We start from the raw sequence: 266,336 nt of genomic DNA, 5'->3' as shown, positions 1-266,336 counted from the left end.
TAAATATATGAAAAGGAAGCCTGTTACTGAATGAGAGAACTTCTCATGGTATTTAAAATCAGGATAATGTCTGCCACTGAACAGTGTCTCATGCCACTGTTAAAATGGAGAGATTGGTGGTTTCTTGTCCTTTTAAGTTTTTTAAAAAAAGAAAAACAAAATTCAAAGCATTTATGAGGATTATATGTAAATCTTTCTAACTTTCTGGAAGGCATGACTATGGAAACCATACAAATTGCCAATCATGTAAATTATGTACAGTATTAGAATGTGTAAATGAAGCCTGCTTGTAAGGGGAGGGAACTTGAAATAAAACCTTATGTACTAAGACAACTGTCTGACATACCTCTACTTAAACAACCCAGTATTACATTCTGCAAAGTTCTCTTTATCATATTTGCATATAGAAACGCAAGTTATCCATGACCATCTTTCTGCTGTTGAGATACAGATCAGCCTAAATGACTGTTCAGACCTGTGTGTGAAAAAGAATGGCAGATCTCCTAAAGTGTGAATGTCCATCTTGATTTATGAGGTCAGGACTTTTAAAGGACTTTTCTTGTAACTGAGACTGCAGAGCTGGAGAAAATAAATGTAAAGTAGCAATATAACTGGGTTTTTTTTAGTTCTTTACGTTTAATTATTTAAAAATATTGGATTACGTTTCTGTATATATGCCAGTGATACAAGAACAGAACAGATTATTTTGTATTTTATGTTTTGTTCCAGGTTTAAAATTCATAACAGCCAAGAAGCCTTAATAGTATTGGAGGTCAGATTGGTTAGTGGGAGGGGAAGCTACATTAATGAATTCTAGAGTGCTTGTAATGCCATAAAAGATTCAGTTAATCTGCAGCATAGATGTTGATCAGTGAAACTGAACCCAGCTCCCTGGACCTTGTCAGATTTATTCTGTGCATGTCAGTGTTCCACACCAATTACAGATTTTAGAAGAACCTGTCATGCAAAACTCTTTGCCCTAATATATAAACCAACTCAGATGTAACTAAAATTAAAATCTAACTGTGGCAAATCTCTGTGATCCTGATATATGAAAATCCAAATAAATTATTTGTTCACAGAAATGAAAAATAACTTCAGCAGGAAATTTCAAAATTACTTATGCAGGATTAATCCAGCTCAATGAATGCATCTTGTGCTGATTAATAAAGCATCCATGAATTGCAAAATAAAAATACAGAAGATGTTCAGACATATTATCTTTGTGTCCCTTACTGAAACTAAAGAAGAATGAATGTCCCTACAAGAGACGTGGCCACTCAGTGTATTATTTTAATTGTAAGTGACTGAATATAAGAACAGTCACAATTTTATCATTATCCCATTGGTTTTCATCTGACAAATTCTGAGTGCTTGTTTTTATCCTTTTACTTCTCTGAAAAACAAAGTTATCATTTTACAAGTCAATATCCACAGTTCAGCCAAGTTTATTTTTCTCTTTCTCCTTCAGATGTAATGCACTCATCCCCCGTGTTCATTCCATTGATACTATTTCACTGTATAAGTTGGGGATAACACCTCTGTGCATCCTGTGATTTCATACTGTTTTGTTTCTTGGTTTACTGCACAGATAGCTGCTGTAATTTTAATGAAATAATCATTTAGATTGTTAGCAGTATTGAAAATGATTTTGCCCTTCCACTGTATGCAGTGTCTGGGGGGGGGGGATTTGTTCCTTGTCTTCCCTTTAGGTAGGTTCACTGGGGAACAACGGTTGTGTGCATGCCCAAGTCCACTGACAATTCATGTTTGGGGAGATACTGAAGTGAAGCTACAGTCTCTAGCATATAATTGCTTTGACAAGATCCCCATAATGCAGTTTACTAAAAGCATGCCAGTGAGCAAAAGCTCCTGCTGGCTCCATTAAAGGTCACAACCTTAGATTTGCATATTAAGCACCAGCAGCACTCTGGTAAGTTCTCAAAATATCCAAGTCTAGTGATAGTCAAGAAAGACAGGGCAATTCAGAGGCCCTGTCATTGGCTGTGGTTGAACGCAGCATTGGAAGTGAATAAAGTCTGCCATTAGGCTGTGACAAAACTGGGATTAGGCCCATGCTAGAGTTCAGACTGGGTGTGGCTGTACAGTGCTTAGTCTTTGTTCTGAGGCAAATCCAATCTCCTCTTCCTCCTCCCCATGCCATTCTGTTCAAAAGGTTGGAGTGGTAGAACTTCTGTATATCTGGTTTTGCCTGTGGGAGCTCATCTGGTTTATCCTCTCTATTTCACCATCTAAGAAAAAACATTATTCTTTACTAAGCAAAAAGTGAATTTAAAATCTAGAATTTTATGGATATGTTTTCTAATGATGTGATTTCAGCAGATTCAAACAAACGCTTTCTTTCAAACAACAAAAGCACCAATCCATGTAAGTAGGATTAGAAACCTACTGGGACCAATCCAACTGTGTGCCAGGATTCATTTCTGACTATTCCACATTCACAAAATAACTTCAAGTAGGGAAACAAGCAAAATGCTGAGTGGGAACAGAGCAAGAAAGAAAATAATTTTACAAGTTGTATGAGAAACATTAAGTAGCACAGCTGTAATGCTTTATTTTGACCCCAGTAACCCCTCGGAAGCCCCTTTGGACCCAACGCCATTTTGATGCAATAAGGTCATGTCATACATATGCAAACAGAGCATTAAGCTGACACACATCAGTGAAACTTTTAAAAAGAAAGATGAAGACCTGGAAATTGTACAATGCTCTAAACATTTCTATTTGTATCTTTATGGGAGCAATTTTAGTCTGATCAGTGACCACAGGCTTTTAGAAATGATCTTAAAATGATCCACATTTAATACCAGTAAGGACTGAGAAAAACAGACTCCAGCTCAAATGCTGCATGTTTAACATTTATTTATTTATTCATTTATTTAAAAAGCATCTATAAACATGCCTTTCTTCCAGGCAACTGGCAGACAAACTAGACCTTACAGTGGCCATGGATCCAATCCATGGTTGCCAGTGCCATTCTAGAGGAGAATTTAGCAATTTAAAAATTGTTGTGAGGGCGCACTGGCACCAAGCAATCTTGTTAGGTTGTGGGAGGCTGTTTTGGCACATGAACAGGGGGAGACAAGATCACATGGTGCTGCTGGTGAGGTGAGGTTGTCCTTCAGGTATGTAAGCCCTAGGCTGTGAAAGGCTTTAAAGGTAAGCATCAGCTCCTTGAATTGGTCATGAATGGCAAACCAGCTGATAATCTTTCCCTCCAAATGACACAGAAAAGCCAGCAGAACCTATTTTGTAAAGGTTTCTCATACAGAAGCATTTCTCTGCTTTCTTGCTATTCGTAGTAAAATAAGGAACCACAGGATATATCATTTTATAGAAATTAGGCAACCTCAGACAATCCAGACAACCCCAGACCCGATTAGTAAACGACTTCTTAATGCATCAACAAATTGGTTGTTGGGGGTTTTCCGGGCTGTATTGCCGTGGTCTTGGCATTGTAGTTCCTGACGTTTCGCCAGCAGCTGTGGCTGGCATCTTCAGAGGTGTAGCACCAAAAGACAGAGATCTCTCAGTGTCACAGTGTGGAAAAGATGTAGGTCATTTGTATCTACTCAGGAGGGGTGGGGTTGAGCTGAGTCATTCTGTAAGAGTTTCCCAGGGTGTGGAATGCTAATGGCGGGAGGCTTCACTGTAACCTGAGGAGGTTCTTTTGCATATGGTCTTTTGGTGCTACACCTCTGAAGATGCCAGCCACAGCTGCTGGCGAAACGTCAGGAACTACAATGCCAAGACCACGGCAATACAGCCCGGAAAACCCCCAACAACCATCGTTCTCCGGCCGTGAAAGCCTTCGACAATACATCGCATCAACAAATTATTTGGCAAAGGTGATCTACATATTTGTTAATCCTTTAAGGCAACTGGTTGACCAATGTGTAAAACAGGATGCTGGTCTAGATGGACCACTGGTTTGATTCAGCAGGGTTCTTATGTGGCTATGTGAGAAGAAACAGGCCTGCTTTGGCCTGCAGTTGTATTCAGCGTTTAGTCCTGCTTGACATGAGTCAAAATGTATTCTGGTTTTGCCTGTTAATTCTGAGTGAGCTCATTTCCAGAGAGATACCCAGGCTTGTTATCTGCCTCAGGTACAAGTCTGAAACTGTTATGGTAGGAGGATGGGGGCAGCCAAGGACACAGGATTCCATCAAATTAAGTTAAAGTTATTTAAACTCAATTTCAGTTCTCAGAGAAAGCTGGTGCAATGGTCTTTGGGTGTGATACAGCTGCAGAGTATCATCATCTTACATCATTGCCAAGCTCCAGTTGGTCAACCAGGTCATCCCATGTTGCTGGGCAATATGGGCTAAAAATAGTTCAGTTATGTTTTTGTCCTGAGTTCAAGGTCCAGCCTGGATCCCTACCCTTGCCCTTCTGAATTTGCAATTATGTCTTGAACCCTGAAAATTTTAATGCTGAAAGCTAAGGTAGTCTGGCATGAGATAATCTAGCGCTTTGTTATTTTACCTTTTCTTTCTGCACACTCTCTAAAAGTAGTGTTTTATTTTCCTTCTTAATAAATACATTTTACTTCCGTGTGGTGTTTCATTGTTTTGTGACTTTAATCTGAAAACAGTGCCTAGACTTCTTTGGACAACTGCTACCTTTGTAACTTTTTTTGGATGGATTTAGTACAGTTGGTGCCCAGGGACAGTCCAGTAAGGCTTGAAGCCTCATTCCCCAGCTTCTTGCTAGGACTTTGTAGGGAAATTGGTGATAGCTACTGAATTTGAGGATAGGTTGTCCTTTGTGAAGGCCCCCCGACCCTGTGAACCCCTTGAGTTCTTAAGCACTATGTTCTTACGTTTGCAACAGCAGAAATTACAAATGTGCTAGGATAACTGGATTAGGGCTGTTGTACCTTTCTGATCTAAAACAAGATTCAGTAACAATACTTCATTAGAGAAGAACTAATATATTTGCTCTTTTACATGCAAAATGATGAAAGCTTGTCTCCAGTTGTGTTTAACGTAATTTACCCTCCTACATATCGCATAGGTTTTCCAACATACTACCAATTTAGTATCATATTATCAATTAATGCAGTTATTTCTGAACTACAGGCCAATTTTTGCTACAGTGTGTGGCTTTTAGAGCTCATCAAGTAAGCATCATTTAATGGTGGGATGAGATTGAAAAGTTCCATCTGCCCAATTCCCCTGTGCTTGTTTTTCCACCTTTGTTTAAACCTATTTTGTGAAGATACAGGTTTAGATTCGACTTAAGTTTTCCACTGGCACAAGAGGGAAGGAGGCAATCTTGCAAGACGTCTCTCCTAATTGCAGTCCCATCCCACATCATTTTTTGACCATGTGGGTCCCATAATACCTGGCATAGCCTTTTAGGTGGTGAAAAAAGGGTTCCTCTTTCTTTTACTCATGGAAAAAGTGGTAGGATCCAACCCATTTCAGGTTGCTCCAACGTATCTAATATGCTGGACAGATGAGATTTTCGAAGTCTGGGAAGGCAGAGGTTTCTTCAGGTCTTTGCGGGACATCATGCAGTCCTTATAGCTCTCTATAGTAGATGACTCAGCCTTCACTTTTACCCCAAGTGTAATAGCAATAAGCTCCTGGAAGAGAATGGCAGAAGTAAGTATGGATTCACCATACAGACAGTATATGAGGCCTCTGCCCTAGTTATCCTGTAACAACTGTAGTCTTTATGGATGAATGAATTATCCAACTCTTGTTGGAATCTAACTCCCTTAAGGATGGCTTTTATAAACATTCCTTCCTGCCAGCTCATACACTGAATGTCTATTACAACCCTCTTTATTTTTCAGTTAGATTTTGCCTTTAACCCTTCTCTTACACCCTCTGGGCAGATCGCTGCTACCAGAAATTATATTCCAAAATAATTTAAATTTCCCCTTTAATAACATACCCAAGTGCCAGGCTCCTTCATAGGACTATATGGCCCTGAGGAAAGGAATGGGATATACAGATACTCTGGGGTAAAAAAAACAAAACCAAAATAAACTTTTATTTTTACAAGAAGCATTATTGGTTTCATACTGTTAATTAAGCTTGATGATTTAAAAGAGAGTTGTCAGTTCTTAAAAGTTTCTTTTCATAGACTCAGTCACACAGATCTTCATAAACTTTCGCAGGCACAAACACAGTTTGTCTGCTTCAAATAGATCACTCACTCAGATATACATAAACTTTCTCTCAGGCGCACACACAGTTTGCCTGTCAAAACCGGAATGCAGGATGAATGTTCTCTCACAGACGCACACAGTTCAGGCTTCCACACAGGTTGCCTGCTCTGCTGAGACTGAATCTTTTCTATCCACTCAGTAACAACAAACTGCAGTTCACTCCGCCCCTACTCTCAGTCATCAACCAATCATCTCACCCATCCCTCTCTTTCACCCCTACTCTTCATCTGTACCACACCAAGCATTTAAAGACACACACGTACTTAAAATCATCAGAGTCTTTCTAGATTTTTAATATTTCAATGTCACATTCCTTGGCAACATAGAAAGACATTAATTTTGGCTGTGCTATTATACTGTGGATTTGGATATAAATCTTTCCTTTTGTAGGTTATCCAACTCAAAAGTAAGAGCAAGAAGAAAGCTATTCCCACAGTATAAGGAGCAAAATAGCAGGAATGGAGAGGCAGAAATCTCATCCTGTCCTGTTTATTCCTCTGTTCATACCAAGAGTTCTAGTTGTGTCCTAGACTTGTTGAAATTGTTTGTTTATATCATTCCTTTATTTTTCAGAAGAAAATATCAAGGAGACTAAATAAATATTACATTCAAATTTGGGGGGAAATGGCATGAAGGAACCACACTGTATCCCTTCCATCATGCAGACTGGCCAGCTGCTGTTGAAAGGATGAACATCTGGGCCAGGCAGGCTAGTGGAAAGGACCTTGATCTTTCTTCCTGCAAGATAGCTACTGCTTAGGGGTTGGAAATATTTCCGAATTATGTCTCCCCCTTCCTTCTTAACTTACTTCCATGCAAACTAAACCTTATAAGTGGTTCATAATGTATCTAAAAGTTGGACATAAGACCAAGATATTCAACTCCTCTTTCTTGTACAAGCATGCAACATGAAAAGAAACACAAGCGGACAAATGTTTACACATGGATATAAAGCATGTATTATCTCTATTTAACCTTTCCCCGTTTGTAGTTGTATGACTGATTATGAGAAAATGCTGTATTTCCTGACTTAGGAAGCAGCAGCATCCTGGATTAGAGATAAGGATGGCAGCAGAATTCTCTTCCTGGAAAACTCAGAATCAAATCCAAATTCTTGCTTTCTGCCATTTAGAAGTTCTCCTCTTAAAAACATCTAGAAAAAGGGAACAGAACTATTCTGGATTGGACCAAAAATATCGGAATCTTTGAAGCTAAAACCCATCTTAATGTCCATCAACGAGTACTTCTGAGGTGTATCCTATACACACCTATCACAGGTGTCTTCACAGATACCTCTGCTGTGTCTCATATGCTGAAAATGTTACTTGGTGTCCGGGGACGAATATGCAGAGTGCCCCAGACTTGCCACAGATCCCCTGCCTGAGGACCAACAGCACCCTGGCTGCAGGCACAGAGAGCCCAGGGGAGGCGACTCAGCCCCAGTTGGCAGGGAGTGAAGGGGAAATAGAGTGATCTATTTGGGCGACTGGCCAGGCACATGCTGCCAAATCAAGCCCCGCAGGGCAAGAAGTGCACATGCATACCTGGGATTCTGATACCTAGTCAGACAGGCTAGAAGCCCCTGCACCCACCCCAGGGGAGCTCGTGGGCCTGACGTCCACCCCAGGGGACTGGTCAGAACCCAGGAGGCCAGTCTGGCTCCTCACAAACAGAGGTGGAGGCGGCCAAGCTGCATCATCTGGAAAGGCCCTGCTAGCCCCACCCTGCAAGAAAGGATAGGAGAGCAGGGAGGGACTGGAATGAGAGGAGGAACACCTGAGAGCTCTCCAGCTGTGGGAATCACGAGCAATTTGCCCAGCCTGGGAGGGAAGGAGAGAGAAGTTAGAAGAAGCCCTATAAAGGCAAGCTCAGTAGAGAGGTTGTGGTGGGTTGTATAGGAGTGGTTGGAGGGAGGGAGGGAGGGAGGGAGGGAGAGAGAGAGAGAGAGAGAGAGAGAGAGAGAGAGAGAGAGAGAGAGAGAGAGGGGGGGAGTTCACTTGGCAAGGGACAGTGCAGGAGGGAAGAGCAGAGTGTCCGGGGTCTGAGCCCCAGCCCCCAGACTTGACAAGAGGGAACAGCAGGGGACAAAAGGGTGGCAGCAACTCCACCCCCCAAGCCGGCAACCAGGGCCAGAACCTACCTACTCCATGGGGAAGGGGCAAAAGGCCAGTACCTCAGAGGGGTGGAGAGGGCAAAGAGAAACCAGCCAGCCCCACCCTCCAGGGGGAAGAGAGGGGGCTAAGCAGGCCGGAGGGAAAGGGACACAGCAGGGAGAAGGTGGGTCCAGCAGCAGCAGCAACCCAAGCAGAGCCCTTACCTGGCAGGGAGAGGACGCCGCCGCTGCAGCCCAGAGCCACACCATGGCTAGAAGACAGCAGCCTGGCTCAGGAGTTGCTAGAAGCCAAGCCTCTCCAGGGGCGGGGCTGCTACAGGCATTCTGGGGGAGGAGATGGGTAACCCCGCCCAGCATTGCTGAGCAGGCAGCGCAGAAGCTGGCTAAGGCAGCTCCTCGTGAGCAGGGCCAGGCAAGCTCAGTAGCTCAGAGGCTGGCTGGGGCAGCTCCTCAGGAGCAAGGCCAGGCAAGCCCAATAGCACAGAGGCTGGCTGGGGCAGCTCCTCGTGAACAAGGCCAGGCAAGCTCAATAGCACAGGGGCTGGCTGGGGCAGCTCCTCGTGAGCAAGGCCAAGGAGCCCTCAGCTGGGGATGGCTCGCACTCAACCCCACCCTGCCAGCATGGCAAAAGGGCCCAGGAGGGATTAGTGGCTGGAGGGAAACACCTGGAGGAATGCACAGCTGGGCCCAGTCAGGAGAGGGAACAAGCCTGGAAGGAGGGCGGGGTGGAGAAAGGAAACCCTATAAAGGGTGGCTGGGAAGAGCTCTGCGGTGGTGGGTGTGAGTGAGGAGTGATGATGTGGAGTGAGAGCAGTAGGATGCAAGGGTGGAGGCTTGGAGGAGAGTTTTGGAAGGAGGAGATGGAGGACACAGAGGGTAAGCAGGCCAGGTTGAGCAGGCCAGCGAGTGGACTGAGAGGGAGTCTGGGTGAGGTATACCGCCCCTCCTTCCACAGAGCAGGGTCCTGCAGAGTCCCTGGCCCCCCTGTGACGTCAGGAGCAGACCGCCCAGTGCCACGCCCAGCGGCCGCCGCGGCAAGCCCTGACACAGAGGCTACAGAAGGATAGGTCCGTAGGTGGCCGAGAGGGTGCAAGGGTGATGTAAACCCCCCACCTTCCACTATCCAGGGGACAATCGCAAGCCTGCTCATGCCCAAGGGCCCTCCCATAGATACTCACACCCAGGGCTCCACTGCTGCTATGGTGAAACCTGATGCTTGGGCATTCTTTTCCCCCTCTCATGAGGTGTTCAACAGGATCTTGTGCCTCCTTTATTTTCTTGCAAATATGAAACAAATAATTCTCTCCCAAATACCGGTAATACATTAGCCTACAAACCACCTAACATTCTGAATACTGTATGAACTGCACCCTTACAATTGTTCTCCAGTCCAGAGCTTTACTGATGGCAGTCTGTATTGTTACTGCTTTGTTCGGTGGAGGATTTCATCTTTACTGTGATAATTTTCTGCCAGTGTACAAACCAAATAGATGGGGGGGGGACTGAGAAAGGAAAGTGTGTGCAGGCTTCAAGGAGACAGGGAGTGACTTGGTGCAAAAAGGGTAAATTTCCTCTGCATATTCTTAACAGTGAGGATGTTCTGCACATCTCCAGAGTGCACTAAGTGATGCAGTAAACCAATAAATTAGAAGAATGTAAATTCTTTAGTAGGAATTGCACACAGGGGAAAATGTTTCCTCATCCTCATATTTGTTTTCATGGAAATAATGCACATTCTTCCTAAAAATTATATTGGTACAAAGCTAAGTAAGACATCAAAACTTACAGATACCAAGCCAAAATGCACAATTGTGATGGAACCTTTATTGGTGCTATGTACAGAAACCCTTGTGATAAACCTAAAAGGGATCACTCAGCAGAAGTAGCCTTGAGTAGATCGTTCCCTCTCCTTCATTTTCACTGCCCCTTGTCCATCTTGTTTATTTCTCATTAAGCGAAATGATAAAGTAAATGGCCAAGTGACCTCTGCTACTATTCATTAATTTATACTTTTACGTGAGAGCCAGTTTGGTGTAGTGGTTAAGAGCGTGGGACTCTAATCTGGACAGCCGGGTTTGATTCCCCACTCGTAGCAAGCTGGATGACCTTGGGCTAGTCACGGCTCTCTGGAGCTCTCTCAGCCCCACTCACCTCACAGGGTGTTTTGTTGTGGGGATAATAATGACATGCCTTGTAAACCACTCTGAGGGGGCATTAAGTTGTCCTGAAGGGCAGTATATTAATTGATTGTTGTTGTTGTTGTTGTTATGTCTCATAGCAGTTTTGCAGAATTATATGTAAATACAGGGTCCATTTCACTCATCCTTTGACAGTGCAATCTTATCCTTCAGTATGCATCAGATAAACAATTGCAACCAAATGCCTTTACGCTAGATTAGAGAACTTGAGTGAGGCATGTGGACAAGAAAAACACCCTGGTAATGGTGCCCTTTCTAAGTGTCCGAGTGTGATGAGACTCCCATCACAAGTGTTGTCTGTTGCAGCTGCTTCTTCATAGAGCATCACTATCCCCCATGGTTCTCTTGTCTCCCCACAAGCAACTTGACAGCCATCCAGCACGAGCAGAACCACAAGTGACAAAATCAAAAAGAGTCCAGTAGCACCTTTAAGACTAACCAATTTTATTTTAGCATAAGCTTTCGAGAATCAAGTTCTCTTCGTCAGATGCCTGATACAGGGACTGGTCTCTGTATCAGGCATCTGACGAAGAGAACTTGATTCTCGAAAGCTTATGCTAAAATAAAATTGGTTAGTCTTAAAGGTGCTACTGGACTCTTTTTGATTTTGCTACCACAGACTAACACGGCTAACTTCTCTGCACAAGTGACAAAAGGCACAGATTGGACACTTGTCAGCTTCCCTCAAGTTTTGATGGGAAATGTAGGCATCCTGGTCTCGCAGCTTGGCTCTCTGACTGCTGTCCAATGGACTTTTCAACTGTCACTTGTCCAACATTTCGCCAAGCTGCCTACATTTCCCATCAAAACTTGAGGGAAGCAGACAAGTGTCCAATCTGTGCCTTTTGTCACTTGTGGTTCTGCTAGACACAAGGGCATATCCCACTTGGTGCTGCAGCAGTGACTAGTGGAAAACACATATTTTCCATGAAGGTTGTCACTTTTGTTCTTCCAGAGCTCTTGTGCCTTTGCAAAGAGTAAAGCAGATTAAAATGTAACTGCTGCTGCTTACTCAGCATGGAGATGGAGGGATGACAATTCTGAACCTATTGCTCTTTCATCTGTTAAACAACTTCTAATGGAACCCAGCAAAAATGTTTTTTAAAAAAATTAGTAAAGTTATTCCTGTGTGATGCCATCATAACTCATGCCACAACTCAACTGTGACTATTCCAGCTGTAACTCTGTTTTTTTATGACAGTGATAAAATTCTACCACCACCACCCTTCACTTGTATCTCACCTTTGATGACTTCACATTGGGACACACACTGTATCGGATGTAATGAGTTCTCCATCATAACAACCCACCAAGGCTATTTTGCCCACAGCTTTATCTGGAGGCCACATGCACACAGGTATATAAGCCCTGGCAGGGGAGGAACTGAGGAAGATCTTGATAGCAGCAGCTGAATACCTTGGAGAGTTTATAGCTGTGCACAGGTATATAAGGCCTGGGCATGTGCAGATGTGTAAGCCAAAGGGCTTTGACTCTTAGCCTGAGTGTCGAGCCTAGTCAGAGAAGATTTGCTTGATCATCAGAAGCCCCCCTCCTGTTATGAGTCATGACACAGAGATATCATGCTCACCTTTGATTCACCATCTGACTCAAGCCCTGAGAAAACTGATCTCTTCTTAGGAAGAAGGTGGCGATAAAAATACCTGTGCATCACCACTCGCTCAAACTGCCATGCTGTCATGGGGGGGGCGTGTTTTTCTAACCTTTTGGTGACATCATAATAGCCAGAGCTACAGGAGCAACTTGACTTGGTTTGGGGGTGCTATGGTGCCTGGAGGGAGGCTTGTCCTAACCCAGAAGCAGGGCAGAACCTACCTCTCAGGCAAAGAGTTTAAAACATCTGCAGTCCTGTGTGTCTTGTGTTGTTAATCTGGGACTGGAGTAGGGGGGTAGGAAAGCGGCTTGTCTCTACCTCCTGGCCTCCAAAGATGTGCACCCATCCTGAAGAACTGATATAGGATAATGAGGTAACCCTATGGCTCTCAACTAATGTAGTTAGACCTTAGAGGTGAAGTTTTTTACCTTTTCATACTTAGCTGCGTAACATTCCCTGTCATGATATAATCTTCCCTGCATATTCTGTACTCTGCATAAAGCTATAGTACAGTCAAGATCTTTCTTTGATTAAGAGCCACGTGTCAATCCATTCCTCACCCACAAGTCTAGCCACTCTTTCATTGCTAGCACTCTGTAAATGTTCAGGGATTCATCAGATTTTGAACCGCTGGTGAAGACAACCCTTTTTAAGTTCGGTAGTGGCAGACCACAGTAAGGGGAGAGGGAAATGTGAGAGCTCTCCAGATGCAGCAAATGCCCCACGTTCTCCCCCTGGACACAAAACCTCCATATCTTATTTGGTTAGGAGTTTCCCCCTCTGTGTATTAGAAGCTGCTTTAGGCTCCTATCAGGGAGAAAAGCAGAATATAAATATGCTAAATAAATGAATAACATTCACAGTCCCTTGCAAAATGCTTTTTCTCACCATACAGACAATTGTAAAGAGGTACTCTTCTTGACAACTTGCTTGTATACCTGGGAGGTCATGTGATGAGTTGTGATATCATCTGAATATTCCTGATGTCATTACATGTTGATTAATGCTTTCCACTCATTACAGGTAAACTTCATTGCGACTGGACAGTAGCATGTACAATCTAACAAATAAATATGCCAAGGATTTTGTGGGAATGACCGTTACGGCTATGTTGGTAGGGTGGAGGGATTAATGCTATTATTGTGCACTGCTGGGAAACACAGAATCCAACTGTATTCTTCAGTGCAAGCCCTGGCACTGCTGTGATCATTGTAGCTGGATCATAGGATTGCAGTGCTATAAGAAAGTTGTCAACTCAAAGCCAGGATTTTTGGTAAAAAAACCTCTGAACTCTGGTTCAGAGTTGTAAGCATTGTTGGAATTCTGGCCTATCTCAAATACATTGTGGCTGGGCTGATTAGTAACACCTGCAGAGCAGTCTCTTGACCTTAGGAAGCTGTCCTCAGAGAAGCTCTATCTGCACTCCCTAGATTTTCACACAGTTGAAACACTAATTAACAGCTCGGTTCTAATTGGCTCTTGAGGTGCCGGGTGATACTCTGAGTTCTAGAAAAGATGGTTTCTCAGCTCACCCAGCTCCCTTCTTTATTCCTTTCTCCTCAGTCCCTATGCTAAGTGTGGGAGGGGGCATGCATTCTAATGGATGGGTACGACAAGCAACGAATGGATGCCAAGCAGAGATGCTTAGGTAGCAAGCTCTCTAGTTTTAGTTAGGCAGAATTTTATGTAGCAATTTTGTTTTATGCCTGTTGCCTGTATAAGAGTGCTTTATGCTTCCGCAAACACTCCTTAAAGCTAATAAATATAATTTTAATTAAACTGAGTCTGGAATTCATGACTTGGGTGTGGGTACACCCTGAACAAACCTAGAGATTGGAAAGCCAAGACCTTTGAGGAGGTAGAGCTCTCAGTCTTACAAACAAAAAGGAAGCGTCCCACCTGTGTGATTGCTGGAGTGGCTGTGTTCAATGCTCAGAATTAGGAGGACAGGGGTGCCTATCCCTTCAAGTGCCCATTCTGATTCCCCCCTGCCCAGGAGATCAACATAGAACATTAGAAATAAAATTCTGCTATGCTAGCTCATTACAGCCATTTAAATTTGACAGAACTATACCTGTATCTGTTGAACTTTTCTCCTATAAAATGATTGCAGGGTATGAAAAATGAACCCCTTTCACCCCCCAAAATTAATTTCACTGACTACATTAACAAGCAGGTCTGCACACTTTCTGTCTTTCAAGGCTTCTATGCCCGACTGCATTTATGTTCTCATTTAGCATCTCAAAATGGGCACTTTCTTTCAAGAAGGATTACTGCATGAATCACCTGCTTAGTTAATCTGACTTATTAGCATACTGTCACCCATTAACTGCATTATAACAACTTTAGTTTTCACTACTCTCCCCACCCCACCCCATCCCCTCACTTCAAAACAAACCTCTTCAGAACTGCAAGGACGTGCTGCTTTCTGCCTTCAGCAATCTTTAATATTTACCAACCCAGCACAGTATCAGTGGGTACCCTTGATAACAATGATATTAATAATTACATCTTGCAAACACCTCTCCCTTCCCTCTCAGTTCATGATCTTTTCTGATGATTTAGTAGAAAGCATTCAAAACCTCTTTAGAATCCAAGCAACTCACAGACATCTTTTCAGACTCCAAATAAAGACACGGGGAAGAAGCATTACAAATTTCTTTTTCTTACGTATGGTAATTCATAAAAGGCGGATTGAAGCTAACATCCCTAGCAAGAAAATTAACCATTCAGAACATGATCTTATTGCTCACAAATATTTTAGGTGTATATTGCTATTCACAAGGGCACACACTTTAGAATTCATTTAAGATTTGTGGGTTCTCAGAAGCATGATTCCATTAGGTAAGCATGCATTGCAAACTAGGAATATTCTTTTTCATAGAGGTGATTTTGGAAACGGTGGGTGCATAAAAGATTAGGAGAGATGGGCCAAGCCAATGCCTTCAGATCTATCTGAAACTATCATGGAGAGGACCAGCTTTCCAATATTTTCCACTTTGATGACCTAAAATCAGTATCTAAATCCATATAGTGGCCCTTGGATAAGTCATTTGATTTTCTGAGATGCTGAGAGCCATTTCCAATGTGGCATTTGTACTCTAAGAACACAGAAAGTAGCACAGAAAACAGCCTTGAGTAGTTCCCACTGGTCATGCACACTCTTCATACCCCATTATTCATGCACAGAGTACAACATGGAACCCCCTGGAAAGCTTTGGGTTGGATCCAGACTAAATTTTCCACTAATGGTAGTACCTATTGGTAGTACCTACCTGTTCTTTCCCCATCTCCCGCTGCAGTCCTCTGATCTCCCTGAAATGTGGCATGAGGGGCAAATCAGGGGTCTGAAGCAAGAACAGAAAATTGGTGGACATTACATCTCCCTATCCATCAATGGAAAATTTAGTTTGGATCCAACCCAATGTAAGGAGATGTTGACTCCTTCACCTTAGCTAACACTTCTCCCTATCATAGGAGATGAGGAGTGAGGCCAGTGCCTTCCTATTCAGTTCCTTTTCACTTGTTGCAGAGGAAAAGAGCACCTTGAAGATTATGAGTTTTAGGTAGCCTTGTAAAGTTTGTTAAGGCTTCCCTGAAAAAGTGAGACACTGGTGGCTTATCCCAGTGAGAAATCCTCCAGAATTATGGCATCTAAAGGGCAAATTATCTGACTGAACCTATGAAGATTTCACCTACCAAGGATTCTATAACTATACTTCCACTAGAGTTTATTCTGGAACAACAAGCAAAACCAGGGTCAGTCTATTTCAGAAAAAGTTCAAAATCTAAGTTTGAACACTATCCTTGCACGCACCAGGAGACTTGGAGTATTCTCTGACTTTCAGTATATTCTGGCACTGAATATATTTGAAGGCCCTGTACTTCAGAGTTGATGGATCAGATAGAGAGGAGCAGTTAAGAGATGCCCATTCATAGTATTGCTTCTCAGAATTAATTGGCCATTCACACTTTCAGCTCTTCCTGCTCCCTCCTATGGGGCACAGTAATGAAAGTTTCAGTATCACCCTTCAAATTAGAACCACCAATAAAACTATGGAAACATTTATATTACATTTTGCAGTGAAATTATTTGGAAAACTTACTTGCTAGAAATATACAAAAACAGTATTATAGAATAGAAAAATGTTTAATTTGTCGATGCCAAGAAGATAGCACCTCAATACTTTTTCTCATCACTGTGGCACTTATTTTTAGTCAGGCCACAGGCAACCATAACACTTATCCAAGCAAGCAAAGTGAGCAGATAGCAGGAGAGTACAAAAGAAAGGTAAGCTATGGAGTGGAAATACACATTGTGAATTACCTGGGAATGCTCAAGTGCAGGATTTTATGTGTGGTCCTCAATTCATGTCCAGGCTGTTCTTGCTCAGCACACATGAATGTCTCTTTCATGGGAGCTCCCTTTGTATAATTAAATCTACAAGTGTGTCCTTCACTGAGAGAACAAGTACTGTAGGCTCCTTTGACTTGCCAATTTGCATTTCTTTAAGGTGTGAGAAAGTGTTAAGATTAGAGATGGGCACGAACAGCAATACGAACTAAAAAAAGCCACGAACAGTCCAAACAGCTGTTTGCAAACAAGCTGTTCCTGAGGCCCCATTCTAAATGAACAGGTGGTCGTTGCAAGCCTCGTTCATTGCTGTTCATTGCTGTTCATCAAGCCAGACAATCTGGTACCTGCAATCAATTCCCTAGGCAACCTGAGGCAGGGACTGCCTGAACTCTGTCTGAACTCCTGCTGTTGCCCTGGAAACCCCAGTCTAAGCCCAATTTAGCTTGATAGGCAGGTCTTCCTTTCAGGTGTGGAGCTCCAAATTTGTTACAAGGAAGCAAAGAGCAGGGGGGAAGGGGGCTCCCCCCTTTTGCAGACAATGAGAGAGAGAAAGTTGCTGTTGGCGTTTTGAGAGAGAGACAGGGACAGTGCATTGGAGCTTGAATTTTCTTTGTGTGTGGTGGGATAGGGATCTACCTCTTCATGTTCCAGACTCTGGGCCAAGCTTCAGGTTCCGGGGCTGCTGCCAGGCTCTGGGTCCAAGCTATTATTTATTATTGGTACATTTCCTGCTGTCTGCTCAGGTAGGGTTTCTGGGAGTGGTGCGGTAGGGATCTTGATGACTGGAGGAGAACCTGCTGGCCCCCACAAACAATGAACATGTTTGTGAACAGGTCATGTTCGTCAATGTTCGTCGTTCGTGGATGGCAACAAACAACGAACACCATGTTCGGGTTTTTTTTCTGTTCGTGCCCGTGTCTAATTAAGATCTGCATTTCAATGAATGGATGTGGAGGTGGGGGAAACTGAGATACTTTTAGCAGATGAGGAAGAACTGATATTGAACAAATGAATGTATTCACATGGAGAAAATTAAAATGTGACTGTGTGAGTGAGTGCATGGAAAGTTGGAGGGGGGACACATGAAATGAGGTTCACCTAGGTACTTAGTAATATGTATTTCCACCCATGGATGGAGGATGCTCAGGAAAGTTGCATGCAATGGCAAACCACCTGTTCGTTTCTTGCCTTGAAACCCTGAACAGGGGTCACCATAAATCAGATATGATGTGATGGTACTTTCCATCACCAAGAAAGGAGAAAGGAGAGAACAAAGCAAGAAAAACAACTTGAACAAGGAAAGGAAGATAAAAGAAACATACACAGTTCATAAGTTTGCATAGTGTGTGTTTCCCAACACCATAGATGTCCATGTCTGTGTTCAGTGTTGGGAAACTTGGATTACAAAATTGGCAGCCCAAAGATCGAAAGATGAAATCTCAGTTCCAACAGGATAATTTGTTAGCAAAACCAAATGATCTTTTTGGAAATCAAGGAGAGAAATTAAATTAAATTATTTTTTTTTCAACAAATGAAATTAAAATTAAAACCTTAGTCAATTAGTTCCCCAACATAGTTCACCAAATTTTCACAGATTAAATATATCAGCTCTGAGGGTTTTTTAAAATTTACCATTGAAATTGAACCCAGAGAAATAGATTACTGTAAATATCATTATGATAACGTACCTATTGTTTGCAAGTACTAACCATCAAGCATTTTATGGCAAGAGCAAAGTATTTTTTAAAAATTAATGAGTTGCATCCAATGATTCCTTTCTGCAAAATCTGCTTCTGATGAAGAACAACTTCTTCTGATGGAGAAAGACTGTTAAGGGGGAATATTTCTTGATCAGAGGAAGACTTAGTGGAAGGAAATAAATGGTTCTAACTTAGTAGAAAAGAATAATTGATCCAATTCAATGTTTCTTTGGGAGTATCTGTACTTCAACCAATTTCCAGAATTTCATCAATTTTTACATTAATAGGAGCAGAAGTTCCAGCATGGAACAATAACTTGAAGGAGGTTAGTGGCTCATGTGCTAGTCACTCTTACTCTTCACTTCACACATTCCTTCGCAGCCCTTTCTCTTGGGAGCTTGCACCCAAGGCACAATCTCTTGAATGCTAAGTTTGTGCCATTCCACCAAGTTATGGCTTTGCATAGGTTCCCTTCAGTATTTAACTAGAAGGCTAGAAATGCTGCATGTGATGCATTGGCTGGGGAGGATAATGTTATGGTCCTGACCATGAGACTAGAAGGCCACAGAACAACCCTAGTGCTGTCCATTTCTATGGTGGTACATGGGCTAAATTAATGTGGTGTCTTTATTGTGCCACTATGCATTGGCGCCAGAATATCTTCTACTTATTCCAGCATATTTGGGGAGTTATGTGGATGAAGGTACAGAAACATAGGTACCCCAGGGGTCACCTAGTCCAACCTCCTGTACAATGCAGGGAATTCACAGCTGCTTCCCCACCCACCCCCACACACACACTCCCCCAGTGACCCCTTCTCTATATCCAGAGGAAGACAAAAAACCTCCAGGACATTTGGGCCAATCTGTCATGAAGGAAAATTCCTTACTGATCCCAACATGGCAACTGGCATTATCCTGGGCATATAAGAGCTGAGCACTAGCTGATCCCTGCCCTCACTCTCACTTTTCATAGTGAGTCTCAAAATCAGCATTGCTGTCAGATAGCCATGTAGCCTCTCCTTAAAAACCTCCCCAAAAGGATAATCCACTACCTCCTGAGGAAGCCTTTTCTACTGAGGAACTGCTCTGTCAAAAAGTTCTTCCTAGCTGAAAACTCTTTTAATTTTAACCCATTCGTTCTGGACTGACCTTCTGGGGCAACAGAAAACAGCTCCATCCTCTTTGTGACAGCCCTCCCAATACTTGAAGAGGGCTATTATATCACCTCTCAGTCATCTCCTCTCCAGGCTAAACATACCAAGCTCCTTCAACCTTTCCTCATAAGTCTTGGGCCATTTCCACACAGCTCCCTGCTGCTCGTAACAACCCGGAATATCGCGAAAAAACGTGGAAGATCGTGTTTTCTCACGCGAGATTTGCGCAACGTCACGTGACGTCGCGCAAATCTTGTGCGAGAAAACGTGATCAACCACGTTTTTTCCGCGATATTCTGGGTTGTTACGAGCAGCAGGGAGCCGTGTGGAAACGGCCTTGGTCTCTAGACCCTTCACTATCTTTATTGCCCTCCTCTGGACATGCTCCAGCTTGTAAACATCCTTCTTAAACTGTGGTGCCCAGAACTGAATACAGTATTCCAAGTGAAGTTTAACCAAAGTGTAAAGTGATACCATCATTTCACATGATCTGGACACTAACGTGCCTCCTAAGTGCTGTGGAGGCTGGCTTTAGGATTTCACTTTTAAGGCTACAATGAGTGTTTTGAATTGGGCCTGGAAATGACCTCAGACTCAAAGCCAACAAAAATGTTACATGATAGGTATTAGGTGATCAGAAAAATAGCTCCAAGTTTATGCTCTAGCTGCCTTATTCTACAACATCTATAATTTCTTAACAGTTTCACAGGCAGCCCCCACCCCAAACAGAGTCCTGTCTCAGTAATGTAATCTGGATGTGACTAAAGCATGTGTGACAGTGGATTGAAAATATAAGACTAGTCCAACCAGTTTCTAGACATTTTGACAGCATATCCAAAGGGCATTTCTCGTGTAATAAAGCAAGTGCAACTAATGGACATTCTTTATCCTTTCCCCAAGAATTTAGAATGGATATTATAAATGAATCTGACATATTTTGATGTTACGATAAAAGTCTTTACAAGTAATCTCCTAAATACATATGTAAGATTCTGCATATAATCAGATTTTCAACTGTTCACATTTAATATGTTGAAAATCATGTCACTTATTTAGATTAATGGATATTCATTTAGGAGGACAGTTACCCATTTCTGATGTAGCCAAATACAATTAACTCATTGTGTTCCTTTTAAAAAGAGTGGAACTTAGATTTATACACTTTCCTATTCATGAAACTCAGTGTAATAATATTTATAATAATTAAGATATAGCTAGATATATGCAGCTAGACGGGATGAATAAAATACTTAAAAAATTAACTGGGGTTTTATTTAAATCAGATGTTTAAAAATAAGATAGTTAGAATTTCTTTTTTTTAAATAATGTGATTGCAAATGGAAATCTGAGTTTAATATAATCAACATGTTAAAGTCTCCATGGTGACTGTCTTTTGCAATTTTGACAAAGTGTGGCAATGACAATCAGAGAAAGGGACAGGCTAAAAGTTTTAATCCCCCTCCCCCAAAGTGATTCTGATCTTCAAATCAATCACATAGGGCTGATGATTAGCTTTTAAAATACCAAAAGGGTTCTTAATCATTTAGCCTTTTAGAAGCATTTAATGCAATGTGAAAGAAAAAATGTGTTTCTTAAAAGACTTGTCTTCTGTCCTTTAAAATGCTAATAACAGTTCAGGGAATGAAGTTTCAGTTAGAGAAAATGAAAAGGTGTCATGCATGGGGTGAGCAATCTGAATTGCAGGAATTTACTTTTTACAGAGTGATGGAGATCCATGAACTAACAGCACAATCCTGAGCTCTGCAGTGCCGCTGGCGCCCATGCATCTGCATACCTGCAGCACTGCTCAGCCACTTTGTAACGATCTTTGCACCCCAGTTACACCCACACCCAGCTGCTGTCATAGGGGGGTTATGACAGAGTATGTCTGGGATACACCATTGTAACTCCTAGTCGGCTTCCAGGGCACTTTCAGCTTTCCCCTCAGGATTATGCTGCCTGTGATATATGGTTTTGCCCTAAATTAAATGAGACTTACTTCCAAATATGTACATATAACTGGAGTGTTAGCCTTTATATAATTCATTTTGATTAGTATTCTTGCATATGTGCTGAGAGAAATTTAGGTCTTGTCTAGGGTTGCCAACTCTAGATTGGGTAATGCCTGGAGATTTGAGTGTGGAATTAGGGGAGGGCAGAGTTTGGGGAGGGAAAGGGCCTTACAAGAGTATAGTGCCATAGAGTCCACCCTCCAAAGCAGCCATTTCCTCCAAGAGAACATCACTGTAGTATGGAAATCAGTTGGAATTCTGGGAGATCTCCAGACTCTACCTGAAAGTTGGCTATCCTAGTCTTGACTCCAAGTAGACATAATACTTTAGTGCAAAAATCATGTGCAGTGCAGGACTGAAAGATCTGGACTATATTTCTAAATTGTTTCTTACAAACTAATATGTGATAAATATTGCGGCGAGCTCTTCATATAGAGACCAGTTCAGGGAATATATGAATTGCAAAATATAAAATTTGCTTTAGATCAGTCTCTTTTTTTGTCTTGGTGATTTAAATCACAATCCATTCTCCTAAATATGATCCTTGCATTCCCCTGATCACAAGAAGCTTTCCACCCTGGACTTTGCAGAAGCCATCACCACTCACTCCTCCCATGTTGTGGCTTGCTGTGGTGCCATACATGACAGACAGAGCCAAATCCATCCCCTTCTCCAATTAACCTACCCAGGGCAGGAAATTACCAGCTGAATTACCTGTCCCAAAAGAATTGAGGAACAGGAGGACAAAAAAATCACTTCTACATAGTGATGCTCTAGGGATTTCCCATGGTCTGTATGGTAGACCACAGAGATTAGAGGAAGCAGCCTAGAGTATCAGCTGCAAGTGACATCACACCCTTCGCAGGCATTGCCCCCCGCCAAGATAGTGATGGGAACCCAATTTAGAACTCATAAGGCTCGTATGCTCTTCCTCCTCACTCCCGTGCAGCTTGGAAAATTAAAACTTCTTAATTCTCAAGAAACCAAAGTTGTTTTCTTTTTTTCCTTTTTTCCTAGAGTTTATTTATGCCACCTATTCAAAGAGGGTCCCCAATGCAATAAAATATTTTAAAAAGTAGATCAAAATTTTAAAGAATTTAAATTAAAAACATTTAACATAGTATAAAACTGATTCAATAAAAACATGCTCACAAACAACATAAAGATCAGGGAGAATGGCCAAAAACAGTTGTTGGGGGCATGCCAAATGAAACAAAAAAATCTTTACCTGCTGGCAGAAAACAGCAATAGAAGGAGATGAATCTCCCTGGGAAGGGAGTTCCAAAGTTTTGTCAGAACTGAGAAGGGCCTGTCTTGGGTGGCCACCCATCTAGCCTCAGATGGTGGAAGCACCTGAAGCAAGACCTCCAAAGATGACTTGAACTAATGGATAGGTTCTAGCATTCAGCCTAAATTAAAAATCCACACAGATTTCACAAGAAAGATCCAGAAATCGAGGGATATATTGTAACCTCTTCAGCATATAGGTCTTTTGTAATCCTGTGAAGATGTTATTCTTCCATGCTATGAAAAAATGCAACTTGCTGTTTATTTTTCTAGTCATAAAAGAAAACATTTTTTAAAAAACTTGGCAGAGTTCAAGATATTTTAATGCCATTTTCATAGAAGTAGAATGTGGAGTCATCCAACAAAACTGATTGAGAGAAGAAAGTACTGTTTTACATAATGTGTAATTTATAGCCCACGGGTTTGGGATGGAAAGTGCCATGAAGTCATAGCTGACTTATGGAGACCCTGTAAGGTTTTCAAGGCAAGAGACTAACAGAGGTGGTTTGCCAGTGTCTGCTTCTGCCGCCCACTAGTTTAGAGGGCTAAAAAAGAGGATTAGACATATTCAGGGCTCCGTTCGGGGGGGGAACACTCCAGAACACCGTTCCGGTAGTTCTGAAAAGAAATCACATGGGTGGTGGCCCTGCCCACATGATTCCTTTTACTCCTTGCAGCAGCAGCAGCATTAGCAGCAGAGGGAGCACTCACCTGGATTACCTCCTGGTGAGTTGGGGGGGCAGCAGGGTGAGGCAGAGGGGAACGGAGGCAGCAACCTCTGGAGCAGGACCCACGGCCAGCTGGGCCACCGCAGCCTCCGCTGCCCATCCGCCCGGCCTGCAGGCCGGTTGAGGCGGCGCACAGCCAGCGGCGCCCTCCATAGAAGGCCTCGTGGCCAGCCAGTGCTGCCGTGGCCTGTGCTGCCCATCCTCCCGGCCTGCAGGCTGGTCAAGGCGGTGCATGGCCAGCAGCGGCCTCCAGAGCAGGCCTCACGGTGCATGGCCAGCACCATGGCTTGCGCTGCCTGTCCTCCTGGCCTGCAGGCCAGTCGAGGTGGTGCGGGCCCAGCAGCGGCCTCCAGAGCCAGCCCCGCAGCCAGCTGGTACTACAAGCGGTAAGTAAGAATATCTCCGGGGGGAGGCAGGGTATTCTGCTGGCTTTCACTCACTGTTCTGATTACTGTATGTTACTGTGTGGACTGGATTTTTTTATTTTCTGTCTTTATTTGCTGTCTTTCTGATGCTTTGCCTGGAAAAGCATAGAAACAAACTTGAATGTTACTGTATGTTACTGTATGTCCCCCCCCCCCCCAATGTGGACTGGAATTTTTTTTTAAAAAATCTGTGCTTTGCTGGCTTTCTGATGCTCTGCCTGGAAAAGCATAGAAACAAGATCGAGACTCTTGTTGAAATGTGTGGGAAGAGAGGCACTACTCCAGGTCCTTACTATACAGAAGCACTTGAGGCAACAGAAAAGCTGCAATTTAAGGATGTCCAGTTGCATAGAAGAAATAGAATTGATGGCCCACCGATCTCCCCAGTTGCATTCTATGAGCAACTTAAAAAATCTCTTCAAAAAAGACTGCTTTCGAAAGAAGACAGAATTGTCAAGGTGTGGAAGAGTTCTGGATTCTAAGAATTGGCCACTAAACTCCAGTGACGGTATTCTCTATGGGAAAGCAGAAATAAGCACATTGGCAAGAAGGTTTAAGCTCAGTGAGAGAGAAGCTATTTGGGCCTTCAGAGAGCATGTGAAATATAGAAAAGAAATGCCCAAGGAACTGTCTTGGATCTGCCGAATTCTCAGCACAGTTGCTATTTCCTCCAGTGAGTGTGAAAGGGGATTTTCCCAGATGAACTTTATTGGCGCTCCAGAAAGGTCCTCCTTGAAAGTCAAAACAATAACATCTTTATTGTTTATAAGAATTGTTGGACCTCCTCTAACAGTCTTTACAATTGTAAATCACAAGTACATTGTAAATTGTTAGCAACGAGCTGGTGGGGGCACAGGAATTTTGCAGGGGGGAGAGTACTAACAATTAGAAAAGTCTACCATAGTACAAAACTGGTGATGACAACCTTATCCAGGATAGAAAGTGGATGAGCCAATAAAATTTGCACAGGCAAAATAAACGTTACATTTGTCAAAAGTAAATCTCCAAATTTAACAGAGAAAATCAGTGGTTATCTTAATTAAGCCCCTAAAAGCTTGTACTTCCTAAAGTGGTGGTGGTTGGAATTAGGGCTAGGGGAAGAACCAGGGGCAGACTGGGAAGCAAAAATGGTCCTGCCCCCAGCCTGCCCCTTGTCTACCCCAACAGTGGAGGTAAAGGAGCCAAAGCCAGCTTGCTTACACATAACTGTGTAATAATTATGCTTGACCACTGAAGAAGGCCACATGGCCAAAACATGTTTGGTCAGAGTCACATAAAGTTCTGGTTTGAATTTTTTATAAGATTTTAATCTGTATTGAGGCTATATTTGGGGCTATAATAGTTTTTATATAATCTTGTATATTGTATATATTAGATATTACTAGAGCCAGTCTGGTGTAGTGTTTAAGAGCAGCGGGACTCTAATCTGGAGAACCGGGTTTGATTCCCCACTCCTCCACTTGAAGCCAGCTTGGGCCAGTCACAGCACTCTGGAGTTCTCTCAGCCCCACCCACCTCATAGAGTGATTGTTGTGGGGATAATAATAGCTACTTTGTAAACTGCTCTGAGTGGGCCTTAAGTTGCCCTGAAGGGCAGTATATAAATCAAATGTTGTTGTTAATATTATTGTATATTGATTATTATATATTGATATTTATGTTCTGCATTTAGTAATTTTAATATTTGGCCCTGTGATTGGGATTGGTTCTTAATTCATGATCTTGGGCATAACATACCTAACAGGTTGCTGTTGTAAGGATATCGGTGAGCCTTCCTGCCAGTCTCCTGTGGGGGGGGGGGTGTAACCCCCACCCAAGTTTTCCATCAGTAGGTCCACTATTGTTCCTCGCCTCCCATTCTACAGAAATGTTCTATTGGGTCTGGGTAAATTGGGGCCACCATCCAGAGTTATTTATATGACTGAATTGTATATCTATTATGATTTTAATGTTAATTTTAATGTTGATGTTATCTACTCTGAGCCCCTGTGCTAGGAGAGCAGACTACAAGTTAAATCAATCAAATCCATCAATAAAATGGAGAAAGGGCGAACAATGTTTGAAGGCGCTTTGGGTCCCTTTTAGGGAAAAAGTGGGGTATAAAAATTAGGGAAACAAGCAGGCTCATTTCCACAGCCCTGTTTTTCTTCATTTTTTCTACCTGATCGTCAGTTCCCTACAACATTCCTTGCATTGCTCCTGTGGTTTGTCAGGGCTGATTTTGGCCTTGCACAAAGCATGGGAACTTTCCCGCCCAGCACAATGATGTTACTTCTGAAAGTGACATAATCGCGCCAGCTCTGGAAGACCCTCATGCCGGTGAGTACTGGGTACCCCTCCCATTGGGAGGGCATGGGGACCTGGCAACCTTATTTGGAGGTAGAATTTTGAAAAAAAAAGATCTATAGTGAAAATATATTATCTATGAAAGTGAAAGGGGAACTTGCTTCAAAAGTCTCTCAAAGCATCTTTTTTCCCTAGGCCATGGCATACCCCCTTCAGTCATAATTAATATCACAAAGTTTACTTCCTATTTTTTCTTTCCTACAGCAGGGAGAATTGCTTAAAATATTCTTGCAACCAATTCATTGTCTTTATTAAGCAATTGTTTTATCTAACATATTCTATTTTATGAACTTGGCCTGCCTGTCCACTCCTTTCTGATCAAATAGCATTGGGATAGAGCCTCTTTTTGTGATCTGTGTATTTCTCTCTGTATAATTTGTGAGAAAGATATGTATTTGTGCACAAACTTTTGTCATAAACAGATTTTTCTGTGTTTTAAAACTTTCTGGTAAAGAGAAGAGTTACAATATTTGCAATCTCATTAATGCTCCAAAAACTTTGAAATTGTTGATTAACTGCAAGCTTAAGCAGGTTTACTTGGAATTTTATTGGTCTACTCAATGGGGCTGACTTCCAGGAAAACATTTTTAGGATTGCACTGTATGGCTGCCATCTTAACTTCTAGGCCATATATGAGCAATGTAGACACTCTACAGAACGTCATTTTGTGATTCCTTCCTCATGTTTTTTAAAGACTTGGTTCTGAACTGTACTACATGCATTCTTTCCAGTGCGTATCTAGTATTATTAATCTCAACAGGTAGCCAAATGTTTATTAAATATTTAAATACTATTGAGCTTAGTGTTCAATACTGAGCCCAAAATGCCGAGGAAGAGAATGGGAGTTAAAAGAAACCATGCTAGTTATGTGAAATCCTGTTAATTCTTAAAAGATCTTTTTTTGCCTTTCCTCCTAAATAGATAGCACACTCAGGGCTGTATTATTCATAAGGCTGACTAGCGGAAGCCTAGGGGCCCCACAGGGACTAGGGGCCTGTCAATTCTTTTGCTGAGGCACACCCCCACATAAATTACAACTGATTCTCTTATATAACCTCTATTAATAAGATAATTAACTGCTTCCTTATTGAAGTGAAACAACTTGTCTTTTATATTAAAACAATTATCCATAAATTATATATTTTAATAAGTTATAAAAATTTTATTCACTTCAAAATATTACAGTATTGAACAATTATACCCCCAAAATGTGCTTTCCTGAAGAGTTCTGCTGGCACAGTAATTTTTTTTAAAATTGTGAACGGAATGCTTCAGGAGACCCTCAAAGTTATTATGTACTGTGGCCTAGTACCTGTACCAGTGTCAGGCTGTAGTGGAGTGAAAGATTGACACACCAGAGGGGGCCAGAAGTACCTGAAAGCCTAGGGGGCCCGGCCATGGGTTAATAGGGCCCTGGGCACACTGGGTAAGAAGTAATTCCAGCTAAGGGATCTAGTGCTGGCCTTGAGTGGCCCCTCCTGCGTCTGTAATAGCTTCAGCAAGAGACTTCACCAGTCGAAATTCTGTCTTGACGTGTTGCTGTCAAAATCACAACAAAGCAAAGAAGCGGCAGTTCAGCTAAAAAGAAAAAGAAAAAAGAAACTGCGTCTGCTCCCCTCGCAGCGAAAAAGCCTGCAGGAACTAGAACAGTCCGGCCCAGGCTGCGGGTGGGGCGCTGAAGGTTGCCAGGCCGATGAGAGGCTTGTGAAAGCTCAGGGCTGCAGCAGGAAGACAACCGGCAGAGGAAGGGCGGGCTCTCTTTTGCCCGCCTCTCAAGTGACTCCAGGCGGGCAAGTTTCAGTTCAGTCGTTCCATCTTGACCGGCGGCGGCGCCTCGTGCTATGGCCCAGCCTGGAGTCTCGGAGCCACAGAAAGCGCTGCTGGCCAAGATAGTGATGGCCGGGGAGCCCGACGTGGGGAAAACCGCTATCCTGCGGCGGTACACACAGACCTCCCCGACTTCGCAGTCGCCGCCTGCTTCCTTTATCACCACCGTCGGTAAGAAAGAGGCGCCGCGCGCGCAACCGCTCCCATCTCCCCTCCTGTCTCCTCCTCACTGCCAGGTTATGCCTCCCTAACCCACTCCATGCACACTCTGGTCTTGTCGCTGCTGCCCACCTGCTTTGATTTAACGTTAGTTATGCCTGTGCCAGCAGTCTTGCAAATGATATGACACTACTTACTGAGATCTCTCAGTTTCATATTTTATATATTTATAGTCCACCTTTCTCACAGATCCAAGATGGATTACACTGAAATACAATATAATCAACCGCTAAGGTATTCACTGAACAAAGAACAAAAATGAGGACATTCAGTGAACAGATACAATAAGGATTCCTCTAAGTTATACAGATTTCAGGAGAGAACTGATAGTTTTGCCTGAAGATCTCTGTGAAGCTTGAAAGCTTGACACATTAGCAGCAGCTGCTAGCAATTAAAGTTAATGTGTAAAAGAGAGCCACTGGGGTGTGATCAGTCTCCAACTGGAAAATAGCAAATGTAGACCCAATTTTAAAAAAGGGTCCATAGGGATCCAGGAAATTACAGGCCACTTAGCCCAACATCTTATCTGGGTAAATGAGTGTAAAGTTATTAGAGAACTATGCATCACACTGAGGAACAAAATCTGCTGAGAGAAAATCAGCATGGCTTCTGTAAAGGGAAGTCCTCCCTCAACAACCTCTTTGAGTTCTTTGACCAGATTAACAAACATGTAGATAATGGCAACCTGGTAGATATACTTGGACTGCCAAAGGGCTTTTGACAAGGTATATCACTAAAAGACTCCTAGGTAAGCCTAGCAGTCATGGGATAAGAGGATGGATCTGTTTATGGATTAAAAATTGGTTAAATGACTGGAAGAAAAGAGCAGGAATAAGTGGACAGTTCTCACAATGGAGGGAAGTAAGCAATGGGGTCCTATAATGACTGATATTGGGGGTGGTGATATTCAATTTGTTCATTAATGATCTGATACTGAGTGTGAGCAGTGTAATGGCCAAGTTTGCAGATGACACAAAATTATTAAGGCTAGTGAAAACCAGACCCAGCTGTGAAGAGTTCCAAGAGTATCTCCACAAACTGGGTAAGTGGGCAACAATGAGGTAACTGTGTCCTGATTTAAAATATATGCCAATGGGGTCTGAACTGGCTGTGAGATTGAAATAAATCTTGGAGTTGTAGTGGAAAGCTCATGAAAGTGTCAATGTCCAGTATCACCTTTAAGACTAACCAACTTTATTGTAGCATAAGCTTTCAAGAGCCACAGCTCTCTTTGTCAGATGCATGTGATGTAGAGAGCTGTGGCTCTCAATAGCTTATACTACAATAAAGTTGGTTAGTCTTAAAGGTGCTACTGGGCTCATTGTTATTTTGCTACTGTACACTAAGATGGCTAACTCCTCTGGATCAATGTCCAGTATGCAGCAGCAGAGAAAAAGGTAAACTCTATTCTAGGAATGATTAGGAAAGGGATTGAAAATAAACCAGCCAGTACTGTAATGCCCTGGCATAAAGCTATAGTGTGGCCTAATTTGGAATATTGTGTGCAGTTCTGGTCACTGTACCTCAAAATGATGTGCAAAGGAAGGCAACCAAGACATATAGGCAGTTGGAGCACCTTTCTTTTGCGGAAAGGCTAGCGAGTCTGGGACTTGTTAGTCTAGAAAAAAGGATGGCTAAGGGGATACAGGAAAGATGTTTATAAAAATATGCATGAGGTAGAGAAAGTGGAAAGTGGGTCCTTTTTCTCCCTCTTCTATAATACTAGAACTCAGGAGCACCCAATGAAATTGTTGGGAAATAGGTTCAGGACAGACAAAAGGAAATACTGCTTTGCTCAATCAGTAATTAAACTGTGGAATGCACTGCAAGTGGACGTAGTGGCCATGAGCATAGATTGGAGCATGGATTGATAATACATTGTGTATACATTTCACATATGAAACAGCTATACATATTTAGTTCCCTGTGTATGTGATTGCAAATGTCTATAACATGTACAATGATACATATTATGAAATACGTGTATGTGGCTGCTTTCAGTACCCTTCATAAGTAATATGTGAAACAGCTCTGTGCTAAGGTATGTTTGCATGAGAATTTTCTTTTGATCTGTATGTAAGCACACAAACACAGAAGTGTGGAAAGCTGTCTTTGCAAAATAAAAGTACATTGTGGTACAGAAATATTTGAGATCACTCCTTTGTGTACTCTGTTATCCCATATATGGCCTGAGGTACTCTATGAACGGATGAAGGACCGTCATGGTACTCTTTAATCTATGGCGATCAAGTGTACTGGATGAATACTGTATACCCGCACACACAAATGGTATACGTAAGCCTTTTGAAATCCTAGTTAGTTCTTTCAACACTTACGTTCTGAATATGTTCATCTAATTTCCCAGAAAGATCAAGATCACATGGAGACATCTGAATGAATGCATAAAGTATTTTCAATTAATTTGAAGAGTGGTGATGGTGATTAGTATGTACAAAAAAATTGTGTGTACATTCAGATTTTCATTTTTTTAAAGTACCAATTGTATTACTGTATGACCACTGGGAAATTTGCAGGATACAGTCTGCCTCTCCCTTCCTTCCCCCTCCTGCTTTTCAGTTTGGCAACAAAACCTCTGACATTAGGGAAGAAATTTCTTATATCAGGGCTTTTTTTCAGCAGGAACGCAGTGGAATGGAGTTCCGGAACCTCTTGAAAATGGTCACATGGCTGGTGGCCCCACCCCCTGATCTCCAGACAGAGGGGAGTTGAGATTGAGTGGTGCAGAGGGCAATCTAAACTCCCCTCTGTCTGGAGATCAGGGTGCGGGGCCACCAGCCATGTGACCATTTTCTCCAAGGGCAACCCACTGAGTTCTTCCACCTCTTTTCCCAGAAAAAAAGCCCTGTCTTATATACTAATAGCCAAGTGGCCATGATCTGAGGATACTTAGATATGGAGACTGGAGCTGTGGACAAGATAGATTTTCCTACACACCTGAAAAATGCCCCATGTTTGCAAAAAAGAAAAAAAATCTGAAATCTAAACAAAAATATGTTTTAAAAAACTCAAAATGATAAAAGGCGTTTGTTATGAGCCTCGGCCTAGTGAGGCCTAGTGGCTCTGGGGAAGCCTGCACTCAAGTTACTGCAAGGCCTACATTTCCCAGGTTCCCTTTGGCCCCTGTGATTGGGTAAGAGGGGATTCTGAGGGGAAAATTGCACCAATAGGAAAGGAGGGAGATGGTGCCTGAGAGAAGAGATAAAAGGCCTCATCACAGGGGGAGGGTGTTCACTTCTAGGGAGCACAGCTGAGGAGAGGCTGCGGAGTGTTCCCTCATCCAGAAGGGGTGAGACAGTTGGAAGCCAGTAACCAGAGAACAGTTAAGAGCAGTTTAGTTAGACACGTTAGGGTATTTTATTTTTGTTTGTTCACCAACCTTTACTATTTTCTTTAATCTACCAAGTTTAAGAACCGTTATTAATAAACCTTTTAAATAAAGTTCTTTATTATTCTGCCTGGGTCCTCATGCCTCATTTGGTCATGTACTAAATCAAACCTACTGGGAAAGAATCAACAAAAGGTGTTAGTGGAGTGCTCTGGGCCCTTCTTTAGAAACCTGTACCAGAGTGGTGGTGGCCTACAGACAGCTACCCTGGGCACCAGCAGCTGTGACAGCGTTCCTGTAGCTTTACCCAGATGCCCTCATTTGCTGTTGCTAGGCAGCCACAACAGTTTAGCCAATATTCCAGGCTTGGTTCTGTCAGTAAAAGGCAAGGGAAGGGTCCTTTCCAGGGTTGTTTCTCCTTTGAGAGAGAATTCATTGGGGCCAAGCCAGAAACAACTATCAGATAATTTGATACAACAATACTTGGCATTGCCAAGACCACGGCAATACAGCCCGGAAAACCCACAACAACCATCGTTCTCCGGCCGTGAAAGCCTTTGACAATACATCAATACTTACATGACTCACCCAGGCCTGGCTGCATACAGCAGCCCTCCCCACAATCAAGTGTAGTGTAGTGGTGAAGGTAGAGAAAAGGTGAAGAGAAAGAGACGAGTAGAATGGATGAGTATGAGCAAAGTTAGACTGGCTATAGTTAGGTATGAAGTATTTACTTTTCCATGTACAATGTACATTTTAATTATAATAATGATGATTGTAAGTCACAATTTATCATAGACTGAGCATACTGAGAACCACTTTGGCTCCTTTAAAAAAAAGGTGGCATACAAATGCATAAATAAAATAAATAATTGAAACCAACACCAAAATTATACAGAAAAATCTACTTGTGTGCAGAATATAGTACCGCTTTGGGTATCCTTCAGTCCCATTGATTTCCATTTGATTCATCAAACTGAATAAAAGTGTCAGAATCTTTATGAGAGGTAGATGAGTTAAGGCTAGATAATGTCAATCTCATGTAAATATGCTAATGAAGCTCAGTTCTTTATAGTCAACCCCATCTGGAGGTTTACAGTTTAAAGCAGTTGCCATCAGACCATTGATTACGAGAAGCAAAGTGTCCGCTTCCTCTGGGAGCAAAGAAGGAGGGAGTAGACCCATCCTCTGTGAAAAAGGTAATATAAAAAAAAATTGGCAATTGGTTCTATGATCAGAAAAAGAACAGGGAAGTATGAAAACCACACTGGGCTTTTGTGAAGATACTAAATGTGTATGCACAAAGAAAAACAAAAGAAAAATATGTTATAAGTAACTGGTAAGATACGGAAGCAGATATGCTGGATCAGACCAGTGGTCCATCTGATCCAGCATCCTGTTTCATATAGTGGCCAACCTATTAGCATAGACTCCCTCTGTTACTACCTCTGAATGTGAAAATTATGTTTGGTCATTGTGGCTGATTGCCAATAATATTCTTGGTGAGTTTCTCTCTGAGAGCCACTTTGACCAAGTCTCTGGATAAGTGGTATATAAAATTTCTAAATAAATAATCCACTTTTAGCCAGTTAAATTAGTGGTCATCATTACCTCATCATGTGATACTAAATTACACACGTTAATTATTCTTTTAGAGAGAGAATACTTTCTTTAATCTTTCCTGAACCAGTGGGCCCATCAATTTCATTTGGTGGTGGTTGTGGGTTTTCCGGGCTGTATTGCCGTGGTCTTGGCCAAGACCATGGCAATACATCCCGGAAAACCCACAACAACCATCGTTCTCCGGCCGTGAAAGCCTTCGACAATACAATTTCATTTAGTGTCTGGGAATTCCTGTAGTATGGGAGGAGAAAAAGTTCTCACTGTCCTCTTTTATCTCTTCTTGGGCATCTTTTCTCTAATCCTTACCCTTTTCTCACAGGGAAGGTACTCCATTCCCTCAGTCATTTTGGTTGCTGTTTTGTGTACATATTCCAGCGCAACGTCAGTTTGGAGATACAGTGACCAGAACTCTACATGGTATTTCAAATATGGCTGTGCCATAAATCCATACAAGGGCATTATAACCTTGGCTTTTTGTTTTTAATTTCTTTCCCAATATTCCCTAGCACAGAATTTCTTTCCCACTGCTGCTGCATATTGAGCTTTTTAAAAACGAGTTATCCATCCCAAACTGAAGTTAATGTTCCTGGTTAGTCATACCACCATCAGTTCAACATATATTTAAAGTCAGAAATATTTTTTGCCCCAGTGTGTATCACTCTTCACATTGAACCTCATTTACCCACTTAGCTATTTGGAGGGATCTCAATAGTTTGCTTATTATCCTGAAGAAAATGGATAAGTGACACTTTAAAGATTAGGAAGATTTTATTCCACAATAAGCCTTTGTGAACTAGAGCCTCTTTGCTGGATGCTTGTAACAGGGCCTGCTACATGCGTGACATGAAGTGGTCTCTGGTGTAATAAAATCTTGTTAGTCTTTAACGTTATACGCTGTTTATTTTTGGTGAAACAGACTAACTGTTGCTATCTGTTTCACCATTTTGGTGAAACAGACTAACATTGCTATCTCCTGAATAAAACAAGTTTCTGCCCTATGGACTGAGAATGATTTAATTCTGCACACACATGTGCCAGGCTAAAAATGGATGCAGTTGGTCAATAGACTGCTAGATCTTTGGAGTATGGAAGCGCAGTAAGCTGTCCCTATGGCAGTTAATTGGAGTGAGTGGGAGATACGGGCTTTAGGCGGAGCCTGTAAACAGTAATGCAGACAGTGCTAGGAATGCTGGCCCTCTTAGCTGGAGATACTCTAAATGACCAGCTGGTGGCAGTGTAGATACCGAGAGAGAACTGAAGAACTCTGGGAATTGGGTGGGCTTGGGAGAGTGGTTCACTGCTAGGCAGAACACTGGGACAGCTGCTGAGTGTCTCCATTTCTTGGAGAACCCAAAGCAGAACAGCACTTGCAGGTCAGATTTAGAAAAGACTGTTATTTCCAGAACTGTAAAGTAAAGCTCTTTGTTATAAGCCATGTGTGGATATCCAAAATATGGCAAATTTGGGAAGTTTCCATGCTTCAGGGTGATTTAATAAAAGTTCCAGCTATAAGGAAAAAGTTAAATTAATTCTGTCAGTGGCATGTTTTTGAAAGAGGGCACATTGGCTAGCATTACTGTGGTAAATCTTGACCTGTGTGCATCATGACATGCTTAGAGCCAAGCTACAAGTGACGCCTTACCCAGGTTGGACACTTGTCAGCTTCCCTCAAGTTTTGATGGGAAATGTAGGCGTCCTGGTTTTACAGCTTGGCTCTCCATTACAGCTGCAAGACCAGGATGCCTACATTTCCCATCAAAACATGAGGGAAGCTGACAAGTGTCCAACCTGTGTCAGGCGTCACTTGTAGCTTGGCTCTTAGACAAACAGTTCACCAGCTGCACTTTCAGTCTCAGCTGGACAAGTTCCTGTGATCTGAATGAAAGACTTCCCTGAGAATACTGTAAATTTCTTATTAGCTGTTCAAATAAAATTTGATCATCTTTTCTAAGAATATGAGGTTTGTTATGTACTAAAGTCATTCTTGCTAGCAATGGGTAAATTTTATTCAGGGTATCCAAAACCAGGAAGCCTTTCCATTGCACTCCATATGTGTGTGATGAGGAGGAATATGTAAGCTTGACATTAAAGGCCAAGTTTGTGCCTGTTTCAAATAAAGACGGGCTTGTTTGTAACAAGTGAAAACAGCTGAAATGGACTGGAATAAAACATTTTCCCCATGGGCTACTATTTACTTGCAGGGATTTTTAAAATGGAATCTTAAAAATGACATCTTCCACCTGCAGTCTGAAAGAGTATATTTAGTCCATTCTGCTGTCCCAGCATTCTGCTATATATCATACCAGGCCTTAGAGCAAATTTACACATTACTTTGTATCTGCTTATATGAGCAATGTAGCATGTAAGCAGGTCACAAATCTTAACCACAGCAACTTCCATGATCTCATGAGAAAAATTTGCAGCTCCAGAAAGCATGACAGTTCCTGTGGCTGAAATCCATGAATTCCTGGCTCACTTCATACTCTGTTTGCACAAGTAGACCAAAGGGGTGGGGAGCAGCAAAAAAATAATAATACTCTGCATGCTGTATCACTGACTGCAATGTAAAAAGTGATACTTGCTGCCAGTCACAGGATGAGACTCATGATAGCAGAATGCATTTTTAAAACCCACAACCAAGGACCAATCAGAAGATACCTGTTAAGAAATTTTTGCAAACTGAAATATTTGATGTCATCACCCATGCCACTGTGTGCCTGTACAATGCTGCAGCACCCCAAGTGTCCTACTTGGCACCTCCTGACACTTTTTAATAAAGGCACCCCATCTCCCATCCTCTTCAGTAGTGTTCAGAGATGGTAGTGGAGCAGGGAAATAGATCTCTCTACCCACACAGAGTCCAACAAAGGCTTGAAGACCACAGTCACCTGGAGTATACTAAGTGAGGAGTGATTCCTTCTTCTTTTGGAGCCTGCATTGCTATTGGGAGCAGAAGTAGGTGAAGAATGGGCCTGGAATTGAGTAGGTGTGGTGGCCTAAAGAGCTGGGTGCTGTCCTGCTTTTCTGCCGTTCATTGCTCCATTTTAGGGGGTGTGCATAAAAATTGGTTCAGTCTGATTCATAAAAAATTGGTATCCCTGAAATCTGGGTCAGATTGTCTAATCCATTTTGATAAGATTAGAGAATCTCAAATTTATCTGGCTGTTATTCCCTATTGGGAAAACTATCCATGGGGTTGGGGAGTGGGGATATTTTTCAAGCAAACTTCACCAAACTTTCAGGGAACCTACTCCTTCCTGTCCACTAAAGACCCGTCCTCAAAATTTCAGGAAGATTGGACTCAGTGGTCCAACTCTGTGGTCAAGTTTCCCCCAGCCACCCTTCGTTGCTTCCTATGGGGGAAACATTTCCAAGGCATTCAAGGCAAAGAGAAACCTTAAAGCAAAGGCAACCCCTGGCCAAAAGCCAGTCCCAATACAAATCTCACTCCCAATGGAAGCTGATCCAACAAAGCCAAACTACAGCAAGGGAACCAGTGTCAGACCAGAGAATCCCCAATGTCCAACCAGAGAATCTCAATTTGAAGCAAGGAGGCTGGGCCTCGCCAGAGAAGCCATGGAGCTTAAAAGGTGGCCGGTAGCAGCTTGAAGGCTTCTTTTGAAGCTTGTGGTTGGAGGCAGGATGGGAATCCATGGCCCTCACAGAGAAAAGCAGGCAGCAGAGGTGGAGCAGCAGCAAGAGAGAGGGCAATGGTGTGAAGTGGCTCAGAGTGCCAAGGCAAGCTCCATGGCAGGGAGCGGTGCAAGGCTGGCAGCAGGCAGAGAGGTTAGGAGATGAGCCCACTGGGAGCATGGGGAGCCATGAGGAAACGAGCCAGGGGAGATGGTCATGCCTCTTCCTCATGCCTGGAAAATGCTTGGAGAAGCCAGCCTGCAGCATTTGCTCGATTAAACTGAATAAAATTGTTTTAATGCAACCCATCAGTATCCAGCTTCCAGATCTGATCTGGGATTCTCTCATTTGAACTGGCATAGCTGGATTATGCTGGATCAGCATTAATCTGGGTATATAACCAGTATATGAATGCTGGACTGTACACCCCTACTATATCTCTCCTGTTTGCATAACCTCCCCTCTCTCTTAGCTTATAAAGGAACGTGACCAAGAGTTTCTAGGATTTGTGTGTGTGGATTTGAAATGAAGGGCAAAAACAAGCAACATTTTCAGCGAACAAATGGTTTTACCTGAGCAAGCATTTTACTGTTAAAGCAGATACTAATCAGAATGTTTCATACTCTAAAGTAACCATATTGACAATATCATCCAAAGCTAATTCTTTAAGGTTTTAGATACAGCAGCTTTGTGCATGCTTTGGACTAAGCATAGCCCTTCTTTTTCAGCTAGTCTTGATGTTTAAAAGCTCTATTATGTGTCTGGTTTTAAAATCCTCTTTAGCAAATTGTTTTCTAGCTAAAGCATAGCTAAGGCTGGGTTAACACAGGTGAAAAATCCACAGATTGGTTGTGCTTTGCTGTGTAGCCAGCAAAAAAGCAATCTGCATCATGTGCATTGGTTGTATGTCAGCTACACTGCAATGTACAACCAAGCTGCAGAACTTACATTACAGACCGGCACAACTGTTGATGTGATTTCCATGCTAGCATTGGCATGGTGTCAGGATCAGTATTGGTGCTGAGCTATCCTCTGCCATACTGTTTGTGATTCAAGAGGTATGCAGCAGCACAGTCCTAAGCAGGGTTGCACTCTTCTCTAAGTCCACTGAGTGCAACAGATTTAGAAGGATGTAACTTTACTTCGAATTGCTCTGATAATGTGCCTGCTGACTTGTCATCCTGTTTTCTGTCACAGTGAGATTGGCAACAGCTCTAGTTCTGTTTTCTTTACTGGGAAACCATAACAAAGCTACATGGATGTTGCATTTGCATTCTCCTAGCAGGTGAAAGTTTGTCATAGCTTGTAGTAATAGTCTGCTACTGAAATTTCCCTCACCATGGAAACATTGTGTAGTACGATGGTGGCTGCCAGCTTTGGACAGAAATGGGCAGGCAACAGGAGGGATGGGCAGGCAATTGCATTTGATTTTCCCAGAAAGCAAGTGCTACTTGTCCCATGAGAGCAGCTGAGTGTCGAATTGCATGACTGGGGTTATTTCAGTTTTTGCTTAATCTGTAGATAGAAACTGTTAAAGACTGCACAGGAATTCTTTGTAAACTCAGGAGTTCCTGATTTGTAAACTTTATTTTCCTGTAGGCATTATCCTTGCCGTACAGCTGACAAAAGCCTTTTACACAATTATGAATGTAGCCAAAATGTATAGCGAGTGCTGACCTTCCAAGAACTGTAGATTTGGGATCAGTGTAGAGTTACACCCTTCGAAGCCCGTGGGCTTTAGTTGATTTAAAAGGGTGTAACTCTGTTAAAGCTGCCCTATAAATCTCCATAGAGTGCACAAGTCTTGTTCCTGCCACAATGATCTTTTACCTAGAGAGAGGGGTTATGGGAGTTTTGTCTCTTTTACCAAGGATGCAAGGGATTATACATCAACAAGGTTAATATACTAAAATTTCATTTCTCAGTACTCAGGAATCTTTGCCTCCTGTAGTTGGGAAAACATCAAATGCTGCTCACAACCACAAATTTTAGTTGTGCACTGCTAGTTTGCTAGTGGTATCTGAGAGTGTTGCAGCTGTGGATAGCAGTATTTAGTTGTTCAAGATTTGCTTTTCTTAAAAAATAAAAAATGCATTCACAGTAAATTTTCATTGAAAGCACTTTATTCAGCACTTAAACTCTCAGGGATGGTTGCCCTTCTTCCTCTTCAATTATGCAGTTTTTGTGAATTATAAGCAGCTATAGTTTTCTAATTAAACTTATACGGATCATAAGGCAGACTCATCACATTGAAAATAGCAGACTATAAAGAATAACTGTTTTTGTTTAAACAATGGCACCTCATTGAAAGCCCGGGGGGTGGGGGGAAAGTATATGAGGAAAAACGATTTGCATGTCCAAGAGAACATGGAAATTCCTTGCCAAAGAAGTTCTGAAATACTTCCATGACATACTTCCTCATGGTGAAATTCACAGTAGTGCTGTATACAAAATATGTACCAAGATCTCAAAATGCTTTTTGAGGTGAAACTTAAATTTGGGTAAATAGAAATGGGCCCCAAAGAATACTACTTACATTTTAAATTTTTGTTGTAGGTGCTGTGGTGAAAATAAAACCAACCATAAGCAGAGAAGATGTTGAAAACGTCTCCATCTTTCTGTGTTATGCACTGAATAACTTTGGGAATCTTTTTGTTCATTCTCTTCAATCACAAATATCATACATTTATGCAAGCACATGAGAATTTATCAATACACGTTGAGACCTGTACAAAAACATTCTCTCACTTGCACAGACATCACAAAACTGTACTTCAAAGCAGGTACCAGACCTTCTTTTGCACACATTGATGGAAAAGAAATCTCTGGGAGGCAAACCACCAGCTATTTCTACCTGTCACTGTATTCTACCTTAACCATCATGGTTTCTTCATGTATAAAGAACAAGGTGGAGCAGTAAGTTTTGGTATTGCCTAATGTGAGATTCCCACCAGTCCTCCTTTGCAAAGAAGAGCTAACTTTATTGTGACATTCTTTTCTGCCCCAAGAAGCTGAAGCTAAAAATGAAGCCGTTGTTCCATAGTGTAGCCATTGGAGAGATGAATGGGCCCTAGCATCACGGGAGGAATAGTGGGCAACCCATGGCACAGTATCAAGGGTATCAAGCTCCTGCCCAAGCTGGGTACTCACTGCTTTCTTTACAAAAGAAATGTTAAAAGTATTCTACGAGTCTGAAAATGTTTCTTTCAATTTATTTAGATTGCTGTGTACTTTATTTATAATTATAGAATACACCAAGATGAAAATACAAGCAAATACAATACAAGCAAATAACATTCATCTGGTTAGTAATCAATGATAGTTTACTTATGATGACCATATATTGTGTTATAATACTGTGGCTTAATATTTATCTGCTGTGTAGTTGGGATTTGATGCTACATTTCTCATTTTTTTTCTTCCACCCTTGACCATTTGTGAAATTTGTTTGAAATTTTATATAAAGCTATGAACAAATCATGCATGCCATACTTATTGACTTCTCTTTTTCACTAACATTCATTGACCTTTTAGGTCAATAAATGTAAAGTTGATTTAAGAAGTCAATATGCCTTATTTTAATTTAGATTAAATTTTCACCTGATTCAGCACTCTTTAGTTCTCTTTTTATACATAAAAATGCTCATGTCAGTTCATTATTAAAATTTATGTCAAATGGAAAATGTTTTCCTGTAGGATTGGAAATCCCCAATTGAGTTATTATTTTAAGTATTTCCAGCTTAGTGTTTGAAAGTGACCTTCTTGTACCTGCTACATATCATGCCCCTCTTGGATACTGTTCTGGCTACTCTACAAACCATGTCACATTGTGTAGATTATTCTATATAACAAGAAGGAAAGTTTTCCTAACAGACAGTTATAGAACTTGCTCTTTTGCTCTTTTCTCCCTCCTTTACCCACCTGTTCATTCCCCTCCCCAATGCTTTGTTGGAGGTCTCCCATCCAATTACTAACCAAGGCAGGTCCTGCATAGCTTCTGAGAGCTGAGATTGGGCTCACCTGGACTATCCAAGTCAGGGTGTAATAGATGTATTAGAATTCCTGTTCTAAGAAACTTGCCATTGTCCTGCATACATTGCTTGACAAGATCCAAAGAAAAATACAGATGATAAGAATTTTTGTATACCCTTTTGACAATTATAATATCGTTGATTTGTTTCCATTTTTTAATTTCAATAAAATATTTTTTCTTGTTTCTTTTAGGCATTGATTTCAAAGTAAAAACAATTTCATTAAATGACACAACACTGAGACTTCAAATATGGTGAGCTTTGTAAACAGTTTATAATTATTTAGAACAGTGGTTCTCAACAGTGGGTCCTTGGCACCCAAAAGTGGTCTCAACTCTCTCAGGTGGGTTGTGAGGCCATGAAGGAGGAAGAGGAACAGCTCACTGGCAAACTTGGGCTTTCCTCTACATAATCTACAAATTGGACATGAAATAAGCTTGTTGCTTAGGGTCTTACCACATGAAATAAAATACACTCGAATTACACGGGTAATTCGAGTGTATTGTGTAATTTGAGTGTAATTCAAGTGTATTTTGTCTCGTGTAGTTTGACCCTGAGTAATACTATTTTTTAAACATGAAAAAATGTGAATTTGTTCAGTATGACATAGCGATATACTCCTGTATTTTAGGTTGGGGAGCAGGGAGATAGCGTGGAGTTACATTGGAAGTTTGGCCTGAAAAGTACAATAAGTACAATATGTTTAGAGGTGAGTCCTGAAAGGGATTGTAAAAAGCACCACTGGTTTAGAACAACTAATATGTCAGGAGCAGTTTTTTTTAAAAAACTTGCTTTTACTGTTGTACAATAAACATATTCCATATTTGTTGAACTATAGGCAATTTTCTTGCTTTGCTTAAAGGCACTAGAACAAAATTGGGAAATATTATAATTTCTTGTTTTCAAGAAACTGGATTCACATGGCTAAAGTACTCCATGTATTCCACCTAGAATCCAAGAGAATGACAGATGAGACAGGAGTTTTCAGCTAGAGAAGACACAACTATCTGATATGAGACTGGACAACATTTCAATCCATAACGTTTGTAAACTGTGAGGGTTTCCTGAAGCTCCGCTTGTGTGTGCCTGTGTAACTACTAGCCACAGAGGCTGCCTTGAGCCTATGGAACTGCAGGCAAAGTAAGTGGAATAGCTCTCTCCTACAGTGCTGACTGGTGAAATCCTATGAAAGCTTGTTACTATCATACTCCAGGCATGTTTGTACCAGCATAGCCAGGCACAAACTTTGTCGAGGCCAGACAGACAGACATTAATATATCCTGTCCCCACTAAACCTTCTCTAGAATTGCTCCATAACGGTTCACAACTCCACAAGCTGTTTGAGGTTACCCTAAACCAGGGGTAGATAATCCTTTTGTTGGTGAGAGCTACTTCCCAAGGAGATTACTTTGGGCGGGGGGGGGCAGGTAGTAGTGATGAGTCCCTTTTTGCCACACATTCCTAATAATTACCTCTGAAGAATTAGAAAAGATTTGTAGTTAGGGACTATAACAACTTCTGCAGCTTTGTTGTTTCAAATAAATCTTACCTGGGACCAGGGCTTTTTTTCAGGGGGAACACGGGGGAACGGAGTTCCGGAACCTCTTGAAAATGGTCACATGGCTGGTGGCCCTTCTCCCTGATCTCCAGACAGAGAGGAGTTAGATTGACACGGAGGGCAATCTCAACTCCCCTCTGTCTGGAGATCAGGGGGCGGGGCCACCAGCCATGTGACCATTTTCTCCGAGGGCAACCCACTGAGTTCCACCACTGCTTTTCCCAGAAAAAAAGCCCTGCCTGGGACAAATGCTTTTAAATAATTTTTGCTGGTTTAGAGTGTTTGCTTTCAAAGCTTTGTAGATGTTTTTCTTGTTAAATATGCGATGTTAAGGAGGAAGCTGAGAAATCAGATGCCTACCATGGAGCAATGATGTAAGCTTGTTTCCCACTGCAGCTTTCTTTGCACCTAATCATATTATTTGTTGGTACAGTGGCTTATTAGGTTGGTCTATTAATCATTTACTCAGTCTATCTCATTCTTTCACAAGGCCCACCTGGAAATTAAGAATGGGGACTATTTGCATCTATAGTAACTAATTTTGAATAGGCTTTTCTGAATTAACTTCTTAGCACAGAAGTGCATTTCAAATTAAGTGTTATTAGGCCACTTGGTATGCATAATTAGGTCAACCAGTATGCATAATTTTTACTTTTCTCCTCCTGAAATGTGTCAAGGTTGTTTGTTCACGTTCTTGCAGATAAAGTAGTGCTGAGTAATTCCTTCTAATATTATTTAGGGACACTGCTGGCCAAGAGAGATTCCGTACAATGACTACTAGTTATTTTCGTGGAGCACATGGATTTGTTCTTGTCTATGATATCACAAATACAGAAAGTTTTCAAGGAATCACTAATTGGATGAAAGCTATATATGAGGTAAGCATATCAGATTATTTCTAATGGAAAAGTACTTCAAAATAAGATCTTTTATAGGTATCTCATAAGGCTCACCTGGATAGCCCAGGTGAGCCTGATCTCCTCAGATCTCAGAAACAAAGCAGGGTCAGCCTAGGTTTGTAATTGGATGGGCGATCTCCAGTGAAGACCAGGGCTGCAGACGCAGGCAATGGCAAACCACTTCTGTTAGTCTCTTGCCATGAAACCCCGCCGGCGGTCACCAGAAGTCATCTTTGACTTGAGGGCACTCTCCACCACCACCATGTCACGATAGAAGGAAAAATGGTTATCCTTCGAAAAAAGTGTAGGTATTTTAACTAACTAATGAGAGTGTTTTAGGATTTATTTGCACATGATGTGCCTCCTGAAGTTTACTATCAATAAAATGAAAATCATCTTGTGGCATTCTTACAAAAGCATTTTACATTTTTAGTACCTAGCATAATTGAACTGGGGTATTTGACCTGCGATCTTAGCAGAAAGAGCAGAGTTATGCGAGGTTTTGGTATCAGGTGTTTTTGCTTGCAGTGGGAGGCTTTTTCACCGAACCCCTGTAACATCGTCGTCAATTGCTTCAGCATTCTGAGTATTCATGTTATTGAAGTACTCCTCCTTGTGGCTGAAGACAGCAAAGAATCTTGATTAAGAGCAGGCTGTTAATCTTAAGAGCAGTGAAAATAAGTCTGTATTTCTCTCGTAATGGAAGAAGTTCTGTTCCCTGGTATGAGAGATGAATGCAGGCAAATAATTGCTTCAGGTTACATGATGCAGTGTGAGAATCTGAGTACTGTTTTAACATTTCAGTTGAAGTAATAGGCGTGTGTTTTAAAAAATGCATTGAAAGTTTTCATTAATCAGTATCTTCTATTTATATTTGAAAAAACAGTTCTTAAGCTAATAACATACATAGGGAAATGTTTCTTTAAAAAACTTTTCTGTTCATTTCGAATTATGCATATAAGTAATTAAAAAAAAATCTCTTCTCCAAGTAAAGTGATATGTTATTTACAAACATATAAATAGATAAAATCTATTTTAACAAAATGACAGAGTGCTTGTCTATTTACTGTATTTTAGGGATTTGTTATAATTTTATGAAGAACTATTAACCTTCATGAATAAACCTCCAAGGCCTTCCAACACCCAGCATTTTGGGTTTATTAGTCCAGGTTAGATTGATTCATTGTTCTCGGCCTGTGCTTTGTACTCTTCCAATGAGCTTACGTCATTTTAAAGACTACGTTATGCTAAACATCAGGTGCACTTTTGAAATGGAATTAATTAAGAGATTTAAAAGATAAATTGGTGATATAAATTTATCTAGTGCTGAACTGCTAAAATGAAGCAACTTACTTGTGACTAGGCATACAGGCCAATAATAATATGACTCTCCTGTCTTTTCATGAATAAAGATGTTTTCAGAGGATGCATGTATCTGTCTGATGACCAGGAGCTTCATTCTGTGGTATGAATCAAAAGTGTGAAAGTGCATTCCTAAATAAAGTTACCCCTTCTCAGCCCATTGACTTCAGTGGACTTAGAATTTATTTATTTAGTTGTTTTATTTAAATCTGTACCTATATCTATGTATCTGTATACCCCCCCTTTCTCCTAAGCATTGCAAGACCCAAGGTGGGTAACAATAATATAAGCAATTTGATAAAATAATAAACATTAAAACAACAGATATAAAACATTGAAAACTCAAATAAAAACATACTATGCCTGTACTAACGTATTCCCCCTTTTGCCCAGGCTCAGGTGCCCCAAAAGCTCACAGCGTTGCCACAAATGCAGAGTGTAACTCTGCTTAGGACAACAGAGAATAGGACAATGGAGAATTGCTGTAGCTAAACAAGAACCACTTAAAGAGTCAATAGTCAAGCCAAGTGCCTGATAATAATAGTATAAGAAGGGTTGTCAGGATTTAGAAGGGGGGTGGGAGTATTACTGTCATCCATTCCTGATTTCACTTAAAGACATAAAACATCACAAACTTTACAACATACAATGTTTTACAAAGGGCAGGTTCTATTTTGGAACATAAGACATATGTATAAATGTCATCAATTACCCTAAAATTAGGGGTGTATCTAGCACATTCCCATATTTTATGTTACAGACTGAGGGAGGCATCTTGTTCTCACATTTTGTGGAAATTCTCACTATACTGTATGCTGTGACTATGGTCACATTCAGACACTGCACTTAGGCAAGATTACCAGTGCGGTCCTAAGCAGTTTACACCCTTCTAAGCCATTAACATCAATGGGCTTAGAAGAGTACTTAGGATGGTACTGTAAGCCCGAATGTGCGCAAACGTAGCTTGGTGCCATGCTTGCAAGCACACCTTAATCTTCCCTTCTCACACTGCATGTGAAGGAATCCTGGTTTGAAACTAATTGTGTTTACCTGTGAAATATGATTTGTTTCTCCTTCCAAGAAACTGGGATTCTACTCCTGGTTTAGAAGCCCTGTTTGGAGGAGAGGGGGTGGGTGGTTAGGTGAAATCCAGTTAAGCAGCGTTCCTGCATTCGTATGTCACAGGCAATGAAAGTGAGTTTTAAACCCAGATACCTTCATTGCATGCCACACAAGAAAGAGGGGGAAGGAGTGAGTGCTACGTGTGAATATGGCAAAAAACTGGCTATATGCATCTCCAAGTGTCAGCTTGATATGACAGCCGTAGTTTTGTATTTCAGTTTAGTGATACTTATTGTTTGTTTGTTTTACAGAAAGCAGATGAAAATGTAGAAGTAATACTGTTGGGTAACAAGTGTGATAATGAGGCAGAACGTGTAATTCCAAAACAAAGAGGGGAAAAGGTAGGCATCAACCACAAATACTTTCTCTCACCTCTTAGGAGCATTTGAGTGTAAGTATATAAATAAAGACTGTGATATTATTAAGAATTGTAATTGCTTGAACATTGATTGTTTAAGAAGAATAGTATATTTAAAAAATTATTTAAAAAATGGTACACTAGAATTTCTCCCTCCAGGGCACAAGATGTTAGTATCTATAAAATTTTGTTTTTACACTAGGGCATTTTCAAAATATGCTTATGAAACTACTAAGTTTAATACTTAATTTTTGCCTGTTGCTTTTTCTGAAGTGTGCTATAAAAACTGTGTTGTTTTGAAAAAAGACCAATAGAAAAAAAGAGCAAAAACATAATACAACACTTAATTTGGAATTCTGCGAAGGCCCATTGGACTAGTATCCTTTGGTAAGAACAACTGACAAGCCTTTTGTTAGAGCAGAGTGGCCACCTGGCCTGGAGAAAAAAAAATGTCCTCTCCATAAGCAGGTGATGCAATTCACCTCCATGCACTGAAAAGCTTCAGCTGCCCATTTCCACACTTTAGTTTGCATAAATATTACCTTTCTTCAAACCCATTTGTTTGATTTACTGAAGAGATGAAGTTTTCATGTGTTCAAGGGGAGAATCATGAGCTTAGTTGTTCTTATGCTTATTAAATATGAGCTATAAAGCATTTGCTCACACAGATTCCTGTGCTAGAAATGCACAGTCAGATATTCAATCAAAACCTGAATGAAAAATGCCCCATTTGTTTATATAGTTATCACAAGAAAGGGACCTGCAAGGACTCATGGGGAAGAAGAAATCCCATTTTCCACTGCTGACTCCCCTCTTGCTGCACTTCCCCTCTCACCTCTGTCTACCCTTCCCTTTCCCCTTCCCTTTGTTCTCCCCCTCTACCTGTTTGACTTTTCTTCATTACCTGTTTGTTCAGCCCTCCCTTCCCCCTACAGTTTGCCTACCACTGATCTTCCTTTCCCACCCCTACCTGTCAGCTCACCTGCAAACATGGAGAGAAGCAAGTGTGTGAAGCAAGCAGGCTGGCTCTAGTGTCCCCTCTGTCCTGCTGCTGGTGGCCATGGCCGGCATGTTTTTGCAAGTCTTCTAGGGCTGGCAGCATTTTTGTTTTTTTGGCAATTGCTTGTACAGCGAGAGGGGGAATTAAAAATGGTTTGTTTCGACAAATATTGGGTTTTCCTTAGGTTTGCAGACAGCTGCACCTAGCTGTGGGTGGTTTATTGTGGAGATATTTTGATCAACATGGTGGCGCTCCATAGGGATATTAAATATATAAACCAATTTAAATTGAAGGAGTTATGACAATAATATTTGGAATTTTTCAGCTCTGACTGTTATTCTGGCATCTGCTTATCTGCTTTAGGATTCAGAAAGCTGGGGGAGGGAGCGACTTAGCATATACATAAGTTATAGGTTCATTTACTAGTTAATAGATTTACACACAGATTTTGCCTCCAAAATGGATTGCACTGGTTGATTTGTCTTCCCAGAATGCTGTTAACATCAGTCACACCTTGCTGGCTTGGGTGAGGGCTCTGTTTTAATTCTGTAGAACAGTGGGTTGGATCCCTTGATCTGTGAGCGCACAAAGCATCTCCCTCTCTGGGAGTCTCTTCTCCCAGGAAAGCTGATTCCCAGGGTCATGGGATCTGTACAGCCTGATAACTGTATGTGTCAGGGAGTTGCAGGGGAAGGAGATCAAAACCACTCTACACTCTCCCCCCGCCTGTCTGTCACAACTTCATTCAGATTGTATTTTTTGTATTTAAGAGACATTTCTTTGGAGCCATTTACACACAACACTCTTAATGAATGGCCAAATATGAAAGTATGCTCACATAATTTTTGTCTCTGTGAAAACTCACTAACCAGAAACATGGTGTGAGGTTCCTGAGGCCTCAGAGGTGGAGTATCAGTATCGCCCTTATTTCAGGTGGCTGCCTCCTTATCTCATTGTTGGCAACCCATGCTAGTGTGCCACATGACCTTACTTCCCAGTGCCACCTTTGCCTATGGGCCTGTCGTCGTTCAGCAGCTGCTGAGTCTGTTCTTCCAGATAGGCATAGGAAGCTGGGGCCTTGGGATGATAGACCCTTCCTTGCTTGGCTGCTTGCTGCCCACTCCTGGCCAGCTGTGCTTCCTGCCTTGCTTGATGCTCTCAGTCCTCCTGAGTATTCGCACCTCTCCCAGCCTGCATGCCAGGTCTGTGGCCTTCCCAGGGCCTTTCGCCAGGCACACCTCCACCAACTGCTTCTCCCAGGCGCTCCTCATGCTGTTTACGCTGCAGCTGCCATCTCAGCTGTTTGTCGCTCTTGCCTCTCACTCCTCTCTTCAATGTTTCCACCGATGCCTACCCCCGCCACTGGCTGGGCATCCACTTTTACAGCCCATGCTTCTCAGCCTCAACCCTGCCTCTCCAGCGGCATCCCCACACCTTCCCAGGCCCAGCCATGTTCTCTTCTGGCCAGGCTCATCAACGCCACTTGGGCATTACAGTCTTTAACAATTATTTCATTTAGTAGCAGAACTTCATTTAATCTCCATCTAAAAATACCCACTTTCCTTTGATAAGACAAAGTCATAGGGTTATGATCTGAAAAAGTCTTAGCTAAAATCTCTACTTTGGAAATGTTGGTAGCTAAGTCTCTTGATGGGAAATTCATGTCTGTTCTTGAAAAGGATCTATGCCTTCCTGAGAAGTATGTATAATCTCTAGGATTACCATTTTTCTGTCTCCACAGATCAATCAGTCCCAAATTATCCATCAAATCAAAACAATTATTTGGTAATTTACTCTGGATTAGTTTGATAAGTTTCTCAGAGCGTCTATCAATTTTGGGGGCAATCACTCCATTCTAATTCTCCATCAAACACCAACTTTCATAAGATAAATCTTGTCAGGGAGTCCATACTTAAAATCCACCAAAATTCATTTTGTGCATAGGTTCCCACCACAAATGTTTTTGTACCATTAAAATCAAACCTCTATACCAACATATCTTCCGTAATCATCACTCAGTACCAACTTAGGTTTTAAATTAAATACATAACTACTCCTTTGTAATGTCTGCCAAAATAAATTCTTCACTCAATGCTTTATAAACTAAATATTTTGTACCCTTTTTTCTAATGTGAGTTTCTTGTAGACAAATAGTGAAATACTTTTTTCCTCTTTTGGGGGAAGGTTGCCCCATTAATGTTCCATATTAAATATTTGTAATCCATATTGGAGTCCATTAAAAATGGGGGGAGGGAATAAAAATGCAAAAAAAAGAGGGGGGAAGTTAATATTTAATACTTGTGGCACCCAATTCAGGTTCCTCTTTGCTCAGATCCTATTGCTGCTCTAGTGGCTTTCCTGTTGAACTTTCTGATGGCATCTTGTCTCAATCACTGTGTCTTTCTAAGAAATCTCTAGCCTTTTGGACCGAATTCAGTCTAAATCTTTGTTTTCTGAATATAACCACCACCCCTTCCAGAACATCCTATCAAAACCCAATCTTTTCCTGTCTTTCTTACAAAGTGAACCAAAATGTTTCTTGGGACATATCTTGTTTTTCATCCACGGTCTTCCTGTGCAGTCCCACATGGGACTGCGCACGCGCAGGCCTGCCGATACCGGAGATTTTTATAGCTCAAAGCCACCAGGGGGCGCTCTCGCCTTCCACCGCGCATGCGCGGCCATTTTCCCGCCTAAATGGACTATAGAAGGCGGAGCGCCCCACACATACCCTCAGTTTCCTTTTCGCCGCCGATAGATGAGGTTTTTAGCTCTTCTACTCGTTCGCGATGTCGGATACTGCTTTGTTCAAACGATGCGTCTCCTGTAATCGAAAGATGACCAGGTCAGACGGCCATTCTAATTGCCTTTATTGCCTCGGGGAAACCCATAATACCCAGGCCTGTAAACATTGCCGTGCCTTTACTTCGAAGGCCAGGGCGGAGAGGGCGGACCGTTTGCACGCCTCGCTGTGGCAACGTGCCATGTCTGTTGTGGACCCTCCGGCGAAGGCACCTCCATCTGCTGCGCCCGGATCCACTCCTCGGCCGGCCGAAACCGTGAGCTCGAGGACCCCTCGCGCCTTACCTTCCCCGAGTCATTCGGAGTCGAGACCGAGAGATCGCTCGTCCTCCTCGGTTCGGAGCGCGTCGGAACCCGCACCGTCGGTTCCGAAGCTCCCTCGGAGCCGACCGCCCTCGACTTCATCTGCTGCACCAGCCTTGGATCGAGCTGCGTCTCGGAGCCGGACGCCTTCGGTGTCACGACCGACGCCTCCACCGTCTCAGGGTGCAGTCGCTTCGGAGACAGCGGGAGAACCATCCGCTCCGTCCGACTCTGACAAGCAGAAGAAGAAGAAGAGAAAACATTCTTCCAAAAGGGACAAGGCGGTTCTGGAGCAGTTACTTTCCTCTCCGCTACCGGCCCCTTCGGGTGCGCTCGGTTCCGACCCACCGGAAAAGAGGCGCAAAGATCCCGACCCGGTTCCTGTCTTGACCTCTTCCCAGGAGGACCCGGTTCCGGTAGAGAAACCCCCGACCCCTACGGGACGCCCGCGATCGACCTCCCATGAATCTGGGTCCATCAGATCGGGTCGGAGTTATCGAAGTGGATCGGGCCGTAGATACAGCCCGTACCCGACTCGGAGCCGATCGAGGGAGCGATACAGCAGTGAGGGCCTGGCGGCCTCATACTACAGGGGGGATAGTCCGCTCCGATCGGACCGCTCTTTTCGAGGGGACTCGATGTCTCCTTCCTTTCGGATCCGATCCTATGGCGACTCGCATGGAACACCGCGCCTTTCTGAGGTTGATTACCATCGGAACCGACCAAGGGGTTATGAGTCCCCTCCTTCGGATTCGCCTGATGCTGAACTTGGCCCAGCGGAAGAACCTTCGCCGACGGACGACTTCAGAGCCTATAATGAATTGCTTCAGCGAATGGCTAAAGCACTGGATTTGGAAACGACCTCTACGGAGTCGAAATTTACTGATAAGATCTACCAGCATATCTACTCGGGTTCCACTCCTTCCGTAGCCTTTCCGCTGATCGATGGTTTTGTTGAGTTGTGGAAGAAGCTCAATGCTAAGCCTGCTTCTATCCCCGCCACTAACCGAAAAGTGGAAGGCCTTTATCGTACAAAGGACGAAAACCATCCGTTCTTGGCTGTCCATCCACCTCCTTCCTCCTTAGTCACTGAGGAGATGCAGGCAAGGGGCAAACAAGGTTCCATGTCGGCTCCTACTGACAAGGACAGTAGAAAGATTGATACTCTAGGGAGGAAATTGTACACCTCTGCTGCTTTTGCCATCAAAGTGGCTAACTATGCGGCTATGATGTCGGCTTACCAGCTCTTCCTGTGGAAGAAAGTGGCTGCTTTCCTTCCCAAACTCCCTGAAGACCAGCGGACCCTCCTGCGTGTCATCCAGGAGGAGGCCACCCGCCTCTCGAGGCACCAGATTAATACGAGCAGGAGTTTGTCCGATACGTCTGCACGTTCCTTGCTCTCTGCAGTGGTTTTGCGGCGATTTGCGTGGCTCCGCACGACTGCTCTCCCGCCTGAGACGAGGAACAAAGTAGAGGACTTACCTTTTGAAGGGACACTCCTTTTTTCTGAGAAGACAGATGAATACCTGTCGAAAAAGAGAACGGATCGTCTCACAGCACGGTCCTATGGTGTTCTGCACCAGGCTCCTCAGCATCCCGCCAGACCTTACTTCAGATCTTCTCAGCGGGGCAGATCATATCGGTACCAGCCTTATCAGGGGTATTCGTATCGGTCTCAGAGGAGTTACCAGAGCCCTCAACAATCCTTTTCCAGGCGCAGACAAGGTCACCGTCCCAAGCCTGGTTCTCAGCATCAACAGGCTAAGGACGCCCCCCACGCCCAGAAGCAATTCTGACAATTACAGGGACCTGAGCCTATGTTTGGGTTCAGGCTACATGCTTACTGGAGGGAGTGGCTGTCCATCGGTTCCGATGTTTGGGTTTCTGATATTGTTCAGTATGGTTATAAAGTTGAGTTTGTGAGTTTACCTTACCTGAGTCTCCCTGTCTTTTCTTCCGGACCTCCTCATACGGAGATCTTAACTGAATTGGCCACCCTGATTCAGAAGGGTGCAATTGAAGAGGTGCCCTGTGATCCTGCCCCCTTCGGTTTTTACTCTAACCTGTTTCTGGTGGAAAAGAAAGATGGCGGTCTTCGACCCATTTTAGACCTACGGGCCCTTAATAAACTGATAAAAATTCGAAAGTTTAAAATGGTCACTTTGCAAATGGTTTTGACCCTTTTACCTAGACACTCCTGGTTTGCTGTCCTTGATTTGAAGGACGCTTATTTCCATATCTCCATTTTTCCTGAACACAAGAAGTATTTACGTTTTACTTATGATGGTAAAATTTACCAGTACCGGGTTTTACCCTTTGGTTTAGCTACTGCTCCTAGGGTCTTTACGAAGTGTATAGCTGTGGTGGTGGCCCATCTGAGGTTACAGGGCTGTCGAATCTTCCCGTACCTGGATGATTGGCTCCTGGTTGGAAGTTCTGCTGATGACGTGTTTACCCAAGTGTCCCTGACCTTGGATTTATGTCTTAGGTTAGGTCTTTTCGTTAATCAGAAAAAGTCAAAATTGACCCCAGTACGGTCTGTACAATTTATAGGAGTAGTCTTGGATGGGATCAAGAATGCTGGCTTCCTGCCCTCAGACAGGGCGGCCAGGATTAAGGGCATGGTCCTTCGGCTGCAGCGCTGCCGTTTTCAATCAGCTCATTTTATCCAGACTCTCTTGGGTTGTTTGGCCTCTACTACGGCTGTGGTTCCGTTTGCCAGGCTGTTCATGCGGCCATTACAAATGTGGTTTAATGCCAGTTTTTCTCCCAACTCTGATTCCCAGAACAAGCGTTTGTCAGTCCCTCGACGGGTGGTAGCCTCGTTAGAATGGTGGTTGGCAGATGCGAATCTATTTAAGGGTGTGGAGTTTGGCTATCGTCAAACTCACTTGTCCATAACCACTGACGCTTCCCTGTTGGGTTGGGGAGCTCACTGTGAGGGTGCTTTTGCTCACGGCACATGGTCTCAGGCCGAACGCTCGGAACATATTAATCTCCTTGAGCTTAGGGCTATTTCAAATGCACTGATCTCCTTTTCAGATACCGTGCGCAACAAATCAGTGCAAGTGTTGACGGACAACACGACTGCAATGTTTTATGTCAACAAACAGGGTGGCACGGCATCGGCGACCCTTTGTACCGAGGCGATGAAGCTGTGGACTTGGGCCATACAGAACTCGGTTTGGCTGAGAGCGGTACACATCCCGGGGGTGGAGAATCTCCAAGCAGATCAGCTGAGCAGACTACACCGGGATGTTCACGAATGGTCTCTTCGGGACAAGTACCTCGTTCCGATCTTCTCGATGTGGGGTTTCCCGGAACTGGACCTCTTTGCCACACTGGACAATCGCAAGGCCCATCGCTATTGCTCCAGGGGGGGTCTAGGCCCCGGGTCCGATGGGGATGCATTTCAAGTCGAGTGGTCGGGTCCTCTGTGTTATGCATTTCCCCCATTCCCCCTGTTGGCCAGGGTTCTGAGCAAAATCCAAGGGGAGGGGGCGACGGTCATACTGATAGCCCCTTTTTGGCCGAGACAACCTTGGTTTCACACTCTCCTTCGATTGCAGTCGCAGTCGATCAGATTGCCACTCGTTCCAGACCTTCTGTCCTGGCACGGGGTTTTGCATCACGACATTCAACGACTCAAACTGACGGCGTGGCTGATAATTCACAATCGGGGTTTTCTGAAGCTGTAGCTCATGTTTTGTTGAATGCTAGACGCCTTTCCACGAGACAGTCCTATGCGTTCAAATGGGAACGCTTTTCTGGGTGGTGCCGCAACCGGAATTTGGACCCTTTCTCTTCCTCTTTGCCTGAGGTTTTGGAATTCCTTTGGGAGATTAAATTAGGGGGTTTAGCCAATAGTTCTGTTAAAGTATATTTGGCAGCAATTTCGGCATTCCATCCTCCTATAGATAGGAAATCAGTCTTCTCACACTACACTTCGAAATTGTTTCTCAGAGGACTGAATAATTTGTACCCCCCTGTTCGGGCTATTGTCCCTCAGTGGTCTTTACCGCTAGTTTTGACTAGATTGATGTCTAAACCTTTTGAACCTCTAGCTACCTGTCCTTTACGCTACCTTACTTTGAAGGTGGCTTTCTTGGTGGCGATCACTTCAGCCAGAAGGGTGGGGGAATTGGCTGCGCTTTCGTCAGAACCCCCCTATTTGAAGTTTCATGCGGACAAGGTGGTCTTACGGACTAAAGTTGACTTTTTACCTAAAGTGGTGTCTCAGTTTCATTTGTCTCAGGACATTGCCTTACCTGTTTTTTTCCCGATGCAGTCTTCTGATGCGGAGAGGGCCCTCCATTCGTTGGACGTGCGCAGGGCTCTTCTCTTTTACTTGGATCGTACCAAGCCTTTTCGTTTGGATTCTAATTTGTTTGTCTGTTTTGCAGGACAAAAGAGGGGAAAGAAAGCGACATCTCAGTCTATTGCGAGATGGGTTGTTCAAACAGTTTTAACATGTTATGATTCTGCTCATTTACCTTGTCCTTTGGAGGTGCATGCCCATTCCACTAGGTCCTTGGCGTCATCTGCGGCTCTGCTGAGAGGTGTTCCTCTGCATGACATCTGTAGAGCGGCGACGTGGGCTTCAGCGGATACCTTTATCAAGCATTATGCGCTGGACGTTCTGGACCGGAAGGAGACTGCAGTGGGCACCGCAGTGTTGCATTCTATTTTTGAGTGACTTTACTGTGGCACCTCCACCCAGGTATTAAGCTTTATAATCTCCCATGTGGGACTGCACAGGAAGACCGTGGATGAAAAACAGGTTTCGCTTACCGTAACTGTTGTTCATCTAGGTCTTCCGTGCAGGCACACATGCCCTCCCTCCTTCCCCGCTGTATAGTATAATTGAGAGTAGTACGGCGGCGAAAGGGGAACTGAGGGTATGTGTGGGGCGCTCCGCCTTCTATAGTCCATTTAGGCGGGAAAATGGCCGCGCATGCGCGGTGGAAGGCGAGAGCGCCCCCTGGTGGCTTTGAGCTATAAAAATCTCCGGTATCGGCAGGCCTGCGCGTGCGCAGTCCCATGTGTGCCTGCACGGAAGACCTAGATGAACAACAGTTACGGTAAGCGAAACCTGTTTTTGTAAACCTGGAATTGATTCTATATACTTTATCAATTTCCGATTGTGTATCTTCCTTCTCACATTCTAAGAGGTTAGCCAAAGTTATGACCATCTTCTCCCTGATATCCTCACCGGCCTCTTTTGGAATTGCTCTAAACCTCAAGCAATACTCCTTCTCATCAGTTACACCCTTCTAAGGCCACTGACTTCAGTGGACAGAAGGTGGTAACCATGTTTAAGACTGCACTTAGAAATTTGTCTTTAGTTCAGTCTGGAACTATTTTTTTTCAGTGTCTACACTATGAATACTTAGTTTTTCAAATATATATGTGCAATAAACTAGCAGTCACTTTCTCAGTGTTCTAATCTTTACCTCAGCTCAGACTTCTCTGCCAACATTTTAGTTGGCACACAAGTCCTTCATCTTTCCAATACTATGAATTTCACTAAACCTTCCAAAATGTAGGCATGTGCATTCCTGATTTTCTCATGTTTTCTGTTTCTCGCCTCTAAAAAATCAGCAGACTCTTTAGAAATATTAAAAGTCAGGGATGTGTCCCCTGACTTTGTGTCCCCAAAATGGTTGCCAGAAGGATTTTTGATCAGTGTACACCTGGAGTCCTGTGCTTGGAACTTAATTCCAATCACATGTGGGACTAATTCAGATCAGGAGTGAGGCACAGGGAGAAGAGCATTAAGCCTTCATCACACCATTTCTCTATTGCATCAGTATGGCAAATAGCTGCTTTCCCAGATATTGCTTCAGTTCAGGAAAATGGTATCAGTGGAATGCTTGCTTTGTTCACATTTTACTCAGCTGCTGTCTGTTCCTCCCCCAACAAAGTATCCAAGCTGAGAAGAATGCTTGCTTTGCTCAGTGTAACCCACCAGCTGGGTACCCGGTTCTGGTCTCTGTATATCGCACTCAGCAGTTATTGCTCATTCCAGTCTTGCAGCATTCTCCAGCAGTATGCACCCGTACCAATTTCCTCCACTGGCCTATTTTGCAACCTAGCACATCCACAAGTGCAGCATCCACATCACTAACAAAGAAAAGGATAAACAGATTTTCAATACAATCCTAAGAAGAGTTACTGCAGTCTAAGTCCATTTTTCAATGAGCTTAACCTGGAGTAACTCTTCTTAGGATTGCACTGTTACTTTTTGCTCCATTAGCTGCACAATCCTAAGAAGGTCTATTCAGAATCCTACTGAAGTCTGCTCAGGGGCTTAGTCCCCACAGTGCGTTCTTAGGATTACATTTTAAATTGCTTTATAGTAAAATAAAATAGTTGGTTTATCAGCTTGCCCCACACTTGCTTACTGAAGGTGAGCGACAAGAATTCATACGGAGTTTCTAGGATAAATTTTGTTTGGATGAGAATCTTGAATCTTCCTAATGGAATTGATTAAAAGGTTTGCTCTTCTTTGCCTGTTGGCACAGATACCTCAATCCTTTTCCTTTGTTCCTCTTGTAAAACGTAACTAGTAATTAGAGCTGCTCAAAATAGAAGTAGATTCTGTGCCTTTCTCTGTGCTAACCTGCAGGAAAGACATCTATGAGGGAGTTACATTGAAATTAGGTAAAATAATGAAATAGGATGTTCAAAAAGTCATGCTGGTTCTTTCCTTCTTCGGTTTATTTGACCTTTCTTTCCTGTTTCTTTCCTGCTCTCCCACCAGGAGAACCTTGTGTTTTGAAAAGTATCCATGACAAATGTCACTGCAAACACAAAAATAGTATGTATTCAAAGCTTTATATAAATACATGGACTTTTATGTATTATATAAATAGTCTCAAATTTTTTTGAACACCAGTTGTATTTTAAAATTGGATGGAGACAACAGGATTTTTTTTCACTTTCAAATGCCAGCCATTTTAAAACAAGGACTCCAGATGGTATACTATGAGGATACTGAGATTGCGGGTAAATATCTCAAAGATTGCCATGAGTAAAAAAACAATTTTTTTAAAAAAGTTGAAACAAAATTAATTTTAATAAGAATGTTTCAATGTAGGGCTGGCAATGAGTATCAGGCAGAGCAATCCTAAGTCCTGCTGGGGTGGGGATGTACAGATGCCTGTGTAACTTCAGCAGCGTCAGTCAAATCTCAGAGAACTTTCAGCAGGGAGATACATCGATAGGCGAGGCCAGGAAGGCATGGCCAGCTGAGCACACTCTCTTGTTTCCACAAAAACTACAGCAACATCCACCAGTCCCATAACAGCTGCCATCAACAGCTCCGGGAATGGCAGGAAAAAGTGGAGCCCTAGCAGCAATTGCAGCTACCACCTGCTAATGCCACTCCCCTCCCCCACAGAGAGCAGGCAGACAGGGAGCAAAGACCCCATGACAACGGCACCCCAAGAAAGGCACCTGGCTCAAGAGGCCTCCTCCCCAGCTCAGATGGACACACACCCATGCGGCATACAGGGTGCCCATTCCATTTCTAGTAAGAGCCAGGCTGGCAGTCAAAGCACAACGCAGTTGCAAATGCCCCTCCACTCTGAGCCACATACACCCCTCCCCCAGAAAAGTAAAAACAGAAAGGCAGCAAGTCCAAGAAGTCCTAGACCAGGCTCAAATCCACACCTCCAACGCTCAGGACTAGCCCCCAAACCTTGCAGCCAGGAGAGGAGGTTCCCAAGAGACATGCCAAGAGGGAACCCTCTTCAACTCTGATGTTGCATGGGGCTAGACCAGTTGCATGGGGCCAGACAGAGAATATCACACAAATCAGCATGACTCAGTAGAAAGGAGCTGGAAGAGCATCCCTGCGGCTCCTGGGGCAACCCCACTTGGCCGGAGGGGGAGTGGCGGGGTAAAGCTCTGTGTCTGACTCCTCCTCCCTTGCAAACAGCAAAGGGGGAGCAGGCTGGCCTAACCAATGGGATATTCCAGAGATCCATCATTTTGGCTGGCACATTGCTCCACAACTCCTCCTCTGCCACATCCTTGGATGACCCCCCCCATGTGTTAACCATCTGCATGGTTTACCAAATGCCAGCAGTGCTGTGAGAGAATGTGGGATCCCCTTAGAGTCCCCCTACCCAGGACAGCCACACGTGAACAGAACTTCAAATCCCACCCCACTTCCTGCAGTATGCCTGAGAGGGAATAAGAGGCCTCAGCCTCCAAGGTATGTGGCTGGGCCAGCTCAAGCAGAGTAGTCCAAGTCCAGTCTGAAGTCTGAATATGTCCAAAGCCAGGAGTGAGTCTAAAGTCCAAAAACCAAGTCAGAAGGTCTGTAGGCCGATCACCGGTCAGTTTGAGGGCTACACAGAGTCAAGGTGCAGTCTGGAGGTCACAGAGCAAGGCAAGGGCCAGGCAACGTTCAGCGGAGTGGTTGCAGCAGGAACAGGATTCCGACTTGTTGGTTCCATGCTTCCTGGACTTCCGTGCCTGAATTTTATAGGCAGGTTGGGCTTGCAGCCAGCTGCTTGGGAGCTATCCTGTGGTCACGCCTCATCGCTCTTAACAAGCAGCTGGCGTCTGGCCAGGAGCACTTTGCCGCCTCTCCTGCAGCTCTGCACGTTGCCTTTGTCTGTGGTGCTCTCTTGGTGAGGCTGAAGGTTTGGATGTCCTTGGCTGCACTTCACCAATGGTGCTGGAGCTGGAGGGTGTCGGTGCCTCTGTCTCGGCTGGCTGAGGACTGTGGCTGAGCTTCACTGGTGGTGTTGGAGCTAGAAGGTGTCGGTGCCTCTGGCTCAACTGCTGGCTGTGGACTCTGCTCCACCAGCAACTGTTCATCCTGGTCACCAGCTTCTGCTGAGTCAGGGCTGGCTAGGCTGGCTACACGAGGATTCTCTCCTCCTGAGGAGTCCTTGCTATCACTGAGCCCCATGACAGTACCACTGGACCACAGGTGTCTTGTGCAGCAGAACAAAACAGAGGTCCAGTGGTTCCTGGAACACTTTCTGGAGCCACTTCATCATTACCAACTCCAAACCAGAGGCCAGAAGTGGCAGATGGGGGGGGGGAGTTGGGGCAGGGAGGGACATGGAGCTACGGTCATCCACACACAAGCAAACAGACAAGGAGAGAGTTGTGGTACAATCCTGACTTTTATTGACCTGCCAAGCATGAAGGGGATGTCTGGACACAGGTTGCCAGCTCCCTTCATCCAGGGTGGCAACTGTGCCTGTGCACGCTGTTCCCAGGAGCCTTTCAGAGGCAGGCAGAGCTAGCCCTTGTGCTATTTCTGAGTGAGTAAGGCAGACTTGCAAGTCGAATGTGCCTGAGGGAGAATGCTCCTGCAGCCAGGCTGGAAATGCAGTCTGAGAAGATTGCCGGGGACTGCGACCACCATGCTCCCATGTCTCCCTGTTGAATTGTCACCTGTCTGAAGGAAAACAGAGACCTGTGCAGTGATGGTATGGCCAGGTCTGCCATACCTCAAGAGGGTCCATGGCCCCATGAAGGGGTAGGAGACTCCCATATGCAAAGGCTGCTGGCATCCAAGTGCAATGAGGATGTCTCTTTTGAGTGCATCAGCTTGCTTTCCTCCCGCTGCTGCTGCATGAAGCTCTGAATGCGCCCAGGGGTTGCTTGGCCATCTTAACGGGAGGACAGCCAGCCAGCTCCAAGGCACCCCAACTCACAGTTGTGCCCTGGCCTCTACTGGGTGGGAGGGAGTCTAATCAAGGTAGTCTGCACATAGCCCTGTTACGGGCTATGAGCAAACTCCACCTTGAGGCAGTTCTAATGAGTACACTTCCCAGGGAGCTTCCACTTCTTTTAGACATGGAGATGGTGGCAAGAGGGCCAGGGTCTGGCCATTCCTCCCCAACATGCTACACTGGCCTTCGTTGTGAAGACCAGTAGTTTGTGGATGGCTTCTGCCCTTATTCAAGGGGAACGGGAGGTTGATGTGGATGAACAAGCCAGGGCAGCCAGCTCCTTCTTACTTGCCAGTGTGTCTTTGCCCCTTCAAGCCGAGACTCTGGAATGGGGGACTTGTTAGGGTTCTGGAACAGATGTTAGTCAGACATTGTAGACTCCTGGGCTAGGAGTGCAAAGTGCTTGCCTAATTTTTCAAAGTGCCCAGTCTGTGTTCTCCCTGCTACAGAGGTGCCTCACACCCTTAAGGCCCCACATTAGAGGGCTCTCAGACAGAGCCCCATGCCATGCCCCCTACTTACTGAGTTCATAGGCATACTGGATGAAGTTTATGTAGGATGGGAGGGGCATGATTGGGTGCCACGGAGGAGGCTTAGCTGTTGCTGGGGCACAAGCAGATTAGTTGCAGCTTTAGTTGACATTTTGTGTTTCTCCAGGCCATCTGGGCAGGCCTGTGCATGAGGGGCAGTCAACTTTTCCCATTACATGGATGCCTGTGAGCTACACCACCTTTTTCGTGGCATAACTTTTCTCCTCAGTTTGGGGCATTCCCCAGCCTGGTGCAGCTTAGGGATCTGACTGTCTCTCACCCTGCCCCGGCTCACCCCCTCCCACACCAGAGCTGGGATTTATGCTTCAGGTCTGCCAGTGGTGGTCTGTGGAGGCCCCCTGCCAAGTGCAGCAGCAGAGCGGCGTGTAAGAGGATTTTATATGAAGTACTCTGCGTTTTATTCATATTCCGCTTACATCCAATGACTTTATACAATTAAAGACACCAAAGGCAAAGGAATATGAGTTTATTTCTTTATACTGATAAGCCCATGACACATTGGTAAAGACTAGTTCTATTGAAGGGCTTTTTATACCCTTCAGCTCTAATAATTGCTATTTGTTTACAGAATATAAGATCCAATGGTTAATACAAATAATTCTTCAGAAGTACAGCCCTCCAAGAAACATGGCACCAATGGTCCTAAAGTGACAGGACAAATCAGATCTCATAGTATAAACACATTTAAATTTCTGAAGCCATACTTTTGTTATAGGTAAAAAACCCTAAGAGACTGCTTATCTAAGGCAAAAAAGAAAATGAAAACAAAAGAAATATTGACATTCTCTCCTTACCGTAGGTTCATCACGACCCACAGCTTTATCAGAGAGAAGGAATTTACCCATCGAGGCAGAAATTGCCTCCTGTGTAAGAGGGCAGCTTCAATAAGAGCTCATATAGGTAAAAGGTCAGAAAAATCCCTTTACACGGTGCTGAGAAGCTTTGCCAGCATAAATCAGTTTTATGATGGCGTAAGTACAAGATACATCAGCGGTGGGGCTAGTCGGCTTCTTAAGCATTTTCGGCACCGCTACTTAGGATTGTGCTGTCAGTTGTCAATTGACATGTTTTCAGATACTGTTGCTCAAATTTTGTTGACAGACGTTTCATAAAATGCCATATTTCACAACTGATATTTCCACTGAAAATAACTTACTGCTTGGTTTTTAAAAGATACTAGGTATGTTTTAAACAATACCCAAAGGATTTTTTCAGAACTATTACATTAATGTTGTTATACCTCAACAAAGATAAGACAAACAGGATGGAAAATTTTATTTATTTTATTAAATTTTAAATTTAGTAAAATAAATTTTACTAAATATTAAATTGTAATAAGTACTGGTCAGCTTATAAGTATGCATAATAAATTGTAAACAAGTATTTTTGTATATATGTACTTGTTTTCGGTTTATCTAAGTGCAGGAAATTCACAACTACCTCCACCCCACACACATCCCCAGTGACTCCTGCTCCATGACCAGAAGATGTCAAAATGCCGTGAGGATCCCTAGCTGAAATGGCCTGGGGGAAAATTGCTACCTGACCCCAAGATGGTGATTAGCATTACCCTGGGCATGGAAGAAGGGGCCATGAGAACTAAGCAGTGATGTAACTCTTCCTGCCCTTCCTCTCATGGTCTGCCTAGGTTCACAGAATCAGCATTGCAGTCAGATGGCCATTTACCCTCTGCTTAAAAACCTCCAGAAAAGGAGAGCCCACCACCTCCCAAGGAAGGCTGTTCCACTGAGAGACCGTTCTAACTGTCAGGACGTTCTTCCTAATGTTTAGCCAAAAACTCTTTTGATTTAATTTCAACCCGTTGGTTCTGGTCCAACCTTCTGTGCCAATGAAAAGCAACTCTGCACCATCCTCTATATGACAGTCTTTCAAGTACTGGAAGATGGTTATCATATCACTTCTCAGTCGTCTCTTCTACAAGCTAAACAAACCAATCTCCTTCAATCTTTCTTTATAGGACTTGGTCTCCAGACCCCTCACCATCTTTGTTGCTCTCCTCTAGACACGTTCCAGCTTTTCTATATCCTGAAATTGTGGTGCCCAAAACTGAACACAATACTCTAGGTGAGATCTAACCAGAGGAGAATGATACCATTACGTCGCGTGATCTGGACACTATGCCTCTGTTGATACAGCCCAAAATCACATTTGCCTTTTTAGCTACCACATCACACTACTAACTCATGTTCAGTGTATGATCTACTAAGACCCCTAGTTCCTTTTCACACATACGACTGCCAAGGCAAGTCTTCCCCATCCTATTATTATGCATTTGATTTTTCCTACCTAAATACGGAACTTTGCATTTATCTCTGTTGAAGTTCATTTTATTTGTTTTAGCCCAGTTTTCCAGCCTGTCAAGATCATCTTGTATCCTGACTCTGTCTTCTACCATGCTTGCTACCTCTCCCAATTTAGTTTCACCTGCAAATGTATTAACAATAATAAAAACAATCAACAATAACAACATTTGATTTATATACTGCTCTTCAGGACAACTTAACGCCCACTCAGAGCGGTTTACATAGTATGTTGTTGTTATCCCCACAACAATCACCCTGTGAGGTGGGTGGGGCTGAGAGAGCTCCCAAGCGCTGTGACTGACCCAAGGTCACCCAGCTTGCTATGAGTGGGGAATCAAACCTGGTTCTCTAGATTAGAGTCCCGCCGCTCTTAACTACTACACAAAACTGGCTCTCCTGCTATTCCTTCATCCACATAATTTATTAAAATGTTGAACAGAACAGATCCCAGGACCAATCCCTGAGGCACTCCACTTGTCATTCTTCTCCAAGAGAATGAGGAACTATTAACAAGCACCCTTTGGGTGCGATCTGTCAACTGGTTACAAATCCACCTAAGAGTAATAGGATCCAAGCCACATTTTATCAAGTTGTCAACAAGGATATTATGTGGAACCTTATCAAAAGCCTTACTGAAATCAATGTCTACAACATTCCCCTATCTAGCAAGGGAGAAATTTCTCAAAAAAAGAAATAAGGTTAGTCTGACATGACTTAAACTTGAGAAACCCATGCTGGTTCTTAGTAATCACAGCCATCCTTCCTAAATGCTCAAGGACTGATTATTTCTTATAAAACTTTTTCAGGTATAGATGTCAAACTGATGGGTCTGGTTACCCAGATCCTCCTTTTTCCCCTTCTTGAAGATGGTGACAACATTTGCCCACCTCCACTTTTCTGGCACCTCACCTGTTCTCCAAAAATTCTTTAAAATAATGGACAGAGGCTCAGAAATTACATCCGTGAAGTTTTTTTTAGTATCCTTGGATGCAATTCATCTGGCCCTGAGGACTTAGTTTCATTAAAACAAACTAGGTGATTATGTACTACCCCTGTGTTGATCCTTGGCTGTAACTCCCTTCCTCCATCATGTGTTCTGTTATTGCCATGTTGAGAACCATTTCCCTCATGGGAAGACTGAGGAAAAGTAAGAATTGAACAGTTCTTCCCTCTCTTCATCACCTGTTATAATTTCACTTTCCTGTCCCTGTAATGGTCTTACCATGTCCTTGCTCTTTTTCTTACTTTGAACATAAGCAAAGAACCCTTTTTTGTAGTTATTAGCATCTCTTGCTAGCCTAAGCTCATACTGAGCTTGATCTTTTCTAACACTCTCCCTACAAAGACTGGTTATTTATTTATATTCATCCTTGGTTATAAGACCCTCCTTCCATTCTGTAAATGAGTCTTTTTTAAAATTTCTCAACTCCTTCAAAAGCTGTTTATGGAGCCACCTTGGCTTCTTTAGGCTTCTCCAATTTTTCCTTTCCTTAGGAATTATTTGTGATTGTGCCTTCAATATTTTGCTTTTAAAAAACTCCACCCCTCTTGAGCTCCCTTCTCAAGTATTTCTGACCATGGGATTCTACCCAGCATAACTTTCAGCTTGTTAAAGTTTGCTTTCCTGAAATGCAACCTATATGTCTGACTATGTACAGTTTTTCCCTTCCTCAAGGCTGTAAATTCCAAAATTACATGGCCACTACTACCCGGGGTGCCTACTACTTTCACTTTGTCAGCCAGTTCTTCCCTGTTGGTGAGAATCAAGTCCAAGATCCCCTTGTTTCCCTCTCCACTTTCTGAAAAATGAAGTTGTTGGCAGACAAGTCAGGAATGTATTTGACTTTTCATTTTTAGCAGAGTTAGACTTCCAACAGTTATCCAGTAGTTGAAATCTCTCATGATTACTGTGTCCCAGCTCCTTGTGAACTTTGTAATTTGTTCTAGGAGCTTCTTATCCGAGTCCTCTACCTGGCTTGGTGGTCTATAGCAGATCCCCACCACAATATCACTATTACTTCTTAATCCTTTTGGTTTTACCCAGAGACTTTTTAAAAGCTCTTTTCGGTACAAATAAAGGAATTAATAGGTCTTTTACTTTGAATCTATTTCTTGCTGGAATGGGTAAAGATTTTAAAATTATGTTTAAACTGCAAGTTGTATTTATATGCCATGGTATAATTTAATTTAATTTTTTAAAGTTAAAATGTAGTACATCTCTTAATTGTATTACATAATCATGCAGTTATGAAAGTGAGAACCAGTGAGTGGTACTATTTTGAGGATTTTTGCTGTGGGTTAGTGAAATTGCAAGGACTCCCAGAAAATTGAAGACGGTTCTTTCCTAATTATTACAATTATTAGATAACACAGTGACTCAGAATATGTTTTCATCATAATCCTAAATATTTTACTTTCATATTTCAAAGTATACATGTGATTTCAATGTATACATATATTCATAATCAGGACTGTAAGATCCTGTTTTGGTGTTTTTCTTTGGAGGGGGTGCTATGAATTAGTTCTTCTGTTACTGAACATCAAAACACATAGTATTTCATTCCCTTTTGTTTTCCAGCTGGCATGGGAGTATGGAATACCCTTCTTTGAGACCAGTGCTAAGAACAATATAAATATTGAACATGCCTTTTCAGTACTAGCCCAAGAAATACTGGACAAGGTAGGCTTGTTGGAAGATAGATGAGAATTGAGATGGAAGCAAACGCCACACCCCCTCCCCTCATAACTAGATCACATCCTGTGAATGAAGAGATGTAGCTGAAGTACTAATATGAGCTACTTCTGAGTGTTGCAGTCTTTACAAGAGTAGTTTGGAAGAACGAAAATATATGAGCCAGGAAAGTGAATTTTTAAACACGTGGATCTACTGGGCCAAAAACCACACTTCCCTACCTTCCACTTTTCACGTGCTTTAATCGCGCTGGATTCTAACCCGCAATGTCCCAGTCTGTGTTCACATCCCTTCTCTTACTGCCGCTGCCTCGCGTTATACTTCGTCCACATCCCTGGTAGAATCATGCAATACGGGGCGGGTTTAGATCGGACGTAGCCGATGACATCACGTTCCTTTTTTTTTCTTTCATTTTTTCATCAGATTTCTGCTATAGTGTTTTTTTGCTAAATTGCTATGGCGAGGCCACACCCCTATGATACCTGTGATTGGTTAATGTTATTCTATGCCTTCTTCTTTGAAATCCATTGGACCATTATTCTGGCGGGCTAATTTGAACTTATATTTAAAGTGGGGGTGATCCAAACTCTCCAGACGGGCAAACTAATTATTTGATGCTTGAATGTAATGTTAGAATGACGGATTTCCACCATAATGGTAATTTCAACAGTTTAAAAAAAATTAATTTTAACAGCCACTGATATTTCCAACTGTTCAGCATCCTAAAAGTGACATGGAAATGGAAATGACGCCACCCCTTGATGTCTCCGTGGGGATTTTGGAGCACCCTGATTAAGATTTATGGCCAGGATTGTGCAACAATGCTGGGAAAGTCCCCTTTTTTAAAAAAAGGGAAAGGGCGGTGCAGGAAGGCATGCTGCAGAGAGAGTGGAAAAAATTGATAATTGCATGGCAAAGAGGGACGGTGTTCCGGAAAGGCTGCAAACACGGAAGTGGGGTGGTTTGAAGGGGGCAGTCTCCTTGTGAAAGGCTTCTATTTGTCCACATCCACGGTGAGAACCGTGCAAGAGAAGCGTTTGAACGCATGACAAATTCATCTGAGGCGCAACGCGAAAGATGCGAGAGAATGGTGGGATTGAGGTAAGAGTATGTGAACAGCCCTCTGAGAAGCGAATAATAGGCGGGAAAAAAGCAGAAAACTTGAGACATGTGGATTCGGCCCTGGCTACACATCTACAAACTCATCTGCAAAAGTGCTTCTGATTATGATGTAATTCAACTGTCATTGTATGGCCCAGGAAAATAAATAAGTTCCCTGCCTATTCTGAAGGTTTTCCCAATGATCGTCCTGACCAAAAACTGCAGGCTGTTAGGACGATTTGACCCTTTACATGGGGACACCAGTGGACTAGGGATGTAAGTGGATATTTAATCTGAATTCAAAATTTAGTCTTGAATGGATGTGAACTAGGTCAGATTAAAAACTTTAATTTCCCCATGAAAATAAATTCACCTTTTATATTGCAGTGATTTGAACACTCCTGAATTAATTACTGGCAGAACAGACAAAATCAAGAGACACTTTAAAGGCATAGTATATAATGAGGCCTGAGGATTGGATCCTACCACTCCATTCCACTGGTGTCAGCATGTTGTTCCAGCACAATAAGTAACCCACTGCTGATGTAAGAAGCTGCCAGTGGAATAGCTTGGTAGGATCCAGTTGACATGATAATTTTTGGTACTTAAGTATGTAGCAAGACACTTTGAATTTGTTTTACATAAACTAATATTCCCCTTGCATTTTATTATTATTGTCAATAACCATAAATAATAGTTATATAAAACTTGTACTTGCAATCAGAAATGCATCTTATTCATAACTGAGATAAATGAACACAGTAGGGACAGAATCAGATGTTGCTATTAGTTGATACTGTTAGCTGTAAGATGTGGTCAGATGGCTTCTAATTGAATGCTTTCACATTAATAAAAGCTTTGTTTTGGGTTACTTCTTCAGAGGAGTAATGCTTATATTTTGGTGGGCTGATAACCACTATCCCAGGAAATGGTCTGAGGACACACAATGCATGCAGTTTGCTAAAAAAGATAAGTACATCTCTGCCTAGATGGGAGATTGCCCGAGCCTCATGTCAGCTGTTTTGGAAGAAAGGAAGAGAAGCATGATACAACCTACTTCCAAATATAATTATTTTGGGACTATGAAATGTACAGAATGTTTCATATTGGTTTTCTGCAACTGAGGCATTGCATACATTTAGCACAGGTGCCACCTGCGGGTATACCAATGAAGCACAGAGCCGCAGTTATTAATGCCTCAGAGCTTCATCAATATTTTTCCCATGTCTCTTTGTCCCTTCTGAGTCAGAATCAACCACTTCAAACAGGGCTCTGGAGAGGCAGCATAACAATTTCCTAAATAAATAAAATATTTTGTAGCTGTTGGCATTTCTCCTGTGTTTCCCATCTGAGGAAAGACGAAGGCTGTTCTCTGTCAGTTGAACAAGGAGATATACGGCTTCCATGGGAAATGGAGAGGGGACCTGAGTAGATTAGCTGTCTGTAATGACCTGATCATAATTCACCATGTTTGTCTCAAAACACATGACAATTGAAATGGCAGAAACAAACAATAATTACTTCTTTTAAAGTAATACGATTTATTTATTTAGAATATTTATATACTGTCTCTTCAGAGCCATGCTCGGCTTTGATTCAGTGTTGCTGTGATACTTGAGCTAACCAATTTTTAAGTCATTAGAATTAAGTAATTAGCCAATGTGTGTGTGTGTGAGTATGCATGTGTTAACCTGCTGTGTTCTGCTGCTGCTGGTGACTACAGTTACAGTTTATGATATTATTCAGTCAACAGTTTCATCTAACCTAAAAGTACTCTTATGATGATAGCATGTCTTGTGGTAGGAATATATAAATATGTGATAGCAGAAGGCTTGGGGATTTACTGAGGAGAACTTACAGAGTGGTGGTAGAACAGAGTGTATTTCCTGTTCAATTGACTCCCAGGTTCCTGTGCATTGCTGTAGCAACTTGCTTTCCTCTGACTATTTGAAGGATGCAGCCATTTGCAAGTCAACAGTCAGATACCTGAGATTGGTCCCAAATGTAATTGGCTATGAAAGAGGAGGACATAAATTATGAAATAGCTCAGTAATAGATTTCCCCAAACAAGTATGTTTGGGAGGTAATTTTAAAGGTCAGGAACCAAGGTATTTAAAGTACATTGGTTTTATGAACAGAGGTGTTCATGCACTCTATACAAAAATACCAGTATTTTGGAGACAGCTGATGGTCCTCCAGAATGGTATTTTTGAGACTGTTGTTTGTGAGCTGGTTTGGAGTAGCATTCCTTAGCAGCATTAGGTGCCAACTGTGCTTCCTACGATTCCCCCTTCCCACGTGGTCAGGAGTAGAGATCAGAAGTTCCTCACTGGGTACTCAAAACAGCTCACAAAGGAACATAAAAATAAAATTTAAACAAACCAACAACTTCTTCAGCATCGTGGGCTAATCCTGGACTCACTGTATTGGCTCATTCAGAGCTACTGGCTGCAAGCTATCAGCCAAAAGTCCAGATTCCTTTTGCTCATATCAGAAGACTCTGGCCACACCCAGGTTTAAATACCTGTACCAGGAAGGGAACAGCAGCTCCTTTCAGATCTTATCATCTGACAAACATGGGCCCAAAATTCCCCTCCTTTAAATATGCAAGTTATATTGATAATACACTAGATACATGTGCTCCTCCTTCCAGTAGTTTCTGAGTCTTCCAAAATGCTAATACTAGTGGTTGCAGGACTCAAAAGGACAAAAGGCCATGCAGCTCATGGACTGCACCACTTCTGTGCAGTGGAATTTTCCACTGAGAGAAGAAAGCAGTTTTGCCAGTGCCTCAGTGAAGCCTCTAGGCCTCGTGGCTTTTCCCCACCACTGTTACAGTTTTTTGCATCACTATTTGGCAGGTTTGAAGTCAGCTGGGGAAAGAAGGAATGTGGGAAAGACCTGCACCCCTTACATTTGTGCTCCATAGGATCCAATCTGCTATATCAATAATCAAAGGCACTTATCTTTCACACACACTGTTCCACAAGATTTGCCAATTAGTCTATGCCTCATCTCAAGCAGTCTGAATGTGCCATATATAGTATCTAATATTAGGAATAACTGAAGTGTTGCCTTTTTCTCCTATTTAGATGTTTCAGGAGTACTTTTCCTTAACTGTGCATTAATGGAAGTATGTCAATACTAACATTGCAGACTCTTCTGCTTAATGTGTGTTTTGACAAGATCCAGGAGACAATTAACTTCAGCATCAGGGAATGGCATGGAGCTGTCTGACCTTATTTTACATGTTTTTGCATTATTCTGAGATTGTTTTTCATTACTTTTGTAAATTTCCTAACCCATATTTCTTTTAAATGATTGAATCCCGCCTTTCTGCCCAGTTAGGGCCATCAAGGTGTGACGTCAAAACCCAACTTTAAACAGTGCTTCTGTAAAAGCACTTAAACATCAAGGAGGGTCAATGTCAGATGAAACAAAAAAGTCTTCACCCGCTAGCAGAAGACGATGTTAGAGGGGATGGAATTCCAGTTTTGGTGCCACAACCAAGAAGGCCCTTTCTTGGGTAGCCACCTGTCTACCCTCAGGTTACAAGGATAGCTGAAGCAGGTCCTCTGAAGATTATTGTAATGGTTGAGTAGGTTTGTATGGGAGTAGGCAATCCTTAAGGTATACAGGTCCTAAGCTGTGTAGGGCTTTAAAGATCAATATCAGCACTTTGAATTGGGCCTGAAAGCAAACTGGAAGCCAACATAGACAGAACAAGACTGGAGTTACATGTTCCCTGTGATCCACTCCAGGCAGCATTCTCAGTGCAACATTCTGTACCAAATGTAATCTTACACATTTTTGAGCATGTTAAAATATGACATAAAATTGCCTGATGAGGGCCAATGCACACATGTATTTAAAACTGGCATCATGACTATCTGCTAATTGAGCCTGTGTCCTCATTTTTACTAATTTGGTATTTCCTCCTCCTCCCTCCGCTTAAAAGAGCAGTTATTGAATTACATGTCTGGAACTTTTGAAATGCTGACTAGAGCAACAGACTAGGATCTGGGAGACCCATTCTTGGTTTCCTTCTCTGCTATGAAAGTTTGCTGGGTAACCTTGGGCCAGTCATATGTTTTCAGCCTAACCTACCTCAAAGGGCTTTTGTGAAGATAAAATGGAGGAGAATGATGTAAGCTGCTTTGGAGCCTCATTGGGGAAGAAAGGTGGGGTATAAATGAAAAATAAGAATAAACAATTTTTTAAATTCCAGATTAAAACTAAGATAAAATCTCTCCTCCCCCTTAAAAGATGGCTGTTCTTCACACCCCCTCAATAGCCCTGGCAAACAAGCAAGCCTCGCAGCACCTCCTGAATACCTCCAGGGATGGGGCTCCCCCTCACCTCATCAGGGAGCCTATTCTACAGAGCAGACCCAGGCTCTGGTTGATACCAAAAAGCCACCCTGGGTAGCAGAACAGCCAGCAAACGGATTGTAGTTGGCACACCAGAACATATGAAAGGAGACAGTCCTTCAAATACATGGACCCCAGGTTTGAAAGATGTTAAAGGTCATAATCAGCACCTAGCATTGAACTTGGAAACAAACTGGCAGACAATGTAGCTGTTTCAAAACAGCTGTTTCAAAACGTGTTCCCGGCAGCTGGCATTCTGGGCCAGTTGTAGTTTCCTGGTTGTCTTCAGGTGCGGCCCCATGTAGAGCACATTGCAGTAATCCAGTTATGAGGTTACAGAAGCATGGATCAGTGTAGCCAGGTTGCCCAAGTCTAGATAGTGAGTTTGTGCACAGGGATGGATTGAGTTTCCGTCTGTTCTGCCTTAGCCATCTTCTGCCAGCATTGTTTAGTTGTCTTCCGGTCCATATCATCCAGCTCCCTGCTAAACCAAGGTGCTGGGGGCCTCACAGAGCATGCCGAGGAGCAACTCTGTTTATGGCCCTAGCTAGCCTATCATTCCCAGCAGCTACCAGGCCTTCACAGAGTCACTATGTAGGCTCTCAAAATTCCCCAGAGCTGCCTAGAAACCAACAGGATCCGTTAATATAATTTACTGTTTTGTTTTTATTTTAATTTTGTAAGCTGCCTTGGACCGGTTCCTGGAGAGGAGGTATAAAAATGTTCTAAATAAATAAACCATACTGTTTAAATGTAAATCCTGTAAAAATGTTATTCTTTAATTTTTTTATGGTGAAGAGAAATCTAAAATAGCAAATATAGTCCAGAGTTTACTAGTACTGAACTGGACTTCAAAAAATGCAAGTTTACTCCATGGTCAGCTAAAGTTGTGGTGGATTGACTTTGGACAAACCACGCACTGCCTCAGTTCCTAGTCTGTGAAATAGGGAGTAATTGTGGATGGTTATTCATAAGGTACATATCTGAATTATGATACAGGCAAGTTCATGTCCATTCTTCTTTCATAATACCACACAAGAATTTCACAGTGGAAGAAACATATTGTTGAAGGCTTTCACGGCCGGAGAACGATGGTTGTTGTGGATTTTCCAGGCCAAGACCACGGCTATACAGCCTGTAAAATCCACAACAACCATCAAACATATGAATGCTCCATCAACATGAATAGACTACATAAATACTAACATTGTTAACTTAAAGTGTGTCTTGCACAAAATTCGTTGCTAGATTGGTTCAAAAAATTCTGTCAGATTTCTGTCAAAAAGCAATTGTGTGCTTTGTAAGCTGTGTTAAGTTTTGCATAGCATGAAAACCAGTGACTGGATCCAAAGGTTTTGTTCTGCTAACAGAAGAGCCTCCTGCCAACATAACACGCCCTCTTCCACCATGTAGGGCTTTTTGTGCCAGCAAGAGTTCCCAGACAAGAATCTCTGAATCCAAACCTAAGCCTTTACACAGGCAAACGTAGTAAATTGTAGTTCTGTGGAAATTCAATATTTACTTTGAAAAAGTCAGTTGGACAAATCCTTGTTTACATAGATCATTCATTTGTAGTAGCAAAAAAAATAGCAACAGTGTTTCTTATTGTAGTTTGATGTCATTCAATTGAAGGTCTTTCAAACCTCCATCCTCAAACATTCTGAGCGTCAAAACTGATATGCTATCCTCTACCTATATTGTGCTGGATGCACAACTGTAGCTGCTAACAGCTCATCATTTAAATGTACAGTTTATCAGAATTTACCACTTGCTTTTCAGCCATCTAAAACTTTTCACATACACTTAAGTTTTTATTAAATTTCTTGTTTCAGCGTAGGTCATTGGATAAGGCTTCAAAATGTTTGCTCATCACTAAGGAGCAGACACTTTCCAGAACACCACTGATCATTCTATGAGGAATTATTTTTTGTCATCATTGGATTTCTTCAGAAAGCCAGCATCAGGTACCCTACCACTTAAACCAGCACCAACACTCAGAAACTCGCATATACTAGTCTTGGCCCAGCTACACTGGCCCCCAGTTTGTTTCTAGGCACAATTCATGATGCTGATTGACTATTAAAGTCCTACATGGCTTAGGACCAGCATACTTGAAGGACCACCTGCGTCCTTACAAACCTACCCAACTGCTAAGGTCATCTTCAGAGGCCCTGCTTCAGGGGCCAGTGCTTTCTGAAATTAGGAGGGTGGTAAACTTGGGAGAGAACCTTCTCTGTCATGGCACCAAATGTCTAGAACACTCCCCCCAGAGAGACTCACCTGTCCCCTTCTCTTACTGTCTTCTGCTGGGGGGTGGGGTAAAGTTTTTTTGTTTCTCCTGAGTGATCCCTCCTTCCTATCCTATGTTTTAATAGTTGTTTATCTTAGCGTGGTTTTAATTGTTTAAATTATATATTTTGTTTGGTTTTATTGATTTTTAAGATGCATTTTCATTATTTATTTTCTTAACCTACTAGCCCCCTTGGTGGCCCTGATGAGGGCAAAAAAGCAGGGTATAAATTCTGTAAATTTAAATAAACGTATTATCCACACAAACCCTTTTTTGGTGTCAAGTCACTGTCGACTGATGGCAGCCCAGTAGGATTTTCAAGGCAAGACACATTCAGAGGCAGTTTGTTATTGCCTGCCTCTGCGTAGCACCCCTCAACTTCCTTGGTGGTCTCCCACTCATGTACTAACCACAGCTGACCCTGCTTAGCTTCCAAGATCTGATGAGACTGGGCTATCCTAATGAGGGCACAACATCCTTTAGTACTTGTGAAAATAATCCTTTTTGTTGTTGTTTTTACCAATCAACTACTGGCACAAGAGAACCATCTTTCACTCTAAAATAAGTGGATCCTCAATCAACACATCCTCTAATTACTACAGTAACCACACCTAAGACTATAGTCATCAGGATGGTGCTCTGAACAGTTCTCATATTTCCCTTAGCAAACAAGAAACCAAATAGTTCTGCTAGCATGCTACAGAGGTAACCCAGTAGCAAGCTCCGTTAGAATAACTGCAACATATAACTTCACATAAAATGATAGCAACGTATTAATTTCCAGGTGAGATTTTAAGTAGCGTACCTAAATCAAAAAAATGTACTCCTGATCATTTGAACAGAATCTCCACTGGGTGTCACTCCACTGCAAAATACGGTTCTCTCACTAATTGTTTCTTCTAGCAGTCCTCATGTAGATATTATATGCTCTTTAAAAACGTGTGAGTAGGCACTTACACATACTTATTTTGCATGAGCAAAATTATATTGGGTTAGATCTACAGATGTTTCTAAGATTTTTTGTAATTAACATACTAGCATTTAAAGAGTTCTTGATATTTTTCACCTTGTAAGATCCAATCTAGATTTGATAGTAGCTGTCATTTATGTATGTCAGTTCACACATAAATCAGGTATGGATGGGAGGTCTTCAACAGTAAAGCGTGTAGAAGAGGGCAGAATTTTCCCTCCACCTGCATCTTACCTTCCTGTACTCTGCTGTATCAGCTGTTTTTCTCCCTTTAAACTTCAATAATACAAGTGAGCAGAAAATGGAGAAAAGTGGCTGGAACAACAACCTGATGAGGGGCAGGTAAGGCTTGGGAGAAGCAGAAGTTCAATACTCCTCTGCATACTCTTTTGACTGTTAAAATAAGAAACATACACATTGCTGTGATGCAAGAGAACTGTGAACAGAGGTCATCTCGTAGCACAGATCTTTGCTGATTTAGTTTAGTCCTAAGCAAAATTACACCCTTTTAAGCCCCTTGTGTTCAATGGACACAGAAAGGTAACTGCTTACAATTGTGTTATGATGCTCCTTGTAAACTGACAAGTTTGATGAAATTCATAAAGATTTCCATTCAAATTATTTGTATTTTTAAAGTGTGCATGTACTAGACTTAATTTAGTATTTGCTTTTTTGTTGTTGTTTTTCAGAGCTCCTGCATACCACTCAACTCAGATGTAGTGGACCTAAGTGAAAGTGCACAAAAAAGAACTTGCTGCAAATTGTGACCAACAGTTTTGTCTTAGTTTGTCTGGTTATGTTGTTTATTTTGTGGATACCAGCACTAAAAACATTTTCTCTCTCCATTTCTCATGTATAATAGCAAACTGGAAATATCAGTAGGGTTGTATTTCCATATTCCAGTTCTACTTTTGGGGGCAGAGTGCAGAAAAAAGTGACTTTAGAAATTTTCCTCTTAGGACATTGTCACCCGTACAGTAGTAAACCATCTCCAAAGTACAGCTAGTTACCACTTAAAATTTATTTTCTGCATACAGAAAAGTATTTGGGGTAAAAACAAAACAATAACCCAAACTCATTTAATATCGTGTGGTGAAAAAGTGCCCCAGAAAACTCTAATCCAGGGAACCATTTTTAAGTACTGCAGAGAGATACAGTCCTTCCTGATAAGCTAGAGAATATTTACCTCACGACAGCTATATATTCATGGTCCCCAGACAAAGAGGTACACATACCACAAAAATACATGTCTGAATCCTGGCTGGATAGTATCATAGTGCTTCAGACAGCAAGTGTAAAACTATCTTTCAAAAAAATGCTGCTTCATAGAAAAAAATAGCAGAGCATGGAGAAGCAAAGGATACACTATCTAGTCTACTGTAATATGGAAGGAAGGACTATCTAGTGTGTTATTTTGCTTAACATATATCCCAGCTCTAAGTACAGTTCTTCAAGTCATTTTGATGATGTTTAGATATGATTGTAGATGACAAAATTGTAATGCTTTAATGTGTACTAGGGATAAATATGCACAGTAGCCAACTTCTTTGTGAGAAAATCTTAGATACTGCTGTATAAACACACATCTTTAAATAAATGCCACCCCATTTACCAAAAGTTTTGCAGACATCTGAATTTGTGTTACTCCCTTACAGAAATTGCAGTTGAGGTTTCTTAATGGTATAATCTAACTAGCAGAGATTTTATGACTTTCTGGTATTAAGTTTGTGTACACATCTTATGTGTGTGTTATGTGCTGTCAAATCTCTGACCTATGGCGACCCTATGAATGAAAGACCTCCAAAACGTTCTATGCTTAATAGACTTGCTCAGTTCCTGCAAACTGGAGGACGTGGCTTCTTTTATTGAGTCAAGCCATCTCGTTTTAGGTCTTCTTCTTTTCCTGCTGCCTTCCACTTTTCCTAGCATTATTGACTTTTCCAGAGAATCTTGTCTTCTCATGATGTGACCAAAGTACGATAGCATTAGTCTTGTCATTTTAGCTTCTAAGGAGAATTCAGGCTTGATTTGATCTAGTACCCACTTATTTGTCTTTTTGGCTGTCCATGGTATCCGCAAAACTCTCCACCAGCACCACATTTCAAATGAATCAATTTTCTTCCTGTCAGCTTTCTTTACCGTCTTTCACACCTATATGGGGAATACCATAGTTTGGATTATCTTGATCTTGGTTCCCAGAGAGACATCTTTAAGTATCTTATCTAGCTCCCTCATGTTCTTATAAATCAGCACACTTAATGCCACACACAGCTGTGAAGATACTTTATAAATTTATAAAAATAGGCGCATCCCACTCTTTTTTGCCATAGATTATTTGACTAATAAAATATTTACTGTTATAGTGTATCTGTTCTTGATTCTTTAAAAAAATCTATAGACTGCAGCAACAGTTCCTCCAACCGAACTGTGGAGGAGGGGACAACACTTTTTTCTGATTTACTTACTGTTACAGGCTCATATTTTGCCCCTCACACACTGTTTCTGAAGGTCCATAGAGGGCACAAAGGCTGTGGTGAAAACAGGGAAGTTGCCTTCCACTAACATGACTCTGGTCACGCGGCTTAGGATCCAAGCATACTCTTCAGTACACATAATTAGCTGAAGTGGGAACAGGGGACATCTGGGAAGGCTTGTTGAAGTGCAGAAGCTGTGGAAGGGGACTCAAATTCTCATTTTGCTCTAAACGTCTCAATTTCTTATAGTTTCATTCACCTAACAAGCACTGTTTTAAAAAGTCCAGGGTTGTGTATCTTACATTTGCAATGAGCTGTAAGTAAAGCTACCACAGTGCTACTAGGCATTGTTATTTGCTAGACAGACAATTAACCTGAGATTTATTTTAGAAAATGTGTGTAAAATGGAAACCATGAGCATTAGAACCACTGAAAACCATGGAGCATTATAACCACTCCTTTTTAAAAATTCCTAGGTATAGAATAAAAAAGGGAACCAGAACTACATGGATTTACTTAGTATGTAACACTGATTCTAAAAATTGCTGCCAGAGCTACAGTAGTGTATCCATATAGATCCAGTTAAAATATTATATTGTTCCATCTGATCCTATACCAGGAATGTTAGGAGGGATCTCAGAGAGGAAAGAGTAGCTTGCTTAGATGTGTGAAGGGCCCCAAAGTCAGCATTGTGTTCTTATTTTAGCTTCAGCTATCCATTCAACTATCACTTTCATCTCTTGTGAACAGAAGCAGCACAGTTATCCTGAGCATCTGAGAAGATGAATAGGCTCAAGTGTGCTATTTGGAATATACTGTACTGGCTTTCAGTACAAGGCAATTCAGTGGCAGTCTGTAGATTACTGTGATCTTTGTGAAGGCTCTGAAGATTCTGCTTTACAAAATTCCCAGAACTGGCTGAAAAACAGCATTTGCTAAAGGGTGTACATTGGAAAGTTAAATTATATTCCACATTTGATAAGACAGTACTTAACAGCATATAAAGCTAATTGTAAGCTTAGCTTACAGGCAGCTAGTGTAGAAAAAGACAAAATACCTTTTAAGAGGATACAGTTATTCCAGTCTAAGGCTACTGATTTCAATGGGCTTAGACTGGAGTGACTCTGTTTAGGATTGAACTGCATTTCATTAACACAGCCTCTTACTATGGAGGCTTTCTAAATTAAGACTAGTTGTGAATTATAAAACATGAAGTACTAGTTGTGGTGTTCCTATTGCTTCAATTAAAGCAACATTCCAGCCCACCCATTCCAGCCCACCCAAACTGCCACAAAATTAGTGCTCTACTGGATACTACCCTCTACTAAAAAAAAAAAGAACCCCCTGCACGTCAACAATCCTGCAGTTATTTAGCACAAGTTTTTACTGCCCTTGATAATCCACTTTCAGAATTACCTATTGAGTTAGTTTTGGCACACACATAATTTCCATCAGCCACTCATGTGCCCAGACTGGACTTTTAAAACCAGGAGAATAATAGAATATTAAGCAGTCCCCGACCCCTCATTCTCTTTATCAAGGTAACAAGAAGCCAGAGGCTCTTGCATGAGTCATTGCTAAACTCAGGTGATAGGTGACCTTTGACGCAGATCGGTTCCTTTCACCTCTATCTTGCCTAGGGGTAATAACCCTGGGTGAAACAAGTTACCATTGTCAGCACAAAAAATGTTATTTTGAAACCCAAAAGATGCCTGTAGATATGTAAGTAATAGTGTCTGTAAATCATTTTTGACACAGAAATTGAAGGTCAAATTCTAATCTGACAGACCAGAATTTGGAAGTTCCAGTTGCTATACCTGTGCTAGCACTGCCCAAGAATGTACTGGACTTCTTTTTCAATGCCAATTCTCTCATATTTATATTCTATAGAGGAATGTTAGTTCAAAATCCGGTTTCCGGCCTGGTCATTGTACAGAGACGGCTCTGGTCACCCTCATGGACAATCTGTGGCGACACTTGGATTGGGGTGGGTCAGCACTGTTGGAACTCTTAGGCAGCATTTGACATGGTCAGTTATGATCTGCTAACCCACTGCCTCGCTGCCGTGGGGAATCAGGGGACAGCCTTGCAGTGGCTGCGTTCCTTTCTCCACAGTTGGGGACAGAGGGTGGCACTAGGGGAACATATGTCCTCCCACCACATGTTGTTGTGCAGCGTCTCCTAGGGTGCGATTCTTTCCCCAATGCTGTTTAACATCTATATGCACCCCCTTACCCAGGTGGTTTGTAGATTTGGGCTGGGTTGTCACCAGTATGCAGATGATACCCAGCTCTTATTTATTGATGGACAGCCAGTTTGATGGATTCCTTGGCTAAGTGTCTGAACACTGTGGCAGGATGGTTGTGCCAGAGTCAACTGAAGCTGAATCCTCTGAAGACGGAGGTTCTGTACCTGGGTTGTGGGACGATACACGTGGGACCCTGGCTCCCAACCTCTCGATGGCGTGTCATTACAGCCTTTGTCAACAGTGAAGATCCTGGGCATGTTCCTGGATGCCACACTTTCTATGGAGGCCCAGGTCATGACTGCCTTTTTCCATCTCCTGCAGGTCTGGCAATTGGCGTCCTCTCTCTTGCCCCAGGACCTGGTTTTAGTAATCCATGCGATGGTCACCTCCAGGCTGGATTACTACAACTCAGTTTATGCTGGGCTGCATTTGGGGTCGACCCAGAAGTTACCACTGGTGCAGAATGCAGCGGCACACATCCTTACTGGGATGCCATTTTGTGCACACATCCATCCTGTGCTGTACCAGCTGCACTGGCTCCCAGTTCAGTTCTGGATCCAGTTCAAGGTGCTGGTTTTACTGTTTAAAGCCCTTCGCGGACTGGGACCTGCATACCTGTGGGACTGCCTCTCCCACTATGTCCCCCACAGGGCTTTGTGCTCTGCAGATAAGCAGTTCCTGGCAGTCCCCAGCTCATGGGACATTCATCTGGCCTGGCCCCAGCCCGGTTCGACGGGGCTTCTACAACGGAGATGTTCCACTGGGCCTTTGGTTGAGAGCCAGCTAATTGTCCCGTCTGCCTGCAACATCCTGTGCTCCACTGGTAGCTGCCCTGGACTTGTGCCACAGCTGTATCCATGGTTTTTTAAAGATATTTATTGTAGCCTGTATTGTTCATGGCACCAGCTTTTTCATTATTTAGCTTTAGATATTTGTTGTTTGTTTTAGATATTTGTATATGGTTTTAATGTATGTTTTCTTTTGTTAGCTACCCTGAGCCTGTTTGTGGGGAGGGCTGGGTATAAATTTGATAAAATAAATAAATAAAAAGTGTTACTGGTTGAATACAAAATATATGAACAAGTAGGGTACTGGGATAAAGTGGCACTTTACCTCAGATATCAGGGTAAAAATGTACCACTTTAGTCACACTGATCGGAATGGGATTTCTTTCCAAGTAAATTTGTCCCCTTATTCCTCTACTTAGAAGCAAGCACAAAATGCCTCCGACGAAGCGAGCTCCGACTCACGGAAGCCTGTGCAGGAATAAGAAGGTGCCGCTGGACTTCCTTGGAAACCAATTCCAGGGGCTCTCCAAGTCAAGAACTGCCCAAGTGCGGCGCCGCCTCCATGAGGCTGCGGGTTGCCTGAGCGGTCGGAGGAGGGAGCGAGAGGGCCAGAGTTCGCTGGAGGCCCCCCGCGATTTGCCAGAGATTCCCTCTGTTAGGAGGAGGGAGCGCCTGGCAGCGCTTCCGAGGGGAGGGGAGGAAGGAGGAGCGCGGGCCGCGCAGGCGTCTCTCGCACCTTGTCGATTAGTCAGTGCTGGGATGGCGATTCCTGGGCCAGCCGCAGCTCCGAGCGCAAGAGCCGGGAGCAGCAGCAGCCTTCGCACTCCACGCCGACGCCGCTCTTGGTGGGCAGACTGAGCAGCGGCTGCAGGGGGTTGGGAGTCGCCTTGTCCCTAGGCCAAGCACACCATGGCCCGTGGAAGCGGCGGCGGCGGCTGCAGCAGCAGGAGAGGCTAAAGGAGGCGCGCTCCCTTTAGTCGGCTGCGGCACTCCGCAGCGCCCCGAGAGCCCCGCCGGACTCCCCCTCCGCAGCCCAGGAAGATGGATGCGGGCCCCTCGCCGGGCGCCAGTCTCAAGGATGTGAAGTGGAGCTCCGTGTCCGTCCCTCTGGACCTGCTGATCAGCACTTACCGCCTGCCCCAAGTCGTCAGGCTGGACGGCGGTAAGTTGAGTGGCGAGGGAGGCGAGAGAAGCAGCGCCCTCCCCTCTTGCTGGCTGAGGGGGCGCGAGGGCGGGCAGAGCCGCCTCCGCGCGTGGTTGCCTTTGCGCGCCGGGACTGGCGCGCCGTCTGGATGAAGCGCTGCCTTCTTGCGGCTTGGCCAAACTCCAGCCCGGCGCCGCTAGTCCTTCTGGGGAGAGGAGCCCATTGGGGAAGAGGGCCACGTGACCAAAATATGAATGGGCCCTCTGAGGGCGACTGCCGAGCTGGGCAAATGCGGGGGGGTGCTTCTGGGCTGCTGTAGCGGCGCGCACCGACGGGGTCGGGGACATGGTCTTGGTGCACTGCTGGTTTTCTTGAAACTGCCGTTTACGAGCAGTGGGATTATTTGCCTCTAGACGTATGCACGCTGTTTCCAAATGCAACACGTAAGAACCTCGTTCCTAAATGTATCCACTCAACGTGGAGGTTTACTATTAGCCGCTGTTTGAGTTGCAGGAACGCACAGCTCAGTTGGAGACAAGTTCCGTTGAAGTAAATGCGGCTGACTTTGTCGATGTTAAGTCAAGCAGTGTAAACGTTCACGAGGTTAGATGTTTTGAATCGCTTTATAAGTACACTTTGTCTTTGGGGAGCAGTTCTTTGCATAAAATTTTGGACTTTAATCTACAAATTCAAGTCTCAGTATATCATTAGATTCCTGTTGCTGCAGATGGCAATATTGACAAGGGTTGGTTGAAAGAATGAAAGAAACCACGACCATATAAGCTTACTTTCTACCAAAAAGTTGCATGTATATAATGAATTATCCACTATTTAATGAATTTTCTCTATTTAAATGGCAGTAGACATTAAATAATTTGACAGGCTGTGTTGTAATTTGGAAAGGTTTCATATCTTGTGTCTGGGTCTCCCCCTGCAAATTTACAGTGTAGTCCCATGTGTTGAAATTAATAGGGTTAAGATAGAGTATTAGGATTACTCTGTTGCAGTAATTACAACTGTTGCACACTAATTCTCCAATTATTTGTACTTACTAAAGTAGTCAGTTCTGTAAAATTGCAGTTGGAATGTTGCATAGAAGAGTAGATCTTGATCTTTGTGTTTTTTCCAAAAGATTAGAGCAATTTTGTTTTGATAACAATATAAAGTGTGTCTAGTGTGCCAAGTGTAAATAAAATCTCTGACTGAATGCTTTGAAAGTGACTTTGTGTGCATATGTGTGAACCTGTTGCATTAGTTCAACTTTCAGGTCACAAAGGTGGTCTGTAATAAAATGGGGAAAGGATTGACTTGCACACAAATCTGTTCTGGAAAAAAAAACCTGTACTGTCTTGTTTACAGATGAACTTTAGGAGAATGACAATTATGATGCAGTATTTATACCTTTTGAAATATTAAATAGATAATGGTTCCAGCTCTGCTTCACCTGTTTGTGTATCTCTATCAAGGTCTTCCAATTGATTAAGCTAAATATTCACTAAACCAGAGAGGCTGTGTACTTCATGTGGGCATTCTGCCTTGATTTCTTCCAAGCTGTTCCACTAGTTGTGGTTGACTTTCCTGCACAAGTTGTCATTAGATGACCTGTATGAAGTAAAACCAATAGCCAAGTTATATAACATATGGCTGAAGAAGGGCACGAAAAAGCTGTTGATGGTTCCATTTCTATTATTAGGGAGCAGCCATCTGTCAGGTCTTCATCTGCTCTTCCTTTCCTCTCATATGTGGGAGGGCAAAAATAGTCATTGAGGTGCCTCTCCTTCCCCTGTTAAGAGGATAAAGTATTGCACGCAGTGTGCAGAGGTGGCTGTGGTTGAGGTAATTGAACTGGGGCGGTACTCCACTGAAAGTTGTGTTCCCCACCTGTGTTTTTCAGCTTCCCATAATCTTCTGCAGTGCATACGCATGCACTCTTTTGGGGGTGGGGGGGAGATAACCTCTGAGAGCAGAACCACAAGTGACAAAAGGCACAGATTGGACACTTGTCTGCTTCCCTCAAGTTTTGATGGGAAATGTAGGCATCCTGGTCTCGCAGCTTCGCTCTCTGACTGCTGTCCAATGGACTTTTCAACTGTCACTTGTCCAACATTCCGCCAAGTTGCCTACATTTCCCATCAAAACTTGAGGGAAGCAGACAAGTGTCCAATCTGTGCCTTTTGTCACTTGTGGTTCTGCTCTGAGTTTTGGATTCATGCACTTCCTCCTGATAAAATGCAACATATGCAGTCTTTCTTTGCATCCTATCTTGTCTGTTGGGGTTTGTGTCTCTCCATTTTCTATAACCATTCACTTTTAATTAAAATAGAAAAGAGTCCGGTAGCACCTTTAAGACTAACCAACTTTACTGTAGCATAAGCTTTTGAGAATCACAGTTCTCTTCTTTAGATGCATGAATCACAGAAGTGTGATTCTCGAAAGCTTATGCTACAGTAAAGTTGGTTAGTCTTAAAGGTGCTACTGGACTTTTCTATTTTTGCTACTACAGACTAACACAGCTAACTCCTCTGGACTTTTAATTAAGAGGTTTATTACTTTCTGGAACATGTTCATAATACTTCCCTCCATTTCCCTCCTCTTCAACAAACAGATGAAAGGATTTTTCCCATTTATATTCCACTTTCACCCCAGTGCAGGGACCCAAAGTGGCTTACAATATTATCCTCTTATTCAGTTTATACTCGCAACACTCCTGTGAGGTATGCTAGGCTAAGAGTATGTGACTGATCCAAGGTCACTCAGAAAGCTTCCATGGCCGGCTGGAGATTGAAATCCAGGCCTTCCAGCTCCTAGTTTGGCACTTTGTCCTATTTTGAGAACTTATTCTTTGAGGCAAGCCGGGCTATCCCTGGTGAAATGAAGCCGGAAACAGCTACTCTGTTCCTTAAAACTATAAAGCTTTATTTAACATGCTAGGGCTCTGGGAGTCTCCTACCACAGAAGCGGAGCAAATCGCATCATAACTTTTTATATTTTTTTGCAACAAAAAGAGCAGGAACAAGGAACCAATAGAAAACACAATAGAAACACAACTATCTCCTTATGTGGGAGAATTGACAGTTGCCTCAGAGTTGCCAATTTACCCTTGTGCCTGGTGTACCTGATCTGCTTGCTTTGAGCTTATGACTCCATATTTGACTCAGATCAGGGCCTTAGCTAAATTTTCCCTTTTGTTGCAGGCCTCATTGCAACACCTTAAGTCTTTGCAAGATTAGAATACTGCTGGAGCAATCATGCTTTTGCTTCAGGAAAGATGATATCTTGGTAAAGTTGTAGAGGCATTTGTTGGATGGGTTCGGGAGATACATGACACCAAGACAATAAGGAATCACCGTACTGCAGGCAACAGCACAGAGGAATCAAACAGACAACAATTATAATTATTCGCATCAGGATATTTTTCAGCTGTAGCAGAGGGGAGCCAAGACTAAAGGGAATCCCACCCACTTATTGAAGTATCATGATAGAGGGAGGCAACTTGTGCAATATAATTAGCATGAGATTCAATGGCATCAAAATTATACATTGAGTTCCTACCAATGCACAAATGCCTCCTTGAGCTGCAGTGAGCATATCTAAAGCCATACGATTTTGTAAAAACCATGGCTTGAGTGTGGCAGAGTTCTTTGGCAGTGAGCAACAGAGCAGTAGCAGTCTCATTTGCTAGCATCTCAACCACTGCCTGTAGACAAAGGAGAGCAGTACCTATCCTGCTAGAACCATACATAGGAAACATAATACTTGCAAAACGTTGGGCATCAATAAAGGTAGTGTACTCTTTAACAATGGTGTGGGATTGGCCAAGATTTGGTAATTCTGAACCTTTCCTGCTGGAAGCTGACTATGAAGTGACAGGTGAGGGAGAAGACAGGCAAGGAAGCAAGAACTGTACCAGTTCCTGGACATCCTGTTGTAGGCTCAGTGCCCATAGACAAAATGATGGCCAACCAAAGTGGTCTCTGTACAAACATTCCACCGTAGGAAATGAAATTAGTGCTTGGAGGACTTATCAATTGCAAGTATCCTAAACAATACAGATAAAGCACAAAAAGAGTGTCAGAGTTGAGAAATGATGGAGCCTGAAGAAGCAAGAGTTCATATTTAGTGGTGCTTCTATCAAAACAAATGATCATCAGAATTAGAGAATGAGAGGCTCAAAGACCTCAACATGGCATGCAACCAGAACAAAGGCGAGAAGGAAAGCTCGTGCAACAGAGTCAAGCAGAGTTGAAGACCAATACTATTCATGACAGTAGGGAAGGTTTAGAATAATCAGGAGACCAAGGACTGGATTCAGAAGTAAGAGCTTGTTTAAAGCAGCAAAGGAAACTCGGCTTCTGGAGGCCAAGAGTAAAAGCACACATAAGATCTTGCAGTGGTTTGCCAACTGAGCAAATCATTTGATGAGAGTAACCAGCAGAGCCAAGAAACTTGCAAACTGGCTTTTGCCTAGTCGGATGAGGAAAAGAAAGAATGGCTAGAACACAGTAAGCAGAAAGAGCTTCTTTTCCATTAGAAAGGGTAAAATCCAGATAGGTAACAGGAGCTTGACACAGCTGGATTTTAGATCAAGACTTCTTTATAAACCCCAGTAGCAAGGGCTGTAAGAAATAAAGAGAGTCTGTCATGAAAGCCTCAATAAAGCACAACAAATCATCAAATCATTCACATCATACCAAGACAGAACCAGCAAGAAAGATTGACAGTGCAATCCTAAGGAGGGTTACTCCAGTCTAAGCCTATTGAAATCATTGGGCTTAGTCTGGAGTAACTCTCTTTAGGATTGCACTGTGAGTCAATTAAATCATGCCGATGGGCTTGAGAGGAGAGAAAGATTTAGCATGGCCTAGTAACAGAGATGACCAGATAAACTTTTTCACACAGTAAAAATCCTGTTGAAGCAAAGAGGAAATAACAGAGGCAATGTCACTTTCAATTTAGGATTTTAAGGATATCATGGAATATGAGTTAAAGGTTCTACATGATCAGCAACAACAGTGACAAACTATTGAAAGGCGACCTACTTCAGAAGGATGTATAAGCCATAATGAAGGTACCACCTTAGCTCTTCTAATAGAAAGAAGAGGGGCACAATAGAGACATCAACAGATTGGATTATGAAGAAGCAAAGAGATCTAAAGCTTCCTGATAGATAGACTGAGGTATATTAACATACACACCATCTGAGGAGCAGTTAGTAGCATAGCCAGACTTAAAAAGAAGGTCACACTTTAGGGCACATGTCAGACAATAAGAAAGCATGTTCAAATTGAAAGGGACTCGGGGAAACAGAAAGAGACTGAGACATAGAAAGAGATATTTTTGTACACAAATTACACTCTTCTGTTACAGAAAGGGCACAAAAGGAGTTACAATATGCACCTGGTTCCCCAATAGACCGGCATGGTTAAAAGGTAGGCCTACCAAGAAAGACAAATTAGGGCTGAGGGTCAGAGGAAGACATTGCTGAAGAGTATGCAGAAGACTTTGCACAACTGAAAGATATCTACTTCAGAGGGATCATGTCTCACAAACAAGAAAGAAATCAGTAAATTTAGAAAGGTTTACAGAAGGCTTTAGGAAGCCTTTAACAAGAAACCATCAGAGAAACAGTACAGTGCAATCAAGCTTACAGAGAAAGTTGCAACCTAACAGATAGAGCTAGTATCTGGAAACAGAAGAACATGCTCAGACAGAAGAGGCCTACAAAGACAGGCCAGAAATGCTGATAACAGAAAAAGTTTTGTCAGAAAAAAAAATCGAAAGCAAATCATTAGAGATTTTTTTACAGCAGCTATTTTAATAAAAGTCTCAAGTTTGAAGATAAAGAGAGGCCATCTCCAGTTTTCCAAGCTAGTAAAACACTGGTTGAGAGTAAAGAGAAAGATGCTCATGAGTTGGATCGCTGTTGAGAACTGGATTAAAAGTAGTAAATGGCAAAGGTAAAATTGGGGCTGAAGAGGAAAGTGAGGAAGAAGGACGACCGATGCTAAAATATTTTTCCTTTAGCCTGTAGGCAGTTTTCTAGATGGTAAAGAACCAATCAGTATTCCAGGAGCCCATAAAAGGCTACTGAGTTTTAAAGTCTCCCTTAGTCAGGGGTACCATTACTTCAGACAAGAACAGATACATTAAATTACATTGAAGGGGGCTGAAGTTCCCTTGTTATCTTACTCCCCCTTTCCTAAAGGCTTCACTCCACTCAATCACACAAGAAAGACAAATAGACACAGACACAAGACAAAGAAAAAAGTTGGCTAATGTTGGGTACTGGATTATTATTAGCAGAGTAAGACCTAGTATATCAGTAATCAAGTTCAATCAATCAACTTTTTGATTGATGTTATCATGCAAATTTGCCAATATCTGACTATTAAAGGATCTTTCTTTTGGCCAAGGAAATTTAGTTTTCTTAGCATGCTTTGGCCATACCTTAAAACAGAGTTCTATTTTGAGTTAACTTTGAGTTATATTACATTTATGAAGGCATCCCCAATATGTTAACATATATCCTAGAGGAGTATTGGGCCATACCAGTCCCTGAAGCAGAGATTGGTTATGACCCAGACCAGAAAAAGAACCAGGATAGCACTCTTAGCTGACAAAGGATGGGTCAGCCTCCTGGGTGGGACGAAGCAGATAGCACCTAATGGGTCCGATGAGTACCAACTGCCTGATCATCCCTGGTAGGAAGTCAAAGTGTCCACAGAGCTTGCCTCCTGGCTGGGTTGCCAAATTGTTCTGAGAACTTATTCTTTGAGGCAAACTAGGCCATCCCTGGTGGACTGAAGCAGGAAACAGCCACTCTTTTCCTTACAACCAGAAGGCTTTATTTAATGTGCAGAGGCACTGCAGGTCTCCTACAACAGAAACAGAGAGCAAATCACGTCTTAACTTTTTACGAGCCAGTTTAGTGTAGTGGTTAAGAGCGCAGAACTCGAATCTGGGGAACTGAGTTTGATTTCCCACTCCTCCACTTGTAGCCAGCTGGGTGACCTTGGGTCAGTCACAGCTTCTAGGAGCTCTCTCAGCCCCACCCATCTCACAAAGTGATTGTCATGAGGATAATAATAATATACTTTGTAAACTGCTCTGAGTGGGCATTAAGTTGTCCTGAAGGGCAGTATATAAATTGAATGTTGTTATTATATTATTGTTATATCTTTTTGCAACAAAAAGAGCAGGTACTAGGAACCAATAGAAAACATACAATGCAACCATCTCCTTATATGGGAGAATTGACAGTTGCCTCAAAGTTGCCAATTTACCCTTGAACCTGGTTTACGTCACCTGTTCGCTTCGAGCTTATGGCCCCACATTTGACTCACGTCAGGGCCTTAGTTAAATTTCCCAGGACAATCCCCCTCCATGCTGGCTCTCATGCTGGTTTTAAAAAGCATTGACAGATTTCATTGCACTTGAATGACTGTTTGCAAGTAGATTTTGCTGTTTTACACAGTAAAATCCTGTTGTAAAGTGCATTGAAAGCAGATTGAAAGTGCATTATTCAACATGTGTGAAAGTAGTTTCAGGTGGTAGCTGTGTTGGTCTGCAGTAGAACAGCAAGATTCAAGTCCAGTAACTCCTTAAAGATCAACAAGATTTTTAGGGTTCAAGATACCAAGGAACAAAGGCAGCTTTGATTCTCAAAAGTTTATACCCTGGAAATCTTATTGGTCTTTTAAGGGGCAACTGGAATCGAACCTTGTAAATCATGTTAACTCATTTTCTGCTTCATTTCTGTGTAAAATTTATGATTTTAGATTATAGAAAAATTGATAGCTAAAGCTTACCAGCTGTTAGTATCTATTTCTTCTTCTTTTTAAACTATTTATCAAATCAATTTTAGTTTGCAAGCAAACTATAGTATTCAAAACTAAAATGGCATTTTATGTTCGTAAGGATGGTTTCCGCTTGTTTGTACAGTAGAATTATTTCTATTTATATGCTTTTATCAACTAGTAGAATAATTGTATTGTCGAAGGCTTTCACGGCCGGAGAACGATGGTTGTTGGGGGTTTTCCGGGCTGTATTGCCGTGGTCTTGGCATTGTAGTTCCTGACGTTTCGCCAGCAGCTGTGGCTGGCATCTTCAGAGGTGTAGCACCAAAAGACAGAGATCTCTCAGTGTCACAGTGTGGAAAAAGTGTTGTTTTAAAAACACGAGTCATTTCTGGGGGGAAATGTTGTGGAAATCATAGATAAAGTGTAAACAAGCAAATGGCAGCTCATTCATATGAAGGAATATCAAGCTATTTTGCTCCGTGCTTAGTATTTTGCTCCGTGCTTAGTATTTATCCATCATAAGCCATGGTTACATGATATTCTGCATACTGCTTATATATTTTTTTCATATACAGAAGTATTTTTTGTTTAAGAGATGTTGTGTTTGGAGGGACCCTGAATCTTTCAGTAGAAAGGAATTTTTTTTTATTTCAATGCTCTTTACTTTCCTTAGATACATTTTGGCAAAAGAAAAATAATTTGATATGAGAGATGATAAAGAAGTGGGAAATACTTCAGTTGTCTATAAGCCCTTTTTAACATTTGGTAGCAGTGCTTTATAAGAACTTCATTGTTCTCCTGACAAGGAAATTGCAAGATACGTGTTACGAGAAAGGAAGATTATTTCACACTTTGGTCAGGTATAAAAGCACCCCCACTGGTCAGACATATTTTAATACTGTTTGGGGGCCGCGAGGATGACCTTGGCAAATTGCGTAATTCTCACAGCAATTAAGACTAGAGAGAAACATTCATTTCCCATGTGACCATTTTTAGTGCCTGATGAGGCAGCTTGCAAATTGTATGATGTGGCAAAAACCACACATTGGTTCTTTACAATATTCTTTACTGATACTAACTCTTTATTTCTAAAGACTGTGATATGGCCTGTTGTATTTGAATGAATTCTCTTTCTTTTCTTACCACAAGAGGGTTAGAAGTGGCTGACAAAGTACTTCCTCATGCCTCAGTGCAAGCCTTCAGAAATGTAATTACCACTGCAAGTCTTCCCCGATTGCAGGGAAACCATGCTAGCGTTTTGCCTACCAATGTGATATTTTAAGCTCTCTTTTATTTCAAACACTTAATTCATTTCTATTCATTAATATAAAATAATTTCCTGTAGCTCTAGTGTAGCAGTTTTGAACTTCATGACATCTTTGATATTTGGAGCAGTTCTTGAGGTTTCTTCCCATTGTCTTTAAACTGTAAATTATGCTTGAAATGACTGCTATCGGTATTAGATAGTCTTCTTCCAGTGCCATTACTAGACAAGGGCACAAATGGGAAAAAAATTCCAAACACCCTGTTCGTTGTTCGTTGCCATCCACGAAAAATGAAAAGAACCGAACATGTCCCCTTAATGAACATGTTCAGTGTTCATGTTCGTGGCCCTTTAAAGATCCCTTTAAACTATCAGCTGGCAGGTGGCAGGGGGGATTCCCTCTTGCCGCCTGCCAGCTGATAGTTTAAAGGGCCCTTTCCTGCCACATGCAAGGGAATCTCCTCGTCCCTCTGACAGTGGGCAGAGCTGGTGCGCAGGGCTGTTCCTTCCCCAGGAGAGCCAGCACTGCCCCCTTTGCTGTCATTTTCTCTTCACAGCGGCAAAAACTGTACTGCCTATTGGAGCTACTTTGAACGGTTACAAAACTGACCTTCCCAATGTCCAATACCCACCAAATTTGCAAGGGACATAGTCTTCAGTGTCCTCTGAAGACCCCAAAGTTTCAGAGAGATTGCAGCCCGGGAAAGGTATGATCCATGCCCCCCCCCTTTGCTGTCTCTCTTCTGAGTGGCAAAAACTGGACTGTCTGCTGGAAGCTGAAGGATTAAAGCCAGAAGGAAAGCCAGAAGAAGTTCAGACAGAGTTCAGTCCTTGCCGTTACCAGGGGAATTGATTGAAGGTGCCTGAGTGTCTGGCTTCTCGGAACAGCGGCCAAATGCAACTAACAAGGCTTGCAACGACCACCTGTTCGTTTGGAATGGGGACTCACAAACGGCCCGTTTGCGAACGGATGAACGGGCTGTTCGTGCCCGTGTCTAGCCATTACTAGTGCTCTATTATTCTCCTCTCAGTGGTTGCAGATCTGAGCGGCTGTATTTTTGAATACACTGGCATTTCCTAAAGTCTACATGGAGTGGTTATGTTAAAATCATATATATGCTTATAATCTTATTAAAGCTTGGCAACTGGGACAGATGAGCTATTTGATTGACCAAGGGCTTGGAAGCAGAGGTTTGGCCAGCAGGAGCGATGTGGTAGGCCTGTTATGGACAGCAGGCAGCCTACCATATAGTAGAATTGTAGTTCTTTAATCTTGTGGCAAGTCACAGTCAGAAAACTGGGGGCAACTGCTTGATCCTAGTGCTTTCCACTGATGTATTTTCCTGCTTTTTGTTTATGAAAAATAGTTAAATATATGTATGTGGTCATGACTTTGAAAGTGGTGGGTTTGGAGGAAATTTTTACAGATACTCAGTATTTGAAAAATTACTAGATGTTCTTTACTAGACAGGGGAAACCAGCAAAAAGGTCCAAGTGGGATCGATCACCATGCATAAAATGTATAGCACACAGCTGGCTGTGAGTGGGGCAAATCTTCTGTGTTGGCACTAGAACAGCATGTCTTATGTAGGAGTCTTGTTGATACTATAGATTAGAATATTCTTCTGCATTCCCCTTTTATCAACATTTTATTCTGGCATGGGCTAAAACAGACGCTGGGAAATCCCATTTTTTTTTAAAAAATGTAGTAGCTGTTACATAGGACCCTGATTTTGATTGTGGCAGGAAGTGTTAAACCCTTCCACACACTTTGGCTAATTGAGTCTGACTCCCCCCCCACCCCCCACCCCACACACTGTTAGCTGTGGAGAAAGGGAAAGGCAAAAAAGAGGATGCCTGAAACCGTGTGGGAGATAGGATGGAAGGACTCACTCCTTTTCATTCATTCTGCTACCCTAGAAGCAGAGAGCATGTAACAACAACAAGATGAGGCAGGTGGCCATGACTTGCGACCTCTAGGTTGACTTATTTAGATATTTACACCCTGTTTTTCTCCCACATGGGGTCCCAAAGAGGCTTACAACATCATCCTCCCTCCCTCCATTTTATCTGCACAACAGCAACCCTGTGAGGTAAATTAGGCTGAGAGACTGTGACTGGCCCAAGGTCACCCAGAGAACTTCCATGCTACACAAGCTTCCATTCTACAAATCCTGTGAGGATTTGAACACAGATCCTAGTCTGACACAAACCAATAATGCACACTGGTTAAACTGTTCTCTTTAAAAATAGCTGCAGGTGGCTGCTACTTAGAAAGAGGTCTGTATTTATTTGTTTTATTGTAGTGGGAATTCTTAGACCAACTCATGTTGTGCTCCAGATCTATGATTACCATTAAAGACATTAAATGAAAAGAGATGTGGGCCAGATCCAAAGAAGTCGTATGCATATGAATAAAGAGGGGAAAATATCACAGCCTGAATGTTTTTGAATATTGCTCAGCATCCACTTAACAACTAAGCTACTGTTCCCATATGCTTGCTTCTGTCTTATTTCCCCTTTTTTCTTGTGTGACCAGATTGTATGCCTTGGTGTATTAAAAATTGGTATATAAAAATGTGTTTGTTTCTTTGGGAATAAGGTCTACTACTAAAGAATCAGTTTCCTCCAAAAACTTTCTTCACGTGTATATGGCATCTTTTGCTTTGTGGAAAGAAGAGGACAAAGTCCTTGTTAGTTCAGTTCCTCATTCAATCACAGTTTGTTGTGAAGCTTAAAGATTTGTCAGTTTTAGGCATGAACACCGTGATTTCCAAGTCAAATTGGAAGTTTTCAAATCAAGCTCTGCATGCAGGAGGAGAGGATAGAAACACAGCAAATGAGTTATTTTCGTGGCCTACATAAACTAAGCTCTGCTTAAACCCAGTTTGTTGTGATGTGTCAGTGCATCCAACTGTCAGATTGTTCCCTGAAGGTGGTTCTTCTGAAGGCCCAGGATGATTGAATTATCTTGCTCTGGAGATCATAAAGAATCAGCAAACAACAATTTTCATTTGCATTACTTTACAAGTTTGTAAAAAGCTGGTCAGATTTTAAGTGACAGAAAATACATGCTGTATCTTGTGGAGTGACTGTGTTGCTTCATGTGATTGTACTGCAGAGGATCTTTGTGTTAGAGCTTATTAACTTCATGCTTCTGTGTTGCATGAATTAGTGAAGAGACCATCAAATATGACATCTTGTCATATGCAGTACAGAGATTGTATGATTATGAATGTGAGAAAGAATAATCTTTATTTGCTTCAGTGTTATCAAAGCATATTAGCATTTCTAAAAGGTATTAAAAAGCTTTCCGCCCAAGACCATTAATAATTATCTTGCATCAGTCCTGAGTGACCTGTCTTTATTTCCTTGCACTATAATGATGTCTACCAAGGAAACAAAAGCAGATAAATATGTCGAAACTTTGCCACTAACCACCACCTGACTCCTTTTCCAAGAGCCAGATTTGTACTTAGAAAAAGCTTTTAGTTCATTTTATGGTTTTTCCATTGTGTTGAAATTTTCAATAACAGGATTAGATTAGTGAGTTTGTAGAGCTAGATTCTAAACAGGCAGCAGTAGCTGCTTTTGAGAATTGGGGTACATTTGGTTAACTTACAGTGCAATCGTAAACAGTTACTCCTGTCTAAGCCCATGGAAATCAACAGACTTAGACTGGAGTAACTCTGCTTAGGATTGCATTGTTAGTATCTTAAATTTTGGTTAAAACTGCATGTCATTTATGCTATTTAATGTTCTGCCTCTTTGATGTTACAGTCTGATCCCAGGTATCTTTTCAAGGGTAGCAGTAAAGCCAGCATGCTGAAGTGGTTAAAGTGTTGGACTAGGATCTGGGAGGATCAAGTATGAATCCCTACTGTGCCATGGAAGCTTGTTGAGTGAACTTTGGCCAGTCACACACTCTCCGCCTAACCTACTTCATAGGGTTGTTGTGAGGCTAAATGGAGAAAGAGAATAACGTAAGCTGCTTTGGGTCCCCACTGGAAAGAAAGGTGGGGTATAAAAATAGTAAATAAATACAATAATCAGTAAATAGAGCAGCGAAACAATTGTCATCTATTACAGATGTCCTCAGATTTTCCGGAATGCTTTGTTGCAGTCAGGACAAGATAAATAGGGCTCATTCTTAAACACTGCAAGCTTTCTTAGCAGGTATCTTGAATAATCCTCAGTTCTTCTATTTTCAGTGTTCAGGCTGAATTTTTTTGAGGTTTCATAAACAATACAGTTGAGTTGGTAATAAGTTCACAAACTAACTAGAAAATGGCCTAGTCTCCTTTTATGCCTATTTGATGAGCAGAAATCAAAAGTAAAGGTAGATGAATATTTGTCACCAAATGGTGGCCCAATAAGCTGCAGTTAAGTGCACAGCTACAGTTCAAAAGATAGCATCCTTAACTGGTAAAGAGAAACCTTCTTTATTTGTGAATTGCATCCAGATTTAACTAGATTGTTCCAGGGTCATTACGGTAAAGTAACCAGCAAATTTCATATCAAAGTCAGTACTGTGAACTAGTGAAAGATCTCTCTACCCTGGAGAGGCTGGTCAGTCACCTGCTACCAGATCTTTTAAACTTAAGATGCAGAGATTGAGCCTGGGACCTTCTGTATGCAAAGCAGATAGCTCACCACTAAGCCATAGCCCTTCCCAATCAATGTGAATAGTTCAGAATCGATCTCTAGTCCAAAAGATATTTGTTTAAGTGCGGTCCTGCACTCTAAGCAGAACCCATTCTATATTTTTACAAGTTCTACTGTCTGTAGAGTTTTTTTAATGTTAGAGCTGTTAAGAATTTGCATGAAGAGCCGCATGATACTACTCTGTATGAAATTAATGCTGTGCTTAGCCTTCTAACCTTAATGCAGTGACAAACCAGTGATTTTTGCTTCTGATAGGACAGTGGAAATCTTTCTATAATGTGCCCAGACAACACATCAGGTTAATAGCATCCCTTAATGGAAATAATTGTCAATAATCTCCTTTAGACATTTCCCAGCATGTGTACTCTTGTTCACGGAAAGTCTAAATAAATAAGGGGCAGAGTTGAACTATTTTGTGCCTTTGAAGAATGTGAGATTCTTATGAAAGCTGGCAATTCTATAGGCTGTATGTATTGAAGTTTTCAGGATGAATGGATAGTGCTAGTTCTTGATTCGGATCTTTCAGTTGCAAATTTATTAAGCCTGCATCGTGGGTCACAAGATTCCTTGAGAAAGAGTAATTTGAAGTAATTGGGTTTCTTATGGGGGATATCTTTTTTTCTCTATTTATGTAGAGGCATTTACAGCTTCTGGATCTATGGGTAGTATATGCCTCCTCTTGACACAGCACAGGACATAGTGGCTGTTTCTCTTTATCACTTCAACACAAGGGGGTCATGCCCCGTGCATCTTTTGTCACATACATGCATTGGCTTTTGGCGTATCACTGTGGATGCTCCACAATTGCCTCTGCATTGGTGTGCCAAAATAAGACCTGCATATGACAATAGGAATCCATGTCAGAGAGCCAATACGGGGCCAAACTACATGTTACTTCTACCATGCAATCACCACAGGGGCTTGTAGCTGTGGTATAACTATGACTTACCCATGGGAACTCAATTTAGAAGTGCCACAGGAGCCTCATCTTGGTCAAGACTGTGATGCGGGGGGTGGGGGGGGGAGAGAATCTGGCTTGTGATTTAGAATCCTCTAAATTGACTTCCTGTGGTTAACTTGCAGATGCAGTGTGGCTGCAAGTCCCTGTGGCAAGCACGTGGTGGTGGGTGTATGTAGTTTGAACCACAGGCAGGCTCTTTTTTAAATGTACCTAGCACTGGTCATGTATTTAGGCCCTTTTAGAAATAAGTAAAATAGCCCTTTGTGGTCATGTGCTTTGAGAGGGTTGAGGTTGTAGACATGCGTTGTGTTCTTTATCAGTGTTGCACATTGAAACTGCATTGGCTTCAATTGTTGCATTGAACCTTGAGACCATGCAGTTCCACAGTTACGGTACCTGGCAAGCCAAGTTCAGCAGTCCAGTCCAAAGGTTCAGGCCACAAGGTTCAGAAGGTTCAAGCAATTGGTTGGCTCATCAGTTAGGATGCAAACAAGTTGATCCCATACTGACTGCAGCCTCACTGAAAACAAGTACAGGGACTTTCCCTGTAGATGATGTTGGGTCCAACTTTAGGCTCATCTTGCAAGCCGAGTCAGCTCCTCTGCTCTTGGGGAGTAGCATGGTCCAGATTCTGCATTGACTTACTGGTTTCTTTTGGCGTTTCCTGTGCCCGGTCCCTTCCTTGTACCTAGCTGTTTGCTTTCTCTGCTCCTGGGATCCGGGGGGAGACTATGACAGGTCTGGCAGTGGGTGAGCACTTGCTGGGTGAGCACTTGGCTTGATGACCCTGCTGGCTCAGGGGGCAGTACTAGTGCTGGTGAAGTTTCCCCTCAGTGTGGCACTGAAGCATCTGCCTCACAGGAAGCATCTGTTTGTGGGCCTCCCACACTAAGCCAGGGTGGTCTGTGACAGACTGTATCCTGCGGAAACCCAATGGGATAATTCCCATACTGATGATAACTGGTGTCTGCTAGTCTTTGAGACTGGTCCATAAGGAATGGTTTAAATCAGCTGAAAGCACCTCTCCCTGATACCTGCTTCTGCCTCCAAACATCTCAGTAAGATGGCACGATACCAAAGGCTGCAGATAAATTTAGTAGGAGCAAGAAATCTAGTAGGAGCAACAAAGAAGCATGGCCTCTGTCTATATTCAGATCAACTAAGGCTGCCAAAACTGTCTCCATCCCATAGCCCAGCCTGAAACCAGTCGAAAAGCATCCAGAGCAGATGAGTAAAAGACCTGGAGTTGATCTGCCACTGCTCTCTCAATCACCCTGCCCAGGAAGGACAAATTAGAGACAGAACAATAATTGATGGCATTATTTTTCTGTATCGATAGCTTAAGTAGTGGGTGGATAACTGCCTCTTTGTGTTGCCAAGAGAAGATATCCTGAGTCTGTGATTGATTTATGATGGACAGCGTGGGCTCATTAAGTGATCCTTACATGATTTCAGCAGCCAAGATAGGTGAGGATCCTGTGCACAAGTGGTGGCTTTCACAGATTCCAAGATCTGTCCTATGCCTCAGGTTTGTGATTGATACTTGGGAAAGCATCAGTATATCTAATTCTCAACATGCCCCCATCTGTGGATACTTTAATTTGTGGTTTGGGGCCACAGACAGACAATACATATCTTTTTACAAACCTGAGAAAAGCCCCAGGATTTTAGTCATTTAATGGTAGTTGTACAAAGAAAGGGTTACAGAGGAGAATGAAGAAAAACATGTCAAAGAAAAGTTTTGGCTTAGTTACCAGAGCAGCTAAGAAAGTGTATGTGGTGGATAGATATGATGGAAATTGAAATGCTACATTATCTAACCAAGATACAAACAAAAGCAGTAGTCAGTTAGTGTGGCGATGCCTGATGACAATGATGTGTGCCCCGCCTTACTGCAAATTCTCAATTGGATTCTTGCCTCTAAACTTGTAGGGGGTTAGTTGGGTCACCAGAGAGATTCCCCTAGTTGGTTAGTCCCTGAGGTGGTTGAGAAATGAACACAGTTGGTTGGCTTCTCTGGCGCGACATCTCTGGTTGGCTGTTCATTATGCACTTAAAAAATGGTCAAAACACCACTGCAATGAAATATGTGATAATAAGTCATTAACAATAAGAACTAATAACAAATTATTATTAAGTAAATTAAATAACCAGTTCTAAAAAAATCAGAATTCCTTTCAAATGGTTAGGTAACTTTACATATGTACCTTTCAAAAAAGGTTTTAGTGACTCACCTGCCACAAAAAATTGGCAGTGATGAAATGTGAGTGGTGCCTTTTGAAGCTCAGCGTATCTTCCAAATGGAAGGCAATGGATTGCAGCCATGAGGGACTGTTGGAACAAGGATGGTTTTAGAAAACATGGTAGGAACACGGGGAAACTGCAGAAGGGAAACAGATGGGCAGTGAAACTGTGTGGAAGCTCAGAAGGATTCTGTTGCAGATGAGAACCCAAACTAGAGCAAAAGTCTATGTAGAAGTTGCTTCTGGTGACAACATAGATGATCAAATCAGTCAACTGTTCAGAGACAATGTAGGAAGCGATATAGAAATTCTTTGAGAAATTAACCATGATTGACAATAGGAATGGAATAAAATATCTCCCTTTCTTTTCTCAAAGATATTGAGAGAAAATGTTTATAAAACCTGCTGCAAGCAGTGTGTACCTTTTTCCTTGGTAGAAATGTGAGATGATTAAACTTTGAAGGACAGTGCAAAACTAGAAACTGAGTAACTTTTTATGTTGATTTTCATCTTTATTTAAACCTTGCCCAAACACCTGTTCAAGGGATCACTTTATTCTGAAGTTCAAGATAAGGGAGGAGAGGAGAATGACCTATAAACATAGAGCTGAGATTCATGGAGCCACATTACTTGAAGACATGGGGGAAACAGTGTTCTTTGAAATTATAGAAGACTACTGCACGGATCTCTTCATCTCCTTTGTAAATCCTGGGAGTGTATTGGCACAAGTATGCATTGACTGTGTTGGGTCTCAAATGTAGTGGAAAGCAAATTACATCAGGAAAAAAATGTTGGAATCTAGCTGAAATTCACTGTTCTTGAGCTTCTGTACTTAAGTTCTTTTGGAAAGGGGCATTTATGCAACTCGTGACTAGCATTGCATGTCTGTTTACAACTTTGTGTGTTCTTTCTTGAACTGTTCCTTAATCAGTGCAAACAGGTAAGAAAATAGGAAGCTATTCTTCAGAATCATTGTTTCTCTTTTCAAATGAGTAAGGCTGAGTACAGACATCTTGGAGATGTCTTCAAGTTCTACTCAATTAAGGGGGGAAAGCTGTTAAAACAATTGCCTTCTGTGCAGGAGAAATTGCTGTAGTAGCCATGTCAGAAATAATACAAGATACTTGTGGGAATGACTGTTGAGGCTGTGAACTGATTGGAAAACTTAACATTAACTGGTTCTTGAGTAGAAAGTGCTTGCTATGCTCATTTCTCTTTGCACATGTACTCAAGCTGCTAGACACAAGCCTTTTTACTGTTTGTCTGAGGCACAGTAACTGTCTTGATTATATTAAAATGGATATTTAGATGAAAGAGGTTCTTGTGGCATCTGAAAGTATAAATGGCAATATACTACTGTACTGCCATAATAGAGGGTTTTTTAACTACTGTAGGAAACTTGCCACTGGGGAGTAAGTTTTCTAGCTGGTTATCTGCCATTTCAAATAAGTGTGCACAGGAGGGGGACAATTCTTGGGTAATTTTTTGTCTTGCTCAGGTTGTCAGAGCTATTTTCAATAGGGAGTCCTTAAATATCATTTTGGCTCCCTTTGCAGAATTCTGTTGCACAGTTCAACTTTTTATAAAGTAGAATATGCAATAGCTTGGCCAATGGCCATTTGTGGTTGTGTTCCATTCTTTTTATCTGAAGATTAAGGTGTTAAGCTAGATCAGATCAAATATGTTGTCATTATTTTAACCAACTAATACTGTAAAGTGACATTCTTCGCTTGGTAGAACTCTGTCCTCTTTAGTCAACTTGAAGACAAAGCATATGCTCCAGTGACTTGTACTCTTCATGATCACAACTGCAGTTCTTCTCATTGTGTTTTTGTTGTGAATGAAGTCACCCTGCTTCAGCCCAATCTCTTTTGTACTTACAAGATGCCAGTAGTCACTTGATGTCTTGTTTGCATGAAGTCTGTGTTTTTTGGTGCTGGAAGACCAATCCTTATTTCATCCAATTGGATAGGGTTGCACGATGATGTGGTATTCTCAAAGTGTGTAATTCTATTAGTTGCCTAACAAGTAATAAAATCTGAATCATACAATTTATCAGAATGTAAAATTTGGTTAAATTCTAGTGCTGTAGCTGTGTTTGATAAAGCAAAACAAAAATGAACATGTGCTTGTGCCATAATAATTCTTGGTTTTTGAAGTGCCACAATAATTTCGTCTTCATTTCTGATAGCCTTTGAAAACGCAACGGTCCAAAGCAAACAAGGCAGTATTGCTGGCTTAGTGAAAGAGGGTCTGGTCAGGAGTTTTGCTGATACCTTAAAAATTACTCAAGAATCTACTCTGTGTTGTACTTTTGGACAACATAAATTATTGCAATGCCAACATGAAAAGTAATATTCAACATATAGTTGAAGTGTGGGAGAAATTGGAAAGGAAGTCTTTTCTATTTTCAGATTCTCACTAGAATTTTAAAAAATTGATTCTGTTTTTTCAGTTTAAGTATCCTGTGTATGGCAATGTTAACTGAGAGATAATTTTTATTAATCAACGCTTTTAAAATTCTGAAGGTTTGCACAACTCTAAAGATAGAGAGTAAATGCATACCTACTGATTAGACTCAAAGATTGTTCTAACTTATATCTTGAATAACTTCATGTACATTTGTAATCTTGGAATTGTGAATTCATATCTAAGAATTTTTTTAATATAACTTGCACTCAAAAAATTGCCTCATGAACCTTCTGTGGCACATGAACAATGCATGTATTTACAGTCTGACATTTTGTGCTCAGGCATACTTCAGCAGGTTAAGGGAACAACACTGAACAAAGGGGTTATGGCATATGGATGTTTAATGAAAATTTGGGGATATGCCAAAAGTAATGCTTTGTAATTCCCATTAGAAAGAATGGATACAACAGCAGTTCAGTTTGGAAAAATAAATTGGAGCATGGGGAAGCATCAGTAGATACAGGATAGGTAATAAGGAAGAACAGTTCAGCAGACTGTACAAACATCTGTACTGCTCACATGCTGCAGCAGTTAAAGTGGCAACCTTACCTTGCAGTTTGACTTGTACTCCAAAAAACAAATAATTGAAGTGCCTTCTCTTAAACTAGGGCCGATTCCAGACGGGCACAAATAAAGCGAGTGCTTTCGCTTTTCAAGCGACAGCACTCGTAAAAACCCACAATTTCCCGTCCCGGCTTACCTGCGGTCCATGGCGCTCGGTCACGCTATAAAAGCGGACGGTGTGAACATGGTATGGCGGGTTTGGCCACTTCATGACGATTCGTCGCGGCGGAGAGGCACTCCCCTTTCCAGACCTTTGCTGGGTGGCCGGCCACAATATCGCCATTTAAAAAAAAAAAAATAGGCGCCATTTGCGCACTCGCGCGTCTGCGAACATAGAACTGCGCAAATGCGCACAGATGCATAATCAGCATCAGGACGCGTGGCCAAGTTTTTTCCCGATCCATTTTCCGCATGTGCACAATAGGTGTGGCCCTCCTGAAATGCGCACTTGAGGCTTTACTATCGGCCGCCATTTTGTCACCCTCAGAGAATCCAACCCTGAGACGTATCGCTGACCTTTGCCCTGCAGACTTGTGCGCCGATTGCAGGGGCGTTTTAGGGGGGGGCAATCTCAGTTGCTGAGAAATCACAGCACGCAGGCACAGGCACACACGCTTGTGCTCGTGCAATATCGGCTTGTCGGGAGCAGCATGGCTGGCGGAGGGAAAGTGGCTGGGAAGCGGGGGGTGTCCTGGCGGCATAGAGAGATAATGGATCTGCTACACTTCTGGGGGGAGGAGAAGATACAGGAAGCTCTCCGAAGCACCCATAGGAACCTGGACTACTTCCAAAAAATCTCGAGGCAGATGGCTGAGAGGGGCCACATCGTCAACCAATGTACCTCGCGAGACGCTTCCGACCAATCATCGAGAGCATCGTTGACGCCGCGTTTTCGCACACATGCGCATTTGCGCAAAACAAGAAAAAAGACCAAAAAAAAAACCCGAGATGTGAACCAATGAAGGCCCCTGACATCAGTTGTGGCGGGGAGGAAAGAACCAATCCCGGGTCCCTCAGTTGGCCGTGCGAACATCCAGAAGCGGGACGGCACGGCACAAAGCGGATGGAGACGAGACAAAGCGGATGGAGGCGAAAATACACACGTGGCCGGTAAGCGATTATTCCCGTGGAAAAAACGCTATTTCTGGCTGTCTGGAATCGGCCTAGTTCTTTTGATTTTAGAATAATTTCTGATACAAGGTCAGAACGCACAGAAGTTCACAGATCTTTCTGCAGACCTTTAATTGCACACATGTGTGGCCCCAGTTCAGATTGGGAATAGGAGGCTCCTGTTCAGCCCCACTACTTAATGCTTCTCCCTTGCACTATTACTGGCTGGAAAATGACAGGCCTTTTAAAACCTAGCCCCCCTGCCCTTAACATTACATATAACAGCTTGGAGCAGGGCAGTTTTGAGTAGTCTGAGTGGTGTTTAAAGGGACAGATCCTCTTTCCCCTTCCCATATGACCCCAACTCAAGCTATGTTGTTTGTTTACAATTTGCCTCTTATAGATGAATAAAAGTATGTAATCGTTGCTGCATCTTTTTGATCCATAGTCTTATAATGAACCAGGTAAAAGGAGGAATTAACGATTTGCTTAGCATTTTAAAAATACATATTTTTATTTTTCATTCACAGAAACAGACCTGGGCTCTTTCTCTTTAAAGACTCCAGCACCTTGAAATTAGGTTTAACTTCCAGTCTGGGCCTCCTTGGCTAACTTCTTTTTAGTGTCCAAGGCTATGCAGTGGGGAAGGCCCTCTATTTCCTGTATATGTAGGGAGACCAATGCCTGTTCACACTTGCAAGAGATCTCCTTGGGGGGAAATGATCTGTAGCTCCTGGCCAGGCTAAGGCAGCTAGAAGCTTAGCCTGCCCTGGCTTTGCTGAAAGACTGGCATAATGGTGGCTTTTGCTTGCTGCTGATGGTGAGGATGGAGATAAGGGCACTGCTGGCACCAGGGTTTCTGGCACCTGCGGCAACTCCCCCTCGTGCTGCTCCGCACTCCGCACGCTGCCCTGGCAGTGCTTGCAAGGTTTAACTTCCTCCCTTTGCTGCCGGGAAGGGATGGTCATTTTTGCTGGCTTTGCAGACGGCTTTCAGTTCAATTTCCAGGCTGGCTTGTCAAAGGCAGATCGGGTGCTGATGATGAGGCGCTTTGGGCATTATCACCTGCTTGTAGACAGACACCGAAAAGCCGCACAAAAGGAAGCCAGAAAGCCCTTACCTTTCCGTACAGCTCCATTGAACTGTGGGCAGTGGCAGGACGCTCCGATTCCCCCGAGGACGAGACAGTTCTGCAAAGAAGTGCCGGTTGAACCGAGCAACAGGCGGGCGCCCCCCTGCGCCCGGGTGGGGCCGTGTGGCGGCAGCGGTGGCAGCGGCACGGGGCTGGCTGGCTGCAGCAGCTGCGGGCCAGCCACGCCAGCTCCGTAGCGCGCGCCTCCGCCCCTGACACCCCCTCCGGCACCTCTCCAGTGCCCTCGCGCCTGAGGCCACCGCCTACCTGGCCTCTATGGGCGCGCCGGCCCTGGATAAGGGAATGTGGCTTCTGCTAAAGACTGCAGTCAAATTGATCTGGAGAAGTGCGAACAATTTGGTAAAACTTTCTGTTCAGTCTCCTGCAGCTCCAAGTAGTCATCCTTAATGACGTTAATTGCCCCGTGGTGGTTCATGACTTCCCACTTGCCTTTTTTTGTAAATTGCCCTGTACATTCTAGAGTGTTAGGGCCATACTACAAGTGTTGGGTTCGATAGTTTTAATTGATTTGTAGTTTCTTAACACAGAGCCACAAGCCCCCCCCCCTCCAGAATAGGCGCACAGTGGGGCAGCCCTAGTTGAGTGCGCTTGCTTACTGGCCAGCTCGCCTGAGGAAGATGCAGAAGGAAGACAGTGACCTGACCACTGCTCTCCATGCCTCTCTGATCATAAGACCGATGAGTGCTGCCTGCCTTCCTCCCTTTGCCTAGCCTAGTGTTGAATCCTCATGCAGAGAGGGGAAGGCTTGGACTCAGCTTTGGCGGGTGCTTCTTTGCAAAGGGGCCAGGGAAATGGAGGGCAGGGCAGGAGCAGCGGGCACAAGGAACTGGGGGTGTCTAGTCCCCCCACCTGTGCCCTGGCTCCTTCCAGTTTGGAAAGTTCCCTAAATTCATTGCTATCAGTGTTCATAGGACTCTGTACAGGATCTATAAGCTGGGTCGAATCTGTGCATTCATTTGGGTGCTTTCATGCACTCCCTCCTTCCAGGATGGTTAAGTACTCATGAATCACTCAGCACTATTCCCTTTGACCCTGTTTTTCAAAAGAAAGAAATACAAGGCAGTTCGTAATACAAAATCTGTTCATTTTTGTACACAGTGAGGATTTCCAAGTGACACCCTCAAGCACAATGAAGAGCCTAGCAGTCTGTTGTACCTTAAACATGTTTGGTGGGTGTAGTTAACAGCAGGGAGACAGCAGAGGGGCTCTCCAGCCAGGTCACCCATCTTCCTCCTACAAAAGGAGGAGAGAGCAGGAGAAAAGCAAGCTCTTAAGACTAGGCTTCCCCACTGCATGCTTGTTCTGGAGAGGGGCCTCACAGATCTGTGTTAAACTGCAAATCAGTTAAAAATGGAATCAGCAGATATGGGTTTAAAACTAGGGAACCCATCACTTGTAGCATGGCCCTATCATAGAGTTGAAATGAACTGGAAACTGAAATGAAGGTATGAGATGAAATAGACAGTTATGTTATTTTCTCCCCTGATACCTTGGCTGGTTTTCTATTCTTGTACTGCCAAAAAGACACACATTTTAAAAGGCAAATACCGTCTGACTAGTTCCCCCCTCCATTGTGGGTCTCACGCTGAAAGGAAGTCTGTCATTCATATGTGGGAAGGGACACCCACTTTGCTAATAGATTTAGTAATATTTTAAATCATGAGGCAGACTTTTTAAGCTGCTTTGAAAAAGGGTTAGAAGATGGGCTTAGAAGTTATGACTGCTGTTTATACTTTCTGAAACTTAAGATCATAATTTTATGTCTTCTCCTGTGGCAATTTTTAAGGAATTTAATTTCAAAATGAAAAACCGAGTGGTATTAAAGCTTCAGAAAATGCTTTGGAGATACTTTGATTTCAGTCTTGTAGGAAAAAGAATCAACAGGCTTCTCTCAAAACAAAACAAAGAACTGATAGATAACATGGCTTCCTGCCAATATCAGAAATAGTTCATGTAGTATTAAACTATATAAAGATATCATGCATAAGCCTTCAAATACATTTTTCCCTGAATGTTGCAGGAGTAGTGAGTTCAAAAACTAAAAAATGCATATGCATTTTAATAATAACCTATTTTTCATGGTATTTTTAGAGCAACTTTTTGTAGACCTATATTTTATACAGAAGTAAAAGTGAATGAATCACTTGTTTTGAAATTTTTGTAAGTGATTACAATGTCAGTTCACTACTTTGGCAATGAAGTGCTGGGAGGAAAGAAGCACTATGTTAAAAATGTCATTCTATATTTGGCATTTCAAAAATGTACAACTGAAAAGAATTAAACTTAATGGGCTCAAATTCTACTTAGTTCATAGTCATTAAAGAAAAAAGACTTATTGGCCATAGGTCAAAAAGTTGCTATGTGATCATAGGCTTCCATCCATGTGCCAGATTTTCTTTGCATATTGTTTCCCAACAGCAGACCTTAGCTCACTCTGTGTCTGAAGTTTCCAGATTTTGGGGATAGGATTCTTGGGTAGTGTTGTAGGTTGCCTTTTGAAGGAACAGCGTGGAAACCCCGCTGTACAAATGGATTCACATCCTGACTGGCCTTCTCATCCTCCATACCCATGGCATCCTATAATTGACCTACGTAGTGTTGCTCTTAGATACTCAATCAAAGCACAGCCCTTACCCATGTCATTGCATAAGCAGCTACAAATCATGTGTTACATTCTTCAGGCATGTAGTGTGCTGTGCCCAAATATCTCAGTAAGAATGTGGTTTGGATGGCTGATTATCTTGTTTCAAAGTAAGCTTCATCCATTCTAGTGTTGTTTGGAAAGCAAAGGCTTAAACTCGAGTTCTAGTGTTGTATCTTTTTATTAAGCATAATATAGGAGGCAATTTTCTTACTATTACATATTTCTTGACTAATAAAGATTCTCATTTGAAAGTACATTTTATTGTATTTTAAGTCACAATAATGATCTAAATCAGCATCAGTCCATCGAAAACTAGACTAGCCAGTTGCATTATTGCTGAAGTTAATAAATCATGATGTAATTTTATTCCAAGTTAATCATATAGCATCAATAGCAAACAATTGTCAAATGTAATAACCCATTCTTTCTTTTTTCTTTAATAGACCCCGTCTCTTAAGGGAATAATTTCAGTGAATTGTCCGATGTGTATTACTGACTTTGGCTGTGAAACCAGTCGGTTAACAAGAGTAATTTAGGGATTTGATAGTAAAAATGTAATTTAGGGATTGCTCAGCTGCACTGCATCTTTGTTGAGTTTGACGCTGATCAATTCTTGGTTGGTTTTTTAAAATCGCAACTAAAATCTAATAACAGTTTATGATATTTTTCAAGACCGGCTTGTGAATATGAAGAATTCAGGAGTTAAGAAATATGACTAAGCAGAAACAACAATTATTAACGGAAACAACGGACTGTGAAGTAACAAGCAAAGTGAAATATTTGGGAGTCGAATTAACTGCAAAGAACATAGATCTATTCAAAAACAATTATGAAAAACTATGGACTCAGATAGAGAGAGACTTGATCAAATGGAATAGACTGAATTTGTCATGGTTGGGCAGGATTACAGCAGTTAAGATGAATGTGTTACCAAGAGTAATGTTTTTGCTACAGACAATACCAATCATCAGAGACTCTAAACAATTTGAAAAATGGCAGAGGAAAATATCAGATTTTGTTTGGGCAGGCAAGAAGCCTCGAGTGAAAGTGAAAGTTTTACAAGATGCAAAGGAAAGAGGCGGAATGCAACTTCCCAATCTGAGACTTTATCATGATGCAATCTGCCTAGTTTGGTTGAAAGAATGGATGACATTAAAGAACAAGAAACTACTAGCCCTAGAGGGATATAAAAAAATATTTGGATGGCACGCATATTTATGGCATGACAAAGTAAAGGTCAACTCGATGTTCCTGCATCACTTTGTACGGAGAAGTCTATACATAATCTGGAAGAAGTACAGAATTTATTTACAAGAAGGAACTCCCTTGTGGGTGGTTCCGTATGAGGTGATAGACCCGAGAGCTGTTGATAATGAGCAACAATGTTTAACATACAAAGAAATAACTAAAACTGAAGCATCCAAACTCAGAATAAAGACGCAAGAGGAACTATCACCTAACTACGACTGGTTCCAGTATAGACAGATCAGAGACTTATATAATTCGGACTCTGTAAAGGGAGGTATACGAATAGAGAATTCGGAACTAGAGCAGACCCTTCTTAAAGAAGATAAGAAAAGAATATCCAAGGTATACCAAGTACTGTTGAAATGGTATACCGAGGATGAGACAGTTAAAACACAAATGGTGAAATGGGCTATAAATTTTAATAAAGAAATAACAATGGAGGCATGGGAATACTTGTGGAAAACTACAATGAAGACAACGACATGTACTAATATCAAAGAGAACATTTACAAAATGATCTATCGTTGGTACATGACACCAAAGAAGATTGCGCTAGGGAATTTGAATACTTCTAATAAATGCTGGAAATGTAAGAAGCATGAGGGCTCCCTCTATCATATGTGGTGGTCGTGTGAGGTAGCCAGGCAGTACTGGGGGGAAATAATAAGAGAAATGAGTGAAATTTTACAATTTCAAATTAATAAGAACCCAGAACTCCTGCTACTGAACTTGGGAATGGAGGGAATTTCAGCCCAACACAGGACGTTGATATTTTATATGACAGCAGCAGCTAGACTTTTGTACGCGCAAAAATGGAAAGTACAAGAAGTGCCAACTATTGAAGATTGGATTTACAAATTGCTGTATATGGCTGAAATGGACAAGATGACAAGAAAACTGAGAGATCTGGACTCAGGGCAGTTCAACACAGACTGGGAGAAGCTGAAAAAATACCTGGAGAAGAAATGGGAGGTGGGAGGAAAACTGTGGCAGTTTGAGAACTACTGAAGTACTGAAGTAGAGGGGGGAGACTTTACCGGGGGGAGAAGAGATAAATGTGAATTAATAAGCAGTCAGATTAATAGATTGACATATATATAGATATATATAGGTTAACAAACAGAATATAGATAGAAAATAATTAACTATAAGGATTAAATATAAGGATTGATTAACTAACAATATTTTCTTTTTTTGGTAAGCTTTGTAAAATGTACCAAACTGAATGTCTGAAGATACAGATGAGTCAAATTGATTGACTACGTGATGAGAGATATATAGAATTATTACAAAAAGATAGAATGAGTAATATATAGAGAATAAGTCAAATTGTTTGATCTAAATGAATGTATGATTTACATGGTTTATGATATATAGAAATATTTGAAATTGAAAAATGGGATAAATTGTTTATCTAAGATGGAAACAAAGACTTACAGTTTGGGCATACAATGTTAAAAATAGTTAAGGATGTACAGCTTAGAATAATGGAGAATATATATTTGTTTTAGATAGAGGAATCTAATAGAAGTAAGGGAAAGGGGACAAAGGGTTGGAAAGCTGTTGGAAGTCAACAAAAAGGGGGGGAAAGGGAGGGGGTTAGAGATGAAAAAATTGGGGAAAATTGAATGTAAATGTAAAAATAATGGATTCTAACCCAATAAAAATTTTTTCAAAAAAAAAAAGAATTCAGGAGTTAAAGAGAAAAATTACCATTGGAGGTGCTGTCATTTAACATTAATTGTCATTAAAAGATAACTTTAAAGATGATCAGTAGGAGAGTTTAAATTTTAATTAACAATAATTGGGTCAAGATTATATGTGCAAAAGAGATTTCTGTTTGGCAAAACTACATAATGCCCCAAATATTTAATTCTGTCTTTCAGGGAAACCATAAGTAACAAAGAATCCTCCTTAAAATCTTTTTTGGGTAAATTTAATAGTGACTCGGATTTTTGTATGTTTGTTTATAACCTGAAATTTCCCCATTGCCATCAAGAATTTCTTTTAATGCTTTACAGGACTTGCCTGTTTCAGTTAAAAATAAGATTAGATCATTGGCAGGGAAGCTTAACTTAAAATGATTGCCATCAATATCAATACTTCTAATTACAGCAGACAGACATATTGAAATAGCTAGTGGTTCAGCTGCAATAGCAAAAAAGAAGAGCAGAAAGTGGAGACCCCTGTTTAACACCTTCAAACACTTTGACTGGAACAGATAAAGATCCCGATAGTACTAATCTAGCAAAAGCAGAATGAATTATTTTAGCCCAGCCAATAAAGCATTTATGAAAACCAAATACTTTCAGATAGCTATTAGGAATGATAGTTCAATGAGATCAAATGCTTTTTTGGTATATTTTTGCATTGTAGTCTTATGAGAGCTGGATGGTCTTGTTCTCTATTTTTATTGGATTATTTTTTAACATTCTGAAGCTGATGAATGTAACATTTATACCTCTGCATACCTTTATCTTCCAGATGATTTCAGAAATCATTTTAAAGGCTTTGTCAATTCCTACAGGGTCAGGACAATTGGATATCAAAATACTGGTAAACAACAGTAAATTATCACCCTCAATATTTTCTTGTAAGCCTCCTATCTTAATACCATCTTCCCTATTACAAAGAGGAAGAAATCACTAAATACAAAGAAATCACTAAATACAACATATTACAAAGAAGAAATCACTAAATAAACACCCAGCACACAAGAAGCTTAGTACTGTAAACTTTCTCGTTGTATCTAAACTGGTGGTAATCTTTGTCTGTGGCCCTTGGCAGTGCCCTTTTGTCAGTGCTTACCGCTCAGCTGTAGGCTGTAGATCTGTAACAAGACAGGCTCCAGAAGGATGCTGCTCTCTGCTGGTCCAGGGGAGAAACAGCCACTCAGTCTTCTTCCTTCCTGGTTGACGAGGGAGTGTGCCAAGGCTCCATGCAGGTGGACAGAGGGGAGCCACTACAGCGATGAATGTTGGCTCACTGTAGGCAAACCTCTAGCTCCCTACCCAAACGCCTCTAGCCCAGAGGAATTTATAAGTGGCTTAAATCTCTTCTTAAACCAAAGGTGGTGGTTATATCTGAATGCAGCCTGCTTATTTTATTTTATTTAAATATAATTTATCTGCATACATGCTGCTAGACAGACTTTGGTTTTGGCTATAATATGGATAAATATTCTTACTCCTCAGGAGTTTTGTGTGTGTGTGTGTGTGTGTGTGTGTGTGTGTGTGTGTGTGTGTGTGTGATAATCCTTAGATTTTTTTTCTTTAATTGAGGCAAATGCCTCAACAGTGAATTATGTTTGTAGACATATGGGATGGGAATAAAAAGAAATAATATATGTATAATCATCACATTCATGCATAGATCTAATTAGCCTAATGTTTCTTCCTCTGAAGTAACCAGATTGCATTCTTCCTTCCTTTGGTTTGTCTGAAAGATCACACACCAGAGTGTGGGAGTACAATTAAATGAGTAAGAGTGGGCTGATGATGTATTTCACATCTGCTGATTTCACTCCCACATAGCTGGGGGAAATGTCACCTTTCTGAATAGGGAAATATGTTTTCTTCTCTTCCCATGCCAAACAGGCAGTCGCCTTCAGATCTGACTGAAGAGTTGTAAAGGCAGCATCTCGCCTTGTAAGTGGGGTTGAGGGTCCCTTGGGAACATCAAAAAGGCTATGCTGGGGATCAGGGTACCTGCATGGGGGTGGGGGAGGCAAGTGCGACAGGGGGAATTGGATGAGACTTAGCAAAAAAGTTTGGAGGATCCTACCAAGGAGTCCTGCTGCTTGTTGGGCTAGGAATTGTGGCAGTTGTAACTGACTGAACTAATCCCTGAAGTCCAAAGTCTCATCACAGTGATGCTAAAAGCCCCCTACGAACAACCTCTCTGCACGTTGACTGATCACGTGGTGAGCAAATCAGTGCTGAGCTTGTTGGTCCCACTCCCTGAGATTGGTAGGTTGTCTGAATGGTGTTGGTGCACAGAGGAAACATCCGCATATACACTTCATCCCTGTAATAGGAGATGCTACTTTCTAAACGCTGGAGATTAGGGGGAGAGAGTGTATGTGTGGACACTGCCTTCGTGTGTAGACACCACACAAGCCTCACAAACACATGGCGCCTGGGCCAGTTTGTTGGTGTCCATTCTCCCGCTCTGTGTGTTCAGTCAGTGTGTGGAGGGGTGGGGGTAGGGGTTTGAGCATATAATTATGTGTCATGTGCTTCCTCTTTCTGCTGCCTTTTCATACTTCCAGACTGATCGAATGTGGCTTTTAAAGGACAGGAGCACAGAATGAGAGGCTTCGGGAGCAGGAGAAAGCAGGCCTACTCAGAACCTTACTCAGGTGTATTCAATGGGGCTTACTCTCAGGAAAGAGCTCTTAGGATTGCTCTCTTGTTCCAACTTTGGTTCTCCACTCCCCAACAAAAATAGTGTGCATTTGTATGTAGAGAAAACAGTTGCTGGCAATTTGGTACTGCTGTATGCATTCTTAACAAAGGCATCACTATTATACTTTCCTAATATTAGCATATCTATACCCCCTCTGTTCCTGTCCAGTTTAATTATATGTGGTAATTGAACACCGAAAAATCATGACACTTGCACAATAAAAGCTGAAGTTCTTTTTTTAAAATGTGTGGGTTCTTCTGGGAATCTTCAGCAAATTTTACAAAGCAGCTTATTTTATTGTAATTTTATCTTGGGTTTCAGTCAAGATTGACTGTCTAAGCAGCTTAATGTCAATTTTAAAATCAAAGTAGATATTAATTAAAATATAATAAAAGGGTGCCTGGGGAGGGAGTTTTCAGCAAAGTTTAGGGCCAGGCAGAGTGTCAGAATGGCTTGTGGCTACTGTTTCTCCCTTTGGTCTTATTGATGGCAGTTGGTAACTGGGAGAGAGGACAGGACTTCCAACTGGGCCCAGGCAAGTTGGAAGATGTTACCTGTATTTCCCTTACCTCCTTAACAATTCCTGTTTTGGACAATATATCTATTTTAAATTAAGATTCTAACGATCTCTCTACACAACACGAATTACACAAGGACGTTCAAGTGAAGGGAGATGCAGTGTTAGCCAGGAAGGGTAGTTAAAAAGACAGAGTCAAAGGCTCTGTCAGTTTCACCTCTCTAGAGCTAGCAAAGATCCCTCCTCAGAGGGTTTGTTTATTTCACCTTTGCCTCCTTCAAAGCTCTGTCAAGTTCACCTCCCCTTCCAAGATGCAAAAAGGAAATAAACAAATCCTCTGAGGAAAGATCATTGTGGCTCTAGAGAGGTGAAACTGACTGCGCCTTCTGTCTTTTAAAACTCAGCTTCCTGACCTTGTGTAATTGTCTCCTGTAGAGAGAATCTGAGCTTTCAGGAGACAGAAGGACAGAGTACTATTTCATTGCCAGCAGAAGTAGCAAATATTAGCTGAAATCTTGCCTATGAGCATGTGCATTGTGGAACAGAAGCCCTTCTTTTCATTGACTATAAAAACCATTAATTGAATGAAAGTACTTGAGCCAAATGGGAAACTAGTAATTAAATGTATTACTGAATGTCTTCATTTGAAAAACCAAGAGTTAGGAAAATGCATCAAAAATTGATATCTTTTTGGATTTGGGGAAGGGCATAAAAACTGATATTGGATCTCCTGATATTGTTTTGCTTATTAGAGGTCATGAGAGGAGCCTGTAAACCTCAAGAGAGAGGTTCAGCCACACATTCTCTTTCCAGGCGCAGCAGCTCAGCAGATCAGTTGAAAGTAATTCATAGCGTTCAGACAGGTATTCCCTCACCATTGTGTCCACCAAAGCATGGCTCATATGCTTCAAATTTCTATGAGTACTGCCTCCCTGATGGCCTACATCTCCATGGATATCTCAGGAGTAACTGGTGTGGGGGGGGGCCCTGCCCAGTAAGGAAAGCAGTGAGCAGGGCAGCAAAGCTGCTTTCTCCTCCTCATCTCCTCGAGGCAGCATGCCCCTCTTGACCTGCAAATGCTGCACCTAACAAGAGAACTTGTTTTGTCAGCAAATGAGCTGGCTGGCCTGCCAGGTAAGGCTGGCTTTGATGTGTGGGTCACACATGATTGCCAGCAGGTAGACCTTCTACTTAGTGAGAGGTTCCAGGTGGGATGCGATGCCCTCTTGCAAGCTCTGCACCAGCACATGTACTTCTGGAACAATGTCTGCACGTCGTGTGCCTGAATCAAAAAAGGCAGCCGTCTTGGATCAAGGGAATGATGAGACCCAGGCTTGCCATGTCAGAGGAAGCGCTTTCATGAACTCCTTAAAGGGGTTACGATCCTCCACCATCTGGGAGGTAGTCAGCCACTCCTTATTGTTGAACTTTCACTCTCCCTAGACAGTGTCAACCTCGGAGGCCATCTTGTCCAGGGCATTCTTTTGCTCCACTCAAGCACGGTGCAGGTGGAGTTCCAACTAATGCTGATGTTGCTGATCAGCCAGTGCTGTGGTATGCTGCCAACATCTGCTTCTGGTGCAGCAGATGGGTAGCCTTCAAACTACATGAGAAGTGCTTCATGAGCTTCCAGCAGTTCTGGAGCAGATGCTGGTAATCACGAGCAGCAGCACCCAAGTTGGGATTCTCTGTAGAACCCAAACACAGGGCGTCCCTCACCACCAGGTGAAGGGGGTGGTCACAAGATAATGTGCTTCAGGCCCACAGTATGTGCTGCTGCCTAATATTTGTACTATCAGTCACCATATAGCCTAGGGAGTCATCATTGCCTACCCGTACCACTTAATGCTTTTTGATGATGGCAGAGATGTTGGCTGCAGTATGTGCTTCTTCCAATATTTCAGCATGGAGTAAAGCCTGGCAATAACTACTCTGGTAGCCCCTTTCACCCTACTTAGCACTGGTTCCCCCAGCCCCACCCAGAACTTCCTCAGATTGCCACGAGTCAGTGAGAAGTACAGGTGTTGCAACTAAGGCAGGTCCAAATATCAGGTGTCAAGTGCACAGCTCTCCCACAACCATGGGCAACTGTGACTTCTCATGATCCCGGGCAACCTTGAACAGGGAGAGCACTATAGTTCTGCTCAATGTTGTGCGAGCAGGGTCATGTACCAGGGACAGACGTCCTTGAGCAGGTGGTGGAACCTGGCATCATTCCTAGTAGAAAAAGGCTGCCTGTCTACAGACATTATCTCACCAGTGAGTCACAATCCTGCCCATTTCTGCCCATCCTTTGGAACTTTAGTGCCAGCTGAACCAAACATCTGTTAGATATGCTTGACATCCTTTCCATATAGGAGACATGGAGGGCAGAGCATCAGAGGGGGCCACAGAGCAACTTCCTTCTTGGCTGGGTGGCTGCATGGCCACCTCACCAGCCTCTCTCTCCCAGTGAAGAAGCACCCCCTGGTGGTGCTTCTTCAAATGGTTCCTGAGTCTGGTTGTTGAGAGATGACTCAGGTCTTTCCCTCAAATGATCCTAGCCCTACACTGTGCAAAACATGGATCCTCCATCCTCTGGAAAGTACTTCTAGACCATGAGGAATAGGGGCACCCATGCTGACTAGCAGCTACGGGCACTGCTGGGACCACTTACTCTGAGGGGCTCTAAGCAGAAACACTGTGTCAGCGAGAGGATCAAAGGAGATGCCTGAGGGAGGTGTTGAGATGGCAGTGCCTCGGGGAGCACCTCCATCTCTTCCTTTTGTGCCACCTCCAGTCTTTCTTCCTCCCCATCCTCAGAAGGCCCATTGGACTCTGGAGGAACTGAAGGAGGGGCACCACCACTCAGCTCCTCCAGTTCCTCCAGCAGCCTCTGGTTCCTGGGGCAGAGAGGCGGAAGACTCTCGTCCCTGAAGTTCAGCACAAAAGACAACTCGAGCTACTTCTCTTCCTGCTGCTGAGTCTGAGCAGCAGGCCTTTGCCCAGTGCTAGCACCTGCCTCAGACATCTCTGCAGGTGGCACTCCTGCAGCAGCCTCTATTAACAGGGGCTTGCAAGGCCTTTCATTGCACCATACAGCTAAAGGATGGGGTGGTGGAAGACTGCTGTGGGGCAGACCTCCACATTTGTGTGGAGGGAAAGCCTCAGTTCCAGCTCCCTTCCACCCTACTATTCTGCTTTACCTTTCCCCCAGGATCCTGCTGCACTTCCCTCCTATCAGTCGTTCTGTCCCCCTGGACTACTTCACACAAGTAAGTAGCTACACTAACTTACTTGGGCTTAGACTGGAGTAACTGTGCTTAGGATTTCACTGTTTGGCTACGCTGCTCTCTGGGTCTGAGCACTAACTGACTTGTTCTTGAACCTGACTCACTAACCTGCTGGAACATAGGATTTACTTCTAAACAATTATTAGGCTGACCTAGGCTTCAAAGTAGCTGAAGCCCCATGTTTGTTTAAATAGGATTTAGGCTGATCTGATTTTTTGATGTTCCAAAAATTGAAGTCAAATTTTCTGCAAGACTGGGGATTAACTAGTTGGGGGCAGGGGGAGGGTTAGACTTTGCTTGTAGGCTAGGTTAAATATACTAAGATAAAATAAATTGAGGTTTTTAAGAGTTCTATGCTTTCATCTCAGGTTGTATGTACAACAAATAGCTTTCAAGTCTTGGTAGTTTGATTTTTAAAAAGTTAGGTTGTGTGGGTGTGAAAAAATGGCAATTGCAGGTTAGTGCTAATGTCAAGGGCAGCAGGTTAATAAGTCAGGTTCAAGGAGGAGTGTTTTAAGCCACCGGACTTCTTATTGTTTCAAAAGCCTAACAAAAACCTAAATTGTATTGTCGAAGGCTTTCACGGCCGGAGAACGATGGTTGTTGGGGGTTTTCCGGGCTGTATTGCCGTGGTCTTGGCATTGTAGTTCCTGACGTTTCGCCAGCAGCTGTGGCTGGCATCTTCAGAGGTGTAGCACCAAAAGACAGAGATCTCTCAGTGTCACAGTGTGGAAAAGATGTAGGTCATTTGTATCTACTCAGGAGGGGTGGGGTTGAGCTGAGTCATCCTGTAAGAGTTTCCCAGGGTGTGGAATGCTAATGGCGGGAGGCTTCACTGAATCCTGAGGAGGTTCTTTTGCAGGAAAAGTGTTTTTGCCATATATCAAAGGAATTACTGATCAGATGGGAAAGCTTATGGAAAAGCATAACCTTCAAGCAGTATTCAGACCCACCCGAAAAATACAACAGATGCTACGATCAGCAAAAGACAGCAGAGACCCCCTCACCTCTGCAGGAGTATACCGTATACCCTGCAGCTGTGGACAAGTTTACATCGGGACCACAAAGCGTAGCATCCAGACAAGAATAAAAGAACATGAAAGACACTGCAGACTTGGACAGCCTGAAAAATCAGCAGTGGCTGAACATAGCCTAACTCAAACAGGGCACAGTATCTTATTCCAGGACACCAAAATACTGGACAACACTTCCAACTACTTTGTCAGACTGCACAGGGAAGCCATTGAAATTCACAAGCATAAGCAAAACTTCAACAGGAAAGAAGAAACCTTAAGAATGAACAGAGCATGGGCTCCAGTTCTGAAAAACACCAGGCCAACAAAACACTCCACACCCGACAATAGCCCTGCAGAGAAGATTAGCACATCAAGCACCAATCCATATGCAAAAGAACCTCCTCAGGATTCAGTGAAGCCTCCCGCCATTAGCATTCCACACCCTGGGAAACTCTTACAGGATGACTCAGCTCAACCCCACCCCTCCTGAGTAGATACAAATGACCTACATCTTTTCCACACTGTGACACTGAGAGATCTCTGTCTTTTGGTGCTACACCTCTGAAGATGCCAGCCACAGCTGCTGGCGAAACGTCAGGAACTACAATGCCAAGACCACGGCAATACAGCCCGGAAAACCCCCAACAACCAAAAACCTAAATTGTTTTTCAGAGAATCTTGACTGAACTCTAAGCTGAAATTTATGTTGTGTTTTTTAAATACCTAAACTCTCATCTACTGTTCACTGTTATTAAAACCCAACAGAAATTTCCTTCAGAAAGATGAATATTTTCAGAACCAATAGGAACACCCTAAAACACTACAAAGCCACTCCCCTGAACAACGTATCACAGAAAGATCTTTAAAACAACTAAAGAAGAACAACTGTAAATCCAGAACCAGAAGATAGCAGAAAGATAAGTTTTTCAAAATGGCAACAACATGAAACCCCCCTCCCAGAAATCCTTTAAAAATTAAAATGCAAAGCAGTTAAAAATACTAAAATAAGCCAAGAGAAGAGATACCATCGGAACACCACAAGCCTTTCAAACCTAAAACAGCACAAAAACAGCCTTTCAAACCTAAAACAGCACAAAAAAGAAAACTATTTTCAAAAAGAACCAGAAAGAAAATAAAAATCCCCTCCTAACTACAGCCAACCAGCTAAAACAAACAGAGAGAGAGAAAGGGAGAGAGAAACTTGAAACAATATTTTAAAACAAAGGGCACACACCAGTCTTGGCACAGAATAAGATGAGAGTGGTCCCTGGCAGGCAGCAGAATTAATTCAGAGTGCAGACAAAGCAGAGCAGCCAAAGGTGCACACAACTCCAAAAACTCTCACCATGAAATGGAGTTAAGCTGCAGGTAGGCTGGCTTTTTAGGGATTGCACTCTAACATGCAATCTCATTTGCCTGGGAGTGCTGCTTCCTCACCCCTCCCTCTCGTTGCCCAGGATCTTTAAAATGCCAGCCTGGTTATTTCCAAATATTTCCAGAAATATTTGGGACCTGGATACCGATATTCTTGAGAAACCGTATATCAGCTGTATACCCAGAAAATACCGGAAAGCTGTTTTTCAGGTATACTCACCTAATATATCCAACCGTACATTTCTACTAAAAATATCGTCATTGACCTAGATCTACTACAGAACAATTACAGTAGTATATTCATAGTAGCTGAAGAATGATGAAATTGTCATGTTAAAAAAGGTGATACTTGTAAAGGTGATATTCCTTTCACAGTCGAATGCCCTTAGATTAGTGGTAAGAATAGAGATTCTTTTGTTTCCAAGAGAAATTATTCTTTTTTGTGCTTCAAACCAAAATGGAGTCTACTATGTTTGTTTGCTTGCTTACTTGCTTGATGGTTTGTTTATTCAATTTGTAGTCCGCTCTCCCCACAAGCAGGCTCAGAGCGGACCACGTCATTTTAAAAATAGAGAAATAACAATTAAAACTGCTAGCATAAAAAGTAGTTGCAATTTCACCCACCCTCAGCAGTGCATATTGTACAATCCCGCATGTAATCATTTAGGCCCACAGTGGCTGATGGCAAACAACAAATAAGGAGCAAAGTCCGGGAGGGGGCACTCCCCCAGTAGGAGGCTGGAGAGAAGGCCTGTCAGCCTCAACCACCAAAGGCCTGGTGGAACATCTTTGTCTTACAGGCCCAGTGGAATTATAATAAATCCCGTTGGTCCTGAGTTGTCTCAGATAGAGAGTTTCACCAGGTTGGGGCCCGAGCCAAAAAGGCCCAGGCCCTGGTCAAGGCAAGGCAGACCTCCTTGGGGCCAGGGACCACCTGTAGATATTTTTCTGCTGACCGAAGAGCCCTCTGAAGAACATAGGATGAGAGGCAGTCCTGCAGGTACTGCTGGTCCTAGTCTGCTAAGGGGTTTAAAGGTCAAAACCAAAACTTTGAACCTGATCCGGAATTCCACTGGGAGCCAGTGCAGCTGCCGCAGAACAGGTGTTACATGTGACCAGAATGAAGTCCCAGTCAAAACACGTGCCACTGCTTTCTGGACCAATTGTAACTTCTGGAGTAGGCCCAAGGGCAGCCCAGCATAGAGTGAGTTACAGTAGTCCAAGCTGGTGGTGATCATTGCATGGATCACTGTCACCTGGTCATGGGATGAAAGGTAGAGGGCAAGCTGCCTGATCTGACAAAGATAATAAAATGCTGATCTGGCAACTGCTGCGATCTGGGCCTTCATCAATAAGGAGACATCCAAGACCACACTCAGACTTCTTACCAACGAAGCAGGTGCAAGTGGTGCCCCATTGAGAGATGGGAGCCGGATCCCCAAACCTGACAGCCCATGACCTAGGTACAGGACCTCCATCTTCATTGGATTCAACTTCAGTCTACTCTGTTTTAACCATTCAGTCATGGCCTCCAAGGCCCTGGCCAGATCATCCAGGGCAGTATCTGGCTGACTGTCCATCAACAGATAAAGTTGGGTGTCATCTGCATATTGATGACAACCCAAACTGAAATTCTGAACCAGCTAGGCAAGGGGTTGTATGTGGATGTTAAATAACATCAGGAAGAGTACCCCCCCAGGGATGCCACACACCAATGGATGGCATGGCAACTGCTCCCCAAGCTCCACCCTCTGTCCCTGATCGTGGAGAAAGGAGACTAGCCATTTTAAGGCTGTCCCACGAATCCCCACATCGGTGAGGTAATGGGCCAGAAGCTCATAATCGAACTTGTTTAATGTTGTGGTAAGGTCCAGTAAAACCAGCAGTGCCAACCTGCCTCGATCCAAATATCTGCAGAGATTGTCTGTGAGGGCGACCAACACCGTCTCTGTCCCATGGCCAGGGTGGAAACCAGACTGAAATGGATCTCCTAAAATATTAATAACCCAGCTTCTTGCTGAGCAATTTCTGATTTGTATGTTGGCCTTTTATTAATACTACATTTTAAAACATGATCCCCTAATGCCCGTTTCTTTTGAGCTAGAATTGAATAATACTGTACCAGTTTAAGTTAAAGAATTCTGTTGAGCTAGTGTACAAGTTGGTGATGTGTTTCCTACTATTTGGTAGCCAAATATTAAAATGCTCTGTAAACTGATTCCAGCCCCACCCACCCCCCACTCTGTACAATTTTGAACATTGAGATTATCCCATGCCAGAGCTTGTTGAAGTAATTGTTGGCTCAAGCTCAGTTGGATGATGAGTTGTCAAGATCTCTTTGTGGTATTTATGTTTGTATCCCACCTTTTCTCAATGATATCAGCACACAGGGGATCATAGGCAGTAGCCCATTTAGGTCTTACCAAGATCCAAATTTGCACTTTTATCTCAAGCTAGTTCCTGAGTTACATTCAAACAATTCCCTTCACTGAAAACAGAATTTTGATAGTAAAATAGACAATGGGTAAAAAAATGCAATCCTGGGATGGTTGAAAGAAATATTTGGTTTAAGTAAGACTGCTTGTCTAGTATATAATGTGTTGTATGTTTTGATTTTATCCATTGGGTTATAATGGATTATTCTACTTGCTTGTCCTCTGGCTTGTGGCATTGTGGTTCATAGAAGACACTACTGCATTCTTGAGTTCTTAATTGGGAGCACCTTGCAGCCACTTCCCCCTTGGGTTGCAAATAGGATATTGTTGATGGTGAACCATATTAAGTACTTAGACTTCCAGAGAAACTAACATTGCGTAACGATGTGAGAACCTTACTAGTATTCCTGGCATCTCCCACTATTGTTGGCAGGGAAAGTGTGTTTATGTGTAGGCAGATAAGCATTGTAAAGTAACGCTTTGAAAGTTTTGCCACCCAAGGAGGGAGAATAAGAAGGAGAGAATAAGAAAGATGTTCCAGTTAAACAGACTCACCCAGGCACAATATTCAGTGACCTGGTTCCCACACTGGAGGAATTACAGCACAACTAGAGAAACAATTCAATTAGCTTGGAGTATAGCAATATGATTATAGGTGTTACACAACAAAAATCTGCTCAGATCACCCGGCAGGAATGTTGGATTGGGAGAGGATGAGAAACTGTACATACAATTTCCCTAAAAGTGTCCAGAGAGAACGGGCAGTTGAATGAACCCAGATGAAAGGGATCTTGTTTCTGCTGAAGTCTCTTATAGTAGCATTAACAATTGACTGTTCGTCTCACTCATTCTTTCTGTTTTCTGTTATCTTCCTGTTAACTCAATTCAGATGCAGAAGCATGGAGGAGCATAAGACTTGTGTAGTGTGCTTATTTCTGGCGAAATGATCTCATTTTCAAACTCAGAGTGGGAATCTTTTTTGCTTATATGTTTAGAAAATATAGCCTGTTGTCTTATATGTTTACAAAATATAGCCTGCCCATTATTTCAGCTATAATTATAGTAATGTATAGTCAGGTGGCCCCAAACTGTCATAGCCTGAAAGTAAACAAGTAGAGTATTTAGAAAAGCAGCTGGCTTAAGGGGCTGGCATAGTTGCTAGGGTTGCCAGGTCCCTCTTCCCTCCCAGCAGGATGGGGAGGGACCTGGCACTTACCTGGTACTGTCAGAGTGGTCTTCCTTCACATGTGCGCAAAGACGTCAGTTCCAGAAATGATGTAATCATGCCAACCACGGGAGTGCTCCCAGTCTCCATGCAGGGTCGATTTGGCCTGTTTAGGGCCAAAATCATCCCCAAACAAAGCACAGGAGTGTTCCCACAGCCTGTGCAATGACATCACTTCCAGGAGTGATGTTGTCATGCCCCCTGGGACCGTGCGCTCTGCGCGTGTTTCTGGGGTGCCTGCTGGTGGTGGGCAACCTCCAAGGGCTTGCCACCTACCACCAATTGTTGGCGGATCAGTGGGCAAGGAGGCAAATCCCGTGGGAGTTTGCCTGCCACTGGCAGGTACCTAGAAACCCTAATAGTTGCTCATAGGATCAGGTGTTTAAGGTTCCAGTGGAGGTTGGTGCTCCCAACTCCCCTGCTGGCACAGGAAGAGTCACTTGACAGTACTTTAAAACTGTTGTGAAAACTGGGAGGGGGCAGTATGTAATTAATCAGTGCCTTAATTACTAGAATAGGAGATTACTAGTGACATTGCCTGCAAGTCCTTTTCTCCAACCAAGAAATTCCCCTACATCCTAGTTTTCCCAACTATTTTGACTTGTTCGTACAGTCTTATACCATGAAACATCATATAAGAAAAGAATATAGTGTATTGATTAAACTGACAAACAAGATGGTATTATCATAAGGTAATAGCTTTCTCTGAATGGTTAATGGTGTGCCACACTGCAGATATATGGCTTCTTCTAAGACTTCTGTGCATGTCTGCTTGTGATAACTAGCGCATATGTAAATTAGAGATAGGAGGCAATAATTAATGCTAAAAGTTCAACTGCATTTAGGACATAACTAATTTCCATATTGTTTTATTTTTTATTTGGGTAAACAGCCAGTCCCTTCAAAGGCAGCTGATTATACCTACACACAGATACCATGTGGTACATACCTAAGGTGTAGCAGAATTCAAATCCAGTAACACCTTAGAGACCAGCAACGTTTTCTAGGGTATAAGCCAATGTTTCCCAACCAGGGTTCTGCAAAACATTGTCAGGGATTCTGAGAGAAATTATGGAATAAATACATAAAATTTTTCAAACACCACAAAAATTCCAAATATCCCTTCATATTGTATTGTTACAGAGCAGTAACAATACAAATGACAATAATTTAGCAGTAATTGAATTGCACCCCCACACGCACACCATCAACTTTTTCTGGCTTGTAAACATTTTCATAGGTAGGCATTTCTCACTGAGACTCAAGGCGGCTTACGTAGTGTGAGATTAGCACAGTCGATATCAAGAACATTTCCAAAAACAATATCATAGGGCAGGGGTGGGCAAATTGCGGCCCGCGGGCCACATGCGGCCCGCTACAGAGTTTTTTGTGTCCCGCCAAGACAGTCAGAAAAATCCGCCTTGAACCGAGATTTCCTTCTAAAATTAAATGTGCTTGCAGCTATAGATGATATGAAATTAGCACAATAAATAAATTGAATAAAACTACCACTATTTTATTTAATTTATATTTATTGATTTTTATAATACAATTTATACCTTTTCTGAAATGCAAAGTTAACTAATGAATGCAATCATTTTAAAAGGTGCGGCCCTCCACTAACCTCCGCTCCCACAAAGTGGCCCCCAAGCCAAAACAATTGCCCACCCCTGTCATAGGGTAAATAGATACAAGTTCACAAAGACCATTAGTAGGAATCCAATACAACATAGTGGTGAGGTCTGTGGTTCCTAACTCATTAATGGAGCATCTGAGACCTCCTCCCTGCAGTGCAGCCCTTCTATCGGAGTAAATAGCTTTTTTGAATAATTCAGTTTTGCATCGTTTGCAGAAAGCCAGGAGAGTGGAGGCTCTCCTGACCTCCTCAAGCAGGCCATTCCACAGAGTAGGGGCCACCACAGAGAAAGCCCCTGTACGGGCTGCTGTTGGTTTCACCAATGTGCAGGGTGGCACCTGCAGGAGTCCCTGTTCAGAAGAGCAAAGCTGCCGTAGAGGAGCATAGGGAGAGAGGTGGTCCCATAGGAATGCCAGACTAAGGCCGCGAAGAGCTTTGTAACTGATAACCAATACCTTGAACTGAGCATTATAACTAATAGGTAGGCTATGGAGTGATTGCAGGATGAGAACAATGTTCATGCTCCTGCTTGCTCCTGATAACAGTCAAGCCACAATGTTTTGCACCAATTGGAGTTTCCTAGTTAATTTAGATGGGAGACTTATGTATAGTGCATTACAATAATCAAGTCTTGGTGTTTCCATAGCATGGATTCAGGTGGCCAGGTTGACTTTGTTGAGGTAAGAAGACATTTTCCAGGCTAAGAAGAATAAACGAGAATAAAGATCCATCAGCCCTTATATTCAGGTCAGAAGGTGGGAGTGGTGTTACAGAGAAGGACTGGTGTGAGTTAAAATTCAGAAGCACAATGCAAAATGTAATCAGCTTGCTTAGAGCAAGGATATATGCACTACTACTGAAGTCTAACACTGCTGCCATCCTGAAACTTATCTATTGTTGTGTGAAATCACTGTGAGTACTACGATGTGATATCACCAGGTCCTACCCTATGATATCACTGTGACTCCCAGCACATCATCAGTTCTTGCCCAAAGAGTCTCAAGGCTTCAGGATGATGGGACCTGGCAATCCTCCCCTCCCCTGTGTTCTCATGTTTCTTCACCATAACATTTCTGGCTACAGGCCTGTCTGTTTACCTCCTTTAAAACAGCTGCATCGGACTGACTTCAGCACCTTGTATGGCAGCCCCAGGCTTATGAGAATGTTCTTGGATGCTGTGAATAGAAAGAAATATGCATCGTTTGATCTTGAGGGAGTAGGGGGCAGTGGATGGTTTCTAATGGAAAATAAGATGGAGATGCCTGGTTTTTCCTTATCAAGTACAGGATACTTGTTGCCATAATGGTCTTGCAGGAGATAAGACTAACTTGCAGGGTCAAACTACTGATGATAATGATTTCAAGTCCTGCTTCAGTGCATGGTATCATGTAAGTGAACCTTTGATTATATTGGCTTCTAGCCACTTAGATCAATGACAGGCTAGTAATATGTATCCAATGGTAGTTATTACAGTTTTGCCTTTGGCATGCCACTTAAAAAGCTTTGTGTGTAATAATGCATCAAAAGCCAAATCTCTGTATGACTGGTTCACCCCAAAGATTCTTTTCCCTTGGGCCAGTAGGCTCTGAAATGGTGCTGGACAAAGGTCTGAAGAGTAAAGCACCTCAAAGTGCTTCTTGTAACTTCCATTGTAATTCAGTTTGATGATAACCTCATATTGCAGAGATGGGACAGCAGGTAAGAAAAAGTTCCTTTCCTGATCTCTCCCCCCACCCCCAATTCATGGTAGAGGCAAGAACTGAACTAGGGGTTCACTGCTGGTGTCTTAGCGACTACACTGCACTAGCTTAAATGCTATGCTTGGAACCTGAAATGATTTTGCATTGATTATGACTTAATCTCTTCTTCTTTTGTAGGAGAATCTATAGAAGGTCTTCGAGAGAGTGATTACCTTTTGATTCATTCATGTCGGCAATGGACAACAATTACAGCTCATAGTCTGGAGGAGGGCCATTATGTCATAGGGCCAAAGATAGAAATCCCTGTGCATTATGCTGGTAAGTGTGACTTTTGCTTTGAGCTACAGAATAAAGGGTGAATGAGTTGTTTTACGAATTATGTCAACTATTTTGGCAAATGAAAGGAAAATATTTGATGGTGAAGCACAGAGTGACATTTTAGCAAAATAAGTACAACCCCCCTCCCTGCAATATACTCTCACTGCAGATACTTTTGTGAATACTCTGCAAAATTATATATCATAGCTGGTTAAAATCTTACTATGAGGGAAAGTACCTCATTTGGCATGAAAAATTATCTTAGGGGTAGCTTTGAAAAATGATCAGGTGTTGGCCCTTTTGTGTTTAAGATTCTATTCAGCCACATGGCAACCTAATTGTGTCAGGGTCTGGAACTACATGCTTCTGATTAAACAAATTCCATAAAGGGTGCCAGTTGGAGGCTTAGTTCTGATTTATTTCTCTTGTAAACAACTATTGTTCCTCTTTCTGTCTGTCTTGTCATGTTGTTGCAAGTTCATACATACCATCCTGTCAAGTACAAAGAGATCCGTGTTACCATAGAATAAATGCTTGTGGTGCTATTTAATTGATAGATCCTTGGATTCTTTACTAGGTTTTAGCACCCTCCCAATGTAGGTCCACCAAACCCTTTTCCAAGGCATATTCTTTCAAAGGTGCAAAGGTCCAACTGTCACTAAGAGCAGAACCACAAGTGACGCCTGACACAGGTTGGACACTTGTCAGCTTCCCTCAAGTTTTGATGGGAAATGTAGGCATCCTAGTCTTGCAGCTTGGCTCTCTGACTGCTGTCCAATGGACTTTTCAACTGTCACTTGTCCAACATTCCGCCAAGCTGCCTACATTCCCCATCAAAACTTGAGGGAAGCTGACAAGTGTCCAACCTGTGTCAGGCATCACTTGTGGTTCTGCTCTAAGGCTACTTTCTCTTATGTCTCATTTTCCTTGAAAACTGGGTCAAGGTTTCAATTCAGATTCATATTTTCACTACAAAATATCCAGTTGGCCCAGAGATACTCTTGTCTTAAAGGACAGACATATTTAAATGGCAGATCCTTGCCTTTATTGGAAGAACCTGGGTTTTTTTCTGTTTAAAAAAAGAGAAAGAGGCTGAGGAGGGTGGACATAGAGAGAACCTCAGTGGACACACAGCATAGTAATGACAATACTGGACATTGTTGCTGCTCTATGCTGCTGAAAGTGAACACCCTTTGTTCTAATGCTGTATAAATTCAGCAACTATACAAGATCATGTGGCAGGCCTCTTCTTGCATTATAAGGGGTACCCCTTATAATTGGATGATCATATAAGGCATTTTTTGGGGGGTGAGTGTGTTCTGTTTGTAGTATTCTCCAATTACTTGCTTCAGGAACTTGGGGCTAGTTTCCCGAGTTTAGTGTTTCTGAAAGTAAACTCTTAAGTATAGAGAAAAACAGTTCATAAAGAAGCAGTATTAAGATTTTATTTTGTCTTCAGATTCTGAACCCTAACATTCTGCATTATATGTAAAATTAAATAATAGCTTAATCAAAACAGTTACTAATATAGTTTGTTGCCTGTGGTTCAGTTCCTGATTTCTGCAGTCATTCTGCTTCTGACTGTTCTCATTTGCTTCTTAGCTTTATCTGCACAACAAGCTGAAAACAGTTTTAAAACATTAACTATGGCTTCCTCCAAAATACCTTGATTGTGAGAGTGTAGAATCCCTGGTTGTTTCATAGGTTTTCTTAAGAAAATCATAAGCCATATAGTTATATTCTGCTGTATTGCAGATACGTTCCAGGAATGGCAATTATCTTCCAATGTAATCTAGAGTTGTATTGTCGAAGGCTTTCACGGCCGGAGAACGATGGTTGTTGTGGGTTTTCCGGGCTGTATTGCCGTGGTCTTGGCATTGTAGTTCCTGGCGTTTCGCCAGCAGCTGTGGCTGGCATCTTCAGAGGTGTAGCACCAAAAGACAGAGATCTCTCAGTGTCACAGTGACACTGAGAGATCTCTGTCTTTTGGTGCTACACTTCTGAAGATGCCAGCCACAGCTGCTGGCGAAACGCCAGGAACTACAATGCCAAGACCACGGCAATACAGCCCGGAAAACCCACAACAACCATAATCTAGAGTTATTTAGGAAAAAAACACCCTGATTTTTACTTGTCTCCTTAATATAATGGATAAATGCATACAGATGTTTAAATGAGATTCAAAGTACTGAGCATGTGGAATACTGTATATTGCATAATAGTAAAGAGTCCAGTAGCACCTTTAAGACTAACCAGCTTTATTGTAGCATAAGCTGTTGAGAACCACAGCTCTCTTTGTCAGATGCATGGCTAACATGGCTAACTCTTCTGTATTTTGCATATATCCCTATTTAATATATTCAAGAGTAAACATAAGAGTTCAAAGCAACAGTGTTACTGATAAGTATACTGTTAAATATACTGTGTCTTTCCCCAGCCCAATGGATGCCAGATCTCTCTCTATTGAAGACTGAAGTTCTGTGAGTGAGGGAATTAACTTTCTAAACTATGCCCTGTACCATGTGAAGAAAAAGCCTTTCCTACATAGTGTGATGACTTTTTTTTGTTAGATATTTATAACTAGACATGGGCACGAACAAAAAAAAAAACAACTAACCAGGAGGTTCAAGGTGTGTACAGTTTCACGAACTTGCCCCAGTTCCGGTTCATGTGGTTTGTGAAAACGTCACTTCCAGGGCAGCAGAAGGTCTGCAGAATAAGCGTGTGGGTTTCCCCCTTTTAAACACCAGCCGCTTTTCAGCTGATGGGAGGGGAATCCCCATCAGCTGAAAAAAGCTGCCAGCTGTTCTGCTTCCCATGTTTGCAGAAATTTGCTTATTCCCTGCTGGCTTTAAAAGACCGGAAAGGGCTAAATGGCTGGTTTTCCCTTCCTCTTTTGGGGTATGCACACACTTTTTTTTCCAAAGGCAAGAAAGTGTAGCAGCGTTGTAACATTGTAGCATTCCAACATTGTAACAATACTGCACTTGCCTCCTGTCTTTAAAAGCCAAGAAAGGATTAAATAGCTGCTTTTCCCTCCCTCCAAGGCATGTTTCAGGCTTTGCAAAGAGAAAAAAACCAAGCGTTTTGCACAGCACCCTGCCACTTTGTTTCCAAAGGGCTGTTACAATATTGGAATGCTACAATGTTACAACATTGCTACACTTTCTTGCCTTTGAAAAAAAAAGTGTGTGTGTGCCTACCCCAAAGGAGGAAGGGAAAACCAGCCATTTAGCCCTTTCCTGGCTTTTAAAGCCAGTAGGGAATAAGCAAACTTCTGCAAACATGTGAAGCAGAACAGATATTGAAATGCTTTAAAGTTCCAGCCGCATTTGAAAGCAGCAACACTTTTCTTGCACACAACAGAACTGTTGCTCCTTTCAAACGCAGGTGCTTTTTTCAGCTCATGGGGGATCCCCCTCCCATCAGCTGAAAAGCTGCCGGGTGCACACCTCTACTGCAGAAAGCTCATCTCCAGTTGCTTAGGAAACTGATTGATTGGTGCAGTGATGAACCAAAACGAACCAAACAAACCAGCCTAAAGTTCGTCCCAGTTTGTCAGAAATGGGCTCTGACAAATCGGTGATTTGCGAACCACGAACCAGCCAGATTTGTGACGAATTTTGGTTCGTATTTCAGTGCGTGCCCATCTCTATTTATAACCTGCTTTTCTCCCCATTGGGGACCCAAAGCAGTTTACAACATACTGCCCTCATCCATTTTACCCTCACAACAACCTTGTGAGAGTAGGTTAGGCTGTGAGAGGATGACTGGCTGAAGGTCACCCTGCAAACATCCATGGCAGAGTGGGGATTTGAACCTGGGTCTCGCAGAACATATTGTGACACTTTAACCACTACGCTGCACTGGCTGTCCCAATGGCACTCATCTGCATAGAGTGGGAAGATGCAGTTAGGCCAACATGTTAGGCCATCATGGTGGACCTCTACCTCTGTTTGATCCTCCTTATTTTAGAGTTGGCAGGGAAAACTCCTTGCTGCTGCTTGCATCTTTTGTTTTTAAAAGCGAAGAATAATCTTAGCATCCTTGGATTGTATGGCAATGTACGGTGAGCATTAACAACACAGTACCTTGTCATGCAGGAGAAGCAAGAAATCTGAACATGTCCCAGAATGTTACTTGTCTGATTTTTTAAAAAGTTTTCTCTGTTCCTCTGTAATTCATCTTCATTAAACTGGAATCCTGCATCATACATAGGTTTGATTAGTGAATCTGCCGAGATGAATTAAGTCATAATATATTGATCAGATTTGTTCATTTAGTTGCTTGCAAAGTTGCTGAAAGCTGTGTATTTTTGCTGACTTCGTTAAAGAATAATTTGATATTGCAGTACTATAGGGTTTAAAGGGTGTGCATGTGTGTGGAGTAGGGGTGGGCACAAACCGCGAAAAAAATGAACCATGCGGTTCATGGGTCGTGCATTTTCACGAACCATGAACTTCCCCGAACTGGGGCAAGTTTGCAAACCGGTTCGTGGTTCCTGGGGTTTAAATGCCCCTTTCCGTGCCTCTTAGTAGTGGCACGGAAAGGGGCATTTAAACCCGCAGATCAGCTGTTTGTTGGGGAGATCCCTGGGAGTTCCTGGTTGGCCAGCCAAGCCTCACCCGCTCTTTAAATGGCCATTTCCCCGCCGCTTCGAGTGGCAGGGGAATGGCCATTTAAACAGCGGGGGTTGGCTGCCCGTCCGGGAACTCCCCGCCAGCCAGCCAAGCACCGCTCCTTAAATGATCAGCTGTTTGTCGGGGATCTCCCTGACAAGCAGCTGATACGCGGGTTTAAATGCCTCTTTCCATGCCGCTTTGTAGCGGCACGGAAAGGGGCATTGCTTTTTTAAACAAACCAAATGAACCAGCATAGCAGTTCGGAAGTTCGTGGAAGGGAGCTGGTTCATAGTTCTTTTTGGTTCATGTTCCGTTTTGTGCCCATCTCTAGTGTGGAGGTTTGTAAACTGTGTGACAACTGAAGGTTTCACTTGACCATATGATACTTCTTTTATAGGTTCTGATGAGTGTTATGTTCCGATCATATCAGCCAATTGTCCAATAGTTGATGGCAAGCAAAGTCTAAGTACTCTTGCCATATTTCCTGTTCTCTAAAGTGATGGTGAAGACATCCATAGAACCAACTCAAGAATTATAGATATCAAACTGGAAAACTCATGCCTGAATGGTGACACTGCCTTTTTTCTTTCTCTGATGCATATAATTAGTATGCATGTACCCCATTCTCCCTGGGAAAGACAGGGGAATGCTGTTGCGCTAATGCCTGCTTGCACGCTTCCTAAGAGCATTTGACTAGCTGCTAGCCACAAAAAGTGCAGCACTAGAAGAAGATGAGCAATAATGAAAACCACACCCCAATCATTAAATATCTTCTTTGCTGCTGCAATCCAACACCTATTTCAGTAAAGGCAAACCAGCTAATGCCCCATCCATTTCACTCCAAATCTATTCCCATTTTAGTTAGTTCAGTCCAAAAATTGCTGTCCTTATAGCAATCCTCATTGCTATAAGTTCTTAAGAACAAATTGCATGTGCACAAAACCACAAGAATAAAACCAGCTTAAGCTAACCAGTGAATACAAAAATATTGCAGGCTAATGGTTAATACAGTGCAATACAAAGTAAAACAAATACAAAATATATTAGCCTCTGGATAAAAGATTTTAACTCATGAGTATCTGTAATCTTTGGATGCAGTTTGATCAAAGCTTGTGCAAAAGAATATCTTTAGAGCAGCGTTCTGACCTCTTATTTAGAAAACTTACTGTGCTCTAGAGAGTGTCAAAATTGTTTCAGATTGTTTGTAGGAACACACGTGCAAGTTTGTGATTTAGGGAAGCTGTCAAATGTATTCCCAGGATTTTCCTGAGATTCAGTGAACTTGAGTCAAGCTGTGGGAGTACATTTGCCAAAGTCCTTAAATTGTACGATTGGCACTTTAAACATTTTTTGAACCAAACTACCCATTGGAAATTTGAAGGACCAGAATTCAATCAAATGAGCTGTCTAGTTGGGAGGGATCCTGATTTGATTCCAAAACCTTATCTAACTGGACTTTACAGTCATCGCTACATAACGGTTCCCAAGACAAAGATCATGACTTCCATACAAGCTAGATTCTTCTGCTTAGAAACATTATATGCAGAGCTTTCTGTGCTTCTGGGAGTTCATCACGTTGCAGTACAAATACATGTGCGTGTAATTGTATGTTGGTTTTGAGATTCCTGGTGTGAAGAAAAGGAAAATCTGTGTGCCAAATGAATAATATTTGGGTCAGGGCAAAAACTTGGCAAGGAACTCAGTATATGAGCCAAAGTTGCTTCCTGCAAGGATCATTTAACATTCAAGCATGAAAGGAACAAGAAGGGAGGATCTGTGCATGTGTGGGTGGGAGGGTGAGACTCAGCAGCTGTACTCCAGCTGGCCAAGATTGCCTCAGCCCTGGAAAAAAAACTCAAACAATCTAAACTTTTTTTTCCTGTTCATTAGCTCTTGTACTTTTAACGCAGTTATTTAAAAGTAATGCCCTATTCCAGGGGCTCCCAACACCCATGGTTCCCATGAGTGCTGTGGTGCCTGCCCACACTTTCCTGGCACCCACCAAGTGTTTCCAGAAAGTGGGTAGGGCCAGGTGTGACGCTTGCCCAGCAAATCTTTGTATTGGCCACTGGAGAACTACTTGGCTGGGCAGATTAAAATACCATTGTTTCATTGGTAACTGCCACCATGTTATTGGTTTTATTCTCTCATTCCTCTTTTCCAGTGTATTTTTAAAATTATCTCTCTTCTTTCTTGCACTTGAGCTACTTCTATATGGGGGGCTCTGCCTCCTGTTGCAGAATTTCAAAGGTGCCCTGAGGCTCAAAAAGATTGGGGACCTCTGCACATGGGGGTCAGTGAAGCTACTGCAGTGGGGGTGGGGGTGGGGTCAATGAACTATTTATAAGGACAGAAGAACAGTCCTTCTCAGACCCATTAGGCTAATGATAAAATGGCACCTGGTCAGTTTCTAGGAATTGGAGAAGAGACTATGTCTTGGGGGATAGAATTTGTTCTTTCCCTTTTTCAAAGGGTGGCACCTTATAGAAGTGTTGTTGCCAGCAATGACCTAGCATCCAAGTCAAATGAGAGTACTAGCAAGAAAATGTGCTGATTGGTCACTGGAAACAATAGCTCACCTCTAATTGGTTGAGTGGTAACAAGCATGGCTTTTTTTCAGGGGGTACACTCTAGAGCGGTGTTCCAGCAGGTCTAGAATCTGCCCATGTGATTCCTTCCTCCTTCAGCCCCGCGGGCTTTGCAGAGGAGGTTAAGCTGCTTTGAGTTCATTCTGCTTTCGTGAGTGAGTGAGTGTGTGTGTGTGTGAGAGAGAGAGAGAGAGCAAGCAGACGCTGCTTGGATCTGGCACGGGCTCTGCAGAAGAGGCTAAGCAGCTTTGAGTGCATTCTGCTTTCTTTTCATTCCTCTGTGAGTGAGAGAGAGAGAAAAAGAGGGAGAGAAAGTGGGGGCCCAGCGCGGGCTCTGCAGAGGAGGTTTAGCTACTTTGAGTTCATTCTGCTTTTTTTTCATTCCTCTGTGAGTAAGAGAGAGAGAGCAACCTGGGGCCTGGCGCAGGTTCTGCAGAGGAGGGCTAAGCTACTTTGAGTCCATTCTGCTTTCATTCAGGGGTTTCTGTGTATGAGTGTGCTGCTTTGAGTTCATTCTGTTTTATTTTCATTGGGGGAGTGGGTGGGTGGGGCTGTGTTTGTAGGTGTGCTGCTTTGAGTTCATTCTGCTTTCTTTTCATTCCTCTATATGAGAGAGAGAGAGAGAGAGAGAGTTGGGGCCTGGCGTGGACTCTGCAGAGGAGGCCAAGCTTTTTGAGTTCATTCTGCTTTCCCCCCCATTCCTCTGTGAGTGAGAGCGAACGAGCACAAGCAGAGCTGCTGGGGCCGATTCTCCAGAGGTGGCTAAGCTGTTTTGAGTTCATTCTGCTTTCATTTAATTCAGGGGTTTCTGTGTATGTGTGTGCTGCTTTGAGTTCATTCTGTTTTATTTTCATTGAAGGAGTGGGGGGTGGGACTATGTGTGTACATGTGTTGCTTTGAGTTCATTCTGCTTTCTTTTCATGGGGTGGGTGGGGCTGTGCATGTATGTGTGTGTTGCTTTTATTCTTTTGTTGACTGAAGTTGACATTGTAATGGCTCCCACAGCTTTTGAATGCAGATTGGTTCTGTGTTAGTTAAATATATCAGTTACGGTTATTTGTATTAGTTAAAATATCAATTATGGTTATTCCAGTTTTATGCTAGGAATGCATAGCTGTGTCCAAGTCAGCGAAGGCTTTCATCAATATATTCATCAGCATATAGGTGTTCTTATGTCTTAATAGCTGCAATTCAAATCGTTCTCCCCACCCTCAGCTGATTAACATCACTGAAATTGCAGTGAACATATGGGTAAGGAAGTTTTTATGAATATTGTTTGTCTGGGACATTGGAATATTTATTTCACAGTGTCACAACAGCTTAGCCATTGGTAAGGTAGAGTTGGCAGGCAACAAAAAAAAGCCATTTTAAACTAAGTATAGATCTAATGCAGCTAAAGTTGAGTATCTGATTTTGAATTGCTTTAGTTAAAGCAAAACCCTCCCTGAAATGTGAAAATTCAATATTCATTAGATTAGGAATTTCAGACTCTGTGGAATTTTGAGAGAGAATTTTGGATTTTTTTTTCTACACTGGCAGAGGGAATCTTTTAGAATTTAGATTTGTGAGATGGGTTTTGGATTTTTAGAGGCCCCTTCCTTCTTGCATATTTTAAAATATGATTCCAAAGAAATGAAATGTTTGGGAAAGGGAATGGAAGAGTTCACTTTTTATAGAGGATACAGAAAGGAAAAAAACCCTTTTTCATAATAGTGTAATTTCCCAAGCTTATTAACATTTATCTCATCGTAATGCATTGTGCTGGGTTCCGGGAGGCGGTGTTACTTCTGGGAACCAACTGCACTTCCAGGAGTAACATCATCACGCATTTCCGGGAGTGTGTGCGTACTTCACGTGCACACATGTGATAATAGAGAGTTCCGCCACCTCTTTTCCCAGAAAAAAGCCCTGGTAACAAGGAGGTATAGTCTTAATGCAATCGTCATAGTTATTTCAAGTACAAATCATCCAAAGAGCTCAGGGCCACACACTCATTCTTCCTCTTTCATCTTATCCTCACAGTAGCCCTATGAGGTAGTTAGCCAGAGTGTGTGTGACTGGCCCAACATCACCAGCAAGCTTCCATGGCAGAGTGAGGATTTAAACATGGATCTCCAGGCCCCAGACAGACATTCTAACCACTATGCCACACCACAGTGCAAGTAATTTGCTACTTCCAATATAAAGAGTCTCTCAGTAAAGGGGTGAGATGGATTAGAATTGAGCTGAGGCTATCAGTAATGCCTGTGCTCCCTCATTCTTTGAATATTTTCCGGCTGCCTGAAATGGGAACTGAGTAGGTGCATGAGTGTCTCCAGCTTCTGGACAATTGCGAAAGATTGTCCGAAATGGAAAAGTACTCTCTACTCTTCCTCCATTTTTCAGAGCTTAGAAAATCAAACTACTCAGACAGTGTGAGAATGTTATACTCTGAAGCCATCTCAGGCCCTATGTTCTTTTCCTTCCAGCAAGCCCCTTTCGTTTTCTTGTTGACTAATAATATTTTCATCCTCATATCTTTAACTCCTGAAGCCTCTTGACTTTTTTTTCTTTCATAATATTTCTATCGTGCCTTAACACCTCAGACTCAAGTCAGCTAATAAAGTAACAATCAAGTTGCCAGGACACAAAATAGGCTAGTCCAGTTAACAAGATTTAAAATTTACGGATTAAAATTTATGAAATTAAACAGAATTAACCAGTTAACCTGCAGTTACTGGCCAACTCCTCTTTTCTCCTTGTTATCTCTTTATCTCACACAACCTTTCATCAATATATCTAATTCTCAGCACAGCTGAATCTGTGGATACTTAAATCCAGAGGCTAGAGCCATGAATAGATAAAACAGATTTTTTTTTCTACTAGGGTGTGCTCCCCAAAATTTGGGAGGGGGAGAGTTGATCCAAATCTTGGTTTCAGGGTTACCAAAAAAATTTGGAATCTTTGAAATCTGGGTTAAATTCTCTAATCCGATTCAGCAAGATTAGAGAATCTCAGATTTATCCAGTCATTATTCCCTATGGGAAAAATAATCCAGGGGGCTTGGGGGGCATTTTCATACAAACTCCACCAGATTTGTAGGGAATGTGTTCCTGACTGCCCACCAAATTTCCAGAAGATTGGACCCTGGGGTCCAATTCTTTGGGTACCTGAACAAGGTGCCCCCCCAGCCACTTTCCATTGTTTCCTGTGGTGGGAAAATTTCCAAGCTGGCTCTCAGGCAGAAACACACAGGGGTAAGGCAGCCACTGGCCAAAGGCACAGTCCCAATGCAAGCTCAACTCAGAGAAAGCCCAACAGAACCAAACTGAAGCAAGGGAATGGAATCCCACCCCCCAAGAACCAACATGAAGCAAGAGGATCAGCATCAAACTAGAGAATCATGTCAAACCAGCGAATTCTACCCAAACCAAACTGAAGCAAGGGACACTGTTGCAAACCCGACAGAACCAGTGTCAACCACAGAAGCCAGCAGAACCCAGGACCAATGGCGGAACATTGTAGAACAGAATCAAGCAGGTACCCACATCATCAGCCACACAACACCAGAACCACCAAGCACAAGGCAATGTCAAGCAAACACAGTTGTAACTTAGTAAAAGATGGGTCTCTCTTGACCTCAGGAAGTGAGAGGGAGGGGTAATTTTGGGAAACCCAAATTCTCCTCTTTCTAGTCTCTGCAGCCTGCACTGCCACTCTCACCAGCTCAGAGGAGCCCCGAGACAGAGCTGCAGGCTGCAGCAGCCTTTCATCACTGGCCATCCTGTTCCCTCCTACTCCAGTAATGAAGAAAGTTTATGTTATACACAAGAACAGACAGCAAACAAACAACTCTAAAAAAGTCAATACAATAAAGCAAAGCCTCCTTGAACACTAATTAATTAAAAGCAATTAATGAACAAGCTTGAAGCTTAGAAAACTGCCCCCTCCCCCTTTCCCTAACCCCTCCCCAACCCAACAAAGGCCAGTCGCCACTCTCCTCCAAAACGGGGGGGATAGTCTTAGGGGATTCAAAAACCAGGTGAAGTCTGGTAGTAATGATATAAACTGCTTTGTGTCCCCACTTGGGAGAAAGGTGGGTTATAAATAGAGTAAATATAACTAAAGCGGTGGGCACTATGACAAAGCTGAGCAGAATAGGCTTAAGAAACATTTTGTAATATAAATGGAAGAAGGACACTTGCTATAGGAGAAGGAGAACTCCACCAGTTACGTCTATAGATACCAGGAACAGCTGGCATAAAAATACTACCTGTTGGACAACACTAACATCAGTACTTCACAGCTGGAGCCATGGACTGTAGTATTGCTGTCTGTGGTCTCTAGCATGTTGAATGTGAGGTGTTTGTGGCTTACTGTTGTGTTTGTGGGGGCAATCTTTACCTGGACCAGGATATACAGTGAAGGCACTACCTTGGTACAGCTGGGAGATACGGTGGATTTATCAAAGATGGTCAGTATCAGGTAAGGGTGCTCATTGCCTATCTAATCTCTGTAGCATCCCCATAGTTGACAATGCAGGGTTCTCTGTTCCCTCCACCTGTTTGCTACTTCTAAGCAGTGCTAGATCAGTGAGGCACAAAGCTGCACTCCTCACCAGGATATTACAGGAAGAGGAAATTGACCTGGCTTGCATAACAGAGAATTGGTTGGAAGAAAATTATGTGGTGTGTCTATTCCAATTAACACCACCTGGTTATGCAATTCACCACCAACCTTGCACAGAGAGCCAGGAAGGAGGGGTTGCTGTTATCCTCCATAAGTCCTTTTAACTTCCACAGACTCCTGATGCAGACTATAGCTGACATTGACTGTATGCTCCTTATGTTGGGAACTACAGATCAATTAGGTATTCTGCTTGTTTACCAGCCACCTAGTTCCCCAGTAAGCACTCTTCCTGAGCTGGCAGAGGTGCTATCATATGTAATGCTGGAGACACCTAAACTGATCTGTTCTGAAAGCTTCTTGTCAGGGCTGGTCCAAGATTTTATAACTTCTTTGGCAGCTCTTGCCCTGCCTTGAACAGCAGTTGGCCCCATGCATGAAAGAGGTTACAGCTTGGACTTAATCTTTTGCACTGAACCTTTGATAAGAGGTCTTCTTTTGGGATTGGAAATTTGTCTTGAACCTTGCTTTGCCCATTATCTACTGAAGGTGATGGTGAATATTGTCCCTTGTCATGTCCCTCGATGTAGGACTTGTTGCTGGGGGCAGGCCCAGTGGTGACCACCAACAACACTCGGCCTAGCCCTGCAGCATCAGCCACTATCCAGTGTCACTTGGCCTACTCCGGCAGTATCAGCCCACCACACAGCTTAGCCAGACTTTTCTCAGGGAGAAGCAGCCACAGGGAGGGAAGGAGGGAAGTTAAAGATGGGAGAAGGTAATGGTAGGTTGGCTATTGGATAGGAAAGAAAGAAGGAAACAGGAAAAGAGGAGAGGCTATAGGGGACTTCAAAGAAGGGAAACAGGAAATGAGATGCCCCCTTGCAGATCCCCTGAATGTTGTCATTTAATCTTGATGCCCTATTCCAGTAACTCTGATCTGCAATGCAGTTTCTTCTTCAAAGTTATCCTGAAGTGAATAATCATACCTGCCTCTCTTTTGAGGAAGTTGGGCTTCTCTGGGATTTGGGGCCCACTTTTAGAGATGATTATAGCTTCCTTTCTTCCCCTCCACTCCCACTCAGTCTTGGCCTCATTGTTAAAGGAAGCCATAGACAGACCTTGCTTTCCAAACATATTCATTCTATTAGGGAGGGAACTGTTTTGAACTGAACTATTGCTGGAGATGTGATGGGCTTTGAACTCTTGCTTCTTTTAAAGGAAGGCATTGAGAACACCTTGTGTGGGATTATGTCATCCTGTGTTTGCTCAGATGTCCAAGAGCCTGTGCCTAGATCTAGAGAATGCAGTTAGGAAGTGCGGTTGGAATACCTCAGTCAGCATCCTCCCCATGGAAACCAGAAGTACTTCATGTCTGGGAACCAACGCCAGTCACGTCAGCCTCTTAAAGTAACTGACATCATAGTTTTCTCAGACTGTAACTGAATTGTGGTACCAGGCAGTGTCTATTGGTGAACTGAAGCTCACTCGTTAGGAGTTTGTGAAACAAACAGCTATTGTGGGCATCAACACAATATACAATCACTGACAGCTGATTTTCTAGAATGCTGGAGAGCATTTTCTACGTGCAGTGCAGGGTTTGGGAGGTGGGAAGGAAGGCTCCTTTTACTGGCTTCTCATAGTCTGAAAGCAAAGCAGCACTGTGTAGTCTTATTTATCCTGGATTAATTTAAAGTGTGTCTGAGCGCTGCTAATCTGCTTGCCGTTACAGTAAAAAACTGAAAACAAATCCCCCTCCCCCACCTATCAGCCTCTTGCTTCATAGTTTGAAGGCTCAGATTAGTGGAGGATGGGGACTAATTTCTAGTATTGTATATTACAACTGGCAACAGAATGAGCTTCACTATGCGTCTTGAGAGCTGTCGCCTTGCCATTATATTTAGTTTGATCTTCACAGACAAATTCGTACACCATGCTGGTGATCTGTTGGTCATAGGCATGCACCATACAACTCTATAGGGGTTTTTTTTTGTCACAGCTGGCTTCCTGGTCTAAAAACCTCAACAGATAAAGGAGGGCATCAGTATATGACGTTCATATGGAAGTCCATTTTATGAAACTTGCAGCAAAAATTCTGCAGCTTAGATTTTTTAAAAAGTATTAGTTCTCTAGGAAGAGACATATGGCACACAATGGACTTTTGGTTGCTCATTCAATGTATACATAGTCTAGTGCCAGAGAAAATTCATACACTTCTGTTTAAAGGAAAATTAAGATGTTGCTAACAATTTGATGACAGAGACTGCATGTGGTGAATTTAGTTGCAGTAAGGGAGAGCCTGTAGCCTTTGATGAAAGGATCCTCAAGTTTATGTAAGAGGCTACAGACAAATTACTGAATGGTTCTGTTCTGAATATATTTAAGCCCTTTCATGTTGCCTGCTTAAAATTGTTAGAAGGTGCTTCTTGACTTTTGTAAAGCAGGGTTTATTTAATCAGCCAATTTTATTTTGCTAAATAAATTTCAAATAAAATATTTATCTAAGAGTGTTCATCTGCTGCTTCTTTTTAATACAAGATACTGAAGGCGGTTCACAACATAAATGGTTTAGATTTGTTCTCTTGTTCATTTGAGAATTCAAGGAACAAGGTAATCCATATTTGCATTGCTTTAATTTAGGGACAGTTCACATTTGATTGTCTCTACTCACCTCTGAGTTCACGGGGGGCTGTGCTCAGGTAATGATGCTGTTTATATGAGTGAGCCTCAGTACGTATGACCCCCACCACACTTGCATACCACCAGTTTCTCTTCCCTTATGCCACTGAGGGATGAATTTGAACCTGGGGTAGAACCTTTGGGATTGGTAGTTTTAAACAGTAGAAGTTAACCATGCTAAAGAACGTTCCTCTGAGTATGTATTATATGCATTTTCTTTACAACTAACCACAGCATTTGGGATCAGGGGGCAAGATATTGGTCAGAGAAGGTATGCTGTGGCTTATGAAAGATTTCTGTTTTTATTCCTTAATATTAATTCTACTACAGACCTCTTCCCCATGCAAAAATATATCACTCTAGTCTCCAATGTGACAAATTCTCTGTAGCAATCTTAGACCAGTTCACTTTTTGAATGAATCATGGTTGTCTTCATCTGTTTGGAAAAGCTACAGGCATTTTACAATGCTGTATAAATAAAATATTGGCTGGTTTCTCTACAGAGTTTCCTTTTATGGTATACACTGGTTTTGTCACCCTGTTCCCCTCCAATTTTATGTAATCGCTATAACAAGATACATAACATCACAACTGGTATTCTAAAGTGGTGCAAACAGTTCTCAGGAATACTCCAAAAACTGGGAAGAATGTCAGTGATGTCAGAAAGAGGAATTTATGATTCATCATCACTGTTAAATAGTTGCAGCTCATATAACAATGTAGGAAAGTATTGGGTAAATAGCGACTATCCTTGCGAATGGGTAGGGGAAAGCCATTATGTTCTAAGACATTATTTTCTGACCAAGTTCTCAGGAATATGGCCATTTAATTTTATATAGATTAAAATACCACATTCTGATCAGTTTTGGTATTTCAATAGCAAAGAAGCTATGAACCTTGAATATGAAACTTGGATATGGAAGCAAAATACAAACCTATGCAGAGTTAGTCCAATTTTCAGCACATTGATCTCAGTGACCTTAGACTGGAGTTAGGATTGCACTGTCTATTGGTATACTAGAAATCTGTTGTTAGCTCTCCAAACATGAGGTTTTAATTGAAAATATATTTCCAACTTTTATTTTCAATAACTCAGAAGTGCTACAGTTGGGAAGGGAGAATGCATGGCTGCCACCCACATTTGTCTTTTCAACAATGTCTCATAAAGAAAGTGATGATGCAGCTTGTGTTGTTTTTAGAGAAATTGCAAGGGAGGTGCAGGTTGGTCATAGCCATACTCTTCCTGTGACATCTAGTTAGGTCCTAAAGGTTGCTTCACAAGCTCCAGCAAAAGCAGGCCCATGGATTTTTACCATGAATTTACCATGTCATTTCTGAAATATTTAAAGGGTATTATTCTGTTGAGCTACAATTGTGATGCCTTTCAGCCATATACTTCCTTTTTCTCTTCAGACTTTTGAATGTCAAGCATTAGAGAACACAGAGAAGGCACGTGGTATAAATCTTGTAAAAAGTGATTCTGAAATGTACATAAGAGCCGTAGGAAATAGCAAAGTAAGCCTGAGTGCTATCTACATGATTTGACTTATATCAAGTGATGGCTCCTGCAGAGGAATTTGGTTACTATACATACTCAAAAGTCAAACTTTAAAAGAAAAATTGCAGGAGGTTTGCTTCATTTCTCATTTCTTTATTATTCTTTCCTGTTAGGCTAACTCCTCAGACTTTACTTTTGTTATAGCATGTAGTAAATTGTGAGATGTATCTTTAGCGCTGATGCCAAAGTGCTATTAACTGTGCTGTTTCTATGTATGACAAACACTCTTAGATTTCCCCTCCCTCTTTGTTTAAACCTTCAGATATTTATTGTGCTTGACTATAACTCTAATGAAATACTCTGTGCCTGTTGCTGGGAGCCTGTGTACAAATCATAAGTAGAAGATATAATAATAATACCAGACAATGGTTGTGCTTCCCAACTTGCATTCTTGATACTTTATCTTGTCCATATTTGAATAAGGGTGAATCCTTTAATGGGTCTTCTTAATGTCAGGAAGGTTACTTTCCTGTCTTTAATAAGAGAAACATAGTGCAATTTAGAAACAAAGCTCTTACTTACCTTTTTTGCTGGAGGTAGCAGGGAGGTAGAACCCAGTGGCGCAGAGTGGTAAGCTGCAGTACTGCAGCCCAAGCTCAGCTCATGACCTGAGTTCGATCCTGGCAGAAGTTGGGTTCAGGTAGCTGGCTCAAGGTTGACTCAGCCTTCCATCCTTCCAGGGTCGGTAAAATGAGTACCAAGTTTCCTGGGGGTAAAGTATAGATGACTGGGGAAGGCAATGGCAAACCATTCTGTAACAGGTCTGTCAAGAAAACGTCATGATACGACGTCCCCCCATGGGTCAGTAATGACTTGGAGCTTGCAAAACCTTTACCTTTTACCTAGCAGGGATGTGTCATTGGTGGCCTGTCTACAAGGTCTCCTTTCATCCCAAGTGCCTTGCATGTTGCAATGGCAGCATCCTAGCACCATGGATTCTGGGAAAGGTTGCTGATGTTTGCCTTAGAAACTCCATACCCCAGATATTTTCATGTGTGATAACAGCACAAGGACTAGTTTTTGTCTAAGTAACCATAACTTAGCAACAACAGCTATTACATGATAGTTTCTGTGTCTATCTGAGGTGATTGTTGTGCGAACATAGTAGATGCTCTAAACCTGTTGAAAGAATGTCTGTTTTTAGGATTGGTGCAATGATTGAAGAATATGAAGCTTTCCTGCTCTAAGTGGTTACTGCCAGAACACACAGTTTCTTCTTCCACTTTCTCCAAACCAGGACAGAATGGTGCATTCATATTTTGTGGTTTTACCAAGTAATGTGCTTGCAGTCACTTCATTAACAAGTCATCTGTGTTGTCTTGCCAGTAGTGAGGATACTTTTAAATCTCTCTTGCTTCTACTGATTTTGGGCCAGCTGCAAAGAGGTGGTAAACTTTTCCCCTCTTGGCTGGACAGTGCAGATAGGTTACCACTGTTATCACAGTAGATTGTTATCTGGTACTCCCTTGCTTCCTAGACAAACACAAATGAAAGTAAAATTTAAACAGTGTTTTCTTTACAAACAAAAAACCCCACTAGTCATTATGGTAGATAAGGAACGTAAATTCAAACAGCTGAAAATGGTCTCCCATGTGTGCTTTATGGGAACAATCATACAAATTGAATACAAGTTTAGCTTTGCAATTACTCTGGATAATGTTTAATTTAGTCTTGTCTTAATTTGCTACTTGGTATGTTCTGGGGGGAAAAAAACCTCTGGTATTTTAAAATGCAAGGCCAACTATGAAATCAACAGAATTGTTCGCTAAAAGTCACTCCAGGAAGAATGGAGCTAATTATTTGGCCTGAAATTATGGTTTAGTGGGGGCATATTAAAAAGAAATAAGAATGTTGTTCTGTACTGTTTCCAGGGCTTTTTTTCAGGGGGAACGCAGGGGAACGGAGTTCCGGAACCTCTTGAAAATGGTCACATGGCTGGTGGCCCCTGCCCCCTGATCTCCAGATAGAGATCCAATCTAAACTCCCCTCTATCTGGAGACCAAGGGGCGGGGCCACCAGCCATGTGACCATTTTCTCCAAGGGCAACTCACTGAGTTCCACCACCTCTTTTCCCAGAAAAAAAGCCCTTACTGTTTCCATAAATTGTTCCATAAAATTAGCAAAATGCTCTGTTTTCAAGAAACCTTGATTCTAGTCTAGATTGGATGCTTTTGTTGTTGTAACTTAATCCAGAAATGCAGGAGTATGAAATATGATTATATGAATAGTACTCCAAGGGTATCGTCTAGGGAGAGGAACATTTATTTATTTATTTATTTATATTTCAATTTATATACCACCCATCCCCAGGGGCTCTGGGCGGTGAACAGTTAAAATCGATAAAAACAAGAACTAAAATCAATATACAAACAATGAAACAAATTAACAAAGTGCAGTGGTGGGGAGAACCCTCCCCCACCCCAAAGGTGGGAGGCCGACATGGCACCACCCCCTTCAATCACTGAATGCCTGGCGGAACAACTCTGTCTTACAGGCCCAGTGGAACAATAATATGTCCCGCCGGGCCCGGGTTTCCATTGACAAAGCGTTCCACCAGGCTGGGGCCAGGACTGAAAAGGCCCTGTCCCTGGTTGAAGCGAGGCAGGCTTCCTTAGGGCCGGGAACCACAAGTAAATATTTATTCGGTGATCGAAGCGATCTCCGGGGAACGTACAGGGAGAGGCGGTCCCGAAGATATGCCAGTCCCAACCCGCTCAGGGCTTTAAAGTTAAGAACCAACACTTTGAACCTGATTCAGAATTCAACCAGAAGCCAGTGCAGCTGGCGCAGGACAGGTGTGATGTGTGACTGGTAAGGTATACCAGTCATGACCCATGCCGCCGCATTCTGGACCAGTTGTAGTTTCCGGATCAGGCCCAGCGTAGAGTGAGTTACAGTAATCTAGCCTGGAGGTGACCTTTGCATAGATCACTGTAGCCAGGTCCTGGGGCATCAGGTAGGGGGCAAGTTGCCTGATCTGAAGAAGATGGAAAAATGCAGACTTGGCAACCGCCGTGACCTGGGCCTCCATCGATAGGGAGGCATCCAGGAGCACACCCAGACTCTTTACCGAAGCGGTGGTCCCATCCAGGGCAGGGAGCTGGATCCCAACATCTGGCAGCCCCCGTCCCAGCTGCAGGACCTCCGTCTTCACTGGGTTCAATTTCAGCCTGCTCTGTTTCAACCATGCCGTCACAGCCTCCAAAGCTCTGGCCAGATTGTCTGGGGCCGTGTCTGGCCGGCCGTCCATCAACAGAAAAAGTTGGGTGTCATCCGTGTATTGAAGACAACTCAGCCCAAACCTCCGCACCAACTGGGTGAGGGGGCGCATATAGATGTTAAATAACATTGGGGAGAGTATCGCCCCTTGGGGAACCCCGCACACCAAAGGGTGATGGGGCGATAGATCTCCCCCGAGCACCACCCTCTGTCCCCGACCCTGGAGAAAGGAGACCAGCCACTGTAAGGCTGTCCCCCTAATCCCCACGTCGGCAAGGCGGCTGGCCAACAAATCATAGTCAACCGTGTCAAACGCTGCTGTGAGATCAAGTAACACAAGCAGCGCTGACCCGCCTCGATCCAGATGCCTGCGAAGGTCATCTGTGAGGGCAACCAAGGCTGTCTCCGTCCCATGGCCAGGACAGAAGCCAGACTGGAATGGGTCCAGGACTAGAGCATCATTCAGGAATTCCTGCAGTTGTACCGCCACCGCCCGCTCAATCACCTTGCCCAGGAATGGGAGGTTCGACACTGGGCGGTAACTGGACGGGTTGGTGGGGTCCAAAGATTTTTTCAGGAGGGGCCGCACTACCGGCCCCTCCTGGTGGAACATGGTGATGGGAGCCTGTAATTAGCAGAAGCTATAGCAGAAATGGGAAGCATACTAAGTAGTAAAATACTTCATTTTTTAAGTTCAAGAAGTTTGAAAAACAGAAAATTAAGTTAAGCATACATTAAATGAAACCACACAGTCCGTAGTTTATATATGAGAATTAGCTACTTGTGAGTAGATCCATGGAGAATGTGGTATTTATTTCCTGCCTGTCCGGAGCAAAGCTACTCAAATTAGCTGATCACTATCAATAAAACATCAATGTGATAAGGAATTAAAAAATGCAATAAAATCCCACATAACCAGAATTACCAAAACTGTAAGAATCCAGAATCTTATAGACAAAAATAGATGTAATCCATTGGCTAATGTAAATTGAGACGAATAGGAATGAAAAATTTGATTAATCATGGAACACTAAGAAGCCTAAAGAACAGGTGCCAGGCAAGCTTATAGGGAGAGTGCATTCTACGTACAGGGTGTTATACCAAAAAAGCCTACTCTCTGCTGCCTGCCTTGCCCATGTGAGCACACAGAGCAGGGTTTGGGAAGAAGATTTTAACTGACGTGCAATGATATGGGAGAAGATGGTCCTAAAAGTACTCTGGTCCTATGCATTTCAGCACCTTTAAAGAGATAAGAACTAGCATTTTGAATTGTGCCAGAAACTAGCAGCTAGTGCCAGTTTTCTAATAGTGGGGTGATGTATTCTTTATAGCCAACTCCTGACAGCAACTTAACTGCAGCTATTTCATCATCATGTTTAGAATAAAGGAGGAACAGGATGTTTACTCTATAGTTGGCCAATTCCAAAACCCCTCATTGGAAATCTGAATGTTAATAGGGAACCAAATCCCATACAAAGAATATCTGCTCCCTTTGGACTGGAATCAAACAATCTTTCTTCATTGGCTTGCGGAAAATGCAACTCTCTACCAGTTAAGACATGAAGGAGGTGAAGTCTAGAAGAAGTGAACTTCAGCCCAGCAACAGATCTAAATTTTGAAATGAGGAATGGAGTTGAGGGGAGGTCCAAAGAAGTGCCATAGACAGTATCCACAACCATTTTCTGAGGTGTGATCAAAGAGAAAAAATTTGGCCTAATGCTATTTATAGTACATAGGAACATACAAAATAAAGTAGTATACTATCAGGTAGGCAGCTAACAATAGGAGGGGCTGTAGTCTTTAAGAAAAAGTGGGTTAAGTTGACCAAATTTCAAAGTTGGATCTAGGGGTGTGCACAGGGGAAATATTTGGTTTTATGATTCAGAAATACCCAAATGATTTGAAATAACCCAAAACCTGAAGCGGCAAGCCGCTTTGGGTTCTGGTTATCGGAATCGCTTTGGAATGCTTTGTAATGACTCAGAGCATACCGAAGTGAGACCCCCCACCTCCCCACTGAGCCCCCTTCCCCCAACCCCAACCTCACTTACCTTTCCCTAAGGCCAGAGCAGGTGCCTCTGCTGCCGCAGCAGTCAGCAGGGCGGTGGGGAAGGCTGCAGCTGGTGCCTCCGCCACCCACACTGCCACATTTTTAAAAGAATAAAAACTGTTACTGTCTTGTTCTGAATCAGTTCTGCTTTGTATTCTTCTGAAGAATAAAAAGTAGAATAGAAGGTAAGTGAAAGCCTTCAGTTATTACATGAAGCAGTCTACTTCTTGGAAACTAGAGAACTCTTCCAATTCTGATCCATTTTGTAAAACAGGTGGTGTCTTCAGTCATAATCATAAGCACGTGAAGGACATGTACAGCAAAAAAAGTTTGGGAGACTGATGGCTTTGTTATGTGATGAATTGGCCAGTTCAGAAATGTGTTTTGGAATTTGTGTTAAGGTTTTCTGGACACTATTGGGAAAGGTTGGGGGCGGCATTTAAAATGGTCTTTTCCCAGAAAATGATGGATCCAATTGAAATCCTGTTGGCATGAAATCCTGGGCAAAGGAGAACATAATCAAGTTCTCTCCTGCAGGCTGTGATGAGCTTAGGGAAAGGAAAGAGAGGGCACAGTGCTCTGAGGCTGCCCGAACCTGGAGGATGTGGTTCAGGAACCCAACCATAAGGGTATAGATCCTTATACACCAATGTATAAGGAAAGAGTAAGCGACTTAGGAGAAAAATTCAGTTGCTCCCAAAGCTATCTCCTATGTGTAAGAGTCCATTGCAGTTTTGTTGATATTCCTTAACAGCTAAAATATGTCTTCTATCTTGTATAAAATTATTGCTACTGTATTTCAGGAGAATTATGTAATCTGAGTCCCTCCAAGGCCAGATGGTTTGTAAATTCAGCTAACGCAGTACATCTCAAACATTTCTACTCTTTGTTATACACTCAGTTTTACTGACTCAAGACTAGCCAGGATATGGGACACTTTTGAGTATCCAAATGTGTTTTTATTCCAGCTTTTTGAACACTAGCAATTCCACTAAAAAGTATTTTCTCATTTGGTATGTATTCTTAAGATGTTCTATTGCAGTGATCTTTTTTCATGTGTTTTCAATCTTCTGGATTCTAAATATGCACTCTAAAAGTTATTTACCTGCTCATCTCTTGAATAAGTAAGTGTATGTGGTCTGTTTGGTGATTTCCATTAACACTTGTGAATTCTGTTACGGTGCAAAAAATTGCAGTTGTCAAAGTACAGGAATAAAATACCGTGCCATGCAGGTTGTGTGATGTACCTCTGGGCCACTTTGCATGCAATAATTTAAGTAAACACCTCAGCAGCTGCTTTTGAGTGAATGCTTGGTGGCAAACTGGGCTTGCCCTTGCCATTTGCTGCTGTTTCTGCCTTGAAAACCCTTTGCATGGAGCTGCACATTATTTCTACGCTTGTTGTAGAACAGGAAGTAGGCTAGTGCCTACTCGGATGTTATTACAAGTCTGTGTTTGTCCATTTGGGAACTTATACTCATTCTTCTAGTTTTAACTGACCTGTTTTTTTATGATGATCCCATAAAGAGCTGTCAGCTGGATAACAGTATTTCTGCTTTCCAGGCTTGCATCTAATGGAACTTTTTGGCTTGTATGGGACAGTTTAGTTGCCACTCAGAGAGATGCCAAATTTAATAGTGTTTATCTTCCTTAAGAAAACATTGTATGACACTGAATGCAGTTCAACTGGGGACACTTCGGGACCATCTCTTTAGAAGAGATAATGGCAAAATCAGTTATGTTCACAAATATGCCACAAGTAAATCAATCCATATGACCTTCCCTTTAGTTGTTAATATAATTGCTAGGATGTCTGTTGTTATAAACTAGAAAAATCTTGTCATAATTCCGAGGCAGCCTCAGAATACTATGTAGATGAACTTTTGCACCTCTTCAGTCTTTTCCTCTAATAATCTGCTGTATACTTCTTTAATTCTGTTCTCTGGGAGAAATTTTAGCTGTGCTTTCAAAGGGAGTACACTCAACAAATCTTTCCTTGTTCTTAACTTCTTAAATTAACATTCCTCCAAAAAGAAAAATCCTCTGGAATGGATTTATGCAGATTTTTGGAGGTGAAGGATGAAACAATTAAGTTTTAATGCCTTTGCAGGAAAGTACCCTGTTGACTAACTATCCTGTTAATTAGGTATTGGGAAAGATTTCACATCTTTATCTTGAGCTGTCTGTTTTCTGCATTAGGCAGGCTGTTTGACACTCTGGGGCATCAGTAGTCCCTTACATCTGGATCCCTTGCTTTAAAAAAAGACTTAACCTATTTTGACTCTTGAAAGCTTACACCCTGGAAATCTAGTTGGTCTCTAAGGTACTGCTGGACCAGAATCTTGCTCTTCAGGTGCTACCCACCTGAAACTATCTTTCGGAAGGTTAGAAGCCATGGGGAACTTTTTTTTCTTTTTTTGGCCGGGGAACTGAAACTTTGGGGGAAATTGAAATATATGCAACTAGTAACAGAGCCTGTTTTTTTTAAAAAAGGGTCCTAGAAAATGGCATGGGCCAGCTTGCCTGGCTTTCCCGCTGCCGCGACAGCCTCTGGAGGGACAGGACAGCTGGCATTGCAGCAGGGCAGGCTGTCCCACACTGCAGCAGCAGCCAGCTGGGCTGTCCCACGCTGCAGCGGGCTGCTGGGCCAGGCAGCAGCAGGATGCTGGGCAGCAGATCAGCTGGGCAGGGAGAAAGCCTTCTCCCTTCCCAGTTGAGTGGTGGGCGGACACTCTGCTGCTGCCCCCTGCCTGCGAGCCAACTGATCCGCAGGCTAGGGGGGGTGGTAGCAGAGCACCCGCTGCTCAGCTGGGCAAGGAGAAAGCCTTCTCCCTCCCCAGCTAAGCGGCAAGCGGGATCCTCCATCAAGCCCCCCTGCGCTGCAATGGGCAGGGCAGCCCCACATTGCAGCGCACTTCTGGGCCGCACCACTGTGGGCTGTGCTGTGCTGCAATGGGCCACTGGGCCGGGCAACCCCATGCCTCAGCGGGCTGCTGGGCTGGGCTGTCTCACAGCACAGCAGGCTGCTGAGCTTGGCCGCCAGGCCGGGCAGCCCTTTGCCGCATTGGGCTGGGCAGCCCTGCACAGTTGCGGGGAGTGCAGCCCTACACTGCAGTGGGCCGGGCAGACCTGCACCGCAGTGGGCCTCCGGCCCGGGCAGCTCCATACCACAGTCGGCCACTGGGCCAGGCAGGCCCGCCACAGCAGGCTCTTCCACAGTGCGTGGCGGGCTCCTTGGCAGCAGGAAGGCTTGGCACCACGGTGCTGGGTTTTCCTGTTGCTGGCCCAGGTCTTCTCGGGCCTCTAAAAGCCCCAAGACAGCGGAAAGGCCCAGTGCCATGGCACCAGACCTTCCTGCTGCCGCACTGGGCCTTTCTGGGCCTGTGGAGGTGGTGCGGAAGCAAACCATTTTGCCCCTGCTTGCTTCGTATCCCAGTGTACTGCGTATGCACACCGTACTGGGCATGTACAAGGATAAAAAAATTAGTCATCAGCAACACATTTAGCCTTTTATATATTAGAGATACTTTCTTACCAGACTAAATTCAGCTGCTTTAACAGTCATTTATTCTTTCAAATTTAGCTATGCCTTTGTTTTTTCAACAAGCAAAATTCCTAACTAGCAATCTACTGCATTCTTCGCTACCTTTTTACACACGTCTTTCCTTTCTACCATCTGAGAGAGAGGAATAAAATAGAAGTTGGATATGGAAAACATATTTTGCAGTGAGCAATGTGTTACGTGGACAGAAGTAGTCTCATGGGACTTGCAGTGTGTTTGAATATGAAGTTACCTGAATAACATTGGAAACACTGAACTCTTCAATGACGTGTTATCGTACATTAGCCTCCAGCAAGGCATGGCAATAAACTTCTTGTTTTTGTGTGTGGGTGTCTGTGTCACAGTCATTTAGAGGAGAGAGCTGCCAAGGTTGACCACTGACAGCAGGGTAGGTCAAGAGAACAACAGATTCCGTCTGCTTCTGTATCTACCAAATTAGATCACAGCAGAAAGCAAGTGAAGAAGGTCCACTCGTGAAGACACCACTTTTGATGCAGAAATGTATCTTAGACTGAGTATACACCTGCAGCATATACAGAAACCATTCTCTAATGCTGTGTAGGTGGTCTTCCATAAATAAATTTACACCATACATTACACATCCCTTTGTGTGTGTGTGTGTGTGTGTGTGTGTGAGAGAGAGAGAGAGAGAGAGAGAGAGAGAGAGAGAGAGAGAGAGCATGCACATATATTTGTTTTTCTTTCTCAGAAATTACCTGTAGTGTTCATAACACTAGTCATCAATACCTTTGGCAAAATGCTTGAGTGGAATGGCTCTCTATAGTGTGTGGTATTAACCGGAGTTCATATCTCATAACCTAAGATGACTATTCTGTCTTGGTTAAATATGTGTTCATTCAAGAAGAAATACTGGAGGAATTGGCAGTGTATGCAGGCAGGCTAAAAGCTGAAGCTTAAAGCTCACAGGTGACAAATCTCTGGGAAATGAAATTCTGGTTCTCTTGATAAGTTCACAGCACATGATTTCTAGCTTGCTTGAATGCTTCTTCACTATGCCATAGCCGCTTGATAGCCCATCTGAATATGTCATTCCGAACTCTTGCATCAAGTAATTTCCACTCTTTCTGGCAATGGATGAACAAATATGCTGCCACAAATCTACTTGAGTTGAGAAAGGATAAGATATATATTTAAATGTACATACATTCTGATTTTGAGTATAGTACTAAAGCTACTATCCTGTGCATACAGTTGGAATATATCCCTTATTTCAGAGTAAGAAGTGCATAAGATCAGACTACAGTTCCACTAACTTCAGTTAGACCAATTTGCACTTTAGGATATTTAGGATTGGGGTATTTTTATGCGTAGTTTTATAGACTTGAGTTATTCAAAAATTTGTGGTGATTTGCAAAACTTTTGCTCTGCAAATGTAAGCAATTAAATTTATTGAAGTTCAAATTCTAGAAAGAAAGTTGTATGGTTTAAGTTTTTGTGTCAATTCGGAGGAGGAAATAACAAAATAGACATCATAGTTTCTTTGAATTATTTCTAATCTGCATGTTGCACCTACTTGTGATAAGTTTTTTCTGCATTTCACAACACTATTGACTTTGTATCTTCCATACAACTACTTGGAAGCAAGGTTTTTGCCCTAGCTTTATCTATATACGTTGGAATATGTCCAACCAACTACCAACAGAACATGCGGGGAAGATATCAGTCTCCCCCGCCCCCCCCATCCCTTTTGACCTCCAGAAAGGTTATACCTTCCTGACAACATGAATAATCTTTTTGTGGAAGGGGTCTAAAGGGACTGTTGGCAGAAAGGAAATGAGGGAGATCTGCTTGTGTTGTGCTAATGATTGGTTGCATATGAATTATCCTTGACAACAAAGCTTCTTATATGGGACTCTGGAACACGCTCTTAATTAGTGTCCTTCAGCCTCTAAAGTGAGGAGCAATGAACTCAGAATTTGGAACATTGTGGAACATGACGTCTTGTACAGTAGAACATACAGGTAGAAAAAGTTGTTTTATCAGAATCTTGCTAAATGCCAGTGCATCAAACAAACTGAAATTTTGCATGCTCTACAGATCGTGGTAATTAATTTATATGAGGCTAAAAGCCAAAAATGATGAATCAACTGAAGTAATCCCTGTCCTTTTAGCATTAATGGATTTTCACTTCATTAAAATGTATGTGTGTTGAGAAAATACTAGGCAGTAAATTTGAGAACAAGTGCAAGTGCATTTCGTATTGATTGCTGTAAAAAAAAAACCTAGAACCCTGATTTCACAATCCTCCTTGGAGGAAATTGCTTCTGTAGAGAGATGCCATTTTATTTCCTTAATTAGTACAGCATGATTGCCAAGAAGCTACAGAGCACTGCATTACCTAAACCTTGACTTGGTTTGAGATTAGCTCAGCTCATGTTTTAAAACTTTAATTTGCTTTTGTTGCTTCTGTATGGGTCTGCCTGCCGTGCTATTTACAAGAATAGTGCCAATTTAGGAACTGTATCTTGCACATTTTTAGCTGGACCATTTGGCCTTTGTGTAGCTTGAACCATTGGCCATTTTGTAGCTTGGTGTGTAGAAAACGTGAAGTAATTCTTGAATTATACCTTAGAACTAGAGTTGGTGTGGCTTTTTCTCCTCTGAGTTGAGTCCCTCTTCCCACACCAAAGTTGCACTTGCTTCCTAGTTTAACACTGATTTAACTCTTCAGCTTTGTTGGTCCCCCTCCCCCATACTTCAGTAAGGCTTTTAGGTTCAGTTTTCTTGTAGCCTGTGATGCCTCCTGCTACTAGCCACTTGTTTTTTTATCCCTCTTGGTTTGTCTGCAAGTGAGCAGTTGAATCTCACTAGAGCCATTGGTCTGGAGAGAGGTCTGGCATCACCGCTTCTCCCACTGGTTGTCCTACTGGTTTTTTTTATTAATCATCAAAGATATTTTTCCTTTTAAAATGTTATTTAATGTTTGGTTTGTGCCACTGCACATCTATGATAGACTGTTTCTTTCAGCAGAAACTAAACTTTATTTCACCATTTCACATTGCAGTTATTTCATAATCCTGTCTCAAAGTTTTCAGCATTTACTAATTGATTTGGCAGTGTACAGGAGCAGAGGAACAATCGTGCAATTATAGAGTTACTTATTTAGAGGAGGAGAACCAAAGCTTGCAGTGTGTTTGAATAGAAGGTGATGGCAATTAGTACCAGGATAGCAATTTTGACACGTGTGAATATCAAAACATCCAAACCAATGTGCTTCTCCCTCACCCTTCCCAATTTTGCAAACCTCCTTACTTAGGGGGGAGTGAGCTACAATCAGTATAGTATGGACAGTTGTATTTTTATCCTGACTTTTCCTTTTCTGTTTGGAAATGGGGGCCGGTGCAACTGCTGTTTGGCTCGTCCATGGCATTTGGCTTGCCTGGAACCTTGTAGCACACTGCACTTCCTCCTGTTTCTTGTGAACTGATCAACATTGTACATTAAACAAAAATGGCATCTCTCAGTCCTCTTGTATTCCTTAGAGTGGCAGTGATTGTTCGTTTCACCTCCAAAGGTTCATTATAACAAAGCTGAGCAGAATAAGCTCAGAATAGGCAAGAGAAACATTTTGTAATATTTTTTTTTAAACAATTTTTATTGGATGGGTTGACATACAATTTATTCATATCTTACAAATACATTTCCCCCTTTGTCCCTAAGTGTATCCCAACCCCTCCCCCTCCCCCCTTTTCTGTGCAGACTCCCGACAGCACTACGGTCCCGTATTTTCTTATCATTTGTTCTATATTACTTTTCCTTTATCCCTACTAACTAGAGGTAAAATCCTAGCTTACCATTACTTAATACAATTCTATAACTATTAATAAGCTATTAAAAAGCCATCAGGACATATTTCTTTTGCTCATATATATTTCTTCAAACCATTCATTTATAATTCCCATTTTTTTTAATCTAAATACATTTATGGTTGTGGGTTTTCCGGGCTGTATTGCCGTGGTCTTGGCACGGCCTTGGCACGGCAAGACCACGGCTGTATTGCTGTGGTCTTGCCAAGACCACGGCAATACAGCCCGGAAAACCCACAACAACCATCGTTCTCCGGCCGTGAAAGCCTTCGACAATACATTAAATACATTTAGCTTAATATTTTCCCAAATAACACTATAGATTAAAATTAACAATTTAACCTTTCTCTTATTTCCTTCTACAGTTATATGTAGATTTGCTTAGTATCAATTTGCATAGTTAACTTTCCATTACATTTCCCAATTTTTCCATTTGTCTTAATTTGCTAATTTCTTCATTTAGCTCACGACCTTTCATTTGCATCGTACATCCCAATTCCACAAATAGACAAACAAACAATAAAAAAACTATTAACGATTTTGCCTTCCTCTTAATTCCTTCTACCATTTTATATATAAATGTATTTAATATCAATTACCTAGTTAACTATACATTATATTTCCCTTATTCACTTTAACCTAATTTACTAATTCTTCAATTGACTTTTAACCTTAAAAACCCCATACATCCCACTTCTAAGAAATGAAAAATAAACTCTTCAGACTTTAAACTGTGGCCTTAGTCTTTTAAGCAACTCCCACTTGTAACTTGATTCTTGTATTCGTATTGCTTTTCTCGGCTTCTTCACTTGAATTCTTCTATCACTTGGTAGCTTCTTCCACTTGAAGTAACTGGGGATGGCTCTCTCTTTCATGCTTGTTGTTAATCCTTGCACTTGATTCTTTAGAAATGCTGATACATCTTCATTCAGATCTTCTTGCAAGTACTGCTCCGTTTCTCCTCGCCCCTCGCGTTTTTGTTGTTTACACCCTGCTGTTTTGTAATCAATTTCTGCCGCCTGCTCGTCTCCTTGAGTTGTCTGCCTAGTTGCTTGCTCTTCATCTTTCAATTCCACAACTGTTTTAAATATATCCTTAGTGCTTTTAATTAAACTTTCGTTCATTTCCCGAATAAGTTGTATCAACGCTTTATGTCCCTCTGCAACTTTTTCTCCCAACGATTTTATAGCTGATCGCATAGCAGCCTGCCGTTTCTTCTCCACTCTCTTCAAATTTACACTAGATTTCTCCCCCCCTGACATCTTTATCTTTTGCTTTAAATATTCGTATTATTTTAATCTCACCAGATATTGGGCGGAGAGTCTCTATGGCAACTTTAAGGTAGTTCAAAGTGATGAATATCCCCTTCCTCTTGCCTTCTCGCTGCTATATCTCGCGTTGCTTCTTCAGGGACTTCTTTGCTGCTTTGCTTCCTTCTTCCTGTTTTCCAAATCAAGCCTCTCTAGGCAGTTCCGCTCAATGTTCTTCCTGCTCCGTTCTCTCGCGATGTTTACTCAGCCGTTCCTCCACCTCCTCCCCTTTTCTCACAGCCAGCTATCTCTCTCCAAACCGCAAGTATGCATAAACAAAAGTTATTTTCTCTTCTTTTACACTTTATAATCTTTCAAATTTCAAATCTTCCTTCAAGATGTCTTGCTCCTGTCTTATTTTATCATCTCAGTCCACAATTTTCATTTTTAGTAAAGATTTTCCTTCTCTTTTTAAATCCGAAAGCCAAATAAAATTCTTTTACCTCGATTTGGGTCTTTCGTGCTGCCTCAGTCATTACCCATTAGCCAAATCTGGTTCTGAAGCTTGGGTCCTGGCAGGCTTATGCCGAACAACGACTCAAAGAGTGCTGCAGAGATGTTAGCTCGTCCTTCTTCGAGAGTACCTCAAAGCGGTGTGGGAGATCCATCATCCTGGACCCTCTCCCCTGCTGAGATCTCGCTCTCTCTGGAACTTGTAGCGTTCTGGCTCCTCTCCTGCCTGGAGAGAAGTGGCAGACGGTGATCTGAGCACCTGGCCTGCCCAAAACAGTCACTCTTGACGGTCCAGCTCCCTGGACCGCTTCAGCCCGCCATTAGCCAAACCGGAAGTCCTTGTAATATAAATACAAAGTGTTTTTAAAATAATGTAAAAATGTGTTTGTGGATCTGCATACATCCCTTCCATAAGGGATTGTCAATATAGACAATGTTTAAAACTGGTTGGTAATACCAAGTCAACAGGACTGAAATGTTAGTGATTTTTAATTAATTCACCTAATTTTTCCCTGATTTAGAATCTACCTCAGTTAAGCACCATATATCTATGAATTGGGCCATAGAATGTGGATATAAATAAATCAGCAAAATGGAGCAGAGGGACTAAAATCAGCAAAAAAACCAGATTGGATGGGGCAGAGGGTATCTACAAATCTGAAAGAAGTCACAACTTTGCAGGAAAATCTTTAATCTTAAAAAAATGTACCTAGTGACTACTCCCCCCACCCATAATAGAAACAATTCTTGTAGTTTTAAGAATGCCCATTGAGTTCTCAGGTGCCATTTTTGAAGGTTGCTAGGCAGCCGCAACAATATTGTTGAGCCTTCCAAACCTTGATTTCTGTAAATTAATATCAGGGGGAGGGGAGCACGAGTGTACTTACTTGGGGGCTGTTCTGCACACTGCAGGCAGGCCCAGTCAGGTTTTCTCAAAGTGTTATCAGACTCTTGGAGCTGATAACACAAGGCTTGTACCTGGTAGATCTGGTAGATCAATTGATCCAGCAGAATTGTCTTCCCAAGGATCAGCCTAAGTAGGCTGGGAGGTAATTGGCCCCAGCTATCCTGTCAGCAGCTGCTGGAGATCCCAAGGTGGTGCTGTGTGCTCTGGCCAGGATCCTGTGAAGAAATACAACCCTTAGCATCCTGCTTCTGTCCTTTAGGGAGTTGCATGAAGCCAGTCTGGCACTTCCCCTCCTCTGCTGCCGCCATTTCTGCTGAGGGGGAGAAGGTTCCAGAGACTACAGGCTTGGTTCAAGTCCTGCCCAGTGGAAGCCTGGGGGCTACCTCAGGAGCTGGTGGCAAGATTCCCCTTGCAGGCTGTGGCATGGTGGCCTCTGGTGCTGATGGTGCATTATCAGCAAGCGTCTCTGCAGTCCTGGGCCCTCGTCCCTTTGGCCTCCTCATCCCTCTGGCCTCCCCAGCCTAAGCTGGTCAAAGGAGGTCATGATAGAGACTAAAAATAGTGTCCCTCTCCATCATGTCCCTTGATGGAAGAGGACTTGCCAAGGACAGGCCTGGCAGTGACCACTAGAGACTAAGTACCCAAATTATTTGGTCCAGCCCAGTGATATCAGCCACCATACAACTTGGCCAGATTTTTTCCGAGGAGAGGTTGCCACAGGGAGGGAAGGAGGGAGAGCTGAAGACAGGAGCAGATAAAGATGGATTGGCTGGTGAAGGAAGTGGGGAAAGGGGAAGTTATGGGGATTGCCAGAGAAGGGAAAGAAGAAATAGTGGAGGAGGGGTACAGGGGAAAATGAGATGTCCTTGCAGGTCCCCCATTTGTGCACATCTGTTTGCAGAATTTATTAATAAACCATTGAACTATTCCATTTAAAATGCAAATGTATTTGTATGTGCTTAAGAGCTAAATGAAGAAAAAATAAGCAAAAACATCCATGTAGAAGGATAAATAATAGATGGATTTTCACTTACTGGATTTCTTTTTTTAATTATGTTAGGGAAGAACCTTGCTGTGGCAGGGAAATAGGATAAGATCACATGGATTCATAATGATTTTACCGTTAAATTCCCACGACAGTTTTCCATTTCTACGATACAAAAAATGATGTATTTTATGGGGAACCATAAGTTCTTCTGCTGGCAAATAATATGTACAGTAAGCAGATTTTAAGACTGCTCTACCTGATGAGAGATGCAGATGGCATGTCCTAATTTACCAGAAAAATCAAAACTGTCTCTTCATCCTGTGCTGTTTAGTTTTCAGCCGCTTCTGTGTCCATGGAGTGAAGATGAAGAACAGGACCACGTACAAGGAAGTTTAATGTTCTTGCTATCGAAACTCAAATATAAGGCACTCAATTGTAAGGCACAGTAAGCCAATGTCAACCGAGGAGTTGTGAAGAATTCCCAAACTCCCAGCTGGAGGTGGCAACGGGTTTGCCGGCTTGGAAATTAGGCCCCGTTTCACACAATGTGCTTTGTCATAAGCCACATATAAATCTAAAATAAACAAAAGAATACATCATTTGAAATAGCCAGTGTGCCAAACGGTCTTACATGGTTACAAGGTCTCTTATTTCCAAAAACCAAAGTCACTTTAACCACACATGCAAATTTCATTTAAACTGCCCTTGCTGGTGTATACAGCCATGCAGAAATCATAGCAAATGTTTTTACAAAGAGAAAAACTCACCAATTATAATCTGCTATTGTTGTTTTTCTCTTTCATTTTGCATTTCTCTTCTTGCCTTCACCCCAGTATTTGAATCAGCTTTGATGGATTTCTGGTAGTATCCAGAAATGTCCATTTCTCTATACAGAATTCAAGTAATCTCATAATCATGTTCTTTACATCCTATACCCCCCCTCCTTTTTGGCTGATGCCTGTGCTACTGTTAGGAATAAAGTTGCCTTTATTTTTTAGACCTAGAGTACACTCTCAGAGATAGTGTGTTGGATCCCACAAATCACAAGTACAATGATTCCTTCCCACCCCAATTTCTTTTGACTGCAGAAAAGCTGATGCTGGTCATTATGAGTGTGTATATTGAGGAAAGGGTTGTCCAGTGAAACTAACTCACACCAGTGAGTTAGTTTCACCAGTGATTTTCCTCTTCTTGTTGTAGTCCCCCACCTTATCCTTTGAAATTTTGTCCATGAGTCTCTCCAAGCCCAGCAATTGTTTTTGATGGGTCAAAGAGAACTATTGGCAGAAGGAGAAGGTGGGAAACATACTCATCCACAAACATGCTTTGCTCATGGTTTGTAGGATCCAACCCATTGTTGATGTTGAATTTTTAATCCCAGTACCATGTGTGTGATTTTTAAAATGTCTGTACTTCATGTAACCGTGATAGATTTTATAAGAATCCTACATTTGCACTGCCATAATTATCTACAGTTGTTAGCCTCCATATCGGCCCTTAAATGGCAAAACAGGTATTCGCTTAGAAACTGTGAGAGTTGGAATATGGGGAGAAATAGTTTAGCCGTTTTTTAAATCATGCCTCTCGAAATTGTTCCCTCCCTTTCCTGCCATCCTGCAGCTGGGAGTGCCCTGAAGGTTTCCTGCCATCCTGAGTTCATTTGAAGACAAGTGCACACACTCCACTGAGGACGAGAGCTTCTTTTTGTAGTGTCTTAAATGTTGTGGAGTTTTATGGGTTAATACACTAGCTTAAAATGTTCACATGTAATACTTAGGAGCATTTAAAGAGCAAAGAAACCGGGCTTGACAATTTTGTCTGAACATGTTTTTTCGCTTTCAAATTTATCAGTATTTATAAGCAACCCATATTGTAAGTAATGCAGAGCCCTAAAGCATCTTTCTCAATCGGTGTATGCAGGTCCGCGAGTATATAGCGGGCCCCAAACATTTTCATGCAAGTTGTCTTGATTCCCTATCCAGAATTCATGCTGGTTTTCTTTCATAGCCCTTGTAACAAAAAATCAAAGTTCCCAAATGCTGTTTTGTCTAATTTAAGATTCTGGTTTGTTGAAGCCAAGAAATCTGAATTACCTGTTATATCCAAAACACTCTCAGTCTCTGCTTTAGAAAAAAAAATGACACAGGCCTGCAGGAGAATGTAAATGTTTCCTTGTTTAGATCACATTCCGTTACAACTCTTATCTGTCTCATAGCCTACCAATTTGGGAGAATCGAGAAGTCTCACATTTGCATTAATCTGTCCTTGGTTGCTCAAAGTGCTAACTACCAAATACGGAAGCCCTACCCATCCTGGCCAGGTTGCTGATGGTTAGGTTGGGCATGGGGGAGACAGACTGAAAGCAGACCAGAGTGGAGACTACTCCTCTTTAATTCACCTCTGGGTTTCAGTAGAATCCTGGGGGAGGCTGAGGAAGCTTGTGTGATAATATGGAGGTGGCATGAACTGTTCCTAGTCTGTTGTTGTTTTTTAGAAGGTTCTTCCCCCCTCTGTATAGCCCAGTAGGTGGACTGGATTGGTTTCTCCCATGGCCTAGGAGTGGGTCAGTCTGGACTGATGGGAAGTAGCTCCTCCTCCGTAGCAGGGTCAGTCGAATCAGAGGATCCCCTATGGGAGGGCTCTTCCCTGGTGCACCAGTTTTTTACCAGCCTGCCTCCAGCAGGGAGTTGAATCATTGTGCTCTGCAGAGCAATGATCCTTTAAAAGAAGAAGAAGAAGAAAAGGGGGAGGGGAGAAGAAAAAGATTTGGATCAGCTAGGAGAAAAGGAAGGTGTCACAGGCTGGGCCAGCCCAAGCAGTGTGGTTCAAGTCCAAGCACCAACACAAAGCCCAAGGGGAGTTCAAGGGTCGAAAGCCAAGTCCAAACTGTGGTCAGAGCATGAACTAAATGCCAGGAGTGATTACAGAGTCCAAGAGCCAGGTCAGGTACAGTCCAAGGTCAGTTGCCAATAGTGTCAGATCCAAAGGCAGGCACGAGCAAGGTACACGGCACACAGAGTGGTTGCAGGTAATTTGACACTTTGCTTCCATGCCTGGCAGTTCCCTCAGCTCAGCTTTTATAGCCAGGCATGGGTTACAGCCAGCTGTTGGGGCTCCGTCCTACTGCTACTCATCATTGCTCTCCAGCAGCTGGCGTTGGTTCAGGAGACGAGCACTGCATCGTCTCTCCTGCAGCTCCAGCCTCAGCCTTTGTCTGCGGCGTTCTTTAGGCATAGGCGGACCTGGGTGTGTATGTGGAAGCCCCTGGCTGGGCTTCCCCTGTGGTGCTGGGGCTGGAGAGTTCTGGTGTCTCTGCCTCTGCTGCTGGCTGTAAGCTCCGATTAGCCAGCAGCTGCTGCTCCTGATTACCAGCCTCTGCTGAGTCAGGGCCGGCTACATGGAGCTCCTCTTCTCCTGAGGAGTCCTGGCTGGCTACACGAAGCCCCTCTCCTCTTGAGGAGTCCTCGCTCTCACTGAGCCCAGACTGGGCCATGACAGAAGGGCTTGTTGCTCCACCCCACAACCCTTTCCCCTCCGCATTGACCGAAGCGTGGGAGACCAGCTGAAGCCGGCACTCTACAGGCCTCCAACCAGAGAGCAACAAGTGGTGCACACAGCACAAGAAAGTCGCCAGAGGTACAATGTGGCGGGAAGCAAGGCCAACTCCGGGACACAGCAGCGGCAATTGTGCAAGTGGCACAAAGAAGGACGCCAGCTGCACAATGCAACTAGAGGTCGGCGTTGGGGGGTAGAGTGACAGTGGCACAAGCAGTGAGCACAAGGAGGACACCGCGGCCACGAGGAAGAGAGTCTCTCCAAAGCACGCACGCAGAGGTGGCGGCAGGAGACGGTCTGAGACCATAAAAGCCTAGTAAGTGGTCCCTCGGGGACACAGGGAATGGAGGGGGCCTACTTTGGAGTCGGAGTAACATTAACAGAGGGAACTGATTGGTCTCATTGTATCTCTCCCTCTCTCTCTCTTCCCCTCTACTCCCCCCCCCATTCCCTCTAGGCAGGAAAAGTGCTGTTGGCGGGAAAGGCAGCCAAGGCGGGGATGGAAGGGCCTAGTACAGCCTCGGGAATGGTTGATGTCCTAGACCTGTCTAGTTCTCCTGTCTCTACACACTCATTCCCAGGCCCCAGTACACAAGGTCAGGAGGGTAGCCAACTATACCTCTTGGGACCAGAGTCTGAAGAAAATCTGCTAGCCTGAATCGATGGAATTAAAAAAGGGTTTTAAGGAAGTCATGGACACGCTTAAAGGCCCGGAGACATACAGGAAAGGAAGTCCAACCCCAAGGTCAACTAAGAGGTCCAGGTCCAAGCATTCTGATACTCTCCTCAAAACCAAAAGAAGCAGGCTTCAGGGGAATACTTAGACAGAAAATCAAGCCTATCTGAGGAACCCCAGTCGGAGTCTGAGATGTCAGACCATCACTCTGATAGCGAGGAAGGGGAACTCTGATGAGCAAGAGGAAAGTGGAGGCATCATCCAAACTAGACTCTTTCCACAGGAAGTCTTCTCCAAGCTTCTTCCCAAAGTTCTGAGAACATTAGAAATTGCTCAGGCCACCATGGGGAAGGAGGAACCAGACCCAGCCTTTCCCCAAGGCCTAGAGAGAGTTCTTTCTAAGGCAGGAAATACTCAATCTGGAGTACCTCTGCCAGCATATTTTCACAGTATTTTGAAAGCTGAATGGGAGAACCCAGCTAAACCTAAGATATACCAATCCATGTTTAATAAGTTTTACTCCTTGGCTCCAGAGGCCACGAGGAAGATCAAATTACCGGTGGTTGACGTTCCAGTCACTAGCCTAGCTACCACATGTGTATTACCAGTGGATGCGGAAGGAATGCCCAAGGATCCATCAGATAAGAAGATAGAACTAGCATTACAAAGAAACTTCGAGGCCTCAGCAGCATCTCTCAGGGCTTCAGCTATGGGGTTCCTGTTCACTAGAGCAGCATTTACTTGGGCATCAAACCTGGTGGCGGCAGGTAGAAAGGTGCCTAAGGAAATTAAGAACGAGGTTAAGAAAATTGCCTTGGCCGTGGCCTTCGCAGTGGATGCTACACTGGATTCTTTCCAAATGTCCAAATTAAAGCGATGGGCTTTAATGTCACAGCAAGAAGGAACACCTGGTTAAGAAACTGAGACGTGGACCCGCCAGCACAAAACAAGGTGGCAGCGATTCCGTTCACTGAGGCCAAACTCTTTGGAGAAGCCCTAGACAGATACCTGGTCGAGGATACGGAGAAAAAGAAGGTCCTTCCATTGAAAAGAAGGGATATAAAGATGAAGGACAGGCACTCCTTTCGTGACTCCAAGCGCCCTATCAGACAAAGTAACTCCAGACCATAACAAGAGTCGATGGCAACCAAGAGCCAGGAACGAAAACAGACCGTTTACCTTCCATACATCCAGTCAACAAACCAAAGGGCAAAAGAAAACTCACCAGGCATGACTATGGTCAGCCCAACAGTCACACAGATTGGAAGCTGACTTCAGGAATTTTCCAATCAGTGGCAGATGACAATCACGGACAACTGGGTTTTGGAAACTGTATCCAGGGGCTACTTGCTGGAGTTCCAGGACAGACCCCCAAATCACGTGGTTCATATACAGAAGAACACCTTGGAGACGAAACACCTTCAGATAAAGAAGGCAATTCAACACCTGTTAACGATAAGAGCCATAGAACCAGTTCTGACGCCTTACTGGAACAGGGGAGTGTATTCAGTATTCTTCATTGTACCGAAGAAAAATGGGGATGTCAGAGCGATTCTGGATCTACGCTGGATGAACCAGTTCATCACATCACGCAAATTCAAGATGGATACCTTGAGATCAATCATAGGAGCCACCCAGAAAGGGGACTTTTTGGCTTCCATAGATCTCTCAGAGGCGTATCTTCATATCCCCATCAGAGAGGTGCACAGGAGGTATCTACACATCGTGTACAACGGAGAACACTATCAATAAAAAGCCCTACCCTTCAGGCTCAAACCCTTGCCCAGCGTTTTCATGAAGGTTCTGGTGACACTGATAGCTTTTCTCAGAATACAGGGAATTGCACTGTTTCCGTATCTGGACGATGTTCTCATAAAGGCCCCCACTCTCACGATGGGGGAGGAAGCAATTCAGACGACAGTAGAATGTCTGGAGGCTCATGGTTTCATGATCAATTGGGAAAAGAGCAGTCTCAAGCCATCACGGAGGATAACTCATTTGGGAGTAACAATAGATACGGTCAGAGACAGGGCCTTCATATCAGAAGAGAGACAACACAAGATAGTGTTGCTGATAAGGTCAATCCAGGGAGAGAAAGGGGTGGAAATAATGCAGTTAGCCAAGTTACAGAGAATGATGGTATCGTGCCAGGACACCTTATCTTGGTCCAGATTTCATGAAAGGCCGTTACAGAGACTATTAAGACCATATCAGAGGATCATAGCACACAAGGGACACAAACACATACACTTGCCAGAGTCGTTGAGACAGGAATTGAAGTGGTGGACAGTACCGGACAGGTTCGAGGAGGGAGTCCCTCTCAGAGAGTCCGAAAGAATAGTAATAACAACAGATGCAAGTCTAACAGGATGGGGAGCACAGACAAGAGGCAACATGGCCCAAGGTGCATGGTCAATAGAGGAAAGATGAAACAGCATAAACTGGCTGGAACTTCGGGCCATCAAGAACGGATTATGGGATCTCCAGAAGGTGCTGATAGGACAACATGTATTGATACAAACAGACAACACGACGGCGAAAGCATACATGAACAGGCAAGGAGAAAACAGATTCAGAAAACTGAACATGGAGGCGACAGAGATCATGATATGGGCAGAACAGAACCTAAGATCCATAGAAGCAATACATGTCACGGGCGTACAGAACACGTTAGCGGACTGGCTGAGCAGGAACAAAGTAGACCAGGCGGAGTGGACATTGAACCAGAAGGTATTCAGCCAAGTGTGTCAACGATATGGAGAACCAGAAGTGGATCTGTTCACTTCAGCACAGAACACACAACTACCAAGGCTCTTTACCTGACGGAAGGAACGAGGAGCGATTGGAACGGATGCACTGCACAGAAACTGGCCTCAGGGGCTTCTGTACGCATTCCCTCCAGTAAAGATCTTGGACAGGGTACTTCAGAAACAAGCGGAGGTAGTGATTGCTCCTTTTTGGCCAAGAAGATCATGGTTTCAGGAGCTGAAAAGACTATCAAAGGAGGAACCATGGAGCCTGCCAAATCAAAAAGACCTCCTGGCACAGGGGAAGATGCTACATCCAGAGCCGGCATCCTTGAAGTTAACAGCCTGGAGATTGAGCGCAAGCAGTTGTCATCTTTAGGATACACGAACAATGTAATAGCTACTGTGTTGGCATCAAGAAAGGGGTCTACGAATAGCAGCTATAGTAGCTATAATAGAACATGGTAGACTTTCCAGAATTTGTGTAGAAAGAGGGACAGTAACCCACTGACAGTATCAGTAAAAGAGATATTACTTTTTCTCCAGGATGGGTTGGATAAAGGTCTGACATTGTTCTTCCTTCCTTCTGTAGCAATCCCAAACATGAGAAGGAAAAGGTTTGGCACAAATTAGAAGTCAAAGGGGCCTTAAGCTACTACATAGATAGAACTAAGTCTATTCGCAAGGTAGAAAACATGTTTATTTCATTTCAGAAGAGTTCTTTAGGTGAGAAGGTTTCTACAGCCACACTGAGTAGATGGATTAGGGATTGCATTTCGCTAGCATATAAATCCAGACAACTGACACCTCCAGAAGGGATAACAGCTCACTCATTGAGAGGAGCGGCCACGTCAGCAGCATATAGGACTTTCCCTTCACTAGATCAGATTTGTAGGGCGGCTACATGGAAGTCGTTACATTCTCTCATAAAACATTATAAGGTAGACAAGCTTGCATCAACAGAGGCAGTGATCGGGAGGAGGGTGCTACAGCACATTATGTGAACAAAGATAACCCACCAAAAGGAACACTGCTACTAGACTTATATCCCATCAGTCCAGACTGACCCACTCCACAGGACCACGGGGGAATGGAAGATTTGTATTCACTTACTGTGAAGCTTCCTTTATCTGTGGTCTGGGAGTGGGTCAGTCTAACCCACCCAGAGTTTGAGGAAATAGTTTGGTTAATGGTTATGTGTTTTTTCTATGAGTGTTAAAGTTATGTTAACAGATAGATGTCAGAACGAGAAAGACAGCTTGATGGCAGCAGTGAAGAGAGGGGTTGGAAAAAAACGGGCACGCCAGAGAAGAGCCCTCCCATAGGGGATCATTTGATTCAACCGACCCTGCAATGGAGGAGGAGCTACTTCCCATCAGTCCAGACTGACCCACTCCCAGACCACAGAGAAAGGAAGCTTCATGGTAAGTGAATACAAATCTTCCATTCCCCTATCAGCAGGTGAGGTGCAAACAATGATGGCATTCATGCTTATCCCATACCACATTCATGCAAGTTGTCAGCAATAAAACTGTAGCCTGTTAACCCAGCTTGTTGTCTCCCATTCTTTCTGTCCCATCTGCTTACTATAAAGGGTACAAGTTAAATTTAAAATATTTTATTAGCTAATATATTAAGTAGCATATTGACATTTTAATTAAATGTTGTTTTATGTTGTTGGCTCCTGACTACCCCCCCCCCCCCATCGGAGACTTGTTTTTCTTGCACATATTGGAGAAATATGTGCATTTAAAATTGCACATGAAACTCATCTTTATATGGAGAGCTCGTTAATCTAGAAACAAACTTTCCAAAACAAAGGATTTTTTGTGAAGTTCTCCTATGCCAGACACCTGTTTGTATGGATTTCTTATGAGCTTAAATGTGAGTACTAGTACACATAAATCTCTTGTGTTGAAATAGCTTTACTTACATCTGTAACAAGTTGCATAATCTCACTGCTTCAGGGTGATGGTGGTTGAAAAGACCTGCTACCTTTGAGAACAATTAATGTGTTTAGAAGTTCTGCTATTTCTCTTTGCATGAAAAAATTACAACCTATCTATCAGTGCAGCCGTTGAACAAAACCAGAAATGTGCTGAGGAAAAAGGAGGTTTAACTTTCCTACTTAGTGCTATCTTTGAATCCTCTATATGTTTTTGTAGCTGAACTGCTGTCCTGCATGAAATACAAAATAAAGTAGTCCTGACTGAATCAACATGCAGATAAAAGCTTGGTGACAGCATAGGGAAGATAACTACCATTAAATATTTTTGGATGGTCAGATTGCTGTGGGTGGGGAGCATATCTGATGGGCCCATCTGGGTAGAATTGGGTGTTCCCTCTCTACCTATGTATGTGAGGGTTAAAGTGATGGGCAAGTCTTTCAAGACACAGCAATTCTAGTTGTCAACAACCAAACTTGTGGCTTGCTGCTACTTTTGTTTGTTTGTTTGTTTTCTTTTGGCCTGTTGAGCAACTAGCTGCATAGGTTAGAAAATGAGAGAGGCTCTGTACAAAACCAAACTGTTTACTTTACTTAAAGTTATTTTATTTGCTGCACTTAAATACCCTTCTGTCAAGTCAATCAAAACATTTTATGGTTTAAAATGGTTTTTTTAAAAGTTATAGAACAAAAAACAATAGAAGTGATCTCAGATCATTTGTTATCTCTTCAGGAGCTGATTTATTTATTTATTTTATCATATTTATATTCCGCCCTCCCCGCAAGCAGGCTCAGGGCAGATAAATGCTATGAATTCCCCTGGTTTGGGTTTTTTCTTCTTCTGCCTTTCCCACAGGCCACACAGGTTTTTAAGCAGATGCTGGGAATGTAAGGACAGGGCTATCTCAGCTGAATTCTCTCAGTTCATTGGTAGGGTTGCTAGGTCCTCTTACCCTCCCAGTGGGAGGGGGGACCTGGTACTTACCTTCTCAATCCCCTTGCACACAGGCAAAGCGTGCACTCCCAGTGCGGTGTGATGACATCAGTTCTGGAGTGATATCGCACTGCATCGGGAGCACACCCCAGGAGGTCTGTTCCCCCACCTTTTCCTCCTGCTGGCCAGGTGCGTGGTGGCAGGGGGCAGAGAATGGGAGCAGGGGATGCCCCACCCCTACCAGGGTACTGGCAACCCTTACCATTGTGGGGTCTGTTCAGAAAGTGATGGCATGAACTCCTTTTTTGTGGGCTTAACTTTTCCTGCTGGTTAGCAAGCTAACACTGAGACATGGCAGGTTAATACTATTAACTCTGGCCATCACACTAATAAATATTTGTATCTGTATTTAAAATTTTATATTTTATATATGTCAATAAAGGCTTGCTTGCTGCTGATAATAAATATGTCTGAAATGCACGTTTGTCTGTCAGTCTAAAATGAAATGTTTCTTACCTGAGAAGGCATACAAGTTAAGGATTGACGCTGATATTAGCTGCATACCCGTTTATGAGACCAATGACTAGAAAAGAGTGCTAACTAAAGGCAGATATAGCAACTCTGTGAAAGGTGGGGAAGTGATAGGAATGCTTCCCCTCTCCTTGGAGTATCTGTGCCACATTTCTTCTTTGTTAGAGAAGATTTTGTTTTTTTCAGGTAACTTCTCAAAATGTGTAGCCTAGCATCTGTGATGACACCAAATAATCAATGAATCAAAGACTTTTAGAAATACTGGTAAAAGCCTTGGGCCTTAATATCTCTTCAGTTTGTCTTATCAGACAGATACAGAAAGGAAAATAATATCGGTTGATTTAATTAAACAATTGATGCAATCCCATGCTGAGTAACTCCAGTGTAAGCAGGTTGAATTCAGTTGGTTTATATTGGAGAAACTCTTCATAAAACTACATGACGTACTTTGATCCTGTGTAGAATTTCTATGGGTGCAAGGAGTCCTCTGATTTTTCCAAATTCCCCAAAAGCAGCATTTCAGAGGCTTTTGGGGATGCCATAAAAGGGGTAAGTTGAGCAAAAATCACCCACCCTTTGTGCCTGTGGAACTTCATGCTGGGATCCAAGCACGTGTCTTGTTTCTGTGACTACTGTGTCAGCAAATATTTCCCCCTTCAGTTGGATATCTGTGCTGTAATTTGAAGATACATTATGATTTATACATTGCCCTGAAATAACTTTGATCAGTCATTGCCAAACATACAACCCCTTTCTGTATACCAGGCTTTAGGGCTTCTAGAGGTACAAAATGGTTAGGACCACAGCTTGCATAGGACTGTACCCATTTTTTTCTCTTTTCCAATATGATCTAGATTTGTTAGTTAAGACTTGAATGGAAGACAAATTATTTAATATAATATTTAAGAAAAATCATATGTAAATTCAGGTGTCAAATGCTGGATCGCCAATATTTTTATTTAGTCTAGGACAGACATAGTTATAGAGAGTCTGTAGTTTACTATATTATTTAAAAAAGCAGTCTCCCATTTCTTGTCTTCCTTGACTATTTGTTTCTCACTGTGCCATTATCGTCAAACAGGCCTTTCAAGGCCAGTAAGTCTATCCTGAGTCACATTTATAGGAAGATGTGAAACCTGCAGTCAGAAAATAAAATAGATAATACAAATCACACTGTGGAATTAAGTCCACTCATACCTTGATTTCTGGCCCTTCTTGCATTCTTTCTATTACCTCTGCTCCTGACTCCTTAGTCCTTAAAATAGTATAAAATATTGTAGTACTAAATAATATAATATTAAAATAATACAAAAGTAAAAAATAGACACACACAAACATACAACACTCTATCAGTCTTTTAGTAAGTTTTAAATGATATATGTATATCTTCAAAACAGGTGCTTCCTAAAAGCTGGTCTCCCCTCAGCCATCCCCACTTTAGCCTTATTTGTGTTAACCAGACTTCCAGGCAAGAGCAGGAAAATGTTTACATAACTGTCCCTGTTAGATGGAACTTTTTACTGTACAGAATCCTACTCTTCCACCACAGCCTATTTAAAATGGATCAGAGTCAAAATCCAAAAGGCTCAGAAGAATGCTCAGTAAGCAAGATTGCAGTGAATAAAATAAGTCCTTATGAAAAGGGAGATCCCCATGTAGGAGTAGCAAATGCATCGTCTTTTCATCAAAAGAAAAAACAAACAAAAGAAGTGGGAGACTGGAATTGCCACCCCACACACAGTCTTTTGCATGGCATTAGTTTGCTGAACTGTAATGATTAATACTGTAACAATTAATTAAAAGTGTCCTCTTTTTAAAATGCCAGGATGTTTAGTGCAGTGGGAAGAAAGAGAAAGAAGACAATACATTAAATAATCACTGCTTTAAAGTGTGGTGATCTTGCCATCAGCAGTGCAGGTAATTTGTAGGCCCTTTCCATGCTGTGTGAGGTAAGTATGACCCCTGATCTAGAATACCTGGCTGAGGAGGAAGAAGATGTGCAGCAAGTCACATCTCACCCAGAAGGCTGGAGTCTTACCATTAGGGCTGTGCACAGGTGGGGAGATTTGGTACTCCCGCTTTGGGTTTACCTGAAGCGGGAAACCGATTTGGAATACCCCCAAATCCGAAGCGGCAAGCTGCTTCGTATTCGGATTTCGGGAATCGCTTTGGTATGCTCCGTGAACATTCGGAGCATACTGAAGCAAGGGGGGGAACTCCCCATCACCACCACCCACCCTCCCTGGGGCAATCCCTCTACCCCCACCCCCCCTGGGGAGACCCCTCCACCTCCCACTCAACCCTGGGGAGACCCCTCCAACCCCCACCCACTTACCTGGTGGCAGGAGGGTTATCAGCTGGGCAGCGGTGGCAGCACAAGGCAGTGCGGCCTGGAGCCAACCGGCTCCTCTGCTGCCGAACCGCCACCTGAGCCTGCAGGGGGGTGGGGAAGGCCAGAGCCACCACCTCCAGCCGTTCCTGCTCCTCAAATGGCCGCGGTGCACCGGTGCCACGGCGGCCATTTGAGGGGTAGGAAGGGCTTTCTCCACCTCCTCCGGCCCTTCCTGCCCCTCAAATGGCTGCTGTGGCGCCACCACACTGCGGCCATTTGAGGGGCAGGAAGGGCCAGAGGAGGCGGCTCCGGCCTTTCCCACCACCCTGCAGGCTTGGGTGGCAGTGCGGTGGCGGCAGAGGAGCTGGCCTGGAGCCACCGCAAGGTAGGTGGGGGGGAGGTGGGGGGTTGATATTTAAAGGGTCCCGCCGCTGCTTGCAAGCAGCTCCTGGGCCCTTTAAACAAGCCCCAAAGCTTTCAGAAACATTTCCGAATGCTTCGGAAAGTTTGCTTCAGTATACTGAAGCTTGCCGAATTGGGTCCGCTTTGGGTATCTTTACCCAAAGCAAAACCCAAATAGCACAGCCCTACTAACCATGCAATTCTAAGCACTGTTACATCCTTTGAAGTCAATGGGCTTAGAATGATGAGGATGGCACAGCAATCAAATTATGTGATTATAGTAGCCATGTTGGACTTTTCAGGCAGTGACTATGTTGTAGCTGGTAATCTTTCCTGGTGACATAGGACAATGTATTTGCTGCTGTTTTCTCCTAAGAAATTTTGGAAGCTAACAAATGGCTATTTCAAAACAATCTAGATTGGAATTCCAGCATTCTTTCTTAGTTTTATATAAGAAGACCACCACCAAACCAGCAGGACCGCATGTTAAATTACAGCTCTTATGACATGTAAACCAGACTCTTAATCCAATATGGATTTTGTCTAGATATGCTGTATACCAGAAACACAACGTTGAATCGTGTGTGTGTTCTGCATATCATGAAGACGGAGTGCAATGTATAGCTGCAGAATCCCAAAAATCAGTCAGCATAAGCAGTCTTGGGCATCTTAAGGTTTTTTAAGGTCGTCATGACAATCTTGTGTGTGTAAGCAAAAACAGAATTTATCTAATCTGTTGAAATGAAATTTCAACTAACTGCTTACATATAGGAAATAGTACAAACATAAGCCTGCTCTTTATGCCTCATATGTGCTCTTCTGGTAACTCTCTATGTGTTTATTATGATGTGTATCAAAGATGCTTCTACTTTCAGAAGCTAGTAATTGTGTTAGGTTTGGCATACATACATATCTTCCCAAATGAAGCAAAATACTATCTCAAGTGCACTTCACTGATATTGTACGTGCTTAACACTGATCATCTGTTTATGAACAAGTATTATGTAATTTAATGTATAAATTACACTGACTGAGGTAAAATTCACAAGGCTGTTTTACTGGTAATTGCCAAATAACTCTAATTCCTGCTAAATTTACTTCTACTGCTGTGTTATGTTTGTATTGCAGTTAAGTTTGTATAGGATTGACCTGTGATAACTGGTACAAACAAATCAATTTGCCAGATATTGGCTGTTATAATTGGCAGCATAATTATGCAATTGGGCCCTGAGATAAGGGTACTGCTTTTGCTATCTCTTATACCAGGCATGGTTCTGGTTCTGCCATACATTTGTACAATGTGAGAAATGCATTGTATGCCAGTGTAGTACAGTAGATCGTGTCAGTCTAAGATTCTGAGGTAGCCGGGTTCCAGTCCCCACTCTGCCGTGGAAACTCTGGGTGACCTTGGGCTAATCACACCCTCTTAGTCTAATCTACTTCATGAAGTATTATAAGAAAATGGAAGAGGCGAGAATACTGCTGCAAGTTCTATTGGGTCTCAACTGGGGAGAATGGCAGGATATAAATAACTAACTACATTAAAATACACAAGTTTAGATATGCCTGGAGCAAGGAATCATGCAAACAATTTTGTCTTAACAGATTTTGTTCTCTTCATAAATATCTACAGTTCTATTTTTCTTCAAATATATTTTCTTGTAATGTAAATTACACTTTTAAATTCTGTTGAAAATGTTCTAAGCATACAGAATCCTGTTCACAGTTCCACCCAGACAATCCATGTGTACTTCCAGCCTGCTGCCAGAGGGACTGCTTGCAAGCTCTATTAAATTTCACATCAGCCCCCACACATTCTTCTAATTCTGATTTAGCCAAGCTCCATAGCTCTTCCCCTTTCCAGGTTTGTAACAACTTGTGCAATCTGTTCTTCCATTGCTTAACTGTTAATAACTGGAGGAAACTGACCAAGTTAAATAATGTAGGGAGTGTGTTAGCAGTTGCCACAGAAACAGCCATCCCATGTAAATATCTTACTACTTTTCTATTTATCATCTGTTTTTAGGGCAGTTTAAGCTGCTGGAACAAGACCGTGATATTAAAGAGCCAGTGCTGTACTTTAACAGTGTGGAGGAGGTGGCTAAAGCGTTTCCTGAACGAGTTTACGTCATGGAGGAAATAACATTCAACGTTAAGGTAGCCCCTAAACAAATATTTATCCCCAGTGGAATTACTTACGATTAAACTTCCTTTTTTTTGTATATGAATGTGGCAACTGTGTGCTATGGGAAAAGTAATTTGGGGTTTGTGAGTTGTTCTTAACCTTGTGTTTTTTAAACTCCCTGTGCGTGTGTTTTCTAAAACTAAGTTGAAGTATGTGCTAAGAAATGTAAGAAATGAAGACTTTTCTATAAGAACGGAACCATCTCTGATTAGCAATATTCTTATTCAGTCTAATAGGAAATACTACTTCTGATTTCAGACAGAGGTTCTTTTGTTTGTGCTCCTTTCCTTTTTCGGACCTCTTAGATTTTATTGGGTAAGGAAGCAGCTGTTTCATTCACTCTTCAGAATATCTTCATCATAGTAGATATGGTCTCTATGTAGCCTGTGAAGCTGTTTCAACTTTAACTCAAGTTACTGAAGATAATCACCATTATGGTAGAAAAGGAAATGACTTGTAATGTCTTGTTTTAAACTGGTGTAATGCCCAAGCAGAATTAAGTTATATGAAAGCATCTGTAGACTATACATTTGTGAGACTCTGAACAGTAGATCTGTAACAGTTTTAAACAGAGCAGTGTTTGAAAATGCCCATATAAATTCTGGCTGCAGTATTTGTAGAATGGGTCACTCTTCTTTCACAGGCCTGTTTGTTGGTATTATTGCTCCGTTGACTGGTCTTTAAGCAATTTCCAAGTTCCTATCTACATATGCAATTCAGGAGAAAAGTGGGGAATATACTGTGCTTACTTTGGATGCAAAACAGAGCTGTGTAGTTAGCTCTAGTAAAATTTCTGAATTGGTGTTTGCACAGTGTCAGGAGACCTGCTGGGGTAGGCCACATGTTTCCCTGATAAAAGAGGTATAGTGTGTGTCAGACCTGCACCTCCAGTAGATGAAGCAGCCCAGGTTTCAAATTCTCCGCTTCGCCGTGGAACTTTCGGGGGGGGGGGCTTGGTTCAGTCACGCTCTTTCACCTTGACCTTCCATGCAGTGTGACTCGGAGGGCAAAAGGGAGATGGGGATTTTGTATACCACCCTGAATTCCTTGGATCGAAGAAAATGTAAAAAATGTAATAAATATGGAGTAGTAGTAGTACACATAAATACTTTGAGAAAATTCTCCATTTTGTGATCTCTGTGCATTGCATTGAGGCATTCACAAATTTTGTACATTTCCTTCATTCAACATTAGGCATAGGTGTTCAGTGCAAAATGAAACAGATTTCCTATTTAAACCAGTCTGGGCTAGTGGCCAGTTCACTGGGTAATCTGTTCCGAACACAAAAGGAGGTGAGGACAGATGGGTTGGTTTGGCTTTTCTCTGAAAAATGGCTTGGTGCTTAGGGCTTCACCTGTTCAGTACACAAATGTTGGATGAAATATTGTATAATATAGTCATATCAAATGTAGAAATCATGAAACCCTTTAAATTGATGATAAAACAACCACTGTATATTTGCTATGTCTGCTATATATTTGTGTTGGTAAGGATTGATTTCAAGATACTTTGGGGGCCTTGTACATTTTGTACTATATTTGTATATTTGTGCTTACCTGCCTGAATAGTGTTTGATGGGTTATGTGCAGCCTTAGCAGTTCCTTAAGCACAGAAGAACTGCATTTTTGAGCCTTTGATAAAAAGATTATTTCAAGTATAATTTAACTTAACTTTAACTTTAACTTTAATTGAATTTTTATACCGCCCATCTCCCGAAGGACTCAGGGCAGTGTACAGCAAAAATAAAACATACAAATATAAAAGAATAAGAATATAAAATATAAACATATTAAATAGTTTAACTCAGAAACAGGACAACTCAATTAAAACACATTTAGGCCAGCCCCGCTTGTTGGAATAATAACGTCTTAAGGGCACGGCGAAAGGTGTGTAGGTCAGGGACCATACGTATCTCCGGGGGCAATTCTCTTTGCATGTTCTTCAGTCATTAACAGCTGAGTTGGTAGCATGGCAAGAGAAAGTAGACCTTAGCTGGAAACCATGCCCGCTCCAGTCTGTCCTCTCTTTGGTAATGGTATGACGTTATGCTGCAAAGGAGGGGGGATACTCCCAATGAAGATTAGGGAGAACCCAAAGAATGGGATGGAACCCATTCTCCACTGACAGACAGTGTTTCCATCAGCATCGTGGGCCTTCTATTGCCACTCACACCACAAAACTCTAGGGGGCATGTAAGCCCCAGTCAGAGTGCAGAGATTGTATGTATCAAGGTATGAATCCAGGTACACATTATGTAGCTATGTTGTTTGCTTTAAATTCTCGGAACATGAGTACCAAGTGGGAACTCTGGTGAAAGGGCACTTTGGACAAATGATCAAAGCTAACAATACAGAAAGGGCAGGCAGTTAGCAGCTGTGTTCCCAGAACTCTTTATGGGCACCTGAACCCGAGACGTACATCATAAGGAATTTCAGTGGGTTGGATCTAGACAGATTTTTCCGGTAGCTTAATGGAACTTTCCTGCCTTCCCCTGTCACTGCAGTCTATTGATCTTCACATAGTACTGCTTCTGGGGGTAAAGGGTCCTGAGGGATATCTTAGGGAGGGTCTGCAATAGGAAGGAGGAATCAACAGAAATTGTTGATTCAGTCTGTCCCCAACCTATTATTACTTATGCAACCAGGGCTGCATGAACAAGATCTGCACTGTATAATCTGCCTTGAGTCTCAGTGAGAAAGGCAGCTATAAATAACATCAATAAAATAAGAGAGGAAAAGGACTCACCAGAAGGTGAAGGGAAGCCATGTTCCAAAGCAGGGCTCCCGAATATCATCCATCTTCCTGCTCCTCCCCCAGCAAAAAGTACCTCAAGAAAAGTGATGATATTTAGAGCACACAGTATCTGTCACCACAGAGCATCTTTCCTTTTCCCTCCTCTTGTAAAGCACAACACAGATTATAATTACCAGTTCTCCTTTACTCAGCTGGCAATGTTAGCAATGTTCTCCATACAGAGGAAATGAGATGAGTAAGGGGTCTGCATTTAAGGTGCCCCAGGTGGCAGTAAAGCCCTAAAGGCAGATAAGTTTCTATCAGAGATGGCATTAGCATAACTGCAGGTGGGACAGTTGCCAGGGCCCAAGGCTTCTAGCAAAGACCCACTGCCACCAACTCCCTGCCTTGCCACCCATCAGAGCTCCCTTCCACCATCCTCTTATGACCACTCTTCCACCCACTCTGCTGGCTACATGTACTGCCCAGTGCCGCCAGGGAAAGTTGTGCAGGTGGAGCATGGTGGTGATGCTTTTGGTGGCCACACTGCTAGTCACCCAGTGGCTGGCATCACAGAGCCTGTGAGTGGGTGAAGGAAGGAGACACAAGCAGGTGTGGGGCACGTGAGTTATGGTAAGTAGGGGACCTGGTGGCAAACAGAGAACAGGAGGGGGCTCTAGGCTAGAGGAGTGCACTAAAAATTTCTGTGTTCACATTTTTTTTAAGGGCATGCTTTTCATTATTCTGGAATTTCAGGGGAAGGGGAGATTGTTCCTGTTTGAGAGGACACAATTTTGGGATTCAAGAATTCCAGCACCTGAAAAGCATGCCCTGTAGAAAAACATGAACTTTAAATTAAAAAAGACCCCTCTGAGTAGGACTGGGGAGGGAGGAAGAGAACAAGCTTGCTGAGGCAAAAAGCTTTGAAACATTGTCTTGTAGTAGTAATACTAATAACACTGCACTTATATACTGCTCTTCTAGACAGATTAGTGCCCCACTCAGAGTGGTGAACCAAGTGTCATTATTACCTCCACAATATAGCTGGGGAACTGGGGCAGAGAGGAGTGTCTTACCAAAGTCCACCTACTGTGCTCAGGGTAGTAGTGGGATTTGAACTAGCAGAATGCGGATGTGCATCCCAACCACTTAACTTCTATGTCACAGCAGTTCCATAAATTAAATTGTAAAGGGATGAGACCTAACTAATGGCTGGTAGGGGCTGGTCTGCTCCTCCCCCACAATCCTTTGATTTTTTTAAATGGAAAAGGGCAGCCAGATCCCCCCTTCAGATTTTTAAAATTGCAAAAGAAAGGCCCACGACTTACCCTGCCTGCCAGCCAGTATTTCTCTGTGGCAGAGCCCACTCAGGTATGGCAGTTGGAGAGTGGCCTCTGGGCCAAACGATGGGCCTCTACCTGCGTGGATTCCTGCAGCCACAAGACTTGACTGGTGTGCCGATCTGGGAATCACCTGCAGGGCTTTGTTAGGCTCCATCCAACTATTGGTTGAACAGTCTAATGATTGCTACTGCTGGGTGAGCACTCACTTTTTTTGCAGGGATTAAGCAGGGCCCTGGAACAGAACAGACACGCTGCAGACAGAATTCCAATGCAGGGGAAGGTCCTGCAGCAGCAGTAGCTGGACTTTTACCTAAGCTTAATAAAAGATGAAGAGGCTGTTGGATGGGATATATTGCAAAAGATGAAATGAACTGTTTTTACAGTTTTTTCCCCTTTTCCCTCTGAATTGTCTTCACTTTTATTTCCTTGACAGATGATTGTCTTAATTATCAAATGTATTTAAACCAATTAATCTGTGGGGTTGATATCCTTGCTGCCTCCTGAGTTTGTTTTTGTTCTCGGTAAAGCCTTGAGGTGACAATTACCTAAAGCTGTCTTTGTAATTGTACCACTTCTCAGATTGCTTCCTGTACCCATAGGTGTTGAGAATAACGGTTATCTGCAGTTTTCAGTCCAGCAGACGTAAATCCTAGAGCAAGCAGACAGATGTTTCCCCTTCATTGATTATCCTGCTGCTATTCATTTATTTGGCTTTGAATCTTTCGACTTGGTGGTTCTGCAGCCCATAGCACAGGAACCAGATTGACTCCAGGAATCGGTTCAAAGACTGCAGCCTATGATGACATCAAACTAAATGATGTTGACAGGAAGCCCCTGGCATGCTGATTTGTAGCTTACTAGGTTCTCATTCTCTGTGCTTTCCCATCTCTTCTTTAAAAAAATAAAATTAAAAGTCATTGGCAAAACTCTCAGTGATGTAAAAGTCCTGGATTACTCACTGGCTAGAATCCTATATTCATCTCAACCCATTGAAATCTCTGGGTTGAATTATGTGCAGCTTGTTGCAGGATTCTACCCACAGTATCTTTTAGATTCTTTAAATAGTATGGATGATGATTGTAGGAGCTTGTAGCAAGTGTGTACTTGACATTTTAAAACGAGAGCTGTGCAAGAAACATCAGACTTAATGTGTTAGAAAAAATCATTATCTGAGTTATAGCAAACTTTAATAGATTAGAACAGTCAGGACTCGTATTGCATCTGCTCTTGGCAGAAACTGACTGTTCAGTTTGCTTTTGACGAATGGTTTATTTAATCTAGCACTGATGCATCATTTTGGTGAGGAAATAACAATCTAACAGTCAAGATTTGTTTGAATTTATTGAGGTCAGTCCAAACGAATCTAGCAAATTATTGGTAGAAGTACGACATTGTTGAAGTAGGCAGCTGTTGCCTGGGAAAAAAGAACAGTTAAACAGATCTAAAACATAGGATGTCTTTATTAATGTTTTTCTTTAAAATCCTTCTATATCACATGGGCTCAGAGCAAGATAAAAACAAACATTTCTATCAGAATAAGGTGGGAGGGTCAGACAGAAGCCTTAGGAATTTTATCAAGTTTTCAGAAGTTTCATTGTAGTTTTCTGCTACTCTGCTTTCCAGATATTGAATCATCTTGAGAACTAGCAAGATGCTTAGGAGGAAGGAGTTGCTGTCATAGCCTATCACATCATCAGCCCCTTGTCATGCCTGTTAGGTTTTCAGGGTGGATGTCAATGAGTGTAGTGTGTGGAAGAAGGTACAACAGGATGTAAAGTTCTGGTATGAGAGGGAAGCTGATGGGTAGCTGCACTGGAACCAGGATGAAAGGAGAGCCGCAAACTATGATTGGTTCTCTTCCTTTTAACCAGGGTTCCAAAACATGGTTTGATTCTCATTTGAAGGGAAGAAAACAAATTGTAATTTGTGGTGTGGACATGACATAAACTGCTATTTGTCATGAAAGGGAAACTGATTTATTTTTGAGGGGCAAAAGAGGAGAGCAGTTTAGCCTGAGAATCAACCAGGCTCATTCCTGCAATCACAAACTATGGTTTGTCAGTGAATCATTCTACAGTAATGATGACTCATTCCACATTCTTTTTGAAAGGTGAATTTGGAACACATATACCTTCCTCCAGCACATACAAAGTGTATGTGAGGCTTCTTGCGTGAAGTGGTATTAATTCAGTAGGTTTCTTCTGTTAGGAATAAGTGACTTGGAATAAGTGGCGGTTATTACCAAATGAACTAAACCACAGTTTCCTAACTCTTGGCCTAAATCTTCAAGTCCCAAACTAGCAGTACTTTCACAATGCTAAAGCATATTTTTCTCTAAGCAAAATGTAATCCTAACAATGTATATAAAATCCTAAATCTAATTCTTCTTTTAGCCATCCTAAGTTTTACCTCAGCAAGGGACCTTGTCCAAAAATCAACTAGAGACAAAATAATTTCTTTTCCTAAATTAACACCATAGTACTGAATGGTACTGTGGCATTTTTAAAGTCAAGTTTACTGCTGCTTTCTATGGATTACAGTAGTAATGCGTCTTAGGACACTGAAAAGGAGTTAGATGTAGGGGTGTGCAATTCGGATATATGATACCCGGGAAAAAACCCAAAACAACCTGTTTCGGGTTGTTTCGGGTTTTCCCGAAACGTTTCAGAAAACCTGAAACGTTTCGGGTAATCCGAAACAGCGATTTCTGAAACGTTTCGGGTTGTTTCGGGTTTCTTTTCGATGGGAAAATGCCTCCGTCTTCCCGGACGCCTGGGGGAGGCACTTTCCCACCGAGTCAAGCCAAAATTGGTGGAGACCTTCCTCTAACTCCTCTCTAACAACCCCCCAAGTTTCAGACCAATTGGACTTTGGGGGGCCATGTTATGTCCCCCCAAACCAGGTCCCCCTATCCACGCCTAAAAGGGAAAGGTTTTTGCTTGCTGCTGCTGATCTATTTTGTTGTGGATGCTGCTGCTGATCTCCATGTTTCCTGTGGGGGAAAAATGAAGAGGCAGGCTTGTCTTTCTAGGGGGGGCATTTTGCATGCAAAATGCCGCCAACCCTCAGGGGCCCTTCTCCTACCTTTCCTCCCACGCCTCACCAAAGCTCAGCCTGCTCCCACTTGGGGGGGGCATTTCATGGCCTCCCAAAGTAGGTGCTCTTCCCCCCCCCCTTCTGCACTATTTCCAGCTGGGAAATAACAGAGGCTTGTCTTGCCAGGGGTAGCATTTTGCATGTAAAATGCCTCCAACCCTCAGGGGCCCTTCTCCTACCTTTCCTCCCACCCCCCACCAAGGCTCAGCCCCAAGGCTCAGCCTGCTCCCACTTGGGGGGGGGCATTTCATGGCCTCTCAAAGTAGGTGCTCTCAGCCCCCAAAGTCCACCCCCTACAGCCCCACACATACCCAATTCTCCCCCAGCTGCCACACACAGATCCAAATCCCCACAGTAGCTCCTCACAGGCCCAAATCCAGCCCCAGCAGCCCCACACAATCCCAGGAACAGGCTGGCCAGCCTTCTCCCTTTGTTTCCTATGCTGTGAACTATAACACTGTTTTCAAGAGCAAATGTGCACAGCCCAGGGATGCCACAATGGTGGACACACTTCTGAGTGCCAGCTTGTCCCTGTGAAAGAGCACCTGAACCACAGACACCCTCCCTCAAATTCCCCCACCAGCTACAGAAATAGCTGGCCGGCCAGCCCCATTGTTCTCTATGATGGGAACCAATTGGACAACAAAGAATAAAACACGAACAACACAAAGTTTTTTAAAAAACATTTCTCACTTTCAAAGTACAAGTAGGCAAAGCATTATGACACATTACACCAGCAATCCCCCACACAGAAAAAAACATGACTCACTTAAGATCAGAGAATCACAAAAACACAATTCCTGTCAAAAACACTTTATTTCTTGAACAGCTTTATGTTACACAGCAGGGGGGCACACCAAAGGACATTCCAGCATTCCACCTCACAAAAAAAACACAACTCACTTAACATCAGAGAATCACAAAAACACAATTCATGTCAAAAACACTTTATTTCTTGAACAGCTTTAGGTTACACAGCAGGGGGGCACACTAAAGGGCATGGCAGCAGTATCTTACACAAAAATAACACAACTCACTTCACGTTAAAGAATCACCCCAAAAAATTGCTGTCAAAAGCACTTTATTTCTTTAACTGCTTTAGGTTACACAGTAGGAAGGCACACCAGGGCGTAAAAGCAGTCTACTACACAAAAATAACACAACTCACTTCACATCAGAGAATCACTCAAACACAATTGCTGTCAAAAAAGGTGAAGTGGGCTGCATTATTTTGTGTAGTACGCTGTTTTCATGCCCTGTTGTGCCCTCCTACTGTGTAACCTAAAACAGTTAAAGAAATAAAGTGTTTTTGAAAGCAATTGTGTTTTCGGGTGATTCTTTAATGTGAAGTGAGTTGTGTTATTTTTGTGTAAGATACTTCTGGCATACCCTTTGGTGTGCCCCCCTGCTGTGTAACCTAAAGCTGTTCAAGAAATAAAGTGTTTTTGACAGGAATTGTGTTTTTGTGATTCTCTGATGTTAAGTGAGTCGTGTTATTTTTCTGTGTGGGGGACTGCTGGTGTAATGAGTCATAATGCTTTGCCTACTTGTACTTTGAAAGTGAGAAAATAATTTTTAAAAAAAATTATTTTGTGTTGTTCGTGTTTTATTCTTTGATGTGCAGTTGGTTCCCATCATAGGAAACAGTACGGCAGGCTGGCCAGGCTTCTCTGTAGGTGGTGGGGGTGTCAGGGGGTGGTTGTCTGTGTGTCAGGTCAGGTGCTCTTTCCCAGGGACAAGTTGGGACTCAGAAGTTTGCCCACCATTGTGGCACCCCTGGGCTGTGCGGAATTGCCCTGGGAAAGAGAGTTTAGACGTTCTCAGCATAGAGAACAAAGGGGGAGGGCTGGCCTTTGCCAGCCTGTTCCTGGGGTTATGGGTGTGGGGCTGCTGGGGGTGGATTTGGGTCTGTGAGGGGCTAATGTGGGGAATTGGGATTTGAGTCTGTGTGGCTGCTGGGGGGGAATTGGGTTTGTGTGGGCCTGTGGGGGGTGGACTTTGGGGGCTGAGAGCACCTACTTGGGGAGGCCATGAAATGCCCCCCAAGTGGCAGCAGGCTGAGCCTTGGTGGGGAGTGGGAGTAGAGGTGGGAGAAGGGCCCCAGAGGGTTGGGGGGCATTTTGCATGCAAAATGCCACCCCTGGCAAGACAAGCCTGCCTCTTCATTTTTTCCCCATAGGAAATAATGAAGAAGATTAGCAGCAGCAAGCTAAAAATACGTTCACGTTTCCCTTTTTTAGGCGAGGATAGGGGGACCTGGTTTGGGGGGCCATAACATGGCCCCCCAAAGTCCAATCGGTCTGAAACTTGGGGGGTTGTTAGAGAGGAGTTAGAGGAAGGTCCCCACCAATTTCGGCTTGATGCGGTGGGAAAATGCCTCCCCCAGGCGTCCGGGAAGACGGAGGCATTTTCCCATCAAAAAGAAACCCAAAACAACCCAAAACGATACCCGAACCACTAAACCCGAAACGGCTTGCCGTTTCGGATTTAGCTGTTGCCGAAACAGATTCTCATTTCGGGTATACCCGAAACGAGAATCCCGAAACAGTGTGCCTTTGCACACCCCTAGTTAGATGCTATGAGTCATGGTTCAGAGGAAATCTTGCGAATGCCGTAACTTCTCTACTCAATTAATCTACTTATTGTTAGAGACTCTGAATACTATTTCTCTATAAGAAATAAATTAAGCATCCCTGATACCCAGCATTTTGTTTCAGTGTAGTTTCTACTGTGAAGCCATAAGATAAATCACTTCTGTTGCTTAATAGCTGGCTCAACCTTTCCTGCTATCCTGGATTAATTGTAGATTTCTAGAGAATAATGACTCAAAAATTATTATGCTTCTTTCCTTATGTATTTCATTTGCTTCTGTAATGTCTAGCCAATAAGTAAATAATAGAAACACACAATTTTCCAATTTTTCTGCACACATTTTTTTGACTTTAGTTTCTACTGCAGGCTTTTGGGGTTTTTCCATGTTTTTACCAGTTCTTTTGAAACCACTTTGCCCCAGCCTTTTTATGAAAACTTATATTGAGTTGATTTTGTTCCTCATGCATAATGTTCCTTTGATTTTGTTTGTGCTGCCCCTCCCACCTACCTCCAACCCAATTTGATGACTGGATGTTCATCATTAAAGATGGGCACGATCTGAATTACGATTTCAACCCCCCTCCCCATTTTGGCATTTGTGCCATCGTGACTCGGCTTATTGGTTCTGTCCATGGCAACCGATCCAGCCGTCGGAAGTTTGCTAGTTCGGGACTTGATCGGATGGGTCAGTTTCTGTTCAGAATTACAGACACTCTGGCACTAGTAATTAATTCCCAGGGCCACGGAGTCAGGAAATGAGCTGTGTTTGCCCTCCTTCTGTCGCCCTCAAAACACGAATGGAAGCCCAGCTTTCCTTGATTAGCAGGCTTCCTTCCAAACACGGAGCAGCAACGCAGGGGAGGGACGGGGAAGGGGGTGGGCAGAAAGGAAAGGCAAAAGGCAGCGCGGGAGGCTGGGAGGCCGCCCGCACCGTTCGCCTCTCCCCAGGACAAGGGACGTGTGGGCAAGCCAGCTGCCCCTTGTCCTGGGGAAAGGCAAAAGGCAGCTGTCATGGGCTGGGCCAGCCCAAGCAGGGTGGTTCAAGTCCAAACCTTAAGGCCAAAGTCAAAGGGGAGTTCCAAGAGTAAAAGCCAAGTCAAACCGGTGGTCAGAGCACAAGATAAAGCCAGGAGTGAGTCCAGAGTCCAAGAGCGAGGTCAGGCACAGTCCAAGGTCAGTCACCGATAGTGTCAGGTCCAAAAGCAGGCACAGGCAAGGTTCACAGAACACAAAGTGGTTGCAGGCAGTAGACACGTTGCTTCCACGCCCAGCAGTTCCTCCAGACTGACTCTTATAGCCAGGCGTGGTTTTCAGCCAGCTGCTGGGGCTCTATCCTGCCACTACTCATCGTCACTCTCCAGCAGCTGGCGTCGGCTCAAGAGGCGAGCACTGCGCCGTCTCTCCTTCAGTTCCAGTCTCTGGCGCTGCCTGCGGCGTTCCTTGGGCGTGGGTGAAGCTGGGTGGGTGGAGGCTCTTGGCTGCGCTGCACCTGTAGAAGTCCCTGGCTGAGCTTCCTCTGGAGTAGTGGAGCTAGAGGGTGCTGGTGCCTCAGCTGCTGGCTGTAAGCTCTGATCAGCCAGAGCTGTTGCTCCTGATTGCTGGCTTCTGCTGAATCAGGGCTAGGGCTGGCTACACAGGGCTCCTCTTCTCCTGAGGAGTCCTGGCTGGCTACACGAGGCTCCTCTCCTCCAGAGGAGACCTCACTCTCAGACTGGGCCATGACAGCAGCGTGGGAGGCTGAGAGGCCACCTGCGCCGTTCGTCTTTCCCCAGGTCAAGGGGTGCATGGGCAAGCCAGCCACCCCTTGTCCTGGGGAAAGGCAAAAGGCAGCGCGGGAGGCTGGGAGGCTGCCTGCGCCGTTCGCCTTTCCCCAGGACAAGGGGTGTGCGGACAAGCCGGCCGCCCCTTGTCTTGCGGGGCAGGTGAATGGCGCGGGCAGCCTCTGAGCCACTCGTGCTGCTGCCAGCTCCGCAGCGCACCAGGACAGCTGGCTTGCTGTGTGGGCAGGGGCGACTCAGGACTCGGAGCGCACATGCGCGCGCAACAGCCTGACTACAGTTGCTCTGGGCGCTGGCCTCCCTGATTCCCGATTTTGGACCGGAAACGAGATTTAATCGGTTAGAACCGGGAACCTGCGTTCGGCGGCAGCCCAGATCCACGAACGGCTAGATCAGAAATTTTTTTTGGATCGTGCGTATGTCCATTCATCATCATCAAACCACTCCTCCCCCAACCTTTCCCCCTTCCTGGTCTTGTTTTCTATCATTTTAAATCATAAGTTTCATAGTGTTATATTGACCTACCACTGTAACAATACATGCAGCAGATTCTCTGAATTCCTAGCTTTCATTGAGGGTGGGAGGAGGTGAGTTAAGTCTCTCGCTCATTCCATTACAGAGATATGCCTTTTCCCTTATATCTCTGCAAAGGAAAGAGCTAGAGACTTGCTCTTTGAAGTATGTGTAGCTTGTTGCCAGTATGTTCAGCTTGCTTTTAAAATGAAAGAGGGGAATTCAGAGAATCTGTGCATATATTGTTTTACAATGGTTGGCCAATATAACGCTATGAAAATTACAGGGTTTTTTGAAAAAATTCAAAAACCCTAGAGGCACAGGGGAAGAGAGGTGGCCACTTCCAGTGCCAGAAAAATCAGTGTGGTTTGAAAAGCACATAGTTGCAGTTGCTCCAGGCTCAAACCCAGTCTGTTTACCCCACCAGTGCCTGCCTGTGGCCAGCCCAAGAAGGGCTCTCCGGTTTGGACTATTGGGGGGACTTAGGGAAGGCTGGTAGAGCTGCTCCCTTTTTAGGCTTCCCCATATGTTCATTTTCAATCTTTTTTTAAAAAATCAGTGGTTATAAGAATGCAGAAAAAATAGGGAAGTGTTGTGACATCACGGATGATACCATCAATGATAACATCACCCTCAGTTGAAAATCCTGGTTATTTAAGTCATGTGCAGAACAAAATAAACCTACTCTACAATTGTAAAAATGCAAAGGTGATGGGAGAAGTGTGGAAGAACTGTACTCAAACCTATTCCAGTGCTTGGGGATCAACTGCTAAGAAAATTAAGAATAAGTTGAGTGTGTGGGAAAACCCCTGCTTTACCTCAGAGTGTATCCTCATGTGCCTTCACGACATGCCCTAGGGTTGCAACTGTGTATAGAGGCCTTTAGGTAGTTTCCATATATGTAGATTGATGTCATTTCCATCCTGTCTTTCCTTCAGTGGCTCAACATGCTGTACATGACTCTCCCCTCCATTTTATCTTCACAACAACCTGTGAAGTAAAGTAGACTTACAGGAAGTGACTGGCCCAATATCATGTCAGGGCAGGAATTTCAGCCTGGGTTTCCCAACACTCACCCCTACTCTATACTGGCTTTACATTTTACAGTCAAGTATCAACACACCTTTCTTAACAAACATGAAATGCAGGAACTGACACATTTCCATAGTCAAATGCTAGGATAAACAATAAGATTTTTATTTGGTGTCTGTGTAGTGTCAAGTAGATGCCTGTCCTCTGATGATCTGCCATAATCCCAAAGATCACCACAGGATGGAAAGCTTACTTGATAGTACACAGACAACTAGTAACAACCTTGCTGTTCATCCTAGCATGCCCCAGATCTGCCTCTCGCTTCCATTAACATCTGGGAGATGATAGAAGTGCTTAATTGGTGTCCAGAGGCTGTGAAGAATTAAATGAGGGTGAACCAACTGAAACTTAATCCAGACAAAATTACATGGGGCTGCCTTTGAAAACTGTCCAGAAACTTCATTTTGATCCAAAATTTGGCAGCCACGCTACTGTCAGGGCTAGATAGAGGGGTGGCTTCGCCCTGACATTCACAGATCTGCACTGGCTGTCAATTTCTGGGCACAATTCAAAGTACATGATCTTAAATGTAATGTCTTAAATAGTTTAAGGCCACCATACTGCCTCCTCTCATATTGTGTCCCATATTGTGTCCAGCTTACAAGTTAAGGTTTGCCTCACAACCCCTGCTCTCTGTGCCCCTGCCTACAAATGTAAGGTGGATGGTGACCAGAGATGGGTGTTATTCAGTAGTGGCACCTCACCTGTGGAATGCTCTTTCCTTGAGTCTTGCATGGCACCTAGCCTACTCGCTTATTAGGTGCCAGGCCAAAACATTTCTTTTCGCTTAGGATTTTAATTTGGGACCTGATACAATGTTTGTACAATCTGCTTCTAGTCTGAGGATTCTTATGAGGAGCATTTACGTTTATATCATCCTACTATATAAAAGGCTAACTGTGTTTCAGACAACTCACTTCCTACCCTGGTGCACCTCCAGAGGGCACTGCTGTGGAGGGAAGCCCAGAAGAGGCAGCCCATCCCTCTAAGAATGCACCATGGCTGGAAGCCCAGGCCAAGATCAGGCACGGGGCAGGCACAAAGCCTACCCCCCGCCTTCATGCAGCTGGGATCAGGAGCAGAGCAGGTGAGAATGCCTGCCACCTGCCTTCGCCCACCTGGGATCAGGAGTGGAGCAGGAGGCAATGCTCAACCCAACCGTCACCCAGCTGGCATCAGGAGCAAAGCAGGTGTCAATACCTGCCCCCTGCCTTCACACAGCTGGGATCAGGACCAGAGCAAGTGGCAATGCCCACCCTCCACCTTCACCAAGCTAAGATCAGGAGTGTAGCAGGTGGCAATGCCTGCCCGTCCCCACCTTCACCTAGCTGGGATCAGGAGTGAAGCAGGAGGCAATGCCCAACACCACCTTAACCCAGCTGGGATCAGAAGTGGAGCAGGTGGCAATGCCCATCCCATGCCTTCACCCAGCTTGGATCAGGAGTGGAGCAAGTAACAATGCCTCCCTCCCCCCGCTTTCACCCAGCTGGGATCAGATGCAGAGCAGGCAGCAATATCCACCCCCACATTCACCCAGCTGGGATCAGGAGCAGAGGAGAAAGCAGTACCCACCACCACCTTCACCCAGCTAGGATCAGGAATGGAGTAGGTGGCAATACCTGCACCCCCTTCACTCAGCTGGGATCAGGTGTGGAGCAGGTGGCAATGCCCTGCCCCCACCTTCACCCAGCTAGGATCAGGAAAGGAGTAGGTGGCAATACCAGCACCCCCTTCAATCAGCTGGGATCAGGCGTGGAGCAGGTGGCAATGCCCATCCCATGCCTTCACCCAGCTTGGATCAGGAGTGGAGCAGGTAACAATGCTTCCCTCCCCCCGCCTTCACCGAGCTGGGATCAGATGCAGAGCAGACGGCAATACCCACCCCCACCTTCACCCAGCTAGGATCAGACACGGAGCAGGTGGCAATACCAGCACCCCCTTCACCCAGCTGGGATCAGGTGCGGAGCAGGTGGCAATGCCCTGCCCCCACCTTCACCCAGCTAGGATCAGGAATGGAGTAGGTGGCAATACCAGCACCCCCTTCAATCAGCTGGGATCAGGCATGGAGCAGGTGGCAATGCCTGCCCCCACCTTCACCCAGCTGGGATCACTCATGCAGGAGGAGGCAATGCCCACTTGCCTGCCCTCCCCTTTCTAGAGCCCATTGTATTTTCCCCCACAATGGGCTTTGTTACTAGTCAATCATACTTGTTAATATTTACTAATTATTGGGACTGCTCTTCCCGGGTGGATTGTCTATCTTGGGTTCTTTTGGAGGCTTCTTGTCTAGTTCCCTTTTTAAAATGGAGTGCATTAGGGTCTCAAGTTAAAGTGGCTTGTGTTCCTCCTGCACTTTCTGCAGTTAGAGAACTATGGTACATAATGCCCTGACCATATCCATTTGATCCATTTTCACACACTAACTTAACATGAGCCAAGTGAGATTTAAAAACTGGGAGGAAATCTTTTCTATGGAAGACACTTGGACAGACAGGGGAAAGGATTTTTACTTTGGATTAATTTTCTCAGCTGAGGTCTAGATATGATTTGTCAACTTTTGCTGAATGGCAATATTTACAACTACAGCATTTGTTGGTATCCAAGTATCACCAAGTATGGCTGCATTAAGAGTTTTAGAGTCTCCCCCACTTTTGACTCTCATGAGTCTCCCCCTCATTTGAATCTATGCAAAAAACTAAACTACAATATTTGTTTATAAATATTTGATGTCAATGACTAAATATGAGACCAGAATCTTAGGAATGAATGGGATAAAGAGTTAGATCACCCGGTTTTGGCGAAGCAATGGGATAAGGGCTTAAATACTATACCTGTTTCTTCTATAGATCATAAGCTGCAATGTATTCAGCAAAAAAATTATGTTTAAAGTACATGGGACACCACAGCACCTTTATAGTAAAGGACTAAGTACAGTGTCTAATTGCTGGTGCTAAAGTTTACAGGATGCATGTCTTAAGTTCATACACTGGCTATGTCCAATTATTCAAATTTTTGGGGAGAAAGTTATTATATTAATTTTGTATTAGAATACCATTGATCTTTGAAGATGTTTACATACTTTTAAATTACGTCCTGTATCCTGAAATGTAATTGATGGTCAATGAATTTAATTGATGGTCAGTGGACCCTCTGTACACTTACTGTAGTTAAAAGACTTACATTACAATACTGGAGAAACAAATGCCCACCTCCCATAATTCAGTGGATAGAGGATCTTACAAATTTATCTGTATTTGAATGTATGGCTTATAGATGACAACTGTGGATGGACTTATTTTTAGATATTTGGATACATTTTATGAGCTACCTTAAACAAGTTTCTGAAGCAGCAGAATATAAATGTTCTAAATAAATACTGATTTCCAAAGTAGGAAGCAGATCAAACAGATCGGGAGCAGTATTTGGGATTCTCAGGAAAACCAGTGTCTGGCTCTTGTAGATTTTGGAAAACATTCAGGAATATCCAGTGCTGGCATTTGAAGGATCCCAGGCCTGTTCCTCCACACCACTACTGCCTAGGCAGTAGGAGGGAGGTTCACAGCCAATGAAAGTCTCAGGTGGCTCACAGCATGTGGGAGTCTTAGCTGGCCTGGCTGAACACAATTTGGAGTGATAAAACTCTTGCTATAGGGCTCATAGAATAATAGGAATAGGAGTTCTCCTGAGTATAGAGAGAGGCAGGGAGATTTCAGGTGAAATCAGATGCCAGACTCTGGATTAGTTAGCAGAGAAGTTGTAGGATGGGAATTTCTGAGTACTAAGGAAGGATGACAACTTTGGGTTGGGAAAAAGAGAGTTACAGTAGCTCTTGATATAGAGGCCATAGAATAATGGATCCTCTTAAAAATGAATTCCAGCAGACCTTGATTATATTTAATTGTCATTTGTTTTCTGCCTGGGGTTTGAAATGGAATTATATTATTGCAGTGTTTTTATTATTTTAGACTGCTGTAATCCTAGTCCTATTATATTGTTTATGCAATTATTATCCTATTGATTGCATTGATTTATGATGTATAATCCACTTTGAGTCTCAGTAAGAAAAGTGAGGTAAAAATAAGTATTTGGAGAAAGGGTTTGAATTGCTTTATATGTTATCAGAAAAATGGGTATTCTAAATGCAGGGACAAAAGGTATCTCAGCTTACTTACAAGGATATTGCACGTGTAGGAAATGCATTTTGTGAAGAATGTGCCTTCCCTGCTCTGTCTATATGTGGTTAAACATACATGCCCTTTTCACAAATATAGAATGTACCTCATTATATATGCATCTTCTCTTGCATACTGGTGGGTTATGTGTAGCAAATACTTGTATGAACGCTACCTGAAGCTCTTTGTGTGTAACAGAGAGCAAGAGCACACACTTCAGTAAATCATCATCAGGAAGATTACCATCCTCTAACATTAATGTTTCATACTGCTGTTTCACTTTTGTTCTGAATCGTGAATGAGTATCATGTGCAATAATATGCTGACTGTTTCCTGAATTGGCTGTGTTGAGGATATTTCGATAACATAATGTTTGAATTACTTCCTTCCAGGAAATTCTAAAACTGAGATTAGCTGAGCGTGCAGGAGATACTGAACCATTCACCATGAAATGCGGTTCAGGTTTTTTAGAGCGGTTGTTTGTGGATGTGAATCATCTTCAGTTGTTTTGCCATTTTGTTGCTTGTTGCTGTCAAAGACTTAAGCAACTGCTTAGTAAATTTTCATATTGTTTTAAAAAAAATCAATAATACAAGTGCTTTAGTAAATTGTATTTATTCATTTGTATAGTGGACGATCATTAATCAAGAGTTTTAAACCGAGAAAACTGAACACCACTGAGAGTTGAACTGGGTTTTGGGTGCAAATACTGGGTATTGTGCTACCTTCAGTACTTTCAGAAGACTAGGTAGAAGGTATGCCTTCCCTCTCTAAGAGATGGATCCCTAAGGATGGTTGTTTGTTATTTTTTGCACTCCACTGACCTTGCTAGTTCATCAGTAGTCAGGAGAGGTCCACACCCACTCTGATTGGACTGATTACTGATTGGACTTGATCTTGTTTTTCATCTGTGCTCTGCAATGTAATGTACCACACCTGTACCTTGGATGCCGGGCTGTCTGGCCTGCCTCTAATATTCCCCCTCTTGCCCCATTCTGTAAGGTTGCACAATACTGTCTGTTGTTTTGGCTACAATAATATACAAATCTCTCAAATCTGCTACCACTCAAGCACTTCTTGAAGGGAATTAAGACACAAAACCTACTGTTTAATACCTAGACTATAAAGAGATGCCTTAGAGACTAGAAATCTATGGGAATCAAAGCTCTGTAGTCCAGGAGAACAGAAAACAAATGTAGTAGATTCAGTCATACTTTTAAAATCTCTTTAACTTGGTTAATATGACTTGGTTAATTTTGAAAATATATATTGTTCTAGTTACCTATATTGTTCTAGTCATGTAAAGGTGAGTTGCCTCTGGAATGTGTAGTTAAGAGCAGGCACAAGCTGCGCCCCCTCCCCAGACCTATACCAAGGAGGGCTTTACAGCCTATCCGTTAATTGCATTTGTGCTAGCGGGGCTGCAAAGGAAGAGGTGACATCTGTCCTCCCCTCAGCTGTGCCACTGTCACCTGGCTCCCAGGTGGGCTGCAGAGCTGTCCACAGTTCCACATTGGAACTGGCAGGTTCACATTTCTGCCCCCCCCTCCCAGATTTGTGCCACTGCTGGCATCCCAGTCTACAGCCAGCCTTGCAAAGGCAGCGTGAAAACAGATATGCAGCCACCACCACCCTTTGTGCCACTGCCACCAAGTGGTAGGAGTGGGAAGGGGCTCCTTCCTGTGCTTAATTTCCACCCCTTAGGATGACAAAATACATCAATGTGTCCCTGGCTAGGAAGGCTCTGTCCTTTTGCTCACTGAGGAACAATTGTCCTATGAAAGACATTTGTTTCTTCTTCCTGTTGTAAACAGTAGTGTGTTGTAGAAGGACTGCATTGATGATGTATTGACAGCTGAAGGACCAATTGCTTAACTTAAGTGGATGCAATTACCATCACTATTTTATTTTTTATTTTACTTACATTATTTATAGTCCACCTTACTGAGACTCAATATGAATTACTCACTATAAGTCAATACAGTCAACAGCTGGGACATCCAATAAACAATGTAATAGGGTATGCACTGCAAAAATTTGAAAAGAAGCATAAACTCAAGTGCAGGAATACAAAGATGAAACAATGCTGAACAAAACATAAGTCATTTGATGTGACATTAAACAATGTGGAAACTACCCAGTAGGAGCATATCGACATCAACAGACAGTACCCTGTAGTATGGTCTACAGTCCCTGTCACTTTGCCAAAGCATTTCTCTGAACCATTTCCTAACAGTGCCACCCTGTTGCCTGAGTAAAAAGCCCTCCTGAATAATTCAATTTTACATAGTTTGCAGAAAGCCCAGGGACTGGGAGCTTTCGTGACCTCTTCAGGCAGGCCATCCCGTAAGGTAGGGGTCACCACAGAGAATGCATGTGTTCAAGCAGCTGTTGATTTTGTTCTTTGCGTGGTGATCTGCAGAAGGCCCTGTTCAGATGATTAAAGATGAAAAATGAAAGCACATCTATCACTGTGTGCATTCATGCTTCTCCTATATCAAGGGCATAAACTGCCAAGCAGGGTTGAAAATATCCCCAGCTCCATTCTGTGTCATTAAGAAAGGCCCCAGTGACTTGTGCATGGGAAGATTAGAGAATTTTAAGTCTTTTGTCTCCTGAAACGCAGAAACCACTGAGGCTGATGTGGAAGAATGCTAATGACACAGTAATATTCAGTGTTTAAGTCTGCTGACTGTAAATGTCATAGATACTTAATGTAACTTGCTTACATTTCTATTCTGAAACTTCAACTAACAACTTTAAGTAAAAACAGAGCTGTGAGTACTATCTTTCTTGTATTGGTATAAAGGGTGGGAGAATGCCAGCAAGATTTGCCAACTCCTAAAAGTAAATATATATCACAAGGGAAAGTAATTAGAAATGTAGGAAAATTGCTTTCACTGTATTGGAAAGTGAGTTACATTGATATCGTCATTGTATTTCAGAATTTTTTTCCTCCCCTGATAAGTAAGATTTTTGCCTGTCTGGTATGCAGATTTTTATGACAGTTCCTTATTTTCTTATTTTTATTCATTTTATATAGGTTTGGGGCGGGGGAGGGAGAGTTACCCCACCCACTAAGTATTCAAGATGGCTTATTCAAACATCCTAAATTTAAATTCTCCATTTTGCAGGTTGCTTCCGGTGAATGCAATGAGGATACTGAGGTTTACAACATCACACTCTGCACTGGGGATGAGCTAACTTTAATGGGACAAGCAGAAATTCTTTATGCAAAACCCTCAAAGGAAAAGTCACGGCTCAACACCATTTTCAAAAAAATCGGGAAGCTGAATTCCATCAGCAAATTAGGCAAAGGAAAAATGCCATGTCTGATATGCATGAACCACAGGACCAACGAAAGCATCAGCCTTCCCTTCCAATGCAAGGGCCGGTTCAGTACACGCAGCCCTCTGGAGTTGCAGATGCAAGAAGGCGAGCATACGATCCGCAATATTGTAGAAAAAACGCGACTGCCTGTGAATGTGACTGTGCCAAGTCCTCCTCCAAGAAATCCTTACGACTTGCATTTTGTTCGTGAGGGGCACCGGTACAAATTTGTGAACATTCAGACTAAGACTGTGGTGGTTTGTTGTGCTCTGCACAGTAACAAAATTATTCCAATGCATTTCCCTCTACACTTGGCTCTTCCAAAATTTGCCCTCCCAGAAAGTCTTGTGAAAGGGGAGATGTGGCATGATGACTTTGTCAAGCACTGGTTTGGCCTTTGTGAAGAGCAGTTTGATATAGATGAATATTCCCGTGCTGTGAGAGATGTAAAAGCAGATTGGAATGAAGACTGCAAAAGTCCCCAGAAAAACAGATGTGCTGCCCACAATCATGTGCCCAGCTCTCTTAGCTATGCTCGAGATGAATTGACACAATCCTTCCACCGTCTCTCAGTGTGTGTTTATGGAAACAACTTGCATGGGAACAGTGAAGTGAATCTTCATGGTTGTAGAGATTTGTGTAATGAGTGGGCTTTATTTTCTCATGATGCTTTACAGTACCAGGACTCAGGTGATGGTAGCAGCGACTACCTTTTCCCCGAAGTTAGTGAAGAATCTATGTGTTTACCTGCCAAGCCAGAACTTCCTTATGAAGAGCTGTGGCTGTATCAAGGGGGCGGGAAAACAAGCGATCAGCCTCTTACTCGCACACACAGTGAAAAGAACAAATATGACAGTTATCGGAGCTCTTTCCGGTCCAAGTGTGGTACTTCATCTCTTCCAGCACCTGCCCCTTCAACAGCAGCATCAAAATCTTCAGATGTTTCCCTGCCTCCACCACCTGTGCCTCCAAAGTCTGAAGCAGTAAGTCACATTCATTCTTTTTCCTATTCTTATTTTGTTCATCTAGATTTAAATCTAAAAAGGTTCCTTTGCCATTTTGAACAAATGAGCAGAAAAATACAAATATTCATAATAAATCTTGGCAAGGGATAGACTTAATCCCCATCATGGAATATCTTGCCCTACTACTACTGTAACTTATTTTTCATCTGACATATTTCATTTTTAAAGGCTCAGTATTCTTCCAAAGCTGTGCTTTCTGTATCTGAAAACTATGTGTATACCTCATCTTAGTCATTTGATTTAATTCCTTCCCTGATTTTCCGTTCCGTGTTCCTTGTCTTTCTGACCTATACATATTAGCTATCTTCTCTGTGCACAGTGATCATGATGTTCTTTGAAGCAAAGATTATATTCGTTACAGCAATATACTGCAATATGCTTTGTATACTACTATCTGGAGAAATATGGCAGTGATGCATGAGTGAAAATGCATCAGTGCGCCCAGCAGGGCAAGGAAGCCAGGGATAATATCAAGAATTCTGTTTGAAGACCAGAAATGAGGGAATGCTTAACTGGGGCTTACAAACAAACTGTGACCTGTTACGTATGTCTGGAAGACTAACTAGGGCTTGTGCAACAAACTCTTTTAAACAGATCACTGGTCACTGTGACCTGAATGCACCCTGGGTGACCTTTCACCAATCATGTCATCTTGTATACCTCACAGGGTGGTTGTTAGGATAAAAAAAAAAGAAGGGGGACAATCTACACTGTCCTGAGCTCCTTGGAAGAAAAGCTATGTGATAAAAATGTGAAAGATTGTTTGCCCCTATGTTTTCACTAAGAATGGCTCCAGTGTAAAAGCATCCTAACCAGCTTTTCCTTTTCAACCTCCATGATAAAGGGCACACATTTTCCTTAATTCAAGCAAGGACAGCATGTTAAATGTGTGGGGAAGATTGTGGCACAGGTTAACTTCAACAGGTTAGGTGAACATCATGGATAGATGTGTGGAGAACTTGCAAATTGGAGTAAGATCTACAGGTGGTAATAAACTACTGTCTTCAGAGGACAGTTCTCTTATCAGAGGACAGTTCTCTTTTCTGTGTGGCCTGAGCATCTTTCAGGATCCATGTATGATTTAATTTTTTTAATGGTTTTTAATGGCGGGGTTCCCCAAGGGGCGATACTCTCCCCGATGTTATTTAACATCTATATGCACCCCCTCACCCAGTTGGTGCGGAGGTTTGGGCTGGGTTGTCATCAATACGCGGATGACACCCAAGTTTTTCTGGTTTTTTTTTAAATAAAATTTTGTTGGTGAGTGGAAAAACAAAAGAAAATTTTCCAAATTTAACACATATAATTCCATTTTTTCCCCTTACTCTGTCCCCCACCCTTTTCCTCCCCCCTCCCTATTGACTTCCAACAGCTTTCCAACCCTTAACCCTTCTTATTACTTAAATCTATTTCATTTATATTTTCCTACCAACTTTGAATCATAATATCTCTTACTCTAAGCACATTCTTATTCTTTTACATAAACTCTATCAAACATACTATCAATATAGTATATCTCATATCAATATAACATAACAATATAGTATAATATATAGCAGGGATCGCACTATCTCTTACTTTAAACTTATTCTATTTCTTTTCTTTTAGGCATATACTCCATCAAATACATTATCAATATAGTATATATTATAGTAATATATTATATATATATTGTATGCTATGCCACCAATGTAGCACAGCACACAACACCATATAGCATAACCACATAATATGTTATAATGTAAAGTCTGATCCACTAACCCGTTATTTTGTGTTATATATCATAGATAGTATATCTCATTGAGATATCTATTTACCCCTTCTCATTATCTCATATATTCAATGTAAAATTCCCTTAAATATTATATTAGCTTAGATTATAATTACATTCCCCCTAAAAGGTAAGATCCCTTCTCTCTTCTCATTGCAACATTGTTTTTTTAAAAAAATTTCAAACTGCCACAGTTCTCCTTTTACATCCCACTTTTTTTCCAAAAATTGTTTCAATTTCCCCCAATCAACAATATATTGTCCTAGGTCAAGATCTTTAAGTTTCCTTGTCATTTTATCCATTTCTGCCATGTACAGCAATTTATAAATCCAGTCTTCTACAGTTGGTATTTCTTGTGTCTTCCATTTCTGCGCATACAAAAGTCTTGCCGCTGCAGTCATGTAAAATAACAATGTTCTATACTGCATTGGAACTGCCTCCATTCCCAAGTTCAGTTGCAACAATTCTGGGTTCTTGTTTATTTGTATTTGTAAAATCTCATTTATTGCTTCAATTATTTCTCCCCAGTACTGTTTAGCTACTTCACATGTCCACCACATATGATAAAATGATCCTTCATGCTTTTTACATTTCCAGCATTTGTCTGACATATTAGTATTTCCTAGCGCAATTTTCTTTGGTGTTAAATACCACCTGTAAATCATTTTGTACACATTCTCTTTAATGTTCGTACAAGTTGAAATCTTCACTGTATTTTTCCATAGGTACTCTCATGCCTCCATTGTTATTTCTTTATGAAAGTTTATTGCCCACTTCACCATCTGGACTTTTACTGTTTCGTCCATCATAAACCATTTTAAAAGTAATTTGTAAATCTTGGATATTTCTTTCTTGCCTTCTTGTAGCATCACTTCCTCTAACTCCGAATTTTCCAATCTTATTCCTCCTCTCTGGCAGTCCGCATTATAAAGGTCTCTGATCTGTCTGTACTGGAACCATCCATAACAAGGAGACAATTCTTCTTCTGTCTTTATTCTCAGCTTTGAATGTTGTATTTGTGTAATCTCCTTGTAGGTTAGACATTGCTGTTCATTATCGACAGTTCTCGTATCTATTACTTCATACGGAACCACCCATGAAGGAATTCCATCTTCCATATACAACTTGTATTTCTTCCAGACCATGAAGAGGCTTCTCCGAATATAGTGATGCAAAAACATAGAGTCCGCTTTTACTTTGTCATACCACATGTATGCATGCCATCCAAATATTTTTTTATGTCCCTCCAGGGCCAGCAACTTACGGTTTTTAACATTATCCAGTCTTTCAACCATACAAGACATACTGCCTCATGATACAGTCTTATGTTGGGCAGTTGCAAGCCACCTCTTTCCTTCGCAGCTTGTAAAACCTTCATTTTCACTCGTGGTTTCTTGCCTGCCCACACAAAATCTGAGATTTTCCTTTGCCATTTATCAAATTGTTTGGAGTCTCGGATAATTGGTATAGTTTGCAACAAGAACATCACACGTGGTAAGACGTTCATTTTTACTGCTGCAATTCTTCCCAGCCATGATAAATTCAGTTTGTTCCATTTTATTAAGTCTCTCTCTATTTGTATCCACAGTTTCTCATAATTATTTTTGAACAAATCTATATTTTTCACAGTCAGCTCAATGCCAAGATATTTTACTTTATTAGTCACCTCACAGTCTGTTATCTCCGTTAGCTCTTGCTGCTTCTGTTTAGTCATATTCTTACATAAAACCTTTGACTTCTTTTTGTTCACGTAAAATCCAGCCAAATCTCCAAACTCTTTTATTTTCTCTATTACCTTTGGCATATTTTCAATTGGATCCTCTACTATTAACATTATGTCATCCGCAAAAGCTCTGACCTTGTAAGAAAACTCTTATTTTCATACCTCGGATTGTGTCATCTTCACGTATTTGAATCATCAATATTTCCAAAATCAAAATAAACAACAATGGAGACAACGGGCATCCCTGTCTAGTTCCTTAGCTGATTTTCAATTTTTTTGTCAAATCCTCATTCACTATGATTGCTGCACTCTGGTCTCTATAAATTTCCTAGACCGCTTGTATGAACTTTTCTCCCATTTGCAGCTTTTCCATGGTAGCAAACATAAAATCCCAGTTCAGATTGTCAAATGCTTTTTCCGCGTCTACGAAGAAAAAACCAACCTCTCTGTCACAGTGCTTGTCATAGTATTCAATAGCGTTTATTACTGTCCTCAAATTGTCTTTAATTTGTCTGTTGGGTAAAAATCCCGCCTGTTCTTCAGCAATGAATTCCGACATCCATCCTTTCAACCTCTCTGCCAACACCTTTGCAAATATTTTATAGTCTTATTCAACAACGAAATTGGTCTGTAATCTTTAACATTGGTCAAGTCCTGACCCTCCTTCGGTATCAGCGATATATTGGCTTCGTTCCATGAGTCAGGAAACCCAACTTTTTCTGTTGATGGACGGCCGGCCAGACACGGCCCCAGACAATCTGGCCAGAGCTTTGGAGGCTGTGACGGCATGGTTGAAACAGAGCAGGCTGAAATTGAACCCAGTGAAGACGGAGGTCCTGCAGCTGGGACGGGGGCTCCAGATGTTGGGATCCAGCTCCCTGCCCTGGATGGGACACCACTGGCAACTTTGCCAGTGGTAGAGAGTCTGGGTGTGCTCCTGGATGCCTCCCTATCGATGGAGGCCCAGGTCACGGCAGTTGCCAAGTCTGCATTTTTCCATCTTCAGATCAGGCAACTTGCCCCCTACCTGACGCCCCAAGACTTGGCTACAGTGATCCATGCAACGGTCACCTCCAGGCTAGATTACTGTGACTCACTCTACGCTGGGCTACCCCTGGGCCTGATCCGGAAACTACAACTGGTCCAGAATGCGGCAGCACGGGTCCTGACCGGTATACCTTACCAGTCACACATCACACCTGTCCTGCGCCAGCTGCACTGGCTTCCGGTTGAATTCATGTCATCTTGTATACCTCACAGGGTGGTTGTTAGGATAAAAAAAAAAGAAGGGGGACAATCTACACTGTCCTGAGCTCCTTGGAAGAAAAGCTATGTGATAAAAATGTGAAAGATTGTTTGCCCCTATGTTTTCACTAAGAATGGCTCCAGTGTAAAAGCATCCTAACCAGCTTTTCCTTTTCAACCTCCATGATAAAGGGCACACATTTTCCTTAATTCAAGCAAGGACAGCATGTTAAATGTGTGGGGAAGATTGTGGCACAGGTTAACTTCAACAGGTTAGGTGAACATCATGGATAGATGTGTGGAGAACTTGCAAATTGGAGTAAGATCTACAGGTGGTAATAAACTACTGTCTTCAGAGGACAGTTCTCTTATCAGAGGACAGTTCTCTTTTCTGTGTGGCCTGAGCATCTTTCAGGATCCATGTATGATTTAATTTTTTTAATGGTTGAGGTGAAACTACACCCCAGAGAAATACACCTCTTTCAGCATGTGGAAGTTGCTGAACTCATCTGAAGTAGCTTTCTGGATTATGATCATGGAGGTGAAGCATTAGTTACATTGTTAGCCTAACTACCATAGTTTATTTTAAAATTTTGTTTCATGATTACCAAGATAAACTATTTAAATGCTTTTTTCTGATAACAAGGATTTGCTTAACCAAAGAGAACATGCCACTTTTTCCTGGTATAATATTTAGAAAGCAAATTCAACTTATTAATTGCTTCTGAATATATTTTTGCCATTTGCCCCTTTACAGTAGCACTCTGCAATGCACTTCTGATATGCATGGCAGCAAGTATGTGTACTTGGTTTTTTGGAAAAGAAAAGGGACACTAGTACTGAGCTGCTACTTCTTCAATAACTTCCATAACTATCAGTCTCAAATATTCCATTCTTGAGCAAAGTAACAGAATAGGTGGTGGTTGGACAAGTTCAAGCATTCCTGGATGAAGTAGATTGTTTAGATCCTTTCTAGTTTGCTTTCAAGCCTAGTTATGGGACTGAAACAGACTGTTTTGCCTTGGTGGATGACCTGCATCAGGAGATGGCCAGAAGGAGTGCAACTCTGTTGATTCTCCTGGACTTCTCAGCAGTTTTCAGTACTATTGATCATGGTATCCTTCTGGGCTGGGACTGAGAGGCACTCTTTTGTGGTGGTTCAGAAGGTGGTGCTGGGGAACTGCTGCTTAACTGCTTGGCCTTAGGCCTGCAGGGTCCTGAAGGGCTCCATCTTGTCAACATCTATGTGAAACAACCGGGTGAGGTCATCTGGAGATTTTAGCTGAGTTGTCCTCAGTATGCATATGACACTCAGTTCTAAAGTTTCCCTGAGAGGCTATAGAAACCTAACCCTGTGCCTGAAAGAAGTTCTGGAGATGTAGGTGAATGTAGCTTAATCCTAACAATACAGAAGTGCTACTGAGGAATGGAAAGTCTGACCTGGGAGTTTAAGATGTCATCCATTCTGAATGGGGTTGCACTCCCCTGAAGGAACAGGGCCATAATTTGAGGATGCTTTTGTGCCCAGGCCTACTACTGGATAAGCAAGTGGCAGTGGTAGCCAGGAGTGCTTTTCACCAACTTCAACTGGTTAGCCAGTTGCAGCCTTTCCTGGGCAGAAAAGATCTAGCTGCTGTGGTGCATACTCTGGTTACATCTAGATTTTATTACTGCAATGCACTCTATGTGGGGCTGCCTGACAAGTGTTCGGAAACTTCAGTGAGTGCAAAATGCTGCAGCCAGGAAATTGACTGGAATGGATTGAAGGGACCATATCACTCTAGTCTTCTCCCATCTTTGGTGGCTCCCCATCTGTTTCCAGGCACAATTCAAGGAGCTGGTGTTGACCTTTAAAGCCCTATATGGCTTGGGGCCAACATACCTGAAGGAATGTTTGCTCCCTTACGAACCTACCCAGCCACTACCATCATCTTCTGAGAGTATGCTTTGGGTGCCGCAGGAGTGGAAAATGGTAAAAGTCTGTTTACTGAAAAATCAGTAAAAGTCTGGTTTTTTTATCTTGGTCATTAATTTATCAGTTTTTTAAAAAAATATGGTCAGTATTGTTTTTATGAATGCAATTTATGGGTTTTTTGTTTTCGTTACTGCATTTGGGGGGAAACATCATGACTTCCCAGTGAGAAGACAGATTTTTTTCAGTTGAACTGTAGACTATAGTGCATATATTATATTGAAGCGCATATGAACACTATTTTATTTTGTTGATTGAGCTTATTTGTGAATGAGTCTTACAAACAATGGGAAAATGTGCTTTTAAATCTGAGTGGTTGAGTAAAAAAGACAAAAATAGATATATTGTATCTGAATGGGGACAGAAGAAAAGTGAAGGAGAAATGTTTTGTGTTGTGTGTGCTAAAGAATTTAGTGTCAAATAGGGGTTTGTAGCAGATGAACAGCACACCGCATCTTGTAAACATAAGGATGAGTGCAGGAATCAGCTGGCTTCGTTTCAGCTACATCTGTCAGTGGTTTGTCCTGGTGTGCCGGGGGAAAGTAGTTCTGGTAGCCACTCTGTGGCTACAGATGGCAAAGGAACTATTCTGCTTTGCAGTGTCAGAGATACTGCAATGAGAGCAGGAAACAAGAGAGCATGAAACAATTTCAGCTGACTTTGTTTTTGAGTCATCCTGTGAACATACTGGAGAAACTTTCCAGTTTATGTTTCCTGATACAGTGCCCCAAGATTTTTTCCTCTCTGGAGGACAAAGGCATGGTGTCTAACAACAGATGCGCTGGCCCCATACTTCAGAAAACAGTTGCTGAAGGACTTTTAATAGTGCGTATTACACCTTGTGTTATAATGCAGCCTCTAATGCAGCATCTTACAAGGAATTGCAGGTAGCTGTTAGATACTGGTCACACCAAAAACATGATTGTGACCAGGCACCTCTAGACTTTTTTAAAGGGTTCGACAACAACTAAAAATATTTATAGTAAACTAGATGAAGCTTTGGCACAACTTCCTTGATCATAAATGCTAATGCTAAGTAATGATTAGCCAAATGTCAACAAGACTATCATTAAACTCATGAATGATTATCTTATTTTAACAGAGAGACGGCCTATGGTAGATACTGGCATTTGTAATATTCATATAGTCAATAATGCATTCCATAGGGGCATGGCAGAACTGGGAACAATGTATCAAATTTAATTTCCTTCATGACTGTTTTGATGCGCGGCCACCATGATGAGAGAATTTCTTAAAAATTCAAAGAGATCTTGGTATCCCAAATCATTGTTTCTTGAAACATGTTTCTTCTAGGTGGTTATCACTAGAGAGTGCTGCTGCAAGACGGACTGAACAGTGGTCAGCAGTTACAAAGTACTTCAAGGATTTGGTTACTAAGACAGCCTTGGTTGCCCTCACAGACGACCCTCGCAGGCATCTGGATCGAGGCGGGTCAGCGCTGCTTGTGTTACTTGATCTCACAGCAGCGTTTGACACGGTTGACTATGATTTGTTGGCCAGCTGCCTTGCCGACGTGGGGATTAGGGGGACAGCCTTACAGTGGCTGGTCTCCTTTCTCCAGGGTCGGGGACAGAGGGTGGTGCTCGGGGGAGATCTATCGCCCCATCACCCTTTGGTGTGCGGGGTTCCCCAAGGGGCGATACTCTCCCCGATGTTATTTAACATCTATATGCGCCCCCTCACCCAGTTGGTGCGGAGGTTTGGGCTGGGTTGTCATCAATACGCGGATGACTCCCAACTTTTTCTGTTGATGGACGGCCGGCCAGACATGGCCCCAGACAATCTGGCCAGAGCTTTGGAGGCTGTGACGGCATGGTTGAAACAGAGCAGGCTGAAATTGAACCCAGTGAAGACGGAGGTCCTGCAGCTGGGACGGGGGCTGCCAGATGTTGGGATCCAGCTCCCTGCCCTGGATGGGACACCACTGGCAACTTTGCCAGTGGTAAAGAGTCTGGGTGTGCTCCTGGATGCCTCCCTATCGATGGAGGCCCAGGTCACAGCGGTTGCCAAGTCTGCATTTTTCCATCTTCTTCGGATCAGGCAACTTGCCCCCTACCTGATGCCCCAGGACCTGGCTACAGTGATCCATGCAATGGTCACCTCCAGGCTAGATTACTGTAACTCACTCTACGCTGGGCTACCCCTGGGCCTGATCCGGAAACTACAACTGGTCCAGAATGCGGCGGCACGGGTCCTGACTGGTATACCTTACCAGTCACATATCACACGTGTCCTGCACCAGCTGCACTGGCTTCCGGTTGAATTCCGAATCAGGTTCAAAGTGTTGGTTCTTACCTTTAAATCCCTGAGCAGGTTGGGACCGGCATATCTTCGGGACCGCCTCTCCCTATACGTTCCCCGGAGATCGCTTCGATCAGCGAATAAATATTTACTTGTGGTCCCCGGCCCTAAGGAAGCCCGCCTCGCTTCAACCAGGGCCAGGGCCTTTTCAGTCCTGGCCCCAGCCTGGTGGAACGCTCTTTCAATGGAAACCCGGGCCCAGCGGGACATATTATTGTTCCGCCGGGCCTGTAAGACAGAGCTGTTCCGCCAGGCATTCGGTGATTGAAGGGGGCGGTGCCATGTTGGCCTCCCACCTTTGGGGTGGGGGAGGGTTCTCCCCACCACTGCACTTTGTTAATTTGTTTTATTATTTGTATATTGATTTTAGTTCTTGTTTTTATCGATTTTAACTGTTCACCGCCCAGACCCCCTGGGGATGGGCGGTATATAAATTGAATAAATAAATAAATAAATAAATAAAACAGTGATTTGGTGAAATTTTCCACAAAGTATAAAAACATAATTAACCTCTTAAAACATGAGACAATGAAAGCAGAGATGATGTTTTGTCTCACAAGTGCTCGCTTATTCACAAAGTTCACTAGAGTGTTCCAGAAAGAATAGCCTTTGGTGCATGTGATGCACAGTGAATTAGAAACACTCACAAGAACCATAATTAATCATGTTTGTAAGAGTTCAGCACCATTGTCTCTTAAAGTTTTCAGTGAGCACTACATACCTGTGAGAGAGGTAATCTGTGAAAGTAGAATCTGTGACTAACTGAAAAAACTTTCTGAAAAGGAACAGTTACTCTTTTTAACAGAAACAAAAAACATTTCATAGCAGTCTGCAAACACCTTTTCAGTAATCCTTGAACAAGCCCATCCTCAGAAATCTTCAATGTTTACCTCCAGCACAGTGCATCAAGGAAGGAACCCACAAGGATATAATGAGAGTAGCAGCAGCACTCCCAAAGGGCATTCCACTTGACATGATTGCAGATGAATAGAAACTTCTTCGACTTTAAGATGAAACTGCCAGTTCATCTTCATGTCTTCTGTGCAGTCCCACACAGGAACTGCATGTGCACAGGCCAGCCGCAGACGTATCAAACCTCCAAAAGGTGTGAGACACTCACCCGGTCTTTTTGCGCGCTTTTTGAGTGGGCGTAGCTATAAAAGATGGGACGAGCTGGTCCCTCCCTCAGTTCTTCTTTAGCTGCCGCGGAAGAAGGACGTGCTTTGAGTGCCTCCTCAATTCCGAGCAAGGAAAAAACAAAGAATACCTCATGTGCATAGGAGAGGTACACAATACAGTGCGCTGTGGTGTGTGTAAACAGTTCATGCCTAAAGCCTGACATGAAAGGACATTGTGCCTAAAAGCGGCACTATGGGACTCAGCCCTCTGAGGTGTCTCCGACTCTGAGGTTTCAAAGACCACTAATAAATAACTGCAGTGCCCAGAATGGGCCTCCTTGATTCCTCCAATTTCGGCTCCACGCACCAACAATACGAACTAGTTGGTTCCTAAAGATTCTGGCCCGTCTTGGTCTTCATCTGAGCCACCACCAAAGAAAGCTAAGTTGAAGTCAAGGCATACCAAAAAGCGCCTGATTCTGAAACCACTAAAGAAAAAGCGATCCTCAGCTTTGGCTCTATTCGCTTGAGTGGCACTTAGCCCATCTGTGGCTCCAAGAACTCCTTAGCCAATGCCTAAACGCTGATTGGCTTCGGTTCCTGCCATTCTAGAGGGCGAGATTCCAGATTTCATGGAACGAGGAGTGGCTTTATCTCCGTTACCACCCTCCCAAGTGCGTCCTGCACAGAAGGAAGTGGCTCCCTCAGCTCCAACGGACACCAATAGTTGTCTAGAAGTCATTAGAAGTCACAGATGCCCATGGGTTCCATGCCCTTATGAGTCTCCTTACCATTACTACATCTATGGCATGGAAGGATCCCCAGATCTCTATCCGCCACCTCATTACTATCTGCAAGATGACTACTACCCTACAGAACTTTGTCCTTCAGTTGCAAAGGCAAGGCCTTGATCCACCAATGCATCCTGATGACAGCTCTGACTCTGGCTTCAACATGACATCCAAGCCATCACCTCCTGAGTGTATTGCAGAGGACTGTGCTGTATCTCCTACTGAAGACCTTCATCTCTACTCTGAGCAATTGGTCAGAATGGCAAGGTCATTGGAAATTGAAGTAACTTGTTCAGCTCTGACGTTGTTGGATCCCAATCTGCATGTTCCCAATCATGCAGGGAATGATAGATGTTACTAAAGAGGTTTGATTGACTCCAGCATTCGCATCAATGACTTCAAAAAAAAGTTAGATAACCTCTGGAAAAAAAAGACAGGGCTGGGTTCTTGTTCAGTCACCCTCCTGCTAACTCTGTTGTTACAGAAACCTTGCAAAGTAAAGGTCTCCCATGGGGTGCTGGTCATTCTACCGCTAAAGGAGGGCAGGAAGCTTGATATTTTAGGGAGAAAAATTTATGCCTCATCAGTCCTAAACCTCCGTATTGGCACTTATGAGCCCATTATTGCCAGGTACCAATTGTTCCTTTGGGACCAGATAGCCCTTATTTAAATCTCATCCCTGATGAGAAACAGTATCTTGCAAAGATACTCTAGGGAGAGGCCCTTCAGCTCTCTAAACCACAAATTCTCACTGCGAAACACATTGGGGATTGCTCCACTTCAGCTGTGGCTTCAGCCATTGTAATTCGAAGGCATACGTGGCTTAGAACCACTGCATTACCTCCACGCCATAGATTAAGAGTTGAGGACCTACCCTTTGAAGGGAATGATCTTTTCTCGTCAACCACTAATGATGCCCTCAAGAAAATAGATCCCTAGGCAGGACGCTGGTCATACCTTACAAGCACCAGTTCCCTCATAGACCTTACCCTCATTACAACCCCAGATACAATTGGTTTCCGGTTCAATCCAATCAACATTTCCCTTGGAACAAACAACATACTACTTCCATGGTTCCATCCAACCAACCTCAGTGGAGTTATTACCGTCATAAGTCAAAGGACCGTTCCAATTCCCCCAGAGAGCAGTCAGGCTCCACCAAACAAAGTTTTTGACCCCAAGATGTCTTTTCCCACTCCCTGTCAGTCAATCTCTGCCTCTACCTGCATGGGAGAAAATCACCCAGGAACTCTGGGTACTGTGAATAGGTCAGGAAGGTTACTCCCTAGAGTTCAAATCCATTCCTCCAACCGTTCCTCCCCAAACAGACCCTTCCCCACCTCAAGCACTTCTGGTGAATGAAGTACAGACCCTATTGCTGAAACAAACAATAGAACTGGTTCCAGGCTCCAGCTCAGGGGGGGGGGTCTATTCCCATTATTTTATGGTGAACAGAAAGTCAGGGGGCTCATGCCCCATCTTAGATCTCCATTTTGTAAACAAGTTTATCATTCCAAGAAAGTTCAGAATGTTACTGTTAAAAGATGTTTTCCCCTCTTAAGCAACCACTATTGTTTCTTTACTGCAAATTTGAAGCATGGTTGCTTTTATGTCTCAATAAATGTTTGTTACAGAAAATATCTCTGTTTCCAATGCAGTTCTGAAAGGTACCAATACAAGGTCCTTCCTTTCAGCCTTTCCTCGGCTCCTCGGGTGTTCACCAAGGTTATGGCAGTAGTGGTCAGCCACCTCAGGGAGAAGGGTTGCAGCATATTTCCTTATCTGGATGACAGGCTTATTGTGGGCCAGTCCAGAGAGTCTGCCTTTCATCACACCTCAATAGTACTGTTAACCCTCCAGCAACTGGGCGTAAGGGTCAACTTGGAGAAGTCTTCCCTGGTTCCACAGCAGAAGGTAACATTGGTGGGAGCAGTGCTGGACTCCACACTAGCTCGGGTTTTTCCCACTAAGGAACACATAACCTGGTTCTGAGTCACTCTGAACAAGGTAGCTCTTTCAGACACCAAAGCACAAGGCAAATCCAAAAACTGTTAGGTTTTATGGCCTCTCTGGCACTGATAGTACCGTTTGCCAGGCTCCATCTCCGACCATTGTAAAATTGGTTTATCAGGGGGTTTTATCCATACTACGAGAACCCATACAAGCGGTTCTTGGTTCCAAGGATTGTTCACAGATCCCTGTCATGGTGGAACGCTGAACGGAATCTAATGATAGGGACCCTGTTCAGTTCCAACCCTATTCACCTCTTCATCTTTACAGACACCTCCCTGTCAGGTTGGGGGGCTTACTCTGGAGACAATCAAGTGAAAGTGTCTGGCCTCTACATGAATCAAAGTTACACATCAACCTTCTGGAGCTGAGAACTATACGGTTTGCTCTGAAAGCCTTCCTCCATCATGTCAAAGGCAAGAATGTTCAGATATGCATGGACAATACAACTGCCATGCATTATCCGAACAGGCAGGTGGGCTTGATGTCTCTGTCCTTCTCCCAAGAGTCCTCTCTGATTTTGGAATGGGCAATCCAGCATCAAGTTTCCCTCACAGCCATCCATATTGCTGGAGAAGACAACACTCAGATGCCCTGAGTCAGTCCAGGGACCTCAATTACGAATGGACCTCAATTACAAATGGTCCATCCATATGGATTTCCTTCTACCCTTATTTCTACAGTGGGGGTTTCCTACCATAGACCTCTTTGCTACTTCACTCAACTAGAGGTGCACCCAATACTGTTCTCGGGCAGGCAAAGGAAAGTCGTCCCTAGGAGACGCTTTTCAAATATCTTGGTCAGGCAGTCTACTGTATCCCTTCCCTTCTCTTCCTCTCATGACTTTGACACTCAGCAAAATGATGAGGGAGGGGGTATCAGCAGTTGTAATAGCTTCTTACTGGCCAAAACAGGCTTGGTTCTCTACCCTATACAGAATGTCACAGGGAAGGACATACCGGTTTCCGCTGTCACCAACCCTTCTTCAGTGGTTCTTCACCACGATTTAGAAAAACTGAAGCTGACAGCTTGGCTTGTTTCCCCTCTGGAGTAGAATTCTCTTCCCCAGTCAGGAACATACTTTCACAGGCCAGAAAACCTTCCACCTGGAAGTCATACTCTGGCAAGTGAAACCGTTTCTCCCTTTGGGCTTTTGAACAGGGCTTAACCTCTTCTTCAGCACCCTTGACATCTGTCTTAGACTATCTGGTCCTGTTAAAGAAACAAGGACTCTCTAACTCCTTGGTGAAGGTCCATCTGGCGGCCCTCTTGGCCTATCATGAGGGGGTGAAGGGTAGGTCCCTCTTCTCTAAAACAGAATGCAAATCCTTCTTTAAAGGGTTGGCTAATGTTTACCCTCCAGTGTCCAAACCCACTCCTCAGTGGAGCCTCTCTTTGGTTTTAGCAACTCTTATGCATAACCCTTTCGAGCCTCTAGCTACCTGTCCTCTCAAATTTCTTAAAGCCAAGACAGCCTTCTTAGTGGCCATAATATCAGCTAGGAGGGTGAGTAAACTGCAAGCCCTGAGGTATGATCTACCTTTCCTCAGAATGTTTGCAGACAAAGTGGTTCTCCATCCCAGCTTCCAGTTCGTACCCAAGATAGTCTCTGCTTTCCACTTCAACCAAGACATTATTCTGCCAGTGCTTTTTCCTTTGCCTTCTATAGAGGCTGACAGACTCCTGCACACATTGGACATCAAACGTGCTCTATGTTTTTACCTGGACAGGACTGTTGCCTTCAAAAAGGACCCTAGCCTATTTGTCTCCTTCATGGGATCTAAAAAAGGACAGAAGGTCGCTTCTCAGACTATCTCCAATTGGTTGGTGTGGCTCATTAAAGAGTGTTTTAAGCAATTCAAACAACCTTGCCCTTTGAACATCAGGGCACATTCTACAAGGGCCCAATCTACCTTGTCGGCATTTAGCTTGGACATTGCACTTGTGGACTTATGCAAGGCGGTCACCTTGTTGATACTGTCCACCTTTATTAAGCGCTATGCAATTGACAGACTCCAGAACAGATGCTGCAGTTGGCAAAGCAGTCCTGAAGAGTCTTTTTCAATGAAGAACAACATGTCCACCTCTTGGGTAAGTTATCTTGCTAATCTCCCATGAGGGACTGCACAGAAGACACGACAATGAAAACAGGGTTGCACCTATGTGTAACTGTTGTTCTTCGAGTGTTGTTCTGTGCAGGCACACATCCCTCCCACCTTTCCCCGCTGTGTGCTCTTTAATATACTAATTTCTGCTTCTTCATTGGTGGCTTAGTGAACTGAGGGAGGGATCTGCTTGCCCCGCCTTTTATAGGCATGCCCACTCAAAAAGCGCACGTAAAGACTGGGCGAGCATCTCGCGCCTTTTGGAGCTTTGATACATCTGTGAGTGGCCTGTGCATTTGCAGTTCCCATGTGTGCCTGCACAGAAGAACACTCGATTAACAACAGTTACAGGTAGATACAACTCTGTTTACTGGAATCAGGTCTTTGAAAAGACAAAACTATCTGGAGATCCTGAATACCCACTTATTACCAAGGAGGTGAAAGCAGCATTGTCATTACTGCATGGTAGTGCGGCCATAGAAAGAGGATTTTAAAAATCTGGATGTATTTCGACAAATGAAAGGGCCAGCATGTCAGAGAGAACTTTGAATGCCCACCTGATGGTCAAAGAAACTTTCTATCATGTATATGAAAACAAGGTATGCCATGTTAATATCACACAGGAGCTTTTTACACATAGCACGAGCAGCTCATGTTCATTACAAGCAATATTGTGATGGACAGCATGCCATTAAGGAGAAGGAGCAAAAGGGAAAAGATAGAGGAGACAGAAAATTTTAAGACGATGGACGATGAAGAGAATAGTATACAAACGAAGGAAGCTGAGACAAGAACAGAATGAGAAGAGGATGATTGCTTAAATGTTGCTAAGTGATGCAACCAACGTGTAATAAGTCTTACCTTACAGTAATTATGTTTTGTTCTCATAATTATTACTTTGTCTGATTTTTAATATGTTTTGCTATTTTATTATCTGCAGTATGCGATTATTTTTAAAAGGAATTTTTTTTGCCTTAAATTTTGTGCAGTAATGAAAACATTGTCCTTTCTTCATTAAAAAAAATTCTGTCAAAAGGTGTGCAATGGCTGGCTATGGGGATGGTGGAGGCTAGATGATGATAATTTTTTAATGAAGTCCCAGTTTTACTTTTTAAAATGCTGATTTATCGATAGGCTGAAATTAAATTGTTCAGTAATTTGTCATTTTTTGGTCAGTATTTGGCCAGGTTTTTTTGGAATTTTGGTCAGTAAAATCAGTACTTTTGACTCTTTGACTAGTTTCCACCTGTGGTGCCACTGCCTTCTGAGATTAGGTGAGTGACATCCTAGGACAGAGGACTTCTTGGTCATGGCACCAAAATTCTGACACTCCCCCCCCCCCCCGCAGAGACCCTTGTCTCGCCCCTTCTGTTGCTGTCTTCTGTCAGCAGGGGAAGACTTTTTTGTTTCGTCTGACATTCCCTCAATGATCCTGCCTTGCTGCCCCATGTTTTGTTTTTATGTAAGGGTATTTTATGTGTATTTAAATTTGGTTTTAATTGTTTGAATGATGTGTTTTTGTTTGGTTTTAATGGTTTTTAAAGAGTTTTTATTATGAATGTTTATAATCAGTTAGGTGCCTTGGTGGCCTGTGATGAGGGCACAAAGGCTGAGGTATACATTTTGTAAATAATACTATTCCCTAGTCACATAGGCATGGATCTCTGGTGATCTGTATGCTAGAAAATAATTGCTTGCTATTTATAATGACAACAAAGAAAGTGCTGTTTTTATAATATTCATGTATAACAAAGCAAGATATAAGACTAACAAACTTTGCGATAGGGTATGAGATACCTGAAGAAGTGAGCTGTGACTCACAAAAGTTCAAACCCTAACACAAATTTTGTTAGCCTTATAGGTGCTACTGGACTCTTGCTCTTTTCCACTGCTTCAGACAGACTAACACGGCTACCCATCTTGATATATAACAGAAGTTGATTAGATTAGTGCGTGTGTTGAGAGAGACTAGTTAATTGGCTAAGAAAGCAAAGTCGGGTTTAAGATTTAGGATTCCATAATAAATTCAAAGATGAATTAGGGCTGAGCTGATGCTACAGTATTCAGTGACTGTAAATGAGGACCATTCCTTGTGTCCACTACCTATCCTGTCGACAGCTGAAGTCAGAAGTTAATTCCCAGGTCTGCAGACCATGTTTGCCAATAGGACCTGTGGGGAACATGAGGACTTTGTAATATGGAGATTGGCCCCAAATCCTTTGCATAAACACTAGATAAAACTTACCTGTTACTTCAGACATAATGCTATTCAATGATACTGGTTCACACATGCAGCTGCAAGTCACTGCACACTAAAAAATTCACTTCATATAGGAGCATGGGTGAACTAGTTCTTACGGCTGTTTTTGTGAGGTTCCAAAAGGGCCCTGATAGGGAAGGAGAAAATTGGTATTTTAAAATTTTGCTGTTGATACTGAAGCCTTTAATGTTGCCTTTATTAAACAAGAATGTGTAGCTAGTGAATAATTTCTAATAACTATTTAGAGTACCTGTTTTTTTCTAATAGGGAGTTACTTTATTGCAGTGGTGGAAAAAATATAATATATGCTTGTTATCTTGTTCTATCAGTGAAAGAATTTATGTGTACAATGATGAGCTCCATTGAATGGGTTCTTTTATACCCTTTTGGACATATATTACCTAGCATCCCATATTGACTTTTCAGAGTCTGAGTTAAAGCAATTTCTGAGCATTTCTAGAGAGCATTTCTGAAATATTGAAGATTTATGCTTGAATTCAGTAACAAAAGCAAGTACAACTCGTTTGTATAGAACTCAAGGCTTGTTTAAGTATTACAGCTCAACTTCTCTCTGGCAGCACTAGCTGCAGTTGGGACAACATTTAAAAGCCTCTTCTCCCATCAATGAGAGTGCCACTAGCAGAGCAGATTACTATTTATTTACAATTTTTTTTCCCCTCCTTTCTGCCCTCCTATGGTCACCAAAGCGAATAAGAAATTAAAACATATACATGAAAGTCTCATTGAGTTGAACGAAATGAGTTGAATTCAATTAATGTGGTTTTAAATGTTACAGCAGCCATAAAAATACACCTCAGGAGAGTGTGCTTTGGCTGCCTCCTTGCTTAGGTGTTAATATTTAAATAGGCTGTAAATTAAGGCTTTGGAGCTTTAATTCCACAATATGCATCATTGCCTATTATTCAGTTTTAAAACACATATAGTAGAGCAGTCCCTCATGCAATTAGTGATTTCAAAAAGAGCTAGATCATAAACAATCATGATGTTATCCACATGTAAGTTGACATTTGTTTAGTCCATGTCTACCTTTGTTTATGCAAGAGACAAGCTGTTCTAGCCACAGTGGCAATTACCTTGTTGTTTTCTTGCCCGAACCTTTGTCTTTGTTGGAGTGCTGGCATGGGGCTTTCATAATCCAGAGGCCATCTCACGATTCCTTCAAGTATGTTCCCCACCTCCTCCAAAATAAGGGGCTTTTTTTTTTTTGCATCCTTGTATGGCCGCAAGGTAACATCAGTAGTATGTCTGGCAGTATGTTTGAATACATTATACATTGCAGAGTGCCAGTTTTGATTTATTTGAGCTTTTTATGTGTGAATGTTAAATAAATCATTGTGTGTAGGTTCATGTGTGTGCATCTAAAACCCAGTGCTAAAAAAGCAATACCTATGCCAAATAGAAGCCTCAGTGGATGTGCCTGTATTATAGTTCAGATAAAAAATTGAAACGAGAGCAAAGCCTGTGTCCTTATTGGAGTATCCATGGAAGGCAGATTCAACATACCCGTCTCACAGATCTTGTCATACTTATGTGTATATAACTGATTACAGTTGTAAAATACACGTTTATAAATGCACATTAAAAATTGAAGCTTTTGCATTAATGATAACTTTCTGTCAGCTTTTTGGGGGGTGGGGGGTGCATCTAGTGATAGCTTTCAGACACACAATAAGTTATATTCACACTTTGTTTCAATAAACTCTAGGCTTTTATTCTCTTAAATGGGAAGGCGGACAGCTGTAGGAAGTAATGTATGTGTCTTGTTCACATACCTTTCATCTTTGAAAACTGAATGTAATAACCCTGTCACTTTTGATGGTGTGTGCGCTTTCTTAGAAACATATATAGGAAGCATACATCAAATGTTTCTACCGTCAGGAAAGCATAATGCAAATACACGAATTCCATTAACTTTCAAAGATCGCTGACTGTTAGACCTCCTGTGCTGGTCTGAGTCATCTGGCTTTTCAGAGATACACCTCTTTAGCCATATTCCTTCCATTACCCCATATCAAGTCTTTATAATGTAACTTTGGAAATATAACAAGGTTTAGGGCCTCTTAGCTTCTAATTCTGGAATGTCTTTGACTACAGAAATGTTCAGATCATCCTGCCTAGTCACCATTTTTAAAACTCTAGCAATTGTCTCAATGGGTGATAGTAAACTAGCAGGATAATTTTGATAGGTCAGGATGGTCAGAGCCTGTCAGAGGTCAAGAGAGGCTGGGCCATTTCCAGGTTTTGAGGCTCCAAGTATATTAAAAAATGAAGGAATGCTGATGTTAATTCATAGTGTACTGCAGGTGCTGTGGCCCAGTTAGTAATGAGGCACAATTTTAAAGATGTACAATGAATGTCATCTTTTTTTAATCCTGTCAGTGTATCTCTGTGGCTGTAAGTATAACCTCATTTGGAGTTCATATCAAAAGTATAAATTTGACAGAGCCCATGAATATGAGGCCTGGGCCAAATCCGCCCACCCCGGTGATATGCCCTGGGGATAATGAACTTGTTTACACATTTTTAGAAGCATTATTGTACAGAAAGAGATCCTATCAGTGTCTGTAACTTCTATCACGTCTTTTTCTGCAGAATTAGCTGTTCTTTTTCCTATTGCCCCATGCATCTTTTGAGGTACAATTTTCAATTTGTTCTTAGTAGTTTAAAGGACAGAAGTAGCTATAATTTTAAATATTTTTAAATTGTTCTCTGTTCCTACTGAGAGCAGGTGTTTCATAACACTTTGAAATAATCTTAAAGATGAGATCTTTCTAATCATGACAAGGTAACTCTTAGAAATCTTCTCTCAAACATGCCTCTGCTCATATGAGTAGGCCACTCCTAGAAGCCAGGGTCTAAAATCTGCCCCAGCTCTTAAACTGAAAGGATCGTTCTTCAGTGGTTACTGTGTGCCCTCTGCTGGTAACAGATAAGTAAACCAGCTCAGGTATACTTTAAAAACAGATGTCTGTTGAACACATACGAACAACAGTCTGTCAGTACTCAGAATTTTTAAAAGTCTCTTAAGTATTGAGCTACCATGGATGTGTTTTATGTTTATCGTCTTTAAAACTAGGAAATGAACTGACCATATGCTTCTGAGTATTATTTACCTGGCTTCCCCAACATTGTCTTAGATATTTACAGAGCTGATATGATATAGCAGCTAAGGGTATGAGCTCCCACTTCAAAAAATCCTTCAACCCTGAAGCAGTTTTTATAATAGGAATAAGGCAGTAGAGAATAAAGTAGAAGTAAAATTGAAATATTCAGTATCATTCAAGGGGACTTATTTTATAAAAGGAAGGGTCCTATGCATTTATATTGTATGGAATGGAGTTGGTTAGAAGGGAGTAGAGTGGTAGTGAAAAGTGGAGTGCTGAATAAAATGGAATTGTTTACTGGATGTATTCTACTGTTTTTATTGCAGCGTTCTCTAATTTTGCAATCCAGTTTCATTGCGCCGCTGGTGTGTATTATACTGGTCTTCACTAGATTGTTTTCTAATTCTGTAATCTACCTGGAGTCTCAATGAGAAAGGCAAACTATAAATTAAGTAAGTAAATAATTGAGTCAGGAAACTTGCTGTTGTCGCAGCCCCCGTACCCATCTGAATATAGGGATATATAGGGTTGATGTAAGAATTAATGGGGATTATTATTATGGAGTGGTTTAGAGTGCTATATTGGCTAAGTATTCTTTTTGTCTAGGTTAGAGAGGAATGCAGACTCCTGAATGCGCCACCTGTCCCACCACGAAATTCAAAGGCCACGTCGACAAGTCCTTCCATTCTTCCACGAATGAAAAAACCAGCACAGCAGCAGACTCGTTCTCCCAGTCCAACACTCTCGTACTATTCTTCAGGGCTTCACAGCATGTAAGTATGGAGTGCTTCCTCCTGGCACTCAGCCTGGTTTTACTAACTGATACTTGTGTTAACCAAGGTGAATAGCCTTCCAGGTTATTTCTTGGAAAGTTACTAAATAGTAATGTATTCTGTGGTAACATATTTTGACCTTAAATATTAACAAAAAGCTTAGTTAGATTTTTTAGAGTACATAAATAGTCACTATGTGAACTAATGATGAATTATGGTCAGCTTTGCAACTGATTAGAGAAGACCAACTAATCACTTTTGGTTGATGGCACTATTCTGTGAAAATTGGACCATGCTTATGCATGTGGCATTGGATGAACTTTTCAAGGCATGCTCTGGGAGAGCACACACATTTAATGCAGAAGATCCCATGTTCAATTCCTGGAGTATCCAGTGAACAGGCTGTCCCGTAGAATGGCTGGGAAAGGGGTTTTTTTTTTTTTTTTGAGAGAGAGAGAGAGAGAGAACTCTAGTGCCAATCAAAGCAGATAATGCTGATCTGTATGATGGCTTGATTTGGTAAGAATAACTTCTCAAGTTCATGTGCGTAACTGTGCATAATTCATGTTTCATTTTAATAAAGGCAAAATGAAGGTTGCACTAGATACATATAACAAGAATTTCCAAGTAAATGGGAGAATTCTCTGTTAGCCTAGAATCTTGTATCTGCATTAGTCTTGGCTAAAGTGGGACAGGGAAGAGCTATCTATTGAAATCTATTGTTTATTAACTGAATTGCATCTAGGTTTCATTCTTGCACCTCTTTTCTCCTGTACATTAAGGAAATATGGAGAGTTCTCCAGCTTGAAAACGTTATTGACACAACAAAATGTGGTGAAACGTGTCTAGCATATAAGTGAAAGGAAGTGATTACTGCCTTGTAACAAATGTCAGGTGCTGGCTTGGGAGGCCGTTGGATTTCAGTAGCTGGCAGGTACAGTGAAGTCATAGGATCTGGTAGAAAGTGTAGCAGAAGCAGGAACCTTTTGCATATAATTCTTTCCCAGCTGAAGACTTTTAAAAATGAAATCTGACATTTTACTGTATTAAGCATATTTTATGAAACCCAGAGACTCTAGGATAGCAATTTCTGGTTAGGGGTAACTCTATAGATTGGCATCCATCGCATTTGCACCTCAACCAGTTGATAGAGTTACAATATAAATAAAGGAACCAAATGTCTACAAGTGGAAAATGTACTGTAGGAAACCTCAAAGTGGGAGAAAATTGATCAGCAAGGGGTTTAAAATTAACGTTTAAATGTTTCTAATCTTGTTTGACACGTACATAAAATTGAAAAAAAAACCCAGCTGTTACCTCTGTTCTGCATTTGCACAGCAGTAGATTGCCCTGACCTGGATAGCCCAGGCAATCCTGATCTCATCAGATCTCAGAAGCTAAGCAGGGTTGGCCTTGGTTAGTAATTGGATGGGAGACCTCCAACAAAGACCAGAGTTGCAGAGGCAGGCAATGGCAAACCACCTTTTGCCTTGAAAACCTCAGCAGGGGTCGCCATAAATCAACTATGACTTGACGACACCCTCCAACACCAGAGGTACTATAATAGGGAGGACAAAAGTTTCAGTCTATTAAATTTATAGATTACCAAATAAAACTTAGATCAGTGAGATCCAGTTCTCATTAATAGGGATGTGGGTTCAGGGAATAATTGCAGGGCGGGGATTAAATTATTTTGACCCTAATACCTTGCTGAAATAGGGGACAAAAAAGAAAATATTAAAAAATTTTCTTTGTAAAACACGAGAGGTTGCTTAAATGTTAAGGGCATAATCCTTCCCACATAGGCTTGGTGCCTGTCCTGTGTGAGGAGGTCTCATCACAGGACATAATCAAATCTTGTTCCCTTCTCTTCCGTTTATAGAATACAGGGCTACTGTGGGGAATAGGAGTCTGTGCTTGCTTTCCAGATCCCAATCTAGTCCACTCAATCAAGGAATGTACACTTAATGACAGCCTTAGTGTGGGCTGAGGAGGATGGAAAATGTCTCAGAGATTCTTTGTTAAACTTTGGCAATATGCAAATTAATTTTAAATTTAATTGATTAAATGAATGATGATCAGAAAAAAATGCAGGCAGAGGGTGATGATGATCAGATAAAAATGTACCAGCTTGTTCTCACAAAATTCAAACCCCACATCCCACTTGTCTTCTGTCCTTTGAATTTGTGCTGCACAAAACTTCTACTTAAGGGGAGTTTAATGAAAAATTCACTTGGGAATATATTAGGATGGTGGATGAAATACGAGAATCTTAACAGGACAATTAACTACCAACATTTTAGATTAATTTTCTTTCTTGCTTTTTTAAAAAATAAAATCAAAAGTACTTCAGAAGAAGAAACAGAACACTTCACGGAAAGTGGCCCTGTTGCTTGCTATCCATGTGGCACTGTGAAAGCCGACCAGAAGGAGCTTGGCAGCAAATTGCCTTTCGGAAGCCCCTCTGCTGATGCCCTGTCCTCCAGACTGTCATGGCCAAATCATTTTTCTGGAGGGGCTGAAGACCTTAATAGGAGTGATTTTCTATTAGATCCAAGCAGGAGTTACAGTTATCCGAGACAGAAGACCCCTGGCACACCAAAGAGAAACTGTCCAGCACCTTTTACTTTTGACTTCAACAGATGTGAACTTCCTGCAGGGGCAACACTGCCAGTCATGGCAGAGATTGAATGTGTTGTTTCTAGTTGCCCCAAGTCTGCAAGTTACTCTCTTGAATGCACTGATGAGAAAACTCTTGCGGTAAGTAGCACACTGCAGTCTCTCTCATGCCCTGCCTTACCTCCACGTGCACCAAAACCAGGGGACGAAAAGCCAAGTCTTAACCTGTGTCCCCTGCCTCTTGAAATAGATGGTGCTGAAGAGCAGCCTGCCACAAGTTCACCAGATCTTTCAGAAGATCAGTATCATAGTAAAAAGGGCATGCAGGACTCATTTGCAGTTTCCTATCCTTTCTCATCTCCCCTTCATCTTCAGCTAGCACCAAGATCCTGCGGTGATGGCTCTCCTTGGCAGCCTCCTACAGACTTGTCTGGTCTATCTATAGAAGAAGTTTCTAAATCACTAAGATTTATAGGCTTATCAGAAGATGTAGTGTCATTTTTTGTTACTGAGAAAATTGATGGCAACTTGCTTGTTCAGCTCAACGAAGAGATCCTTTCTGAAGACTTCAAGTTAAGCAAACTACAAGTTAAGAAAATATTGCAGTTTATTAATGGCTGGCGGCCTAAAATGTAGCACTAAACCGATCAACAAGATTCAGAGAGATGTGCTAGAAGCTCCAGAGCTAACAGTATCTCCCATTTTTGCACTAAAATCTTTGTGTGTGTGTGTGTGTAAATAGTAGCAGGAAAAAATCTTACTATGCATATACTTTAAGTGGTGAGTAGACTTTTTCTACATAGTGGAAGCATAAAGGTGTGCCTTGTGCATCCCTGAACATTCAGCAGCTGCTAAACAGTCGACATGAAAGGGAATTTAATTTGTACTTACATAGTTTGTTGAGTCATATATTTATTTTTATTGATTAGACAATGCTAAGCAGCACAGAAATCAGTTTAATTTTGTGTTCTTATCAATAAATGCATTTCCTCTGGGATTTTTATTTTTATTCTGAAGGCTTCCTTTACCTTGCCTTCAGTGTTGCTTCATCCAGTGGAAAATGTTCACTTCCCCTTCTAACAGTTCTGTTTTCTTGAAATGCCACCTGTAAAATGCACAGGTATGAAATCTTTTTTGGCAACTTATTTAAACATGGGTTTCTTGGGGTAAGATTCCTTGTTGTATAATGAGTGGTGACTGAGCCCTTGTTCCTATTAATAGTTCATGGAGCAGAATAAAAATAATAACTTGTTTAGTTCCAAATTACCTCCAGCTGCGGATTTCTCATGGGGAAAATAAGTTCACCATATAGCTCACTTGGAAGATCGTTTCAGGTGGGTAGCCATGTTGGTCTGCAGTAGAACAGCAAAATTCACCTTCAGTAGCACCTTAAAAATCAATGAGATTTCCACGGTATAAACTTTCAAGAGCCTTGCTCCATGATGAGGAGAGCTTGAGTCTCGAAATCTTATACTCTAGAAATCTTGTTGATCTTTAAAGTTCTATTGGACACGAATCTTGCTTTGCTTACCTGGAAGAGAACTTTGTTTCTAATAGTTATTGGAGGTGAGAAAAGCTGTATGAGCTCTTGTGCTTGAATGACTTACTGACGACTAGTAGTTTTAGAATTCATGGAGGAAAAAATTTGTGAGGCTCAGGGAGCGAAGCTTATAGATTTCACAAGGAGCCCTCCCCCAATATGCTCCTCATAAATCGAGCACTGATTTACCACTTTGTGAACTGCCATTGCTTCGCTCACACCAGACATTCTATTCACTGGGACTTCCTTGCTGTTGTGGTCACTTCCTGCTCAGTCATTACCACTTCAAATTTTGGTAAGGGCGGACCAAATGAATCTGACAAGTTATCCTAGCAATCCACTTCCTTCTTACTACAAAATTCCAATTTAACTTACCATGTTATTGTTCGGTATACCCTAAAAATTGCTATGATTAAAGCAGGTAAATCCTTTTACTCAGACTGCTCTTACATGGGATACAACAGATATAGAAAGTTAACCTCCAAATGTCTTTCTTGTAAGGTCAAAAATGTAGACAAGGGATTGGATCCAGATTAAATTTGCAATTTCCATTCATTCCCCCTTCCCGCTGCATGAGAGAAGTTCAATGGAGCTTAGTGTGCTGTAGTTATGGGAGAGGGGAGAAAAGTTCTATTCTGCCACTAGAAAATTTAGTCTGGATGCATCCCATTAGTTATGCTATTTTAAAGAGAGCTGCTGTAGCATAGTGGTTGGATTGTGTATTGGTATCGTGCTGGTTCAAATTCTGTTCAGCAGAATTTGTTCAGCAGGTGGCCTTGGGCAATCCAGTCCTCCCAACCCTAGCTCACCAGTTGTATTGTGGGCTTAATAACAACACTGATCGTGTACACTGCTCTGAGTAGGGCAGTAATCTTTCTATAAGAGTAGTGTATAAGCATAGTTGTTGTTGTTATTGCTTTGTTTTGGAAAGTTCATCATCAGTAGAGAACAAGCAACAATCTCTCTTTTTTTTTTTTAGGCGTAACATGCATGATGAGAGGAGTGGTCTGTCTTGGGAGATAATTTTAGGAGGTAATACCATAGTGTACTAATTCCCAAAATTGCTCCAGGTGCTTTGCTGCAGTTACTTTCATTTAAAATGTAATTCAGGAATAGAAAAGCTAACCTAAAATTCCTGGGAGGGTGAGGGCTGAGTTCATTTTTCATTTGAGTAAGGAGAAAATTGAGGTATTTATTTTAATACAATTATATAGTGCATTTCTCAATTTACAAATTCTTAATGCTGTTTTCAACAACAATAAAATACAGTTAAAACACAATAAAACAGACCCATAACATATAATAAACTTCAGAAAGTAAAACCAAATTAAATCCGACAGAAATAAAATGATTTATCTACCACTTTAGTTATTTTATCAAATACAGCAATAAAAACAGTAAAAAAGCTATTATAAATGGGAGGAGCAGTACCATTGACCGGAGTCACACAGCAAAACATTAAGAAAATGCCTGAACAAACATTCAGGTCTTAACCTGACCCTGAAGAATCAACAGGTTTGGCACCAGGCATAGGGTTATAGTGAGGGCATTCCCTAGCTGTAAGGCAAGATTCTTGTTCTTGGGGGCGTCTGTGGAAGTTCTATAGTCAGTCCTAAGCATTTATAACCCTTGTAAACCCATGGATTTAGAAGAGTGTAACTCTATTTAGGATTATCAAAAAGAGTCCAGTAGCACCTTTAAGACTAACCAATTTTATTTTATTGTAGCATAAGCTTATGCTACAATAAAATAAAATTGGTTAGTCTTAAAGGTGCTACTGGACTCTTTTTGATTTTGCTACTACAGACTAACACGGCTAACTCCTCTGGATCTATTTAGGATTGTACTGTTTGGCTCCTACGACTTGGGATCTGCAGTGGACTATTTAAGAGTAGCAGGCTGGCTAGCGTGCCCCTGTTCTTGCTAGAATAGGCAGTAAATAATGAAGCATGGGCTGAGGAAGGAGCTGGGTCTGACACATCACTACTAATTCCACTATTTATTCATACAGGGTTAAACAACTGGGATAAAAAGTTTCACATTTCCATATAAGGCAAAAATAATTGGATCTGATTTTTAACTAGCAATGTTGTAGTGTTCTTTTAATATAATCTCATTATTGTGCTCAAGGAGAAAATTAAAGACAAGACTTGTTTAGAAAGCCAACAGAAGACTGCAAGCAGTGTTTATGAAGAAAATACTGGACATTAGCAGAGGATTTACAGGTGACATGACTTGTTTTTGGAGTCTTGATCACATTCATATGTGTTATCTTACACCATGATTTTATATTTGATGACTTAGAAGTTGAGTGTTTGTTTACCTAGCAGTTTCTGTACACATAATCCAGAGATGCCATTACCTAAGAAAGGAAAATCCAGTATAACCGGGTGGTGGTCAGATCATCCTAGAAATGTGTGTGATAACAGTGCTTAGCAAAAGCGCTGCTACAATCACAAAGGGTTGAATCATGGGAGGAGAAAAAGAAGATCTCATCTAATTCACTTTCACTGAAGCCACTTGTAAAATGGTTTATTTTATTCACCAAAGTTTCCAGTATCACAGAGAGGGTCTTAGGGACAAGCAGCAGCCCGCTGGGGGAAAGAGAAGTAGGAAAACATATGCTTTGCCAGCTCCTTCCATGAGATCCAACTCAGAAATTCCTGATGGTTGCATACTGCCTGGTGAGCACTGATTTTTGTTCCTCACCACAACCCCCCTTGTCTTCTCGTGTAATCAGAAACATATATGTGGCTAAGGATAGGCTGCACCTGAGTAAAGAAAAAAATGTCTGTGCCAAACTATATTATCAACTCAATTTCTCAATTCAGTTGTCTTGCCTAATGATGATTGGTATCATATTAAGCAGGCAAACCATGGCTTGCAGTTGACTGACAAACCACAATAGGAAGCCACGGTTTGAACTGTGTTTACTGTGGCTTGGCCTGGTGTTAAGATTGACAAACCATAAGTACAACCATCCCTCTATTTTTAGAAATTGTTGCAGCCTGGAAGCAGAAGTGGACTTGCGGACCTGAAAGCTGAAAACACAATGGCAGAAAAGCAGCTTTTAAATCAGCATTTGCCAGTTGTACATTTGGAAGCTCAAAGCATGGTTAACGTTTCAAACTATGGCTAGTGCAAGCAGTGGTTTGGTATGGTGTCAGAAATGAGCCAGTGTCTTAAAGATCACAACCTGCCTCCCCTTTCAGCAGCATGGTGCAATGGCTTGATAGTTGCAGTTTGCTAGCATTTTCAGATCTATGCTCCTGCTTGTAATTAAAGCTGAGGCATCCAGCACTAGCTTTTTCTCAGTTCATAATCCCTTGTGACATGACCTGTGCCCTCCATGTTACAAATTATTCATAAGAAAGAGGGCTTTGATCATACTGATTTTAGCAAGTTTTCTCTTGACGCAAACCAATTCCATGCTTTGGGCAACATTGAAAATCCATTTTATCCCTTAGGTATGTACCTAATGCTGCTGATTATAAGAAGTCTAATCAGTCCCTCGCTCAGGGTTTGACGGCTGTGTTCAGTCCTCTAACTTAACATTTATTTGTAAACAAATACCCACAGGTGAGAGAACCTGTGTAGCACACCAGATTTACTCTGTCTCAAGGCTTAGCTGACTGTTATTACTTTGTATTACCTTGCAAGTCACTGTTTTGAGGTTCATATTTAAGAAACCAGGTGCTACAGACAGCACACACACTTTTTTGGACCATTTATTGAGAGGCAAAATAAGTAACACCCCCCCCCCCCGCCGCCCCGCATCAGTTCATTCTACCACATTGCTCCTTTTATGTGGCCATGTGCCATCCCTTCTATCTCTGCATATTGTGCAATCCCAGAATTCATAGTGCCTCTTATTTCCATATGTGAATGTTGTTCTTCCTCTGTTTTACCCTTCATTGCTGCACGTCAGCCTTGTTTTGCATGCCTCCAGTTCAATCATCCTGTTATGCAAAGCTTCTATTTTTTAAATAATTTTAGTAATATATACATAGTGCAAAGAAGAAAAAAACTCTTAATACCAATTACAAATTTCTCAACTAGAAAAAAAGATATGTCAGTTACAACATTTATCATTTTTATTTCAGAGCATAGCAATTAAATACATTCAATTTACAATCCAACTTTTGCTGCCAATAAGCTAGAAAATGTTGCCATGATATATAAAAATAAGGTTTCTACTGTTTACCGTCTCTCAAGTGTACCTTTTCATTCAATTTCAGCAATTAATGATCTGCCAGATCCTACTAATCCAAGTCTTTAAATTCATATTTATAGTTGAGTTCCTATTTTTTGAGATTATGAGCTGGGCTGCTGAGATAAGATCCAAGATCATGTTCATATTTTGCTTTTTACAAAAATCAGACACCAGACCTAAAAATAATTTTTGGGTTTTTAAGAAGCTGAAGCATTAAAAGGTGCTTTATTTCTGTGTTAATTTTATTCCAAAGGTCCATAATTATTGGGTGCTCTCACCATGTATTTAAATAATAGGCAGGTTTTAGACCACATTTCCAAAATTTGTGGGAATCTGTCCCAAAACATTTGACTTTTGGGGGGTGGAAAATATCACAAATAAGTTAATCCTTCATATTGCTATATGGATCCAAAACAAATAATCTATTCCATTCTGCTTCAAAGACAGTTGTTTCAGAACTGACTCCCAACATACTCACAGATCAGATTTATCTTTATAAAAAAGATTGATCAACCAAAAAATAGTGTTTTTAAGAAGACCCTTAACTCATTAGTATTAGCTAGAACTACTTCAGCAGAGTACAAAGCTGAAAATACTGAAATCATCCTTTGGATGATCTAAAAATGTTAAAAATAGCCTGTTATGCAAGAAAATTGTACCATTTCTCTAACTTGAAATAGAAATTATAGTTGAAGTCGTGGCCAGCCCTGTAAATCCTCCTTAATTTGATTCCATAACCTTGCATAATTATTAGTAAAAATGTCTGGGTTTTTTACCAAATACCTAACCAATTCTACCAACTCTTATTATACCATACCTAGAAGAGATTTTTCTTATCTGTATTTATATTCATTGCCAGTGATTTTCTTTGTCTTATTCACTTTATAAAACAAAAATCCAGAGCATCTAACATGTATTAGCTTTTGTGAGTCAGAGCTCATTTCTTCAAATAGATACTTTATACCCAGAAATGCTGCCATACGACAGAATAATTTGTAAAATCTTGCCAGTTGATTCTTTAGGATCTGTTAAAGATAACATGATATTGTCTGCATAGAGGCTTATTTTAAACTCTGACCCACCAAGACAAACTGTATTTTTCCAGACTCTCTAATCTTAATTGCAAATGATTCAGTACTCAATGCAAACAAGTAATGCAGACAGAGACATCCCTGAAGCATGCCCTGAAACAATTGGAAGCTATCAGATAATATTCCAATTACTTGTAAACAAGCACATGGTTGTAAATAAATAGTTCTTAACAGGAAGAAGCAACTATTCCTTTTTTTTTTTTAGTTTGAAAATGAAACCCGTTCCATTTTGTCAAAATGAAGTTTCTAATGACTAATGATGGGAGAGGTAGTCATACTGATGCAACAAGTGGTACTAATCCTTCAAACCCTCTCCATGTACAAAAGACCTCTAATGTTGTTTCCACTGCTTCACCTTACCCTAGTATGTCCAGCGATCTTCTTTCTTGCTGGATTAAAGATTGCCAGAATTTTTCCACGATGCTACACACGCAACAGAGCAAGGAGAACACTTGGTGGCATTCTCCCTGTGATTCCTCTACTGCAGGTTGGAAGTAGGCTTATTTTCAGGAGAAGAAAGCAAGGAGAAATGAGTTTCACCATAATGTACTTATAGCAATTCCTTGGCTACTGTCTTGGATTTACCAAAGTCCTCATATATTGCTATCTATTGGTCAATTTATTTTATACATGGTGGCTGCCATCCAAAGCACATTATTTGGGAGTGGCCCCACTGGATTCAGTTGGACTTTCTTCCAAGTAAACATGTCCTGGATTCGGCTGTTAGTGATGAAAATGTAAAGCTCTAGAGTACTTGCTTAACTGCATAATGTACTTGCACTTTCAAAAGCTGTGTTTGCAGCTGAGATATTGTGTTAGACTAGATTTATTTTGCTTTGTCATAGCCATAATATGGTCATTCTAATGTTATATATTTTGATTTTATAATGGGAACAGCTTCATTTGAAGTAGATATTATGGATCAGTTTGTCTTCAACCCTCTTTCAAAGCTTAAAATGTTTTGTCCTAAATATTCCTCCCTTGGAAATCTTTGGTCCCATGCCAATTTAAAGTATATCAATGCAAGCAATTTGCTTTAGATACAGGTGGGAGTATAGAGATGTTGGCCAAATATGTTAGCACATATGACATCATCCTAAAAGGATATAGGTTAATGTCTCACTTGATTCATATTACTGACATGCCAGCTATAAATGGGACCTGCACAACTGGGCTGAGAAAATCTATAGTAGTCAGACCTGATATAGTCCAGGCTATGAAAACGTGCCTTAACCACACCAGCCCAAGAGTTGGTAAGCAGTTTGAGAGGAACCAACTCAAACTTTAATTCTACACCTGAATAAGGTATGCATGTGGCCTCTGGGGAACTAGGGATGAGAAGATTGCCATTTAGAAATATGGAACAAGCTGCATCTAGGTGCTAGAGAATGGATGAGTGGCTTGAATCCAGCTCATCTTATCGTGAAGAACAGACAGCAGTGTTCAAAGAGTATATAACAATGTAGTGCTATTGCCTACATACACAGATTGGTGCATAGGAATCTTTACTTTCCTACCACTGGTAGTATTATGTTTGGGGCAGTTGCAATTTGAACATTAATTTCCATCATTTAAATAATATTTTTGAAACAGAATTATAGCATTAATACCACAACATGAGATTACCTTTAATTGAAAAAATCCATTCATAACCCAAGTAGACAGTGGAAGTAGCAAACAATTGATATTTCTTAGCTTTCACAATGCTATCCCCAAGCCTAGTAAATATCTAGGGAGGGAAGAGCCTATCCATCTCAGAATTGGTTTAAATCCAGAAGTAAATAAGGTAAAAAATAACGGCAAAAGATATGCCATTCTTAGATTCTACTTGTGTCAAATGAAACAACTTCTGGGTTTAGGTGTCCATCTTCCGGTGGTTTCCATGTATAAAAGATGCATTTCAGAACAACCCCCAAATTACTGGTTCAATGGATATTCTATTGTTAAAACTAATATGTGTTTGTAAAAGTCTATGTGCTGGCTTGAACATCTCTGTAAAATTAGGGGGGGACATTTATTTAAACAAGGTGCAAATAAATAACCCTATAATGTACATGAACAAATGTCAATGATTTATTGTAATTATATATAACTGTATATTAAAAATATTATTTTCATGATATTTTAAATGTGTATACCTCAATTATTTCAATAAAAGAAAAATGGATAATTTACAATGAACAGAACTTAACAGAAAGATTATTCAGTCACAAACAACAAAAATGAAACTGTGAGCATCTTTTGCATATTTGGGTGTATGTTTTTTATTGACTTGGGTATACTAGCAAAAACAACCCTTAAAATGTCTATTAACAATGTCTGGTTTTGTGAATTCCAATGCTTCTACAATTCATTGGTTATAAATGTATATAAAGACCAGGTATAAACTTAATGCTAGTAACCATAAGGAGGTGCTTGTGCGTTCTCTCCTTTCTCTCTCACTCACATGAATTCCTCCCACTCTTTCTTAGTAATAACTATGATGCAGTATTACATCAGCAGCGATACTAACCATGACTAGCTTTATCCAGGGTTTGCAAACCTTGTCAACCAACAATGCCAATTGTATGCTGTCTTTCTACAGTTTGTCAGTATATCAAAAAATTTCGAATGTGTGCTGTATTTGAAGTTGACACCTTTCTTTAGTGGAATATAAATGAATAAATGTGATGCAAGGCCTATATGTACTTAGGCATTTTGTTGGCCTCTTGTTGGCTCCGACGAACCTTGAGTAGAAGAAAAACAGCTACTTAAATTGTGTTCTGTAAGACCATGAATGAGAGTTCCTGAACAATAATCCTGAAAGAGATTGTTCAGATCAGTAATGGCTAAATTTTGTAGGATGTACGAACAGAAAAATGTCTTTGGATTTACTTCCAGTTTTCTCAGGAAATGCTCTAGAGCAAGATATAAAGCCAGCTCTTCTGTAAGTAAAGGGCACATACAAACAGTTCGGTCCAATATATTTATTCTATCCTTCCTCCAAGAAGCTTCACTGCAACATTATTCAAAGACTTGTTTCTCCCTCCTACTCTTTCATGTTAAGAAAGGATACAGGGCCAATTACAGGTCTAGGCAGAGAGTCCGTTTAAATTGCTAAACTGTCCTTGGGTGGGTAGGGGTAGAGTGGGGTCAAAGGGATTGAAATTAAGGAGGTTTGGCCCCTATTTCTCTAGTTTGGCCTTTACTAAGTGAATACTCACTGCAGGGTTATAAGCTCTAAACCAAAAGGGCTTTTGACCCTTAGGAACAGCATTATAATACTCAAGCTGGTATAAAGAGCTTACATGTCCTAAGTATGGGTATCTGTGTTTCACAAAATGGAACAACATCTTCTCTTACAAAGTTTATAAAATTGTAATTTAATATTTTTCAGGAAGCAGCTGTTATAGCAGGCATTTAAGTGAGTACCTTGAAGTGAAAATTACTGTATTGCTTCACCTTTGGGAGAGGAAATATGCAGGACAGTACCTAGACATTATAATGAAAATTAAAAGCATCTATAAATGCTCTGGTGCAGACCAAGGAATTCAATAGCAACTTACTAATTTTATACATTTAGATGATAAGACTTTCAGAATGTTGATAAGATACAACAAACATTTTTTCTTCAATAGGATATATAAAGAACATCTTCAGCACTGTAAACTCATGACCACAAGTATTTTTAAAATGCTATTTTGTGTTTGATACATAGAGGCATTGAGAGAATTTCACAATGGGATGTACAATAGAGGAGAAACTCATATCACGTTAATAGTTAAGAGTATGTGAAGTTAATAAGGCATTGATGTTTTTATTATCTCTTCCTCATACAACAGTGTTAGCAAGATGATAAAAGCTTGGTAATACAATTCTTTTCCCTATTTTGTCTTCCACTGAGCTAATGTCACCTAGCATAAGCTGGCTTTATCCCGGGGCACATTTTAACAACTTAATAAAGAAATGGGAAGCAATTTTAAAGGAGGAGGCAGGTCCTATTATCCCAAGATGCCTAACTAAGAACAGGTGCAAGTGAAACCACCACAAATACAGTCTAGAATTTCACTAACCTCCCTAGAAGGGAAGTTAACAGCTTTTTACCTGTCAAGTTCACAAAACAGTCATGCAGTTGAAGAGGAAATGATACTGGAGCACAGGTGCTTGTTCCTGTTTTCCTCCTAAATCCTGTTGCGCCATATCCCTAATCTGTTTTCGAACTCTGGAGTCTAAAGAGCAGTTTGATTCTAGGGGGAGCCTCCTGCAGTGAAAGTGTGGACAAAATTCAGATGTATGTAGCATACTCTGGCACTCAGCCAATGTATGTATTACAGTGAGGGAACTGCATTCCTAGATACGGATATCATCATGATAATAAAAACATTCACATGGCTTATGCCTTTCATGTTGTGTTAGAGAAATCACACTCTCACAGAGCCCTCTCTGTCAACAATTACCATATTAGTTTTAGACCATTAATTCATGTGTTGAGTGGTAAGGAGAAGGATGCATGTACTGATTTTTCATACAGGAAAATACTATCCAGCTCTAAAGAAAAAGGAAGATGGTCACAATTTTGTAAATAAGGTATCCAAGTAGCAAATTGATGTCATCTGTTTTGGATTCCAAAGTTACGACATCTTCAGAATGGTGTTTTCTGTAGAAGAAAACATATTTCATCAATCATGGGCATTAAACAGAAACTCCACTAATCATCTGAAGAAATTGTATATACTGTGCTTGTCATGCATGGAATATAGTTACACTAAACACATGGAACCCCACCTAATTTAATATTGAGGGCACTGGGGGGCACAGGAGGGGGTGTCGGGGGCGAAGGAGCGTGCAGCGAAGCTGGCGTGGCTAGCTGCAGCTGCTGCTGCAGCCAACCAGCCCCGTGCTTCCGCCGCCGCCGCCACGTGCCCCAGCCAGGTGCAGAAGCTGCGAGCCACTGCTGGGGCGGTGTGCGGAGGCTGCGCCTGGCTGGGGTGTGTGGCTGCGGCGGCGGAAGCACGGGGCTGGCTGGCTGCAGCAGTAGCTGCAGCTAGCCACGCCAGCTTCGCTGCGCGCTCCTTCGCCCCCGACACCCCCTCCTGCGCCCCCCAGTGCCCTCACACCCGAGGCCAGCGCCTACCTGGCCTCAGTGGGCGCGCTGGCCCTGCTCCTTAGGGCAGGAGGTTGAGTAGGCCAAAGGGATCCCCCCGCCCCCTTGGAGAGCACTCTCCTGGCAGCAAGTCCTCCAGGGTTCAGCCTACCTTCAGGGGACCTGGGGGTGCTGGGCAGGCAATCAAGGCTGGGAGGCAGCAAAAGGAATCTGAGGGGCGGGGGAGCTTATATGGGGCTTCTCCAGTGGCCAGAGCGCCCTCTGGGAAGGGGAAGAAGAAGCACGGAGGACCGTAGCCTCCTTCCTCAGGGCTGACCAGGGCAGCTGGGAGTTGTAAGTCTAGGGGGGGTGCTGGCAGGCAGGTCAGCCAATGTTTGGGATCCTACCCACATGCATCTCCAATGCTCCTTTTCATGCTGTATTCAATAAAGTTGTGCCCAGTTTTAATCCCATCTCATGTGTGGGTCTGAGTTTGTCGCCATGCTCTCTCCCCCCTCCTCGCCCTCAGCCTAGGCTGCAACTAGTAGCTACTAGTCAGCAAGACATAAGAGCATATCTACATAAACTTCTGGTGAGGGTTGCAGTAAAGACCTTGTTTCTGTTGCAGAAGATAGAATAAGGCAAGAAAGATCAACTCAGAGGCAAAGTTTGACCACCTGGGGCATTAGCCAATTGGCAGAACTGGAGGTGCTTGAGGGGGTCGTTTTACCACAGGTACCAATTTTTTTAAAATTGAGTTTGTCTGATTTTCTGCATTCAGACATCTCAGCGAACTAGGGTTAGAGCAGGCCATGGTTTATTGTTACAAGAAGAATACTTACATTTTGTAATTCCTGATCGGTACTAGCCTTCAGTTGTTTGCGGTATTTTTTTCGAATACAGATGATGGAAACAATAGTAATGATCAGCATAATGCCAAATACAGAAAGAGTTGAGGAAACTGCTATAACAAAAGTGTCTTTAGCTGATCCTCTTGTTTCACATTTTTCTCCCATGTACCACCAATCAGCCCCTACAGGGCACCTGCAAAGCATAGCAAGTAAGCAACACAAATAGAAGGGTAAGTGGACCTATAGACACAAGCGTCTCTTCATCTGCTAAAACATTATGTAATGCTCAAGCTTGAACAAAATTATGCATAATTAATATCATCTTGAAGGTGACGCTGTCTTCTGTGTGTTTAGACTGTATTTCATCGTGTTACCAATTAATTGTAGGGATTTAATGGGTTCATAAAGAATCATGGGGGAAATAAATAGGATCCCCACAATATTCTTATCCAGGGTTTTATAAACTCTAGGTGGCTTCAGCTGGCCAGTTTTTCCCTTCTCCATATTATTTTCCTGTCTTTTCTTTTCTTGAATTGATGCAGCAGTGCCCTCAGCATTTCATTTCTCTTAGAGAACTTTTGGAGGGAGCAGGGGGGATAACAAACTAATAATTTTCAACTTTAGGGACTCCAAAGTCCCTACATTATATGTACTCCCTGTCTTGTGGTATGCTTCTAAGGGAAATCTCATCCCCCACCCCACTCCCCTCCACAAATTATCTCCTCTTTTCCTGCTTACAGACTGCTGCTTAGAGCTGCTGGCTCTTCACAACAACCCTGTGAGATAGTTTAGGCTAAGAAGGTAGGTTATGCACAGTCACCCAATGAGATTCCATGGCAGTGGTGATTGGAACCTGGGTATCCCAGATCCTAATAGGAAACTATAACAGCTACAACACATTGGCTTTCATATTGAAGAATAGCAAGCAGCTGGGCCTGGGTGACACATGCAAGTCAAGTTGCCCTGTGGTTGCTGCTGGACATGAACCCAAAGACCAAAACAGGCCTGGAAACGGCCCTGTTCCTCCTCCTGCCTTTTACTGACAGTAACCAAGACTTGAAGGCTGACAAAACTGTTGTGGTTGCCTAGCAACAGCTATGGAGGGCATTTGTTTCTTAAAGCTACAGATGCTGCTTCCATCATGGGGCGGGAGGTGTAACCTTGCCTTTCTTTTTTGGTTAAGAGAGCAGATTTTTCTGAAAACTTGGGGCTTTTTCAGGTTTGTAGATAGATCTGTTTTGTCTGTTCATTGTTCCAGTCTCCAGATTTAAGTATTCCCAGATTCTGTCATTTTGAGAATTAGATATTTTGATATTTTGGAAGAAGATGGCCTCAGTTCTCAGATCCTGACCAAATGAAAACCTACAAGGAAAGAGCCCTTTGGAAAGGCCAAGAAATCTTTGATTATAAAGGGGTACCACTTCAGGAACAGAGTTTGGACTGGATAATCTAATAGATTTCCTTTCATTACTACAGTTCTAGGAATTACCCATTCTCTGTCTCTCACTAACATGAATACTTACAATTGCCCTATAACACTGGTCCATTAAGCATAATTCTATGTTAACAGGCACAGTCTCTGTAAGTTCTCCAACAAAGGTCTTTGCAAGTCCTGTTACCTTAGCTATAGCTCCATTCAACTTATTGTCACAGACTCAATTACTTAAAGATTTTCTGCCTCCATACCTTCCTCGGTTCCAAAGATGACAAAAGGGAAACTTGTCAAAGGTATATTAGTACTGAACATATGGTTTACCAGCATGGCAGATTTTTACACAGAACCTTAACTGGATAATGGTACAAAAGGAACTAAATACAGGAAACTGCAAGACTGAGGCTTGAAAGTTAGCATCAGGCTCAGGAAGTATTTAAAAAATTCAGTTCCAAGCTTAATAGTAATTTCAGATTAAAAGCTCAGATATTTTGTTTACTCACCAATTTATACAGGATTCTTTTTAAAAAGCTGTTTAATTATATTGTCCTAGGAATAAATATGCATTAACTAAACTTGAGAAGCTATATAAATCAGTTACCTGCAAACTGGCTTTCCATCTACAGCAGCACAGATGCCATCATTATGACAACTGTAAGTTTCACAAACATTAGCAGTGCTGGACATAATAGTTGATTGTTTTGTGGTTGAAGCACTGCTAGCTGCTGCAGTAGATGTAGTGGTGGTTGTAAAATTTGGTTCAGTAAACAGTAAATGTGATATGTCTAAGGAAAATAAATGAGGTATAGTTACAATTATTATACTGTATAATTTTTGGTGTTATATATTCAGTGTACAAGCTTTTGATCTAGCAAGTATACAGTTAAACACATTGCTGTAATAATCACTTCTTTTTAAAAGCGTGTTTGCAAAACCTTTTAAGTCAAAGAAATGAAACTCATAAAAATAATGAATCATGTATATAGATCTTTAAAGAACATTAATTTGAGGATCTTAAAAATAGATACTATCTAAGAAGTATCAGTTGCATGGTGGAATATACTGAAAAACAAACATAGACTTGATACAACAGCTTTACATTATTGTTATTATTTACTTCATTTACACCCCACTTTTCTTTCCTGTGGGGACTCAATGTGGCTTTCTTCTCCCCTTTTTCAATTTTATTCTTACAACAACCTGTGAGGTAGGTTAGGTTGAGAATATGTGACTGGCCCAAGGTCACTGAGTGGGACCACAAGTGACGCCTGATACAGGTTGGACACTAGTCAGCTTCCCTCAAGTTTTGATGGGAAATGTAGGCATCCTGGTCTTGCAGCTTGACTCTCTGACTGCTGTCCAATCGACAAATCAACTGTCACTTGTCCAACATTCCGCCAAGCTGCCTTCATTTCCGATCAAAACTTGAGGGAAGCTGGCAAGTGTCCAACCTGTGTCAGGCGTCACTTGTGGTCCCGCTCTCAGGAAGCTTTCATGGCAGAGCAGGGATTCTAACAGATTCCAATCTGAGACGCTTACCACTGTACCACACTGATTGTATTTAGCACCTTGTTCTTTCCTTAAGCTTATGTTGCCAGCAGCTGGAACCCTATCCATCTACTTTTCCCAATGTCGTGTTTCTCTACAGGGACAAAATACAAGAAGGTATCCCATTTTGATTTCATTGCTTTGAACTTCAACTGGTTAAGACACAAAGTAGCCTCTTCTGTAAAACTGAACAGGAAGAGTCAAAAGATCCAGTATGTGGCAGCTGCAACAAAATCTAGGATTTTTTAAAACAATGTACCATCCATTTCTTGATCAAGTTATTAAAAAGGTATGCTAACAAACAGGGCTTTTTTCTGGGAAAAGGGGTGGTGGAAATCAGTGGGTTGCCAGCACAGGGGGCAAATCCTGGTGGGAGGTGGTGCCCCTGGTACCACATGCACACATGCAAAGTGCGTGTACGCTTCCGGGACCATGCAGTGACGTCACTTTGGGTCAGCTGGAACAAGTGGGAAGTTTTTTAAAGTTTAAATTGCCCTCAGCGAAAATGGTCACATGGCTGGTGGCCCTGCCCCCTAATCTCCAGACAGAGGGGAGTTTAGATCGCCCTCCGCGCTGCGGCACGGAGGGCAATCTAAACTCCCCTCTGTCTGGAGATCAGGGGTGGGGCCACCAGCCATGTGACCATTTTCAAGGGGTGCCAGAACTCCGTTCCACTGCGTTCCAGCTGAAAAAAAGCCCTGCTAACAAATCAGCACAGTGATACAGACTAACACAAAATCCCTTCGCAGTCTTCAGTCTCAGGGCACAAGGAAGTTGGACTAGTATTCTATCTAGCTGGAACAGGAAAAGTAGACTTCCTGCAACTGTTCCAAGGCAGGGCATTGAACTAGTCTTCCCTTTGCCATGGTGGTGTTTCTGAGAGGGGAGATCTAATAACTCTTGGACTGCAGGTTGATGACAGAGGCCACGGCACCCTAGATAGCACTCTGTACATTTAAGTAGGTACCTTACCTTTATCTAAGCAGTGTCTTCTAAACTGACTGGGAAAGTAGAAGAGAGGTGGGAGATTGAACTGTCAATTTTAGATCCACTACATTGGACCTATCATGGGGCAGCTTGTGCTTAATTTTGGATACTTGATTCTAAAGTAAAAGTTACCCTGTAGCACATAAGTACAGGCTTATACCAAGACCCACATACCTTCCACTGTTGTTAGAATGAAAACACTGTCCTCTTTAATAAAATCACGACTTTTAAGTCTTTCATGTGTTAAAAAGGCAGGTGTTCCAGATTTAGGACCTCTCCAGAACTGAGTGCCATTACTAAAATTAGCTGGTTTTCCTACTTTTTCTGGACTATCCCAAAAAAAAAGAGTTGAAGAATCTGTGAAGGAAAAAATAAATTAATAAATACGGTTAGTCAAGAAGACTAGCCTGATCTCATCAGAGCTTAGAAGTTAAGTGGGGGTGGGGGGAGACTTGGATGGGAGATTCCCAAGGAAGACGGGTTGCTATGCAGAGGAAGGCCATGGCAAACCACCTCTGCTCATCTCTTGCCTCAAAAACTCCATGATCCAGGGTTGCCATGAGTCTGTTGCAACTGGACGGCACACTTCATTATAATTTTCTGAGTTGCTTTCCTTTTTAAAAAAATTAAAGTCATAATGCCTACATCCTAGCAATTTTTAAAAGATTGGAATGAGTCAATATATGTGATATTCTGGTAAGTAGGAAGACAATCAGGGCATTATTTTAGTAAACTAATAATTCCAGAATGTTAAGATACAATTCACAAGTGCCCAAGTTGTATTGTTGTTCTCAACTGGTAACTGATTGATGTGGGTGTTACTAAAGAGCCCAAAGCTAGCCTGTTGCATGGATCCTGACCCTACATTTCCTGCAAAGATTTCTGCTGACTCCCTTGAAGCGCAGTAAGTCCCATGATGCAGAAACAGACAAAACCAATTACAAGCCTCTAAACATTTGCTACCATATCATTCTGGCTATACCTAAGATAGGCCCATTGCCTCAGGCATCCATATTCTCAGTTCACGTCTGCATGTTTTGGGGAGGGGGAGAATGGGAGGGAAAAATAGTTTGGGCTGCATCTTCTCATCACAGAAACTTCCCTTCCTGTCATCTAGTTTATAAAGTAGCTGGCTTGACGTGCTTCTTCTAGCAGTCAGATGTCAGTTGTAACTGTAGTAGCAGAAGGTCAAAGATCTGTGAGGTTGATCAAGTTAAGCTTTCTTATCACCCGCTCTGCCCTCATATTCTCTCCAACAATATGATCACTGGACCTAACAGTACCAGCTATACCATCTCAGGCTCATTCACTTGTTCATCTTCCAACATTATACATGCCATCAAGTGTCAGCAATGTCCTTCAACTCTATATTGGACAAAGAGGTCAATCTCTAAGCAAAAGAATGAATGGACATAAATCTGATATCAAAAATCACAACATTAAAAAACCAGTAAGAAAACATTTTAATCTGCCAGATCATTCCATCGCTGACCTAAAAGTAGCAGTTCTTTTTTTTTTTTGGTAAAAATTTTTATTGGATTAGAAACATATCATATCATATCATTTACACTCACATTCCTTTAAATTTCCAATTCTAACCCCCTCCCATTCCCCCCCCTTTTGTTGACTTCCAACAGTTTTCCAACCCCTCATCTATTTTCCCTTTACTCATATGAACTTTACTATATTTATTATAATTATAATATACTTTCAAATTCTTCTAAGCTTATCTATCATATTTGTGCTATTTCTGATTCCTTTCAATAATATTCATTCTGATCACCTATACTCTATTTTACTCTTTCTACTCTCTTCAATATGGGACAAGCAATTTTCCCCACCTTATACATATTTTCTAGTACTTCTATAAACTTTGCATGCATTCATAATAAATCAATCAATTTGACTTATATTCTATATATGTTGCTCCTTACTTCCTTTTACATATCATATCCAATATAATTATCTAATTTCTCCGTTATAGAGCTATTTAATTAGAGTAATCCATTCATATATTCATTTAACATAAGTCAATCTGTTATATCCACATTTCACCTGCTGAAATGTATCCATTCACCCTTTTGCAATTATTTACGTCAGAAAGATGTTTAGTTTAGTTTTTATCCTTACATTTCTTATAATAATAGCACTACTAATACCCTATATAATAATCCAATATAATATTTGCATAGAATTATTCAGTCAACTCTTCCCCCCTCGGTATAGTCACTTCCCTCTTCTTCCATTGTGTTTCAGTAATTTTCAAACTGCCACAGTTCTCCACCCACCTCCCATTTTTTCACCAGATATTGTTTCAGCTTCTCCCAATCATTGTTAAACTGCCCTGGGTCAAGGTCTCTCAATTTTCTTGTCATTTTATCCATCTCCGCCATGTACAGCAATTTGTAGATCCAATCCTCAATGGTTGGCACCTCTTGTACTTTCCACTTCTGCGCGTACAAAAGTCTAGCTGCTGCTGTCATATAGAATAACAATGTCCTGTATTGTGCTGGCATATCTTGCATTCCCAAGTTCAGTAGCAGGAGTTCTGGGTTCTTATTCACTTGAAATTGTAAAATCTCACTCATTACTTTTATTATTTCCCCCCAGTACTGCCTAGCTACCTCACAAGTCCACCACATATGGTACAAAGAACCCTCATGTTTTCTACATTTCCAACATTTGTTAGACATGTTCAAATTCCCTAGCGCTATCTTCTTTGGTGTCAGATACCAACGATACATCATTTTATAAACATTCTCTTTAATATTAGTGCATGTTGTAATCTTCAACGTATTTTTCCACAAGTATTCCCACGCCTCCATTGTTATTTCTTTGTTAAAGTTTATAGCCCACTTCACCATTTGCACTTTGACTACCTCATCCTCAGTATACCATTTTAGCAACACTTTGTAGACCTTTGAAATTTCTTTTTTATCTCCTTGTAGAATTACTTTCTCTAATTCTGAATTCTCCATTCTTATTCCTCCCTTCGCACAGTCCGAATAATAAAGATCTCTGATTTGTCTATATTGAAACCAATCATAGTTTGGGGACATCTCTTGTTGTGTCTTTATTCTAGCTTTAGAAAATTCTGTTTGAGTTATCTCCTTATACGTTAAACACTGTTGCTTATTATCGACCGTTCTTGGATCAATTACTTCATATGGAACCACCCAGGAGGGAGTTCCTTCCTGTAGGTAATCTTTATATTTCTTCCAAACTGTGAAGAGGCTTCTCCGAATATAGTGGTGTAGAAACATAGAATCTGCTTTCACTTTGTCATACCATAAATATGCATGCCATCCAAACAGTTTTTTGTATCCCTCTAAGGCCAGCAGTTTGCAATTTTCCAGCGTCATCCAATCTTTCAGCCATACCAAACAGATTGCATCATAGTAAAGTCTCAGGTTGGGCAGTTGCATTCCACCCCTTTCTTTTGCATCCTGCAACACTTTCATTTTCACCCTAGGTTTCCTGCCTGCCCACACAAACTCCGATATTTTCCTTTGCCATTTTTCAAATTGTTTAGAGTCCCGAATAATTGGTATTGTCTGTAACAAAAACATCACTCTTGGCAAAACATTCATCTTAACTGCTGCAATTCTTCCCAACCATGACAACTGTCAGGTCCAGTGTATATCTAAACTGTACTGACTCCATTTTCTAATGCTTCTAGTGTTTGAGTGTTTTCTTCCCAGGTGCACCAGTTCCCAGGCAGCATTCCCACCGGAGGAGACTGTTTTGTCTAACACCGTTCCACCAAGCATTGGCCTTGAAGGAGAGCAGCTTCCCAGGACTGAGAGATGTTGTTTTGAGAACTGTGGGGGGAGGCTGATCCAGATGGGTATTGTTACTCTGTATCTTATGCTTGCTCTTCATTGGTAACAATGATCATGTACCATCCTGATTCTCCTATTCAGGACAGTGGACTATAATGGACCTTTTCTGCAGTAAAGTTTCCTTTTCCAAACAATGGACTTGTGTTTGCTTCTAAAGGGAACCCTGTAGTGAGTGCCTTATTTAGCCACAGTCTGACATTTTGTTACCAATCATGTCTGAGTCGGGCCCAGCGGAATCCAAGGTTGTCCCGGACAGGGATCCTTTGTTTGATCCGTATGCGTCTCCCGACAATCAACCTGTGCAACCCGTGCAAGCCCAAGACTCCCAGGAGCTGGGAGCAGCCGGGAACGGAACCGGAGCCTCCACTTCCACCCCGCCTCTCATAGAACTCAGTACTCGGGACGAGACCGAAGCCGACCTCGGGGCAAGGCCGAAAGCGACCGCTCTCCCCTTGATTTCGGTACCCACCCCGTCGGAGTGGGGAGCCAGACCCCGAGAAACCAGAGAGCGTCGGGCAGGTGGACTCCATCCACGAGTTTCGATGGAAGGGCGCCGAAGCCTAGGAACCGTCCCGGAGCTAGACAGCAGCCAACCATGGCGATATTGGAACAGGACGTTCGAGCAGACGGAGGGGGACACGTCTCGCCGCGGCGCCCTGAGTTGGGATTACTCCGAACTTGCTCCGTGGAAAGAGCCAACGGAGGTCCCTGAACAAAGTTGGGAGCAGATACAAGGTCGCACCTATGCGGTGGATACCAGCATCTCGGCCGTGACGGGTATGGCCAAGGGAATTCTAGCCGCGAGATCGAGAGTCGTCCAAGGGGACCCTCCTCCTTGGGGCCCCTTTTCCCCGGTGAGTGCAACGAATGAAGGTTCCATAAGCGAGCAACCGGGGCCAAGTCGAATGCAACAGTTAGAAGCTAAACTGATGGATATGGAAGAAAGTTTGGCTCATGCCATCCATTTAATTTCGGCAATGGGAGCTGGGGAAAGACTGTCTCCTGAAGAGATGGCGATACAGATAGCTACCCTCCAAAGTGTCATCTCCTATCCGGTGGAGGATGTCCAGCAGCGGCCGTCACCTACCGGCGAGGGGGGCACCTATCCTGGCGAATCGGGAGAGCAACTCAAGGAACTTCCCGCACAGCAGGAAATTCCACCGAGAAGGGATGACCCGGTTGAGCCACCCGGAGAGACCCCCACCGAACCTCCTAACCAGGGAGGGGATGCGCCGCCAAACGAGACTCCCGTTGAGAGGCCTACGGAAGGGGAAGAAAAGCCAAGTGATACACCGGTGATACCCCCTCTTACTTCTCCTATAACGGTCCGGCCGGACCAAGCGGGAGCACACGCGGCTCCATCCGAGGAGGGAGCCCCTCGTCAACCGCGAGACACTGTCCCCGTCGGGCAACCTACGGGAGACGGTCTAACAGCGCCAAGAGGCCAGCCGTTGCTTCCCAGATTAACAACGCCCGGAGGGGCAAGCCCGCGCGGCCTTCCACCTGTTCAACCCTCGCCGCTGCGGCCCCTCTCACCTCGACCGCAGCTCATACCGTTGCAACAGCCCCAGGACCAGCCCGTCTTACCACCCCCGAACCAACCGGGACGGCCTGCACCACTACGACACCTCCAACCCCCTCCTCAGCGGCCGATCTCCATTCAACCACACCAACCTCCTCCACCTCGACAGCTACCGCCAACGCCTCCCGTGTTACCAGCCAGACCGAGACTGCCACCTCCTGCTCGCCCGCCACTGCAGCCTCCGGCCCAACCAAGACCAACCCCGACAGCGCAACCACGGCAACCTCCGCCAGCACCGCCGGTCCAACCTCCGCCCGCACAGCCAGCCCAACCCCAGCTGGCACCGCCGGTTCAACCACCGCCAGTACAGCCGGCACCGTTGCCCCGACCGAGACTCCAGTTACCTCCTCCTGTGCCTCAGGCGCAACTAAGACTGCCGATGGACTTCTACCCAGCGCCTGCCCCGAGACAAGAACTCCCGATGGGCTGGGTGAAGCTGGAAGCCACCTTCGATGGGGATCCCTCCAAACTGGGATTTTTCTTAGTACAAGTGGTACAGTTTTTCAACCGATGGGGGCACCTTTTCGGCAGTGAGGCCAGTCAAATCGAACATCTTGGATCGCGTTTACAGGGCAAAGCAGCAGATTGGTATGTAGGACTATACAATGTCGGGGCCCCAGAACTCGATACTCTCCAGGGGTTAGTGGATGCTATCCGAGCGCAATATGAAGACCCCTTAGAAGAAACCAGGGCCCGAACAGAATTGCAAGCCATCAAACAAGGCAGCATGTCAGCAAGAGACTATGTCACAAAATTCCGGCAATTAGCAGCCAAGTGCCCTAGGTGTGAGGAGTCCACCAAGATTATTCTGTTCAAACAAGGCCTTAACCCGAGACTTTTGGACAGAGCCCTCATGCAAGACAATCCCCCCACGCTGTTAGGGTGGATCCAACTTGTTTGCGAAGTAGAGAATCGCATTTTGGAAGTCCGTTTGGTTGAACAACAACAACAAACGGGACAAAGAAGACCATTGACCTTACAGAGGGGAACACGAGGAGCTAGCTACGCCACCCGTGGAGCGAGAGATGCTAGATGGCAACAAGGGCTGTGTTTGCAATGCGGACAGGCTGGTCACTTTGCAGCACAATGCCCTTACCGGCCTGTGCAAAGACCTCCGCTCCAATTACGGCGTCCAACCCTTGCTCCGTTTCCTACGCTCCAATGCCCGACTCCAGCACCACGAGCAAATAGAGGCCGCGGCGCTTCCCAAAGGCCAGCCTCGGAGAGAGGGCTGGAAGCGGAAGAAGTCATGGAATACGATCCCGCTTCCCCAACCGCAGAAGCCAATCCAGAAAGTCCCCAGTCGGGAAACGAAATGGATCTGTTGTGAAAGGACCCAAACGACAGATCCGCCCTAAGCCCGTCCCTGCACGGAACTGGCTGCCTGGGTCCATCTTATTCATGCCAGTGACTCTAATTAACCCAGAGAGGAAGATGCACATTCGGGTGCAAGCTCTTATTGACTCGGGCTGCTCAAGAGACATCATCGCCCCTGCTCTAGTCAATGGACTAGTCCTACCAACTCGGGATCTACAAAATCCAGTAATCTTTGAGCAAATGGATGGTACCAACATGAATCCTGTAACAACTGAAACCATCCCAGTGATCACAGGCATGGGACAACATTGGGAAAAGAGGTCCTTTGTCATCAGCTCTACTGCCAAGTACCCGTTAATTCTAGGCAGCAAATGGCTATGTGATCACAATCCCTACATAGACTGGGCACAAGGATGTATTACCTTCAGTCATACCAACTGCAAAAATCACCGTTGGAATCAAAACTGGGGCGAAGATCCAACTCATAAAGAAAAGGCCCTTCTCACCCAAGAAGAAGTCAACCAAATACCCGAACCGTACTGGCCTTTTCTAAATGCTTTCTCTGAAGAGGAAGCAGATACTCTACCCCCGCACCGACGAACGGACTGTGCGGTAGAAATTTTACCCGGAGCCTCACTGCCCAAAGGACGACTGTATCCCATGAGTCTCCATGAACGTGAAGAGCTCCGGAAATTCATTGACACCAACCTCCAACGAGGGTTCATCCGCCCAGCCGCTAGCCCCCACGCCGCTCCAGTCCTCTTCGTGAAAAAGAAGGATGGGGGACTTCGACTGTGCACAGATTTCCGAGGCTTGAATGCAGTGTCCACCAACAACGCCTATCCTATACCGCTCATCCGAGACCTTCTCAACGTCGTGGCCCAAGGTAAGATCTTTACGAAATTAGATCTAAAAGATGCTTACTTCCACGTTCGTATCAAGGCAGGGGATGAGTGGAAAACCGCTTTCAATACGCCCCTCGGACAATATGAATACTTAGTTATGCCTTTTGGTTTGACGGGAGCCCCGTCTGTATTCATGTCCATGATAAACGAAGTTCTACACGAATTTCTGTACAAAGGGGTGGTGGTGTACCTTGATGATGTGTTAATTTACTCGGACACCGAGGAAGAACATATTCAAACGGTACGAAAAGTCTTAGCCACCCTGATGAAGAATAAGCTGCCCATCAAACTGTCCAAATGTGAATTCCATAAAACCGAACTCACTTACCTCGGGTATTGTATCTCCCAAGAAGGTCTGAAAATGGATCCAGCCAAAATACAGGCGATCCAGGACTGGCAGACACCCACCACCCGTAAAGAACTACAATCCTTCCTGGGTTTTGCCAACTTCTATAGAGACTTCATAGCAAATTTCGCCCAAATCACGCTCCCTTTAACAGACTTGCTGAAAACCAAAGATAAAGGGGACCAAGCTAAAAAACCCTCTGCCAAACTGCAATGGACCCCCGATTGCCAAACGGCCTTCGATTGTCTAAAAAAGCAATTTGTAACAGAACCCATCCTCTCCCACCCCAACGAACAATCCCCTTTCATAGTACAGGTCGACGCCAGCGATACGGCGATAGGGGGGGTTTTACTACAGAAGGGGGAGGATGGTAGGCTGCGGCCTTGTGCTTTCTTGTCTAGAAAATTTTCGGAGGCGGAAAGGAATTGGAATGTGTGGGAGAAGGAGGCCTTTGCAGTAAAAGCGGCCCTTACTAACTGGAGACATTGGCTGGAGGGGGCGCGATACCCTTTCGAGGTCTGGACGGATCATAAAAATCTGGAGGCCCTCCGAAGCCCACGCAGACTGAATGCCAAGCAATTGCGATGGGCGGAATTCTTTTCCAAATTCAACTTCACTCTAAATTATCTCCCGGGCAAAACTAACTTTCTGGCAGACGCCCTATCGCGCATGCCCCAACATAAGAGCAAACGGGAGGAGACTGTCGACACGGTCTTCTCGCCTACGCAACTTGGGGGCGTGGTGACTACTCGCAGCCGTGCCAAGCAGCCCCTCCCGGCCAACCAAGAGTGGAAATCGAAACTTAAAACTGAAGTGGAGAAGGAGGGGGATAGAGCTCCGCGAAGCAAACTGACCCAATCCCCACAAGGGGATTGGTTAGCCGGGAGCAAGTTTTATGTCCCAGACAGCCTCAGACTGGAAGTTTTGCAGCGCTGTCATGATGCTCCCACTGCTGGACATTATGGGTATCTGAAAACTTTGCACCTAATCCAAAGACAATTCTGGTGGCCGGGCATGCGCAAAGACATTTCCCAATACGTTAGTTCCTGTCCTGTTTGCCTCAGCGCCAAAACCAGGAAAGGGAAGCCTCCGGGTCTCCTGCAACCATTGGAAACGCCAAACAGACCCTGGGAAATAATATCCATGGACTTTATCACTGATCTACCTATCTCAAAAGGACATAATTGCATTTTAGTTGTGGTAGATCTGTTCTCCAAACAAGCTCATTTTATCCCCTGTACTGCTATACCCTCCGCTCGAAAACTAGCAGATTTGTTTCTAAAACACATCGTAAAATTACATTCTTTTCCGTCCAAGGTGATTTCGGATCGCGGCGGACAGTTCGTTGCCAACTTCTGGCGGGAGCTTTTGAAAATGTTGAATATTGAACAAGGCATCAGTTCAAGCCACCACCCACAAACCGACGGGCAATCCGAAAAAACAAACCAAATATTAGAACAGTTTCTTCGTTGCTACATCAATTTTCAACAAGATAATTGGGTGGACCTTCTCCCTCTGGCCGAGTTCTCATATAACAACAGTGTACACGCTTCAACGGGGGAGGCCCCCTTCAAAATTGTCTACGGAACTCACTTCAATCCCTTCCCGTTGGATGCACCCCCTCTCCATTCCTCTAAATTGCCAGATGTATCTTCGTGGTGGGGGGAGGCGGCGCAGCAATGGACTCTTATTAAGAAACACCTTGAAAAAGCCAAACTGGATTACAAAAAATACGCAGACCGCCATCGTGTGGCCGAATGGGAATTACAACCCGGAGATCATGTGTATATTTCCACAAAAAATCTAAAACTCGCTCAGACAAGCCGCAAACTCGCTCTGAAATTCCTAGGACCTTTTCCTGTGCGCAAGATAATAAATAAAGTGACTGTTGCTGTAACTTTGCCCAAGAACCTGCGCCATGTGCATGATACGTTCCATGTCAGTCTTCTAAAGAGAGCTCCCACCGACAACAAATGGCACGTCAAAGCTCCACCCATTCCAACTTTGATTGACGACCAAATACACTATGAGGTACAACAAATCTTGGACTCTAAACTGAAACGAAATCAGCTTTTTTACCTCATTAGATGGAAGGACTTTGATTCTGGTTACGATGAATGGGTGAACTCTGCACATGTTCATGCTCCTAGATTAACCAAAGCTTTTCATACTCGCTACCCATATAAGCCAGGGGGGGATCTGTTTTAAGGGGGGCAGAATGTCAGGTCCAGTGTATATCTAAACTGTACTGACTCCATTTTCTAATGCTTCTAGTGTTTGAGTGTTTTCTTCCCAGGTGCACCAGTTCCCAGGCAGCATTCCCACCGGAGGAGACTGTTTTGTCTAACACCGTTCCACCAAGCATTGGCCTTGAAGGAGAGCAGCTTCCCAGGACTGAGAGATGTTGTTTTGAGAACTGTGGGGGGAGGCTGATCCAGATGGGTATTGTTACTCTGTATCTTATGCTTGCTCTTCATTGGTAACAATGATCATGTACCATCCTGATTCTCCTATTCAGGACAGTGGACTATAATGGACCTTTTCTGCAGTAAAGTTTCCTTTTCCAAACAATGGACTTGTGTTTGCTTCTAAAGGGAACCCTGTAGTGAGTGCCTTATTTAGCCACAGTCTGACAACAACTTCAATCTATTCCACTTAATCAAGTCCTGCTCTATTTGAGTCCATAATTTCTCATAATTATTCTTAAATAGATCTATGTTTTTTGCAGTCAGTTCGATTCCCAAATATTTTACCTTGCTTGTTACTTCACAGTCTGTTATTTCCATAAGTTGCTGTTGTTTTTGTTTAGTCATATTTTTACACAATATCTTTGACTTCTTTTTGTTTACAAAAAAACCTGCCAAGTCTCCGAACTCTTTGATTTTATCTATTACCTTAGGCATGTTTTCAATTGGATCTTCCACAATTAACATTATGTCATCTGCAAATGCTCTGACCTTATAGGAAAAGTCCTTTATCTTTATTCCACGGATTGCATCATCTTCTCGGATCTGTATCATCAGAATTTCCAATACCAAAATAAACAACAGTGGAGACAACGGGCAACCTTGTCTTGTACCTTTCCCTATAGTCAGTTTCTTAGTCACCTCATCATTCACCACAATTGCTGCACTTTGGTCTCTGTAAATTTCTTTAACTGCTCTTATGAATCTTTCTCCCATTTGTAGCTGTTCCATAGTTGCAAACATAAAGTCCCAGTTCAAATTGTCAAACGCTTTTTCGGCATCTACAAAGAAGAACCCAACCTCTTTATCACAACGCCTGTCATAGTATTCAATAGCATTTATAACTGTCCTTAAATTGTCTCTAATTTGTCTGTTTGGAAGAAAACCTGCTTGTTCTTCCCCAATAGCCTCAGCTAGCCATCCCTTTAGCCTCTCTGCCAAGATCTTCGCAAAGATCTTGTAGTCATTATTAAGTAAAGAAATAGGTCTGTAATTTTTAACATTTGTCAAGTCCTGTCCCTCTTTAGGGATCAATGATATATTAGCTTCACTCCAAGTATCTGGAGTTCTTTGGTCTCTCAAGACCCCATTGATCACCTCTTTTAGAAAAGGCGCCAGCTCATTGGCCATTACCTTAAAAAATTTCGCTGTAAGTCCATCAGGCCCTGGCGCTTTTCCCAAATTTGTTGACTGTATTGCTTTCTTTATTTCTTCCTCTGTTATTTCACTATTTAATTTAACTCTCCAGTCTTCCGAGATTATTGGGAGTTTTACTTTTCCCAAATATGTCGCTATTGAATCTTTTTTCACTTCTTTTTTCCCATACAATTTGGCGTAAAATTTGTAAAAGGCTCTACTAATGGCAGTCTGTTCCAGATGCATTTTATTGTCCTCACATATTTTATTTATTATCTTTTTTCTTTTCTCTTCTTCAGTTGCCATGCCAAATATTTCCCAGGTTTATTTGCACCTTCAAACGACTTTTGATTCATTCTTTTCAAATTCCATTCCAATTCTCTATTGTTCATTGCCGTCAACTGCTCTTGTAAAATTTTAATATCCTGATAAATTTTCTTCTTACCTGGTCTTTTCTTTAGTTGTATTTCTTTGGCTTTTATTTTCTCCATAATCTCCTGTCTCTTCTCCTCTCGTTTCTTTCGTGCTCTTCCATTTAAATCCATTAGTATGCCTCTAATTACTGCTTTATATGCATCCCAAACCTTATTGGTTGGTACTTCTCGATTCATATTATGTTGTATGAAGAACTTAGTTTCCCTTCTCAGCATCTCCATATTTTCTCCCTCCTGTAGCAAATCCTCATTTATTCTCCATCCTTTCCTCTTATTTCTTTTCCCGAACTTCCACATAATTGGATTATGATCTGAGCCTACCATAGGCATTATTTCAACATCCTTAGTCCAAAGCACTAAATCCTTTGAGGCCCAGATCATATCAATACGTGATAGAGTAGAGTGTCTTGCGGAGAAAAATGTATACTGTCTACTTGTGGGATTCCGCGTTCTCCATACATCTTCCAAAGTTTCCTGCTGCACTAATGCAAAGAACGTCTTTGGCAAAAGTCCTCTTTTCTTTTGTGCAGTTACTGATTTTTTGTCCTGTTCCAAATTTGTAATTCCATTGAAGTCTCCTGCAAGGATTATCTGATCATATGTAAGTTCATCTAGTTGCTTCCTTAAATCCTCAAAGAAGCTCTCTTTGGCACCGTTTGGTGCATAAATTCCGATAACCAACACTTTTTTTAAATTCCATGTACATTCCACTGCTATAAATCTGGCTTCCACATCTCTAATCATTAATTTTGGCTGTAGCTCCTCTTTAATATATAGTACCACTCCCTTTTTTTTCTTTTTTGAGGCCGCTACAAAATCAATGCCCAGCTTACTCACTTTGAGATATTTTACATCCTGATTTCTGATATGGGTCTCTTGCAAACATACAATGTCACATTTTTGTTTTACTAGCCAGTGGAAAGTACTTTTTCTCTTTTTGGGTGAATTAAGTCCATTTACATTCCAAGATAAAACTTTACACTCCATATTCATAGCCTTGTTGTTGGTAAGTCCTTTTCATTGTCCCTCATAAACTTTTCCATCTCAAATTCAGATCTGATGCGCTTTTTCATTCCTCCAAATTCAAAAGATATCCCTTCCGGTAATTCCCATCTATATCTTATTTTCATATCCTTTGAATTCTGCACAAGCACTTTGTATTTTTTCCGATCAAGCAACACCGATCTGGGTAGCTCCTTCATGATAATAATCGTCTTGCCATCGACTACCAATGGATCTTGAAACTGTTTACTCACTATCATTTCTCTTATATTCCTTGTCGTGAATTGCACAATCACGTCCCTTGGTAATTTCCTCTGGGCCGCAAATCTGGAGTTTATTCGGTACACAACATCCAGGATAGCCACAACTTCCTCCTCCTCCTTTCCCAGGTTTTCAGCTAACACTTCAGTCACCTGTTCTTGTGCTGTCTTTGTCTCTATTTCCGGCAGACCTCGAAACCTCAGCTGTTTCTCCATATATTTACTCTCCGCAACCGCCATTCTCCCTCTTATCACTCTCATATCTGTTCGTTGCGTCTCTGTAAGATTCTCCATCGCTTTTTCCACAACATTAACTTTCTGCTGCGCTGCCTGTAAATTGGTTTGTATTGTTTCCATTCCCTTCTTCACCTCTGCCAATTCGTTTTTTACTGTCTCTTTAACATCTTTAACTTCTCTCACCAACTCCTGTTTTGTCTCCTTCAGTTCCTTTAACATTTCCAGGAATTTTTTGTCCAGATTCTCAATAGCTGTTTGCCACTCTTTCTTCGACATCGTGGGGCTTGATTTACCTCACTCCCACGAGTCTGCACGTTTTCTTAGCTCCGTGGCGTCTAAATTGATGTCCCTTTGAAATAATTTAAATGTCCCGGTTCTTAAAATAAACAAGAGACACTTACAAAATCCAAAATGTCGGGCGTCTTTTCTCTATGGTTTTTCTATAGTCTTTTTATAATCCAAGATGTCCTACTTCCGCTCCTGTTGAAGTCAATGCCCTTCCCTTTTCAAAAATGGCGATTCCCTTCTTCCTGTCCTTCGATGGGGACCTTCTCTCACAGGCACCTCTATCGCTGTTACGCACTTCCTGTTTGCCGATTCTCCACTGTAGCTCTCGCGATGGTAGAAGTTTTCTCACAGCTTGCTATCGCTTTATAACCACAGGTATGGTAAACAATTATCTATTTTCTTCAATAACTTTCTTTAACTTAGTCCTTTTTCTAATCAAATTCTTGCCGGATCTTTTTCTCAGTATAGTCCAACTGTTGCAGTTTAAAAGTTCACTTTAAAGCCTCATTACTTTAAACAGTCTGTCCCGGTTTGAGAGATAGTGATCTTTACCTTTTCACACGTCTTTCTGGGTTGTACTCACTGCTTCGATTCCAAATTTTCTTCCGAAATTAATTTCCCCTGCTGAAGCTTGGGCATGAAGATCTTATGCCAGTCGCACTGGCCCCGGATCTGCCGCAGAGATTTATGCTGACCTGTCTTAGGGTGGGACCTCAAGGGACGAGAGAGAATCCTTAGCGCAGAACCCCCCCTCGCCCGAGATCGACGCGCCCTGAGGTACTTGAGCGTTCTTTGCCTGTTCCCCGCCTGGGAGCAGGTGGCCGCGGGCTGAATTTGCCCCACCGGCTGCTGGAAACGGCAGCCCGGTCAGCTCCACTATTGGAGCTGCATTAGACCTCCATGGATCCCAAACCGGAAGTCCCCTAAAAGTAGCAGTTCTGAAGTAGAGAAACTTCAAAGGAAAATTACAACACAAAATTGCTGAAATGGAGTTTATTTACAAATTTGGAACAAAGGATTTCCCAGGGTTGAATTGGGACATAGGATTTTTCTCACGTTACAGATGTTAATTTTCTACACTTTGCACCTAGGCTCTGTCAAGTTAACTGCAACATGTATTATAGCTAGCTTACTGACACTTTAATTTACAATACCCTTCCCACTCTCTGCCTGGATTATAAGGACTCCTTCCTTTTCCCACTGACTCTGAAAGCTCATACCCTGGAAATCTAGCTGTCTATTAGGTGCTACTGGACCCAAATATTGCTCTTCTACTACAGACCAACACATCTACCTACCTGAAACTATTATCACCCACTGGTGACCCTTTATTGCCCTTCATCCCAAGAAACAGGTATGGGCCTTGTTACTTAGGCCACCCCACACAGAATCTTCAGTCCTTTCATCAATGCACTTCTAGAGAAATAGTATATGTGAAAACAAGTAACAGTGCTCAGTGGATTTGCCAGACATATCTGAACTGTAGAAGTTAAGTTTCTTTAATTTATCATAAAAATCTATGAGGTGGAAAGGGTGGTATTACTGACATCTGACAGGTTGACTGAATATGTTTCTGAAGACTCTTTACACTACATTTAGAAAGAAATAAGTGCACTTTAACTGACAATACATTGGCATACATGCCTCTATACCTCAGAGGAATAAAGAAATCTAGCTCCTTTGCAAGGATTGGAAGAAAATAGTGTATTAATTACTATGAGAGAAGAAAACAACTGCATGATTAAAAGACATAATCACAATATTACCAAAAATGTATTTTTTACATACACAGAGGGTATTTATCAGAACCACTGTAGTCATATAATCCACTCAAGGAGACAGCCAGCATAACCTTTTAAGAGTATTTACACTGGTTCCATCATGTCTCAGACAGGTAAATGATCTCTGTAATTGTAGGAAGTTTAATGAGTCATGGTTGCCAAAAACTATCATATAATTTAGAGAAAACTGAGTACCCACCTAGTAATTTCTTTGGATCTGTCGTTACACTCCTTTGATTTGACATACGTTGACGGATGTCTGGATGTTGATCAAGGAGAACCATTGTAGCTTGCTGCCATGCACAAGGCCATGTAAGGTTATTATCATTTGCCCCAGAGACTGAATGTAAATATATTTCTAAATTAAATGGGTTGGTACTATTCAGGTACAATGCAATTTGAAATGCATACCCTTGCTTAGAGTAAAATGGGGGACTGTATAGTGCTCCTGTCTCCCCTGCAGGGCTTGAATTAAGGAGATGAGTAAAATTTGTTATGTGCCAAACATGGTGAGGGCACTGGGTTTCTGACAGATTGATATCATCAATGGAGAGACCCCCATTTGATACATTAGATCCTTTTATGCCTTCAAATACAACTCGGAATTTGCTTGTAACATTCAAAGAAACATGGTATAATTGCCAATAGTCCTTTGGTGAACCTGAAAAAGAAGCGCAAGATATGTTGTTTACAATTTATTTCAATTATGCATCTAATTCTCAACATGGCACCATCTGTGGATAACTTAAATTCCAAAATTCAGCCTATGGACAGACAAGAAAGATCCTTCTACAAACCTGAGAAAAGTAGAAAAAGAGATGTCAGGGAGAAACAGGGCCGGATCGAGGGGGCCGGGGGGGGTAGTCTGCCCCCGGCGCCACCAGGAAGGGGGCGCCGGGAGCAGCTGCCAGCTGCCAGAGGGCGCAGGCAGCAGCGCGGGCAGCCTTGCAGCCCCCCGCGCTGCTTTCACCTGCCCCACAGGATGGGGGGCGGCCGGCTTGCCACGCACCCCCTGTCCTGCAGGGCAGGCAAAAAGCAGAGCAGGGGGCTGCGGGGCCACCCGTGCCATTCGCCTGCCCCACAGGACAGGGGGCAGCCAGCCGCCCTGTCCTGCGGGGCAGGTGAATGGCGCGGGTGGCCGCGCTGCCTTTTGCCTGCCCTGCAGGGCAGGGGGTGCCCGGCAAGCCGGCCGCCCCCTGTCCTACGGGGCAGGCAAATGGCGCGGGCAGCCTCGCAGCCCCCCGCGCTGCCTTTTGCCTGCCCTGCAGGGCAGGGGGTGCCCAGCAAGCCGGCCGCCCCCTGTCCTGCGGGGCAGGCAAAAGCAGCGCGGGGGGCTGCGAGGCTGCCCATACCATTCACCTGCGGGGAGGCGAATGGCACAGGTGGCTTCCCAGCCCCGCACGCTGCCTCCATTCCGCCCTGTGTGATGATGTCACCGAAGTGACGTCATCACGCAGTGCGGGGAGCGTGCGCGTGCGCACTGTGCGGGCACGCAAGGTAGCCAGCCAAGGGTTGCCCCGGGCGTGGGCAACCCTAGATCTGGTGCTGGGGAGAAGGGTTATAACCTGACAACAGTATTGCCTGATGAGCTTGTTTTCAGTGCGGCAGGGATTCCATTGTATGAAGGTAAATGTGAAGTGATATTGCTCACTCACACACATATTGGTCCATCCATAAAATGAATACTGCAGGTTTATGCAGCTTTAAGTTTGCCTGGATGCAAGAAAGGGAGAGGATGTTTAACCCTTCAGCTTCCACTTACCAGCTCCTGTGCACTGCTGTTAGCACTTTAAAGGAAAGGATTCCTGCTTTTAAAAGACAGGTTTTTCTTCAAAATGCAAATAGAGCAGGGTAGGCCATTTTGACTAGCAAAACTGAGCAGTGGTTGAAGTGTAAAAAAGTCTCTCCCCCCCCCCACACACACACACTGATCAACAGCCATGATCTTCATCTCCTCTGTTTGAGCCCCGAGTAATAACTAGGTCTAGAACAGGTATTAGAGTAACACGTTTTTTATACCTTGAACCGTTTTCACAAGTCTTGAAGTACCATTGGGGTTTGCTTCAGTGTATTCCTTAATTAAGATGTTCAGCTGATCACTTTCATTCCCACTGTTGAAATAATAGAATTGCAGGCACTGGAATCCTCTCTTGGGATACAGAAATCTGCTCTCTAATATGGCCCGGTCCCTTGTGGTTCCAGCACTTGTGTTAAAATGCATAAAATAACCAACTTCTATTAAAGGCATGGAAAGAGGAGAATAAAGAACACAGAATTAGAACTTCACCATTGGGGGAGAAATCATACATACAACATTAATTTGATGGATGGGAAAAAATGTTCAGTGTCTAGGCATGGATTACTGGGATGAGATAAGAGGTAATCTTCTTTGCTTCCTATATGTTTGGCTTTATCTGTTGTTCCTATTCCAAAGGATTTTTCATAATTACCAATAATCTGATATCAAAACCTAGCATTGATTTATGAGAGAAATGGATACATGTTTATGCCTAGATCAAATGATATACAAAGGGCATTTCTAGGATCAAGGCTTCAACTGGGAATCGTTGGATAGGATCCAGCTTAAAGTGCTGTTACCAAACAAGATCAAGACAGAAACAGGGAATCGCAGGACCTTCCCAGAAGTAGCCTCATGTCTCTGGGACAAGCTTCCTGAAGAAGCTTTTTCGGGGCAGGTAGGGGAGACGGCCTTGGAAAAGGGCTCCTCAGCAAGTAATGGCCTCCCCAGACCACCCCAAGGAGGGAAGGAGAGCCTGCCAGCCAGCCCCAAGCAGGAAATGTGAGGTCTAGCTGGGTGGCTGGATGAAGTGAGGCTGTATGGACCCCCTCCTTCAATATGGCTGGGCAAGGGTGGGCTGGGGGGGTGTCCCTCAGGTTGGAGTGATCCCAGCATAGTTTAAAATGCAATAATAATTTATCAGTGTTAGTTTAATGAGATCAAAGATCACTGATGTATCTACAGGAGTTACTTCTTTAAGAGATAAAATGATTGCTGTATATTACCCTTACAGTTTCCAACATAGGTATGATCGGTTTGCGGTCCACTAGAAACTCCAGTTATGCGCTGCCAGTCAGCATTATCTTCTGAACTTTGAATCATGCCACACACATTTTCAAACTCAAAACTGCACGTTTCCATAAAACTTAAGGAGGTGGCTACAAAATTCAACAAACAAAACATTAATACATAGTAGATTCAACGTTCATTAAAACTCAGTGAATTCACTTAGCTGAATCAGAATGTAATGAGCTTAAGGTAATAGTTTTTAGAGTTGATACCAACTTAACCATTCCTTCATCACTGAATAGTAACAATAGAATTCATAAACCAGTTAGACTACGTAAATTGTCTTCAATTAAAAATGTAATAGCAGTTTATCAAAGTATCAAAAGAGTTTATTGTCTATAGCCATAGGCTGTCACAATTCACCAAATATCGACTAATAAACAATTAAATCCATTATCACAGTTTGTATAGGTTACTAAAATTAATTAAAACAATACAGTATGCCAAACTATCCCAGGAGTCACGAAAAAGCCTCATTCAGTACCAGCTTAGATCTTTTTGGCTGCGAGTGTAAATTGAGAGACTCTATAGGACACATGATTATCAGTGTCAGATAACAAAAACACAATCTTCTCAATTTCAGAGTATGTGTTTGTCACGGATAGGATTCTGGCCAAAAATTTAGCTCTGGGTACACTATATAATGGACAATAAAGTAGGTACTGGGAAAGGTTCTTCATTGTAGGTAATCCACAAATGCAGGTGCGATGTTCCATAGGGGCGTGAGAATAACACCCTAGCAGTTTATCAGTGTTAGTTTAATGAGATTAAAAATCACTAATGTATCTACAGGAGTTACTTCTTTAAGAGAGAATTACTACTTTGTATTACCCTTACAGTTTCCAGTAGAGGTATGATTCAAGAGCTCTGATGTGTTTTAATAGATGGAGTTGTACATATTATCTATTGTTGGCAAAATCAAAAGCACCATTCAAGATTACAAGATTAAACTTTACAAATTAGGAGAAAAGAACCCTAATGTCACTTGAATTAAGTACCACCATAAATCCATCACCATTCCCTTTTTCTTTATCCTTTCCATTTTTCCCTTTGTTTATCTTTGAGGATGAGTTCTGTGAAACAGAAAAGCTCCCATAACACTCTGTGAATAATAGTTGGCTCTAATAAGTGTATGTTGCTGTTGTTCCTGTTTAACAATGAGGATGACTGGTTTGTCCAGTGTAGTTTCACAGGTATGCAGTACTACAATAAAGTAATGCCAGCATGTATGAATATATAGGTCATTATATAGATAAACTGACACTCAAAATGAAGTGACACGGAACAGCTTTACTTAGTATAAAATAGCCCTGTAAGTAAGTCCACAGAAGTTACCAGCTCAGTAAAATAATATAATAGCCTGCCTGACTATATGTAGATTGAAAAATATATATTTAACATAAAAAGCAATCCTTTTCTTCTCATAGTTTAAAAGGAACTGGCATAAAACAGCTGTTCTCAACTGAAGAAATAATTTAAAAGGGAGGTAAAACATATTTAGCATTTGCATTTGTAACCTAAGATACCTTCAGTCATTTTCTCTTTCTTCCCAAGGTAAAAAATAACATTCTAGTACATACAATCAAGCTGATTAAAATAATAAACAGCAGCTGCATTCAGGCATAACTCTAGTTAACGAAAACATGTATGAATCTGGGCATTTGCTTTCTATTACAAATAATGGCGATGGCTTTATGGTGGTACTTAATTCAAACAACATTAGGGTTCTTTTCTCCTAATTTGTAAAGATTTGTAAATAATCATGGTTAAGCACTTTGGTTGCCCATGCTGGGACAATGGAAGACATGCAATTAGTTAGTTTCTCTCCACTAACTGGGAAACTTAACCAGGGTTTTTTATTCCATTTAGTAGGGGGGAAATGAATTGATTAAGCTGTGCTGCATATGTACATCTTGGGCAGCCAGAAAAGAAACATGGTATGTAAATCAAAGGAGAAATAAAGCAGACATAAAAGTGAGACCATGGGCTCAGTCATTTATGCATGGGTGACAGCAAATAAGACTCACTGAGCACTAGATTTCTTTTAAAGTATCAGACTCATGCTGAAGATAGCCTCCAGTGGTCTTCAGAAGTGAATTTCTACTCATCCCAAGCAAACTGGCCAAGTAGCAGTTTACAGACCAGACTATAAAGCTCAAAAACTGTTTATAACTCTCTTCAGGCAAAGTGAAACAATATAAAATTACTGTTCCTGCATACAAAGATCAATAAGAAAATCGGCATGAACAAAGGAGAAAATAAGCTACAGAAAAGCAATAGAAGGAAGTCTTAAACACGTACTACAGTTATACAGTCGACTCAGTTTCTGGATATCATATTCACTGAAATCCATCCGTTGTCCAATCACATCAATGAAGGCGGGTATGTTAGTTACTATTGTAGGTTCTGTGCCATTCATAAAGGCAGTTTTACTATAGTGCATCACAGACGTGTAGTCATAAGGGACGTTAAGGAAGTCTGATGTTTTATCACCATATTTATTGAAGTTTCCTTCTTTACCTAACCAAGAAAAAAAGATATTTATTTACTTAAAAAATTTATATGCCACCTTTCCACCTAAATAGGGTCCCCAAGGCTGCGAACAATAGGCATTAGAACATTAAACAAATTAAGACAGCATTTAAAATGCATATACAAATATTTAAAAATAAAACAAAAACATACAGACACAACCAGGGAAGAGGTCCAATAAGAGTTTATTGGGGGTACACCAAATGAAACACAAAAGTCCTCACCTACTGGAGGAAAACAATAACAGAGGGAGACAGACAAATCACCCATGGAGGGAGTTCCAAAGCTTTGGTGCAATGGTCAAGAAGACCATTTTTCAGGTTACCACCTGTCTAACCTCAGATGGAGGGGGCACCCAAAGTTAGGCCTCCAAAGATGACCAAAGTGGACAGCAGGTTCCTATGGGAGAAAGAGTCCCTTAAAGTATGCTGGTCCCAAGCTACATAGGGCTTTAAATGTCAATATCAGCACCTTGAATTAGGCCTAGAAACAAACTGGGAGCCAGTGTAGATGAAACCAGACTGGAGTGATACGGTCCCTGTGACCCACTCCAGTCAATGTTCTAGCCACAGCATTCTGTACCAACTGTAGCTTCTGGACAGTCTTCAAGGGCAGTCCTACATAGAACACATTGCAGTAATCTAATCTAGATGTTATCAGGGTATGCACCATGGTGGAAAGATATTGTGTACTATTGTGACTATAGTTATTTAAATGGGCACAATCTAGCCAAAGTTAATCATTTTGAAGAGTCTTTGGTTTCAATAAGAGCGCTAAGCATGTTCTTAAATGTCTTTCACTGAACTTTGGCTGGATTGAGCCAAACATCATTCCTTATTTGAATTCACGAACTCCAAAGGATATCATAGATGAGAACTATACTATTCCCTGATTGTAACCTTATGTTTCAAAATATCTGACTAAAGTTAATTTTATTAAATTTTCTATTTTGCTTTCTATATGATAGTTATATGGAGGACCAGCCAGCCAACTTTAATCATATTGCCTTATTATTTTCAGTAGGGGGAGAGAAACAAAGCAGGGAAACCCCGGATAGACAAAAGCTACAAGAAACAATACCGGGAATATACAGTCAAAATTTTTGGATTTTTATAACAATATATTGGTGCAAAAGTGCAAAGTGTCAACAATAAATACAATCTATAATTAAATACAATCTATAATAAATACAAGGTAACAATTATACAAGGTAACAGTTGTTTGTCCGTGTTTTTGTAATGTAGAGCAGTCCTACATTCCTAAGAAGGCTCTACTGCAGCTCTCACCCAGACGTTTCTTTATGAACATTACAAAAACACGGACAAACAACTGTTACCTTGTATAATTGTTACCTTGTATTTATTATAGATTGTATTTATTGTTGACACTTTGCACTTTTGCACATTTTGCACCAATATATTGTTATAAAAATCCAAAAATTTTGACTGTATATTCCCGGTATTGTTTCTTGTAGTTATTATTTTCAGTGGCAATTTAAGCATATGTTTAACTTACTCATTTAAGGCAACAGGATTTAATGTTTTAGCGTTGGCTGGATCAGACCTATTTTATTGAAATAAATATTTTTTAAAATAAACATAGAGAGAGCAGCATATTTTTTCATCAATAGCTTTAATGAGACTTTTCACAGAGTAAACACCTTTTTAACAGCAAAAAATTACCTGTCCCTTTTGGATAGAATGCAGTAAAATTTAATCACAACTGAGTCCTATAGAAATCAATAGGACTCACATCAGTCCATTTCAGTTGTTTTCAATGAGTTTCTTTTGTGGTTAACCTTTGTTGTATTGTGTGCAACATACATAAAATTTAGATGTTTTTAACCAGATTTTACATAAAAGAGAAACTTTGGAGACAAGCACTATAAAGGATTAAATGAAGGCATACGAGTTACCAGCCTGAATTCTGTCTCGCATTATTGTGACATAATCATCCCGGTCCGAGCGTGATTGCTCATGCCAGAATCCCAGTGCATGAAGGAACTCATGCTCAACAGTCCCAATCCTGTCACAGTTGGTTCCTATGGAGAGTTCTTGCCTCCCAGTTTGCCGGTTTCCTATATAAGACCAGCAGCTAGTAAGAAACGGAAAAGAGACCCAAGTCTATGATGTGTACATTATCTTGTTAATCCTCCAAAACAGGGCCCTCCCTGAAGAAGCATTTTTCACACATCACCCTGATAAAACATGGCAGAGCTTGCTATATCATTTATTGTGTATGCAGTTAAAGTAGACATACATCCACAATGCACACTTGAACTGGAGATGTCAGATGTATCATCTAAGATGTGGATGACGCCATGGACTTCTATCTGATATGCCATCTTCAGTCAATGCCTTAAGCAGGTCGGTATATAGACTATCAAAAAGCTCTCATGGATTTCTACATGGTTACATCATATGCCTTGAAATTTCATTTGTTCAATTACAACAGAATGCCTATAGTGCAGCAAGGTCACTGCAACACCCTCTGGAGGCAGAGGAATATCATACCTGGGGTCCATGGGGTCTTGGAAGAACGAGCCTTTTCACTACTTTCTTACAAAGGTCAGTTTATTGCTGAATCCACTCCCTTGAAGGTGTGCTTAACTTTACAACTTTACAACATAACATTACATGGGAGCAGAGTCCCATCACTACAGCCTGCCTCCTTCTTCCCTCTTCTCCTGGCCTTCTTAGGTTCCCCCTTCCTACCTTTCTATAGCCCCTGATCCACACCTGGGCCTTCAGCTAAGATCCACCCTCATTGGCTCTGCTTGTTAGACAGCCCTTGCTCCCCACAGCCATGTTCAGCATGGGTCCCTAAAGCTATAGCTTCCCAATCCAGGCTTGCTCACTGCCTCCATGCTTTCTGAGCCTCTCTCTGGCAGGCTGTTCAAGCTGCCCTGTTTTTGAGGCTACCCTAGCTGCAACCTCCAGCCCCTGCTCCCACCCTGCTTCACCTAGGTAAGCTTTGCTGCTGGACCCAAAGGTGTATCCTGCCCTGCCAGGCAAGTCATTGCCAGGTAGCCCACCACAGGCACACAGAGTGATAATGTGGAAAAATTCTGATGTTAGTGCCACCTCCTTGGATACTCTCAGTTCTGACTGATACAAACAACTGGCCAAAAAGTATTGTTTAAAAATGTTTGTGCATGGCAAATGGTTCACATGCAGCTTCTCCAATTTTACTATGTGATCACAAACTGTAACTGGATCCAGATGCTGGACTATGAAAATGAGAGTAACCTTACCATTTGGCCTCCACTGTTGAACTAATTCATTTCTGTTTAAGAAACACTTGCTTTAGTTGCTTGCTAACAGCTTCCCCTTGCCCAAACAAAAAGGAGTTTTGATAGTATGGTGTGCTGTTGCTTGTGATTGGCTTGCTTACTTGGATCAGCCATTACTGGAATGAGTTTACCCAACCGGGGGAAGTGGGGGGGGGACTAGAATTCAGGCCAGAAATATTGCCTATAACTTTAACTGCTAATCTCCCCTCTCTCGCTCTTATTTCAGAAGTACTTTATGACAGATTCATGATCTTTTATCTCAGCTGAATCAGCCTGAGAGATTCTGAACTTTGTACTAAAAGTCCAACCTGGATTACTTAAACCAGATATTTGATAAAGTTGGAAAACAAAATGATTTAAAATGTTCAAAATGTCTGGATAGACCAAAAACTAGATAGTTTCTCATCTTAAATGTTTCAGATAGTGTGAAGATGTTATGAACAAAGCAATGCATGTAGAATCTGTTTCTGATACATTTCATGCAATTACAAATTAAAACGAGAAGGCTAAATGACTATCTCTTTATTTCTTGTTAATAAGCAACCATAAGTATTCAAAGGACAGGCACTGTTTATAACCTTCTCTATCAGGTTTTGGAGTAACTACAGCTAAAAGCCAAGACAAATTCTAATAACAGACTAAATGAATTGGCATTTTCTTGTATATGGTTATTACAGCTGCAGACAAATAAACCAAATATATTCTGAGAAATACTTCCAGCAGAGTCCAGCTGCTCTTCCTCATACAAGATTCACCACTGAAATTAGGATCTTTCACTGATATAAAGCCAAATTCTAAAACTTGCTATGCTAGTAGATAAGCATTTTTTTCCCCAAAGTGTTGAGAGGTTGAGGACAGTATAAATTTGTGTTGGGTCCCGAAAAGAAACTGTTTGCAACTCTACCAGCATTACAAGGATTTCATGGTGGTACTGAGAGCAGAACATCGGCTCAAACAATGATCAGGATCAGAATTAAAAATTATTTAGCCACACATTAGAACAGATGAATTCTGAACAACACATGGTTTGGATCCATCAGAGTATTTATGTGGATGGAGGGGTTTCTGTCCACAGAAATGCTCTATTGGATCCAACACAATCTCTGCTATAGATAAAGTCATGTTTACATATCACGAGTTTATAATTTCACAGAGCTAGCTGGCACAAGTCCTAATTTACAGTGCCATCCTATACAGAGTTATACCCTTCTGAAGCCAGTGGGAAGAGTTACTCCAGTCTAAACCTATTGATTTCAATGGGCTTAGACTGGAGTAACTCTTCTTAGGATTGCACTGTTAGTCTGTTTAGAATGACACTGTCAATGTGCCTTTTTGAGCTGTAGAATCCTGACTAAATCCTATATATGATATGCTGGTGTTGGAGAGACTACAAGCAGGTTTTGTGATGTGTACAGTGTTCTCAACATATAAATTGGCACTGAGTATTTCAGCAAAACATAATAAATTCTGATTCTTCTTACCCACTTCCTTTGAAAACTGAGAGATAATTTGCTTCACCTTCCCAGGGTTTGAAATCAATACAGGTTTTTAGGCGGTACTGTTCAAATGCTTTGAGAATAAGTCCTTTGGCATTCATTTCTGGAAGAAAAATAAAAAGGTAGCTATTGCTGCTAAGATACATTTCTATTAACTCAGTCCTCTTCCACCTGGTGAACGTTACATCGGGCTTTCTGCATATTCAACCAATGTGGATTGGAACCGCTTTATTCATCAGTTCTGGTCCCATACTGCTTTGATTCTTTAATTCTACACTTTGAGGGAGATGAACTGAAATAGTGTCTGTTTTTTCATTTCTGCACTAGAAAAATTCCCAGATTCTGCTGGAGGCTTTGAAGACTCGTTAATTTCCATACTCCATGGGCTGAGGACTCCTCCCTTTCCTCAGTGGATGGGCTGAGGACTGGTCAGTTTCCTCAGTGGATTGCTGAGGAAATTTACAAAAGTTTTTTTGTATTTTTTAATGACATCAAGGTTGCAACATTGCCATATAATTTTTAAAAAATAGGAAAAGAACTGGATTGATTGATGTTCAACTAATCAGGATACAGGGGAATAAAGAGGAGGGTGAAAGGTAGGGCCAGGCCTCACACTGAAGAAAGCATTCTGCACTTCAAAGAAGTCCCCGTTTGATTTTGCTGAAGAAAAATTTGGGGTATGTGTGCAGGAAAAAAAGTTGAAGAAAATCCAGGGAAAGATCAGTTCTGTGGCAGCTGCAGCCTTTCTCTGTGTGAAATGTAAAAAAAATCTGGGAAGCAGTTTCAAGACTAACAGTGCAATCCTAAACAGAGTTACTCCAGTCTAAGCCCATTGAAATCAATGGGCGTAGACTGGAGTAACTTTGCTCAGGATTGCTCTGTGAATCAGGGTATTTTGACCATGCATGCAGAAGTCTGGAGAGAAATCGATGCAGTATGGGTCCAGAAACGATTAAAAAAAACTCTGCGGAAAATACTTCAGTAACATTCTCAACATAAACAAAGAATACTGTTGGGTATAAATTTGTGACGTTAATAGAATATATATGGTAAAAATTATATTAGGGTAAAGGTAGTCCCCTGTGCAAGCACCGAGTCATTACTGACCCATGTGGGACGTCGCATCATGACGTTTTCTTGGCAGACTTTTTACAGGGTGCTTTGCCATTGCCTTCCCCAGTCATCTACACTTTACCCTCAGGAAACTGGGTACTCATTTTACCAACCTTGGAAGGATGGAAGACTGAGTCAACCTTGAGCCGGCTACCTGAACCCAGCTTCCGCCAGGATCGAACTCAGGTAGTGAGCAGAGCTTGGGCTGCAGTACTGCAGCTTACCACTCTGCGCCATGGGGCTCTTGTAAAAATTATATTATCCTATTGAATATGTTAGGTGCTCTAAAGGTAATAGATACCTATTTACTGATAACTATTAATTTTTTTGAACTGTGTGCACATTATTTATTCACTTCATTTATAGCATGCCTGTCTCCCAGAGACTTATGGTGGATAAGTATTATAAATATTTAAGCTAAATGATTATTTGAATGCCCATAGTACAACAAGGCGAGACAGAAATGGATCAAACCCTTGACATTACACTGGACAGATTTTACACCAGATATTTTAGTCCTTAAATTGCTAACAGACTCAAGAGTGAAAAATTTACTCATTTTAGCTAAATTTTTAGTTCAGACCATGGGAATTCAGGCAACTTATAAGAAATCACCTATTTTGTAGTTTGTGGACTAACTTTCTCTGGCCTGAATTCTTACTTTCTTCCTCATATTCTCAGTTACTACTTAAGACTTATAGGTCAGAAGAGTAAAGCATGCAAGCAAGAAAGTAAGCTAAATAATTATATTTAAATTAAACATTTCCCCTTTGATTAAATTTTTCTACATTTTGTCTGTTTTGTACTATACAAAATATTTCATCAGTAACAATTCCTTTAAATCCAATTTATTGTAATGAACTTTGACCTCATTTGTTCAATCCTGGCAAATAACTTCAAAACTAACATTTTAAGTGTTCTTATTGAAGACCACTTTTCAAGGAGCAATATAAATGAATGCACTGTCATACCCAGGCTGTCCTCAAGAACATATGGAATGGTGTGGGGCCACCGATACTGATTGCCAATAATGGAGTTTCGTTTCTAGAAAGGAAAGTAAATACAAAGAATTCAGGAAACTAAACACAAAAGTTGATACTACTAAAGCTTTTTCCTACAAGAGTCTATATTATGGTTTCTCATTGTTTATGATACATTGTAGTGTGGATAACTGGGAATAATCTATTAGTGCTTCAGTGTAGTCAGGTGGGCTCTGCAAGGTTGTGTATTCTGATACAGAATGAGAGATTATAAAGTGTCATCAATTTGAATAAATGCAAAATAGCTTTCTGGCCTGTATTCCTATAAAGAAAGGCTTGCAAATGCATGCATTGTATCTCATGATATTTCATTTTTGGAGGTCCACTGCTCTAGTTCAGTTAAGCCTGAACCTGAAAATTCCATCCATATATAGTGTGGTGTATTAGTGTGAACAGCAGGTTCAATAGTAATGAATGTCTAATCTCATCCAAACAAAGATAAAGCTCACATTAACTTCTCACTAAAATCAATTGAAATGTAACATATCATAAGCATAAAATCAATTTCTTTAGATACTTATATCAGGAATTATCACCTTCTTTGTAAAATAGTTGCCATTTTAACACAGTGGCCTGATTCCATCCTATGAAACTATTTGCATGACTCAAGGTATAGAGGGAAAGCATGAAAATTGCACAGTTTGCAAGAAACACTATAAACTAAAAAAGCTTCTCCCATCCACTGGTGTCTGCATATTGTTAGGGGAGGTTTTAAAATAGTACTCTGCCTCTTATTTATGTCTCCTACTACCACTAACCCAGATATATTTCAAGATACCAAACACAGTGATAACAGAGGAAACATGGGTTTACTTCTTACATGGAATAACCCCAGACACATTCTCCATTAGGAGGAGACATGCATAAAGACCAATAGCATTGGAGGGCCTTATAACAACAACAACAACAACAACAACAACAACAACAACAACAACAACAACAACAACAACAACAAAATATCAAGTTAGGATAAAACCCTGTCAAAATGACACATATACCTTGTCAGACTGATGCAGAATGGCGCATTTTCCCAGAGAACATCACATCTGACAAGTTTGAATGATAAATGAATTATACAAACATTTGAGAAGCTGGAGCCATGTATCCAATATATTCCTTGGGAAGGAATTCATTCAAGATTGAAATCTTACTTTATTTAATTAGAATAACCAAAACAACAAAGTGTTTACACATTGCTCCAGTGACCTGTCTCCACCAGAGGAGACACATGTAACAAGCAGGATATCTCAGAAGAAGGAATGTGACACATAGAGCAAGGCTTTATTACTTGTTTACACATTTCTGTGTGCTGGTAGCAAGAATGTATGCTCAGAATAACATTTTATGAAATGGGGCCTAAAAATTCCTCAACACATATAATTTGTAGAAATACTGTGAATATTGTGCCAACATACAAGCTAAACAGTAACTTAATAGGCAAGATTTGAGTCCAATAGTACCTTAGAGACCAACTAGATTTCCATGGTATGAAGTTCCTGTCTGATGAAGGGATCTTTGACTCTCAAAAGCTCGTACTCTGGAAATCTAGTTGGTCTTTAAGGTGCTACTGGACTTGACCTGCTCTTCTGCAGCAGACCAACACAGCTATCCACCCACATGAAACTAACTTAATGGCTAATTCTACATTGTGCTTCTACGTCTTTACCATACTCTCTTCCTTTTTTCTCTCAGATACTCTTTGCACTATCTTCTTTAGTCACTTAAGCTACTGCTTCATAACGAAAATATGCTGTCATGAAAGGTAGGGCTTAAAGGCAGGAATTTCCTCATAATTAAACCCTTAACAAGAAAAAAATCTCAAATTAGAGAAAAAATCTGATAACCTTTTTACAATAATAAATTATGGAATATTTCATTTCCAGATTAGCAGACATTTATACAGATGCTTGCCCCTAGAACTCACCTCATCAAGTTTGATATCACCCTCAAACAGGTCCAGTCCTAGAGCTAAAAAAAAATCCGGTACAGATTAGTTCATTTTGTCTCCCATTGTTGTAAAAGGTAAAAAAATATGGAAAATAGAAATTTAGAGTTAAGAACCTTCATTGATATCAAAGATATCTTGATCCATTCCACTGTCTTCATTTATTTCTGGGAGAAATTATACAGAAACAATATATTTAGCATTAATAGTGTGTGCAATTGGATGTTTTATTTAGTTGTAAGCAGGGCTTTTTTTCAGCAGGAGTGCAGTGGAATGGAGTTCTGGCACCTCTTGTATCCAGGTGCCCTGTTCCCTGATCTCCAGACAGAGATTAGTTCCCCTGGAGGAAATGGCCATTTTGTAAGGGGGGCCCATGTGTTTCTCCCTCATTTCCCTCTTGAGTGTTCCACCACCTCTTTACCCAGAAAAAAAGCCCTGGTTGTAAGCCAATGTCTTTTGGAAAAGTAGGTGCAACTATAATAATCTTCATATTACTGTTATTACACATTTATGGATCATGATGATTCATAACAATCCTGCTGGAAACCTGAACTTTAATGACACATTCAAATATTTTTAGGACTGGAGTGTCAGTGTGATAATTATTATAAATCTATATCTGTCCGTAGTATATATATATGAACTGGTCTTGTTGCCCATACTTTAAACAAATTAATAGAGTGCTAAATGCAACTCACCTAGTGCTTCGTGAATAGGCTGAAATAAAAGGAAAAAAATATTAAGATGTACAATGTTTTTTTAATAATTTGCAAGATTTTTTAAAGCTTTAATTTCATAGGATTTTTCTCTGCTGTTTAGCAGACAGCTTTATTTCTGGTGGTGTTCCTAGTACATATTCTGTTTATTGGACAGAACAAAACTTGGTAACATGTGGGGGAGGGGACAGCACAGGATATTTTTTCATTACTGATTTATTAAAAAAAAGGTTGGTAACCCCCCAAATAATATTTTTTTTGTTGCCTTACCAAACTGCAAGCGATCTGTAGAAGAGCGCAGCTCAGCAAAACCGCAGAAACTGACCACCAATCCATGGTAAAGACTGCGGACTCTGGATTTGTATGCCATTTTATATATCCAAGATCCCCTCATAAACTAGGACCTTTGCTCTTATATTACAGTTATGATCTTCATGAACCTCATTAATTGTCCTAGATAAGGGTGAGTGAGAGCTGTTAAGGAGAAATTACAACTTTATGGTTTTACCCTCCCAGCACTACAGCATTTTGGGTTCTTGGAAGCAAGAGGAATAATTAAACAATGAATATGTAATACAGCCCTTCAAGTTGACAAAACACACACTTAATATGTTCTAGCAGCCAGGAACTGTGGCAAAAATTTTGCCCCAGCTGACTACCTTTATATATTAGAATTCCCTGAATACCATACATCGTTTACCTTGGCCTGCTTTAAC

The 266,336-nt window shown here is 42.3% G+C and overlaps 3 protein-coding genes across 4 annotated transcripts; 2 read left to right on the top strand and 1 right to left on the bottom strand.

The window, feature by feature from the left end:
- Positions 1-27,936: 27,936 nt before the first annotated feature.
- LOC129333718 (ras-related protein Rab-10-like) lies at positions 27,937-76,557 on the top strand. Of its 2 annotated transcripts, XM_054985568.1 has the most exons (6): positions 27,937-28,134; positions 41,009-41,069; positions 43,113-43,251; positions 46,008-46,097; positions 65,374-65,475; positions 74,908-76,557. In XM_054985568.1, exons 1-6 carry the CDS (start codon positions 27,978-27,980, stop codon positions 74,983-74,985), a joined length of 627 nt encoding a protein of 208 aa, XP_054841543.1. In that variant the 5' UTR covers positions 27,937-27,977; the 3' UTR covers positions 74,986-76,557. The 2 variants fall into 2 exon arrangements, with proteins under 2 accessions (XP_054841543.1, XP_054841544.1); XM_054985569.1 differs by lacking the exon at positions 65,374-65,475.
- A 3,941-nt stretch (positions 76,558-80,498) lies between these two features.
- On the top strand, positions 80,499-219,235 carry GAREM1 (GRB2 associated regulator of MAPK1 subtype 1). The gene is made up of 6 exons (XM_054985416.1): positions 80,499-80,890; positions 124,755-124,895; positions 172,412-172,542; positions 193,024-194,202; positions 215,293-215,459; positions 217,805-219,235. The coding sequence occupies exons 1-6, from the start codon at positions 80,770-80,772 to the stop codon at positions 218,712-218,714; spliced, it is 2,649 nt and encodes an 882-aa protein (XP_054841391.1). The 5' UTR covers positions 80,499-80,769; the 3' UTR covers positions 218,715-219,235.
- A 7,897-nt stretch (positions 219,236-227,132) lies between these two features.
- MEP1B (meprin A subunit beta) lies at positions 227,133-265,951 on the bottom strand. The gene is made up of 15 exons (XM_054984975.1): positions 265,891-265,951; positions 265,603-265,621; positions 265,021-265,071; positions 264,884-264,927; positions 262,891-262,963; positions 260,792-260,909; positions 257,934-258,112; positions 255,788-256,006; positions 253,423-253,575; positions 252,418-252,633; positions 250,598-251,059; positions 234,977-235,159; positions 232,869-233,052; positions 230,827-231,028; positions 227,133-229,558 (listed from the first exon to the last, which is right to left on the bottom strand). The coding sequence occupies exons 3-15, from the start codon at positions 265,049-265,051 to the stop codon at positions 229,544-229,546; spliced, it is 2,079 nt and encodes a 692-aa protein (XP_054840950.1). The 5' UTR covers positions 265,052-265,071; positions 265,603-265,621; positions 265,891-265,951; the 3' UTR covers positions 227,133-229,543.
- Positions 265,952-266,336: the final 385 nt, after the last annotated feature.

This window comes from Eublepharis macularius, chromosome 7 (genome assembly GCF_028583425.1).
Source record: "Eublepharis macularius isolate TG4126 chromosome 7, MPM_Emac_v1.0, whole genome shotgun sequence".
Classification (NCBI taxonomy): domain Eukaryota; kingdom Metazoa; phylum Chordata; class Lepidosauria; order Squamata; family Eublepharidae; genus Eublepharis; species Eublepharis macularius.
This window is presented reverse-complemented; position numbering and strand designations above follow the sequence as displayed.

Bases quoted from the DNA above. Each gene is read 5' to 3' on its own strand.
- LOC129333718 (XM_054985568.1), top strand. From the start codon at position 27,978: ATGGCCCAGCCTGGAGTCTCGGAGCCACAGAAAGCGCTGCTGGCCAAG. The intron at 43,252-46,007 runs GTAAGCATATCA...TTTGTTTTACAG, and splicing joins GGATGAAAGCTATATATGAG to AAAGCAGATGAAAATGTAGA. The intron at 65,476-74,907 runs GTAGGCTTGTTG...GTTGTTTTTCAG, and splicing joins CCCAAGAAATACTGGACAAG to AGCTCCTGCATACCACTCAA.
- GAREM1 (XM_054985416.1), top strand. From the start codon at position 80,770: ATGGATGCGGGCCCCTCGCCGGGCGCCAGTCTCAAGGATGTGAAGTGG. The intron at 172,543-193,023 runs GTAGCCCCTAAA...TCCATTTTGCAG, and splicing joins AAATAACATTCAACGTTAAG to GTTGCTTCCGGTGAATGCAA. The intron at 194,203-215,292 runs GTAAGTCACATT...CTTTTTGTCTAG, and splicing joins TGCCTCCAAAGTCTGAAGCA to GTTAGAGAGGAATGCAGACT.
- MEP1B (XM_054984975.1), bottom strand. From the start codon at position 265,051: ATGGATCAAGATATCTTTGATATCAATGAAG. The intron at 235,160-250,597 runs GTGGGTACTCAG...TTTCCTTCACAG, and splicing joins AGATCCAAAGAAATTACTAG to ATTCTTCAACTCTTTTTTTT. The intron at 231,029-232,868 runs GTAACTGATTTA...TATGCTTTGCAG, and splicing joins GATGGAAAGCCAGTTTGCAG to GTGCCCTGTAGGGGCTGATT.